This window comes from Trachurus japonicus, chromosome 4 (genome assembly GCF_045865225.1).
Source record: "Trachurus japonicus isolate A0001 chromosome 4, Traja_1.0".
In the NCBI taxonomy this organism is placed as follows: Eukaryota; Metazoa; Chordata; class Actinopteri; order Carangiformes; family Carangidae; genus Trachurus; species Trachurus japonicus.
The window spans coordinates 24,783,575-25,016,558 of NC_140910.1; the positions used below are offsets into that span (position 1 = coordinate 24,783,575).

At 41.9% G+C, this 232,984-nt stretch overlaps 5 protein-coding genes and 1 long non-coding RNA gene across 44 annotated transcripts; 3 read left to right on the forward strand and 3 right to left on the reverse strand.

Annotated features, from left to right (window-relative positions):
• Positions 1-14,372: 14,372 nt before the first annotated feature.
• On the forward strand, positions 14,373-49,530 carry LOC146989027 (uncharacterized). Its single transcript, XR_015035772.1, has 3 exons — positions 14,373-14,447; positions 26,657-26,770; positions 49,232-49,530. It is a non-coding gene; the product is annotated as an uncharacterized LOC146989027 (long non-coding RNA).
• A 41,231-nt stretch (positions 49,531-90,761) lies between these two features.
• atg4c (autophagy related 4C, cysteine peptidase) lies at positions 90,762-100,562 on the reverse strand. The gene is made up of 11 exons (XM_085774890.1): positions 100,350-100,562; positions 100,144-100,264; positions 99,554-99,637; positions 98,720-98,950; positions 97,119-97,458; positions 95,682-95,752; positions 94,306-94,508; positions 93,947-94,025; positions 93,095-93,171; positions 92,495-92,614; positions 90,762-92,060 (listed from the first exon to the last, which is right to left on the reverse strand). Exons 2-11 carry the CDS (start codon positions 100,256-100,258, stop codon positions 91,893-91,895), a joined length of 1,488 nt encoding a protein of 495 aa, XP_085631016.1. The 5' UTR covers positions 100,259-100,264; positions 100,350-100,562; the 3' UTR covers positions 90,762-91,892.
• Positions 100,563-102,204: 1,642 nt separating this feature from the next.
• Positions 102,205-148,083, forward strand: dock7 (dedicator of cytokinesis 7). Of its 35 annotated transcripts, XM_085774902.1 has the most exons (53): positions 102,205-102,331; positions 105,790-105,889; positions 107,181-107,356; positions 108,227-108,295; positions 108,418-108,547; positions 108,659-108,871; positions 109,071-109,156; positions 109,259-109,325; positions 109,818-109,967; positions 110,266-110,346; positions 110,585-110,747; positions 111,324-111,466; positions 111,624-111,717; positions 111,847-112,009; positions 121,403-121,520; positions 121,799-121,869; positions 123,496-123,634; positions 123,759-123,860; positions 124,597-124,683; positions 125,455-125,686; positions 126,465-126,629; positions 126,854-126,874; positions 127,225-127,394; positions 128,514-128,606; positions 130,311-130,400; positions 131,827-131,922; positions 132,036-132,176; positions 132,663-132,776; positions 133,042-133,209; positions 133,336-133,475; positions 133,877-134,046; positions 134,627-134,805; positions 134,930-135,112; positions 136,096-136,255; positions 136,423-136,519; positions 137,070-137,087; positions 138,204-138,300; positions 138,468-138,602; positions 138,692-138,844; positions 139,361-139,519; positions 139,667-139,767; positions 139,888-140,080; positions 140,222-140,365; positions 140,727-140,858; positions 141,912-141,926; positions 144,300-144,425; positions 144,631-144,720; positions 145,190-145,426; positions 145,517-145,660; positions 145,754-145,860; positions 146,529-146,696; positions 146,815-146,834; positions 147,387-147,565. In XM_085774902.1, exons 1-52 carry the CDS (start codon positions 102,294-102,296, stop codon positions 146,828-146,830), a joined length of 6,444 nt encoding a protein of 2,147 aa, XP_085631028.1. In that variant the 5' UTR covers positions 102,205-102,293; the 3' UTR covers positions 146,831-146,834; positions 147,387-147,565. The 35 variants fall into 35 exon arrangements, with proteins under 35 accessions (XP_085631028.1, XP_085631021.1, XP_085631027.1 ...); XM_085774895.1 differs by lacking the exon at positions 146,815-146,834 and having other exon boundaries at positions 147,387-148,083; XM_085774901.1 differs by lacking the exon at positions 146,815-146,834 and having other exon boundaries at positions 136,120-136,255; positions 147,387-148,083.
• angptl3 (angiopoietin-like 3) lies at positions 112,771-117,057 on the reverse strand. Its single transcript, XM_085774944.1, has 7 exons — positions 116,421-117,057; positions 115,960-116,070; positions 115,727-115,838; positions 115,503-115,616; positions 115,097-115,192; positions 114,205-114,477; positions 112,771-114,025 (listed from the first exon to the last, which is right to left on the reverse strand). The coding sequence occupies exons 1-7, from the start codon at positions 116,937-116,939 to the stop codon at positions 113,841-113,843; spliced, it is 1,410 nt and encodes a 469-aa protein (XP_085631070.1). The 5' UTR covers positions 116,940-117,057; the 3' UTR covers positions 112,771-113,840.
• Positions 148,084-148,416: 333 nt separating the features above from the next.
• usp1 (ubiquitin specific peptidase 1) lies at positions 148,417-157,367 on the reverse strand. 3 transcript variants are annotated; one of them, XM_085774941.1, is made up of 9 exons: positions 157,081-157,367; positions 156,311-156,562; positions 155,198-155,342; positions 154,366-154,467; positions 153,967-154,136; positions 152,802-153,532; positions 152,143-152,301; positions 151,715-151,916; positions 148,417-151,280 (listed from the first exon to the last, which is right to left on the reverse strand). In XM_085774941.1, exons 2-9 carry the CDS (start codon positions 156,481-156,483, stop codon positions 150,476-150,478), a joined length of 2,487 nt encoding a protein of 828 aa, XP_085631067.1. In that variant the 5' UTR covers positions 156,484-156,562; positions 157,081-157,367; the 3' UTR covers positions 148,417-150,475. The 3 variants fall into 3 exon arrangements, with proteins under 3 accessions (XP_085631067.1, XP_085631069.1, XP_085631068.1); XM_085774943.1 differs by having other exon boundaries at positions 155,198-155,339; positions 157,081-157,223; XM_085774942.1 differs by lacking the exon at positions 157,081-157,367 and adding an exon at positions 156,733-156,750.
• kank4 (KN motif and ankyrin repeat domains 4) lies at positions 157,206-230,759 on the forward strand. Of its 3 annotated transcripts, XM_085774935.1 has the most exons (11): positions 157,206-157,334; positions 158,683-158,799; positions 211,754-211,827; positions 212,355-215,861; positions 219,244-219,337; positions 222,348-222,632; positions 224,517-224,601; positions 225,008-225,227; positions 225,354-225,496; positions 226,041-226,241; positions 230,519-230,759. In XM_085774935.1, exons 3-11 carry the CDS (start codon positions 211,809-211,811, stop codon positions 230,633-230,635), a joined length of 4,671 nt encoding a protein of 1,556 aa, XP_085631061.1. In that variant the 5' UTR covers positions 157,206-157,334; positions 158,683-158,799; positions 211,754-211,808; the 3' UTR covers positions 230,636-230,759. The 3 variants fall into 3 exon arrangements, with proteins under 3 accessions (XP_085631061.1, XP_085631059.1, XP_085631060.1); XM_085774933.1 differs by lacking the exons at positions 157,206-157,334; positions 158,683-158,799 and adding an exon at positions 160,979-161,285; XM_085774934.1 differs by lacking the exons at positions 157,206-157,334; positions 158,683-158,799 and adding an exon at positions 203,075-203,315.
• Positions 230,760-232,984: the final 2,225 nt, after the last annotated feature.

Genomic DNA, 232,984 nt, shown 5'->3' on the forward strand with positions numbered 1-232,984 from the left:
GATCTACACAGTGGGAGGCGGTGAGTAAATTGTTGGACTAAAACACGACAAATACCAGTCTCCCTTTAAATTGTGTGAATCAACATTAATCGTGCAGCGCAGATTGATTTCGTACGAGCGTAATTCCGAGGGACTCTGCCGGGCTATGTTGGACAAAAGAACAGATCATTAGGTTCTGCTGTTCTGGCGGTTCTGAACGAATTAATTGTGTTTAGTACTCAATGGACCTTCATGAGAACTCACATTTGCACAGATGCTGCGTGTGCGTGATAATGACCAGTGTTCATGCTTGCTGCTGGAAACGATGACTTCAGAGAGGGACTGCCACTGTGTGAGTCTTCGTCTGCTGCTGCTGCTGTGGTCCGTTCCTTTCCTCAGGCTGCGGTGACACACTCACACACACACATAGATACACGCATGCACACACAGACGGACTCTATACTACCACACATGAGCGTAGCTATGCATGCCAGTATTAATATCGCCGCCATACGTACACACAGCACGCACACATAAAACCATTAGTCAGACAGTGAAAAGCAAAGTGCCGAGATGGACAAACAGAGTGAGTGAAGGCCCACGCACCACAGTGATAACCCTGTGCCGCATGACTCAATTCAGGGAATATGCCCAGTCACATCAAAACATGCTCTTTGTCACCAGGCCGCGAAAAACATGTTTGTCATGTTGCCCTCTGAGGGTTATGTGTTCCCCAACTCGCAGGTCCAAGTATAATTATTCAGCAACTCAAAGGCCACCATTCATCTTCCTCGATGGTAAATCATCGCCCGGAAGTGATCTAAACATGACCGCGAAAACCTATCACAGAATATTTGAAAGCAAGGCGGGGGAGTTCAGGGGCATAATTCTGTTGTGAAGGGCTAATGCATTCACACCCACACAGATTGACTCACCCTGACAAAAGAGGCTCTTGTTGTCTATTCTAGGCAGCTGGGCAGGATGGCGAAACTTGGAATCCTTTGTAGGCCGGAAGAGAAGTCCGTCTTTGTCAGATTTTTACAGAGTATATTTTACCATACGCCTTTGCACGGCCGGTCAGGCATTCAACGTTGCAACAAGGCTAAAGAAAGTTTGCATAGATTAGCAGTGTTATTGCAAATGTTGAGCCCACTTATGTGTTAATCAAGCCTTTTTGAAATGCAGGCCTTGTCTGTGTGAGAATTCTTTTTTTTTTTGGAAACTGTCTTCTGACACCGAGGCTGTTTATCTTTGTAAACTGCACACAGGCACAAACTGTGAATGAATGAGGCCTGTTAGCAATAGAGTGGAGATAAATCAAAGAAAAAGACCAGTTTGCCTTAAAGGTAGTTAAAAGAACATTGCAGTTTTGTTTCTCTTAGTCATGTGTTCAGAGCGGGACCCAGAGTCAAATGTGAATATAAATTGTTCAGTGCAAGTTGAAATGAGCAGAAAACAAAGTGACAGCAAAAACAAGAATATAATTTATTAGTAGTTATTTATTAGTTTATCTTGAATGAGACAAGATAATGTTTTGCAGGGAGATAAAAGCAACATCATTCCATTGCCGCATGAGTTAAATTCAACCCTGAACATCACATTCATTCATCTCCTTGTTTCAGGCTTTCCACAGACTTTTAGAGCCTGAGTTGGAGGTCGAACATGACAAGTTTTTCTGCACCAAACTGGGGAAACGATTTTTTATGGACCTGGATTTGTAGATATTCTTACATTAACTCAGAGAAAGGCCTTCACCGGACAGTTGGTGTGTGAAAAGTGTTTCCACGTAATTCTGGCTTTATATATTGTACCATAACAGGCAGCCGATTTGCGTTTACATATTATAAGGTCTGCAGCGTATGAAACGAGATATGTGCTCCTATCTCAAAGATTTTTTTTAGATCCACTCACTGAAGCTGGGACGTGAGAAGTTTCTGACCTGTAAGGAGGTCAAGGTCATCTGAGCCAGAAGCGCAGCTCAGTGCAAATTTCCAGCTTCCTGTACAGCGGCTCTTTACAACACTGTCCCCTCTGTGTTGATACTTATTGCTTGTAGGTCAGAAACTTTTCATTTCCTGGTTGTCTTGAATGCACTAATAGATAGGGAGTATCCTGGCTGCCAATCAAAATGAGCCTTTTGCCCTCGGCTGGGTGGAGATTGTTGCAGTAGCACTGAAGCATTCTGTTTAGTTATTCAATTACCATAAAGGCCTGTTACCTCAAAACAAGTTTATTGAGTTATAAAAAATCTATTTTGCACAAAGAATGCACAGATATGTAAAAACCTGAAACGCTGCCAAGTCTGTGACCTTTGGAATATTTTGACCATCAGGTTTTGGATTTTAAATGTGCAGTGATTTGACTTATTCTGGCACAGAGCTTTTTAAGTTGGGTTGAAAGAAGATAAGAGAAAGAAAGAAAGAAAGAAAGAAAGAAAGAAAGAAAGAAAGAAAGAAAGAAAGAAAGAAAGAAAGAAAGAAAGAAAGAAAGAAAAGCTAACGACTAAAACCTCAGACACATGGAACCGCTAATATGTCTCCATAATAGATATGTTTTCCCATGATGTTCTGCAACAATTTTTCCTCAAATTCGATTAGCTTAATCTAATATTAGTCTGAACACCTAACATTTTTCATTGTCTTCTCTGTAATTTCTCCGCAGACAAAGAGGAGTGTGGAAATGGAGACAATCTGCACAGGTGTGTGTGTGTGTGTGTGTGTGGTGTCTCTGTGGATCACAGGTGTCTATGCATGTGTCACTGTATACATTATGTGCTGTGAGTGTGTGTTTCTCAGTTTTCCTCTGTGTACACCGTGTTCTGTAAGAAACAAAACACACTACTGGCTGTCACAATGCATTTAGCAGCTCTCATCCATGGTGAAATGTTTAGTTACTCTGTCAAACCTCTCTGGCACAGGCCCAGGTTTGCAAATGAATGTATAGCTCTCCTATGCACCTTGGTGATTTGTAATCCAGAGGACTGTTTAAATAAGGCATTTAGGCAGTGGTGTTAATCTACCAACAAAGGCTCAGCTGTTTTTAGCAGATGCAATGGCTGTCAAGAGTCTCGGCTGGAAGTGCATCCATTCATGCACAGCTGAGTCGCATCAGTCCCACATACACACACACACACACACACACACACACACACACACACACACACACACTTGGCCACAGATTTTGGCTGTGATAATGCCTTGGCACTCGAACTGTGATCAGTCTGAAGACATGAGACTTAATGTGAGTTTGTGTCTGAACTAAGACACTTTGAATTCCGCCTTAAGTGTGAAATAAGACTGTGTGTGGTCTGGTGACATGTCTCTGCAGAAGAGGATGAGTTTACACCAGCAGCTATTTCTTTTTCTGGGTGATAACAAACCGTAGCAGCGTGTGTGTATCTGAATAACCCACAGAATATATACACTGACTTCATTTTGTAATTATTGCCATAGAGTCAGAATACTTACAGATGAGCAGCACATGACTTTTATCAGATGTACTCAAGATATTTCCTCCTCCATTTCAGCTGACTTATTATTACGTTAGGCTATATGATTTACTGTTGTTTGCCAGAGTTTTGAATAGAGTGCAATATATTGCTGTTCTTGTGACTTATATTTATGTTGACATAAGTACGCTGCTGTTCTTACTGCTTTTTTTTGTGGTATTTTTATGAATGGATGCAGTAATGTGATAACGGAATGAAGAAAGCATGAAAACAATTCAATCTTCAAAGTGTTGCATAAGAAGGCCCATGACTTTGTTGACTTTAAAGCAGAAGTAAGCGGAATATTTGTGTTAATATAAGTCTTAAATAGTTATATATTCCGACAGCAATCACTTATATAGAGTGTTTGGTCTGAAACACGGGTCTGTCAGTCACTCTGCTCTGCTGTAAGCTGAGGAGAAAACTTTCCTTGTATCCTACAACCTTTATCCAATGAGGAGAGAGAACGGCATAAAGGGGCGGTCCTCTCTGCGGGTGCAGCCAAGGGATGCGCGTGAATGTGGTGACGTAGGGACGAGGGCGGGGACTGCTAACTCCATCTGCTGACAAGAAGTTAGTCAAAATGACCGGGTCGCTGACTTCTGCTTTAAGTACAGCTCTACTTGCATTTGCTGTCAAAGAGAGAAAAAGAAAAACAGTTTGCAGCAGTTTATGCCGTTTAGTTTATTTTGATTACATGGATGGTTTGAGGGTGTTCAGTCAGATGAGTCCAGCATTCATCCAGAACTCATTTGAATCACGGTGTGCATATGAAGATTAATAAAACTATACGCCCATGGCATTAAAATCAGATCATCTGAAACTACACAATATATATCCTGTTTGCTGCACTAAAATCATAATATTCCCTGGACTGACTTGGTTGCATAATGTCATAACACCCCAACAGCAATGTTTGTTCACTCCTCTGGTGCTTCAGTAAATATAAATCCTGCTTTGCTGTGTTTGTGCATCCAAACCTTCGCTGAAAGGATGTTACAGATTGTGTTATAGCAACAGTTGCTTTTGATGTGATCATCATGAATGCAACCTTTTTCGTGTTTCTGCGCCTCTAGCAAATTAGCTTATTTTGAAATCAGCATGTTTCATATTAAAACCACCGGTGGCAGGAATTCCCGCATTTTTCATTCTTTTAGTGACTGGCAACAGATAACAGATAACAGAAACAGAAACAGCCTATAAGAAGCACAATGGCTCCTCTTCAGCCAGACTTGGCCTACATAGAGCTGCATGGGCCGCTCGCTGAAGTGATAGCACTTACAGATGTAATTCCACTTTGAACAGACTTATTTCTTGAGAAAATACCACATATATTGAATTTGAACTTGTGTTAAATTCAACCACATGGGCTGCACAGTTTCATAATGATAATCAATTGGATTAGTGTTGCGCTTTGTCCATGGTGCTGACAGAAACATAGGGCTGATTTAAGGCGAGGCTGCGAGGCCTTGTGGGCTTGTCACATGTTCCACAAAGTATATGAATCAACTTAAATAATCTAATAAGTGCAAGATTAGATTAGTGCTTAGAAATCAGAGCGAGATAAGCCTCAATTGTGACACTAAATTTCAGAGCTGATGTGCTCCGAGGCACAACGATGCAGTTGAGCACTTAGAGCCTTTCAGGTTTGTATATCTATAAGAGTTTAAAGCTTTTGACAGAGCATACACAGTGTCACTCACTGTTGCTGGTGTGCAGCAAAACTGTCACTGACCAATCAGGTAACTTGATCTTTAATGTAATGTAATATTTCCTCAAAGTGATAAAGCGAAGCAGCACTATAGGAAGATATGCAACTTTTTTTTTTAAATCTCCCCTTTGACTCTATGTATAAAACATGCTTTTAGTTTTTCCCATTACATTTTATTGATAGATACCAAAAATCAAGAACCAGTCAAACTGACTGTGTTGCCCTGCATTGGTGAGATTGTCCAGATGATTTCTTTGGTAATGAGATGGAAAAATGTTATCTTCCTCTGTTTGGGTCACAGTAAATGTTTGGTCAAAGAGGAACAGTGAATGGAAATCCTTTTTTTTTTAACCCTCTGAGATGATGAAGATGAAAGTTTTTTTTATTATGATAATTGCTTCTTTGTTTTTTCTATCATAACATATCAAATAAAAATTCTGCCGGGATAAAAAAAAAAGAGTGGCAAACTTTTTTAGAGCTCTGAATCAATTTCTTCCACTGACATGCTAAAGGCAATTTGGCATCTCAGCAACACAGCATGTGGGCCAATGTGTGCCATATCAAGTCAGAGGATATATGTGATAGTGAATGAGCAGAAAAAAATAATACAAACACAGAGAGAGTGAGATTTAAACAAAAAGTGCTTCATTTGTTCACTTGGTTCTCCTCTTTCTTGGCCCTCTGTGGCAGACCTTACGCGTCCAGCTGTGTGGCCAAAGTTCAGAAAAAGACCCTAAGGTGTTTTTCCTGATTGATCCAGCCAACAAACAATGAGGACTGTGTGTCTTGTGCGCCTTTGCCAACACAGTGTGGGTCAGAGAGCTCGCCATCTTTGCTCCCTCTCCTGCAAACAGTTGACACATCATGATGAGTGAAAGGTGTGCAGCGAGTGAGGCAGCAGGAGCAGCATGGTGGGACTGATGGTACGTGACAGAGAGGTGAAGAGAGAGAGCTTTGTTTGGGTCTGAGCGTGTTGCAGCGCTGCCTAATTGAAGGATGTTTTAATGCTGTCGGAGGATGGCAGGTTGGAATAATCATAGCTATTTGTTTGCGCAGCAGACACCCCGATTGACTTTTAATGGCTACAGCCTGTGTAGCGTTTCCAAGAGCCGTGGTGAATGTGACTTTCATTACTGTGTGGAAAACATTCGCTCATCTCCTCTGCTTTCCTCTCTTGGTTTACATGAAGATGCTGGACTGTGCATAATTGATGAGGCAGGGGGATGGCTTGTTGGTTCGACAAGTTCCCTCTGACTGCAGAGTTTTCAGGACTGATCACAGGGTCTGGTTTCTAAATCTGACCATTCAGTAAATTGGGCAAACACAAATATCGTATGAGTCAGAGTCAAAACTCTGTAGGAATTTGCGTGACTGTCTTAAGTTTTTCTCTGAAATCAAATATATTTTGGCAAAACAAACTCAACTCAAAGGTCATCTTGTTATTCTTTTTAAAGAAGTTAACTGCCATAGTGTATGGGGAATGGGGCTACTATGTAAAAAAAAGCTTTTATATTTCGTTGCTTTAGATGTTGACTTCATGGTTAATTTGCACTGATTAAAATACGAGCATTGTTATTCTCAGTGTTTGGAAATTAAATAAATAACAATAATGTTATTTCCTCTTCCCCTTTCAGACTTGTATTCGCTGAGTGGATGCTGCCATGTTCTCACATCACACATACTTTAGGGTGTAATGTCAGCATAAGAGCATCAAACCGTAATATGCACACGTTATGATATTTCTCACTTTTAAAACTCCCATTGCTGCTTCCTTTTAATTGAAACTCGACACATGCACCACTTTGTTTGAGAACAGAAGAAGTCAGGTCAGGTCTCTAGGCAATTATTAACGTGCTGTCTTTAAAAGGGGCACCAGTTTATTCATTGAGAGATAAGTTTTGCCTGACCTTCTCTGAGGCTGGGTCAGAGGTCACACCACTAAAGGGGATATAAAGATGGCTGCTGCTACTGCTGCTGTCGCTTCTGCCCCGTCTTCACTTCAGCCTCCAGGGCAGAAACTTCCTGTTTGCTAAATTAACAACAAAAGCAGCCTTGTTATCATGCATTATTACTACCTAGCACATCTTAGGGAGTCATGAAGTCGGGGTGACTGGGTGGGGGATGGGAGGGATTGGGGGGGGGCAGATCCTGTAATCCGCAGCTGCAGTGGGGGGTCAATTTAGCTAGAATGGAGCCCTTTTTTATACTCCCCATTCCCCCCTTAGACCCTAATGGGGCATTGATCTGTTGGTGGTGGGAGGAGGGTGGGGGAGAGAGGTGCTGCTATCTCCTTAAAGATGTAATACACAGGTTATATCACTCTGAGGCTCTGAATGTGGAAAATATGGCCTGGTGTGTTCATGGGAATTGGGAAATGACTAAATCAATGTGCATAACGCTGCAGTTAACACTGTCCTGCAAAAAAAATAAAAATACTTTTACTTTATAGGTTCAAAAAAAATGAAACTTTTTGAACCTATGAGGTAAACTACATCTTGGGCTTTGCTTTGAAAATAAAAATAATCATTTCTATTGTTTAAATTAAATTCTAACATTACAGCACAATTGTACCAGGAAGCTTGGGGACACTCACACATACACACACACGCACGCAGACACTGTACTGGTGTTTAATTACATTAATATGCAATATCAGTCGTTAGTAGCTCTTTAATTATGAATGAAGATGTAATGACACGACCATTAATATTTAATTAAAGGGCAATAAAGTGTTATTTGGCAGCATTACAAAACTAGACACTAATAAAGGAATGTCTTTAGCCAGTAATTATCGGAGACAGAAGAGCCCTGTGTCTCTTAAAATTTCACTGTGTAAAAAAGGTAAATCCAGAGGACGCACAGAGGTCAAAAGTGTGTATAAATTTGTGTGTCGACGCTGACTTCACACTTGTCAGGTTGTGTGAGATTAAAACCCACAGAACGGCACTAAAGTGGAACAGCCTGATCGAGCTGCAGCAGGATGTGTTATCTGTGTTAACCTCCTATACCTGCTCAATGCAAAACACAACATGACAGCAACCTAACAGATACAAATAACAGGAAAAAGGGAAATGAATGAGGCACTATAGAGATGGTAAAATCCCACTGGAACAATGAATATCCTTTCATGGTAGCCTCCAGCCAGGTAAACAACGCTCTGGTTCAACACAGTCAGCTTCTCTGGGCACCAAGAGTTCAATACACTATATGCTGCGGTTCACTTCTGTTCAGTTTCCTTAATGAATAACATTTGAGGACGTTTTCTGTGACATTATTCTCACTCTCAGTTTCTTATTTGCCTCTTTTAATATAAATTGGCATCGCAATGTATTTGTCAATTCTCAGAAGCAGTCAAGAGGCCAAGTAGGCAGCAGGACTGAGTCCAAAGTTTGCCCAGGCAGGAATGCATGATGCCAGCAGGCACAACACATTTCTCAGCAGCAGACACCCATGCGGTGACATTGAGATGCTAAAGCTGTAGCTTGTTTACACAAGTTTCCCCCTTTTCTCCTCTCTGTAGCCACCATTTAGTCAGACAATGGGCACAATGTGGCCCTCATCTGTGAGTGGGCCGGGCTGACAAGGCCAGCAGTCAGCTGGGGCACTCTGGTTTGCTCTGGAGTGGATGTTTACGTCAGTGGGAGGAAGCATTGTTTTAACCTACAAGCCCATGATACACACACAAGTTTTTGAGCAAATGAAAATGTTTATGGTTATAACAAACTATTATTTTCACCACAGCATTTGATTATTTTGTTTGTTGCCATAGAATACTCCCATCACATTGTGGTATTTCACTTTCTGCTTTTCTTATTTCTAGCTTGGCAATATATAACTGTAAATTTAAACATAACCCTATTGATTTTTACATTTACTAGGAATATTTTCAATGAAAATATTTAAAGCATTTTTTTTAAAACCATGGCCAATATTTGTTTAAAAAATCTACATTACCTGTGCAAATGTTAGTGACAGTGAATGTTTGGTTTTGCTTTCACTACATGGTTTACTTCCCAGTCTAGAAGAAATTTGGTATCAAACTTATTCCTTTTACTAAACAATAGCTCTAATGGTGGAATGCAACACTAACTAAACTCTTGTCTCTGTATCATTTAACTGAAGTTAGCACGCTAACAAGCTAGCCCTCACTGTAGCTTCAAATCTGCCCTGAAGATGTATGATGATTACTTTCAGGGACACACACTTCTATAGGACTCTATACACTTATGCATGGAAGTCAGGTGTGCTATACAGCCATCTACCACTTTCTACTTGCCACATGAGAAGATCACTGCTTTCTGAATGCTGGAACTGCATATAAATCAGAAGAGGCTGTGCAAAATTAATTTCTAAGCAGATTGTGCAGGAAAATTTGAATGATGAATACTTTTTTTTTTATTTACCAGCATGGCAGGATATGCTTTTCTTGCACTTGATTAAAGAGCAAAGATTGAATGATAAAAGATGAACACACAGAGAGACAGAAAACATTCAACACAAATGCTTTTGTTTTTTAACTGCCTGCTCTTTTTTGCACCTGTATGAGTTGTGTATCCTAGACGTGTAGCTACAGGCTACGTCTCCAGGCCAACCGCCTACAGATTGCAGGGCTGACATGCAGCCCCACAGCTCCCTCGGCGTATATTAAGTCCAGCTAATGAGCTGGTCAATGTGACGAGAGGCGGCCGTGATCGATGTCCCCTCTGAATTGATGTGCTCTGCCAACGAAGGACACTGACCCACCGAGAAATGTTGATGAAGTAGCCGCCTGGAAGCTCTCACTTCCTCGCGGGCTGCGAGGAGCCTGTGAACACAACTGTGAGTACGGGGTCATATAAGTGGACATTTGCAAGTTATCACCATCATTTCACATTTAAGATGTATATCATGACTTTCTATAAGATAATAAAACTGGTGTGACTGTGTATCACTGCCTTCATGACAAGTATCTATAAAGCTTAAAATAGAAACTCTATTTGTTTAAAAATGGAAACAAAATTCAGAATGTTAGTCTGAATAGCCAAAGTTAAATTAAGTATAATTTTGTTATATGTACTTTTATACCAAAACTCTATTAAAAAGGTTCAAATTATATGCAGCCATGTTTGACAGTTGTATAAATTGCATAATCTTTTTGACTGTGATAATAATAAATATAATTTTAGAGTATTGCACACCTGTGTAGTGTTAATATCTTAATCAATATGTTGAGCAACAATGGGATCTGCACATTTCAAATTGACTGTATACAAAGTTTGCACTTGAAATGTACAATAAGTTGGCCTTTAAAGGAAATTATGGGCAGAAGTATAAGTGAAATTGTGTTTTCTTAATCATGTAAAACTTGATATGCAGCTCAGCTTCCTTCGTCTTGGTCTAATCACAAACAATGTATGAATAACTCTGCTTTTGCTCGCTTCAGGCCCAGTAGAAGAGACCGGGCCGAATCTGCATATAGTAATCATCAAAAAATTCCCCAGCAGAATATATTTGCATAAGATTATTACTCATTGGCAGTGACCCCGAATAAGGATGAGCCACATTACTAATAGGCTTCTCTTAATGCTAATATATAAATCCTGGGATATATATCTGCTTTGACATTAATGACTAAATGTTACTTCTCAGCCTTGTCGCAACGATGATCAAAAGTACTTCACTTCTCTTTTTTCCCTCTTCTCTTTAAAATTTCAGTTCTGTCTTCCTTTTCCAACTAATATTGTGGATAAAAGATTTCTGTATGTCAGGCTTAAAGAGGGGAAATCATTCAGTGACTGTGGCAAAGAAACTTTCCAGGGCACTGCGAGAGGGACGGCTCCGAAGTTGTGGGTGGACTTTGAACTTGGTGTAATTGTAATGTATCAAATAGTTTTGGGGTGGGAAAGTACAAAGGTTTCGCCTCGTTGAGTTTGAAATATGTGATTTTAAAATAATGTTGTTTGCTATGTGTCGTGATTGATACGTGGGACTGATAAGTAGCATGCTGGGTAAGTCTGTATCTGCTGTGCTCTCTGTCTCCTTCTCTTCCATCTTCCATCTGGCCTCAGCTGCACATTAACCAATAAAGATGAAATGCTTAAAAAAAAAAAGAAAAAAGAAAAAAAAAAGAAGACAGTGTCCCACCCGACTCGTCTGCCATCCTCAGGTCCTATTCAGTATGCAGCACGGGCAACAACTCAATTAACCAGAAGCCCCTAGCCATCACACCAGCAGGCTGCCTCATAATATTTCCCATAATGTTTCATCCAATTTGGAGAGTTTGACGTTTACCCCCTGCAGGACTGCAGCGAGAGACAATGACTGAAGGCAAGGGGGGCACTGAGGTGGTGATGGTGTGTGTGATTATGTGTGTGTGTGTGTGTATATGGTGATGAGGTCTGGAAATCATTGCCCAGGCCTGTAGGTGAGCATGTATCATAACCATAGCACCTTTTTTTCCCTTCTTCCTCTTCTTCAATAACTCTTCCCAAACTTTGCGAGTGCAGGTACACACAGTTTTTTCTTCAAATTCTTGTACATAAACTTAACAGTCCACAAAAAAAAAGTAGAAAGGGTATGTATATATGTGTGTGTGCGCGCTTGAGAGAGAGAGTGTGTAAAAATTATTTTGTGAAATATTGCACACTCTGCAGAGGTAATAGACTGCTGAGGTAGAGGGTGTTTATAGCACAGTACCATTGGATAAAGATAATGTTTTAGCAGAGTTTCACAGGGCTAGCAGCCATAACATCCTCCACTCCGGAGCAAGACTTTTCAGAAGACAATTTTAAGGCCTCCCGTCATTAGCATGACCCTCCTTTTACCTCTCTCCCACCCCCCTCGCCACCAACGCTCTCTGTCTCCCCCCTCCAGCTCTCTCGGACAGAACAGGACTCTGCAGCTCCTAAGTGACAGCGGAGGAGTCACCCCGGTGGAACTGATGCCCCCGATCAGCGATGGGCTGGAAAAGCATAAAGACAGAACAGGAAGAGATAGGGGGGTGGGGGGGAAACGCTGAGACAGCACTTTCCTCAACCCACAGAGGGAGAGAGAGAGGGCAGTGGGGTAGAGCGAGGGAGGTATATAGAGAGAAAGGTAAAGAAGGGGCAGGAAGAAGAGGGAGGGGTCTCATTTATGATTAAAAGATAGTCCAGATAATCCTGTGAGCCTGGCCCATCACTCTCCTTTAAAATGAGGCTCTAATGGCACCCGGGGAGGAAGGGGAGGCTTGGGTGTCATTAACCAGAATCTCTGAATCCTTAACCCGGGGTATAGGGTGGCCTGTACCTCTCTCGGCTGTGGAAAAGAGAGACCACCTATAGGCTCGCTGCCTCAGAGCTGTGGAAGATGGTGAGGAGTGTGCAGTCTGTGGTCGGTGCATGTCTGAGTGTTGAAGCAAGTTGCCTCTCAGCTACTACACAGAGATGAGAGGATGCTGCGTGTTAACATACGTCACTGCATAATTGTGTGTATGTGTGCGTCCGCCATCATCGCTGCGTCTCTCTCTTCAACATGTCGCTCCTAATGAGTAGGTGATTAACGATAATGTATCTCATTAGTTAAAACAGGTTTCATAATGACACAGTGCTACTAGAACCACCGCTCTGCAGCCCGGTTCTCACAGCTGGCTTCACCCGAGATGAAGCTTCCTCTGCAGCTTTCATCCTCTTTACAGGAAAAGTGGAAAAGTTGGATTTGACGGCATGCTTATCATCTTGATAATGATCTCTTTTTTGTTCATTTTTTTTCTTTTTCAACCCAAAATTGGGAGAGAAATTGTTGTAAAATTATATGTCAAAATGCTTTTGGCTACCATATGATTAAAAAAAAGAAAAAAAAAGATTGGTTTAAGGACTAATTTCACATACGAAAGATGTTTCCTGTGACCTGAACATATTGACACTGGAAAATGATAAATATGTTTTCCTTCATCCATCCAGAATCGTCTCCGTCAGTGTCTTTGCACATCTCGATGGTTCTTCTCCACTCACATTGATCCCTCTCCTGTTCTGTAAAGGCAAAGTGCTGAAGTCCTTTGCCAGCCTGTCTTACAGTCTGGATCCTGAGGAATGCTAATAGTTTGCAACCTGACCCGTTGTCTCTCCAGTGCTACCCAAACAGGGCAGCCCAACCATCCTGAAACCAACACCATGAATGTTTCCATCACTCATATTGAGATATCAGTATCTTTATAGTTAGAAATCATCCATATTTTACCAGCTCTTCTCCAGCTGCCCCCATAACTCTTGAGCAACATATCCGTCTTATTTTGGGGCCCGTATCTACACAGTGTTTCAGCCTGAAAGAGGATACACAGAGGCGGCTGACATGATGCCACTGCAGGAGACACACTGGGCGGATCATCAATCTTGATGTACAGCACTTTCCATTTTTGACAACATTTCAACAGCTTCGGCGACTTACTGCTATGGTGCAGATCACTTCTGATCTGATTTTCTCCATCAGCAAAGTGGAATATATCAACATACCTGTAAAGCTGATCTTGGAATCGTTTGCCTTTGAATGAATATAGCCTATTGCTTATTTTAATCTAATGTGTGGTTAAATCGTGTAGGCCTATATTAGCCTATTCTTTTTCATTTATATGACTAAACATTGTAATTTCACCTATTCAATGTTGATGCTCTCATTTTAAATTGTGTCTCATTTTCAGCCACACATCTTCACTCAGACTATGAACACGCAAAAAACCCCAACTAATAATAGGCTATTTGATCATGCCCAATATCAATAACCTCTTACCATTTAGCTACTGGTGATGTAGGCTATTAAAAAGGGGAAGGGGGGACACTACTACTACTTTTGTATCAGAGTTTAATGTAAAGTTAAATGCTTTAAAAGAGGATATTACCTTCTCTGTTGATAGTTCCTCTCTGGAGCTATTTTTCACCAAAATCCCATTGAAAATAGTTAACAAAGTGTTGTTTATGAAATGAAATAAAATAAAAGAAGAATAAAAAAACAAACAAAGAAAAATTTCAGAAATCTCAACACATCTCCAACTACAACCACCACAAACGGGACAAAAAACCACCAGATGTAGGCAGATTTTGAATGAACTGCCCCTTTGTTACAGCGCAGCCCACTGCAGCTGGGACACCTGATTAACCTGACACTACACCTGTGCGTTTAGGGCTGCGTGACAGGTCAGAACGAAAACACCATTTAAAACGTACAGTAGGCTAGTTAGTGATTAAATTGTTTCTCGAAGAAGTTTGGATTTATCCCTTATATTTCACCATGCAGGAAGATTTTACAGCATGAACAATGGTGAGTAGCTAATGGCTAATGTCACATGCTATGAATACACCTGTAGCTAACTAGCGTGCTAGCTAACTGGGTAACATTGTTTTTTGCTAACGTTTTTGTTTTTGTTTTTTTGCTAATGTTACCATACTTTGGTGCACTAACATTTTTATTTTGACAACTAAGAAATGCTGTCCGCTGAACTGTCTTGTGTTAATTTCATACGCACATTTGACTGCAACTACTTTTGGCAAGCAAAATTCATTTTGTTATGATAATATTGATGAATATGAATATGATAGCCTAGCCTACTAAGTTACTAGCTACCTTAATGTATTACTCACTGTTTTTCTCCTTCTGTGTATCCATGTGCTCTGGTTTGTTTATGAACATTGCTTGGACACTGAGTTTTTAACATTAAGTTGCTGTTACTGCATGCAACAAAAAGCCCATCTACTGTGCCTTATGTTGAATGAAGATTTGGCTAAGTGCTGTGATTATGCCTGAACTTCAGCACCTAATGTACTGGTTTTAATCAGACTTAGGCTAATACTGTAGTTTGTAGTAGTAGTATTGCCTATTATGAGTGATTTTTGTGCCTCTTCAGACAGTAAGATACAGTACAAACATTAAGCCACAGTATGTTCATGACAGCATATGTGTAGTATCGGATTTATACAAATTGGATAATTAGGAAATAAAAAAAAAAACATTGAGGGTCCCCCTAACTTGTAATTATATGAGATATTCTTGTTTAGTGTCTGCAGCATCAGTGGTGACTTTGAGGAAACGGTCACATACATGATTGCTGAGGACTGCTGGTGTGTGTGTGTCCACGAGGCCACGCTGGACGGGCTGTTTGTGTGTGTGTGTGTGTGTGTGGGGAGGGAGGGAGGGTTGTTGACAGTGGTGGGGGGAAACGCTTTTAGCACGTTCATAAAAGCAGCATTTAGCATTGTCACAACAACTGCTTAGGAAAAGCCAAGCCTCCATTAAACAAGGGCAATGATGCACTACAAAGCTACAACCCCTCACCTCAGCCTGCTGCGTAACTTACTGCCTGTGTTGTGTGCCGTTGCAGGTACACAGCAGCATGAGAGAGTTTTTCTGAGTGATTTCCAGTGTGAAGTTATGGTGTTGATTAGCGCAGTGACAGGTGCCATGATTAAAATGGCCGATAGTAATAGTGCAGCATTCATGCATTGACAACTTTGCTCTGCATGGCTTTGTGAGTGGTGATGTATGACACCATTAGGGTAACCTCAGGGCCCTGGAGGACACTTATCTCCCTCGTCACGTCCTTCACACTTCCCATTCTCCCTCCAACAAAAGGACGCCTGCTCCCCAGTCTGCATGCTTATGAATTGTGTGCGTGTGTGCTTATGTGTGTGCAATATGTCTGTCTCTTCACTGTCCGTATCTGATAGTGAACATGAATACTGGATTATGTGGAGTCTCTCTTTATTGCATTCAAGTTTGATTTGTAAACTGGTGTCAGGTTTAGACCCTTTTGAATACTGTAGAAGTGATTATAGGTAATCAGTCTGCCTCTTCCTTCTAGCTTTATTTTTTCCTGATGAAAAGCGTTTTCAAAAAATGGATAATTAATTCATAACGCTGTTGAATCTTTATCCTTGTCATGAAAAATTTTACATTTAAAAAAATATATATTTTCTGACCCAACAGTTTTGTAGTAATTCATAGCTAGTCACTGAAAAATCTGCACCCTGGAGGTGTCATAGCTTGTATCGGGAACGTCAAGGGACTTATGGGAGGCTCATACCAATTGGTGGTGGTGTGGGTGGGTTAAGGGGTCGGGGGTTTTTTGACTGACCTTTTTATTTTAGGAGCAGGTAGCCCACATATCTTTTGTGCTTTTGGTTGTTGCACCAAATGGGTCTCTTATGTGCAGACAGAAATATCGATATCCTACGCTTAAAGACAAAATGTAAGCAAGTCTTTGTGAAATATCACAGCCCCCCTCATTTGTTTCAGTATTGGCACGTTGCTGGTGCCATCACAAGAAGGGGGGGCGTCTGTCAGAAAGTTAAATCTGGCTCAACTTTTGTGCAATGCAAGTGCAGCATCATCTGGCAAGCCACTGCATTGGCTGGTTTAATATGTGCAAGGAGATATTCCTGGTGGATTAGTCTGTAATGTGAATGCTGTATTTCTCACTTTACCTTGTGTTTGTTGCAGCAGAGGATACTTGATAACTCTAACTAGCCTTTTGGGATTTGGGTTCAGTTACCTGAAACATATCTTTGTGTAGTTTGGGCCAAAACTGCTATTAAGGGACAACAAACAGGTTTCCTATGATGTATCAAGATTACATTTAATACAATACTCACTTTAATGGCGACTTGTGCTCATGGTAATGTCCGAAATTCAAGATAATTGTTAACATTTCTTTGTGCCCATGGGGCCAGTCCGTCGTGCTGCGCTGGGCAAATGTTTGTGAGAACACCTCTGTAAACATGCACATCCTTGGGTGGGTGGGGGGGGTCAGCCAAGGGGTGGCTGACACCTAACGCACACCCCTCCACCACTGATACTGCAGTCATGTCAACGGAAGTGTAAAGCAATACCCAGTTTTCCTAACAAGTTGAACCCAGCCAGAGGCACCCTGGCATCCCGAGACTCCAAACACGTCCCCTCCCCACTTCAAAAATACACACGCCCTTATTTCTGGCGGCATGCAATCCCTTAATTATTTCAGTGGGCTGAATTTGAGACGATACGGTTCTTAAGGTTTTGCGGAGGGCATGGAGTCAAGATACTGAAGAACAGCAAGAAAGAAACACCGAAGGCGACAGGGTATTTAAGGGAGGGCGTGGGGTCGGGTTTTAGAGGATAGACACGTACACTCACACTCACACAGGCGCACACATATGTACAAACTGCTGTCCCTGTCTCTCTCTCTCGAGCCCCTCTCCTCTGTCCTCTAGCTGCTGCACCTCCACCGCTGATGAGAAAAACAGACACAAGTGCTAAGCTCTCTCTTTCCCTGGGACTGATAACATTTGTAATTGAGGTGCTTACTATGGAGTGCCAGCTTCCTCAGACTTGCACGGTGGTTTCCAGGTTGTCTCAGCGCAGAGATGTGAGGCGAGGGGGTGAAGGGGGGGAATTTGAATGTGTTAAGAGTATGAGGTGTCCACACAGCCGTTAGCAAACAAACTTGGGTGGGGAAAGCTGAGATCAAATTCAGTGCCCTCTAAAGGCCAGTGTAGTGATTTATGCCAGCACTTTTTATTTGTGAAAATGAAAACATAGAAGGAAGAGGAAAAACAGATGAAGGCTGGTAACAACAATGACTTGAAGAAATATAAATCTATTATGTCCATTTTTATTGAAATATTATGTTTGTCAACACATAAACAGTGATATTTTGACATTAGTGTGAACATTATGTTATGATGCAGTACACCACATGCCTGCAGACATAATGTATGAATCAAGGCAGATTATACATATTCAAATGTTGTCGTTTAGAGAAAACCTCCTAATGAAAAAAAGACATGATTTATCAATCCTGATGGTGATTGTATGATACCGAGAAATATTGTGAGATCAAAAATGAACAAAATAAACGGATCTAACGCAGAACATACCGCAACCATTAAGATTTTTATTATATGTATAATTCTAATCAAATGTTGGACTAAGAAGATCAGCATTTTATTTGTTGTTGATACCCTACTTGTTATTCAATTACAAACACCTGTTGTTTGCCTATAAAGATGGTTGTGTGGTGAGTGATGTAATGGAACAGCACGAATATAATTAGAGTAATGATGCATTGACATGTAGATCGGTGCCAAAATGTGTGCAACGAAGGCAAACCATGTTCAGGGTGTCGGGTATTATTATGAAAGTGTGTCCAAACTTAGCCACTCTTTTTTCTAAGTCATCTTAATGCTGTCAAAGCTTTTTCTCTTCAGGAAGTTCTTAAATCATTGTTTTTTATGCCGACGTCTGCTGACATGACATAGACCAACCCCAGTAATGTGCCAGAATAAAATCCACCCTACATCAGCTTAGAATACATAATAATACTCTCAACTGTCAAGACACCGTGTAGGTTTTTCATTTTATTAAATGTTTGTCAAACAATATAGGCATAATGTCTCAACATGTCCCTCTCTATCTAATAAACGTGTTGCAGAACTCATGAGTGCTAGAACTGCAGATCAATAGGGACTGAATGAGAGTAATTGCTTGCACCTTAAAGCACACATTTTCCAATTAAGCCTGGTTTTCAAACAGACACTTGACATTTTGAGAGCAACCGTTGGGTGCAACAGTGGTTAAATATAAACATCCAAGCTGAATCATTGATTATTTGAGACAATTTTTTAGAGAATAGAGACTAAAATATAACAGTGATATCCAGCTCGTCTCATCCATGGAAAGGCCAGGCTTCCTTCTCCCTACATTTGGGCTTCACGTAGTGTTAAAGTTTAAAAGTAAGTTGTACAAATGACCTACAGAGATCGTGGCTCCCAAATGGCAAGTCTAAAAGGAACAACTCCGATAAATCATGGAGCGAAACTTGAGTCCGGGGCTGTTGTCGGAGATTTATCGGCAGCTGTATTTTTCTAGTGTCAACTGATGTTCCATGAGACTTAGCCAGCGTCTTACATTGCTTTCACCCATGCTCACTCCCCACCAACACATATCCACACTCACACTCACACACACTCGCACAGCTCTGCACCGATCTTGCTCACAGGAAGAATACACACACTGCCACTCCATCAGCAGCCGTCCAGCATTTAAATTTGAGAGCTATTCCTGTGAGACTGTTAAACACGACAGATTGAGATGAGTGGCAAACCTCTTGTGCTAGCATTAACCCACTTATCTTATTAGTGGGGCAGCTCTAACACATTTGATACCCCCCTGGCTACTGCTGCTGTTGGCCTCAGGGAACCCGCGATGGCTTCAAAGACCAGATCTGGCGTCCTGGTGGCTCAGCATGCTGAGACGCATACCACAACGATGTCGGTTTGAATTCAGTCCAGGCAGTTGCTGCACGTCTTTCTTTCACGTCACTCTGACTCTCCAACAAGTAGTCAATGCAAACTATTTGATGAGAATGAAAACTAGAAGTACTTTAAATACTAGATATGACTCCCATCATCGTAGTTATTTCTCATGAAATTTGATTTGATGAGACCTCATTTGGCTGGCAGTGGGAGCTTGGTTCATTTAAAATATACCCTGAAAATAGAAGCTAACAGGTTATGTTGCCAATGTAAATCTCAGTCATGCTTGAAATGCTAACAGTGATAAGAATGCAATTTTCAGTTTTCATGTAACAGAAATAGCAGAACAGAAGTCGAGCCATCTCTTAGGATTGTGATTATTTAGATCCTTATTTATATACACAGCTTTGAAAATAGAAATTACAAGTTGAAACATTAATTTGTTAACACTTTTACAATTGCTTTGTTCCATTACACTAGCTTGTGCAATGCCCAAATAAATACTGTAGTGGGGTTTAATCAATACAAAGCTAATTCAAGTCATTACACTACAAAAAAAGAAAAGAAGAAAAAAGAAATTGATCGAATGGAGGAGTTCCACTGTATACATGCCACTTTAATTTAATAAATAACCAAGAAGTGCAATCCTATAATAATATGACATGATGTCATGTCACTGATGGTCAGGGACTGCAGAGGCACCTTCAACCTTTCACTTGTATCTTTATAACAGTGACGCCTTCTGCTTCATGAATGGGAGCTAAAAAGGTCTTAAACTCACTGACAGTCAGCGTTTCCTAAACTATGGCTGGTGACCCCAGGATGGGTCACAGGCCTATTTCTGGTTGTAACACACAACACTTAAAGTTGTTTTTCATGAGCAAGGGGTTGCTGTTGGGTGGTAAAATATTTACAACTTTGTTAAACCAAGAAAAGGTCTCACTGAGATTACATTTACAAAGCATAATACAAGAATGTATAGCTGCAGCACAGGTATAGCATAGATATTAAAACATGACCAAAACCTAAAAGTAATTGGTTGACTGAAAAACAAATCCTCACAGTTGAGAAGCTGTAGCGAGCTGTAGCGAGCATTTTGAAAATCATTTTCAAAATAGTTGCAGATGAATTGCTGCAGTTTATTACAATAAATGAAACAATTTAGTTTAATTTATGTAGAGGAGAGAAATTGACCATAATGATGATGAGAAATTGATATAATAACAGCAGTTAAAAACAAATAAACAAAAAAGAAAAAGAAAAGAAAGACAACCTTATTTTAGATGTGTTGCATACACCGGAATAAGGTTGGGATAGATAGTCTTTATTCTTTACAAATACTAGAATAAATGTATTGAATTACAATGCAGGGGACTATAAGCCATCTTCTTTTCAAATAGTGTTTGTGTCTTTTTGAAATGACCCACTTCACTCGTTTGGTGTGAGTGACAAGTGAGTTCTGTAGTGGTAATGATACGGTGTGAAGGAGTCTCGCTGTGTTACTGTAAGTAGCAACACATAAGTCTAACCTTTAGCTGCTTACTGAAAACTGAGCTGAGGCGAGCTGCTTTGATGATTTGAACCCGTGCTTATGCATCAAGAACACACACACAAACACGCAGCTGCAACACCCGGGTCCAGCGCCACACACAAAGCCACGTAAATACTTATTTTGCAACCCGGTGTAAAGTAGCTATACGGCACCTTGACTGCTGCCGTCCCCGCTAAGCCTCATGGGTAAGAGGAAAACAGCCAGTGATCTTTCTCAGATCCCTTCCTGTTGGTACTTTAGGTGACAGGTGAAGGATAGTCAACTGTCTTCTTTGCCTTTCTTCTGTTCACTTTCTCTAACACACACGCAATTCGCGCACACACACATGCAGTCGCACAATCCTCCCCATCAGCACCCCTGCTGTAGAAATCGCTTACCAAGACTCTTTGCTATTCTTAAAGGAGGCGTGTGAACATGTTGGGTGGGCAGACAGGCACTTCACTGATCACCTGCCTTTCTTTAGCACACTCTTCACTCTTTCTTTCTCACACTTTCTTTCCCCCCGTCACTCTCTCAAACACACACACACACACACACACTCACAGTCTTGACACTTGTCACCATAAAACAGGTTGTGTTGTCAAGTTGCCTGTCACCATGCTTGTTCCTCTGTGCCGTATATGAGCTCTCTCAGCTGTTCCTCACAGTTGAACCGCAATTAACCCCGCACACACACACACTCACTCACACTCGTGCACAGAAACACACACACATGCGCAGACATCTACACATAGTTTGCACTCTCTGTCTCGCTCTTTCTCACTGCTGTTGCCCTTTCACTATCAGCTCACACACTGCAACCCAATCCATGCAGCAGGAGGGTCATTCACTCTGTCTGTCAGTGTGCGAGTGTCACTAAGTGAATATACAGCATTTTTCTTCTGTGTCGTGATCTAATACAACTGCATAGTCTCTTACAATGTTTAAACTTTTTACTCTCATAGTGAACAAGAATCGACAATATAAATATATTATTATTAGTGTCTGTATCAGATCAGCACAATTCGCAGTTTAAATGCCAAACCCATAAACCAAGAATAAACTAAAGGAGAGATCTGCCACCATAAACCAGAAGATGGGCCATGATACTGGTGCGGGTGGTGTCCAAGTAATGTGACAGCTGAACGAGGAATAAAAGATGGATTTATGAAGGCAAAACCATATTAAAATATCTTTTTGATTCTTGAAGCCAAATGTAATATGGATAAAACACTGTAATATTTGTTTAAAATTATGAAGTAAGATAAGATAAATAAGATCTTAGAGGGTCCTACTCAGCCAAATTCCCCATAAAAATGCTTGGAATTTGGCTGTAGACTCAGTGACGGCATATTGCATCCTGAAATTTTCAGGTTATGGACAAAAACAAAACAAAACAGAATTAAACAAAAAATGAAAATGGAGAAAATAGATAAAAGTATGAGATGTATTAAGTAGTTTTTTTTTTGTGTGGCAATAGTTTCTGATCTCTCTTAAGAGTTAAGTCTCTCCACACCCCCCTGAGGAATAAGTGATGACTTGAATATATGTTTTTTGGTCTGTTGATGTTTCTACAACATTTGGAATATGATTTTGTCATAAATCTGAGATGTCAAATACCAGTAATCATCTCACTGTAGGCTTTGATTAGTTGATGGAAGACCTCCGTTGGTGGTTGAATTTCATGTCTCATCAGGGTGCAGCAGCTGACTGATGCAGTTTCAGAGCTATCACGTCATTAGAGAACGTGTTGGTGTTTTTAAATGGCATTCAATTTGATAATAAATCATATCGGCATTAGAAGAAAGCTTGTTATCATCACATAACATCTAGCATAAATCATTCTTACAGAGTTTTGTCACTGTGCTAGTATTCTGCAAGTACAGTTTGCATATTTTCTTTGTAATGGTCAGTATATTCCTCAGGCCAAATTGTTAATAGGACTATAATGGACTCTGTGTTAAAATACATGTATTTTAAATCAACATTTCACCAGGATTGGCAGTTTTGTGTAACCACTTGAAGTAAATGACGATGGTATGCAAGTTGCTGGTGCCAGTGGAAGCGTTGTGAAGTTAAATAGGCAGTGATGAGCGTATTTGTCAACACATGCAGTCTCCTACCGCTGCGAACGGCAACACTTCATGGCACAGCCAGAGTTCCCTCTAACTAAGCACAATACAGTCGTGGAAAGCATTAAAAATCCCCTCCAACTCACTCCATCACCATTTCCAAAGTGATCTGATGGAGATATTACCTAAATGGCTGGCAAGCTGTGGGCTGCTAACTAAATGCTAATATGTGTCAGAGCCTGGGTGAGGATTTATGGCTCACCATCTGCTCACCAGCATACAGTACAATGTTAGCTTACAATGTTAGCTTTGATCAAGACCTCCCTGTTCATTCCTCCCAATCACTCATCGGAGTAGGAATTAGCACCAAGTTCTGTCTCCTTCAACCTAATCATCTTCTCTGCTGCATGGTACTCATTTGAATAGTAATTAATTTATATTGTGTGGGCTGCATATTTGTTTTGTAAAGCATACATGATGGCACAGTTGAAACAATGTTGTTTTCAGATTCATAACATGGTTAGAGTGCTTGCAAATGAATAGTCACGCTTCTTTCTTTTTTTTTTTTCCCTCCCCCCCGCCATAAACTCAGCTATCACATGAACACTGAGATAAACTTATTCAGAATGTACTGTATCTGACAGCACACTTTGTCTTTGAAAACATTGTTGAAAATGTCTTTTAGGGTGAGCGTGTCTCTGTACTTATTGCTCAAACACTGTGTGACATTTAATAGAAGCCACAAATGAACCAACCGTTTGCTAGTGATCTATATGGATCTGTGAGGGAAAATAGTGAACTTTGTGAAGAATTCCATCCAATCCATCTGTCCAAACAAGTTTATTCTAGCATTTGTCTTCACACAGAAACCTCCAGGCCCGGAGCGTGCCTAATGCCATTTGATGAAACAGTAAAGATTCTCCATATCTTTTCCACAGTAAAAGGCTAATTGCTGTGCTGTAGTCAGATTTACGTCCTCCCCATTCTCCTTTATGCGCCAGGCATCTGTAAGCCCTCACACTGCCAGTCTCCAAAGAGGTGTATGTTATGATCCCGTGTCAGCGAAATCAATCCTTATCAATTTTAAAGTTCAGATTTTTATTTCATGGCTTTCAAGGGAGCGCCTCTCAAGCGAAAATGACTATTCCAGCTCTTCTCTTTTTTTTCTGCCCCCACCGCTTTTCCCATCTGCGTCCATATTGATTGTCTGTGTGTGCGGCTCCCCTGCGGTTTTCCGCCCCATGGCAGCCCCTGGACTGTTGTCAGCAAGTTGCCTGAAGACATAGCTGAGTTAAATAATGCTAACTAGAGCCAGTGATCTGTCTCCGTGCAGCTTCCCAGCATTAACAAGCTCTGGCAATTGTCATGTCTCCACAGTGTCTAGAAGGAGACCAACAAAGGTCAAATATGCAACTACAGACAATCGCCTCTTGTTCGTAAACTGTAAATAATTTTTTTTAATTCCTTTGTTCATGTGTGAATGTGTTTATGTATGTATATAAATATTTTTTTGTGCAATTATTACTTTCAATGTGAAACTGCATGAAATCTATTGTCAAGCAATGTACATTAACTTTAGATGAACTGCAGATCTATGTTGTCACATGTTGAATCCATGTGTGTAAAAAAAAAAAGCAATAACTCAAATTTGAATCGCACTGTGTGTCCCAGCACATTATGCTCATTCTCACTTGGACTTAAAGGGATAGTTCAACATTTTGCAAATTGGCCCATTACCAAGAAACCAAGAAATCCCATTAGCCTCCGTAGCGTGAGCGCGCAGCTCTGCTCCGCCGTTCTACAAATAGCTTGCACCGACAAATAAAGGTAACGAACCTACTCCTAAAATGATAGGGATTATGGAAATGGCCAATTTGCTAAAATGTTGAACTATCCCTTTAACACAAAATCTTTAAGGGAAAATGTAAAATAGAGCTACATTTACTTTGCCCATATTGTCTTGACCTGCTTTCAGTACAACAACAGAGAAATAGTTCCTGATAGTGCCAAGTCTAAGCATTTACTGGCAGCCAACAAAGTTTACCCCCTCGGTTTCTTTGACTCTTTTCCTTTTACAACTTGTGTCAGGTAAACATTGAAGTGCTGAAGATTGGGCGGAGGGGCTGTTGTCCACATTGTGTGTGAGTCCAAGTGTGTACGTGCGTATGTGTGTGTGTGTATACAGTGCAGGGGATAGCTGTGAGGCCTCCAAACAGTAAACTAATGGTTCAGCGCTAACTGCCCACTAAGTGGGTGGGACAAGGATGGCCTGACCCTGCTGGCCTTCCCACCAGTCCCCTCTAACAGCTTTGGCCTCGGGGTCAGCTCAATTTCCCCACTGCTGAGTGGTCATTACGGAGCACGGCTTTGATAAATGCTCACGGCTGCTGCTGCTCCTGCTGGCTAGAGGCACTGCACATCTTCTAGGTGCAGAAATCTCCACGGTGCAGTCATACAGACAGAAGAGAGGGAAACAAATGGAGTAAAATAAAAGAAAAAGATAATAAAATGCACAGGATCAGAAAGATAAAAGGATGAATGACAACCAACAGGAAGGCAACACAGAGAAGAAGAGTAAAACCCAACAAAAACAGGACCCGGATCCCAATGTTACGTGCCTCCACATCACATCCCCAGCGTTGCCTAGCAACCTGATGATCTGAGTCTGCTCACATTTTCACTCAGACAGAAAAGGTGCAATGAGAAAGATAAAAGAGGCAGTGAGGGTAGAGGAGGAAAAACAAATCAGATGAAGATTGTTACAGACCCCAGCGACTGCTCCAATCTCTACCTCTGTGTCTCTCGCTGTCTCACTTCCACTGAGACAGTGTTGATAAAAACCAAGTGTGATCATCGCACATTCTCCAAACACACCAAATGCTCCAAGGTCCTAGTCTGACAGCGCAGGGCGCTCAGGCAGATTTGCTCTGCTGATCTTCATAGTTTCTGTCCCATGTTCTAAGTATGGCTTCATCTCAAATCTTTTGGTGTCAAGCTAACAATTCAAAACGAAATACAATGCCATGTTTGATGTGCTCAAAATGAGGTATCCGCTCAAAAGTCTGCAGAATCATTATCTCTGAAGCTTATAGGGTGAACACACATCAAAACAACTCAAAACACAGTGCTTTCTTTGGAACCGAAGCCAGCTTTACCAAGAACCAGCGGTTGTTCCCAATTTGTAAGCAGAAAAGCCATTTATTCGGTTTTAAAGCAGAAGTTCAGAGGCAGAGGAAGGCACTGTGGTCACTGTGTTTAAAGTAGAAGGGGCCTTGCTCAGTCACCCAACCTTAACTTGCACTACAGGCTCTTAACAGTCTAATTAGACGTCAGGACGGGCCAAAAAGCTGCCTAGTGACAGTATCGACTCTTCCACTGCTGTGCCAGCAGAAAAATACTCTTCTCATTCCTGTGTTATCAATATTCTGACCTTGTAATAGAAGTTTGCCTCAAGTATGCTTCTGGAAACGTGACTGACAAAAATAAATAATTAAATAAAATGAGATCAAAGCAAAATCAGAACAATTTCAGAGCAAACCCAAATGTTTGACAATAGTATTTAGTCAAAATAAGTAATTTTTAAACACAACCCATGTTTCTTTCTCCCTCTCTTTCCTTTTTATTTTTATCTTTCCCCAGGAACCACACCTTTGGGGACCCCAAGTTCCAGGCTGACTCACACTGTACAATAATTGGTGCCACCCAGCAGTGCCATGCCCACGGGAAACATAAACCATGGTGACACAAGGGAGGGTGAGTGTTTATGGTATTCTCTCTGTGTTTGCTAACCACACAATAAGGTAGAGTTGATTATACACTCATACAGAGGCACACACACACATCACACACCATCACACACCAGCACAATCAAGAAAATCCCTGGAAGGCCCCATACATGAAAGTATATGTGAAAGCGACCTAAAAGTAGAAATTGAAGACTACTCGAAAGCAAATGATGGGAGGCAAGAAAGTATAAAAAGACCCATCTATATTCCTCTTTTTTGTCCGAAGCAATCAGTCCCACATCACCAAACTCAACTTTCATCGCTTGTTCCCTCTTTTTTTGTCTTGCCAATTTCTTATAACAGTGTGTTGTGTCCTGACTTTTTTCCTCTCAGGACAATTGTTTCACTTCCTGCAAATATTCATGATTTTAATGAATGATCTTTAAATCTTCAATCAAAAAACATGCATGGAGTGCTGCATGGGTATCAGTGGATCTATCTTGCAGCTTAAAACACAGAACCACAATACTTGTAAATAAAGCATTATGGAACTCCGCTGCATATAAAATATCATTGACTTTGACATGCATGCTTTACCCATTGTAATTCCACCAAGTCCCTATCTATAGATACATAACACTATGGCCACAGCTCCTTTAATGTTTTAGTTCAGTTTGCTATTATTAGTATCACATTTTGGTTTGTTATTTATATCATTATGTCCTATTTATACCATGGCCATTGTGAACTTAAACTATTAACGATTACATTATTATAGCATGAGACTTTTATAGAACATGGCAGGTGTATGAATTAGTGCAAGTGTGATATGTGCATGTGTGGGTGTACAAGTGTGTGGATGTCTTAGAGCTTGTAAGAGATTGATGTGGTGCGGCGAGCTAAAGTAGTCTCACACCTCCCCAGCTGCTCTGTCTGAGACAGAGGCCTGCTGGTTCACTTGCCGTCTGAAACTGAGCATAGATAAGATTTAACTGTTACCATATTAAAGCACTAAGCTTCCCTACTCTGCACTTGGTACATGAAAGTATTGGTTCCATAATAAAATTTCTGTCAATCATTCAACATAGAAGGTAAATGCTGCCATTTTTCAGATACTGTAATATAACTAATCGCTTGATGACTCTGGAGCAGTGCCACTGCTACACTGCACTCTCTTTTTTGGCATTTGAATGTCTTATTTAGCCCAACTGCTGTTAAAAATGGTAGCAGCAGATTTACAATAGAAAAACAAACCAAATATGCCTTTACATATCTCAATTTGATTCTCATGCTTCCAAGATCAATACATTTAATCAGTTGTCAGTGATAGATGAGGTGAACAATCAATGCTACTATTTTTAATTGCAAACATTAAAGTGATCACAGAGAAAACATGGCACACCATATGAACCCCCTCCTGATACTGCAATAATGACTTTGTATAAATCTAATACTGTAAAAATAAATCTGACAGTTTTCATACACACTTGAAATCATGGATCTGGCATTATAATCTATTGTCCTTCACCGAGATAGTTTTGTTTGATTGAAGAATTGTTCCGTCAAGCATCTTGAATATAAACTGTTTCTAAATCTCTGGTCCTGTTTCCCAAATCCATGGCATACATGTAAATACAAGCCAGATGTTGGATGCTGTTAACACACTTTTTTTTTGTACAGTATTTGCTATTGTGTGTAAATTTACAGCCTCACTCAAACACAAATTAACAACTACACAGACTCTGAAAACAAACACCCTCAGACATGAAAACCAAACCAAACGTACCTAGACACTAGATCATCATCTTTGAACTCAGAAAGTTAAAAGACTTTGTGGCCAAGGAGTGGTATGTTTAGTACACATGTGACATCTGTTTGTTTAGTCAGAAATGAAAGTGATGCCTTGGAGCATGCAGCTGTTATTTTGACACCTTTTCTGCGTGTTAACCAGGACTTCAAATGTGGTTTTTCCCTCCTTCTCCTCTGTCTTTATTTGCCCATCACACTGTCTTTATAAATCCTAGTGGCACCAACGCCTTGTAGAAGCTAATTTAGCTACAGAGCTAATGCATTACATTGTACGGAGTCACTACATTACATGTATGAAATGTAGTTCAGTTCATTTGCGTCTCTAAAGTAATACATAAATAAATTAAATACATTCTATGAATCTTTTTATCCAGAAAAAAAGGCTGAATTTAAGTAGCTAAAACACATGTAATAGTATGAGATCAGGTTGGCATGCTAGTACATTGTTAGGAATGTAAACTATGACAGCTGAACTAGCACAAAAGACATTCATTTTACCGTTAACATTAAAACTGTCCATATTAGCCTGCATGTTTGGCTGTTTGTCAGCAGGGATACGTGTGTTTGCATGTGTAGTTACTGTGTCTGAAATGAGAGAATCAAGAGGGAGCGGGAGGGAGGCGGGGCAGCAGCGGTAACAGATTGGCTGTGAAATATTGTGGAGTCTGCCAGTTGCACCATGATGTATTGGGAATCACTCGCTTGCTAATTACCTTAAATTAACAGTAGAGTTGGGTGTGACAGTTCACGTAACTGTTTTTTCTGCTGCTACAGATGAATGGGCTGGGGGAGTTGATGCCAGGACGCTGTTGACAATCGAATTCTCCTTCAAACTCCTTCTAATCAATTTCTCTCTCTCTCTCTCTCGCTCTACATGTGAGCAGGGAAAAGATGTAAGACGGGCCAGTGAACATGTGACGAGGTTCAGAGATTTCTCTGCCGCTGATTCAGCTGTGAGATTAGTAGTTTGATGATGTCTTTGTTTATGGATCACCACCGTCTTTGTTTTCATAAATGGCTCTGTAATCGTGTGTGATCAGGAAACAAAACACTTTGTTCTCACAAATATGTTGTGTCGTACACAAATCACAAATGTACATGCATGTTGCTGTGTGGATGTCCATTTAATTTAGTCTGTTCTGTATAAGGCAGGAGTTGTTTTCCTCCTGTAGCTCAGACGTACACATGCACACATAACACACACACAGAGTGCATTAGCTCTGGCCCCAGCTAGAGAGAGCTCAGGGAGGATTTGTGAGTCTGTGGAAAGGACCAAGAAAAATGTTTTCTGATAAATTATTCACAATCCCACAATCCCTTTTGGGCAGAGTGTTGCATCGCGCTGCGTGACGCATTACACCTTCACTGTCTCCGTCTCTCTTTCCTCCAGTCTCACACTCCTTTTTCCTATCCTCCATCACTCACTCACTCTTTCAATGTGCCCTTTCCCTCTCTGTGTCTCTTTCTTTCCCTCTCTCTCTGTCTCTCTTACTTTTTTGTATTCTGCGACGCTGGGCCTCACGCCCCCAGAGAAGGGCCCAGTTCTCGGGCAAGCTGTCGCTGATAATGGCAGCAATTAATAACATGTCATAATCCTGCAGAGAGAGAGAAAGAGAGTGTGTGTATGTCTGTCTGTGTGTGTGTGTGTGAGTAGCCAACACAATCAACTGTGTGTCAAGATGTGAAAATACACTAATGTTTTGTGATTTGATGTGTAAGAAGTACAGCAATTGTGTGTATGCTTAGGTGTGTTTATATTTATGTATGGGATAAGCAATGTGAAAGTGTGTGTTTGTCTTTGTGAAAACATGTGTGACCCACTAAACGGAAGAGAGTGAGAGACAAAGACAGTTAGAGCAGCTGCAGGTCTTTAATACATCTAATGCCTAGTGGACACAGGTGTTGTACACACCTAAGGTCACAGCTTCGAACACTCACATACACCCACAAATATACACATACACACACAGGTCTTCAGTGTGTCGATCCACTGCCAAGCCACAGGCCAAGTCACACTATACTGGTACATAGCTGAAGATAGAGTTGGAGTGAAAAGAGTGAGTACTTCCTGCTTTACTCTTAGTCTGCTGTGGCTGCAGAATCTACACATCAGATGAAACCATGCAGGTTTGTGCACGTCACATATATAGAGAGTAGTGTAGATGATAGACCTGAAAACACCGGTTGCATGTTTTGTGGCGCACTCACTTTGTGAATGGCTTTTTATTCAGTAAGTCTTATTGTAAAGGCAGCACCTTCAATCGACTAATCAAGAATAATTGATCTCCATAAATTGATATAAAGATATAGTAAAGTTCAATACTATTTTATATTTTTACTTTTCAAAAGGGTCAAACGTCTGTTTTAGCTGGCTCTAATTGACAAGGAAATTATACTTACGTTACATGCAGGCATACAATCGTAACAATGTGATCAGGCAGCTACATTTACATTTTCCTTTCTATGTGCTGCCGCTCTATGTACATTCAGCCATCAAGTCCCTCTCTCCAGGTGCACAGGCCTGTATAGACACTGCATGCCTGTTGTGCCTCCCTTCGCCTCAGTGCAAACTGCAGCAGACAGGTGTGACTGAATACCCCTGTTAGACCTTACACACTGAATTATACATATATAGACAAATCTATAGGCCTTTATAGACACCTACTGTATTTTAGGAGTTGGACACAGACTTTGTTTCTCTTAAGATATACAAATAAAGAAATAATGCATTGAAACACACATGCTATACAGTTATTACCTCGTTCTCTCTGATATCATACAATGACTATTGGTTTGCACATCAATTTTTTTTGCATGGTGTTTATATTTCATACTTGTGATTTCTTTTGATATCACACAGGCAGCATCACATTCTGACTCGTATACTGTATATTTACAAACATGTAAAACGTCTGTGTGTGTCGGTGACGCTCTGTTCCCGAGGTGTCTTTGCAAGCAGAGCATGTCTTGTGTCCTCTGGTGTTGTAGTGTGATAAAACAACAACAGGTCCGAGCGAGGACAAACTGAGTGGTGTGGCAGCATCAGAGAGCAGGGTGTAACATTCCTTCCTCAGCCTCCACTTGTTTGTCCAACAGCTCTGCTGCCACGGATGTGTACATTAATTTCTCAATGATAGGATTGTTGAAACTGATCATAGAGTGTGAAAACTGAAATATCATTTTCTCTTCAGAGGACTTGTTTTTTTTGCAACAGATTTAATAGAATATTTGTAAATCTGATCGTTGAAAATTAACTTCTTCCATGCTCATAATTTACTGACATTTCACAAACCAACACAAAACAATGGGTTGTTGTATTTCCTACAGGCAAGAAGACCAAGAAGTAAACATGTTAATGTGTATTGATTTAAATATTGATGTTCTAGGGGTTTCATTAATGTATATGGCAGAAATGACTTTATTAGCTCTTTATTGACACATACTAATATTTACAAAAAACTTGCAATAGGCGTGGGGATGGATAAGATTTTATTGATGCCAATGCCATTACTACCTTCCTGCATTTTTGTATTTTGAGTTTTGCAATGTTTGCACATGAAGAGCCATGGTATGGTTAAATCGTTTTTCGACTACAGGCAGTGTAGGTTTGAGAAATATCATGCCACTGAAATATGGTTAATGTTGGGGAAAATGGGGGAAGTGTAATGACATTGAGATTATTGACCTATTGCAAATCATTAGGAACATGTATTACAAGTCTGGCTGCTCTTGATGATGAAGTCCATTTCAGGTAAAGTCTTCTCTACCTTTTTAGACCTCACTCACGTCTCATCCTCTTTATCCTGTCTCAGTCCATCTAAACTGTCCTGTGGGCGAGACAGATGCTTATGGAAGGAACTCCCCTCCTCTTTGTTTGAATAGAGTCCAACCCTTTCATCACTGCGCACTGCTGAAGTGTTGATTTAGTTACCTACCTGTATCGCTGCTGCAAAGCTTCCTGCAAACCGCACCTGCCCCAAACAGGCAAAGTTTACAAACCTCTGGCAATTTGTACACCCCTATTAGTGGCCATGGGAGGTGCATTAGTAACTGTCAATGTGCCCTGCCCGATGCACTGCTCTCATTTGACCCAATTCATTCCAGTGGGTGTGTCCCAGTGGCAGTGATATATACCCCCTGTGATTTTACTGATGTATAATCACTCAGTGCTCTCACAACCCACAGTTATCTTTTCCTCAATAGGCTGAGGAAACAATGAGAGCGCCATACATAAGCTTTCAAAGAGGTTGGGGCAAGAGGGGGGTTGTTGGGGTGTGTAGGCGTGTACGATAGGGGATACTGTACAGCGCGTTAGGGACAACAGGACTTCCTGTTTGTAGCGGTCCAGCCAGTCGAGATCGAAAATGATGGAGCCACTGTTGGGGAGTGTGGAATCAGCTGAACTGTGGCTATTGCTCCTGACGAGGCGCCACTGTTGACGACCATGAAGTTTGATTTTTATATCTCGGTAGATTGAAGTTACTGTATGACGCCTTGATCCAAATGGGCTTAAATGATATTGGTGCAACAGGGTGCTGGTCACTGCTCCTGGTTGATGGAGAGGAATCCCTTTGTGTCAGTGACATGTTCCTTTAATGGTCTGTGGTCTGAATAAAGCATCTTTTAAATAATTTAAAACATAGACACACACATATCCCATAGTCCTCCTCTTGGACTCATGCTATGCACAGAAGATACGCTCAAGGACTTTACACAATCTGTGCTTAAAACAAACTTTGCTACTTAAAGACGAACTAAGCAAGATTTTTCCCGTGGCTATGCCACATTTTTACCTTAATTAAAAGCTCCGGAGTAATTGTGATGGATAACTACATGACTTGTGACTTGTTACTAGTGAGAATGGAGGCTCTCTGCCTTCCACCTGGCGTCTCTCGGCTGAAAACCAACCTTGCAACATCAGTGTAGTTACTCGGTCGCCGCCCCCCAGTGTCCCAGCTCTCGTCTCTGCTGCACCGCGACACAAACACACTCCTTAACCCGTAATCTTTTGTTTATGACGGTTAAGACTACACAAACACACACGTAGTAACATCGTATATGTTATGTAATGTTATCCACCGCTTCATTTATTGATTTTTCGCCGGCTTCGTTGTCAACAAATGCACATACGAGAGGAGCGTAACCAAAACAGTGGAAAAGCGACCAGACTTGCATAGTTCCCCTTTAAGATAAAAACTGAAGCGGAGTAAAGTTCAGGTCACAAGAATAATGTGAAGCTGAACATGATAAAGGGATTTACTAACGTTAAACCGCAGCTTTGGACACAGTTTTACCATTTTTACAAGTTGTAATGTAGGTTGATGAACATGCTGTAAACCTCTGCTCATGTTTGATGACTGCACAGGATATTTTAACCTTGTGTCTATAATTGTCCTGTTCAAAATGACCTTTACCCATGCATCTATCCAATCATCATGGGTCATCATGGGTCATGGTGGCAGCAGGTTATGTAGCCTTGAAATTATATTCCCTAGCAAGAGGGGCCACAGTAGTGTGACCTTGCGTAACCACTTCACAGTGAAAAGAAATGTTGTGTGCATGTTTCAAACTGTAAATACATAATACATCATTGGGACTCGAGAGCAATTCTGTTGTAGTTTCACTCTTGACAGCTGAATTTGTTTTGCCACATTTTGTGAATCGATATGTTATTATGCTTCATCAGGTATTTTCCATTTTTAGGATCTCAGTGGTGATTTCATCATTGCTGTTAGTTCAAAGACTTGGACAGACAAAGCTCCACTCCTTGTCTAGTTTAACTCTGTTGAACTTGACACATTTTTATCATAGCTGTAATCTAAGGTTTTCTTTACAAGGCTGTGGAGCTAAGCCGGTTTAGGTTGGCTGGGTGGGAATGAGATGGAAGAGGCTGTCTGAACCAAAGCTGTCCCAGTGATTGTACCTAGCTGGAATTACTCTTCACCATAGATGTGGGAGCGCTGGGATAAATGTTCACCGTTGTGCATCTCCGATTGGCTTCCCATCGTTGTTGCGAAAGTACATTCTGTTTCCCCCCCGTGTGCCTGAGATGTTCCCTCCATTCCCTTTTGCTGAGTGTTTGTTATTCTTATGGCAAGGTGGACAGCCCCCACCGAGAGAAATGCATGAGAGTCATCCCAGCGCCCTCCCGACCCCAATGCAAAACCACAACCTCCGCCTCGCCGAGCTGTTTCATCCCAGACCTTTCATCTGTGCTGCCTCTCTATTGCTCTGCATAGCATAGCATAAATCAAGCCATGCAGGACTCGCTCTCCTCTCTTACTCAGCCTCCTGAGTCGTACCCCTTCTGCCCATGTTACATTGTATTCACAGATTTAGTAGCATTGTAAATAGATAAACACAAGCAACATCTATCAATGCAACTCGAGGAGAGGGTCTGTAATCAGAGTGCCGGGCCTGCGGCCGGCGAGGGCTATCTCCATTTACCTTGGGATAAATCCATCGGTGTGACCACCACAGGCACGCCGGAGGGGCCTGACAAATCACCCCAGTCAGGCCAGGGGGCTGCTGGGCATTATTGGCCTGGCCTCTAAGAGGTCTTTCCCTTCAGCGGAAAGGATGGGCCCTGTCAAGCATGGCCAGATTAAAAAGCATACTCCGAAAGAAATGATTTGTTATTAGAGAATGCCCCATTGTGAATCTTTAAGAGCTGGAAAAAGTATGTATGACAGTGGTGGAGGGTGGGCTGTGGGTGTGCTGCAGGCGTTTGCATCCACCTGCTTGCTTTTGTCCGTCGCTCTTCCTTCCTTCCTTCCTTCCTTCCTTCCACAGTATGGGTTTGCGGGAATGCATTTATGATATAGGGATTTTAAGTGAAATGGGGCAGGCAGTTTGGGCTATGGTGATGATGGGAAGTGAGGGGGTCGAATGGGTTGAGAAATTCTATTAAAGTGGTGAATAGGGTTGGGGGGTTAAGCACAAGCAGACATAATCATTTAGAGAGCAGAGAATAGTTTGGTGTGTGTGCGTTTGTGTGTGTGTCAAAGACATAAATACAAACCTTAACACAGGCCCGTATGCATGCTTACACGGACTGCATGCCCACACAAACAGACACTGGGCTGCATGTGTAGTAATCCAATAAAGTGTTGCTTGGTACTTTTATTTTATAGAGCGTTGACAGGAAATGAGGAAAAAAGAAAGATGGGGAACCACATTGAACAGAAATCCCTGGCTGGAATTTATTGAATGTTGTGGTTCATGGTCGGCCACCAGGGTGCCTGATATTAACTAACAAAAACAGAGTAGAGAATACAGTGATACAAGTGTAAGAACCGGATTTAAGCTCAACTAGTAACGACTGTAAATGATAACAATCTCTGTTGTGTATATTGTCTGCCATATTACACAAAAAACAAACAAATTAGGTAATTGTCTGTTAAATGTTTGCCTTATGGTCCAATAGATAGAGGGCGCTCTTTAAAGCTGGACTTATTGCATATGGGCCTATCGACCTACAAACAAAGATAGTAAATAAAAACATGCTTTTTTCCCCCAGACTTATCACTCTTTTCTGTTTCTGTGTCCTGGGGGCACTTGAAGGTGAGTCTTGTTGTAGATGTCAAGATGAGGCTAGCAGTGAACAAAGGGAAGTTACAACAGTGATAAATAAAAATAAAAAAGCAGCTTGTAAGTGGGGGAGATAAAAGATCCTTGAAGGGACAGATAGATATTTTGTACATGACAAGAGGAAGGGAGGTGAATGTTAACATTAAACAGGTGTTGGTGCAATAATTATTTCAATTAATCAGACATCTTATCAAAGTCAGTGATAGCTAATATGTTACAATAGCTCAATGGTATAGGAAGGAAAAAAAGTTGTGTGTCATTGTTTCAGGACTCGCTAGTAATAAAGAATCAGCTGTGGTGTGTTTTTTTCCAGTCACTTTTCAAAGGCTACTTGTACAGATCATGGGGGAATTTGTGAGATATACGAGCTCGTGGTGCACTGACAGCATGGTTAAGAACAGGGCCAGGGCTGAGAGAAAATAAACATTATTTCTCTGTGGTTTACCTGACGTTTGACTTTGAGGGCTGAGATTTAGTGACACTTTTGCGCCAAACACTCTATAGACACACAGCAGTAAATTATTTGAAGGTTGGGGGTATGCACAATCTTGCTGACAGAAAATATTAGGTGCTTTTTTTCTCTCTCTCTCTCCTTGTGTATGTGCATGTATGAGAGTGTGTGAGCGGGAGACAAAAAGACACAGAGAGCGAGAGAGAAACCATGTGAGTGTTATATTGCCTTGTTGTGGCCATTTCACACCTCAACGGTGCCCTATTGAAACTCCTCCAATGGACAGGATGCCCATTAAATACATTTCATTTGTGTTTGCATCGTTTCATTGAGTTAATCCTAAATATTTATTAGATGTGAGCAGTAAAAAATCTGTTCATTGGAAAGCTAGCCAGTTAGTTTGACACTGGGAACGGAGAAGGAGCAAGCCTGTTTTTCCACAGAGAGTTGCACCATCTGTGCTCTGTACTTGTGTAAGAATCAACACAGAGAAGAGACTGACTCCCCTGCAAAGACTAAACTCTTAAAACAAACCAAACTGCTCCATTTTCATTATGACAATAAAGCACCCTGAGAGGAAGTAGTTTTCAATGAGTTTTTCTCCTTTTACCCAGAGGAAAGAGAACAAGACCAAAAATGGAGAGATCAACACAGAGGGAAATAAAACGAAGAAAGCAGAAACAACTGTGCAAACATTTACTTAAAAAATATTCAGCCTGAACACCCTCACGAAGTTGGACAAACATTTGCCCATCGAATCGAGCTGTTTGCAGATGAAATTCGCAGTTAGGGTCGAGGGCAGTGATGAGAGGAAGGGAGAGGGAAACTATTTGTCATTGCTGGGTTACTCTGAGGTCTAGAGAGCAAGGCCTTTTATCACTGTCTGAGACGCACACATAGACACACACACACAGCGAACGCACACACACGCACAAACCTGTACTGTCTCTGCTCATTCCTGACGCTCATCCTGTCACATACCTTCACATACCTACACACACTGAGACAACACAGCTGGAGGAAAGAGTAAAGGTTACAGATTTCTGCAGAAATAAGAAACAAGTAAACTGAAAGTGTCTGCAACAGCAGCTGCTCAGTACAACATGTGGTGCCCTTTTGGCAAATGCATATTAAATAAAATATGTATCGAAAAGGGCTGGGTCCCGGAGTCATGGATGGACGAATCAACATCCACTCAATGAAATCATGAAAAGATTGGAGAATTTTATACAAAGATCATGAAGTCAGAGATTGATTACTCGACCTTTAACATCTATAAAGTAGGACCTATGATTTCAGACTGGTACAAAAACACAGAGTAACTTTCAGTCAATGAATGTTGGGATCATAAACTATCAGAGAAACAAGCTGAGCAAACATTTGTGGCAGCTGCAGCCCTCAAACATGTCTACAGAACTGTGCTGGAGAAACACTAATGTTTACATGAAACTGCTTTGTTCAGTGTTTTTTCTTTTTTGGCATTTTTAAGTGCCTGAATCATTTGTTTTTAAGAGGATGAGACCTCTTTGGAGAATTTGGCTCCAACTAAAAACAAAACTGAGGGAACCCATTAGAAGCTGACTACGAAGATGGTTGTTGTGGACAACAAGGCTCATAATCTCTTCCTACAGCATCACATATTTGTTTAAATTTGTGATTTCATATACATTAATCATCTTGTGTGAATACACCAAAAAATTAAGACAGTCAAATGTATTATGGGAATGTTTCTGAGTCAAAATCCCACTTACTGACCCAAGAGTCTCTTCATAAACTTTGAGCAAACCCTCAGGCTGAGCCCCTCTCACTCTGTTTCACTGACCTCGGGATGGACAAGTGTACTTACCCTCTGTTGCAATGTAAAAAGGAGCAATAGAGCGTGATTGAAATGTGCTTTATTGCCTTATATGCAATTCCCATTTTCTGGCCAATCCGGTTTATTTATTGTTTGGCTGAGCTGAGGTATGCCCGTGTCAAGCTGTGGCGGAGATTACCTCTGCAAAAGTAGAGGAAAGAGACAGAAATGGTAGGAGACGAAGGATGAGAGTGGCAGACAATCTTCAGGGACTATTACCCTAATACTCTCCTTCTCCCTCTCTCTTTCACACTGTTTTTGTTCTTTTACTTTCTTTTTCCCTCTTCACTCAACATTCATGCTTTAGTCCAGCTCCACTCAACAACCTAACAGAGTATGTAGCCTTGAGTTTATCTCCTGTGTCAGTGTCAGTCTTTTCCTTATCTTTGAATTGCCCTTGTAGATGCCTATGTGTTAATTAATTGACATTTGACTTTGAAATCCTGTTTAAAATCCACACTGATATGAAAACACACCTTTTGACATGCCTTTTGCTTGTATGCATATTTATTTTTTCCTCTATCCCATCAGGTTTTATGTGACCAGTTTTACATTTCTTGACCAACATTGTGAATTTGATTGGGAATCCATGAGTATTTGTCATATCATATATTCCTCAATGATACATTTCCAAAGGGATTGATTTGACTTTAGATGGATGGTTCCCATAGAGACCTGCCATCCACAGATGCTTGTAGGCTCTTGAGTCTAAACTATATAAACTGTACTACAAACAGTGTTTCATTCAGAATGGCATAATGTATTAAGAAATATTTTAAGTTGAAAGATCCAATGGTATAAAGTCTATATAAACAAGAATAAACAGAGGCATTGAAGCCCTTAGCACATTACCAAACCCCACAGGGAAACAAGAGAGAGCGACTTTGACATTCCCACTCGTCCTGCCACACTTACCTTGAGCTTATTAGCCTATAAAATCATCATATTTGGTCCCTCTGTATTTGTTTGATTACATTTTCCTCCATGCCACTGAGAATATGTGAGATGTTATGTTACACCCTATTGATTACCGGTGTTAATTAAAATTTTAATTAAAGTTTTTTATGGTCTGCGTTTCACTTGTGATAATAGTACAGGGAGAGGAGACCCCTGCCTTCATAAATCTTATCTTTATTTGCGGCGGCTCCCCATCAACAAATACAACTGTGTACATAAAATTTTACTAACATTGATTTTGAAAATATTAATATTACTTTAAACATTGGAGATGTATTATTCAATTTAGAACCGCAAAGCATAAAATCCTGGAGCTATAACTCAGTTAATGAACAGGAAAAGTCCATTACAAACCTATCAGTAGACGCATCATCTGATCTACATAAGCGCCTGTGATAGAAGCAGAATCATTTACTTTAAGCTGCAAAGAAGGCTCCTTTAATAACGGCAGACAATGTGAAAGCTGTGCCAGCTCAGATGAATGGCTGGTTTTTCCTGTGTCTTTTGAATATGGAGAGCGTTATAAAAATCTAAATTTCATTTGTGCCTCATGTATCTATCATGTAAATCACCGTGTATCATATCGTTCCACGGGTATCATTTAACATGAAAAACACCCAGAGTCAGTTAATGTAAGCTCATGTGAAGGTTTAAGTGCAGCAGAGAAATCGATGTGTCTTTCTTTCTTTAAATACTCGCCTTTTGTACTCTAATGGAGCTAATTCTGTCGCAGTGTAATTGGTTGATATGATAAATGAATAAACATTTACCACATCCAATTTGTTGGACAAACTGTTTCTTCAGATTCTGATATAGCCATGTTTCCTTCTACTCTTATTAGCCATCACAAGACCAAAAAAAAAAAAAGTGTGTCTGGAGTCTAATTATGTTTAGTGAATATACTTAGAAAAATAGAATTGAATTATGTTTACTTTATATTGTTAATAATAGTTTTTCCATTTTTGCTCCAAGGGGTCCTCTTGAAAAGGAAATTGCCACAAAGCAGGAAATTAAATGACAAGCGGGAAGAAAAGAATCAAGAGCAAAAGAAATGTGATGACAGAGACACATAATTGAATGAGCAGTAAAAGCAAGGGACAGACAGACAAGGCTCTGTACTGGCTCATCTGTACCCAGCAGTGTGTGTTAATTAGAGGAATGTGAGTTTTAAATGAAGTGCTGAGTAGCGTGGAGTGGTAATGAACAGAGATTGGCTTGGCACTGGGTAATATGCTGGAGGCCTTATGGTATTTATGACCCAGGGGGCCTGTGCTTTATCCCAGACCTCCTCAGTTCTAAAATACAGTTTCCTTACATCTTTTTTTTTTCAGTCTCTCAGGCTAACACTTTTCATTATCCTTCACAGAACAGTGCATAAAGGTAGTTTCATGGTTTAATTTGACCAAGACGCTTAGATGTGACTGATCTACTTTCAGGTGTCATCCGTGTCTAACTAGTAACCAATAAACCTTGAAAAGCATGCATTTAAAATATCTTCTCCATAAATTGTGCAAACGTCCTTGTTTGCTTATCCTTTTCTTCTTCTGTTGTCACCAATTAGAGAACATTAAGCTTCATAACTGTTGGACTTTGCTGCTCGAGGACCTCGGGGTCATTTTGGTGTTTATTGTTTATTCGTTCGGCTGAATTAAAATAGCTGGCTTATTGAGTTGTGTTATTTTTAAGGAGGCTGAGATGGAGTGGTGCAGCTTGACTATCTTACTGATGATGTCATGCAAACAAGAGGAAACTTAAAATCTGCTGGTTTATAGTTCCTTAATTCTTCTCCGTACCCATAATTATAAACTACCAAATTACTGTCAGATGGAGCCATTATGTTTTGAGTAAAGAAGGCCGTCAGTACAGGTTTTAAAGAAGTTATTATGATGGATGATGGTTTTTGCTGGGTACCCCCCCTCCCTCTCTGTTTTACCACCCCCTAATCTCCATGCTGCGCTCTTCCAGGTCAGGCTGTGAAAAGAGCCGTCCTGTTGGGAACGTCTTCCCAACGGGACAGCACCATGGGGGCATCATTGTCCCCCTTGCCAAAGTCCCTCCCACACAGGCTTGACTGATGTGTCCCGCCATTGTTTTTCAGGAGGATCACTGGGATCATTGAGTGGCATGTTGTTTTAAGGGCTAAGCTCTAACCGAATGATCCCATTGTGTGAGCAATTCTGCCCCTGGGCTGCTAACAGCCAAGGGCCAAACAATATGGACTCATTTACAGGCTCTATGATGAGCTCAGTGGTGGCGGTGTCCTGAAATGATGCCTCGAGTTACTCAGTTACAGAAAAACCTCAGTTTGAGATTCTGCCCTCAAGTCTTGAGAGAGCCTAAGGCCTGTTTGCAGAGTGAGAGTTATTCAATTCTAATGATAATACTCTTAATACTTAATGATTTGACTGCTTGTTTACTGTAGTGAAAGCTGCTGGTAATACACAAAATTCTCCAGTAATCACATCCCAGCAGTGTTGTCATGATTTCCCCTCCAAACAGACAGGGAAACACTGTTGAGTTTAGTGAATTTAGCCCATATGGTTGCCGACAACACACTCCAGCACACTTACAGATGAACATCATTGCTCTAAACTCATATATTTAGACACTTGTGTAATGCTTATACTTAAATTAATGAAACAGAAAACATTATCAGACTGTAATGTCACAGAAGTCTTATAGCTAATCCCAGCAGATGTGAATTCAGATAGACAATTTGCTCCATTCATGGCACAAATTCAACAGACTCACTCAAAAAACACTGGGATTCATCACTTTTTTTCACTCAGGAATAAAATACACACCCATTCTCGCATATAGGGGCCACATATCGTAAATTCTCGCTCACACACGTACACTTTACATGAACTGTGTCTGATCAGCAATTCTTCTAGAGGTGAGTATTGACAGGTTTTGTTATTCATAGCATATTCAAGCTATTATATTTTCTCCTCTGCTGCCATAATGTTGCCAGTGTTGCGGAACACATTGGTAGCTATCATTCGCCAGCTCTTTTTAAAAAACGTCTTGAGGCGTGACATTATTACCCATGAGCCATAAGGAGCCTATTCAATGACCAAACAGGGCTGGTTGCTCCTTTTATGGCTGCCATGCTCTCCGTGTGCGCCAGGGTTCAAAAGGGCATGGCCTCTCTGCCCTCGCGACACACAGACACCATCTTTTTATACCTCCTTTAATCGAAACACCGTGTACTACATCACAGTTATGCTTTGGGCAAATTAAGGTCACTATATTGATTTCATATTTGTCATTACACGCCAGGCACTCGTATGCTCACAAATCGTCCTTTTTGCCCCGTCCCCGTAGACGTGTATCCCCCATCCTGCAGTATATCACCCCTCATAGAGCCATATTTGTGCAGGAAGTGCAGTGTATCTTCCTTTGTTTTGGTGTAGTAGAGCTTTCTTGGCTTGGGCTGGAGTCACTTTTCAAGGCTTTGTCCTTCCCAGGAGTCACTTAGCGCTATAAAGGAATCCAGTCGGGCAAGTGCTTTAAACATAGATTTGTTGTCTAGCATTTGTCAAAGGTCAACAGCAAACAAGCCCTTCGGCGGCCATTTAACTCTGCCACTGAACTTGTTCTTTTTGCAGCGATTTGTGATTAGGAAGTATCTCTAACCGCCGTTAGCTGCTCAGCTCAGCTCCGCTCAAAAACAGGTGATTCATAACGGGGCTAAAAGGTCACGTCAAGTGGCATGTTAGTATTTCACTTAAACTTTGATTAAAGATTTTTGGAAAAGATGGGAAAACGACTTAATATCAGTGTGGTCCTCCCTCTTCTACCTCCGCGCCCAGGGTTCTATATTTCCTGCAGAAATCAATAAGGTGGGAACTGAAGAAACTATTGCTGCGCTCTCTCTGGGTGCAGCGCTCATTCATTCATCCTCAGCCCCTCTAATGTATCATGGGAGCTTGCAGGAGCATACAAAAACAGACAGAGCTCTCTTTACCCCCCCCTGCCTCTCCTCCACAGGCAACAACACCTATAATAGGAGTCAGTTTCACATAAAGCAATGATATTAATGGCATTTCTTTGATGCACCTGACTACTTTGAGATTTCAGATTTGGCCTATGGAAACTTGGTTAACAAAGTGTAGAGCTGAAATTGAATTGATAAAAGCAACAAGTTTGTTTCATGGTTCTGAGATCCCCCGTTTCGTGTGGTGGCTGGCCGAGAATCCAACACAAAGATGGAAGGCCGTGTATTGTGGAAATTATCATTTAATTGTGTCTAGACATTTTATTTCACAGGATTTACAACTGAGTCGCTAAAATCCCCTTTATTCTGACCCTCTCCCTTTAGAAATTTTAAGCAATAATTTGTGCGACCGTATAGGTAAAATACAGTAGACTATCAGCGTACCATTAAGACCATGCTTAGGCCTCACCTTCAGACCACTGACTCCCACAGTGGAGCCTGCCATGTTTGAAAGTGTGATATATTTCATCGTTTAGAGGACTCGTATAATAGCAGCAATAAGGAGGCACTTAAAGGTCCTTAAGAGCAGCTGCCTGTCAGCACAGACGGAAAAAAAAACACGCAGTCACATTTACACTTGCTCTCATTTTGTAGCACACGGTCTCACACGTACAGTATTGCGAGGGCAACACGTACACACATGCACACAAACGCTTCGATACATGCATCAAAATAATTGCAGTACTGTAAGCCTCGTATGAAACGCTCTGCATGTTCATATTGCACACGTGCAAGTTCTCGCATTTATCATGTCACATTCAACACACATAGGTCCACCGCCTCAGGCCTGGGTAGGCTAAGTAGACCCTGTGGCCCCTCGCAGGAGTAATAGAGCGATAGAAAGAGAAGAAATGAGGGTATTACCCAGATAGTCTCTCTTTCTTTCTCTCTTGCCTTCCCCGTCGTTGCAGCGACTGTAGCTGCCCGCTGAGAATGAATGTCCACCCCTATCATGGGTTGGAAGGGGGAGGGGGGGTTACAGGACAATTTGTTAGCCCCTTGTTGATTAACTGTAATATGAATGTAACTGTACGCACACTCAGGGGAGTTGTGCGCCATCCACAATTACAGCTGACCCCAGCGTAATGGGAAACAAATTTGCGGGAATATCGCCGGCCATCCGTCTTTATTTACACGCGGTAATGAGGTAGTGTGTTAAAGTACTGTGTGTGAGCCTATTCAGGAGGGAGGCTTGGACGGGCCTTCAGGCAGGCAGATATAGACAGGATAAAGACCAGGAAGACAGGCAGTCAGACAACAAGGCAGATAGACAGACAGGGCAGAACAGTAATTGGCCCAGCAGTCAGACAAGACAAGACAGTGGAGGAAAAACATAGATAGTAGGCCCAGCTGCAGGTATGAAAGTAAACAAATGAGATAATCTGTAAACTGGTGGAAAACAATGCCAAACTGGCATATAGGAACCCAGTAAAGCAGGAACAGAGGCAAGTGCAAGTTAAGAGAGACAAAACTCAAAGCTAATGATGCACTTGCAACAATAAAGTAAAATCTGACTAAATTTTTAACAGTAGAAGCAGAATATTCTTTATATTTTAAAGCAAAAACCATTTATTTGAATAAAAACATTTGCAATCATATTAAATTATACATGCCCACTGAATTATATTGAATTGTACATTGGACTAATAGCATAGTCTAAAATGGATCAATGGTTCGGCAGCCCCACTACCTACTATTGATCTCGCACCATGAGATGGATGTGTTCTCCAAACCTGCTGCAAGCTTCCCCTGTCATGGAGCACTCTATTTTCAAGCCACATGTACTTTTCCCTGCAGTATCACACAGCCATTTTACCGATCCTTGAAAACTCCTCTGTGCACCAACCAAGATTCATGATCTTAAAACTTTGAATATGGTCAAAGGGCATTCCAGCACAAATCAAACACTAAGCAATCTACATTTCTCATATAAAATGTATGCATGTATTTTCACAGAGCTAAAATGTGTCAAATACATAAAAATCCAGATGCAAAAACTACACATTTAACAAATTAGCATTTTAATATTTATCTCCTTTAAAACAATCTCAGCGCTAACTTGTTTTATTGAAAAACCCACAAACCACTAAGGAATAAAATCCTCCTTACAAACATAAAGGCCTTTGTGAGCACGTCCCTGTAAATATATATCCTTCTCTCTCTGCACGCCCCACTGCTTTCTGAATAAGCGTCACTAAAGCAGCATTCAGGAGGACATGTTCCTGTCAAAGATGCTAAACCATGCAAGTCGGAGCTCGGGTTCCCTGCATGAGTCCCTCTAAATGAGATGTCCGTGGGGATAATAGGACGGGCTGCTTGCAAGCTAGCGCTCTGTGTGGCTCTTTTCATGCCAATTAGACTCTATGATATAGTCACAGCAGATGCACCGGCAGCTCGGGGGGGTATACCCATCTGATCATCGGCCTGGTCACACAACATGGGGAGGAGACGGAGACGGGGAAAGAAGAAGAAGGCATTCTTTCCACAATACACCAATATCTTTTAGTTGTGCAGCTTTTGTGAAGAGGCTTAAGAACTTCTGGGTAAAATTTAAAAGATATGTAGAGTATATAAAGAAGCAAAATCATTGTTGTGATCTACACGACATGGAATTACATGCAATAATCAGATGATATCTTGATGAATGGCGAACTCAGAGATCAACAATCATTACCTATAGTACACTACTATAACTGACAGCTAGTGAACATAAAACCAGTCTAAAAAGACAAAAAGTTGACTTCTTTTTGTTATGCTTGGTTTTCCTTCCTGCCCTTACATCTCTCTAGCTCCCTCTACTGTTTTCCTATACCTGCCCTCTAGGTGTTCAATGTGTCACTGAGAACAGTAACCCGCAGAAAATAGCCTGTAATGGCCCTAATGAAGTGTGACAAGAGCACAGAGCCTACCCTGCTGGCACACAGGGGCCCCAAAATTGGATTAGTGATTAACCATGTTGTCCCGCATTGAGTCAAATAGCTGTGGCGACACAAAGGTGCTCGGTGCCTAGTCTGCTGGCCCGCCATGCCGGGAGAGGGAGAGCGAGAGGGAGGGGGGCTGAGGAGGGGTTCGATAGAGACAGAGGAGCTCTTAGGCACACAGGGAAAAGGATTGAACGACAGCAGGGTGAGCAGCGAGGTAGGGGGCGTCCCCGGGGCTCATTGCAGTGCCATGTCTGGAGGCCCCACTGTGCAGTGAAATGAGAAAGGCTCTGTGCACCTGAGCAAGCCCAGGAGGGCCCGAGGCGGTGGGAGAGCCTGAGCAGGATCCTCCCCTCCCCTGGTCCCCTCCTCCATCCTCCTCCAAGCCGCTGCTGACATATATCTTGCCGTGAGACAAGAGCGCCAGTGCAAATCAAACCCACCACCTATAAATTACCTCTTTCATTCTCCCTTTAGCTCTCTCTCTCTTTCTCCGTCTCTCCACCCCCTTCTGCCTGCCCCCCAATCCTCCTTTATGCCTGTTACCCCTGCATCTCCCTCCCTCCCCTCCCTCCTTCCCCAACTCTCCCCCTCAACATGCGGCTTCCCATTGCAATATAAACTTGGCTGTCAGAGGGGCAGTTGCGATGTGGCAAACTTGCCATTGTAACGGACAGCTTGACAAATGCAGAGGGGTGGCAGAGCGTTGTGGTCCACATACTATACCTCCTCCCTGCTACCCTCGGTGCACTGAGCAGAGGAGAGAGCAGGTGATGCAAGGAGAGGAAAAGGAAAGGAGGAATGAGAGGAGGCAGAGGAGGCAGAGGGGAATAGAGGAGTGGGGGTATGTGTGTGTGTGTGTGTGGGGTGGGGTGGGGGGGGGTAGAGATAGAGAGAGTGACTTTCAGAGGGATAATGAGCCTTTGAACGATGGCTGAAATGTTGCCGTCAACCTGCCCTTCTGCTGCTGGGTAATTAGGTAATCAGTAAAGGCCTAATTATGGGATCAAGGTGCAGGGAAACAATTAGCAGAAAGTATTGCCACATAAAACGGAAATTTACGTTCTGCCAAAGCATGTTTAATTCCTGGATGTGTGTGTGTGTGTCGTCCTTCCCTAAATAACCACATAAAAAGGACATTTCCCTTGCCTCCTACCTGCCAAGTGAAAAGGTTAATTTTAATGACCCAGTCAGCATTTGTGAATAAATATAGGGATTATGTGGGTACATGATCAGATTGAATTTTGAAAATCATTGTGGAATTTTCCGATCTTCTATAATTATTGTGTTGAATATCTTTTAGAAAGTCTTGCCTTTTTTTTTTTTCTCTGTATGTGTGAGTCTGAGTGTGAGTGCGGGACACGTGTGGGTTCGTACTGTGCAAATAGATGTATTGTTAAGTAGCCTCATTGGTTTGGTAAGTGATTGCAATTAAATTGTGTTGCTGGGCCCCCCCTCCGACACAGCAGCCCTGTGTGTGGCAGAATTTGGTTAAAGAATGGAGGGCTTTGCAAAGACAGGGAGAGAGGCAGGGAGAGAAAATGTGGGGAAAAAATGGATCACTCAATGCACTCAACAATGCACTGGCAGCCCATACAAACATAAAAAGGGAGAGGAAGAAAGAGAGAGCGCGAGAGAGAAAATTGAGCTTAACAGCCTGATTCTTAACTATTATTTATCCATTATAGGGGGAATGGAGCTGGAGCGCTGTGCGGGAGAGGATTAGAGAAGATTTGTGGGCTTTACAAGGCCCTGTCCTCCCATCCGCATCGCTCCAGCTCCCAGGGGCTCCGCAGCCAGCGCCGGCTCAGCTTGTCTGATCATTTATCCATAATTAGAAAATTAATATTTTAGATGGCGCTATGATGAACCCATTATGGTGATGGGCCCCGATATCAATTATAACTTCAATTTCAATTTCACTTACAGCCACGGCAGCAAAATGGCTCCGGGTGGCGGAGTCGAGTGATGGGCTCAGTGCCACGGAGCATGACGAATACAGATCACTGCACATTAGGATGAGCAATTATTTGAACATGTATAAAAACTATTTACAAGCAATGTAATTGACCAGGGTCAGGGGGAGATGCGGGAAAAATGGACAGGTTGACAAATTTTTGTTCCAACCAACAGAAAAAAAAAGGATTTATTAATTTCTTTGAGGCTGTAATTGAATTTTTGAGAGGGGTTTCTTGTTAAGTCTCTCCTGTGGTCCAGGGCTCATCTCCCACTATGACCTTACATACATCTAACACCAAAGACTGTCTGCCACCCCCATCTACACACACACACACACACGGATAGCCTTCACATGGGGGTAGGGGGGTCTGAAACACCAAAAGAAATAGCAAGGTGAAAGGGAATTGTTGTACAGAGAGGAGGAAGGGGAAAGAGAATAGAAGAGAAAGATGTGTAATCTTCCATGCTGTCTTTCCATGTAATGTGAATCCTGCGTCCTGTTTAAGTGAATGTGCTGTGGCTGACATTTCTATGTCTAAATGGAAAATTAACATGAAATAAATCTAAATTATACAAGTAAATAAATAAAAAATGATAACAACAACAGAATAAAAACACTTTTTAAAAAAAATTTTTTACCTCATGCCTCCAAATAAAAGACAAATGAAATGGCAGCACATCCAATAATTGTGTTGTATTTACAGTCTTTGGCATATTAGTAAACATGCTATTGATTGTCTTTGATTACCTATTTGTTTAAAACACATAATTACATTTTTTTATGAATTATTGATTATCTTGTCAACAAATATTTTTCTGCATGCTTTTATCCATTGCTGCTTCACAATATTTTTCCTTTACTACCACATGTTTGCAATGCCGTCCTTTAAATTTTTATGTATTTAACATATAAAAATATTTGTGTGTTTTTTTTTTTTTTCTTCCAGGCAGGGCTTCTTCTAATGTTACAGCACGAAGCAAGATTATAATCCATCATTCAGCCCCATCCGACCATAGCAGAGAAGGGATATTACTATCTCACCACTGCTCCAACAAGGTTAGATGAATCCCTGTAACAGCCCTAATCATACACACACTTTATCACCGAGGCTAAACCACTGCACGTTAATTATGTAGACATCACTCAAAATACACTGCTACACTGGGCTCTGCGCCTCGGAGAGCTCATTTGTCAGCTGTGTGTGTCTCTGGCACGGAAAACAAAAGGTCAACCGGGTGGACGTGATTCCAGATAGCCTGCTTGTTCTCTTAGTGGTTCTTTTAGGCAATTTGTTTTGCCTCATGCCACTGAAGAACACACTGTTTTACATCGGTAGCAAACTAATTTAGCCTTGTTGGCGTTCTATATTTACAACGATTTCTTCATTTTGATGATTTTATATTTTTCCATTTAAATAAATTCCTTAAAATCATCACCTGCTTGGCACACTGATACCAAAACTCTTATTAATAGCACCATACCTTGTAACTGACATCCTATAAACCACTTAATTTTTAGTTTTTAATTTCAATTTTCTATTTCACACACAATCTGTAGAGCAACCAACTGTTACCCTCATCTACTAATCCAACCACCATCCGTACAGCTATACAGGAATCGTATTATTCCCACGTCCTGCCTTTAGGTCTCGACCCTCACTTTGAACCCCTCCCCTTTGCCCTATAGGCTTGGCCCATGTATGCCTACTCAACGCCTTGTTTTCCTCATGTCAGTTTAATTGTTCACTGTCAGGGGCAGAGCAGCGGATAACAAGCTTAGCAAATGATGTCTGCTGTTGCTACACATTGATTAATATTTTACATGTTATTATCCTCTGTCCATTACCACAGCAAATTAAACTATAAATCACCCCCTCTGCCGGTGTCACCAGATCATAAATTGTCTCTCTCCCCTAGCCGCACGCTGTGCCGTGCCATGCCGTGCAAGGTCTTCTCTTTGGTGAGACAACAAAAGTGGGGAAAGTGCCTGTGTTCTTTAGCCTGAGTTATGGACTAGTCACGGTCACCATATACATCAGAGCCATGAAAAATGAGGAGTTTGTTCTGCTATAAAACAAAAAGAAAAGCAAGCACCGTAGTGTTAAGTTTGTACCTGTGAGAGTTGTAAGAAAAGTAGAAAACGTGCGTTAGATGGCGATCTAATGATTATCAAAGCCTTCATATTTTGTGCACCATATTCCCATATTCTCAAAGTAGTATAGGTTCTTGTTGGATATCTATTAGAAAAACATATTAAAGGAATTGAGTTTCGCAATTTAATGCAGTAATTTGAATGCCAATGCATACAAAAATCCACAGTGAAATATTATTCAAATTTATTCCCAAAATGTTACATGTTTATTTGCATTGGTTTGTAGTAACAGTCTGCTAAAGCCGCTACAGATAAACACCATTTTCTTCAGACGGAGGTGCTGCTGCTGCTGTTAAATGGAAATTCAGATGGAGCTGTAGATAAATATTTTTTCCCTGACTGTTTAGACCCATTTTTCCTTGGATATCATCTAAGATATCAGATGACCTTTCCTGCCTTGTCATTTTTTTTCTCATTTTCCCCACGTCGGTGGAAGAGATGCAAAGGTGCTTCACCAGCAGCTAGAAATCAATTTATACAGTCTCCGCATTGCATGTAGGGAGAGATGGGACAGAGCCGGCCTGATATAATGACACGGCCAATTGCATTGTGTAGGGCTGCGGGGGTCAAGTGGGGTCTGAGTGTGCCACGGATGCAGGCTTTGTTCGTACGAGGGGCATTAGGCAGGAATTACACAGCGGGGTCAAATGACCCACACCCGAGGAGGGAGCCGGCACCTTGGGCCCCCCTCAGCCTCCTCATCATCAGCCTTGGGAGATGAGAGTGACACGGGATGACACTCCAAGAGGAGGGGGGTGGAGAAACACTCCCACTAAACACTTCACCTACTGATAGGTGCCGTTGACCCTTCCTAAATCTCATCATCGTCATCCCAACGCAGGGGGGAGAGATGGCGTGGGATTTTCTCTGACATCCCCTTCTATACCTATTTTACACCTTCCCATCCGACTCCCAGCTGCCCGCTCGGTCTCTCTTTTACAGGCTCACTCATTTGTATACAGACGCATACACCTTGATTTATTTATCTATCTATCTGTCTGGCGGATGTAGCGGATGTCCCCCTGCTGAAGATGGCAATACTCACAGACTGATCCCCCCTAAGCCTGCTTAGCATCTCCCTGCAGATACAGTCCCTCTGCGTCTTTCAATGATTTATCAATTTACAATGTTTGTTAAGGTAGCTTTGCTGTGGCATCCCAGTGGCTCAACAGTTGCACATGTTCCTGACGTGTCTCGGATTCAAACGCCAGTGGCCTCATTGTACTCTTGTTCTCTCAGGTGTGTTATCAGCCCGCCATCTCATATTTGTCTAAAAACCATTCAATGTCATATATGTATTATTAAAATAACAAGTCACAGTCTAAAATACAGTATCCTGTTGGCGTGTTGTGGCTCTAGGCTGCGGATGTGAGAGGTGCCGAAGGGCCCTGACCCGCCGAAAGTCCAATGGAGTACATGGATCTGAGGTTAAGTCATCTGACCTGGCTCACTGGTCAGTTGCCTGCTTTTCCCCATAATTACTGCTCAGACAGCCCAACTTTTTTGGGGCGTTTCTGCTCTTAAATCAACACCAATCCATCCCCCAGGCCCACTGTAACCTCTCTGCCACCAGGCTCCTGTATGTATTTTTTGTAATACAATGCACTTTAAACGTCTATATTCCCATCGCAGTAACAGCAACCACCTCTTTATGTTTAAAACATCAAATACTCAATAGTGTAGCAGTAAATATTTAAACAACACAGAAAACATCTGAGAGTAGCTGTCTGTGCCCTGTCACGGTCTTCAAAATGGATGCTCCACACAGATTTATTTTATTTTTGTCAATTCGGTTGCGTTCAGGGGAAGACGACAACATCAACAACAGCAACAAAAAAGAAAACAGGGAAAATGAAAAAGGGAGGAAAGGGAGTCCAATCTTAGCTTGTTTTGATATAATGAATGTGTTTAAACAGGCGCGCACTGTCAGCTGTCAGTGTATTGACCTTATTCATTCAAGCCAGAGCAATCCAAATCCAAACAGCTTGTTCTCTCCCAGTGGTTTATTCCGACATCAGACATGCATATGTAACTACTGCTGCCCGCCCGGTCTGGTCTGGTCTGGTCTGGTCTTAAGTGGATGCAAAGCAACCTGGGAGGAGACTGATGATGAATAACTGCGGGCTAAAAGAGCAAGAAGGATATAACAGGACATGAGCGGACCAAAACCAAATAAGAGCACACGGCAGAAGAAGAGAAAGAGATAAATATGAATAGAGAGAAAAGGAGTAAAGGAGGGAGAGATGGAGTCAAAGAGAGAGAGCAGAATGGCTCCTGTCAGCCGAGGCCCACCACAGTGAAACACTAACTGTAGCGACAGGCTGATGAGTCAGTGTCTGTTTAAATGGCAGCTTGTCAGGCCTCCAGCTCCGAGGTGGGCTGCCGACCTGTCAGGGCCCTTGCCACATTAACCAGCTGACCCTATCATCCTTAACATTGCTCCGCCACCGAGCTGCCTGTCACTAACTCTGCCATTTGGCTTTCCAGAGACCTGCCAGAGAGGGCAGGCACAGCCACCTCTTAGTGTTGTTTATTGATTTCTGACCCGCCGCTTAATAGTTTTCCCAGTCCCCCTGAATGGCTTTTGTAAGCAATAGGGTTTGTACATCTCGCAGATCAATACCTTTTATATTTACAATAAAATTGAAACGGCTTCTTGGTGGGGCTCGCAGCACCTCGGCATTTGTCATCCTTCTGCAAGGGAAAACTATGTCATTATCTGAATTAAAACATTTATTTCTGATTAAGAGAGTGTCCTATCTCATTAATTTCCCCCTTTCCAATACGAGGGGAATGGAATCCTATTGATTTTTGTACTTTTTACACGTCTCCACTACTGGGAAGATAATTGAGAAGTTAGCCAGAATAAATGAAGTTTCTAGTCTTGCAGGGCAGCCAATACCTTGGAAATGTGAGGTGTTTTTGTGGGAGCAGGCCTTTAATTTTGTGCCAGCAGAAGACAGGGGGACTGAACAAATTGGATTAAGGCTGGGGATTGGGGGGCCTGGGGGTCTGAGGGGGTGGCGGGTGGGATGGTGGAGGTGTACCAACATTGTGTGTGTGTATGTGTGGAGGGGGTAAACTCGGTATTTTAGCCATAATAAGTCTGCACCCTCCTCCAATTTTTCTTTTTTTTTTTCTTCACCACGGGAAACGCAGATTAAAGCATCTTAAGGCCAATAATGATAAGTTGCCTCCTCCCCCAGCTTATTGTTGAGGAAGAATTGAAAGACAGTAATCAATGTTTGAACTAGACCTTTTAACACAGCCTGGCTCATTGATTAAGCATTATCAAATTAATGAGATTGAATTAAGTTGTGGCTGTTTTTCGTCTCATGCAGCAGCAGGAAACCCTGTAGTGGGATAACATCTCATATTTACTAACATAAAGTTGTCTGATTTTATTAAAACATTGACCATATTGATGATCTGGAAATAATTAAATTAACAATTAATTTTGCAGTTGTTTGTAAGTTAAGGATTCAACCTAATTAAATAATTTATATTCACGGTGATCTATAAATTAACATATTTTTAACAGGAGAATATAGAAAACACAAGCATGTAATATTAATAATGATATTAAGAAAGAATGATTGTGAATGAGGACATCTTATTTTCTGGGTGCCCTTTTGCTTATATAAGTTTTGCTTCTGTTCACAATCTAGTTTTTCTCTTTTGCTCCTTGTGACAAAGAGAAAGAGAGAAGAATGTTGAAGTGTGGTTAAATGTTGTCCGCTCGCCGTGGCATGGCCGGTGTGCAGATTTTGAGAAGGCAGGGCCGTGTGGTCAGCTCCAGTTTGCACAAGCCCGGCGCAGCTGATATGGGGGTCGTGAGAGGGGTGACTGAACACAGCAATTGGACCTCACAAACACTGAAAGAGGCCAGCGCTGGCCTACCTCTGATGCTGCCCGATCTTGCTTCGGGGACTGAGAGAAAATGTTGTCGGACTCGGAGAGGGCATCGTCCATCATGGCCCCAGTCTGCCTGTCAGCTGGCTGATTGTGGGAGAAAAGAGAGAGTGAAAAGAGAGGGAAGAAAGAGAGAGAGAAGCCCAGGAGGAGTCCACCAAGAAGGCAATTGTAAGAGAAAGAGGAGGAGAGAAAGAAACAAGGAAAGAGAAAGAGAGGAAGACAAGGAGAGTATAGCCTCTGCGCCCATCCACTGACTCACCGCTTGGCTTTCGGCCACATCGGGGCCCCTGAGCGGAGGCACTCTTCTATTCCATCCATCCATTCTTCAGCCATACCTCTCTACTCCCTCTTCCCATCAAGAACCCATCCCTCTTTCTTCTCTATCACTACATCCCTCCATCCTTTGGCCCTCTGAAGCCTGATCTCTCTGTCTCTCCATCTCTCTCTCTCTCTCTTTGTCCAATGATCCCTCCGTCCTTCCATCCCTCCTTCATGGACAGCTGAGTGTGAGGCTGATAGGCTGTGGAGTGAGTGGGGCAGCTGCCAGCGCCCTGCAGCAGAACCATCTCTGACAGGCCACTAATTCAACCGACAGAAAAGAAACCTCAACCAAACACTTGGATTATAGGTCCAAAGAGGGGAAGAAAAGTTTAGAAAATGGGAAAATTAACTAAGGGAGATGGAGGTGGTGGGTTAAGGTCTGGGCCATAATATTCCCAGACTTTGAAGGGCAAACAAGAAAGATGTGAGGATCCAAAGAGGGAGTTGTTAATCAGAGCCTGAAAAGAAAGGAAGGAGTAGTGAAGGCTTTTTAGGAGACAACAGAATCCCTGAAAATTCAATTAAATCCCAAATCCAATTAAATTCATGTCAAATAGCTGTAATTATCTTTGAGCGAGACTTGAGGTGAAAAATTGATGGATATCATCTCATAATATACAAAACATTTATACTAAGTGAACTACATGCAATTTGATCACCACATTGTGAATTTGAATCATTGCTTCTTGTACATGGCAGCAGAAATACTACAGCTACAATTAATTAATTTTATCTGTAAACTTCTCCAACTTTATGAGATAATACAAACACGAAAACACATTTTAAACTTTAGCCTGCAGTCTTGTAATGCATGTAAAATGTCAAGTACTGTATGTTCAAGGGAAGCTGTAAAAAAAAAAAAAAATACAGAAAGAAAGTGAGACAAAAATACGATATACTTCCTCCGCAGTAGGCCAGGCATTAAAAACCACCGCACCTCCTCTTTCCATTTGTTTATCTGTATAAACGTACTCATGGCCAGCCAGAAGCAGTGTTCAATGAACAGCTTAATTTGTGGATGCATTTCTATGCCTAGAGTAATCTAAGGAGGGATGCAGAAAGGTTGGGTACATTCATCACAAACACAAGCTTAACATAAGTGAAAAATTACAGGATTCCCAATGACCTTCCAACCAATCAGGCCCGGTAATTACACTCATTCATTACGAAGGAAGGGAGAGATGGAAGAATACAGAGATGACCCTTCAGGACAACAAAAATGTTTATAGATGGGAACAAAGAGGAAAATGCTAATGGCGTAGCTATCTGGCTGGATGGCCCTGAGACAATGCAGAATAATAATTTCCATCATGAGCCAACTACAACCCCTGCAGAATTTTACAGAGAATTTCTGTTCATATTTCTTCGGTGCATGGTAGTCTTTTCCTTTGACTTTAGGACAGAACAATGTTATAATATAACAAATATGTTATATACCACATTGCTATTACGGTATTAACCACAGTTCACAGGTCAGGTCACACAGATATTATTCACTCTTCTTTTTGCGTTTGGATTTGTTCTGTCAAATTATCTGAGATTTGTCTCAGAGCTTGGACTCTATAGTTTTTTTTCAGGTGTTATGGCTAGCATGCTCCAAACACCTGGAAATATAGGACCATAGAAATCTTTTTAATAGATTTTATGTACTGATATTTTACAGATTTGTGTTTTTGGATTGGTTGGATGAGATATTGTTGACGTGCAGAAGCAGAATCTTCTGAATATTTTCATTTTTCAGATATCAAAAGATAGCAAACATCATCTTCTAGATACTGTATGTTGATTTAGAACAATTATATAACTTCTATATTCTACGTAGAGTCTTATTTCATTATACAGTTATATTAAAGTATTCTAATCACTTATTAATCAGATGTTTATGAGTAGGTAAAGGTGAGGTTAAGGTGTTGATGTAGGTGGAGATTAAAGTTGATTGACAGTCATGTTGAGGATTTTACATGACGCTGCAAAAAGTGTCATCAGAGCATCCACTCCATGGACAGCTGAGTGTCAACACTTGGCTGTATCAATAAAGTATAAAATAATAGCGCAATAATTGCATTAATGCTTTATTGGGTTGTGATTATATGTCAGTTCCAGTGCTTCGACTCTTACATGATTTCACGTGAACTCTATTTGTATAGCACTGGATAATTTTTTTTCGTGGCTAACAACTAAAGTGCCCATAACAACAGAGAAAATCCTCACCGACTTTATATCGAATCACCATCACACATAAATAGCACAATGCTCCGGCGCTGAACTTTTCGATTCATTCATTCCCTCTCCCAGACGATGGTGTCTGACTGCTTCTCTCTGATTATGCAGATGATATTACTTTTTTTTTTCTTTGTCGATATGTGTTTAGATGTCATTTGCAGTGGATGATGTTCTCATTGCTCAGTTTACCGCGCCCATAATAAGATCACCTGTGGTATGAATACATTTTCCCACTCTGCTCGTGTATTTGGATTTGCAGGGTAAATGAGTTTCTCTCAGCCTCGGAGAGAGCGAGAGAGACAGAAAGAGAGAGAACACATCAAGCACGTTCTTAGATTCACTTTAGAGCTTGACACCTTGGCGGTCGGTCAGTAAATGGCTTTTCTACAGGAGGAGGTGGGATAGGCTTTTGTGTGTGTGCGGCGCGCTTGCATCAACATCTGTGGATATCTCTTCAGTGCGAGTGTCTGTGTGCTGCTGCAGTACTGTACATGTTTTCACGTGTTTGTGTGTGTCTGTTGTAAGTGTTTTTGCGTCAATAGGTGTGTGTGTGTGGTAGAGAGAGGCCGAATTTTACAGCCACATCTACATCCACTCACCCTCTTTGTATTCCAGTCTGCTACCCAGGCTCAGGCCTCAGCTGTCATTATTCCCTGTCCATCCACAGAGAAGTTATAGTTGGCAAAAAACCCATCAGGTGGGCAGGACAACGGATAATTGAGGTGATGATCGGAGCTGTTCAAAGACAATTGATAGTGATGGAGACAGGGGGAGCGGGGGAGCTCAGCCCGACTGACCGAGCTCTCCCGGGGGCTCGGAGAGCACCAGATCAGAATGTGGAATAACACATAACATAGATGCTGCTACTCTTAAAGTCCAGTTTTTTTTCTTCAATTTTTTAACTCAAAAATCTTCTGCTTCAAATTAAATGATATTTTTTTGCTGTCTTGAAAAGGAAAAAAAGAAAAAAGGGAAGAGGTTTTTTTTCTCTGACAACAGCAGTGCAATATGTACTGGCCCCGGGACCACCTCTGTGTTTTATTAATAGCTCAAATCCCCTTCGCCAACCCAGCCTCAATCACACAGCAACATATTGAACTAGCAGAGAAAAGCCATGACCTGAACATCATACTTCCACTAGCTCCAATCCGAGTGACAAGTTGCCAAACTTCAAAATCCCCCAGAAAACCCAGTTAAGGCAAAGCAAGTTGTAAAGGCGTTTTTCATAAGCCGAGGGACAAGGGGGAACAAATGGAGGTTATTACTTTCCTCCATTCCAAATAGCCCCCTACTGTCTGGCTGAAATAGGCCTGGTAAAAAAAATGTCTTTATATCTCACATCCATACCTGACATCATACCTCTGGATTTTTCTATTACCCACCGGCAACTTTTTTTTTTCTTCTTTTCTTCTTCTTCTTTTCCTCCATTTTTCTTTGCCCACACGCAAATGTTATCACCTAAATGTCATCAATTGTGTACATATAAAAGCAGCCCCATAACGTTATAACACATGAGCTGATGGAGTACTTTCAGGAACATGCATCTTCAAAGTCCTTGGATGTCTTTGCTGAAAACTTTGGATTCTGCCAGCAAACCTATCCGTTGTTTCTGAAGCGTGCCGGTTTTACCTGACTTGCATGCAGGTGTCATCATGTTGTATGTGGTAATCAATGGATGGTTTGAGTCCAAGTGCGCCGTATCAATAACTCCATCACACATACACTGACAGCTCGTGCACAGAAAAAAAAAAGAAAAAAGAAAAGTCATAGACACACATAAACACTCGCAGAGCGCTCTTACATTACACAGGCGTCGTATCAATAACTCCCTCATTCGTGTGATGACGCATACACTCTGTCACACACGTGGTGTCACACAGAGACACTGTATCGATAACTCAATATTTCAGGTGTCAGTCTTGTGTGGTGTGCCATGCCCTCTGAGTGGTGGAGGGTGGGAGGGGTTGGGGGGGGGGGGGGCAGGTTGGCAGCAGAGGACAGGAAGGGACACTCCCTGACAAGGCCGTCACACCTTTCAATACCTACACTCCGCCTCTCATTAGCTTGTATGTGTGTATGTGTGTGTGTGTGTGTGTGTGTGTTTGTGAGCTCCTGGCTTGAGTTGGCACCGTCAGCAATTATCACTCATACCCCCCCCCCTATACTTTTCTCTTTCTACCTTTCTAGACACACACACAACTTGTCTCCCTCGACATTCTGCAGACTTCAAGTTAAAGCTGGCTTATGTAGGAGAGCGACCTGCTCCACCTCCTCTCTGCGACACCCACCCCACCCACCCACTACCCCCACCCCACCCCCCACCCCTCCTTTCCCCACAGCGCCATCCTCCACCGGCTCCTGAGTATTGACCCAAGCTGTCACCCTGACCGGCACCCCTGACCCCCCTCAGCGGCAGGGGATCCATGGCGGGGGCCGAAGGTTCAAATGATTTTCCTCTACCTCTCGCGCTCCTGTTTTCCCAGTGAGCTGATTGCTAATGACAACATTAGAAAAGGGCATAATGGAGATTCCACAAACAATTTGCCCCTTGGATTTGCAAAACCTAAATGTCTGTACAACTTACAAAAGGGTGATGGATGATTATTTGTGTTTGCACATGTTGTAAAGATAAAACTGGGTAGTAGAAAATACAAAACTGTGGCTCTCTGTGGGCTTGAGGCTTGAGGAGCAGTTTAAGGTGAATAACTGTAATAATTTGTTCATTCATAACAAACAATTGCACAGATAGGTTAAAGGAACGGACCATGTACAGCAATCCCAACATGGCCGTTTTGAGTCCAGGCATGGATGTGTTTTTATTTTAAAAGAAAAAAGAAAAGCCCAGAAAATGCATGAGAATAAATCTGTACAGATGTCAAATTGCTTCGCCATGAAACTAGCACTGAAAGGGTAAAAAAAAATAATACTCAAAACATAAAAATGTGCTTTGAAACTTCATTTTGACTCGAGGAACATGCACAGAGGCTAAAACGAAAGCCTGTCTGATGATAGTAAAACAGTCCCCGCAGTCTTTTATCTTGCACCTTGAGGATTAATGCTAATGTAAGTTTTTCTCTCAGCGCAACCAATAACATCCTGCCAAATATCCTAAAAGGATCCCCAGAGCAGCCCTGATGCTCCTCCATTACGGGCCTTATAATACCTGCCTGAGATATATGTATTTATGTGGCAGGAAATAACATTAGAGTGAATTGCCATAACAACTTTATAAATCAGGCAGGCACAGGGATGGCAGGTAGAGGGGGAGAGTGAGAGGGAGAGGGAGAGGGAGAGAGAGGCAGTGCCAAGGTGGCGTTAATGCTGATGAGCGGTATCTGACATGGCATCCATCACCTCTGTGCCATCCAGCCATCCATTGTCAAGAACATGGCCCTAAAACCTTTTTTTTTTTTTTTTGCCAAAATTTGGTGCAACATTCGACCCATAAAACACATCTAAGCAGCAGAGGTTCGGGGCAGTGGACTGGACACCATCATCCTTGTACGTTGATCCTGGCAGCCCTGCAGGTCGTCCCGCTCCCACATCCACCCAGAAAAACAGGGCGAGATCTCCCCATTAATCAAAAGTTGCAAACAGACTTTGCCGTGTCATAACTCTTGCGATGGGCTTTTCCGTTGATTGATTCCTATACACACATACTGTCTGATTACCATAATGTGTTCTTGTGGCAAAAATTCTGGCGGCAGGGGCGAGTGGGGGGTGGTAGTGTTGGTAAGGGGTTTAGGGAGAGGTTGGGGGTGTAGGGTGGGGGGGTTGCCGCCGTCGCCGCCGTGAAGCGAGCTGGAAGTAAATAACAAATGGCCCAGACCCCACCTCATCCGGAGTGATTTCAATCCAATGTTCCATCATAGCTAGTGGAGAGAGGCGAGTGTTTGGGGGTTTGGGCTATCAATTACAGATATGTGTAGGCAGGCAGACACTATCATTTCGCTGATTGTCACCAGTCCACCGCAGTGACATCAGGAAGTGATTCATCAGTCTATTTCCTGTGACACCCGGAGAAAGATGACATGCTGGGGCCTGTGAAATTATGAGGGATCCTGAAAGAAGGGCTCTTTAACATGCTTGGGGGGCAAACACATTCTAATGCAGACATTTAACCTCTCGGTGCTCAGCGATTGCTCTTGACTGACTCAGACCATTCATTCATTTTCAAGCCGGAGAGTCTGGCTGTTGATTAAACTATCCGCACTATTTGTTCAGCAGTGTGTCAAAAAATGTACAATAGAGTGAATCTGTGGTGGTGGAAACCCTGAAAAGTGACAAAACACCAGGCATCAAAAGAAATGTTTGAGATATTAGAAAATAATGAAAAAGTTATAACGATTTATTCTTAAAGTTAATCGCAATGGCAGACAAATGATATGATGGTAACTTTTGTAGAGTTAAATTAAAATAACATTGTAATCGCACAAACAATGCAGGACAAACACAAGTAAACACGAAAACATTTTATTTTTTAGTACTTATACTATTAACACTGCACAGTGCTGTGTAATTAATGATGGAAATTTAAGGCAATACATCAGGGACTTTAATTTCTATTTTACCCATAGATATATTCTAACCTACAGTATGTATGATTTAACTGTAGTACACTGTTTTCATTGCTTGTTTCTTTGGGGATGCCTCATATGAAATAAGAGAATACAAGAGGGAAAATAATATTTTCATTAATTAATCTGGCAGATCTAAGAAATGTTAGAAAAGGCCAATCACAATTTTCCAAAGCCAAGTTTGTCCAACCAACAATCAGAAACTCAAAGATAATCACTACATTTTACTATTTATACAGCAAAGACTGGACAAAAAGTACTCACAATGAAGAAGCTTGACTTTTTAAGAATTTTTGCACATGTTGTTACCAATATATTTTCTGTCAACTGAGTCATGCAGCTCTAAACCAATAAATAGATATATTATCATTCTTCTGGGAGACATGACAGTCTTCTGTATAGGGATGCACTGATCCGGCTTTTTCAATCCCAATGCTGATACCTGGGCTTATAGCGTATTAGCCGATACCTGATACCGATCTACTCTCTTGAATTAATAAACTGCCATGTGGAAGACAGTGAAGGCATCAGGCTTTACTAAAACATTACTTTCCTAACTTTGTAAAACATTGCTGCTCTGTGTTTACTGTCTAAACGTGAACATAGAATTTAAATGAACAGATCGGCGTCATGCAACAGCCCCATTATTCGATACTCGATCTCGCCATTTAGTCAATATAGGCTACTGGCTGATATCCGATCATAACATTAGATCGGTGCATCTCTTCGTTCTGTGTGGTGGTGGCCCATCACTGCTGCACAGATACTATACAAAGGAAACAATGGTAAATGTCCTGCGCCTGGTCTCTCTCTCTCTCTCAGGTCATCCTTCCTCAGAGATTCACACCGAGCTGGCAGTAAGCACAGATGATACCAGCAGGCCAAACTTTATTCCTCCCGTTACAATTGCGTCTGTGAAGAGTGACTCTATCAATCTGCTGCCGGTTGGGAAGATTGCCTAATCCGGTAGCCAAGGGACTCTTATCATCAGTCTGCCTCTTCATTGTGTGTGTGTGTCTGTTTGTGTGTGTGTGTGTGTGTGTGTGACCAGCCTGAGCCTCATTGGTGGTAAATGTATGTACTGCTCCTCTGCTTAACATTATCACCCTCATTTGTAAACACAGTCATCCATCAGGCGCCGGCCCCCCACTTATCCAAACAGATGAAGAAGGTGTATGTTCTTATAATTTGCTCTCATCTCAGAGAGAGAGACGGAATAATAATAATCTCTCCCTGATGTACAGTTGCCCCCTCCTCCCACCCTTGCTCTCTTTTTTTTCCCCTCCATTTTCATTCTCTCTATCTCGCTTGTGGTATAGTGTATTAATGAAGCGGCCTAATTTGACACCCCGCCGCAGAGTAATGGATTAAAACGCCACGCTGCCATCCGTCTGTCAGACACAAATAAAGCGTGCAGTATAAATATTGTAATTTATACCTGTGATAAGAATCATGGTGCCACCTCTTGCATGTGCGATAACAATCTGTATCTCTGTTAAATCTGTATGTCTGCGGTGTTTGAATTCATGCTTATGCTGCACATAATGTATGTGAGAGGAGAGGATGGACTTCTGCTATTTAATTAAAACTCTGCACTTCTTTTCCCTGTAGTTTACTTCTCGCCTGAAACCGTCACATATGCAGAATTGCAACTTAAATTTTCCCAAGGTGTTTTTTTTAAACACAGTTGTTCACACTGATGCTTCAACCGGGAGGCTTTCCTGTCCATACGAGCCGTGGAAGTGCTCCAGCTGTCAGTCACGTAACATTGACTTTTACTTCTCGAGGCAAAGGTGCCCAAAATAACTCCTCCCACTTCACAACTCTCTCCTCCAAAACGATCATCGCCCCCCTCTCACCCCCCCCCCCCCACCTCTCTGCACTTTCATTGCATCCACACCTCATCATTTTCCTCCTCTCGCTCTCTTTTTTTTAATCATCATCATCATCATGTTCATCATCATCATCATCATCATCATCTCTCGGCCTTCCTCTGCAGCAGCAGGTGTCTTGACTTTAACAACTCTTCTTTCTAAGCCGCTCAGACTGTCAGCACTTTAGTCACGCTCTCGCAAGGAGCTTTAGTGCTCTCCTCCGATAAGAGCCGGGGCCATTGTGCTCTCGGCTTTGTCCGTCGGCCCAACACGGTTCACATGCTGAGATAGTCATCTGTAACAACTTTATGAATGGACACATGACACGTGGCAAGCTGCATGGGAAAAGATCAACAAGGCAGTTATGAGGGGAGATGTTATTGCCATCTGTTCAGGCTTCAACAGACCCATGACCCTCTAAAGAGATTTACACTCTCTGATTGTTACGGAAAATAATTTCTGCATGACAAATGTGTGCAGCAGCTTGTGAACAAAATGTGTAACACCAACATATTTGTTTTAACTTTGATTTGAAGTGAATGATATGATTCACTGATGGTTGTGTAGTTTTCTTTTGTCTGCTGAAGACGATATCATCACATCTTGTGGGACGGGATAAATTACTGCTCTATTTCTGTCCTTGCGATGGAGTTTACATATTTAAAAACCTGATTATATATTCAATATCTCATGAAGCAGATTTTCTCATTAGTAAATGAATTACTGTTTATCATATTTGTTAAAATGAGTTCTTCATTGAATCTGTCGAGCTGAAGTAATCTTCCAGTGTAATGCAGTACAGTCACAGAATCAACATCCCTCCTCTTATCAACAGCATCATGGTAGACTATAGTATTCAGAAGTGGACCTCTTGTGTAAGTGCTCCTATAAAGACGGCCTCTCCCAACTGATGCTGTCTGAATAGCAAACATCCCACTGCCGGCATTTGCAATGTAGATGTGCGTGTGTTCTCGCTCTCTATTGAATTGTTTTCTTAATCGTTTCCTTTGTGCCAAGAAGTAAAGAAAACAGATTGTGTCTGAAGAGCATTGGAAGTGCCAATGACCCCTGGTCACGACAACAGCGTTAGGACTGCCAGGACAGCAGATAAAGAGCCAGACGGGTCAACTGCTCTGTCCTGCCATGATTGCTAGCACCAACATTTTCTTAAAGGGAGACAAGTTTGCAATTCAGCTCAGCCTCTTGCATTTTAAATCTTAACAACTTTCAGCATTTTAAGCTGCATTTGAATTCATCCAAACACCACTGCTCCATCCATGTCTGCCATATTTCCTGTGTTTCTCCCCTGAATACTCTTTAATAGGCATTAATAAGTCTTTTCTTCAGTTGTATTTCACTCTCTAATGCTTTTATTAAACTTCCCATCCTGTAAACACGAAACATTACTTAAACAGGAGCCAGTATTACACTTAGTGCTTTTCTCACATCAGGAAACAGAAGGCAAGCTCTCAACTCTGAAATGCACTCAGCAGCACTGCAGCAATAATCAAAAAGCCCAAACATTGTATGATTAGAAAGAAACCTAGTTGCCTTTCAAACCTCCGTGGCATATTCTATTTATTAATCCGAGAGTGGTTCCAAATCTTGTGGATAATGAAAATCTCTTTTATAAATATGTATGCAGTGAAGTCACAACATAATAGGGGCCTGGTGAAAAACAGGAGGCAGCAAGGCGGCTGAAGGATGAGGCGCAGGCCCTGCAGAAAAGAATGTTCCCCTAGCAGAAATTGGTTTAATTAATAGGACATTTTACATAATGATTACAGTGTAATTGCACCGACTAGCAGAGTGTCATTAAATATATCCTTGCTCCTTTACAACACCCTCCAGCTAAAAATAATGAGTTACATTGGAAATCACTATGCAACAGGTTCATAAATAACATTTAAGCCCATACAAGGCAAGTACTTATAAATAATAAATATTTGCCTTTTGTAATTGAAGAAAAAAATGACTGCCTCTTTTTTCCCGTCACTACACACTGCTTTGTCCTGTCGTAAGCTGTGGAAAGGAGATTTTTCCCATTTTTCCCCCCTCTTGTAAGTGCTGAATAATTTATTTGCCGGCTAATAGTCAACACTGTCAACACCCGGTGGTTAAAATATACCTGTGTCCAGATAAATGCAGCAGCAGGCTACAAAGCGATTATTCCCTGCTCCCAGATATTTTGTTGGATGCAGTCCCTGTATACACTGCAGTAAATCACCGACTTCCAATTACCTTCTTCCATAAAACAAGGCTCGTATTCAAATCAGGCCGCAAAAGAGAGACAGAGACGGGGACAACTGAAGCCATGCCTGGGGGCGCTGACTGAATGTGTGTGTGTGTGTGTGTGTGTGTAGGGGTGGGTGTGTGAAATTTGTTTCTTTGTATAATGCTTATTCCATTTTACTGCAAAGTGGCACTGTTCCACTGTCCCTGCAATAGCGCTTTCATGCTGGCTGGGTTTTCATTGGCTTAAAAAGTTGGCTACTGAAATATTTTCATTAGTCTTTCTTCAACAAAAGAGCCAAAAGTTTCTCTTGAATATCATCCAGAACAGGATGGAGGAGTTAGATATGCCATGATCAAGTGCCATGATTGCAGAATTACCAAAGCGGTGGTAATTGTTCTCGGGGGATTGTTGTGCTGTAAGTGGATCTATCAATCATTTTTATGTATTGGAGCTTGGAGGCGGATATTGGAGGCCCTGTTTAAGTCCTTGCTACTGTTAGATGATTATCTTTCATCTTCAAAAAGTCAACCTTTCAGGAATGGAGAAAAATGAAAAATTGCTGTGAAATATTTTTGGAACTACTCTTTATGTTTATAACAGACCTAGTACCACATTTTGAAAGTTTATTAAAAAAAGAAGAAGAAGAAGTGTGTTTTAGCATTCACACGGTGTCATCCAAGATCATTATTATTGTTATATTAGAGCTCACACTAATCCTGGGGGGTCATGGTCATATGTCTGCATCAGCCATTAGTGAAGCTGCAAAACTAGTTACAGTATCTGGTTTCAACTTGTGGAGTGAGTGCGCACATGTGTGTGTAATCTGTATTTATTCATGGTACGCTACGCTCACTATTTCGTTTTGGTAGACTGATGATTATCTGGTCAAGTATACAGCGCGCAGGTGTGGAGAATCCTTTTCTCCATTAGAGGCAATATTAACATAGACTACCTATCTAAAAGTAAAAGTTCAGCAAATTCCTCCCATCACCACACAGGATCTTTGGAGCTCGGCCAGAGTGACCATCAGTTTCTTGGACAGCTCTCCTACCAAGGTCCCTCTCCTCTGATTGTTTAGTTTGGCCAGAGCTTTAGGTAGACTTGTGCTCGTTCCACACTTCTTTGATTTAACAACTATGAAGGGTGCTGTGCTCTTATGATTGTTCTTAGCAGCAGACATTTTTTGCAACCTGAGCTATGCATATAGTCCCTTCAACCTCATGGCTTGGTTTTTGTTTTTAGACTTAGACATGGACTACTTCATTGTCCATTAAACTTACATAAAATGGAAATTTGTCGTCAGCAGTGGTGTGAAACATACACACACATACAACACAGATGACATTATACATAATACATAATAAATAAATGAAAATAGACTATAAAATCAGCCTAGTTGCTTCTAAAAAGGAATTCTGATATGTACAATTTTCATTATCTCATCTCATGAGCAAGAGGAACGGGGGAACCCTAAGCCAAATTTCAAGCATCAAAGCAAAAGGTCTGAATACTTTCGTCAATGTGTTTTTTTCTTTTTGGATAAAAATGCAAGAATTTATTTTTCATATAAACATAAGACTGCAGCATAACAAAATGTGCAAAAACTGAAGGGGTCTGAACACTTTGAATCCACTGTATGTGTGAATAATGGACCTCCTCCCTTCACCAATCCCTCTGGTCGTTTTGGCTCTTCTCCTCCACATCCTACTATCCTTTTTGTCCCCATTGAACGCGAGGTCTGATAAATGTCTGCCCAGATATCATCATCACACATGCAGATTCCCCCCCAACACGACTCACTTTTTATCAGCGCTCCTGTACAGCGGCGGATAGAAAACATTCAGGATGCTCTCCTCGCTGCTCGCCTCCCTGCCTCGGAGTGTATTAAAAAGCCTGTTTCCACACACACACACACACACACACACACACACACACACACACACACACACACACACACACACACACACACACTCACAACCTCCCGTTTCCCCTTCATACCTATATTCCAGCAGCAGACACCATCAATGGATTGCATTTATGCAGAATGCATCAATAACCAGAAAAACTAAGAGGCCTTGTCAGGGATGGGGAGTTGTCACAGGCGCGGGCAAACGATTCTACACGGTGCTCATCTGAGCTGCAATCAGCCCATAATCTGAGTATACATCAGGTCTCTGTGACATGGAAATTTCCTGCTCCTCCGCTCTCATTTTCAGAGGCAGTAATCACAGGGAGAGGCGCTCAACCTCACAGAAATGTATAAATAATTTTCATTCAAACATATTAACAGTCAAAATACCAGAATCCATCATGGCGGTGCGGGGAGCTTCTTAAGAAGCAATCAGGGCCTCTGCATGTGTTCTTTGTCTTTGGCAGCTGAGAGACAGGGCGCAGATTACTTGTGCGAGTCCTGTTTTGCATAATGGCCTACCCCCTTGGTGCTTTTAAACTTTCCTGCCGATCCATTACGTTTACCAAGCCCAGCTCCCTCCCTGTCTTTAATATCATGCTTCCTTGGGAAGAAGATCTGGACGAGGGATTAAAGACCTTTTTATTAAGGCAGGCATGTGGGCCTCCATCCATCTTGCCCAACTGGCAGACACGTTTATGTTCCGTGGACGGGTTATGTACCACCATCTTAAAGAGCGAAAACTTGCCCTTTTTACCTCATTGGGAAAAGGGGAATTTTGGAGACGAGTTGGTAGTTTTCAAGGTTGCCCGGCCAGAAGTATCCTGAGCAAGACATGTACAATATTGTTTGCTGCCAAGCTGTATCAGATCATTTCTAAGTATCAATGTGGACCTGAATAGAGACCCTTTGCGCAGCCATAGATAATGTCGTATGTTCAACACATTTATGCACGAAGATGTAAAATGGCATAAACCAGGCATAACACCATCTCATTAAGGCACAGCAAAAATATCCCTTTTTTCATGCCAGAGGAGAAAGAGGATGTTAGTGCTATTCACAGGAGGTGAAAATTAAGGCAGTTTGAGCTTGGAAGCCATCCGAGCTTGACAGGACATGGGCTGCAGTTTTATGTCACGTCGTTTATCTGCAGTTTATATTTTCTATGACCGCATTGTCTCTTTCAAGAACCTTTGGAAAATACACAGGCTGTAAAAACAGCCACCTTTTGTCTGCAGTGTACCTCACAAATGCTAATGTTTTTGAAACAGTTGCAGCCTCTTAATGATCCACAAACACTTTTGGCAAGATATTTCTTTCTAATATTGGTTTAAATACTCTTTCCTGAGCAGATGTGGGGTCAGTGAAGGTGGAAACCTTAGGAAAAATAGGAGTGTAATGAAACATTCTGAAAACGGCATAAAGCTAGTGAGGGATGCCCTCATCGTTGACAATAAAGCACACTGAGGCAAGGCAAACACCCATGGATCACAACCCTTTTCATTACAACAGTAAGAGGATCCATGCTTTCCATTTCTCACCATCAGCTTTAAACGTTAAAACCAAAACTTTGATATAAAGTTCCATAATAAAAAGAATAATAATGGCTCTCTGTGTGCTTACTGATTAATGGGTTGGATCCTAGCTGTGTGCAGACAGAGAGGAGGAGATATTTTCAAATTCTTTTTACCGGCTCGAATCAAACTGAAAAACAGACATGATGTTCATCGACTGAACCTGTTGTTTTTGATTGTAGTGACCTCTAACAGATTAGCCCTTTAAAAATTGGTAAGCCGCCCGGTGCCCGGTCTATTTGTCATTATTATATTACGTGGCCGGTGACCTTGTGTGCTTCACTCATGCCATTGAAATCTCTTCAGGAGAGGCCTGGTCAAAGCGTAAGTATGTTGATCCAGAAATGAATACACTGCAGCCAACGGCACAACTGTCCATGTCACATGAAAGTGTAAGTGATATCTAGTTTAGATCCATAAATGGATTAGAAGCAGGATATTATTTATATACGGTAGCAAGGTATTTTTAAAATTGACCTGAATTACTAAACGTTTTCTCAGAGTTTACGCCTGTAAACAGTCTCATTTTAATCTCTGTACTGCCCAATCTCTTGATATATCATCATTAGTGTTGTCCAATCTTTGTTTTTAGTTGTTCTTTTTACAAAACACAGATGCTCAGCAGCCCTTTTTCATGTGAAAATGTCTAGTTGTGTTGATATCGTGGTTATCATGCTTGCAAATCAGCATGGCAAATTGAAGTATGCCTCCTCTTGTCATATCCATTTTTTGCTCCTCTCTCTCACCCTCGTTCTCCTCTTCCTCTCCTCTCTCTGGCCCTGTAGACTGTAAGGGCAACAAGGAATTATAGCTCAGTGAAGTGTAGTGGCAAAGCCCCAGAGATTCATAGACAGTCTCAATGATAAAGTCCAGTCCGGGAGAATCGCTACTAGTGCAATAACAGCGAGAGAGGGTCACAATAAAGTTTAGTTTAATGACAAGAACAAATAACTTTAACATTTGGCTGGGGCACTGAACCCCTTCCTGGGGATCGCATCTGATATATCAGCGGGCAACTGGCCGTGACTGCTGGGCGATTGTGCTCGCCACTCTGGCACTAGTGATGCATGCGGGGTCCCGTGGCAGGTGTCCATTTTATAGAGTTATTCAGTTGGAAATGCTGGACACTGGCTGAGGCTCAGGATGGGGCGGAGAGGCCTGGCTAGATTACTGTTACTGCACAGCTGACATCTCCCAGGCTCCTCTCTGTGCTGCTATCTGGCCCTGTGAGTCTACATAACGGTTAGCCTCTGAATAGCTAGCAGCCCAGTGTCTGAGGTGATATCAAGGCTATACTGCTGCAGAGCTTGGACACAGTCCTGAGGAACGTAGCCTCTCAGCCACTAATCGCCACACAAATGACACAGAACAGAAGAGGAATTATAGGTGACCAGCTGTTGGTCAGGTTGTTCTTCTCTGTTTGCCCACACAGCCGTATTAACAACAGGGACTTTTTGTTTTTTCGCCTGAAATTCATAACACAATTCCCCAAAATAATCGCTGGTCAATTTTATGTCAACCATCCAATCAGTAGCGTGATTAACTGATAATAAATAAGATTGACAGTGATTAACAGTAAACTTTAAAGGGGAACTATGCAAGTCTGGTTGCTTTTCCTCTGTGTTGCTAACCCTCCTCCTGGCCATGTGCATTTAGCGAGAAAGCAATCCATGGAGTGGTGGATAACGTTATTTATCATAAACGCGTTACGATGTGTATATTTGTGTCGTCTTATCCATTATAAACAAGAGATTACAGGTGTGCGTTTATGTTGTGGTGCCGCCGAGATGAGAGCTGGGACACTGGGTCGGAGGCACTGATCTGAAGGCTGGTTTCAGCCAAGAGCGATATGAGGAAGGTAGATGGTCTCCATTCTCCCTGTAAGAAGTTACGAGTCATTTATTTAACCATCACAATTTCTCTGAAGCTGTTTAATTAAGGTAAAAATGTATAGCTAAGGTAAATATCCTGCATAGTTCCTCTTTAAGCAGATGGCCATGACAGAAAAGGACCAAAGACAGAAAACACCCACTGACATATGATTGAAAAGTTTGTCATACAAGCTGTTCTGTCCTACGTCAACATGTTAACAACATGAGCGTGCACAATGCATGGGTGAGAAAAACCTATCGGTCCTAACAATATTCAATTTGCAGCCACAGCACCCAGTGACAGGCTACTTAGCCCCAGTGAGTGATGAGCGCCGATGGCCCTGAGGTGTCGCCGGTGGCTGCACAGGTCTGCTGGGCAGCTGCTGGTCTGTGGCTGGATCAGGGGGTTCAGGCTGGCAGCCATATTGTCAAAACCAGCAGGAGAGGGGGCCAGAGGGAGACGGATAATGGAAGACGGATATCGCGCATGGGGACATTTTCTCACATCTATCACATAGATCACATGTTTAATTAATTTGGTTTGAAAAATAAAAAATAAAAGAAGAAATAAAGAATTCAAACATATAAAATGGACAAGCGGCAGTGAGAGGGAGTCAAACCTCGTACCTCACTCGCCCCTCTCTGAAACATTACTGTTGGTTATTTGTAGCCACATTTTTAGTTTACACGGCCTGAAAAGACCCATTCAGAACGGCCATTGTTGAATGCAGTGCCTCATATGCAGATCCATTTGAAGGGCCATTATCCAAAAAGAATGTGTTAGACAAAGTGAAGACAGGCTAGTGACAAATGATCAAGCCGATAATAGGCTGGAAGACACACTTACCATGCTAACAACATGGCGCGCAGAACGGACGCACCCCCTGTCGAAAACAAACAATGTGCTTCCAATCTATCATCGTTGATCCGTGTCATCATTACCCCTCGATGGCCATGCGGACATCAACATGACAATGCAACATGCAGGGGCCACATTAGTGCGATAGATTATTATCATAGAGAATGTGGCACAAATCTCTTATGGAGCATTATAGCCGATGTGGAGGGTAACAAACAAACAGATTTATGTCGTGTTCTCTCCGTGGAGGCAACTTGGCTGAGCATGGTGCGTGTGTGTGTGTTTGTGTGTGCATGTGTGAGTGCATTTGTATGTGTGTGTATTGGAAAGCTTTTGCAGGTGAAATGTTGTGCTAATTCTGTACAGGTTGGGCTAATGTCGAGCCCCCGGGTCCTGTTCTGTTGGCAAGCTGATTGGTGATTAGAGATATAATTAAGAGCAGCTTTGACACAGACACTGTCCTCCACCTCTTCAAGCTCCTTTGTCAACCCCCCCCAACCTCCCCCGTACACACATACACACACACACTCCAACTGCCCCAGCCACCCAACCCAATACGTCCCCCCAGGCCACTTCCCATCGCTGTTTATGGTGCTTCCTCCATTATCCGACAACAAAAGGAGTCCTCAACACACAGAAGCCCGGCCAGCTGTGTGCCTGGCATGGCGGGGAATACACAGCCTCTCTCCAGCGACAATAAAAAGAAACTTGAGTTTAAACAAAAAAAGTTACACCATATTTGCTCAGACTAACTATGATGAAAGGCAATGAAGACAAGGGCTCCTCATGTAGGTATCAATATAAATATTACTGGAAGGTCAATTAATATGTAAATTAACTCCTCCATTTAATTAGCTATTTAACTATTTTCCAAGGCATGGACATATTAAATCATGCTTAAAGACCCCTCTAACTAGCCTCCTGACAATAGTGCCAGGGAGCCGTGGGCTCATAAACTACCGGCTTGACCTATAAAGAGCCCCGAGTCTGCTAATTCCATCTCAGCCTAATTTTATGACTTGCATAAAATAACCATAGTGCAGCTTTGTAGTTGTAAAGAGGATATGGGTAATAAAATGGAGCCGGGGAAAGCATCAGAAATCTCCTCTTCACTAGTGTCCTCATTTATTATTCTATTATTCTTTGCAGGGTACCGGGCTCATGTGAAAGACAAATGACCTTATTATATTAAATAATTTGTGAGGATATTAACCGTTAATCACACATAAACAGCATTTAAAAGGTATTGATTTTCCAGCACTCTCAACAGCTTGTTAAATTTATGTCCAATAACATGATAATAGATAATCAGGTGAATGATACTCATCTGTAGGGGACAAAGGAAAGGTAATGGGCATCAGTGACCCGCTCTCCCCCACATCCCTCTATTTCACTCCTTCATGACCTCGTAACAGGTATTTGACCTTGAACACTTCTCAGCACAGGTCTGCAGTGACTGACAGACACATGTCATATACCAATATATACAGGTAAAAGCCAGTGAATTAGAATATTTTGAAAAACTTGATTTATTTCAGTAATTGCATTCAAAAGGTGTAACTTGTACATTATATGTATTCATTGCACACAGACTGATGCATTCAAATGTTTATTTCATTTAATTTTGATGATTTGAAGTGGCAACAAATGAAAATCCAAAATTCCGTGTGTCACAAAATTAGAATATTACTTAAGGCCAATACAAAAAAGGGATTTTTAGAAATGTTGGCCAACTGAAAAGTATGAAAATGAAAAATATGAGCATGTACAATACTCAATACTTGGTTGGAGCTCCTTTTGCCTCAATTACTGCGTTAATGCGGCGTGGCATGGAGTCGATGAGTTTCTGGCACTGCTCAGGTGTTATGAGAGCCCAGGTTGCTCTGATAGTGGCCTTCAACTCTTCTGCGTTTTTGGGTCTGGCATTCTGCATCTTCCTTTTCACAATACCCCACAGATTTTCTATGGGGCTAAGGTCAGGGGAGTTGGCTGGCCAATTTAGAACAGAAATACCATGGTCCGTAAACCTGGCACGGGTAGATTTTGCGCTGTGTGCAGGCGCCAAGTCCTGTTGGAACTTGAAATCTCCATCTCCATAGAGCAGGTCAGCAGCAGGAAGCATGAAGTGCTCTAAAACTTGCTGGTATACGGCTGCGTTGACCCTGGATCTCAGGAAACAGAGTGGACCGACACCAGCAGATGACATGGCACCCCAAACCATCACTGATGGTGGAAACTTTACACTTTACTTTACACTTTACACTTTCCTGAGATCCAGGGTCAACGCAGCCGTATACCAGCAAGTTTTAGAGCACTTCATGCTTCCTGCTGCTGACCTGCTCTATGGAGATGGAGATTTCAAGTTCCAACAGGACTTGGCGCCTGCACACAGCGCAAAATCTACCCGTGCCTGGTTTACGGACCATGGTATTTCTGTTCTAAATTGGCCAGCCAACTCCCCTGACCTTAGCCCCATAGAAAATCTGTGGGGTATTGTGAAAAGGAAGATGCAGAATGCCAGACCCAAAAACGCAGAAGAGTTGAAGGCCACTATCAGAGCAACCTGGGCTCTCATAACACCTGAGCAGTGCCAGAAACTCATCGACTCCATGCCACGCCGCATTAACGCAGTAATTGAGGCAAAAGGAGCTCCAACCAAGTATTGAGTATTGTACATGCTCATATTTTTCATTTTCATACTTTTCAGTTGGCCAACATTTCTAAAAATCCCTTTTTTGTATTGGCCTTAAGTAATATTCTAATTTTGTGACACACGGAATTTTGGATTTTCATTTGTTGCCACTTCAAATCATCAAAATTAAATGAAATAAACATTTGAATGCATCAGTCTGTGTGCAATGAATAAATATAATGTACAAGTTACACCTTTTGAATGCAATTACTGAAATAAATCAAGTTTTTCAAAATATTCTAATTCACTGGCTTTTACCTGTATATTATGTCCACCCAGGGACTTTTGTTTCAGGTCATAGCTTTAACAAAGGCTCGTATCAAACTTGAACTAGCCAAAGTCCTACTGAGAGTTAACTGTGAAACCATTTCTATTCTGTGAAATATTGTTATTATTTTAATATTGGTGTTTAGGGCTTTATGCACAGCTCCACTACTTCCTGAAATAAGCCAGCTCGTTTATTTCCTGTCTTACATTATTGGACCAATTGATTCATCCAGGTGTGCCTGGCCATTGTTGTGAGGTCAGACACACCTGGATTAATCAATTGGTCCAATAATGTAAGACAGGAAATAAACGAGCTGGTTTATTTCAGGAAGTAGTGGAGCTGTGCATAAAGCCCATTGACTGATGAAAAGTTTAGTACTAGTAGTTTATTCGTTCTTTAACACAAAATTATTTACAGTTGAGCATCACAGTCAGTCAACCTTCCATACTGTAATACCATCATTCGTTCAACTAGTTCATAAATAGATCGAAAAGGTGTAGACTGAAGCTATCTAGCTTATAGATACCCTTTTAATTCATTTTTCCATTATATCCATTAGAGCTCTTCATGATTTCAGAGTCATAGAAAGAAACAAGTATCCAATAATTAACAAATGTAGCCAAAAATAAAATAAATAGATAATTAAACAGTATGTTGCAATCAGAGTCATAGAAAGAAATAATTATCCAATAATTAACAAGTGTAGCCAAAAATAAATAAATAAATAAATAATTTAACAGCATTACAGTTGCAATCAACACCCAATTATTCAATCCTGTTTATAGCTTTCTATCATACTATGTTTAACCACTGATTTTGATGTGTGATCAATTGTTGAATCAGTTTTGAGGCAAAACTCTAAAATACATAAACTGCTACAGGATTTGCTCCTTATGGAACAGCAAACTAAAAACTAACTTGAAATTTTTTTGACAGAATGTCAATTTTAAAGAAATAATGGGATTTTTTGGGATTATTTATTCTGAAGAATGATTAATTGATGATGTATCCTAAATAACTGTTATAGCCATAAATTACATAGGCCTGACCCAACGGTAGCCAGCAACAGTACATTTTCTACATATTAATTGATTTCACGGGCTGTTTTTAAACAGTGTGCAGGGACAGGAAAAAAGTGGTCGACGGGGGAGGATGAGGTATGACATAGTTTGAGTTGAGGCACAACTTTAGAAATACTGTATGTAACATGTCTCAGCCCACTGAGCCACAATGATGACCCATACAGCGCAGCTTTTTCAGAGGCGGCAAACTTTGGGTGAAAAGTTGATAACTGTTTCATTGTCTCTGAAATCGTCAAACACTTCATCAGAGGCATCACTTGGTGTTTGGCACAGTTGACAGCTGCACTCTGATCTCCATGATTACTTTTTGATGCAGCTTTTACCCTCCTCAATATGTGTGTGTGAGAGATATATAGAGAGAGACGGAAGCAGAGAGTGTGTGAGTGTGTATGTATATATGTGTGAGTGTGTGTGTGATTTCTATGTGTCTCCTGACCGCCCGCAGATACCATTTAGGTTTGAAAAGTCCTCCAAGTTGCTGTTGGGGGAGCTGACTTGCCACAATAATAAATTTGAGGCAGGTAGCAGAGAATAGCGAGTGGCATGCAAATCTGTCTCGGTGTCCCTCTGGGGCTCCGATGCTCACTGCGGGAGAAAATGAAGCCATGCTGCTCCAAACACTGTCTCTCTTTCTCTCCTGGGCCTAAAGTTAATTTCAGTGGAGAGAGCCAAATAGGGTGTCGACCGGTCTCTTTTCTCCAGCCATGTAGACACACCGGGGCCTGTTCCAGAGATGGATATGTGAGAGGATAGACTCACACTACCTACCTGACACTGGCCCTCTTGATTCATTATGACAGGCCAATCTTTTATTAGCCTGGGCTTCGTATTCAAACCCTATCACGAAAAAAAAAGTGAAGAAGCTGAATTTTCTCTGGATGAATACAGCAGATTTATTATGCAGCGCCTCCTCCCGACCCCCCATACAGAGGCAGGTAATTATTAGCCTCATGTTTTTGACAGATCTGGTTAGCACGCTGTTATTTGATATCCATGTTAACCGAGGCACCTAGACTGACAGATGTAACCACACACAGCCATACGGCTTTGCAAACGATTATTTTAAAAGGCATATTCTCTGTGGGGCCTTTCTTCACCGTACTCGCTCCCTCCTGACCGAAAGGACGGGATCAAAAACATCCCGTTTCCCTATTACCAGCAGATTTCAGAACAGTAAATGAATACAAGGGTGGATGGTAGAGTAATTCAATTACTGTGTGGAAGTGCAGGCCCAGTTTTATAGCCTGCTCTCTGCTCCGTGAGCACATCCACAGCTAAATGAACATGACAGGCGATGGTCATCTCCCCCTGTTGTTACAAGATAGCTGTTAGGCTGCCTCGGTAATGATATGAACCAGGCCCGAGGTTCCTACAGTATTTATGAGGCATAAAACAATATTTTAATTTGGTCAAAGGATTTAATTTTTTTATTATGTATGAGCACATATCACCTCGTGAAAACTCTGGCACCAGTAGTGGCTGTTTCATTATCCTCGGATTTGCTAGACACCTCTTAAAATTTGGAGCTATTGTCCACATTTTTTATTATTTTTTCCCCCCCACAAGTCCAAGTCAGGAAGAAATTCAATGTTGAACTTTCAACAAGCTATAAAAATGTAATTATCCAAAGTTTTCTCAATCATACAGTACTACATATATTTAAATTTATACCATACAACAGCTGCAATGATTTTTCAGCATTAATCAGAATCATTTAATTAAATATTCAATACAAAAACAAAACATTTTTAAATTCCAACTCCAGCTCAAATCAAGCTACTTATTAACACCACCTTAGACTTTATTATTTTACTTTTCAGTATTTTAAAGATCAGTGGATTGATTTAATAATCAGGAGGGAAAAAATTGATTTATTAATAATGATATGATCATAATAACTATAATAATGATATAATATGTCAGAGCTCTAATAACAACATATAGCAGTCTGTGGGAATATTTAAATTTGTCCCACTGCGCCTGTTGTTTCATGTTACTCAACACCTGCCTATGAAAAAACATAATTTTCTTACCAGATTAATTACCATAATCAAATCAATCAGTACTATAATCCCATAATGCATCACTGTAAATGCACCTGCACTGTATAGAAACAGTTGTGACCACCACTCTCTATGGCTAAAGGCTGTCTGAATTTCTTAGTCAAAGCTGTCTGTCCACAGAAACCAGCCCTGTCTACAATCAAACACAGGCACAAGAATAAATCTGTGGATCAGCTTTTGAGTCCGATCCCAGTCTTTCAAAAGCAATGCTTCTGTAAAATAAATGCAGGTTCTGTATATGACAACAAGCTGGCTAGCCCTAGAACCGGGGGGCTTGCAGTGCAGCTGATTCTGAGGCTCGGCTGCAGCGGCGGCGGTGGCGGCGTTGCTGCTGGATGGATGTGCTCTGGTGTTGGGCAAGAGGGGTAAACTGTATTGATCCTGATCTAGTCTCATTTTTGTAAGCAGACGGCATTTCACGCTGTGTTTGGGTACCTTTTTGATGGCCCCTGACAGCATCTGCTGAATGCTGTCGGAGACTATTTGACAGGCTGGGCAAGGAGGGGGGAGGAGGAGGAGGAGGAGGAGGAGGAGGAGGGTATCTGTACAGCTCAGTGCTGGCTGGTGACAATCGCCTCAGCCTTGGAATCAATTCCCTCTGTTTACAGACCATTTCACAGCCCTTTACCTGTAACATCACTTGTGTCAGTCCCATTAATACCCCCAGATATATAATGGTTGAATTAGCATAATGGCTAAAGCAAGGCCCTGGACTGTGAACACATAGCAAATGTCAACATGTTCTCTTCACTATAAGCCAATTAGAGGCCATTAACAAGGCTGCTTGGCTGCAAACATCATCAAAGTTAAAGACAATTGCAAACAGTATCCCTCCAACCCCCTTTTTCACCGCTGTAATAGACGGCCCATACAAACTGAAATGTTGGTAAACAGTCGCCTCCAGCTGGTTCATCTTCAGTCCTCCAGTGTATTCAGCATTAAAGGTGCATTACTGTGGCTGTCCTTACTCTACCTCAGCCTATGTGGATGCTATTGTCCTGTGGTGATGGAATATCCAGCTTACTAATTGATATTTATTCATTAATTTAAATCTATTGACAAGAAGTAAAAACATCACTCTACAGATTATAGATTGAAACATATTTTTTGCCTATTAAACTCGTGATACGCGTTGTGTAAAAGACAAAAAAAGGTAGGCAGGCATTTGCGGATCATTGGTTCCGTCACATGCTTAGCATACGTAACAAAATTTAATGAATTTAAATGAAAATTTTGTGGTGGCCTATTAACTTTTTTTAATTAACTGGTTCACATGATTTCCTTGAGTGAGTCATTAAGATAGCTGGTAATCCTGCATATGCCAGCAAATTAGCAGTGAGATAATAAGACCTGTTTTAAGATAAACACAGTTTATACAAATAATTTTCATCCAATTAAAAAACCTCCCAAAATAGTGCAGACAAATGCCAAAAGTCTTTCTGAAAATGATTCATGAAATATTTCAGAGAGAAATTAGATGATTTGCGACTTCAAAACACACAGCAGAGTCTGGATTTGTACATTTGAACACTGTGCTTTTGCTTTCATTGTGTTTCCAGCATTTAGTCCATGGCCGCCGTGTAAAAACTGAGAGACAATAGTGCGAGTGTTAAGTAAAGGCCTTGAAAGTATTGTCTCAAAACTGCAGAGGCAAGCAAGGCCAAGAGACAACTCTTCAACACCACACATCATCCTGCATGGCCTTCAAGAACAGTTGGGTTAGCTGTGCACTGTCCACATTAAAGTTCCTCTGTGTGTGAAAAGCTCTCGAGATGTGAGTTCATCAACATTATGTCTAATAAGCTGCACTTGTAGTTACGCTATGACTCATAGGTGTTCATTGGTCAAAGAGTATCTCATAGAAGCAACTAAAAACAAACTGTAATCCTCCCAGATCCACTGTAGGTTTGTTATTGAACACATTTTGTTTGTTTGCAGCTACAGGAGTTTGTCAGACCCTGTTTATATTATCTGTCTTTGTTGAGCTCTTCATTTGGAGTCTCGCTGCCACAGATGAAACAACTTCAGACTCTTAAAATGAAGAAATGAGCAAGTCAATAGACAGGCGTGATTCTGTACAGGGTAATGTGCAAAATGTCAGCAAACAGTTGTTTGGATGAAACAAAAGTGCTTCTATCTGTAACTCAGTGTCTACAGCTGAGCTGGTCTTCTAGTGTTAGCTCTGTGTACTTTATGTGTACTATGGACCTACTGTATATACAGAGATAAATGCAATGTTAAGTGTTTATGTTAACAAATTACTTTGGATTAGATTGAACACTATCACCAAGGTGGAGAAATATATATATTTGTTAATAGTATAATTTACAGTAGGCCTACTGTTTAATTATTTCATACAATAAATGTAAAACATCTACCAATTTAGATGTCCCTTTTAAATAGCTATATAAATACAATTACACTGTAATTTTTGGACTGTATAATATTTTTCATACTCTTTGCTATAATATAATTATTACACAACCTTAATAGAATCCAATGAAATTGCCAAATGAATTTTGCACAATTGCTTTAAACTATTTGCAGCAATATCATCCTGTAAAAACTTCTGGAGGAGAAGGTTTTTTTGTGTTATGATTCATAAAGAAAATACATTTTTAGTTGAACACGGCATCGGACTGACTGTTTTCACATTCTCTTGGAGGTAAAATTGTGTAAAGTATGTGTTTTGTCTCTAGAGACGCCCTCCCCATCCTTACCCCTGTTGGCTCATAACAAATTGGTCAGTGGCTGGCAGGTGAGTCACCAACAGGCCTCACCTCACGTCTGCATCAGGATGCAGCCCACTGTCCCCTGCCCCACTCGGCTCAGCTCAGCTCTGCGGCCAGCCGGCGATGATAAGTCACCCAGCCAGCCAGTATTGATTGGGGGTCCTCGAGGCTTATACAAAGGCAAGGAGGGAGGTGACTGATTGTGTTTTACAGAGAACATTATCACTCCACTCGACGCAGGAGGGTCGACAGAATTTCCTCGCCCAAGAAATGGAGACGACCACCCGGGCTGGGAGTATATGACTTGACTCACTGAAGCGCTAAGTCCAATTTGAAAGCCAAATTGTGAGGCTTAGAACAAAGGGGAAAAAAGAGAAATGGTTACAGTTTGTCTGGTGATTTTTCTCCCTTTAGCGTTGACCAGTCCATATAATACTACCCTTTCTATTTGCTGCATTTTCTATAAATTCATAAACGCACTGAAACAAATTGCCTTCTTGTGTGCGTGCTCTGCATGCTCTCGCACACCAAGGGAAAGTCCGTCACTATAACATGAGGTTTTGTCTTATTTTTCCACCTTGTATTTGATTCTTTTATTGCATCAAGTGGATATTACAGGATGCTGTAGCTCTGGGTGACTCTGTCAAAGGTAGGGCCTCATAGGCTACACTTTTAACAGTCAATAGATAAATCTATTCCTTATGGAAATTGAAACAACTTTTTATTTTAGTCAATTTTTTATAAAGCGAATTTCTGTCAGAGGACAGGCCTTGGCATTGGTTTTTATCTGTTCTGCTTGCAGATTAAATGTGGATCAGGATGAGAGCAGGTCCCACTGAATGCCATAATCCACAACAGCAGATGATCATGACTGATAAAAAACTGCTTCAAAATGATAGTGCTGTTGAGTTTCCTCTCCTCTCCTCTCCTCTCCTCTCCTCTCCTCTCCTCTCCTCTCCTCTCCTCTCCTCTCGACTATCTTTCTTGATCATTTTCTGCCTAAATAAAGCTTGCATTCTCTCCAAGTAATCAGGCAGGAGTATCAGGATCTAATAGACTCACACAAGCTCCCTTATCAGCCAGGTGCAATCTGAAGCTGCTGCTGCTTAACAAGGAATTAAACATTTTTCCATGCTGCTGCCAGCACTTTAATTGATTGATGCTAAAAGTTTGGAAAATAAAAGCCTGGTGCGTCGAGCGCGGACGTTGCTTTCCAGGCCCTGCCGGACTCTGTGGAGAGAGAGAAGCCTTGGATTAGAAGTGGCAGCTCGCATTTTCAGCATCAGCCGGTCCTGTCATCTCTGCCCAGCCTGGATGTGTGTAGGTGTAAGCGTGTGTGATTGTATGTGTACGTGTGTGTGTGTGTGTGTGTGTGTGGCATGTGTGTCTGCCACTTCACATGGAGAGCAGCGGCTGAAAGACACATGTACTCGAAATAAGAGAATCAATAGAACACTTAATGAACAATTAGGAGAACAGCTGTAGGCCTGTCAGGCACCCATCTGTACACAGATCTGCTCCGAGAGGCAGAGTGAGAGTGAGGCTCCGAGGCTATCGCTTCAGGACATGTGCAACCCCCCCTTTAGCCTATCTACATCCATTTACACCCCGCTCCCTCCCTCCACTCCAAGCTCCAAGCTGTGAGAGCCAGGCCCAATTTAACCAAGCAGACCTCCATCTCCTTCCATCCCTCACCTCGCATTAGCAGGAGAGCCCGCTAAAGATATGGAAATGGCACAGGACATCCTTCAGGCTGGTGTCAGGGGAGGGGGGGATCGATAAATTTGACAATCCATGGCATTTAATTAAAATGGCTGCCGGAAGCTAGGCAGTTTGTTTTTCTGTGTGGGACCCAGCCCGGCGTTTATTGCTCAAATGAATACATAAGTGTATTCATAAGCACCCTGTACATTAAATCCACCTCACTCTTTGAGATGGGTCGGGGGGGCCTTTCAACTTACAACGCTGAGCGAGCACCTGGACAGATGAAATTAATATCTCCACCGCTCCCCCCAGTGACTTTTAACGTATTCTTGATGCATAAAGAGATATCCTCCTCAACGAGGGCACTGACAAATGAACGTCAACCCCCAGTCAGCTCTCCTGATTTGCCTGTCTGTGACAGTGGCGACCTTATGTGCCAGTCAGGACGAAAAATAGTCAACAGTAAACGTACACTGACAGAGGTGTTGGATAGATAGGTTCAGCCTTCGTCTGGGCGTCTGACGTTTTTACGTGTAGATCAGCGGGCTATGACTGACAGCTATTATGGTTAACTAAGCACAGGGATCGGAGAGCAGTATCAGAGGATGGGCAAAGTCTGATAATTGACCTTGTACAGCCTTTCCGTCGTTCTTTATTAAAACTTCATTTAAAGAAGAACAACCCCGGGTGGCTGCTGCTGAAGACTCTTTATCTCTCGCTCCCCCAGCAGCCATAATGGATTACATAGGAATCCATTATGCATTCCACACAAGGAAAAAGTAGGGACCAAGACCTGCTTAAAAATATATTTTTAGTACTGAAAATTAATGTGTTCACAGAAGCCACTGAATCATTTTAAATGTTCTTTTTTAGTATATTAGGTATATGTGTTGAGAAGACCTATATTTCAATGAGGCTGTGGGCCCAGCAGTGCGAGAGTAATGGGCGTGCTAATTTATTCATGATTTTAGCTGTGTCGTTATCTCTGTTTTTTCTTGTGGTTGTTATTGTATTGTTTAATAGTGTATACTATGTGCTGTGAAATCTGCTTTGTCGTTAAGCACACTCTCATACACTTCTCTGTCCGAGTTTGAATACAGGGAGAAATATTCTGCATGCATGCTCCTCTAAACTACAGTACTGGCACTTGCAGACTACACACACATATGCACACACCTAACCTACTTTGCAGTCCATCGCCATCCCCATCCCCTACAGACTATATTTAGGTCAAGATCTTTATAAGTTGGGCCACAGACTGTAAGTCCATAGACATATTTTAACCCGATACCTGCAGAGTCCAAAGTTTGAACTTTTAAGGACTTTTATGGAAATAATCTGCTAAGCTACCTCGCTGTGGCTGGTGTAAATGCAGTCTCACAATTTATTACAATCAGCAACTTCAGAAAGTCGTCTGTTTTCATAGCAGATATTTTACCCTGAAATTGCTGACAAAAGCACAGGTGTACCGGTAATTAATAACATTATTTGTGGCTGCATTACAGTTATTGTAGCTGTTCCACTTCCTTAGCCTTGCAATTATGCATGCTAGGAGTTGTCATGGTTTACTAATGCACTTAAATGGAAAAGCAGCTATGATCAATGTTATCAGCCCCACCTGTGCTTTCTTATGCGATAAGAAACGTCAAATCCTCTCCTGTGAGAAAGTTGCTTGTTTGATGAAAAGACAAGACGGTGATTTAAAATGGGATGTTGTGAGTGATACAGCTGTTCTCATACTGTAGTTTCCTCCAGCTTTTTCCAAGGTTTGCAATTGGTCAATAGTGCAAATTTGTGTATGGATGTTCACATACAGTCAATCAATGCGCAGCGCAGATTTATTCTTGCAATCATGAAGACACATTGTTGGCAAGTAGTTCTGTTTAAATGGATTCATATCTTTTTGACATTTTGCTGTTATTGATCTGCTTGACACAATCCTAAGTAGCTAAACTAATATACAAAGTGTTTACAAAACCTTCCACATCTACTTCTTATAATAATCCTTTCTGCATCAACTCTCAGCATGTAAATGCTTAGTTGTGGCATGTTTCCTGCCTGTCTCTCCCTCCCTCTCTCCCTCTCTCTCTCTCTCTCTCTGTTTAATTCTCACTCAACCTTTCTCATATGCACACTCAGCAGACTACAGCTTTAATATTTGCCTTGGACAATGGTCCACTCATTGTCCACTCAAGAGTTTCAAAATACAGAATGATTATCAGGTGTATAATTTTTTACAATTCTAATTTCTGGGGTATTAAAAGGTTAGATTGCACCATTAGGTTGACTGTGAGCACAGGTGCTGATTAAGTTGATTCACTGAGGCAATTACAGCCAGATCCCCTTTAATTACTGTGGGTTTTATTGCAACTGCGTGATAATGGCGCACAGGGCCTGCAGGAGTTTTAGATGGAGATGAGATTGCAAAGTATCACACACAGACACAAATCTGCAGGATGGAGGAGATCTTTCACACACGCGCGCGCACACACACGGGCACACAAACACACACACAGACATACACACTGAAATATGCACACAGTAGAAGAGGAAAGCTACAAAAGAAAAATTCTAGCTTTCCGTCACTTTTTCTCTCAATTTATCTCACTATGTCACACACACACACACACACACACACACACACACACACACACACACACACACACACACACACATACTCAATGTCATTAAGCAGAAATGTTGGGGAATACTAACTTGACAAAAACTTACAGGCCACAGCATGGCAGAGACTGATGTTAGTTACAACCCAAGAGTCAAGGAAAAGCTAAGACCGACGGAGTTTGTATGTGGTGGTGGTGGATGATACACACTCCTAAATTCATAGCATGTCTTCTTGCCACACACATTTGCACACATAGACAGGCTGACACTCTGCTAACCTCCACCTCCCACACACACACACGCAACACTCTTGCCACCCTGCTCAACACAGGCATGCAATAAGAAACAAGTCGACAGCTACACAGCAGGCAATATCCCCTGCCTTCAGCCTCGGTGCCTGTTTCGGATGCATCTGGTTAGTAAAAGCTGACAGAGGGCTGGCCATGCCTCAGAGGACAGCAGAATGAGGAATTTCGGCGTTCCTCCACATCACCCCTGAGATGCAGGAAACACACACAGGAGTGCCCCTACCCCCCCCAACACACACACACACACACACACACACACCCACACACACATATACACAAACACAAGCCGTGATGTGCTCCCAAGATTCCCTGTCACCAGGAATGGAAATCGAAAGCGGCACACACATCCGTTATCTAAATGTTAACTCCAGTGCCCTTCTTGTTGTCACAGCCGGGCGAGGTTAGCCAACACTAGGTGAGGCGCTTTGCTTTGGGCCTCTGCCACGGTTACACGCCTCTCAGGAGGGCGAGAGGAGGAGAACAATGCAAACCAATCGCATCAGAATAGGAGGTGACCATCTTTTCTTTTTTTTAGATGACATTGCGAAAGCAAAATAAAGCGAGTGAACCGTCTGATTTATCGTGCCACAAAGTCAAGGCCCATTTAAATGTTTTTGTTTATGACTATTTGATTTGTTAATAGTTTGATGCAAACAGTCCATAAATCTAAATATCTGGATTCAAATGAGATGAATAAGATTTTATGGAAGGTAGTAAAACATCTCCACTGACCTTGTCCTAAAGAAAAGTCATGTCAGTACCAGTAGTGGTACTTGACACTAACGTTCAGTCACTTCAAGGAATTATGTCAAAATAAATGATGATAGATCGGGTCGAGTCAGGAGATGCTCTAAAACAGCTCTAAACCCTCCTGCTTACTTATACAGCAAGCTGGGAAGTTGCTCTTTGACTAGAGCTGCTCATCTTTTAATAGATCAGCTGCTTTTAAGACCAAGATCATCTCACGTTCAAACATTTGTTTTGTTATTATCCTGCTTTTTGCTATTGGTGCCTGACAATCTTGTCACATTTGGGCAATATGGTTGAAATCCATATTACAATGCAATAACAATATTTTTCCAACGTTCTGGCTGCATGCAAATTCAAATTAATCATTAGCTTAAAGTTCATTACCATGACTTGTTTTCATTGATTTGCATCACAGTAGTCAAAACTGTGATGCCATGTGATTCAAGCCAAAATAAATACTTTGGTAGTTTTTGTTAGTTTTAAATCATTATCAGGTTATAAAGTGTGAAACAACAAAACATCATGACCACATTACTTTCAGTATGAATCAAGAAGTTATTAAAGAGACCCCGAGGAGTTTGCTTTTGGTTATAAAAGAGTCTCATATTAATGTGGATGAATCTACGTTACCCACACTTGTTAATGGGTCCATTTTCGATAAACATATTGTTTTGTCTTTATAGTTATTTTGATATTATTATTATTTAGTGGTCGGCTCGCCCAGCATTTCCTACTTTCGGTTTCCTGGACGCTGCCCGGCGGGTTATGGGAATAACGCTGGCGAATCGCCGTTTATGGTCGGAACTACGACGGTATCTGATCGCCTTCAAACCTCCGACTTTCATTCTTAATTAATGAAAACATTCTTGGCTTTCTTTTCGCTTTCGTCCATCTTGCACCGGTCCAAGTATTTCACCGTGCGCACAGAGGCTCATGGGAAAAACTCCTCGTAGTCCCTTTAAATATCATCGCCCTATGGATCACAGCTTACTCATTATGTATTTGTAAACATGTGGCCATCATCAGCATTCCTGCACTGGTGGCTCCTGAAACATCCAGTGCAAGTTACATTATGGCAAAAAATATGTCTGCAGTTAGTCCCCAGGAGAAAAAAGTTGAAGAACCTTTGACCCAGAATGCACTGTAGGTCATGTTCACATGGTAGAGCACCCTTAAAGCTCCTGTCCCGTGTGGTGCTGATTAATCACAGCATTATGACATCTGTCTGGCTTCCGCCCAGAAGAGATGTGTGAGGCATGCAGTGTCTCAGCACTTCTCCAGGAGCTCCAGTGAGGAGGAGGAGGGGGGCGATGGTGGTGGTGGGGTTAGAAGGAGATGGGTGGAGACAAGTGGACAGTTGCATGGACAGACTTGAGACTCTGAATGCAGTCTGATGCAGCGCAGGCGCTATTTACGCTCCGACGGCTGCGGGATCCGGGAGCCGGATATATTTAGCCGCCTAGAGATATCACGGCGAGATGAGATTTCAAAGTGAAGTACCTGTTTGAAGATGCATGGCATTCCACAAGGGTGGGCAAGGGCTACTCGGTATAAATCTAGCACCCCTGCACCTGGTGTGAAGACAGGGAGGCAGAGTGACACCTAAGATTTAGAATGACTTACACACCAGTCGTACATGTGTAAACCACACACTCATCCATATAAATTTACACACTACTTATGAATGGAGAAGGCCAGACACATCACTTTTTAACTGTTTAAGATCCTCACACACAAACACACATTTACACTTGCACACACACACACACAGACTCTGCATATTGCATTTTCCCCTGCGTCTTTTCCTTTTTGTTAAATCTAATTCCCTTGGATGTTCTCAGTGTCATCCATCATGGTCTGATAATGGCTGGAGGAGATCCTGAGAACCACGGGGTGAGAGGGAATAGAAACGACACTTTGTGGTGCATCACAGTCATCTTCTTCAGCACGGCTAAAATGACACAAATTTGATAATATTGTCACGGAAAAGAGAATTGTTTTGTGTGTTGACATTGTGCGCATGAGACTCAGAAAGCTTATGACACTTCACTCAGTACCGAGAGTTAAGTGTAAGCTCCCACAGACCTGGAAGGAGGCTAATGCACAACAAAGCCCTGTCTTTCTTTGTATATGTCATTTCTGTTAATGTCATAGTAAAACTAAATGATTATATGGATTAATCTGAGATTACTGTATTGCTATGAATTGTTTTCCATCTATATTCAACATTTTGTTTTGAACTAGTTTGTGTTTTTACAGTTTCTGTGTGGATGAAATAACTGAAAATATCGGATTACATATAGATGTGAAGATTTCACTTTGAGAAACAACTCAACGTAAATTACACACAGATCACAACTTTGGCTTGTAAATAACATCCCAAAGATCTTGTTGCCATAGTAGAGGGGGGAGTCCGACTTAGACCTCGGGCTTTATTCCAAACACAGGTATGAAAAGAAGGCCTTTTACTGTTGGTCCTTCTGAAGACTGCATCCCACAGGCCATTTCCTCCTTAGGATGACACCAAAATAAAATCTTTATTGGGCGTCTTGGTGTCTTCATGTCAACCCCCCCCACACACTCTCACCCTCCCATCCATCCATCTGTGCAGCAGAGGAATGACTCTCATGGACTCCGTCTTTGTGAGGAATTTGCTCGGGTGCAGATTAGATTTTCAGGAATCTGCAATGTCAATGAAGCTTTAGGCATTTGTGTTAAACGGCAGGGCACGGTTTATGTGTCTGTGTCTATGTGTGTGTGTGTGATCGGCTTGCTTTGTAAAGCCGCCACTCGCTTATTACATTTCCCCTGAGCCTGTGACTCATTAATCAAATATTCATACATGCCCTGTAAATACATGGAGAACACAGTCGACCCTCAGAGCACTCTGTGCCCCCCAGCACAAATGCTCTTTCATGTTTCTGACAAAAATCCCCAAATGTCCCATCCCCTCCCTCTCTCCCTCCCTACACCTCCCTCCCTCCCGTCCATTCAACCCCTTCTCTTCCTTTCCATCTTCCAAAGCCGAAGAATGTCACTGGTCCTTTGCTCCTGCATACTTGATGTTCCCACTTTGTCCACACAGCCGGTCGGCCGTCCACTAAAAAAAAAAACACGGACGAGCACACAGATCAGACGGGGGATCTAAATGATGCCTTTATGCGCTTTGCCATTGCTTTTCCATGGTAGAGAAGAGAACAGATGAGGGATTCTTCTTCCTCTCTATCCATCCATCCTCACCTTTGCCCCAGCTCCCCACAGAAGGGACAGTTCCCTCCTTTAAAAAGCATGGCTCATCATAATACAAGAATTTGTATTGTACAGGAAAACAGTCCAGCATAGCTCAAACTAAGGGGGCAACAGACAGATTATCCATGGTAACAGATCTTTGCACACAAGGATATTTTCTTTTCCTCACAGAGCAACACAATTGCTGCCAGTGTCACTGGGTCACATTTTTTCCGGTCCCTGGTTAATGGGCTGTAGAGATGGTTAGCACGTACGATTAGTTTTAATCTACTACATTTGACTGGGAGAGAAAGGAACTGAATACATTTCAGCACGCCACCGAGGGTTGTATCCAGCACAGAAAATGAAGCAAACTATTTTTTTTTTATTATTCCACTAGAGTCAGTCCAGATTCTCCAAGTGGGACCCAAAAGAAGAATGCCAACTCAGAAAGTCAAACATTTGAACTTTATTCATTGTTTCCTTCCCAGCAGTGTACAAAAACAGGAGATTAATTAACTTAAAAACAGACATGCAGATATTTGGATGCAGGAAAGTGAAAAAATAATATTCAACAGTACTTGGAATACTTCAGTGGTTTTGAAGTGTTAAGTCAAAGTGCTTGAGGTTTGTAGCCCAAGTTGTATTATTATACTTCTTAACTTCTAGTTTAGTAATGTATAGTTATCTAAAAGGTTTATGAACAGCATCAGATCATTAAGTCACTGCTAACAGAATGTGGAAAAATTAATGTTATGAAAAAACACACAATGAAATGAAATGTTAGAAAATCTCTATGAAAAGCCACCCTTTGAAATTATTGGCCAAAATAGTTATTTGTACACAACATACAAATAATAATAATTAGACAGTAGATGTAGTTTTTCTATATTGCAATTCAATATCAGTTCCCTGAAGCGGAGTGTTTTTTTAAAATATAGTTTCACCTTTGGTGCTGTTTAAAGTGTGTGTGTGTGTGTGTGTGTGTGTGTGTGTGTGTGTTAGATAAACACCACTTTTCAAATGTTTAAGAACACCTCCATTTTACAAGCTGTTTCCATTTCCAAATTTCCATAATTCAGTGACAGAGAAATTAAAGCATTGAACAAATTGTCAATTGTGATTTTTACAGATTTTTAGAAATCATTGAATTTTCAACTAAATGTAATCAAAATTTCTGGTGGCTGAAGACACTTTGTTCTTTTTTACAATGGAAATCAAAATCTATCTAGAAACTTTGCCTATGCTGCTAATGTGTTGCACCTGCAGGTTGCCTTGGTTTCACTGTTCATCTGGGTTCATCCAAAACCAGCTTCATGGTTTGGGTTGAACTCAATCTGTTTGGCACAATTATCTGGCTACAGGATGAACCCCTGACCGACCTGTCCTCCTTTGTTACCTGCCTCTTTCTGAACATCATGATGGACGTACACAATCCTACTTCCTGCAGTGCAGCATTGCTCTAACACATACTTCAGCAAGTGTTGTAACAGTTTGTTCCAACACTGCCTTTGTACAGATAGATGATTTTCTTTTTTTTCCTTTTTTTAAAGAAACCAGCAAAAGGAGAGACATGTTTAGGAATTGTTTGCATCAACTTTTGAGGCTTCATTTACTTCCACCTACTGGATTTGACTACAGTACAAAAATGAGGTGTTCTAAAATTTCTGACCAGTGGTGTTTGTACAGTACATGGTATTACATCCAAAGCATCCTATTGTAAGGGTAATTAATAATAGATGATCTTTAGTGAGGCGTGTGACAAAACACCATAATGTCTCTGACAAACTCCTGATACAGCTGGTCACTCTGGTCCAACTGAATACCACGAAGCAAACAATCATATCGTCACACAACACCATCATATATTATTATTACTAACAGAAAGAAATGAGCTCTATGTGTGAATGAAAAAAGAAATGATGGGGGAAATTTCCCTCAGAATTTGTGCTTTCGTTGAGGTGTTTCAGAGAAGGATTCATCTTGTTTGTTGTATTAATTAAGGCGTTTACCACATTTCTGTTTGGCCACTGCTAACCACACAGAAACCCTGTTTAAATACTGAAGGTAGTCCTTTAAAACGTGTTAAGGTCAGTTAGTCGTAGTTAACTTCTGCTCTATGACACTGTTAGCCTTGAATGCACAAAGCACAGTGTGTAGGTGCTGAACTGGACCTAGTTATCAAATCCCTTTGAGACTTCAACATGATGTGTGATGTGCAAAGTAATCCTTCACTAACGCACAAAATCCGGCGTGTTGTTAAAGTTGCTATAGACATCTAAAGTCCATAGAAATAGAAAATAATCCTGGAGATGAGCAGTGATGTTGTAGATGTGTGTATAAAAATGCTGTTATTCTGTTATTAAATTCAGCAGAGCACCAAAATCTGTCCCAAGGCTTCCTGACAAATTATTCAGTACGCTAACATTGCTGGGCAACAAATACAAAGTCCAACCAGTTAACAGCAGTTTTGTTCTGAAAATTGCTCAGCAACAAAGTTCCCAAGACGTACAGACTGAATTAATGTAGTTTTAAAAGAGTTGAACAACCTTCAGTGTCAGACACGAGGCTCCGGACACTGAGCAGTTTGAGTCTTTAAAAAAAAAAAGGAAGGAAGTTCCCTGTCAGTAGTCTTTTAAACAGTGCTGTCAAAGCAGCACAAAGTCCCCAGCGGTGGTCACCGTCCTCCTCGGGTCACGGATGAAAGGCCATTCTCTCTTCTCCGGGGTCAGGTCTCCCGACAGGTCATAATCTCTGCCGTGACCTTGCACAAAAGTGAACGCTGGGTATTTCTCCTTCGCTGATGGCTGCAGCACCTGGAACGACAACAGAACTGTGTTTCAGAGAAGTGCTGCGGTTACATCATGCTCTACATTTTTACTGTGGTTTACCGTATGTTGTTTATGTTTAAACACTTAACACAACAAGATGCAAAATCTCTCAGGCAGCTGCTGTAGAAATAGAGTCCTCTGAATAGAAGCATGATAAGTTAAGGAAGGCAGTGCTGGTTTATAACATCTAACCAATCTGCTGACTGGGACGTAAGCAAGTGAGTCAGATTCATGGCTAAATGGTGCCATCTACTGGTGAACGTGTATTATACTGACACAGGCATTTTCCACTACACTAACCGAATTAATATACATGAGTATTAAAATGATGATAATACTATTTTTTTTAAATGTTTAATAAAATAATGGTGTATTGGAATGATATTAAAGGCATCCTCTCATTGGACAGCATTCCTCACCTTGGTCAGCTCTTGGCTGATTCTCTCATAGTCTTGGATGCTTCTGGAGTAGAAACCTATGGTGCAGCTTGGGTCCATCTTGCTGAAAGGCATCTTCTTTGGTGAGGGGCAATGATATGACTAGACAAAAAGAGACAAGATACATCTGAAAGTATTCATCAAGCTGAAGGGGCGGGTAACTGCCGGGCATACATACACTCCATGGCAGCGTCAACACAAAATAAGCTGTATTCTGCATCATTTGATGAATGAAATCTTATTTATCTGCTGTCACGGCATCCATAAATTTACAGCTCTGGTGTGTGTCACATTGTATACCACGGCATGCAAAAGCATAAAACAAAGTTGCCATACGGTGCTGTGTGCTGATTTTTATGTATGGGTCCTGAAATATTCAGGCTCGCAGTACCTGATCATGTATTTGCCGTATTTCTCTTAAGTGGCAGCTTCACACATCTGAGCAGCAAATAAATCAGCAGATAGAGACTCTGTAATTGGGCCGAGGGCTGCTTTAAGATTCAGACCCTTAAGTACTAACAGAAACTATTAAATTCACATTACTGGGACTCCAGTCAGCTCGTCTGTGTAATTTCACATTACCTGGAGAGGGAAATCGCTGGTGCTGACATCCACAAAAGACTGACAGTAATGAGGGTCCATGTAAATCAAGCTGTCATCTGCAAGGACAAAACAAAAGACAAGTTATTCAAAAACATCGGATTATTACAAAAACGCGCTTCTCTCCAATTTCTATGCAGAGTAGCTCAAAGTCACCCGCTCGGTCTACTGTTAGGCTTGTGTGCGTCAAATATGCCTCCCAGAAGGTTGTTGCTTTTTAATATCCACCAGGGTGGATTAAATTCTGCATAATCAAATGCGTTTGTACAAGCACATTCTTTACACCCGCAAAAAAGAGGTTGTCATTTAATTTTTGTGTGGGGGAATTACTTTTACAAACACGCAATTATATTCGAACATTTGCATATGATAAATGCAGCGCTGAGCTGAGCCTTGGCAGGGAGAATGTATTGCTTGTCATTTAGACATCATCCACCACTGTATTTCAAATTGGTAAAATGTAAATGCGTAAATATTGACTGCCAAGATGTACAACTGAAGGTTCCTCCTGGCTCCTGAAGGTGATGAAGAGTGGCTCACTTTGGAACCAGATGAAATTTAATGCATGCCTCCTATGGAAATCAATTACAGCTTACAACTTGGGAGGTTTACTTGTGATAAATGGGTGAGGCTTTGATGGGTCAGAGAGAATAAAGTAAGCCCTGCTTCACTCGCTTCCATCTCCACTCCTCTCCGTTTTCCTCATGCAAACAGGAATACATTAACTTACTTTGTCTCTTCAGATAAGAAGGGTATATTATGCAAAATAATCTGTTATTCACACCAACCCCTCTCTGTGTGTCTTTCTCTTTTTTCCATTAAGCTAACACTAACCTTGAAATCCTACAAAGTAGCAGGCCTGTTTGGACCTCCCTCCGATGATGCCTATGCAGTACTCCAGACTCAGTACACTCTAAAATGAACAGGGAAGGACAGAGACACAGAAATGCTGACTGAAAGTTTTATTCTGTATGTCAGTAACTGTAAAACATTAAATTTAAATTCAACAGTAACAACAAAAAACATTTACTATTTAAGAATATATTAACTCTTTATTCCTGTGATGCCACGAACAAGCTTTGTTCTTAATTATTACAGTATGCGTGTAGAACTTTGTCAGCAAAAATGATATTTTAACCTATTTTACTAAAGCAGTTCAAAAAATTACCCATTAACCAATATGTATGTCTCACCTTTGCAAAGTCAAAATAGTCAGGGTTGGTCTTCTCCTTCCCCAGCCTCACGGGGATGAGGATGATGACGGCTCGGCTGTCTGGCGGGGTGGAGGACGACGCTGGTTGGTTGTTCTGCGGCGAGGGAGGAGCGTCTGATGTCTCAGCAGAGGTCTGCCCTGCTGTCGGTGCCCTGTGGCTTTCAATGACATCGGCACTGTACACTATGGAGGATCAATAACACATAAGGTCAGATGGAGGTCATTTTGTCTGCATCTGTGTCTGCCCTGCCAACCTATCATCCGCTCTGTCTGCTCATCAGTCAGTCCATCAGTACAGATTTTTTGCAGCATTCCCAATTAACTTTTTTTATATGAGAGCCATGATGTCGCAAGTAGGTTTTTATCTATAAAATACAGAGTTCTTCTTCCTCATAATTGTCTGCAAATCATTTATATATGCAAATGATGTCCATTTTATTTCATATTTTAAAATTAACACCAAACATCTTATTTCTTCCTTTACATAACATAATATGCATCTGTCGTATATTTGGCATGTGTGTCTTTATGTATATTCCTTTTCCATAACCAGGGTATGTACTGTACAAGGTCTAATTGGGTAGAGGTCAAAGAAATATTTTGGTAACACTTTATAATAAGTACACACACTATTAAGCATTAATAAATACTGAATTCTTCATTTATACACATGAATACACATGAATACTCAATAATATGTAGTTTATAAATACAGTTAGTGCTTATCAATGATGAGTAGGCTAAAAAATGTTTAACTGTGTTTATAAACTACATACTAATGAGTATTCATGTGTTATAAATGATGAATTCAGTATTCAAAGCTTAACTAATGCTTAATAGTGTGTACTTACTATAAAGTGTTACCAATATTTCTATGCTTGCTGCTTGTTTCAAAAAAGATTCAATTCACATTCATATAAAATGGGAGAAAACACGAAAATAAATGACTAATAATTCACAGATTCAATGATTCATAATTGAGTGTCAACATTCGTGACGATTTATTTTATTTAATTAATCAGGTAATCATTTTATTTTACTACTAAATGCCATGATGTATATTATATATATATTGTGCACAAGTTATAGTGAAATAGCAAACTGATAATAATACACCAAGACTACGTAGCTACACAATCCAGCCCCCCTCTGCTCCTGCTGTTGAGAAGACGAACATGAATCAAAACACAGGTCACTGAGGTCTGAGCGGGTGGTCATAGATTTGGAGCAGACACAGTTAAACTCATGCCACTACTCTTAGCAGCTCTACAGTCAGAGAGAGTGAGTGGGAAAAGACGGGTCAGTTGTGTTGTGGCCAGCATCCTGTTTTATCATCAACAGGCTCATCTTTCATACCTGTGCAGTCCTGGGAGACATAGGCAGTTATACCCGCCAAGCCAGGGTCCATCGACTCCTCGACAGCTTTCCTAAGAGAGAGGAGAGGGAGAGGGAAGCGAGGAGGACAGAGTAAAGAGAGAGAAAATGGGTGAGGGAAGGAAGTTTATAGTACGTGGAGCTGAAGCTACTTAAAGATCAGGGCTTCATATGTCATCGTGAACTTATAAACACTGATATTACTGATGTCAAAATGAGTTAACTGCTGTCAGATTAGTGCATCTATTTAAAGCTATTTTTACCACCAATACCTGAATATGTGAGAGGCTTGAAATTTATGAGCATCTTTGCAAATAATCACCAAGTCACAGATGCACATGTGACTGAGCGGCAGCTGTTGTGGTCACTCACTCAACTGCATTGCATTCATTCATCTACATGCTGTTATTGTATATTGTTTATATATACTATATACTATACTTTTTATTATTGCCGTTGTACATTTATTATCCTGCAAAAACTGTATGGTGTAATATGTGTGAATTAACACAAATGACTTGTGTCAGCTGGAAAGTGGTGGACTGCTTCCTGCAGGTAGTTGCCCCAAGTGGAAGACTTCAAGCATCTAAAAGGGTCTTGTTCCTGACTGAGGTGAAATGGAGCGGGAGATCAACAGATGGATCAAGGCGGCATCAGCACTAGTGTAAATGTTCTACAGGACTGTTGTGGTGAAGAGGGAGCTGAGCCTGGACATCTGGAGGGAGCTCAGAGTTGAGCTTCTGCTCCTTCATGTTCAAACAAGTGAACTGAGGTGGTTCAGGCATCTGATAAGGACGCCTCTTAAGTGCCTCCCTCTGGAGGTCTTCCAGGCCTGTCCTACAGGGATGTGGCCCTGGAGGACTCACTGGAGAGATTACATATCCCTTCTAGCCTGGGAATGTTTCTGGATCCCCTAGGAGGAGGTAGAAAGCGTTATAGGAGAGAGGGATGTCTGGAATTCTGCTTAACCCTGCTGCCTCTGCGACCCAACCCCAGATAAGTAGAAGATGATGGATGGATGGAGAAGCCGTCCAGGCTTTTTAGAGGCTGTAATAATTCCACAACGGCTACATCACATAGGCACAGTTCAACAAGGAATCATAAAAACCTTGTAGTCCTGCAGCAATATATCTCTAGTATATTTTAATCCAATGTTTGCCACAGTCTCTTCATGGCCCAGACTTTCAGATTAAATATTGGAACTGATTGATAATTTAAGTAACTTTTATGTAAAGACACTACATTTTACATTTTGTTCTTTACATACAAAAGAACAGATTGGTTGAATGAGTGAACAAAGCCTGATCTGTATACTAATCAATAACCAAACTGAATGTTGTCCTTTTAGCAACATATGAATGGGGATCACATGCTAGATTAAAACAAGTGAAGTTATCAGGTCAAACTTTTTAGACCTACTTGAGGATGTGTGCCACCACAGCAGGTCCATACCAGTCCCCTGCCTGCCTCCCCATCGTTAGGCCTAAGCGGACCAGCCTGTGGAGACCCAACTGAGCAGAGGGACTGTCCCCAAACCAGGACACCAGTGTGCGGTGGTACATCTCTTTCAAATGTGCATCTGCCTCCTCTGCAGATCCTTGGGCCTGGGCCTGAGGCGTGGGTGGTAATTCAGGATCAGAAGGTCTGTGGGAGCCTTGAAGAGAAGACTCCAGGGACGCAACCAGACGTTTGGCTGCAGTGGCCGTCCACGTCTCCGTGTCTAAAGGCTGGAGTGTCAGTGCTTCCGACCAGGTCCAGTCTGTAAAGGAGATAAAATAATTTATGAAACATCATTTGCAAGCAACATTGGAGACCAAAAATAGTCGTTAAAAAATGCCTTTGGATAACAGTGCTATTATTTCTACTGTAACATGACAACATCGAAGCTTGATAAACAAATTAAACATTGAATCAAAGTGTTGTTGTACAAGAACAGCCTATAGTTATCCAAAACCCGACAGCAAAGGGCATGACATGAGACACTAACTCTCCTGCTGTATACGAGTAGCTGATCATTCAACACAATAAAGTTCCATTAAGACCATATCCACTAAGAACAAAAGGTCATTCACAACTTTGGAAATCGAATGGTTTTTGCCTTAAACAGACAGAAGCTTGTGTGCTTCTATGACAGGATATGTGTTTCTGTCCAATTACTGGTTTGAGTATCCCAGTATTTCACTTTAACGGTGCCTTAGCCTTACAAACAGGGTGGGAGCCAAAGGCGGGGAGAATGGGAGTGGCCCAGACTATAAAATGGGCCAGAGTAGAGTCTAAGTCATTAACAAAATGACCTTGATCCAAAGTGAATCAAAGTGAAATTGATCAATAAATATCCTTAAGTGGCAATTAGTCACTTTATAGAGAAATATTTCATCAGTGACATATTTTAGATTTGACAGAAGAACAAGTTTTAAATATTGTTTTCTAAATGACTGCATTAAACCGGCACTGTCATCTCATTACGAGGAACCATAAAGTCTAGGACACTTCAGAGACAAAAGATCTCACAGAGATGTGAGGAATTTAACTCATCTTGAATGGCTCGCATCTACTAAATTAAACTTTCTGTTTGAGGTTGAGAATGAGGAAACTCTCAAACTGCCTGTAAGTCTTTCCTCCTTCTCTGAAAAAAAGAAACTGAACTGAATTGTAATGAAAAGGAGACTTATTATAAGATCCATTCGTGGTGGATTTCATAATGACTTATAGTATTTGACTTAATTAACTTTATCCATTTAGTCCTCCAAAACAGAATGAAGCCCTTTTGCTGATGATTATCATCGTCTGTCTCCACATTCATATGCGCTGCTTCTAAAGATGACCACCTGAAAGCCACAAGGTACAGGAAGTGTCCAAATAGCTTTTGCTCTTAGTCAAAGGCACGTCAACAGTCAAAATCAAACCTTAACTGTGTTGTTTTTTTTTGCACACTTTACTTTCATTATCTCAAGATATTGACAGAAAAACTGTGACAAGTTTCAGTGTAACTCAAGTTGTAGTACCATCATTTCACTCACCTCTGCCCAGGAAGTGCAGAGTAAGTGCCTGAGCCAGCATCATCTGTCCAGCCCGCAGCATGCATCCCCAGCCACAGTCCGAGGTCAGAGTGGAGCCGGGTAGGGGAGGGAACTCCTCCCTGTAGGTCATCCACACCCGAGATGCAAAATCCTTCCGGAAAGCCTCCACGTTCCCCATGACGAAGTCCTCATCCGAGGCTTCGTAGCAGTCTTCTGTAATACTGTCGTCATCTGATGCCAAACAAATGACCACAGGGTCAACTCAGTGATTATAAATGTATTGGCTCAAGTTAAATATACATTATGAGTTTTAAGATTCATGTATCCCTCTGTTTAACCTTAAATACTTGTGAAAGATTCTCCAAACAGTGTGCAAAGTGTCAGACAAAACCCCTCCCATTCAACGGTACGAAGTGCTGGTAAATGTTTCACTTTATCTATGTACTTCCTTAATCAGATGGCTGTTATTATTACATGATTAAGAGAAGGATACATGTAGAGAAGTATGTTAAACCAGACTAATAAAGAACAAAAACCAAATGGTAGAGGTTCGTCAACTAAACAGGTATTATACTTTGTTCCTATGAAGCTTGAAACAGCTTCTTTGTGACAACTTGCAGGGTAAAACTGTTACATATTTAAGCAAGTGAAGATCATTACAGGGTAGTACACTCTATAATTAGGCTATAAGTGTGTTTAACCACAGTTGCCAGCAGTTATTGTGTGTGTGTGTGTGTGTGTGTGTGTGTGTGTGTGTGTGTGTGTGTGTGTGTGTGTGTGTGTGTGTGTGTGTGTGTGTGTGTGTGTGTGTGTGTGTGTGTGTGTGTACTGTACCTTCAGCCTTGAAATGGTAACATTTTCCCAGAAGAAGCACTGGGGAATTTCTACTGAAAGAAGTCTTTGATTTCAGAGCCCAACCTAAGACACACAATATTGGATAACACAAGACAATCAGTACTCTGTTACATAAAGTGTAGTCCTAATGTTGATTAAGTAAACAGACAGAGACAACAGAAACTTTTAGTGAACTGAAACACGTCACACACACACACACACACAAACTAGTGTGAACAACATGACAAGGAACTATTTTAAGGTCTGACTCAGCAGCAGTAGGTTCTTGTCTCACTAAATTGTGATGCATGTTTTTATATTTGTGTTGTCTACTGCATCCACAGTAGCTATGTGTTATTATTGATACAACTACACTTCAGATGTACAAACTCCAATCTGAACAAACCACAAATTATAATCTTGTAATAGCCTATATATAATATAAGATGGTGGATTGTATTGACAGACACTGCAGTGACAGATATAAACATTAGAAACAAAGTGTTCATAGAGGACTATGCATGGATGGGAGTGTTGTGTGTATGCGTGTAAGTAAGTGTGTATGTACTTGCCTCCAGCAAATTACTTACTGTACTTCACATTGTGCCACGCTGACAAGAACTTTGTCCTCAATTTTTCCACCTCGTCGCTCCCTTTATTCTCCATTTCACCCGGCGAAAGATGAAACCCATGCCCACTCAGCATACAAACCTTAGACACACACATACACACGCATTAACAGAGTGTAGCGGTACATGAAGTCCCATAACACCTCGCAGTGTGGACTCGTCGTTACCTCGGAGCTCCTCCGACCCAAAAAAAAACTGTCCTCCGCTCACAGCCGGGACTTCGTAGCTCCGTGTGAAACTCCCGACATCACACTGTGTTTTAAACGCAACCTAACAACAACAACACACCGTCTACCGCCCATGAGCCGCTCTCCACCGCTGGCCTGCCCTGCGTTTGCCTAATGTTTACACTTTGAGGAAGTGGAAGAGGCAAGTCAGCTGATCTCGCGGTGTTTCCGCCGAGAGGAGGAGGAGGAAGGGTGGAGGCAGGTCATGGATGACGGTGGCTCGATTTGTTCATCAAACTAGCCCGAGCGGGCGGTGTTTACACAGTCCATGTATCAACACTGTCTGAGATGAATGTTCCCCTTTACCTGGGGTATGTCTTATATTAAAACAAGCGCTCTTTGTTGTACAATGGCAGGGCCACAACAAAATACACAGCTCCGCCCCCCCCGCCTTCCCTCCCCGTTACATCCATGGATGTATTATATTGGTTACATCTCCTTTAATTATTTATCCCAAATGCATTGCTATTACAGATATATATTAATAGTCTATTAAAAATAACTTACTCTGCTTTTTAATGTGATGAACCTACCATGGTTACAGCAAAGATCATAAACTGTATTTACCAGTGCAGGAATTTTACTAATTATATAATAGGCCTATGTGTTTTTTATATGTTACTGCAAGCTACCAGTTTTATTAACAAGATAAAGCTTTGTTTGTTTGAGAAAAACAGTATAAAGTTCACAGATACATACAGTCTATATTACAAAATACAAAAGACTGGGCATATGGGTTAGTCACACGTGAGAAAAAAAAAGATAAAATAAACCTTAACCCTAACTGCAACAAATAAAACTGCTATTTCGACAGTAGTTGATTAACACAAAAGTATTTGGAAATTATGCAGAAAACTAAACTGTTTAGACATTTTAGAAATGTTCTATTATTGTTGTTTGAGAATTGGGAAAAAATTATAGAATCGTATAAACATATTTAAACTTGTACATTTATTTTGCATTGTGCAAAAATGATTTAATGTTGTATTCTCAACGAGCACAAAGAAAAAACTGAAATAAAATTGGCATCAAACTATTGAAATGCTGTTTCAGAATGAATTTGCATGTACCTAGAAAGTGGATGTTAATTACATTGTTGTTGAATCTTGTGTAAAATCTTCACAAGAAGTTGCCCAGCTGTTGGGGTGTAGCTGAAGTGCGCAGCATTTCTTCACTGGGTGTGTTCCGTTGTTGCGCATTAACACGGTCATTACGGTACTGAATGATGCCATTAATTCTCCCGTTTGCCAGTTTTCCCTGTGGCCGGTGTGAGTGGTCTGCCTGCCTTCCTGAGAATTTCGTTAAAGTATATACAGTCTATATTACAGAACACAAAAGATTTAGCATAAGGATGAGTTACACCTGAGAAAAAAACATTGAAAAGTAAAACAATCAAACAAACAAAAACTACTTTCTTGTAGGCCTACTTGTAACAAATAAAAATGCTATTTAGACGATTAATTGATTAGTAGAGTAACACAAAATCAATTGGAAATGTTATGTAAAATGATGTAACACAGACAAAATTTAATTGAATTCCTCTTTTAGGATGAATTTTCATTTACCTAGAAAGTGAATGTAAATTACATTATTGTTGAGTCTTGTGTAAAAATCTTCACATGAAGTTGTCCAGCTGTTGGGGTGTAGCCTTTTTTTGTATTACGGTCTATGGATGTAGCTTTTATTCTTCACAGTGCAGTGCGCAGCAGCTTTTCACTGGGTGTGTTCCGTTGTTGCGCACCACTACCGTCATTACGGTACTGGTTCCATTCTCCCGTTTGCCCGTTTTCCCTGTGGCCGTAGTGAGTGAGTGGAAACCGGAGCCTGCCTGCTTCCTGCCTGCCTGCCTGGGAATTTCGTTAAAGCACATCAGCGGCCAGTGCCATGGCTGAACGCCGCGCCTTCGCCCAAAAAATCAGCAGGTAAAGACTCGAAACGAGCTTATTAAAGACACACCGAGCACTCCGCCGCTGTATATATATATATATATAGGTCGCCCTCAGACCACCGACCGACCGCTGAGGGAGCCCTGTGAAGGAGCAAGGCCCAGCCGCCAGCACAGCACAGCGCAGCTCAGTACAGCAAAGAACAGCCTGGCTGCTCCGAGCTAGCCGCTCGTTAGCCATAACGGCGAAGATGCTCAGACCCACCCAGACAGACAGACAGACAGAGAGAGAGAGAGAGACAGACAGACAGGCAAGCGACTGTGTGAATGCCCAACAAAGGGGCGAGGTGTAAATCCGTCGTAATGAATTTGTAACGCTCAGAACGGAGTTAGGTTTCAAATAACCACCAGAACACAAAGCCGTTACCTCCGAACTGAAAACCGTTACGTTAATTTAGAACAGCTAGTTAGTTAGCTCTCTAGTCTACAGAGGCTAACGATGGGGCAGCTACGTTACGTCCTACTGCTGCTGCTGCTGGTGGTGTTGGAGATGTGACTGAACTTTGTTGAGGTATATAGCCTATATTTTTTAAGAAAGGGAATACAGATCTGCAGGAGTGAGCAGACATCTGCAAGACAACAGACCTGGAAACAAAAGCCTCCCACAGCAGCTATCAAACAGCGATATAATAATCTTCCCCGCCCCTTTAGACAGATTAAAGTAATCTCTTTAACAAAGGGCTTTGTGCTAGCTGTCAAATGCCATCATCCAAGTTAGTGGATAGATAGATAGATAGATAGATAGATAGATAGATAGATAGATGGATAGATGGATAGATGGATAGCTGAGGTAGAGATGAACTGCTGTCTCTCACAGCTCAGCAGAAACATGTTTTGGTTATTGTCCCTGTTGATGTCTTCATTAACTTAACTGTCAGCTCAGTCTTTCTTGTAGGCTACTACTTAAAACAATTAGGCTGTATTTGTTATATCATGTAGTTTTTTTTTGGCCCTGAAAGTCATCATTATTGTGACTATCTGAGGTTTTTAGTTAAAGAAAGTGTCTGCTGTCATCTATTTCCATTTTCCATTATCGAAAAAGCAGATTATCACATCTAATTCATTGATTTCCCTCTCCTATTGCAAGATATTTTTATCTAGTTGAGTCCAGTTTCTTTGAATATAGATATAAAAAATTCAACCTGGTGATGTGGAGTTACAGATTGGATTTTGATGGTGTTGCTGCTGTTCTGCACACTTTGATTTCTTTGTTGACCTTAAGACTGGAGGAACATGCATTAGCCTACTATCACGCTCTGAACCCAGCTCCCATTAATCACAACCACGTGCAATTATTGGGAATTTCATATTGATTTATGCACATCACTTTCAGAACGGATGATTTCTCAAATGCTTAATTGAAGCTGTCTAACAAACCTGCAGATGACACAGTGATACACACAGACTTTATGACATAATGCCACCTTTTTATTACAATTTTACAAACTATGGCCTCAGACGTTAACATAGAGATAAGGCAGTAACTTTTACAACACAGGCTCAATAAATAAATAACCCATTTTAACCTTCTTGTAGGACGCACAGATTGCATTGTTTCTCACACACTATTATTAGGTCATGGGAACAGTTTACTTTGCAGATGTTATTCATTGAGTGGTTAAAAAACATCTCAATTCTACCTGTTTTGACATGCCCCTTATAATGGAAGAGGTTAATGTCACATGATCTGGCTAATTTAGTGACAATAATTACAAACGGCTTCATCCCGAGGTTTAAATCACATGTTTTCAGTTGAATGGTTTGTTTATGATATGATCTTCAGTTGCCAGTTGCCACCACGCTGTTCCTCGGAGGACTCGGAGGTCTCGCCATCTTGAAATGCTGAGCCACAAGAGCTGTTTATTTAATCAAGTTATTCCTCTGTGTAGTCAGTGACCAGTGCTAAGTAAAGGTCTGGTTAGAGGCATTGGGGAGGACTGAGGAATGTGTTTGTCAGTTCGGCGCCTCTGCCTTTCTCCAGTGGTGACAGCACCGCACTGCAGAGGCCACCGGATCTTCAGTGTATTTACGATTGAGCAGAGAGATGAACTCAGCACAGCACTGTGGTGGCGGCGGCATTGGAGAAACCAGACCCCAGGTTGGTTTGACGGCTTGGAAATGATCTCACTGCCTCGATCACACCTAATCCTTGCTGTAATCATGGCCAGCAGATTAAAGTAACCCTCAAAGTAGTTAATGTGATGTTGCGTCGAGGATAGAGCCCCGAGAGAAGCAGGAAGTTCAGACACCTTGATGGTTATGAAGAAAAGTGTAACAAAAAAAACAACAAAAAACGGAGATACCCATCGATCCTCAGAGACTCTGTGTTACTTGTGCAACGTAACCTTGAGTCTTTAGTGTCTAGCCTTTTTCCTTGGCTCTAATTTGTTATTTGTTGTGACTCTTTGGGCTACTTGCTGCGTTGTTGTTTTGTTCAAGGCGAAAGTCTCTGAGTGGTTTTTGGTGGTTGCTGTGATTTAGAGGACCCGTGTATGTGTGTGGCTACAGCAGAGGCTGAACACCGGGAGCTTTGTGCTGACCACTCGGGTACAGAGCTTTTTATTTGTTTCCCTCCTCTCTGTCTGGGTGTTATATACGATCTTGTGCGAGGCAACTTGAAGATTATGACCAGAAACACAAAGAGAGAAGCAGAAAAGGACAGAAAGATAACTCTCAATGTTAAACAGGCTTGTCTGTTTTTATAGCCTTAGGTATTTGAGTGGAAATGTGCAAAATCCACTGGCATAAAGGAGTCTTTGTAGCCTAATTTCTTTTAATTCAGCAGCACTTGTGTAACTTTGGATTTGAATCCTAAAATATTACTGCAATAACAGATTCATACTGACATTGATTTTGCATTATGTTGCTCTTTTTCTTTCATTCTTGCTGCTAAATGCAGAAATCAAACCTGGGCTCCAGGGTTAAAGGCTTTAATAAAAATATTAGGTGAAATTAGTTTAGAGCCTTTTCATTTAGTTTTGATTCCTGTCTGTACCCTGCCAGATTACAATAAGGGGTCAGATAAATAATACATAATGGAATGTAGTCTGTATAAACTTGCACCCATATCTCAAATATTTCTTTTTAAAAATATTTATATGGATGCTTTCTCCAACTTTTACCGTTAACATTCGGGAAGTGAACCGATCTGCACTCTGGTTGTGTCATACATGTCTGCCTTGCACTGTTACTCATGGTCCTAAACAGATGTCTTTCAGTATTTCATTGCACAATCACCAGTAGTCTGATCCTGTTACTACGTGGGTGAAATATTGTGTCATTGTTGTGTTGCTCATTCTCCTCTGAGATCCCCACTCTTAATAACAAATAAGCCAGTGTGTATCTCCTCGGTGGATTGCTCATGCAGACTTCTGATATTGCCTGTATTAACCCCTCTCTTCCTCTCTCTACCCTTTTTATTTCTGCTGTTTACAGGACTGTGGCAGCAGAGGTCAGGAAGCAGATAGCTGGCCAGTATGGAGGCTCCCCACAACTCTTCAAAAACCTCAACGTGGGCACCACAACAAGCAACACAGTGAGTAGCCGGTCACAGGTGAAACAGCATAAAAAAATAAGACATCTTTGGCTTCTCTGCTCTTAACAGTTGTGATATTGTTAATTGTTGCCCACTCACTGCAATAACAAGTTGGTGTCTGCTATGTTTGAAAAACAAACAGAAGCACATGAGCTGCTTAAAATTGTCTTCTCACATGCTGTTGTGTCTTTGGGGACGGAGAAACTACAAGCTATTTGGAAAACAAGATTGTGCTGTGCTGAGTTCAGAGATAAGATTTGGGGGTTTTATCAGTCATTCACCTCTGATTGTTTTAGCTGAATGTGGAATTTAGTTTTATAACATCAGTATTTTCCTTCAAGGTTTGACATGATACATTTTAGACGAGTAACATCAATATAAATTCATGATTTACTTGGTTCTTTGTCACCTGTAGCTGTAACAGCTCAGTCAGGTCATGTGTATTAACTGTAGTCATGCCTGATATCAGTGTGTTGTTAAATACCACAGGGTGTAACCGTTGATTGGTCCACAACATCCAGTCTCTGCTGCAGTGTTTCTAGGATTCCCAGTGTTTGAGCTCAGGCAGTGTGTGTTTATTAAAGGGGTAGTGCCAATTGACCCTCAGTAGCCCTGAGCCTAAACACCAGCAAATACCCCCACTCTGATCCTTAATTAGGCTACAGTAGGCTTTTAATTAAATTGTGAAAGGTATTTGTGTTCAAATTCCTCAAGAGGGGGAGGGAGAGAGGCAGAGGGAGGCAAACACACACTCACAGACACACATACTCACACAGACTGAACCTGCTGAACCAAAGATTCCCGCTGGGTTCATCATTTCAGACGCACACTAAGACCCATGAAACCATTAGTCTGTGCTTGAAGTAGCACACTAGCTAATCTGGTTACTTGTATCAGCATGAGGGCATTTAAAAGCATTAGCCCCAAATCGCAGATGTGTCTTACTAAGAATTGATTTTCCTATTCAGAATTAAAGATTATCCAGAAGCTAGAACTGCTCTCTCAACAGAAATAACTGAAATGACCTCATATTTTGGACCTGTTGGTGCTGCCCTTGGTATAGATTCATAGAATGACGAATAACTCACAACTGCACTACTTTCTCCCGAGGTTGTATTGGAGAATCAATCCCTTAGACTTTAATACCTTATCAAGACATTTATGTACAGTAAAAAAAAGTAGAAGAGGCGCAGATGGGAGAAGTGAACACTTGACCACATCTTCACAGCTAATTAACTTTCCCCATTCCTCTGAATTCCTCCTCCTCTCTCTCTCTGTCTCTCTCTGTCAGGTTCCCCTCACAGAGGCCGTGGAGCCAGTGGATTTTGAGGAGTACCTCATCACTCACCCTCCTATCGTTGAGTCAGGTCCCCTGAGGGATCTGATTGAGTTTCCCCCAGATGACATTGAGGTCATCTACACACCCAGAGAATGTCGCACAGTGGTACAAGCTGTCCCTGAGGAAGGGTAAGAGTTACTGAATGGTTGAGGGAAGTTGTAGTAGCAAGTGTGGTGTTGTTGAGGTATGGACTTACACACCATACATACTGTGTCATGCAGGAGACAACCTATCAAGTATTTCTAAATTAAAAGATTGATATTTACTGGGCAATTAATAGATATTAGACTAATGTATTCAATCTGCAAATAGTTTTTTGACACCTTCTAATGTGAACTTCAACACCATGAAATACAGCCCTATACAGTCAACATGACTCAGGATTAGGGGTATGAAATTGCTGCATTGACACAAAACCAACAGGAAAGTTGGTTTTGTTTTTAAACACATAGTAATCAGGAAAATGTAGCTTTTAGAGGAAATGTAGAAATAATAATAATTTCAATATACTTGGACTTTAATACCGGCCTCTCTTCACCCTTTTTTGGGTCCTGACTGTGTTTTAGTACTCTGTTATTCTTTGTAGATTTTTTGCAGTCAGTTTTAGGAATGATGGACATTTTTGCACTTTGCATAGTGGTGCTGATACTGTTTTAGGAGAGAAAAGCAGAGACACATTTAGTTCCGTTTGAAGTAATATTTGGCTTTGGCTGCTATGTGTAAATCTGTCATTCTGTGTGTTCTGTGAGCCTTTATTATTGTTACTTTTAATTATTGTAAAAGCTGCACCAAATGCGTGGAGATGAAAAACCTGGCGGCTGGTTGGCGGCGTTTCAAAAGAGATGGCAAAACCACTGAATGTGAACTTGACTGTGTGACGCTCCAGAAAGATGTTATGACATCAGCCTGTTTCTGTATTCTCTTAGACCCAAGCCTTTGAAGTCGGTCTCTTTGCCTTTTAAGTAACACTTTGATTGATTGAGTCTGTTTGGCTGCAGGGACACTGATCATCACGTCAGAGACTGTGTCAGATCCTACACAGAAGACTGGGCCATCGTCAACAGAAAGTAAGGCTTCACTATGTCATCATATACATGTCTACTCTTTTCACTTTAGAATTGGATTTTATGTGTGAAATAAGACCATGTAGATCAGTGATAACAACTAATCCCCATGTTTGCTCTCTCAGATATCACAAGCTTGGTACAGGCTTCAACCCCAACACCCTAGACAAGCAGAAGGAGCGTCAGAGAGGCCTGCCCAAACAAGTGTTTGAGGCTGATGAGATGCCAGACAGCAGCAGCTACCAGGACGATCAGGTCATCAATTATTCAGTGTTGGAAATTATTTCAATAAAAGACCTCCCATAATCATTGTTTGAATGAACCAGTGTGCCTGACACACATATTTATGTGTTTGTTGTTGTGTAGGATGACCTGAAGCGGCGGTCGATGTCTATAGACGACACCCCACGGGGCAGCTGGGCCTGCAGCATCTTTGACTTGAAGAACTCCCTCCCCGACGCCCTCCTCCCACACCTGCTCGATCGCGCTCCCAATGAGGAGATTGACAGACACAATGAAGACCAGCGCAAGGCCAATCGCCACCGCGAACTCTTTGCTCTGCACCCTGCCCTCGATGAGGTGATGTACCATCCTTTACTCATGCAGGAGCCTTTTTCTGATGGTCAATTTTAAATTTACAATGTAAATTGCGCAATCTTTAATATCATTCTAAGGATGCCAATATGTTTCTTTGTACTGAATGGATTTGTATGAATTATGTTTTTATATTTTATATTATAATGTTTTTTTGTGTGTGACCTTCTATGTGAATGTGTAGGAGGAGCCAATTGAGCGCCACTGTGTGCCTGAAGTACCTAAAGAACACTTTGGCCAGAGGCTACTCGTCAAGTGCTTGTCCTTGAAGTAAGTGGTGGACGGCCTTTTTCAAGAAAAAAAAAAGCCTTTTAGCTCTTTTATTTAACTGCCGCTTTCTGCTGACCCACCCCTTTTTCTCTCCCCTTGAAGGTTCGAGATCGAAATTGAACCCATATTTGCTAGTTTGGCCTTATACGATGTCAAGGAAAAGAAAAAGGTAAGCTGTTATGCTTTCCTCAGTGCCTCCCCAGCCCTGAGTTGTTGGGTCACTTCTGCAAACCATTAAAATTGTTGGGAGGCCAAAACGAATTTGATGAGTGGACTATAAAATTTTATGTTGTAGCCCTGTTATGCTTGTGGGGATGCAGTTAAATCATACACTGGAACTATGTATCTATCTGAAGAAGTTCATCTTCCTCCTTCTGCTCCCGTTTAGCTGACAGACACTAGAGGGTAGTAGTTGCCTTGATAAGTGGATCTCTCATATATTTTGCTCTGCACAGGGGCTCCATTATTTCACAAGTGGGTCATTTGTCACTGAAATGTTATCATGTTTGTCAGCCACTATGAGCAAGAAATCAGGCTGCAGTAATACAGCCATTCATTCAAAAAAATGCTATTGGATACTAATGGCTGTCATGTTGTGTTTACAGTATTACATTAATGTCATGAACATGTCATGCTCACCTGGCTGTGTGTTGTCCCTCAGATATCCGAGAACTTTTTCTTTGACCTGAACTCCGAGCAGACGAAGGGCATGCTGCGTCCACACATTCAGACGGCAGCCATCTCTACACTGGCACGATCTGCTATATTTTCCATTACATACCCCTCCCAGGACGTCTTCCTGGTCATCAAGGTGAGGCAGATATAGTATGATTTTCCCTATCCTGTCAAATCTTCTTTTACAAACAAATAAAATACATTTGCTTTTGACAGTAAAAGGAAAAAGAGTCCTCATGTTTGATTCATTTTCTCTCATAAAAATTTAATAGTGAATTGTGCACAAATACAACACCACCATGGTTCCACCTTTACTATCTTATATGTGGGCTAACAGTAGGGAAAAACCATTTGACACCCACTCTCTGTCCTATATCATCACTGCATAGCTGTGTGTGAGTGTGGTCACTATGAACTGTGTGCTCTGTCCTCAGCTGGAGAAAGTACTGCAGCAGGGTGATATTGGAGAGTGTGCTGAGCCCTACATGGTCTTCAAGGAGTCAGATGCTGCCAAGGTATAGTCATAGTGATTTACATGTTGAATTGCTGATAATAAAAAAAGTTTTGAGGCTTGTCTCAAGTGCATTTCACAAATTGTATCATTTCATTATTCAATATTCATGCATCAGCCACATGTTTAGTTATCTGATAATCCTATATTAAAATATTACCCCTTGATATAATATTGTTGTATGGATTGAATGAATAAGTACAGTTTAATTTGTAAGTTGTGTTTCTTTTTTTCTTCTATAGAATAAAGAGAAGCTGGAGAAGCTTCGCGGCCAGTCGGAGCAGTTCTGCCAGCGTCTTGGCCGCTACCGAATGCCCTTCGCTTGGACCGCTATCCATCTAATGAACATTGTCAACAGTGCCGGCAGTCTGGAGAGGGACACAGAGCTGGAGATGAGCCTCTCAGGTCTGACGTTCCCTTTCAGCCCAAGTCTTTTGATTGTAACTATAAACATTTGCATCTCGGTATCAGGCCTTTAACAGTCGCAGTGTAGAGGCACTAAGAAGTTTAATCAGTATTATTTATGCTTTGACCCGCTCACAGTCCGAATGTCACATAGTTATCAGGAGGTAGAGACAGCGACAGAGGGCTGGCTGTCACGCATGTGGCTCATGGACATGTCAATACATGACCACACTTTAAAACCTTTATCTAAAGACAACTTCCAACTTCAAATAGTACATACGGCAAATTCAAACAGAGAGCAAAACATCCAAACAAAGTATGTAGCCATATTGATCCTTGATGTTATTTTGGGTTTGACCTCTCGGTGTTTGTCTAACCTTTGGCTTCCCAAGGTCTCTCCGATGCTGACTGTGATGACCTCTGTGTTGCTAGGCAGCTCACAAAAATGTACATGTACACTGATCAGACACAGCATTGAAAATAATGTTGTTTCATGGTGTGACTGATCTGCCCAGTGTGTATTCTGTCAGAGAACAGAATTGATTTTTTAACAGCTTTTTTTTGGTCTGTCTGCAGAGAGAAAAGGCTCCTGGTCAGAACGGAGGAACTCGAGCATCATGGGAAGGCGTTCACTGGAGAGGACCACCAGTGGAGACGAAGCATGTAGTCTGACAGGCTTTAGACCTGCAACACTTACCATCACCAACTTCTTCAAACAGGTCTCCACAACCACTTATAGCACACAAAAGCTTAAACAAGTCTGAATGATATGTCTTGTATGTCCTTGTTGTGATGCATGCACACTGACAAAAGGAGATGTCCTCTACCTCACTGTAAGGTCTCACTCTTTTTTTATACTCTGCTTGTTTGTTTTAGGAGGGGGACAGGTTGAGTGATGAGGACTTGTACAAGTTCTTAGCTGATATGAGAAGACCTTCTTCAGTTCTGAGGAGACTCAGGCCCATCACAGGTATAACAACACACAACTGAGTATCCTATAATTTTTGAAATCCCATTCATCCTTTTAAGTTTTAAGTGTTTAACATGGATGATTTCCCTCTCTCTTTCTCCCCTCTCTCTGCCATGGCTGTCACAACAGCCCAGTTGAAGTTGGACATCTCCCCAGCTCCAGAGAACCCCCACTATTGCTTGACTCCTGACCTCCTGCAGGTTAAACCATACCCAGACAGCAGGGTCCGTCCCACCAGGGACATCCTGGAGTTCCCTGCCAGGGATGTCTATGTGCCAAACACCACATACAGGTATGCAAAATCATTATCTGTCTCCACTGAAAAGCATTCCTCTTAGCTTTCAGGTTGCTCAATTTAGTCTAGACAGTGACTGTATTTATTTATTTATCAAACTTTTCCTTTGATGCTTCCTTTCACTGATGTAAAGCTGCATTGGGAAATTTACATCTGTACAAATATTACATTTCATTTCAATCATAATTTTCGTAACTGCTTTTTTAAAGTAGGCTATATCGTTATCTGTGGACTGCAGGTGGACATTGCCACACATTTGTGATCCGTTAGTCGGTGAAGGACAGCAACCTCAAAGTCAGGGTGCCGACTGACACTGTGGGTCACTTCAGTGCTATTTTTGTCAAGGTCACTGGTAGAGAAGTACATATTACTGCTGCTGACACGGCTTTGCAGTTGCAGGTTTTGTTTGTCTGGAGATAACAGGTGCCTTTCTATTGTAGATTATATCTGACCTACCTGATCCACTGTAGAGAGCACGAGGGGCTGGGTGAAAGGAAATCAGTGCTGCCTTTTTATTCTGAGCATTACAAGTTTTCTATTTTCTTCTATTATCCATTACTTCTTTTTCTATAATGTCATTGTCAATGAATACCTTTAACAACCTGTTTTATAGGCTGTAAGTAATCAGCTATAGGCCCTGAGATTATGAATTACAATATTCACAATAAGATTTTTTTTTCCCCGCTCAGTTTGAAGTCATAAAATTTACCCCAGGTCAGATCAACACAATATAAAGAAATGCAGTCATTAGATTGTCATCATCTATCATGTTGATTTTTATTTTTTTCGTTATAAATATGATCTATTAGAGCACATAGCTACTTGTCAGGGTGATGTGTTAGTATGAGGTGCATTTACAGTACGGTTAGTTGTGGTGAAAGAATTGACAAGAGTCAATATGACTCAATAACATAGGAAATACATGGAAATGATGTTTTCTGACAATACCAGCATAAATCATATAATAGCATGAATGTGGTTTAAATACTTTACAGAGTAAAAAAAGACATAGAACAAACAAAGGGAAGAGCTCCTCTGCGGGCTGGCAAAGCTTTGTATCTCTGACTTTGACTGTGGAAATAGCTCTATATATTCTCTTTATGATGAATTTCATGAGACTGGGGGCAAAGCAGTGTAAAAGAAAAAAAAGCCCCCCAAAAATGATCTATATGAACACATTTTGAAATGTAGGAGACACATTGTTCTGCTCTGACTTGAATCATTTACATGCTTTATGTAACAACTGTTTTACATGTGTGTGTGTGTGTAGCTGCTGGGAACATGCAAGACAGTTTCTCTTTACAGATAAAATGCACTTTTAAATAGTTTAGAAGCCGTCATGTACGTTCTTCATATATTTTCACTGAAAAGATAACCCAAGCAATCTCAGTTTTAGAATTGAGCCATAATGTCCCTTCATAGATCTCTCTGCTTCTGCAGCTCTGTGACGTTTTGCAACCAGCACTGAATCAGGCTGCTGGTTATGGATCAATATGTCCATTTTGCAAGTGATGGCAGACGTTGCATAACGACAGTTCTACTGTCCCTGCTGGATCGGACCCAATGGGTTAACGACCTGCGTGGCATTTGTTGCATCACTGTGACAGTTCAGCATTTTCTGACCTCAGATGGTCATGTCCGTCAAAACTGTGTTAGGAAGCAGTCGGCTTAATGTTGCAGACAAACTAAGAATGGTTGTGTCATAGACATATATAATGCTTTTACTTCACTATCCCCATCTGTGAAATGTTTTCGTCGAGCATTAGATATTTGCAATGTTCGTGAAAGATGCCAGTAGTGATGTATGAGAAAGTTTGAGTTGTGGGGTTCAGTTGAAGCTTTCTGCAGTCGAGGCTGGCCGCATGGTGATCTTGGTCGTCTTGAGGGAATATGAGGGACCTGTGCCAGGCCTCAAGTAAATGCCCTTCCTCCTTACTGAGCGCCCCTTTGCCCTCAGCCACAAATACCTTCCGTTAAGGTTGATGTCCCCACAGCCATTGAACCACCAACCACCTGCCAAAGGGTCAGGACAAGAGATATAAGTTACACATCACCTGATCCTAACAAAATCATCTTGCAAATCCTTCAAACCATTGCTTGAGGGAATAAAAATGGCAGTGATATCTATGGTGCATCTCATGGTTTATACGGTTACTCTGGTGTCTGCTCAATCAGATTGTAAAAGTCTTTACCTGAATATGTGCGAGCACAGTTAGTGTTTCGGTGGTTATCATTATTTCTGTCTTTTGTTGAGAATCTCATGCCGGTGTTGTTGGCCATCATGTCGGGCAGGTCACCAGAGAAATGGCTGACGTGAAGAGTGTAATCTTTGGAAGGACCTTCCACTGAGAAACGGTACTCGGCCCAGTGCTTCTCCTCCTTCCAGTCCTCCAAGTCAACACGTAGGATGTAAGCTCGCTGCTGTGCAAGGCTGTGGATCTTCTTTAAGCCCAGCCAGAAGTCCTCTGCATTACAGATAAATACGATATGAATGAGATGAAAATAGACATTGTGTTTTTGTGCACTTGTTTTCCTTTGCCTTATAGAAGCATGCTGTAGTGGTAAGGTCTCATTATTGGGCCGGAAGTTGTGAAAGAGCAGAAAAACTAAAAGTCATTGCTTCAGGAGTCATTCCTTTGGATTGCAGCAGGACTGCACCTACGAGCTGTTAGAGTCAGGGAAAGCTGCCAAGTCTGCTGTGTGCTCGGACAATAAAGGAAGTCGCTTAGTCAGTCCAGCGTTGATATGAAACAATCACTGTTTCCTATGAGCAGGCCGACAGGAAGTACTTGCAAATGTCCTCACCCACTGGAGAAAGTCTACTGGTTCAGGGAGCATTCACTGTAAACGGTCCGTGTACCAGTGCCACTTTTAAATTATTTTATTGTACTTAGTTACCGTGGTTACATGACAAAGTGGACTCAGATTTGTTAGGTACACTTTGATCATGTTTTTAATACTTAAATCTAAAGTTATTATCAGATTTGTAACTATTGCAAATAAGAAAATAATATAAATGGAGTTGTATATTATTCAGCAATTGGTAAAACTGGTTTAAAAAAGTTTTTTTTAAAAAGTACTCACTTTCCAGATCTCCAAAACCTTTTTCATATTTCTCCCATGTCAGGTCAAAATCCACTGACCCATCGATCCTGTGTTGGATGACAGTTGAACCCCCATCTACAGAGTGGATAAGAGATATATTTCAAGTCAAGTTACTTATGTACAAGTTACACACAAGTCTGCACAAGGATCAGGAATCATGCTTATCATATAACGTAAAAGTGATATTTTCTCTGGCCTTTCAGAAAACCTATTTCTATGGCTATCTAGCTTGATAACCTTTTGTTTTTTTGTTCTTTACCCGTGGATTGGAGACTTGCATAAATGTCAGTGCCTCCCTCATTTTATAAATGTCAACGCATTTAACCACAAAAACAGTATTTTGATGTGCTCACTCAGAACTTAGATTGGCTGTGCTCTCACCCACCTGAACCCATTTCGCAGTAAACGTTGAATGGCTCCGATCGGTTTGGCTTGATAACATAGACTCCACTGTTTGCCTCTCCTTTGTCAAACACCTCGCTGCAGTCCGTCGGGAGGTCTGCAACACAAAACCAAAATATATGCAGCCAACTTTTTTTTATTTTAATTCATTTTTTATGCCAACATTTTTGAGCATTGGATAATGCACAAATAATGAGGTTGTTTTACCATTTGTGTCCAGGCCAGTTGAGTTTCCTGTCAGATATTCAAACGTATTGGAAGCTGCTGAGTCTGACTCCACTGGCTTATCGATTGTATCTTGGAAATTGTCATAGCTGAACTGCAATGGAAAGCAAATTAATCCAGTTTCAAGTTATGTTGCCAGCCCTAAAAAATGCAGAGTTTATCTAGTCTGAGTCAGAGTTTACTTTCCATTGCAACAGATGTTGTTTTGTTTTTACCTTCTCCTCCAGGTTTTTAATCTTGTTTTTCTGGTTGTCAAGTTGATCATGCTGCTCTTTTACAGCTTTCAGCAGATTGGTGATTGTTCTCTCTTGAGCTTCAATCACTTCCTGAAAATGTCAAAGTGGAAACATTTATCCATTCTACCTATACACATTGGTATTTTAAATTGTTTGAATCAGCTCCGCTTAACAAAGTGCAGGTGGAAACAATAACACAACAGATAGTTGACGATACAGGATCAGTAATCATCACTATAATTCAAGAATAGATGGACATATGAAGACAGATGTGGCTTCTTATCCAAGTTAGCAGAGTTCATTCAACACATTTCCAATGTTAACTCTGAGGGAAACTGTTGATGACTTGTTTTCTATTTGTGCACAACAATTACTAACTGATACAAACTTGAATAAGGAACTTGAAGGGATTGCCTTTGCAGTTAGTGGGTGCTGCTTACCTTGAGTGCTGTGATTTCACTAAGCTGCTCAGCAGGGAGCATGCTCTGTGACAGTCCCTTCAGCCTTTCCTCCAGGCTTCCCACCTTGCTCTGAAGCTGCGTCCGCTCCTGCAGGATGTTATTGATCTTTGAGTTGATTTCCAGCGACAAGTTCCTGATCTCTTCATTGTTGACCTTCAAGAAGCTGGTGGTCTTCTTCAGTTCCTCCTCTTCCTCCTTGATCTCGGACGTGACCACCGAGAGCTGGTAGAAAGAGCGGTCAAAAATGTTCAGCTTTTGAAAGATGTCGTTGATCTGGGACTTGGTCTTGTGGACGAACTCCCGTAAACTCTGGCCCAGCTGCAGGAGGCCGTTTGCAAGTAGGCGAACATCATCCAGCATGGCGAAGCGAGACTTCGCCTCAGTAGGGTGTGGTGCTGTGGTCAAGGCCAGGGAAGGCAGGGTGGGTGGCACATCTTCCAAAGGGACAGCAGCAGTGGAGTAAGCAAGCAGCAGCAACAGACAAAACAGCTTCATCATGATTTCCTCCTCCAGTCCTGGATTGTGGAGTAGCAGTTTTCTTCTAATGCACTGTTCCACTGAGTTCCTCCACCTTCTGCTGCTCTGCCTCCAACCTGGACTTTCTTGCTGTTAAAATGATTTGAGAGCAGCAGACTGCTCTGTGTTATATACTGCACTCTCAGTAGAGGAAGGGGGGGTTAGTTGATCATTAAACCCTACTATGTTTTAGCTCTTTACCCCACCTCCTCCCAAATCCCCCTCGAGCCCTCCCTCTCCTGAACAAACAAATCACAGCAGCAAGCTAATGACATATACATCCCCCCCTCCTCTACCACCCGTTTAAGCCCAATCCCCTCTCCATACCACACCCTACTCTATGTTGTTCTCCATCTGTGGTGCAGAGCTTTAGCAGATCAGCAGAAACCCAACAATGGCCATCGCAGGTTTTTTTGATGGATCGTCAGCCTGATCAATCTCAAACCTTATAACCCTGCGCACACTTTGCTCTGATTGATAATGCTGTGTGTAATTAATGCTCTTGGGTTTGATTTAGCATCCTGCTGAATCAGCCTAGCACCGAGCTCTCTTTCTCTCGCCCCTTCTTCTCTCTTTGTGTGTGTGTGTGTGGGGGGGGGAGTGGGCCTGTCATCGCTGCCAGGGTTGAGCTTCTGGGCATGAATGATGTTAGAGAGGTTGTACAGTGTGTACTCATCATCTTGGTTTTATTGCTCAGCCTCATCGCTTTTTTTTTTTTTTCCAGGGATGTCAGGCCCACGTGTTATATTTTTAATGCCACTACACATAAAATAGTGAATCTACACTCACCAACCTCTGTATTTTGGGACTCTGTCTGCACTAACAGCCTCAGTTCTTTGTGACACAAGATGTTAGAAACATTTCTTTAAGATTCAGGTCCATTTTGACACCGATAGATAATTTCTACAGATTTACCACATGCACACGTCACACCAAGTCTCTCCTGCTCTACCACAGTTTTAGAAACATTCAAACCAGCCCATCTGGCACCATCTAAACTCATTCCTTGGTCAAACTCACCGAGATCACATTTTCCCCCATTATTATGTTTGATGTGAACATTAACTGAAGCTCCTGACCTGTAATCTGCAGAATTTTATGGATTGTGCTGCTGCTACATGATTGGCTGATTGGATAACTACGTACATGAATAAGTGTGTGTGCTGGTGTTCTTGATGAAGTGTTCAGTGATTAGCTTGCAGCTTTTAATGGTTCAGTCCTGTGTACGTCCTGTCGTAAAACAACAACAAAAAAACTGTCTTTATGGGAAATTCTTAGTAAGTTGTTTGAAGCAGACTTGCAGTGTTGGTGAAATCTTCCCACCTTCACCCTTCGAGGGGGAGGAACCAATCAGTGAAATGAGTTGGTGACGGTGTAATGTTTAATTGGAATATAAATATTTATTCCTTTGGCAGTATCTGTGCTGTATGGTTCCCAACCACGAAAAATAAGACCGAGCTGAAACACGTCCTGTTCTATAAAATTGAATTGCTGTGATATGGAATCTTGCTCATACAAGCATGTGCACATTGAAAATGCCCCATTTGTTTTATTGCTAAGCTGATCAGTCACTTTGCATTGCAAAGGAAAAGACTATAATATTATCACATTTACTTTGAGTAGAAGAAAGTAGTAGAAAACTCTAGAGTATTTGCCCCATTGCATCCAGCTGGTGTTGGTTTCAAACTGAATCGTTTTTGCACTCTGGCTGTTACCATGCACCTTGAAATACCACACAGTCATCTTAATGAGCTCTTTCTAGTCATTTGTGGTTGTAGGGAAAGATTACATCAGTTCTCAGTAATGAACGACCGCTATGCTTTTTTTTTCATTTGAACAGAGCAGAAAGAAAAGGCCCTGTGGAAAAGAAATATTTGGCCATGGACCGAGTGAATGTGTCAGGAATGCTTGATCAGCATAAAGCTGGTAATGTTATTCAGTGTCTTTCGTTCCAGAACAGTGGTTAACGCTGTGGCTTAACAGTCACAGAGGGTTGAGGGTTTGAGTCTAACCTGGCCCTGCTGGGGCCCGCTCTCTGTGCAACCGGCCCCCTGTTTGAAGTTCAAATTTGCAGTTTTACAAATTGCAAACATTTTATTGAATGAACTCAGCAGTCTTTAATTAACGGGATGTCCACTGTGCACAGCAGTGTTCGTAGGAGTGTATGATATATGACAGAAATACTTGATGTTATCTGACTTGTTCTCCATGGGTTGTAGTAAATGACTATGTGTTTAAAGTGCCTAAAGTGGTTATACCTAGATTTTGTTGTCCAATTAACAAGGCAGATTCTGTTTTTATAAATGGTTTCTTCTCTCCATGTTTTAATTTACGACTTTGTCATTAGGTAAAACACTTTCTCAGATCTGTGCAGAGAGTCACTGAACAGTGTCTTTGTTCCATTACGCAGCCTCTTCCCAGCCCAAATTGGGAAGAGAGGGTAGCTGCCATCTGGGAGTGTATTGGCAGAGCTGCAGAGTTGTAATGCAGTGTTTGCACTGATCAAGTTAAGTCTAACGAGATAAACTGCCCAATCAATCAATACTTCCATTTAGGGTTGTTCGGTATACCGGTACTAGAGTGGTACCGGGGTACTGACGCATTTAAAACGGTACCATACTGCGCTTAGATGGGACCGGTACTTTCATTTTGCGCCGCCGGCAGCGGTGACGTCGCCGCGTGAAGTCGCCGCATTGTAATTTGAGCCGCGGCGAGCGAGTGAGCGAGTCACAAACGAAGCAAGGTGCTGTTTTTAAATTACCGTTACAGCGCCACCTGTCCATGTGCCTGTGTTTATGTGTGTGTGCGCCGCGCGGGAGAGAGAGACGGGCCGCTACAGACTCGTTAATTAATGCAAACACTGTTTCGTTTCTACCGCGCACCACCACTGGCTGCATGCTCTCTCTCTCTCTCTCTCTCTCTCTCTCTCTCTCTCTCTCTCTCTGTGAGTGAGTGAACACAGCGAAGGAGCGCTACGCGGAGGAGGAGGGAGGGGCGGGGGGGTTTGGGGGGGGGGGGTCAGAATCAATTTGGTCTACGTGAGGGAAACAATAGGTGTGTGTTTGAGTAAAAACGTTTGTGTTTCATTCTATAAACTACTGAGAACAATTGCTCCCAAAAATTACAACTGGTCAAAATAACAAAAAAAAGATGCAGTGTTTTGAGACCTCAAATAGTAATGCAAAGAAAACAAGTTGATATTCATTTTTAAACAGACCACTAATGTTTTAATTTAGGAAGAGTTCAGATTAATATAGATGGAAATTTAATCCTGCAGCAGCAGTAACTGTTTACTGATTTACTGATTATTTACTGATGCTTATGTTATAGTTCTAAGATTTTCTATTAAAATAAGGCCAATAATGACATTTCTCTTTTTATTTGGAAAAGTACCGAAAGTATCGAAAAGTATCGAAAAACATGTTTGTACCGATACCGGTACCAAAATGTTGGTATCGTGACAACACTACTTCCATTTGTACTTCTATGTGGTATTCCAGCGTTGCCACAGTAAAGTCAGATCAGGATCTTTTTCAGTTCAAGTTCAACAGCCCACTTTGAAGCTGCAATAAAAGTTGTTAGGACAGGCTTGGCCAAGTGTAACAGAACAAGAAATTCTAATCATCAGACGAGAGCGATTCCCACGCTTCCTTGTCAGTTGTGGTTCCAGCTGTGGTCTCTCTGGGGCCATCCCCCACAGGCTCCACTACGTCATTGTGGTTTTGTCAGCTGATCCCAGGTTACTTTGCACTTCCTATTCTGGGGCCGCCTCCTCCTTCCCAACAGTGTAGTAACAGTGAGTTTTAGATGGTAGTGTACCATCCGTACATCTGTCGGCAACAACAACAATAATGACCACCAGGATTGTAAAATACAACAAATTCATATATTTTTAATGCTCCAGTTTGGTGACAGAATTTGTTCATCATGTAATTAGTACAGGAGACGGTCTAATGATATGCATTTATTTATATTTTTATGTTATTTATTTTTATGTGATTGCATATTATATTACTGGCATTTTACTTTGTGATTTAAGAGGGAACAACTTAAAATCTTTATAGGCATCCAACCCCTGTCCTCCCACGCATGAAAGGTTGCGCCTTCCATGGTTATTGACGGGCCAAGCCCCCTGTATATCCAATCAGAGCACGGTTTACCTACCATCGTGGCATTGCCCTTCAGAAATATCAGCTCATGGAATCTGATGTAACTGCGAAAGGTATCTAGGTCAGTCACTTTAGTTTAGTTGTTGGAGTAAAAGGTCAAGGTTTAAGTTACAGACAGTGAAAGTAAAATGGCCAGTGTTATTAAGGTGTAATTTGAGAATATAGTACATACAAGAGTTTTATAAATTGTTTTGTTCCTTTGCGCTGTTACTGATCTAACATCATTTCTAATGCACCATGTTTTCTTTGTGTTTGTGCACGTATGTATTTTTTCAGGAACCTGCTGTATGTGAACCCTCAGAGTCTTAACTTCGCCAACCGCCAAGGCTCAGCTCGCAACATCACCGTGAAAGTGCAATTCATGAACGGAGAAGATCCAAACAACGCAATGCCGGTACGCCATGATGAGATGGCATGAAACAAAATCACTCTCACTTGAATTGGTCTCAGTGTTGTTAGCCATACCCCTAGGGCTCTGTCTGTACTATGTATGCAACTATGGATTTCTACCACTTGATTTATGTAGTGACAAAAGCTGTGCAATGAAACTGCACCACATTATTCGGCAGCTGTGTGCACGCAAGCCAATATGCATGTGAAGAGAGAGTCGTAATGTAACATGCAGTGGATTCAATGTCACTGAATGTCAATGCTGTTGTTATTATTCCCCAGGTGATATTTGGGAAGTCCAGCTGTGCAGATTTCGCTAAAGAGGCCTATACCGCTGTGGTGTACCATAACAGGTAGGTGACTTGTCTCGTAGCATCTTTGATTTTAATAGTCTCTACGGTGTGCTGTAGGGAGCCCAAATTGGATTAAAAAAATGGAATATTCAAGAAGTTGGTTAACTAAAACTTAATCCAATTCAAAAATGATCCATATCATCCAAAACCTATTAGCTTTTCTGACTCTTATTAATATGTATCATTATGTAGTTATCACAAAATGATTTATTTAACAACCTATCTTGGCAGTGCTGTGTTAACTCACAGTCATGAGAATCTAAAATGCTCAGCCTTGAACTCGTATGGTGATGTTCAAATTAATAATTAAACTCACAGATGTTCCCCTATAATGTGTTCTTACACCCTCACTATCCTACCTTTGATGGCATTCATTAAAAGAAAGAATTTCGTCAACCTCCTGGATATTGTCATGTGGTGTCCTTGGCAAGTTTCTTTCATCTGTATATAAGAGTTGAGGGGTCTCTAATATTTTATCACCACTATTAGGTGTTTTTTACGACACCCAGTGGTTTGTCATTTGTCACCAAGGGGTCAAACATTCAAGGCCAAAATTAATCAACCTGTGAATAATGTACCATGGTGACAAGGGCAATCATGCATCAGGACCTTATACCTAGCCTGTGTAAGTGCTTGTAGTTAATTGTCAATTACAGTCTACGTTTCACTCAGAAATGGCACAATATTGCTCTTCTCAGACCATTAAAGGCAGAGATAAATGAAGGACAGTCCTTTCTTTTATGAAATGTGTTTTTAAAGCTTCCACCTTTGTGCTTGTATCTGCTCTTGGCTTTGTTGCCAATAACCCATCATCTTTCTTCAGTCATTAAGTTGCTCCTAACGCTGTTCATTCTTGAGAATGACTGCTGGTCGAGAACCAAAACCCATGTTCCCATGAGAAATTAGAGTTTTTCTCTGACCCCTTTTTAAACAGTTATGGTTATTTCCACTCTCCAGGCAATCTTAGTGGGTTTGTTGACGGATTTGCTGTAGGTTGTTTGTTTCGGGGCACTGGCTTTCAGACAAAGTTTCCTCCTGTGGGAATATAAAGCATTCAGCTGAAGTGAATTATGAAGTGTTATATAATTTATTTCTTTTTAGATCACTTGACGTCCACTGTGAACCCCTGTTCTGCCTTGTGAGACAAAGTTTCCCAAATAATGAATGGACCCAGCTGGAAATAGAAAATCTTTCCAGCTGGGTCCATTTTTAGTCTTTTCCAGCATGAGTTGTATGAATGTTTTCTCTGAAAGCACTGGGAGGACCCTATACATATTCATGACCAACTTCTTCTCCAACACATACTGTGTTATAGACTCCAGTATTGAGAAGGTGTTGACCAGAGGAAAATAATGTTGCCCCCTTTGCAGCCTTCGTGAAAAATTGACTTAACTGAATTACTAATATTCTTGCTTATGTAATGTTTTCAGATCCACAGTGAAGGTGGATGTAATTAGAGCCGCCTCGCTTTAGTGGAATGACATTGATATGGCAGCCTGATGAATATAACCTGTCTTGTCTATGTAGTTTGTTGAATAATCTATTTAGGGGTCTTTCCTCATCTATCAATGTATTGAATATAACACTGTACAATCTTGCATTATTGCTACCAATTGTTTTCATCAGATCACCTGACTTTCATGATGAGATCAAGATCAAGTTGCCTGCCTCCCTGTCGGACCACCACCACATCCTCTTCACCTTCTATCACGTCAGCTGCCAGCAGAAGCAGAACACGCCTCTGGAGACCCCTGTGGGATATACGGTAGGTAGCAGTCACCAGCGCAGCTACTGCAACCATGTAAGCTCTTAATAGGGTTGTAGCCAGCAGCAGCTGTTGAATAAAGAAAAAAATAACTCCTCGGTCTCTGTATTTTCTCTCTCTTTAGTGGATCCCCATGTTGCAGAATGGGCGTCTACGGACGGGACACTTCTGTCTTCCCGTGTCACTGGAGAAACCACCACAGTCCTACTCTGTTCTCTCCCCAGATGTAAGACACAGTTTAATAAGAATGGAAGTGTTTTTAATTTATTATTTATAAATAGTGATTTTTCATTCTAAATAATGAGATTTTAGCATAAAATGATATGTCTGCAAGTTCCTGGTGTGGCACAGATGACCCCATGTTAAGAGAGTGAGCATGAAGAATATATTATGGTGAAGCATGATATCAGGCATTCCTTAAAGGGACAACGAGGAGTTTTGGAAAAGCGAAGCGTTTTCACACTACATTTATGAGCCTCCGCGCGCACCGTACATTTCTTTGACTGGGCGCAAGACAGACTCGTGTTTTCATTCATCAATAATTAAAGTCAGAGGTTCACATACCACCGTAGTTCCGACCATAAACTGCGATTCGGCTGCGTTATTCTCATGACTCGCCACGAAGGAAACGCTGTTTGGCTTGACCAGCATTTCCGCCACCACTAATAATAACAAAATAACGATAGAGACAGAACGATATATTTATCGAAAATGGGCCCATTAACAAGTGTGGGTAGCGTAGATTCATCCACATTAACGTGAGACTTTTTTTATAACCGAATAGAAACTCCTCGCTGTCCCTTTAAGTGCTTTCTGTAATATTTCAGGTGAAAAGCAACATAATCAATACTCATTATAATCTCAATCCTTAAATTAACACAGAATCAATGGACATTGAAAACTATTGCATCATATAAGATCAAGTTTTTCCACAGATATAAATAGGTGTTATTGTTCCTCAGGTTCCTCTCCCTGGGATGAAGTGGGTGGATAACCATCGAGGTGTATTCAACGTGGAAGTGGTGACTGTTTCAACCATCCACACACAGGTAACAGTGTTGTGTTCAGTAGTTTTACTTACTTTCTGAATACTGTTTTGGTGAGTGGTAGGGAGCAGTAAACTTTATGTGAACTGGGGGGAAATTCAAATCTAAGATTTCCAAAACAACCTGCTTTTCAAGAATAATGTAGAACAGTTTCATTGTAGCAAAAGCTGCCAAAAAATCCATTTCACAAGCATCACACACACATAGCCGTTTTAAATCCCAATTAAAGTTAAGAGAAATAACCACACAGAGTTTTCACACTTTGACAGAAATTCCTTCCCAACACCAGTTCATTAGTGGGTGAGGCTCACCTCACCAGTTATTTACTGGGGTCTACTCCATCTCTGTGTCAGCTATGGTGCAGAGAGCCTGACTGTGGTCCCCAGGAGCCTAACTGGAGCTAATGTGCTCATAAATCACAGCTCCTGGCGCAGATTAGACTCGCTGGACTCCACTGTGTTCTTGTAGTAATGTTCGTTTTGCGGTTTCTTTGCGGCGAGCCAACGTGCCTCAGAGTTACAGACGAGTGGATCCAAGCTTACTTTTGTTTTGTCGGCTCCTTTCCCCCTTTTTTCCTCACCTTTCTTTAAGTTGAACATTGGTATGTTTTTTTTTTCACTTCTCTTTGTGTTGTCTTTTCTTGCTATCTGTCTTTGTCATCACACTTCGTCTTTTACCATTCCTCTCTTTCTATGTCCTATTTCCTGCATTGCATTTGTTTTGTAAACAAATTCTGACTTTTTTGTCCCCATTCCTCTCTTTCTCCCCTCCTAGGACCAGTACCTGGATAAGTTCTTTGCCTTGGTACATGCCCTGGATGAGCACATGTTCCCAGTCAGGATAGGAGACATGCGAATCATGGAGAACAACCTAGAGGCCGAGCTCAAGTCCAGCATTGCAGCTCTCAACTCTTCCCAACTGGAGCCAGTGGTTCGATTCCTTCACCTTCTGCTTGACAAGTTGGTGTTGCTTGTTGTGCGGCCGCCGGTCATTGCCGGGCAGATAGGTACGTCACTGTGTTATATTTCAGTAAAAAGCAATGAGCTCAGAGGAGATTTTAAACATGGGAAATACAGTGAGGTATCACATGTGTTACTTAAAGCTTAAGATTTTATTTTGTCTTTTACTTGTCCCTTGACCTATAAAAGTTTCCTTGGAGTAGGCCATGCTACCATGTCTGCTACCTGCACCTTAGTCACACCTGCACTATTTTACACTAAAGCCAAAAATGTTAAAATATCTTACAATATATTAGCAAAAATGAAATGGAAAGAATGCATTTTCCTCATTATTGTTTATGCAGTGTATTGCACATGACACTTAGGACATATGAAATACTAAGTATATGTATAAAATGTGAAGAAGAAAAAACTAAAATGTAATAACCATACCTAAAATTCAGTTTGACAAATGTAGGCCTGAGACAAGTGACCTACTGCAAAGTCCTAAATTCACTGCATGATTTTTTAAATTTTTTTTTATTTTTTACTTTATCTACTGGCACAGATGGCTTATGATAAACTTTTAAGTTTTAAAACAATAATATTTTGCATACAGACGATGAAAACATACCTTTACTGATGTAACTTAACTTTAAAAAAACAAACAAAGTCGTTACCACTCACAGTCAACCTGAGTCATTACCATTCCAAAATATTTATGAAAGCACTATTTGGGAGAAATTGAGACTTGATGTGTATCTGCAGTGCTATTTATCATGTTTGCATTGTTGCACGTGTCAATTTGCTTCTATCTGCACATTTGTGTGTCTGTGTGTGCTTTAGTGAATCTGGGCCAGGCATCCTTTGAAGTCATGGCGTCTATAGTGAACCGGCTTCACAAGTACCTGGACACCAGCCAAGATATGCACGGTCGCAACAGCCTGCTGTCCTCCTACATCCACTACGTCTTCCGTCTGCCCAGCACCGACCCCAACTCACCATCGCCAGGTAAGCTATACGGATAACCTCCTCACATTTTTCTTTTTTTTTTTGTTCTACATCTATACTTCTGTTTTCTCCTTTTAAGTTAATCTCATCAAACCCTCAACTCACCTCACTGGGTGCCTGTGATCAAACCTACTTGCCATAATTTTTCTTTTTCCATTTCTTTTTTTTCTTTTGCTTGTTTTTTTCCACCCACATCCATTTTGTCTTCTGCCTGCCCAACACAGATACCAACTCATCCTTAACAGGTAGATATTGTCCACTGCTGTACATCCTAATGTGCAAGTGTTTTTCCTTTTTCCGGTTTTTGATGTGTGTGGTAGAGGAAACAGTTTCCTGCAGACCCTTTGTATTAACTAATAAACCATCTACTCCCAAGACATCTGTTCCTCCGTGTAACTGTCGACTTTCATTATGAATAATTCTATGATTGAAAAACGTAACTCTACATGTGGAGCTGTGGGGTTGTAATAGTTTGAGTACAGGCGTTGGCAGCAGTGTTGAAATGCAACCATCATGTGAGTGGACTAACAATCGCTTGTCAGTGGTAGTAATTTCCATCTCATCCCATTTTTCCTTCCGCTATGTGTCGCCCCAGGCCCGGGGGGTTTGGGAGGTTCGGTTCACTATGCCACCATGGCTCGCTCAGCCGTTCGACCCGCCAGCCTCAACCTCAACCGCTCCCGTAGCCTTAGCAACAGTAACCCTGACATTTCTGGTACGCCCACCTCTCCTGATGATGAGGTCCGCTCCATCATCGGCAGCAAGGTAAGGTCATCACACAGTGTCTTTTTTTATCTCAATACTTTTAGGGCTCAGTAGATTTTCTGTTAAAGCATAAAAGAGACACTCGAACTCAACACGTCACATGTGGACAGAGACAACACTGATAGCTTTTAGTATTTTGGGAACTTGTCCCAGTTGCCCTCGTTGACTCGTCCACACTGCACGTGGATGTTAAATACTGCAACATTGTTCCTGCCGCTCTTATTGATTTGTGATGTATTGTAGTCGTGTTCCTGTTGGGTGACTGTACCAAATCTATACTGTAGCTCTTACCCCACATCAAGGTGGAGGCCTTCCATGTGCACAGTGGCCCAGGGGACTATTTTATGTGTAAACATAAGACTGAACATCTTATCTGTCTAACCGCTGTAACAGCAACCTGACACACAAGCTTGCACACACACACACACACACACATGCATGCATACACGATGGTCAGTCTGTGCAGGTTGATAAAGGCACAGGAGACATTTAGTTTATGGGCTCATCAGTGAAGCAGATGCTGTAAGAAGATACAACAACACGTTGTTACACTGGTCATAAATCGTTTTTAAAGACATTAACAGCAGCGAAGTCTTCTCAGTTTCAACCGGATTTCTTTGTTCTGTTGTTATTTATCTGTTGTCATGCATTTCGTCTGGTTTGATTTGTAATTTGCCACTTCAAACGTTTTGTTTTAATTGAACCCGAAATGTAACTTAGCAATGAGTGAACCATGTAATGTGTCTTTCTAATGGCCTTGCTGTACTGTTAACAATGATATGATGGATGCAGCCCCCCTGTTTGATGAATGTTCCCTCTGCTGCTAATACTTGACTAAACCTCTCTTCTCTTGCCTTTTGAGGGAGGGGAAGTTATTTCTGACACAGAGAGAGAAAGGGACAGAGAGAACCTATGTGCTTTGCTCCTCTGTGGTGATGATTTGGACGTTTAACTTACTGACAGCTAACCTTTTTTGGCCCTTGGCATCTTCCAGCAGTCCTGACCTCTGAAACCTCTGTAACCTGTCATTATTCCTTCCCTCCTCCTCCTTCCCCCGTGCTGCTCGCTTATTCCCTTGCCTCCTGCCTGCCTTGTGTCCTTTGACCTCGGCACACCTAGGGCTTAGACCGCTCCAACTCGTGGGTGCACACCATGGGCTGTAAGAGTGCCCCCTGGGGATCCAGCCCCGGGTCCGCTCCAGAAACCATGCAGGTGGTTTTATGAATGCCCCGTCCTCCACATTGCCTCACTACAAAAAGAACTCACCCTATTCACCTTGAAGGGATACTGGGATATTTGGAGTTTTGGTTTACTTGTGTATTTCCTCAGAGTTATTATTGACTGGGAGGAGATTGTTGGTGCACGGATGCAATTCAGATTTTTACTTTTTGTTGTCTTGTTGTTTCTTTTTTATCTGTTACTCAGCCATCAACCGATTGTGTAGAGGCTTCCAGTGCTTTTTCAGTCACAAGACTGTGATTACCATCACTTTAACTACAACACCATTTACAAAACAAATAGTGTAGCTCAGGGACAACAAAGACCAAAACTTCAGAATATTGCAGTATTCTGGTAAACTTACAATCACAAACCTCCCATGATCCCACACATGGGAGTCACAGCCGCCTCCATGACCCTCTATCCGTCACGCTAGAGTCTCAGGTGTCATCCCTCTTTACCACTTAGACCTAACACCTCTCTTTTTCTCAGTACTTATCGGAAAAGATGCATATTCCTACTCCAGATATTACAATGTCAGATTTGAATTAATACCACTTATTCTTGGTTGCAATTTCTTGGACATTGTTGGCCTCCTTTTCTTTTCACGTCAAGTTTACCTGCTGTTTTGGGTTTACACCGGGCAGTTATTGCTAAAACCTAAAACTACACACATCCGTCCGTGAGAACGACACAGAGGATGTTGGAGAGGTAGAGAAAAAGGGTAGTGTTAGAAATCATCCTCATCAACAGAGTAACTTTTTTCTCACATTCATTTTTTATTTCATTTTCTTTTCCCATTTCTGCTTTTAAGATTGAATCACTTCCACTGCCTTCATCCCATAGTCCTCACTCTCAGCTAGTATCCCTGCATGACTCTCTACTAACCATACATAGCATTCACTTTGTCACTGGAGCATGGTGTATCTGTGAGCGTGAATGTGTGTCTGTCTACATGTGTGAGGCCTGTGTCAGCTTCACACTCTCCACCTCCATGTGACGTCATGTCCTCTGTCACTTTAAGTTGTCATGAGTTACTCATAAGCTTTTGTTACTTATTAATTTACACATATTATTACGTATCAGGAAACCAAGATCCAATTAGTCCAGCATATTGCAATCATAAACCCACAGCTAGACTACCACATTAAAGTAAATGTGCTTACATTGACAGAGCACATACATTTGCATTTAACCTGCAATGGGACATTATGTTAGTTTACCAACCAATAACAATTCCTGTGATACTGTAGGATGTTTTTTTTTTTTTCTTATGCCATTTTTTGTTCCTGAAGTAATGTGTTCACCTAGAGGGATGCAGAATGGTACACCATTAAGCACTGGCTGTAACATCAAGGAAAACAAATAAGTTTTGTGTCATCACTTGATCTCAAGCCATTTTGCATCCCTCTTCAAGGAACCCAAACTCTTCTGATGTTATCTGACTGTTCTAGATTATGGGTACAACGCTTTTCAAGTGTTGTGGCCCTGTCCTGTGTCTAATTGTTTTGTGTCTTCATGTGTGACAAGTATATGTGCTAGCAATCACAGTAGATTGTAGTGTGCTTGTGTGTGACCCAGCAGACACATTACTCTGTGTGCTGAGTAAAAAAAAAAAAAAAAAAAAAGGTGCAACCCCATGCTCTCGTTGCACCTCCACTAACCTTGTTGTCACCGTTCCATTCATCCCACCCATAGGCCATGGAGCGCTGTGGCAATCGCATGTCTTCGCACACTGAGAGCGCCAGTTTCTTGCAAACTTTAACAGGACGGTTGCCCACTAAAAAGGTAGAGCCACTTGCACTGGGGGAGGAGCCAACCCCGCCCACCTCTTTACTCGCCTCCTCACCTGTCTTGTCTGTGGATGTGTGCCTCTGGATTCATTGATGTCGTATTTGGTGGTTGTGGAGTCTTGTTGTCGAATGCTGAATGTCACTGATCTGCCTCTTGTTCTGAATGTGTCGAGGAGTTTTTGATGTGAATGTTACTTGTAGTCTGGCTAACACTGACTGTGTGTTACAGAAAGTTGTATTCACAAAGTCTGGGAAGTCTTCGTTCAATGTGCGTCCTTCACTCAGTCACAGAGGGTTGGGGTTTTCATCTGGTAAAGCTAGTATTCATTGAATTCTGACCGGGTCCACTTAAAGAAGGTATTGTACTAGCAGTTCAAACAGGTGGCTAATGTTAGATTGTTAGATACCAAGATGCAATTTGCTAGGGAGTTTCCCTAATATCAAATTATTAATTGAACTTTTAACCCCACAGCTTTCAAATGCTTCTCACGATCTTCCTTAATGGATGCTGTTTGCTCAGTTGTTTGTACTGCGCAAAACTCAGCTCTTAATGTTGCCTACTTTATCTGTAAATACCCACAAATATGCAAAAGATTAACAATTGTGAGGAGGCAGCACAAACAGGCAGATTTAAAATTTAGATCCTGTCCTTTTCCTTCTTTATTATTTAGATGGGATTAAAGGAAGACTTGCCAGACTGGAATATAGTCAGTGTGTTGGCCAGACTGTGTTTTGCATTAAAAATGCACACCAAAATAAATGCAAGTTACTGATGCACAATAATCTGAAGAAATGAAGAAGAAGAAATTCTTCTCTCCATGCAATAAAAATAATTTCTTATCTCCTTGTAAAATACAGACAAAAATATTCACAGTAATGTTTGCATGGTAGTAGGAGTGCATTTGTTTTCTTCATTTCTGAAAAGTAAAAATTATCACACAAAAATTGAGAATTACATACATATTTTTAAGTGTTTTTATTTATATATTTATAACATGAATTGTAACACCTAACCAAACCTTTTTTGTCTTTAATTATTAATTTTCAGTGTTGGGGGTGCAGGAGCTTTACTGGACTGTATTGTTAGTCTTGCTAATCATTGTTACAGTTTTGGTTTCAAAACGGATACACTCCATCAGGTTAACTTGAGTTGGGGACACAAGAGCTCTTTATATGTCACTTATCAGTATACATAGTGGTGAGGTTTTATTTTGTGCCTTATCCCCCATTAGTAAATACATATTTGAACCCCGCTTTAGTTTGTACAACATATATACACAGCTGTAAGTAAGTTAGACAGTGGTCATTTTTCTGGTCCCTCACATTCTTTCTTTCTGGCTCTTTTGCTTTCTGTTTCCCTCTCCCTCTCTGCCCCCCTTCCTCTACCTCTCTGTCTCTATGTTTTAAACTTTCCTACTCAGCTTTTCCACGAGGAGCTGGCCCTCCAGTGGGTGGTGAGCAGTGGGAGCGTGAGGGAAGGCGCCTTACAGCAGGCCTGGTTCTTCTTTGAACTCATGGTAGGGAACGATCTTGACACAGAAAAAATAGCTTTGTCCATCATCATTTATCATAGGATGGCCTGTTTTCTGTTAAATACAATATTTTGTCTTGTTTCCCACCTTGACTACAGGTGAAGAGCATCATCCACCACCTGTACTTTGCTGAACGCTTGGAGTCGCCCAGAAAGAACAGATTCCCAGAACGCTTCATGGATGACATCACAGCCCTGGTCAGCACCATCGCTGGTGACATTGTCTCTCGCTTCCAGAAGGTAAGAGATGGTCTAATCAAATATCCCAGGTATCAGAGGGTTCCTAATGGGCCTACGCTTTGTTTAATATCATTACATTTTAGACACTAAGTGAAAACATAGGAAATTCTGGGAATCTGGGAAATTCTTTTCTTTTTTTAAAGTATATTTTGGGCTTTTTGCCTTTAATTGATAGTGTAGTCAAAAGAGACAGGAAATGGGGAGGCAGAGAGAGCGGGGAAATGACAAGCAGCAAAGGGCCGCCTGAGTTGGGATTTGATACAGGGCTGGCGGCAGCGAGGACTATAGCCTCAACCTCTACCAACTGAGCTAAATGATGCCCCGGAAGTCTTTTCTACAATGAAATAAATCTGATTGCACTTGCCTGACTTTTATAACACCACGGGGGATCATTCGTCAATTTTGTTTCTTTGAATTTCTTTAACGTAAAAAATGTTCACCAACTGCAGAAGTTTTTTTTTAAACACACTCTTCTCATCAAATCAGGACCTGGAGCTTGTGGAGAGACTGAACACAAGTCTGGCCTTCTTTCTCAATGACTTGCTGTCAGTCATGGACCGAGGCTTTGTCTTTACCCTAATCAGGGCTTACTGGAAACAGGTACAATATGAAACATTGTTTTTAATGATACGCTGAAGAGAAAGTAGATAGTTGCCTAAGTTTAGTTTATTTAAAGCAGCTGCCTGTTTGTCTTTCTTCTGGTGCTGTGTGAACATAGCTTTTTAATTTAAGGTTTCCTTCCAAAAATAAATGAAGGACTAATTGTATCATTTCAAAATTTTTGGTTATTTTGACAGCATGTACTCATTTTTTACTCATTATGATGCATTCTCTGTTTCTGCTGTCACTGTTTCTCTCTCTCCAGGTGTCCACAAAACTTTACGCTCTGCAGAACTCAACCCTGGAGTCTTTGAGGCTTGATTTCTTGAGAATCGTTTGTAGCCATGAACACTACGTCACCCTCAACCTGCCCTGCAGTCTGCTCACACCGCCCGCCTCGCCCTCCCCGTCTGTGTCTTCAGCGACTTCACAGGTTAGACGAAAAGAAATGGAGGGAGATTGTTCATTGTCTTGTCATAAGGTCTTTAACATGAGATGTAAATTGATTTTAAAATATTAATGGTGTCTTGTCTGGATGTTTCTCTCTTCCTCACCACAGAGCTCTGGGTTCTCCACACATGTCCAGGATCAAAAGATAGCCAACATGTTTGAGCTGTCTGTGCCCTTCAGAGAGCAGCACTATCTGGCTGGACTGGTACTGTCTGAACTGTCTGTAATACTGGACCCAGACAATGAGGGGTGAGTAGCTGTGGATGCACACTATACAAACATCTGAGGAGGAGAAGTTGAAGTTGAGTTATATGTTCAGAGTTATGGCTTTCCTGACTATCAGTGATAAAGGAACAGTAATGGAACACATGGTAATAAATGGGTTTAATTGTTTCTGTATAAACTGTCTGTAGAGAAAGGAAAGTGATATTTTCACTTTAGAGCCCCTTCATCTGTTGGTGAGAGATAAGCCTGTATGCATAGTTACTTGTTAACAAGTGCATACATGCAGAACAAGCAAGGGAGTGAATTATGGTCTCTTTCACCTTTCTTCTACGCTTTTCTTTTCATACTTGTAATTAAACACCCCGATCTATTTTGACCTTTATTTTTCTTTCTTACATTATTTATTTTTCTATTTTTCACCACAGGATGTTCGGCCTCCATAAGAAGGTGGTGAGTGTTGTTCATAACCTCTTGTCCAGCCACGACTCTGACCCGCGCTACGCAGATCCTGAAGTCAAGGCCCGGGTCGCCATGCTCTACCTGCCTCTAATTGGTATCGTCATGGAAACGCTACCACAGCTCCATGACTTCACAGGTAAAAGATTAGCAGCAATAATTTGAACATTACAGTGAAAAATAGTCATGACATTGAACTATTTTCTTCCTACTATCCATTCATTGAGAGTGAGGCATGTAGCATTGTGAACCGTTTAGCAGCTTGACTGAGGTTTCTCTTCTGTGGTGAGATGTGGCCTGATGCCGATGCGTAAAGCTCTGAGCTATTCAAACAACTGCTGCCGTGAAGGAACATTGTGTCCTTGAATATTATATCATTTTTCAACTGAAAGGTTATCATTTGACCTGCAAAGGATGTTGCACCCTACCACAATGTACAAGCTGATCAGTAACCTAAGTTCATCCTTGTCTTTTTCTCTCCTAACCTTGATTTGAATCCAATTGATATTAGCAGTTAGATCCAGTTAGTCAATGCCATTTTATCAAGCATGCTCTCAATAAAATCAGCGTTTTAAGGAAAGTTCCTGCTTAACTTGCTTGAATATAGTACCCTCTCATTCTCCATGGGGTAGGGAGAGGGCATGTGGAGAACATATGTGAATATGTTGCATCGATTTAGGAAGATTCATTTTCTTTTTCGCTCCTTTATGTCACTGTAGAGTCGCATAACCAGTGGGGTCGGCCTGGCGGTCCACAGGGGGCAGCGGTGGGCAACAGTGGAGAAGAGGCAGAGGGAGAGGGCAATAGCTTGATCAGTCAGACTGTTGCCATGGCAATAGCAGGCACCTCCACTGCCTCCCCAATGTCCCGACCAAGCAGCTTCTTGCTCAACTCGCAGGTGAAATCCCCGTCCATCACAACATTCCTCATATCACCTATTTTTTTTAATCCAAGTCAGGTGTTGTTTATCAAATCTAAACTCCATCTCCTCCCTCCTGACTCCTCCCGGTCCATCTGTTCAGGCGAGTCGTCAGCACGGAAGCTTCTCAGCGGAGTCGAGTCGTAGTCTGCTCATCTGTCTTCTGTGGGTGCTGAAAAACGCAGACGAGCTGGTGCTACAGAAGTGGTTCACAGACCTGTCGGTGTCCCAGCTGAACCGCCTGCTGGATCTTCTCTACCTCTGTGTCTCCTGCTTTGAGTACAAGGTAATATCAATAGTGAATACATTCAGTAACTAACAACATGGGATCTCCAGTGCAGAGTATGCCCACTTCTTGAATGTACTTCATTGTTTAGTATTCTAAGGAATAGGGCAGTGTTTTTCAACCTTTGGGTCGCCAGGAATTCAAATGGGGTTGCCTGAAATGTCTAGCATTTGACAAAAAAAATTACACCACACACAATCTTAAACAACTGTATTCTCTACTTTCACTTTCTCGAATATAAATCGAGTTCAAATAAAATGCAGCATATAAAAATATCTGAGCTGGCGCATCTTGATTGATGGCATCCCAAATTCCTAGCGACCCCGTGATCACGTGACTGCACATGATCACGGGGTCGATAGAAATTTGTGATGTCAAAATGAGGTCACGAGCCAAAAAAGGTTGAGAACCACTGGAATAGGGGATCCCTCGGGCTGATAAAATAACATATGAAAGAAACATGTTGGATTTCTACACACTGACACATTCATCTTCAATACATGGGGGAAGCAAAAGTTAATATGTAATGAACCAAAAGGTGGCTTATTTCAGACATAACCAAATGATTTGCAGTGGACTTTCATATGTTTATATCAGCTCCACTACTTATCAACCAAAATCTATACAACACATTTTGTGATGTTGTTTTGGTTTGTTGTGCACTGTCCTCCTGCATATAGGACTTAACCTTTTCTGAGCTTAATGTGCTTTGGCTACTGAGTGTGTGATAAAATAATATAGTAAGCACACTGCTCTCTCTGCTATAATCATTGTTAATCCATTACGTAATTGGTATTCTTAGCTCTTTCTGCTATGCTGTGTGTTTTTGCTCTTGGCTTTCTCATGCTTGCACATTTGCTCTTATGCTACTAACTTGCTTTTGCTTGCTGGTGCTGTGCTGCAAATAACTTCCCTGCTGTGTTTGTGTGTGTGTGTGTGTCTTCTCTGTTTGTCCACTCATCCTCTGCCTCATTGCATACAAGGCCCATGTTGTCTTCACCATGCAGGGGAAGAAGGCGTTTGAACGCATGAACAGCCTGACCTTTAAGAAGTCCAAAGACATGAAGGCCAAGCTGGAGGAGGCCATACTGGGCAGCATCGGCGCCAGGCAGGAGATGGTGCGACGCAGCCGCGGACAGCTAGGTGAGGACACACACTCAGACACGCGCAGAAGTAGACACAATGATTCACTTTATCCTGCGTTTCACTCTCCACACACACAACTCACGTGCATAAAGTCTGTCACATGTGTACGTGTAACCTCTTTCACCACCATTAAAAAAGTAAATAATTGTTCCTCCAACATTCAGAGCGGAGTCCATCTGGCAGCGCTTTCGGCAGTCAGGAGAACCTTCGGTGGAGGAAGGACATGACCCACTGGAGACAAAACAGTGAAAAGATGGACAAGTACGCTCTTTTTACACAGACATTCACTTTCCTAATTCTTATTTTATGTAACTGAGAAAGATTCTCAATGAGGCCTGAGCTGATTATTCACCTGATGGTGTTTTCTGGGTTTTTGTTCAAAACACAGATGTTTTTGAGTGTGCATGTAATAGGTGGTGTAGTCCACTATTCATCAGTTCATAAATGGACTCTCCAGATTCACATGTCACATCATTTTCTATTCTTTACCTGGAAAAAGTCGCTTCGAAGATACAGAAACACATTATGTTTTATGTTCATGTGTGAAAAATAACCCTCCTTTAAGTCCCTGAATGTATCTCCATGTAAGTCCATCATTTAACACATAGCATGCCATCACAAACTGTGATAAACCCCATTCGTTGACCATTATTACGGTATTCTTTATGTTTTGCTGGATTTACATAGGGACAGAATCAAACCTGTTACTAGTGTGTTTTCTTTTCTTTTCTTTTCTTTTGTAAATTCAGCTCCAGCCTTTGTTTTCTGTTAACTTCCATTTGTTCTCTCGTGTTGCTGTGTGTTTATGTAGGAGTCACAGATCTGTCAGGTATTGTATGGTCCACATTTGCTGTGTGCTCCTTCCAACCCCTCCCCTGCTGTAGTTCCTCATCTATGGAGTATTCTTATTCATGCAGGAAATTAGACAGTTGAAGTGGAAAAAAAACAAAAAACATTTATAAGTGTATTAAATTTTCTTCTGATGATTTCAGCTTTGAAAATGATACTTAATTTTGTATTTGGATGAGCCGCATTAATGCTCTCTTGCCACTGATGCAGCCATATTATAAATACATTTTTCTCCATTTTAACTGTCTAAGTTCATACATGCATATAAATGCTCCAACAGAGAGCCCCTGACCCCGGTTCTGACCCTTAAACCCCCCCCTCCCCACCCAGTCAGTTCCTCTGTCCTGGTAACAATGTCTGTCTCAGGGTTGGTAGTGGTTGCAGTGGGTCTGTTTTGGCTTTTTAACCAGTGTGCTTCTTGTTTTGGGTTCTTGACGCGTGTGTCCCTCTGGGTTTTCTGCTGAGCAAAGAAGTGTTTTTAGCCATAGTTGTTGTTTGTCATAAAGTTTGTTTGTCATTTTGAATAATATCAAATGAGAAACATTACAACTAAAACCCAGTCCTGGCATAGTTTCATATGTCAAACATGGATATTTCATAACATGTACACTTGTTGTCAGACTTTCGAACCCCTGAACAGATAAACAGCACCTAACCCTTTCTTTCTATTTATAGACCTTAATTCAGCTATTTGACCTCAACCTGCTGGTCAGAGAAGTTAGTTATATTAGGCCGACTTTGTCCATCTGGATCAGCATGATTTTTTGCTGTGGATCATTTTAAAACATTGTGGTCAGTGCCATACAGTAAAGGTTGCAGGATAACAGTGGATTTTTGCATTGCCAAACATCTGGAATAATTGTGTGCTGTTGTGTAATATCATTCATTAACCTGTAAGGAAATTAGAGGACTGGCTGAGGTTCTCCTCAGGTTCTCACCAAACACAAAAACTATTGCATTGTTGGTGATTTGGAGCAATGGCTTGAATTTGGTGACTGTCTTGGAGCTCATCCATCATTCAAGGATAAATCATCGACATCGCAATTTGGGAAGTGTTAATCAATTTGTGACGGTGTCTTCTGCTTTTTTATTGTAGGACCAGAGCGGAGTTGGAGCATGAAGCACTTATTGATGGTAACCTTGCCACAGAGGCCAACTTAATTATTCTTGATACTCTGGAGATCATTGTACAGGTACATAAGCCAACAATACTTTCTACATTTCACCCATACAAATACAATCAAGCATGAACAGAGTCATAAATATTGATATCTTTGTTGTAGTTGTGTAATCTCACACTTCAGCATACATAAACCAAGACATATGCTTGTAACATCTGTTTGTGTCCCTCCTCCTCCAGACTGTATCAGTGACAGAATCCAAGGAGAGTATCTTGGGTGGTGTGCTGAAGGTGCTGCTCCACAGCATGGCCTGCAACCAGAGCGCCCTCTACCTCCAGCACTGTTTTGCCACACAGAGGGCACTGGTGTCTAAGGTCAGACCACTGGGCTTCATTTCACAGTTTTCACAGTTTTTATTTTTGAATTTACAGGACTTCATAATAACTTCTCTGTGCTTGTCTAGTTTCCCGAGCTGCTGTTCGAGGAAGAGACGGAGCAGTGTGCCGACCTGTGTTTGCGGCTACTGAGGAGTTGCAGCAGCAGCATAAGTACCATCAGGGCTCACGCCAGCGCTTCCCTCTACCTCCTCATGAGGCAAAACTTTGAGATTGGCAACGTGAGTACTGCAAAACTGAATGTTTGCCATCTAAAATATGGAGTAGCTTTGAAAGTGCTGTTACGGTGCATCATTGGTGAGGATTAAAAGTCTAGAGCTCTAATTCAATGGCACATATTAAGAAGCCTTGTTGAGCCATGTGCTTTGCAGCCACTTCTTATTCAGAGAACAGATTGTTCAAAAACACCTACTGTTGGTCGGCCTGTTCCCAGCTATTGTCTTGTATTGGTTTATTACTATTTTTCTTTCACTTTACTCCATCCAGTTTAGCGCAAAACCAAACACTGTAATCAGCCATCCAATTTAGACACAATTACTTGCGCATGCATCATTTCCTTTGTTCCATTACCGTCAGATTTTTCACACACAGACCTTTTGAAAATAGGTTATAAGAGAGAAGGAATATGGGCTGCCGTGCACAGTGCTTCGTTAGCTGGCTACAGGGAAGACACGTCAGCAGCCCTGACAGAATATACTTTACTCAGCCTCCTCTTCTCTTTCTGGTCACTCTTTCAGAACTTTGCAAGAGTGAAGATGCAGGTGACCATGTCTCTGTCCTCGCTGGTGGGAACGTCTCAGAATTTCAACGAGGAGTTCCTGCGTCGCTCCCTGAAGACCATCCTGACGTATGCAGAGGAGGACTTAGAGCTGAGGGAGACCACATTCCCAGACCAGGTACGGCTTTATCCATTGAGTTTGATGAGCATCCACACACTGTTAGAAGACATTGGACTCGCTTATCTCTGAATAAGTCATTTTTATTTCTGTAATATTGGGGGAACAGCCATGTAACACAAGGTTTCTGATCTTTTTTTCTTCCAGGTCCAGGATCTTGTGTTCAACCTGCACATGATTCTTTCCGACACAGTGAAGATGAAAGAGCACCAGGAAGATCCTGAGATGTTGATAGATCTCATGTACAGGTACAGAATTCATTTGAACTTAAATAAACCGCTTTGATTGCTGACATGTTCCTGCAGTCATCTGTATCTTGTTATATATATTCTCTAACCTGTGTGCTCTGTCTGTGTCTCTGCATCCAGGATTGCAAAAGGTTACCAGACGTCTCCAGACCTGCGACTGACGTGGCTTCAGAACATGGCCGGAAAACACTCGGAGAGGAATAACCACGCTGAGGCTGCTCAGTGTCTGGTGCACAGCGCCGCTCTGGTTGCAGAATACTTGAGCATGTTGGAGGATCGCAAGTATCTTCCTGTGGGCTGTGTCACGTTCCAGGTAAGAACAGTGCCAGTGTCAGTGTTTGTATCTACAGTGTGCCTGTCCTCTGAAGTAATCTACATCTTGGTCAAAGATATCCCGTCTGCTAAGGTCTGTGCTTATAGATTTTTATACTTGTGCGTGTTTGTTTGCACACAGAACATTTCCTCCAATGTTCTGGAGGAATCTGCAGTCTCTGATGACGTGGTGTCACCAGATGAAGAGGGCATTTGCTCCGGCAAATACTTTACAGAGATTGGTCTCGTGGGACTCCTGGAGCAGGCTGCTGCCTCTTTCTCTATGGTAAGAAGTAGAGAAGGAGTAGAATGATTCATTAGATGGAAGGTGATTGGATGTCTTAAACAAAGTCAGGGATTTTGGAGCTAGTAGAACCATTTTTGTTTTATAAAATGAGATAAATTCATGATTTATAAAATGGGAATAAGCATTCAGATAGGTACTATAATTTCACAAATATTTATTCATCCCAAATCCTCTTATCCAGAGTTTAGTACAGAAATGAGAACAAACAATACAAAAACTGAAGTAAGATTTCAATTTAACATATTCAGCTGTTCAAATGTATTTATGTAGGTCAAAATAATTGGCAGGTATTTCAGCTCACTTACTGCACTGTACCGACATGTCTCCTCCTCTCCTCCAGGCCGGCATGTATGAGGCAGTAAATGAAGTATACAAGGTACTGATCCCCATCCATGAAGCCAACAGGGATGCAAAGAAGCTGGCCACCATTCATGGTAAACTACAGGAAGCCTTTGGGAAAATAGTTCACCAGGTAAAAACACACACACAAACACATAGTAGGTTGAGATGCAAAGTTGCTACTGGATGTTAAATAAGAAGCAAAGGAGAGAAGTATTTTTATCTCAGTGTGACCCAAATTGGATGTTTTATTTCCACTCCCAGTCTCCTGCTATAAAAAGATCACACTCGGTTACATAAGGTCACAAATTATTATTTCCCCTTTGTTCTTGTGTAAATCCAGTTAGAGCAGTGTAGTGAAAAAGACACAAGGATAACTGAATTTCACTCAGTATCAAAACCCCACTCACACAATACTCTGCACAGCTTCACTTTTATCAGGGACATCACTCCTTCCACTTCACATTTATGACGCAGTGTGTTAAATTCCTTCCAGTAGGGATTTACATGAGTCAAATGAGACCAGAGCAAGGTCAAGTTACACAAAGGAGTTCAAGAAGAAAAGCTGCACATCTGCAGAGCCTCACAATACTTGACAGAAGTAACATTGTGACATCACCACACAGGAAATATCCTGGATATCTATTGATGTCCCGTTCACATCAGTGTTTACACAGACACAGCTTTGCATGGTTTTATTATTTGTCAATTTAACTCCTGTGTATTTATATATTGATTTATATTTTTGATACCTTGCATGCTTTACTATAGTTTTGAAGTACGTAACTAAGGATGCATGAGACGTGGGAAGAGACTCCAGTTGGATTTATTTTATCTTAAAGGCCAGTTGTGTGATTAAATAAAGAATAAAGTCAAGTCACAGCGTGGGCAAGGTTACAGTCGTCTGGTGTGCAGACCAACAGCTGTCAACAACAAACAAACAAACAAACAGATGTTATTGATTCATCCAGTGAAAATGACATCCATCAGAATTAGTTTTGACGTCAGTTGCTCTGTTCTCCAGCTCGACACACAGTAACCTGGATGTATTTCATTAAACAGTCCACTCTCCTTGCTGTACAGTAACATCGTGTGTGCGTGTGTAGTGCCACATTGTGTGTGTGTGTGTGAGTGAGGGAGAGTGTGTGTTGTCGTTCACATGTCCTGTATTCTCTTTGTCACACAGAGTACTGGCTGGGAGGTAGGTGGCTTAACGGTTCCTGCTTGGCCCTGCTCACGTTGTTTTATCTTTTTTTTTTTTTGTATTTTTACTTTTATTTACTCTCATCTTTTTATTTGCTAGCCGTGGGCATCCTCTCTTTGCTTTGTTACATACATTCAATCCATTAACACCTGCAGACAATGTCAACTGTCTGCCCCTCCCCCCCCTGCTGGGGACACTTGCTGTTTGTACAGCAACACCCTCACTGTTTTCCTCTGTCCTTCCTCTTCCTGAGCAAGAGGAGCTTGTGTTTTTTTAATGCGACAGTTGTTGGCAGGCTGTGCATGGGAGCCACAGTGTGTGACACTAATGACAACAGTCTCAGTGAATGCATCACCTGCACAATCCGCAACTTTTTCGCCATCCTCATCTTCTGTCTGTCCGCTGGTGTGTCAGTCAGGACACACACCGGCACCGCCTGCTGTCACACCTCCATCTCATCTCATCCTCCACCACAGGGCTCGATTTCAGTGCACTGTTGCTACGTGAAGGGTATCTGTTAGCCTCCCTGCTCTAGCCATGGGTCATTCTTTCCACACACAATTAAAACAAGCCTTTGAAAACACAAGGTGCTGTAAACTTTCATTGGGTCGAAAGCTAGAACCAAATTCCCGAAGGCAGTCGTGTTTTTTTTCCAAGAGGGTTGATCTCACAGTAATCGCAGGATTACTTGATTTATCCCTTTTGATTTTGATTAGTTCGTACTCTTGCCCTTTCTTTTAATGGTTCAAACTAAATCGACCCCTGATTTTTTTTTTTTTTTCATCCATTCTGTTCTTTATTAACCCCTTAGTTTCATGTTTTGTTGCATGAGTCGGACAGAGCACTCTGTTGTTCCTCTTGGAAATGCATTGAGTGCATGGTGTGTTTCTGAAGGTTGTGGGTCTTTACTTTCTCACTTTGTCTTTGTGTTTCTTGGTAACTGTCTGCCTTTGCATGGTCCGGATCCTCCACAATGAGTTTATGTTCTTTCTCAAAATCAATGGAGATATTTTTGCTGTTGTGTGTTAGTGTTGTGTTTGAGATTCTCTGGAGGAACCCAATCCTGATTAAAATTTGTTCTGTTTTCTCCTTTTTGATTTCCCTGGTTGCCGACCCTTCCTTCCCACTTTACTTAATTGTGTCTTGTGGTAAGTTCCTTAGTTTTCAGGGCTTCTTAATTTACTATTTAATTTTCATTTTAATCAGCACTATGAGTGATTTTCTTTTTTTAATATATTTTCCTGAACAATGAAGGTTTATCGAATTATTTTTTATAAGTCAGATGCCAGTCACTTAAAATGTCCACAGCTTCCCAATTTCTCATGCCATACACACACACCTACAGACTTGATTACACACACATACACACCTGTGTCATACCTGCTGTACCTCATGACTCTCTGGATTTTCTCTCTAAACCGATGTCTGTGCAGAACAAAACTCAAAGGATGGTTGAAAGGCATCAGTTTGAAGTTATGGACATTTTTGTTCTGCAAAGACTCTTCTCTCAGTGTTTTCTTTTTCATCTTTCTTTGGCTTTTGGATGCCATTTTACAGCCTTTAGAAACCTTCTCTCTGACATTCAACTGTGCTCTTGGCCATGTTTTTGCAAATATATGTTAACACCAGCTGGACAAAACCATGATGTCAGAGTTCAGGTTATTGAAAAATACGCCCGTTCAGGTGTATTTATAATTTTTTATCTGTGTCATGCAAATATGCTGCAGGCTGGTGAAAGTGATTTTAATCAGGCTGTTGTTCTGTGTCGTTCGTTGCTGGTTGTCTTTGATGATCTGAGGTGAAACCCTGCACCTGCCTCTGTTCTCCACGGGTGAACAGGTGGAACAGCTGTAGAACAAGCTTGTGAAAAAAAAATGGAGCTTTTACAGTTGGTGCAAATTGTGTCATGTCTGGTTCTTGCTGTGAGACTATTGACTGCAGTCTGGATGAGCTCCTCTTGGCTGCTCTCCATCTCATACTGGCTTCCATAGATAGGCTGCTACACGCTAGTATCAAATGAAAGTGCTATTACGAAGGTCTTATCTGGTAGCTATGTTAACAGTTTGTTTTGCAATTCTGAAACTGATGCTCCTTTAGCTCTCAGTCTCTTCTGTCACAGCCTTCTCTCTCTTTCTTCACCCCCGTGTGCTTTACAGTGAGCTGAAGGGTTATTTTTGGATGGATATTATAAAACAAATAACACCATCATTTAGTTGCAAAGTGGTTTTCACTGGCAGGAATCTAATTTGGAGGATGTCTCTTGGTACTTCCTTGAAGTAGTTTTGCTCAAAGTAAACCTGTGTTTATATTGATGTAATCCCTTTAATTCCAGCACTAACATTTGTTTTTCTCTGTATGCAGGATGGGAAGAGGATGTTTGGTACGTACTTCAGAGTCGGATTTTATGGTTCAAAGTTTGGCGACTTAGACGAGCAAGAGTTTGTGTACAAAGAGCCGGCCATCACCAAGCTGGCAGAAATCTCTCACAGGCTTGAGGTAAATAGCGCAAATTGATATTATAATTCATGTATTATGTGGTTAACAGTTGTGAGTTATGTATAATTTTTCCCAAGACCCAAGTAAATGTTTTAATATTTTTGTAACTCAAATAATAGTAACATATAAAACCCACTGGCGTTCAAAGGAACTATCTTGACTCAGTCACACCACTTAATGAGGCTCGGTGCTGCATTCTTCTCAGGGTTTCTATGGGGAACGATTTGGAGAGGACCAGGTGGAAGTCATCAAAGACTCCAACCCAGTGGACAAGTGCAAGTTGGACCCAAATAAGGTCGGTGTGAGGCATCGTTTCATATCGTTAGATAAACAACTGCTGATGGTGATTTTAGTGGAGCTGTGGGTCTGAATATCCAGCAGAGCAGGAGAAACGAAAGCACATCTCTTTTGCGAGTGTGGAAACCTGACTCACCACCTAAGTTCAAAGCCTGGCTGAGGGAGCTGGTAGGAATCCTCCACATTGGAAAACTGAGATACGAGATATCTGGTAACTTCCAGAAATGTGGGGGTGTATGGAGACCTATCCTGGAGTACTTGAAACTGTAGTTAACCCCCCTAAAGAGTTTCTATTTTTACACAATTGGTGCTCTCTTATATTCTGTTAAGCCTCTTTGTGTGTACTTTGTTTTTACACGTTATGGTTATGTGTGTATATATTGTCTGTAACTTCAATTGTTAAGAAATTTGAAAATAAAAATATTTGGGAAAAAAAAAACCAAACTAAAGCACATCTCTTCCTCCAGGCTTTCATCCAGATCACGTACGTGGAGCCGTACTTTGACACGTACGAGATGAAGGACCGCATCACCTACTTTGACAAGAACTACAACTTGCGACGTTTCGTGTACTGCACCCCTTTCACCCTGGACGGGCGGGCGCACGGGGACCTGCACGAACAGTTCAAACGCAAGACCATCCTCACCACGTCCCACGCTTTCCCTTACATCAAGACACGGATCAACATCATCCACAAAGAGGAGGTGAATGAATGTTTCTGTAAGCGAGGCTGGAGCTCGACGTATCCCTCGTCTCTTATCACTAACGCCACCTGTGTCTGTGTCTCTTTGCAGATCATTTCCACGCCCATCGAAGTGGCAATAGAGGACATGCAAAAGAAGACTCAGGAGCTGGCCTTCGCCACCCACCAGGACCCTGCCGATGCCAAGATGCTGCAGATGGTCCTCCAGGGATCGGTTGGTACAACAGTCAACCAGGTAAAGCTTCGAGACACCAGTTGTGTTTGTAGTTGGGTAGTCGGTGTCAGAAGCTGTAGATGGATCATGAACTTCTGTGTTTTTTTTCCTCAGGGTCCTTTGGAGGTGGCTCAGGTGTTTCTCTCAGAAATCCCCAGTGACCCAAAACTGTACAGACACCACAATAAGCTACGGCTCTGCTTCAAAGACTTCACCAAGAGGTATTGGTTACATACCTGTCAACAGCACCTTGGACGTTTGTCTCAGGGAAGCAACATTTAAAGGAGCAGTGAGTTGGATTCAGGGGGATCAGTCGACAGAAATCAAAAACAATATGATATTATGATCAGTTTATAATCAATTGAAACTAAGAAACAATGTATTTCTTTTACGTCTACTGAGGGACCATGTTTCCACAATCGTCCAGACACTCAGTCGGTTGTAATCTGCAAGCTCACCACTAGATGCCACTAAAACCAACACACTGCTCATTTATCTAAAATACATTTTAAGAGTAAGAGATGTGATGGAAATATTGCAAAACAATGAGAAAATTACCCTGCAATAAATAGAAAAGGATATTTTAGATTTTCACTCTTATGTTGAGTTGAAAATCTGCTGTTGATATTGGGATGTTCTTTAGGTTTATGTTGACTTGTTGGTTTCCTGTTCTCACAGTTATCCAACAGCTGGCTGAAAAAATGAACTTTGAACTTTGTGTCTTGCTGACACACTTAACATGAGTTAACCCAGTAAACTTTGCCACAAAACTATGAGATTTTAGCATTTAGTAGCAAGTGTTTTTGGCAATTAAATTAAATTGCTGCTGCCTCGATAAAGTGTCGCACACACTCTGCGTTGCAATATTTGATGGATTTCTCTGCCAAAGGTGTGAAGACGCCCTGCGTAAGAACAAGAGCCTGATTGGTCCGGACCAGAAAGAGTACCAGAGAGAGCTGGAGAGGAACTACCACCGACTGAAGGAGGCGCTGCAGCCGCTCATCAACAGAAAGATCCCTCAGCTTTACAAACCTGTGCTGCAGGTCAACTCTCACAGGTAGGACTGAACAGGGTGTGTGTGAGAGAAAAGAGAGAGACAGTGTGTATGAATATGAAGAATGTTTTGGATGTTAAATTAAACCGGCCTCTTTTTTTGCTCCTGGAAAATCATGCAGCAAACGGACAGCTTGACAAGGTAGTTTGGGTCTCTGAGGCTACGTGTTTTCAGTCTGTCCTGTGTTGTGTGTTTGTTTTGTTTGTGCAGTTTCCACATTTTGTTGAATTTCTCAAACATCGGGCCTTTGTTCCCGGAAAGAAAAACTCAATCAGTGAATGTTTACTCTACAGAAATACAGTCCATTTAATCCATTAATAACTTCAAGCCCCACGGTACAAGAGAGAAAGCCACGTACCCAAACAAATCAAGAAGGAAAAAAAAGCATTGTAAATCCCATTAATGTTATTACACACAAAATGATACAGATACTCATGTCTGATTTTCCTTCTTGACATTTCAGTTGGAGATGTCCAAAGTCTCCAAACCGTATCATCCTTCCGAGTTAGATTTTGTGTAAATAACAGTAGATAAACCGGCCTTAAAAATGCTGAATCATAAAGATGCGGGTCCAGTCAATGCTCCAGATTTCTTTCAGTTTTCAGAAGATCACATTTTGCTGCAGAGTCAATAATCAGATCTTTTTGCCTGTGTAAATAAAACGCCTGTCATGTCTTATTTTTCTATCTTCAGAGATTCCTTCAGCAGAATGAGTCTTCGCAAGCTTGACATTTGAAGATGAAGAGAATACACACACACACACACACAATGCATTTACTCTCACACACGAACAACAGAAATTGCAATATTAATTTATTCTCAAGTGTAAATAGGAGTGTCTCTTCGAAGTTGGTCAGTGTTTGAAGGACTGAGCTAAAAGAAAGGCTAAAAGTGTTGCAGCTTGGTACGTCATTCCAGTGTCTTAATTTGTTTACAGACAAACTGTTACACAATCAGAGAGACGAACAAGTGGATCTTAAAGATTGAAGGGATACCTTGGCATTTAGAATTTTCTCTGCCAGCCGTTTGTCATAGTAAGGGAACAAGTGTGTATATTTGTCCCTATGCTACCTTATAGAAAAAAAATAAACCTAATAATGTGAGCCTTCACTCTTAAAACTAAGACTCTACACTAACGTACCACAGAATATGAAGAATGCTCTGAGATCCCTTTATTGGTAAACAAGTGCCAAAAAAACCCCTTTTTTCCGCCAAAAGTTGACCAGTGACTGCAGAAGAGGTACGATTTTAAAAGTCAAGGTGTCTCTTTAATTATGTACGATGTGTCAAAAAAAATCTGTATTCAATTTCATGTGTGCACTTTTTTTATTACGGTGTAGCAATGCATTTTACAACTTGAAAGTTTATGTAATTCAAACCAGGGGGTGGGGAGGGAGGGACGGGGTAAAAAAAATGAAAACATGCAAAAAATTGTACCATTATTTATCATGATGCTTTATCATTTTTAGTTGAAGCGACAATGTTTTAAAGTTAGGTACTTTAAACATCCTTGTATAATTTTATGTAGTTTTGTTTTGTTTATTTTAAATATTTTACTAAATAAATATTTTAATGTTCATTTTGTATGTGGATCGTTTTTTCTACCGTTTTAATATGACACTTTTTTTTGTCTATGTAGGAATTAAGTTATGTTGCGACAACAGAAAGTAGGTGAATAAGAGAGAGCAGTGGTTGGCAGGAATGAGACGATCTCCAGAGAGGATGTTTGAAGGTAAAAACTTTATTGCTTACAGTACCAACCTGCTAACATGAACAGAATTACAGCTGGAATGAGGTACAGTTTGAAGGACACACTTATCAGGGCTGGCTTCATGTAATATTAAACCACGTCTGCAAGCATTCAGTTAAATACCCACACTGGCCTCAGAAACCTCTCCCCTACTTCTAAAGGATGAATAGTGATAAAAGTGAATATGGCTTAAACTGATGAGCAATGAGAACCTCGTCAATCCCTGAAACAGGCTGGACACTTTGCTGAACCTGAGATCAACAACGTCACCTTTACTGAATATTTCAAACTATATAGACAGGACACTATAAGACCATAACATTCTCCCACAGGCAAACCTATACATATACACTATTAACAACAAACCATTGCATTGTGATCATGGGGACAGAGTCTGAAGCACAAGGAGCTCTGAGAGCAAAACCATGGATTTTGTATTTATTTCATTTTCAGAGTTATCTCCTGCTGATTTCATTGTGTGAGAGCCTCATGTTTTTGGCTGTCATGTGTAAAAAAGGAGACATTTTTTATGATATAAATTCTGTCAACACTGCACGTATGCAGATTAGAAACAATACTGATCAGCTGGGTTTTATAGATTTTGTGTGAAATGCACAGTGATTTGTGCTCCCGTTTGATTACCGCTCAGCTGTTTTGAACTTGTTTTGCAAACAGATGCTTCTCTTGGAAATAGTAAAAAAAAAACTAAGTGTCACTGAGCAGATTTAATCTGGGTACAAATGAGAGGTATAGCGTTAAGCTGATAAACAGATCAAATATTCTTCCAAGTCATTTAAAAGAAACTTTTGTTATAGCTTTACTTGTACACCCCCCTCTCTCTGACCCTTCCCACCTCACAGCATTAAATTTGAAGGAACTGACCCTTTAGATGACATCCAGATTTCACACCTGATTTCCATGTTAAAATATGTGGATTATTAGTTGAACACTAAATTAGACACGAAAGAGGAACAAGTATTTCATAACCTCACTAAATGGATCTTATATAAACCTGATAGCTTACTGAAGAAATGGCAATTTTCTAAGGTTTATTCACACTGAACTGGCACCTTGAAAAAGCTCAGTAAAACTTCACCCTGCACAAACTACTTAAATAGTAGCAGTACTACTAAAATATATAAAAGATTTGTATATATATATATATTGTGTACTTAACAATCTAGTGTTTTGTGTAAATATCTGCTGTTATAGTCACTTGTAAAAGGCAAACGCTGTGGGTCTCACCCGCATAGACTAAAATGTATTTGTATTCTTAACAATAGATCAGTGCAGAGAAACAGTTTAAAATAAGTTGATGTAAGAAGGGGTTAAAGGCTTCTGAGAAAATATTGAGAGGAATAATTCTGCAGCATGTTCTGCGATGCCTCAATGTGTCAACTGAGAGGATTTCTGTGTTTTATTTGGCTTGGAGTCTACAGTCCAAATACACAGCACTGACACAATCTTCTATGAATCCAATTGAATAGAAAATAGAAAAAACTTTCAGCTAGAAATAGACATTTTTCCAGCGTTTTATATTTGGAAATGTTTGCTTAAAAGTGCTTTTCAATTTTTGTAAAAAGAAACCATAAAAAACTCATTGATTGAGACAACAAACAAAAAAAAAAAAAGAGGACATGGTACAGAGACAATGACAGTATCAAAGCCAGTGTCAAGAAACTCATAGTAGACAGCAAAAAGACCTGTACAAAAAAAAAAGAGTCTAAAAAAAGCTTAGTCATCCCTGGCACGTAGAAAATTTCATCCCCATTTGTCTAGGTGTTTCCAAAATATGACTCTGAACCCAAACATGAGGAAACAGTCTCCGCCCCAGATGCTTTCTGGGCTGAAAAGTAACTTCAGTTCATGTTCTAAATATGGCAGCCACAGTATTTTTGGCACAGTTTGTAGTATTGCAAAGTACGTCTGGGTTTTTTTTCTTTTTTTTCTTTTTCTGAACGCTCACTTGCCAAAAAAAAGCCTTTTTGAACTGGCACAACCCCCCCACCCCGAGTCCTCGTGGCTCGTCGTGTTAGCACCCAGGGCCGGGCATCCTTCTGTAGAAGAGCAGGTACGGTGTGGAGGAGGAGCACGTGTCAGGGGAGCAGGCTCGCAGGAAGTCCTCCTCCTCAAACAGACGCACCTCAGAGTCATCAAACAGCATCCACTTTCCTTCATACTCCTGGAGGTTGCTCAGGGCCTGCTGCTGCTCCGTGGCCCCCACCCCGCCGCAGGGAGTCGCCGATTCCTCCTCTCCTCCTGCCTCGGGCTCCTTTTTAAGTCTGGCCTCGGTGCTTTGGCTCAGAGTGTTGATATTTTTTCTCCGTTTAGATCCCTCTGTTGCTCCTTTATCTGTGTGTTTGCTGCTGCCGTTCCCCAGCTCGTAACTCGACAGACTCCTCTGGCCCCCCAGGAGTCCCACCCCGCCCTCGGACAGCTTCTTCTTGCCTCCCGTTTTGCCGGCGGCCAAACCCGCTCCTCTCTGTCCTCTCGGGTTCAGGCTGAAAGACACTTCTCCGTCATCGTAGTCCAGCACTTCGTCTTTCACCTGCGCTCCCTCTTTGCCTTCCTTCTGCTCCTCCGCCTCCTCCTCTTCCTCCTTTTCTGTTTCCTTAGTGTCCTGCAGCCACAGCTTCACGTCTTTCAGATCAGACATGCGGACGTAGGCGGTATAGTGGCCGCTGCTGATGGTGACCCCGCTGTGCATGACCACAGCAAACAGCTGATAGTGTTGGCCTTTAGCGGACGAGGGACGGGTGCACCACTCCTCCAGAGACAAGGTCAGAGGAGTCTGCAGAGGAGTGTTCACTTTGGAGAGGCCTGCGTAGGGGTCCAGTCTGCAAGGAAAACAAACAGAGAGATGAGTTAATAACATTATAAAACTATATGCACAGCTGCATCTCAATAAATTAATACTTGGTTATGGCTATTTGGCTTAAACTAATGGAAATCGACTTTTCCATCATATTGAGTGCATAACATGAACATACTTTCCAGAAGGCCAACATATCCATATCAAAAATGCTTTAAAATAAAATATGAAATATAATATAATATAAATGAACTTTTCCATGATACTCTAATTTATTGAAATGCACCTGTATATCAATTTAAGAGAACAACTGGGCACTTGAATCTACAGTATTACTGTGCGATACCAAGCTTGATTATTACCTTTTTTTTTACCTTCAACTTCAATAACTTTGCAATATTTTGGAGGAAAATAATACTGAGAAACAGAAATGAACGTGTTGAAAGTTAATCAACTCACTCCAAACTGTTGGCGGAGAAGCGCTTCAGATGAATGGTGATCACTTCAGGAGTTTTGTCAAACAGCAGACTTCTCTCGGCCTCTGTGTAATGATGACAGGTCTCACAGAAGTACTTGTCCTCTCCAACGATGCGCTCCACTGAAGCAAACTGGCCGATGGCCCATTTCAGAGTCTTCAGCTCTGGTTTGGGGTCTGGTGACACTGGACAGAGAGAAAAACCAGCAATCAAGACAAAGTGTGAACATTTTTGTTTGACTTTTTTTTTTTTGGCAAGCCCATTTCCCCCCTGGATGTTCTGGACAAGATCACCGAGCTGGCTTTGTAAGTTTATCTGTCTTTTATGATCATCTTCCCAACCCAAAGCATGTGCTGCTGCAATGTCTGCTTTAATGTAAAATCAACTGTATGGTGGCGGTGGACTCCTCACCCTCTGAGAGATCGTCAGGACTGCTGGGTTGGTCGTCGAGCACGGGGACGCTGATGTCCTGGAAGTCCTCCCTCCTCTCTGTGAAGCTCTCACACTCCAGACAACGAGTCCTGAGAACCAGCCGACCCTGGAACATGCGCTCCATCAGGTCCAGGCCGTCTGAGTGCAGCAGAAACATGGAGATGTGGCTTAGTGATGTGTCATATTATGGCTGCAGTCATGAGGTTAAATCTCTTCCATTTCAGTTGAAAGTAATGTTTTAAAGCTGAATAAGCTACTAAAAAAAAAAGAGACTCACCAAAATAATTTAAAAGATCAATGTGCAAGCTAAGAGATAATCATCTCAGAGCAGCTTTATTTTGCTACTGACCTTTACACACTGTGCTCTTTAAGGCTTCATTTACAGACTATGAAAAGAAATGTATTCATGGGTGAAAATGAGATGGCAAAGCTCTAAAATGATCAAGTACAACCTAATTTTTAAATCAATTATTAACTTGTCACTTTACGATCCTGAGTTTTATCGGTTTAACTATGAAACCTCAATTTCCTGCAGCTGAAAAAACAGATCATTTGTATTCATTTATATTAAAAAGGAGGTAATTTCATCCTGTGCTAAAAGAAGAACTGTTCCTGTAATAACAGATATAATCTCATACCTTCGTGTTTAATTTCTTTCTTGTCTTCAGCCGGGTTCTGCTGCGATCTCTCGTCACTGCTCTTCTCGGTCTGAGCTGGTTCGTCGCTCTGTCCGTTCTCCTGCTCCGGTTTGTTCTGGTTCTTCCCGGTGATGGAGCTCAGCTTCCCCACGCTGCGGAACTTGGAGAAAATGCTCGGCTGTTTCCCGGACGGCCTCAACCAGCTCAGCCTGGCTCTTTTCTTCTTTTTCCCGTCCGCCTCTTTAGACGTCTTCTCACCTTTCCCCTCGCCATCGCTCCCTCCCTCCTCTTCCCCGTTCACCCTCTTCTTCTCCTCTTCCTCCTCCTGTTTACCCTGGGTGCTGTCCACCGTGATGTCACTGGAGGACTTCCTTTTGGAACGGGTGAGGGGTTTGTTTCTGCTGGCGTCGTCTTCCTCCACATCAGATTTCTTCGCCTTGACGGACTTGGGCTTCTTCTTGGCGTTTCCCACCTCGGTGTCGCTCTTCCTCTTGCCGGTGACTTGTCCGTCTTCTTCTTCTTCTGCGGGAGCTTTGGATTCTGTTTCAGAGTTACTGGATCGTGAACGGACGCCATTCTCCACCTTGACCTCTGGCACATCATCCTTCTTCTCCTCCGGCTCCTGCTCCTTTCTGATGGTGTCACAGGCCTCCTGGATATATCCCAGGATGCACTGCAGCACCTCCTGGGCATCATGCTGAAGATAGCCTTCATACATGGGGTTCAGCTGCCTGTAACACACATGGTGTATAACAATTAGTTGATCTTTTTATTTTATGACAAATAATAATCACAACAATAAAAATAACAGTGAAAACATTAAGATAACTAGTCAAATAATGAAATATGAAGTGTCTCTTTTGTATCAGTATAAATTTAACAATTTATTAAATTATTTTTTTAAATTATCTTAATCATCATAACCGTTGTATATTTAATAATCTACTGTATAAAAGTACATCTCTAGTTGCTCCTTCAAAAGCTATTTTTGATAATAAACATTTACACATGTGGGATAATATTTAGGGTTGCAAAATCATCTTTATAAATATTTCTTCTTTTAAAGTTGAAAGTTCAGTCCTAAATCACTAAATCCAGGTAGAAATAAACTCCCTACTTGAATGTATGATTCAGTTCATTAGACAAAAACTGATTGTACTGTTACCTGAGCGTGTGAAGTATTTTACGGGGCGGTGTGGCGAGCTCTCCTTCGCTGAAGCTGTCAGGGCTGAGCAGGAAGCTGGACTGCAGCTGCTCCACTGATGCTATCAGACTGTTGAAGCTTCCAAGGAGCTCGAGGTGAGCGGGCACCAACTCTGCTACGGCCTCTGACGGCTGAGGAAGTGGTTACAGAGACACAAACTATTCAATAAAATGGCTTTTTATCTGTTACATTAAAATCACCTTTAAATATCTGGACACAGTGGCAGTGAGATTTTGATTGCACTACTTTGTAGAACAGCTCTAGAGTTACATGTGCAAAGCTGTGTTCAATGTTTGTGGTCCTTCCTGAAGACACAGTGTAGTTTTTGAAAAAAAAAAAGTACTTGTTTAGCACACCAACCTCTTCACTCTTATCAGTTTCCTCCTTTGGTTTGTCTTTTCTTTTAGACAGGTTGTACAGTTTCTTGATCCCTCCTCTGAGTCCTGGACAGTAGTATAAAACCTGCAGGACAAACCACATTCAAACAGAGTTAGTCATCACATTCTTACACTTGACAACTCAAAAGACTTTCTAAATCAAACCCTCTGGTCAGGTGTCACCGCTTCTGTCATACAAGATGCAATCGATGCGGTTTTGAACACGAGTGCTGGGGATTTCCCCAAAGCTATTTTTGGCTCAAATCACAAAAACATGTTACAATAACATTGCTGCCTACAATAGTTCAGTGCTGTTTGTGTAATCCAACAAACACACAGGTGAGAACACATCATCCTTGCGAGCTCTAACTACTCTCCTGCTTTTACACTGCACATTGTCTCATCAGTGGCCTCAAGGAAGAGTTGTTCTTATGCATATTGTATGTTCCCGCCTCTACACAGGAAACATCTTTCTTGTTGCAAACAACAGAGGAAATATGACCCTATGGCTACAGAGACCTCATTTAAACAGGAGCAGCAGTTCTTGAAAGCGTGATTTAAAAACCGGCTGTGTCTGTCTCATATTCGTCTTCACATTCAAACGCTGCTACAACAGATAAGGTACGGCGGGACAAATGTGAACACAGTGTCACAGTCGTGAGTACAGCGAGTGCTGTGGAGCTGCCACTTATCTCCAGGTTCTGGCTGTTCTTCATCAAACATGCAAAACACTGAGCTGTCCACTCAGCAAAACACTTCAGTGTATGTAAATAAACGGCTATTAAATATCTTGTCTCTGGTAGTGCGTGACCCACCTGCAGGATACTGTTCAGATAGCAGGTGTTACCCAGGTTGTTGAGCCCCACAAAAGGCACCAGGTTCTCCCTCCTCTCGCATGACAGGAGAAGACCAGGTGAGGCTGGACATGGAGAAGGACCAGGGACCACCTGATCGCAGCTGCTGCACGGTGGAGAAGAAAACACAGTTTGAGTCACACATCATCTGCTAATGGCCACTTGTTTGATTCTTGTAATTTCATTAATAGTGACTGTGCAGTACAGTTGTGATTATTGGCCTGGAGCAAATCAAGTATCACTTTATCTTGTTTTTGATCATTAAAAATCTGCGTTGGTACAACAACAACAATGTATCTCAAACTTGAAGCGATAAGACATTTGATCTCAGTAGGCCTATTTGGTCAAAAACAGGGTTGTAGAAATTCCAGGGATCCCTGAAGGGGTTTCAGACATTCCTGGCATACTGTTGAAGGGTTAGTCTGGGTGGGTTTCTCAACCTCGTCTGGCTTATGACCCCATTTTCAGTTCCCCAGTTAAGTTAAATTGTGAACTTCTCACATAAATCATAAGGACATTTGTTTTCAAGTGCTTGGGGATAAAAGTGTAGTAAGAATAAATGTCACAGATGCACCTAACAATTGTTTAATCTGGCATTTATTTTTGTTGATTTGATTTCTCACTCCGATATTTGGTAAGTCCCTTAGGAGTGGGAATAGTAGGACGCTAACCTTACAAATTCCCTCATGATGAAACCCAAACATACATGACCCGACTGAAATGTGTGATATTCTTTGGAAATTACTCAAAAACAATGAATAAAGTCCTCTGATCAACTCATCATTTCAGCTCCAATACATTTCAAAACAAATATATGTGTATTAAAAAAATGAAAGGCATCCGTGTGTCTACACATCCATTGTGCAACTCACAAAAGGCAGTGAAGTTAACACAACAATATGACTGGGTGGGTGAGAATGATTGTGTTGTGTTGTCAGTTACTCTGTTGCACAAACATGCCAACCAGGCACATGTTTCTTCCATAAGGTAGGGGGGTAATAAAGCAGTGTTATGAACTCTGTGTGACCCCCCCCCACAAATGCATCACACACTGACAGCGACTCACTGACCCACCTTGCCTCAGGCTCCACTGGTTCAGCCGCTTTGGCTTCATCTGCCTGGGGTTCAGAGAAATCCAGAGCCCGCTTCGTGTCTTTCTTCTGGAAGAACTTCAGAGACAGTTTGCTTTTGCTCTTGATGGGGCTCCCCAGCGCCGCCACGACGCTTTCACCCTGCAGCCCTGGCATCTTTTTCTTTTTTTATTCCGGTAGCTTGAGGGCGGGTTTTTTTCTTTTTCTTCCTACAGAGATGCAACAGCGCCCCTCACTGGCAAGAAAAGGAAACAGCTTTATTTCAGAGGGCGCCATCAGAGTTAAACGAGAACGAAAGTTAACTGCGCAGTTAAGTGAACAGTACCCTGTAATGTCACAACAACCAAAACAAGCTGCATTTACTTAACACACACACTTCCGATAAACAAAGTCTGACCCAGTAGCCGACTGAACGACGCATTACATAACATGTTAGCTCCACCGGCTAGCGCTAACTTATAGGAGCCTCGTTTGTTTTCATTGTCCCCGCTTTTAACACTTACAACCAGAATCGCTTTTACCCTGGCAACCGTTGCCATATTACCGGCAGCAAGCGGTTACCAGGCGACAAATGCACCGTTCTAAACGAATGTCGTAGAGCGCCTTGAACGCAACACAGCGACATTAAAAAAAACTGGGTCAAAACGGTGCGGTGAGGAGAAAACAGGCACCACGCCGTTTCTAACAGTTCACTTCGAGAGAAAAAAATCATTTCAAAACGCCCACAGCGTCCACACCGTCTCTTAATCTTACCTGAATGAGTCATCCCAGATTGAAGTTTAGTATATATCACGGGATTTATCCAGTTTTTTTGAACCACTTGGAGACTATTTGACAATTAGGACGGTGCAGCAGAAGTTGGCGCTTTTTCCTGCTGGAAGACCCACTGGCTGCTCATCCGCCGGTCAGACACCGGGCACGACGTCAAAACATCCGGTAAAAGCGGCCGATTAACGGCCACCGGCGACACCAAACGTTTTTCAAGCGCAATCGTAAAAGTTGTAAAGGTAAGTAGACTCGTGTAAAAAATGATAAACCCCAGAAATACTCACATATCACGATTCCAGGCGAAGTTTAAGACGCCTATTTAATTTAGGGCCCCTCTGCCTACCTTCCGATGCCATGTTTGTAGTCCCTTCGTCAAGTTAGCCTCGATACATTGATAAATTCTTTCAAATTAAAAGTGGACTTGTAGTTTGAAAGTGATAACTGGAAAAAGAAATTAGATACATATCTCCCTTGATTGATATTCCCTGAATCGTAATGCTCCATTGATTTAATGGCCTGGCTCATGATACAGTACTGAATTCTGTAGTTTCATGTTTATTTTGTTCTTTTCCCATGTAAACATGCAACAAAGTAGGAGTAGATGAACTCAGCTAGTACTGTACATAAATCCCTTTCTTTTAAACAAATAATTTCATGTTTCTCCACTTGAAGCCTACTCCACCACATTTCAGGGGAAATGTTGTAGCTTACAAACGTAATCAATATTTCCTTGTTACTTTCCATCATTGCCAGAAGTATGACATAATATTATGCAAAGATTTTACTTATGGAAACATTTACAAGCTATCTAGCTTTACTTTAATTTAAACCCTCCGTGCATTTACCAGATGTAGACAATGCAATAACATATTCATATTTCAGTAATATAATATTCTATGGGCCATTTAGTACCCACATTTTGCATCTAATGGTCTTGCTAATGGGCATTTAAAATTCTGACGTAGTATTATTTGTTACTTAAGTGATAGATCTGAATGTTCATTGTTTAGTCTATAAGCACTTTGATGATTGTAAGCACTTTACCTCATGACACGGTTGCACTTTTGTACTACTGTCGTACTACGGCACCGAACCTGTATTATTATCTATTGTAGCCTACTGTAAACTGAATGCTGCTATTTTATAACATGTTTTTGTTTTTATTTATTGTATTTTTGTACCAGGGAACATCTATGTATGGGACAACGGATGGAAATTAGCCTGTGGCTACAATCCGGCTTGTTTACGATTTTATGTTTCGTTCATGAACTTGCACTGTCCCACTTCAAATAAATTGAATTGAATTGAATTGAATTGAATTGAGTGAATTCTTCGTTCTTGACAGGGCTTTTACTTTTCTAAACGGAAGTATCGCGATATTACGTCTAACCTGACCATTTTCATTTTCCGACCACCAACAAAATCTATATTTTTTACGATATTTTACAGTAACGAGAGCCGTTTTGCGCCATTTAATCATCAATATTTACACGAAAAACATTCCCAATATACGAATACTTTAAAAACAAAACATTTCGTCATCATTTAAAACGGTTGTAAGAGGCATTGTCCATATTTAACCGACAGGGGGCGACATTACCCATTGAAATGGAGGTTGGACTGTCCGGCAGCAGCATCATTCCTACCTTCACCGGAGCATCCCTTCATCTGACAGTCAGCAGAGGTTCCTTCCAGGGTTTAACGGTAAGATACTATTCACAATTTCCCGGCTTTCTACCTAAGTAGATAAACCCAAATCTGTTTTGATGGCTCGCGGCGATAGGAGCCTATTTAATCTGTTTTTTCGGCTTAAGTGTATCAGTTGCACTGTGTGGGTTTTTAATGAGGCTACAGAGTGTTGATGCTGGCTGGCGTGCGTTTTTTATTTTACGATACGTTGAGGATTTGCTGCACCTGAATGCAGTAGCTACACAGAGAAGAAATGTCAGGTGTGTCGTTTCCTCCTTGTATATAGGGCCAGTAGTGGAAGCATTTGTCAATACGATGGTATGCAGGACGGTCCGCTGCTGCTGTTGGGGCTGCTGCTGCTGCTGCTGCTGCTGCTGCTGCGGAGCGCCTGCTTGGTCAGCAGCAAAGATGTAGCCCACTATCGATGGGCATGAGCTCCAGAGGTTCAGCCTCCACAATCCACTCAGGCTGTGTCTGGTTTGGTGATGGAGTGATGTTGCAGTGAGAAGGATGCTGATGATACAGTTAGTCGATGGTAGTAGTTTGGATGTGCAGGACCTGCAACTGCCAGGCACCATTACAGTCTTCAGTGTAAAGCCTCTGGATATGTTATCTCTTCTATCTCCTGCACTGTGGAGGCTCCAGCTGTACATTTCTTCACTAAATGAGTGTACCAGAACATCATGACCCTTTCCACTGCATGTAGGATTAATTTTGAATCATTTGTTAATGAGGAAGATTTCATTACAGATGTCATACTAGCACCAGCAGGTGATTTATCCAGATTTTATGAAGGGGAGGGGGGGCTGTTATGCATCTCTCTCTCTCTCTCTCTCACACATCCCGTTTCAAATCAAACCGGGAGATGCAATATACAGGGGGGGATTACTTCCCTCATCACCTCCTGATAACATCATTTTCTCAAGGGAAGTCAAGCAATCTGAACGTGGCAGAGCCGGCCACCGATGTCTGAGGATACAGTACACCACCGAAATCAAAACACGGCCTTGTTTTTGATTGGCTATTACATTACTCACTGGATGCTCCAGGGGTTGTCAGACACTGAACAAGGTCACATCTGAGCAATGAAACTATACTTTCCCTGGAAATGTATTGCTACACCTGCAGGAGAGTGTGTCCATCGTTTAGAAGAAACAAACGTGCCACTAAAAAGGAAGAAAACAAAACAAAACATCCAAATTGTTGGAACAGGACAAACTGCCCCGACTGTGAATGCAAACATGTTTGAGATGTTGCCACCTACTGGCACGTCCTGCAGGAATTTAACCCCCCTAACCTAAAGTAGTAATGAGGATCATTCTCCATGCACTGAGCGCTGGAATTGGCCTGTATCAAGGCAGGCTTTGTCCCAGGAGGCACGAAGCTCTCACGGCCCGGAGCAGCAGAGGTGGGTGGTGTGGCGGCTCAAAGTCCTGGCCCATGACATGAAAACAGCCCCCCCCCCCTCTCTCTCTCTCTCACACACACACACACACACAACTGCTCAACCAGGAGTGGAAAATGAAAGCATGTTGAGCGACAGGCAATGATGCACTCCAAGAATGAGAAGCATGTCCTGAAGTCTACTACAGTTTACCTCTCAACAACAAACCTCCTCATGTGTGCAGTGTTTTTTTCCGTCCTACTCCTCCCAGAGTGAAGCTGTGATGGATATTTAAAGGCCTGAAAAGATGAAATATTTCACAGTTGTGCTTTAATCATTTGATGCGATCCCCAGATTTTTCTCGGCACCTGTTGGGAGCACTGGCTCTCCAGCTCTACAACTCCACAATAAATCGGGTGCTATAGCACTAAATTCAACTCATTAGAGGCTGTTTTTATGCCACAAAGACCGTCTTTGCTTTGCTCTGCTCTCCTATCAGCTGGTTTATTTATTTTCACTAAAACCTTGGCGGCCTTTTCTCACAGGCACTGTTCAGTGGAGGGTAGTTGTATGTGTGAGTTAATGAGATCCTTTATTAGTGTATGCATGTGAGCATAACCCCCGCATGCATATGTGCATATATCAGATCAGATCATATCTCAGGAAGCACACATGATCTCCCTCTCTCTCTCTCTCCCTCTGCATACTTTAAAGCATCAGAGCGACTTCCATTTGATGCATGCTGAGGAGGTGGGTGTATCCAGCCCGGCCGCTCTGATGTTAGGAAACAGTAACTCTTCCATCCTACTCAGTCTGCTCTGTGCTCTCCCCGCTCTCCTGTTTCAGCCGGTCTGTCTGCCCTCTAGCGTAGTACTCTCCTTTCACTCACCACTATTCATCACCATCTAGGATACATTTACGCAAACCCACGCAGGTAGACAGAGCACCGTCCTAGTGGCCTGTGAAGAGTTTGGCAGATAGGTAGGAGGAGGAGGAGATGTATGTGTGATACGTTGCAGAGAAATAGAAAGTGGGGATCTATAGCAGTGCTGTTGAGGCTGAAGTTGCTTCCACTCTACGTTTTTTGTCCCAAAGGATACCACACACAGCTGCAGAGGTAAGAGAAGGATCGATATGGTCTGCACTTTTTCACTTTAGTCTAAGCTTTCTCAGCTGTTTATTTAGTTCTTTCTTGTCTACCTCCTTTGCAACACTCTCTCTCTTTTCTGTAGCTAGATTGAACATATTATTTCATCCTATTTTCTTTCTCTTTTTTAATTCTTTCACAACCTCCTTCCAGCTATATGCTGCCTTTCTGTTATTGCCATCCCTCTTATCTTGCTACATTCCATTTTAATTGCATTTTCTTGGCATTTTCTACCAGTAAAATACTGAAACTACTTTTTCAAATCAACACAGATGAGTTTATATACATTCCAGCCATACTGTGAAGACTCTGGCTTTTATCATCTTTCTCACTGTGTGCTGATGTTTATTTTTTTTGCACTGAGCTTCAGGATCTTCAGCATCTGTGTGTTGATCATGCAGCAGTCAGACATGCATGTACATATTTGTGCATGTGTGTACAGACAATCTCTATCTTTATCTTTATTCCCCTCGCTCTATTTGTCTTTTAAGTCTCTCTACACCGGCTGATCCCTTCTCGAAAGCATTTCATTAGCCAGACCAGGTTTCAGTAAAATTCCCTGCTGGGCTGACTAATGTTTTTCAGCTGGAGCCTGACATGCACATATGCATATGGTTACAATTCGCAAATACTGTAGAAAGTGCTGCGCTAACCAGGCAAGGGGATGGAGTGGAGAGGAAGGAGAAGCGAGGGATATTTGTTGTTTTGAGTGATGATCAGATATGCAACTTTGGCAACGATGGCTTCTCAGCGATATGGATGCACTCACCGCGCATCTCTATGTTTCTCTCTCTCTTTTCTCAGATGCAAAAGCTCCCCGTCTCTCTCTGTCTCTGCTCTCTTATGCTCTGCGTGTTTTCTCAGTTAGTGTTGGTCACTGCTCTGCCTGCCACAGAGCATCGGCCATGGTTGGCTGGCTAACCGCACCTACACAACATTAAAAAGGCAAAGCGTTCCTGTTACATGGAGCATGTTTACAGGGTGCCACATTGTTTTTGTGTGTGTGTGTTTGTGCATGTGCATGAGTGTGTGTGTGTTGTAGGATGCATTCACTGACATTAAGAAACTCTCCATCCATGCTCAGGTTAAAGGGCACATTGTTATTCAGGCAAACACACACACACTGTCCTCGCAGATATGGCTGACCTGCATTAGCGTACCGTCCTGTTGTGTTTGTGTTTGTGTGCGTATGTGTGTGCGTGTCAGTGTAATTTCCTCTGAGGTGCAGAGAGGTGAGTCACACCAGCTCACATGCTGGTGGCTGTTGGAGCCATTCACTGTAACAATGTCACGATGTGTGATTTGCAAATTGACACTGTCTGATGAAATCATCTGCCTGTGAAATGACAAGTTTTCAGGGAATGTAAACAAGCAAATCTCTGCCTTTTCTTTTTTTTTATCCCTGATACACATGAATTTTTAACTTTATCCAGTATGATTTCAGAACGTTTTGTAATCCCAAATCTCACCGAGATTGCTCGACACTCAGAGGAGCTTGTAATTCTTTAAAAGTCAAGTTGAAATATTAATACAGGGGGAAAAACGAGTTACACAGAATGCATTGCATCTGCAGCAATAAAATGATTAATTCTCGTCACCAAAAGACCACTTCAAATGAGGAAACAAAGAAATCTGTGATGAAGAGACAGTTGTGTTTATGTGCCTGTGGTCTGCAGCTGTGATCTTGCTAAATCAAAGCAGCAAACACAACAAAACACTCAAAGGACAAATAGTTAAGAGGAGCAAAGACGATGAAATTGCACAAAACACATTTGTATTTGTTTAAATGTACTTTGGACTTTTATCTCTGGATGATACATTTGTTTATAGCAAGACAGTTGACAGTTTAGTGAGTTGGTCCAACACTTCAATTTGTAATTTGTGTTCAGTGCTAATTAGCAAATATTAGCATGATAACTCTAAAACTAAATACTGTACATACATAGCACAGAGAAAGAGGAGAAACGGACAACAAACATTTTTTCTGGGCTAAACTAAGTGGCATGAATAGTAAAGTAGTCCAGTTTGGTCCTGCAGTGGAGACGAGACCATTAGGGACGCAGCCTTAGGTAAGAACTGTATAGGAAAGGTTTAGCAGCTTAATCTGATGGAAAGTGTATTCAAGCACAGAAACACACACACACACGCACACACACACACACACACACACACACACACACACACACACACACAAAGGGCCCACCCAGAATATGTACCCACTCTTGGGTTGGTTGATCTTATACACAGAAAATAACACGGAACACTTTCTTCGCACTGAACGACTTAACATGCTTTTTCTTCCATCATCACCACATAGACACACACACATACACACATGCATATAGTGAACAAACACACACTGCTCTGGTCACATCACATCTTGAGTGTGGGTGATGGTCATGATGATAATTATCCAAATGTATTATTATAGCTGTCAGCAAAGAAACAACTCAGCACAAACCATATGGTGCATGACACAATTATTTCACGCAAACATGGCAGTGATGTGTGCGAGTGTGTTTTGTTCTGTTTGGACGATGTGCTGCAGGTTGTTTTCTCACTCAGTGAAAGTTGAGATGTGTGTGTGTGTGTGTGTGTGTGTGTGTGTGTGTGTGTGTGTGTGTGTGTGTGTGTGTGTGTGTGTGTGTGTGTGTGTGTGTGTGTGTGTGTGTGAAGTTGACTGGTGCCAGTCGATGCCAGTCTGCGCTCCGTCTGGACTGGCCGAGCGCCCAGTGCTCCCATGTGGTTCATATTCTCCAGACTTTCACGTCCACTGACTCCTCTTAAGGCTTTTCTGAACCTGTAAATACCTTGGTGAGCCCACACAATGTGAGTGTGTTGTGGACTAATGTGTGTAGTTGCTTCCTTAAAAGCATATAAGGTGTTCCAATCAAATAATCCGTCACAGAGACAAAACAAAGATAAGCGGAAAGACACCAACGTGAGGTGTGTGTGTATGTGCTTGAAATATAAGCCGAGCCGGGTGGTGCTAGGGTGGATTTTTTTTTATTGTTATCTCCAGCGTATTACTGGTTAAAAAAAAAAGAAAAAGAGAGATGTTCTTTCATCGAACAAGTGGCAGATTCTGGGTTAAGGAGCTTTAGGGCTTCTTAGCTGTTCTGTGGGAGGAAGAGGGACTCCCTAAACTCTCTGTCTGTGTCAGTCAAAGACGCCAAAAACCCCTCGCTGAGAACACACACAGATACATGAGAGCCAGGAGTCGGCACACACACTCACTGTCTCTCTCACACACACACACACACGCACACACCAGCTGAGCGAACGCCTAGGGATAGCACTACTAATCTCATTCTCTGTTGACACACTATTCCTCAGCTGTGCCATGCTTTCACAGCTCTCTCTCTCACCATGTTGGTATCCGAAGGCTGGAGGTGTATTCCTTCATATCAGTGTCAGCAGAAGGGCGAGTTCACACCAGGCCAAAGGTGTGTGGATAAGTTGTCCAGGAGCACATCTGCTCTGCAAACCACAGCTTCTCACACACCTCAGGACTGTAAAAAAAAAAAAAAAAAACAGTGAGGCAGAAGTTCAGATGAAGTTGAGATATGAGAGGAGAGAAATTATCTGAATAACCTAATTCATGGGACAGTACATTTGTTACAACGTTTCCTTATTTCACGTGAGTGGACAGACCTGAAAAGACAAATTAAAGACACAGAGAACAATCCAGTGAGTTGAAATATAACACACACACACAACACACACAAATGTTTGCAGCCTGAGGAAAAAAAACATGAATCGTTATTTACTTTCCGATGAAATGAGAATTTTATGATATCAGCACTTGTTGTGGCCGTTTGTGTGGAGAGGAGCCAGCCAGCACTGAAGTCATTGCCAAGGTAGGCAGATTTCTTCCTTTGCCCTGAAAGCACATTTTGTGTTTAAAGGAATGTCAGCTGGCTTAGATCTGCACGCTGCACAGTCTGACTACAGACCGTGAACCCATTTAACCTATCAGTTTGGTTCCGTTGGCAGGTCAGCGTTGTTCAAATGACACGACACTTCAAGACTCCACCTTTATCTGTCCCAGTGTTTGTTTACTTCTGTCCAGGTTGAGGTTGAGTCTTTGCTAAGTCTAGACTGGTTAACAGTTAGAAAAGAGTTTCCTCTTCTTAATCAGAATAGGCTGCACTTGTTCATATTTCTTAAAAAACCAAAGTGAAGCAGTATAGGTGATAATGTGTTCACCTATTTTTCAGTTTAATTGCACATAATGTCATGTTTGATGGGCTGACATTAATGAGGAGGAAAAACAAAGGCCCACTACTGAAGGAGGTTTCACTCTATCAGCCAACCTCATTAATTTTCTTTCTATGTGCTGCCAATCATATCAAACATTGGGCGTCAAAAGAAACTATGGGATGACATCGGCCTTTTTAGAAGTCCCTGCTTTTAGTTTTTCAGTTGCCAGGTCTGGGTCACAACAACAATGTCCAGGTGCCACTCAGCACTACTGACGGCATTAGGTATCTTTCTGTGACGTGCAGCTATGGAAATGAGTCTATTCTTTGAAAACCGGTGGGTTTTTGCTGTGCATAGATTAGCATTGTTAGCATTGTTACTGAGCTCAATAACAGTGTGTGTGTGTGTGTTTCCATGGCTGCGTGAGTGGGTGAGTTTGGCTGGAAAAGGGTCACTGAGGTGGGCTGCAGTTCATCACTGAGGGAAGCTATGGAGATCAGAGGAACAATACAGGCTGTGAGGCTTTCCCTTGTTCTTTGGCCTCTGGATGGGTGGGGGCCGCTGGTGCTCGCATTTCAAAACACAACCAGCAGGTTTGTTTATTTTATTATTGCATTATTATGTATTCTCTACTAAGATAATTTAATGATATATATTCTTTCACTTCTATTCATTCTGCACCAGCTGGCACCTAGGAGAAGAGACACTTGCTGTGCACGGGACTTACAAACTTTTTTATAATTTAATGTTCATTAGGATTACAGGGTAAGAAAGTTTGCAGTTTCAAATCTTAAAGAAAGTCAGATTTTACTTATATGCACCGTAGGTTTGAGGCAAGGATGTAGTTTCCAGTAAGAAGCAGCAATCACTCATCCAGCCAGGTTTCCAGGTAAAATTTAAAGCAAGTCGCCGCGCTGCAGCTCAGCCAGAAATAAAGCAACACGACCGGACATTTGTCAAGCAGCAACACTCAGGAACAATGGCTGGGTCCATCCTTACATTGTTTCCTTGCTCTGTATCCCCACCACTGCTCCTTAATGGGTTCCTGGCATTGACAGGCAGGAAAAAACAGAGTCTGTGAGAGGAGTCGAGAGTGCCGAGGGTAACGTGGGACTTCCTTAATGGAACCTTCCTCGTTAAATACTGCGTTGTAATTGGATGGCTACGGGAGGCAGGAACTTCCTGTTGGAGTGTTGTTGAGAGTGACCACTCCCTGCGAGAAGTCAAAGGCTTACATGCACGTGTCTTTGTGCGTGTGTTTGTTGGTGGGTGTGTGTATGTGTACATTTTTGAATATTTAAGTTGCTTGTATGGAAAGGGAGCGATGGACACGATCTGTTTCCACTCAGACACAACACACTTTACTCACTGACGCATACTCAGATTCGCTCTTATTGCATTGCACAGTTTGCAATACTAAGCTGTGCTCTGCTTCAGTGCTCCATCATTGATGCTTCTGCTTCTTTTTTTTTATTCAGACCACTTTACACAGTCAAGTGTGCAAAGGGTGAGTGTGTGCCATTATCCTTGATACAATTATTCATACAGTATCACCCCCGACCCTATAACTGCAGACTTTTGACAGTATCTCCAAGTGTTTCGGAGCAAGTAGCGCTTTGCTTTGCTTTTATATGTAACTTGGCAACACGTCTCACAAACTACTTAATATCAACATACGCTGGACTTCACAGCATTTCATCAGCCCCACTTCCAGCCCATCATCCTCCTCCTGCTAGCTCTGATTATATATCTCCCTGTGTGGAAGTTTACTACTGTCACTCTCCTGTCTCCACTCTACTGCACTTAATATGTGGTTTTCTACCTTTTATGCACATTTATAGATGCAGTTCTGCTCTCTTTGTGATGGGTCCTTTTCACTCTGAAGTTATCAGTTTGTGATAACAAAGATTATGAAGGTGGTAGGCACCTGTGTGACCCATTTCTGTATTCTGCATCTTAAATGTTGCATGCAAACCGCAAAGGATGGTTGAAAGGAGGCAGTGACATCCTTTAGGAGGTTGTTAGAGCAAATCAAACATGTCTAAAGAAATACTTCTCATGTGTATCTAAAAAAAAGTGGGCAAAAATCTTAAAAAAATATATACTCACACACACACTGAACCCAGACACACTGATTCATCTGTGCAAGTGCCCCAAACCAGGCAGAGCCAATATCACCCAGCTGCAGAGCCACAGTGCCAGCAGAGCTGTGAGGCCTATTGGCAAGAGGAAAAAAAAAAAAAAGCAGCGGCGGCGGATGTGGACATGTCGATGTGTGTGTCGATTTGTTATTGTGTGTGTCTGAAATTTCATATTTTGCTTTTTACCCTGTGAACTTGTGAGTCAGGCAGGAAGTTCACAGATATAATTCCTTATTCATCCTGAAAGAATATATATCGAGGCGCTGCTGACGCCATTCATGTAAAGGTCATCTGCGACTGTGTGAGCTGCTGGTGCCGTTTCTTTTGCTGCATTTACTCCTCTTGTGTGTTGTTTTCACTGCAGGAGAAGGCGACAGTAACGAATGGCAGAAGTCAATATGTATTGAAATTGTATTTGAGTATTGTTTTGCCCTGGTTCTGTTCTTGTGTGTGCGTGTGTTGGTGTGTGACTCTGTGCACCTGTGAGGACTGAGTGATGATTTGTGTGTCTGTCTTCTACTCAGAAACCCCCCAACCTCATTCTCCTGACGACCTCAACACATGCTGCCGCTGTCTGACGACTCCTCTTTTCTAATAAAAGTTTCATGTCTACCATCTACAAGCCAAAGAGAAAATTGGCAAACTCTCTCTCCTTCTCTCTCCGTCTCTCCCTCTCTCTGTCTCTTTCATACATACACACACACGTATACGTTTTTTCAAAGGCAGTTAATGCTTTCCCAGAGGTTAAAGCACATATAGTACCACGTTTGAGTCAAGAGATGCAAAGAAAGGCAGAGCTAAAAACAAAGACGAAGAGCAGAAAAATAGGGAAGAGACTGAAAGTGAGTAGATGGTAGAGATTTTGTTTTTTCAGTGTGAGAGAGGGAATTTTTGTGTGTGTGTGTGTGTGTGTGTGTGTGGGCGTGTGCACGTGCATGCACAAAGGTTGTTTGATGTTCTTTCCCATCTTTCGAATGAACTGTGGTGAGATAGCTCGTGCTAATGGCTCGCGTGAAGCTCAGGAATGTAGATCAACAGATGAATGCTTCCCTGCTGCGTATAACTGTCTGTGTGTGAGAGTTTGAAATAACACTGCACATTTATGCAGCATTGACACACACACACACACACACACACACAGTTGTTTGTAAGTGACCAGGCTATGAGCTTTCAGAGTGTGTGTTTGTCTCCGTCAGAGCGGTTCTCGGGGGAGTTGCGGGGTGTTTGGCCTCTGAGGAGCTGCTGCCTGATGGGATTTAATGAGTCCTGAGCTCTGTCTGTTCCTCCACCTGCGAGTGTGCACATTTCAGTTTCTCACAACTTCTCACTGGAGCTGCTAAAACACTCACTTCACATCAGGGACCAACTGGACACTTCTTCTATTTCAGTCCTGCATCTTAAAAAAATGTAATCCTGCAACAAAAACAGGTAGGCTAGTGCCAAAATGTGCAAAATGTATTTCCATACAGCAGGTGCAGTGACGAAAAAGTGTGTTAAATCCATTTTGTAGCTGAAATGTCTCTCTGTGGATACCTCCAAAAAAATAATAATGAGGATGTTTGCTTTCATGTATAGAGGCTCAGTACATCACAGCAGGGTTTTTTTTTTCTGGCAACAGGTAACAGGATCTAAGTGTTAGTAAAAAGGCAGTCTGTGGAGGCTAACGCTTTATTCAGTGACAGGCAGGCACCATCAGCCAAACAAACAGCAGACTTGGCAGGCAAACCATACACAGCTGGCAGGCCACAGGTAAGAGGCAACACAAGTGTACTTGAAATCGACATAGACCTGCTGCTATAATTAAGAACATAGAGAATTAGACAATCTGGCAATAAAAACAAAAAAAAGAACTGTATCTAACGGCATCCTAATTCAAATTCTCCTCTGAAGTGCAGCACTTCAAGAAATAAACATTCAAAAGGGTTGCAAAGGTCTTCCCCGTCATTGCAAATGTGGCCCTCGATGCATCCTTTGAAGGCAAGGCGGACCCTGACTCAGGACTCTATTACAGAGACTCTGAAGAGAGAGTCGGAGGAGGAGGGAGAGAGAGAGAAGGCGCAGGTGTCACTGTGACACAATCAGACTAGATTGCAGCACTTGAACCGGCACACCCACCATGAATGACTCCAATCAGCAGGATTGTATCATCAGCGAGGCCTCTTCTGACTGCCAGTCAGGGCCAAGTGTTTGAAGTCATTCCCAATTTAAGAAGCAGTTATTTTATACGTAGAGTAAAAATACATTCAACGTTTTGTCAGCACAACAAGTTCATAGAAAGGAATGAATTAAAACATGGGAACTGTGGTGTGTTAAGGGCTGCCTATAAAACATGTGGTGGTTGATAGTTTTGCAGTTGTTTCTGAAATTTCCTAAATTATCCTCAAAGTATTATTTAAAAGAAAGTTTATGTATACAATTCTGTGTATGTGTGCAGTGCCTGGATATGCTAATCACACATTTGCTTGTGAGGGATAAAAAAAAAAAAGAATTTCATTTCATTTTCATTTTCATTTCTTTATTTATTGAATTGGGACAGTGCACATTCATCAACACTGACACATTAAGCATCAGTGTAAATGTGCCGGACTTAGCACAACTGCTAAATTTCAGCCGCAATTTCAAGACTCTCTTGACCAAAGATACAGAAACTGTGACAAAACCCTTTCATATACTTGCACCACTGGCCATCCTGTCTGCTATCGTCTTCAGGCCCCCGCAGCTCCAGAAGTTGCTGACACGGTGCCATTATCTCTCCGTTCTCCCTGGTAACTAAAATCCACAGACAGCTCTCCATGTCGGCCAATCAGATAACAGATAGCCCCTGATTTCGAGTCAGCGTAGCATGCCTTTCATCCTGCTGCTAGAAAGCATTTTGCTCGAGAGATAGGATCCTGCAGAGTGTTGACTTTATGCAGCGTCTGAGAAATGGACACAATGAGAAAGACGAAAAAGGGGGGAAAATGAGGCAAAGGGATGATCCTGTGCTTGGTCTTAAAGATGGAGAGATGAATGGATGAATGGAGGGAGTGAGGAAAGGAGTAGGGTATAGGGAATGGGTTATATGAAGGCAGGGAGGCTGGACACAAATAGAAAGCAAGGGTTGAATCGGACTGAAGGAGGGAGGGATGATTGGAAGAGGGAGACAGAAACCCTCTTTCAGCTCACCTCTCCCATGTCAGCTATAAGGAGGCCTGGTAGAGAGACATTAAAGGACTGAACAAGTAAGAAAAAGAGAGAGGGGGGTCATTGGTGCAGCATTCCTGGGCCCATGTTTTCCCTGCTATCTGTCTTTCAGCCTGCATGTCTCTCAGATATTTCATCAGTCATCACTGGGTCCATGAAACACTGAAGCATCTCTTTTTGCATCCAGCAAATCAAGATGCAGGGAGACAGAGGAAGAGAAGGAGGGAAAGACTGAGAAGGGGAAAAGGAGGGGAGGAAAAAAAAAACAAGAGGGGAAGGAGATGTGAGAAGGCAGCAGTGACGGTTGAGAGGGGGAACGAGCAGAATTTGCATGTGATATATTTGGCATCTTAAATGAGGGTTTCGGCTGCACCAGAACACAGACTGTGGAATATATTTCACTGCACCAGTCATATTTCTTCAGCAACATTAGTGTCCTAATGAAAGTCTCGTCTGAGCCCAGACCAAGCCTCAGAGTAAATTACTTTCCTCTCCACTGCAATCTCTGGTTGGACCGCAGATTCGCCGTGGACAGAGAGGGGTTTCCTGCTCAAATTAGCCTGCTTGGTCAGCTGTCACTGCGAATTATTTCATCCATCAAGTGCAATAAATGCTTCAGACTTCGGTGACGAAGATGCCGACACGCTGACAACTTGCAGTTTCATGACACAAACAGGTGCATACAGCTCAACGGAGAGGAACAGTCATAGTAGGCTACCACAGGCACACATAAATAATCAATATACAGCTCTGAATACAGCATCAGAGGACTGTGAAATAAGTTATGCATATTTCAAAACATGTAATTGTATTGAATCTCATTTCCTTATTATAGTCAGCATTTCAGGATAATGTCATTTCAGAGTTATTACTCATAAGCTTTGCAACTTGGGGCTGGATTTAGATGCGTGTTTATGTATGTGCACCTTTACATTTGTTTTTGTTTTGTTGTATCCCTTTCTATTCCTTTTTATTTCCTGCATCGACGTTTTAATTTACCAAGGGAATGGCAAAGGCTGTTGGTTCACTGTGGTCCAGCCTGAAATATCTCAGCATTGGCTGAATAGACTGCAGTATCGACTTCTTATCCAGTGCTACCATCAGGTTGAAATTCTTTTTTTTTTCCCAAAAAAGTTTGACTAAATACTTGCTAGACTAATAACTTCCCCATGTACTTCACACGCCACCACCACCACCTTTAGCAGATAGTGGCACTATCTGCAAAGCGGCACTATCTGCCCAGGGGAAATTAGCAGGTGGTTTATCAAGTTACTTGTTCATAAATGTGAGGAAAAATTAACATTGTTGTCATTAGCAGAGGCACTGATATTGTGCAGCCTGTAAATATTTGGACAGAGATATATTCTTAGTGTGTTTACGCTGCATTCTGCACATTTGGATTAAAGGAGACATATTATGCCCCCATTCCACAAATTAAAATAGTTCCCAGGTGTCTTGAAGACATGTCTGTGACATGCTTCGGTCAAAATACCCCAAGGATCAAACATCACAGCTCTTTTCATCCTCTCTAAACAGCCCTGTTCAGAACGGCTGGTTTCAGTGCCTGTCCCTTTAAATGCTAACGAACCACTGCTTGCCCCGCCCCACCCCTTCTACTGGTCCCAGGTAGGGGTGGTATTATGCAAATTCGAATCCTATAGTTACATCAATGGAAGACAACTGAGGGAACAGCTTGTAAAACCATGTGGATTTCAACCTAGGGAGCCTGCACATTACAGTTTTTTTGGTAAATTCTCACATTTTGGGGGCCGGAAGGCAAGACAAACACCCAAATATATGTTAAAGAGCCTTCAAAAACGGATATTTCCATAATATGTCCCCTTTAAAATAATAAATCTGAGCCAGTTTTCATTTTAATTTGAGTGTGTTTACATTTGTCAAGTTAGACTATCCAAAAACTGGATGGGACTATATGAATAATCTGACAAAGCTGAAATACTGTATATTAAGACACTACAGACTGCATTGTATTTATGCACCTGTCAACAGGAAACCAAGAAAAAAAATCATTAATAAAACGGCTGCTTGTACCATCAGGCCTCAGTACACCACAGTGTGTTCCTGCTGTGTGGTCATGGCATCTCCCAGTAGGTAGCAAAAGCCAGCACATGGCCTGCCAGCCTGCATCGTCGCACAAACACAAACCAATAGTGACCCACTGACGTTTTGTTTTTCTGTGTCATGATGCCACTGCTGTGCATTGTCTGCAGTTGACTAAGCCGCTTCAAATCTCTCTATGCAATGCGGCAATTTGGCCACAACCCAGAACCCCAGATTTGTCCTAAGCCATTTCAGTTAGGGCAGTTATGCCAACTGTGGTTTAATGTGGTGAGAAATAACTAGCCTGAGTAACAAAACCCAATTTGTCACCGGAAATCAAGCAGATGGGTTGTGTTTAGTGTGTCTGTTCGGTCCGGTGCTGTCACGTCTTTATCTGAGCTTCTTGTTGTATCCCTCTCCTTATCTGGCTTGTCATCGTACGAGGCCATCTGTTTGTGCACTGCGAAAATATGCAGACTGACAACCCGTGTGTATGTGTCTTTTATCCTCCAGTAGATTTATGGTTAGTTTGTGTCCTCTGAATAAGGGAGTCAGTGTATGTACAGTGGGTGTGTGTTTGTGCTCAGCCATCATCCTCCCATCAAGCTTCAACACACACACACACACACACACACACACACACACACACACACACAGACACACATACATACGTAAAGACAGAAACCAGCCTGCATGGATAGATGGAGAAAGGTCTGCAGAGAAAAACAAGATTCGCCATCTCTTCCTGGCTCTCAGGTTATTTTTATCCTGAATGCTTGTAAGCTGTGTGTCTTCCTTTTTACGCACCTCTGTCCCTCAGTGACTTCTCTCTTCCTTTCACATCTCTCTCTTTTTTTTTCTCTCCCTTATCCACCCCCTCCCTCTTTCCAACCATCCATTCATCAGAGCTGTGTGAGAGCGAAGCTGGGAGAGAGGAGATGAAAGATGTCAGAGTGGGGCTTTCATCATAGACACACATGTGCACACTGTTCTCCTAATGTAGTTTCCGTGTGTACCGAACTGAATATATGCGTTTCTGTTTGTTTTTCTCCTTTCAGGGAGGGATTGAGGCTTTTTTTTTTCTCTAAAGCAAGACTTTGTAACTTCTGCTGCACAGTGGCAACGGAGGTGCTGAGTCTAAATAGTTAAGAGTAGTGGTAAGTAGTGTACCTAACGGCTCAAGCACAGAAAACAAAGCCTATTAATGGCTCTGGCAACAAACACGCAATCATCATCATCATCTCAGTACAAACCAGCAATCACACTGTCCACCCCTGAACCCACAGCTGTGTGTGCAGAATTGTAGATGCTATAGGAGCTAGTCACTGCGTCTGCTACAACGTCTGCACTGAGAAAGAATACACAGCTATAGCTTCTCGTTATAGCGAACATAATAAGACCCTATAGTTGATCGTGTGCCGTAAAAGTGTTACGCAATCCCCCGTGCTGATTGTACCTGCTCCAGGCAAGAGCAGGTGTTTGGGGAACAGACTGCAAGTGAAAGCAAGAGGCACTATTCTCCCTATTTCAAGTCAGTGTGCAGTTGAAGCCGTTTTATTTCAGAGGTGAAACTGTTGCATAATGTTGCTTTAAGGAATTGACACGTTCCACTTACTAATTCAGAAAATTAGGATTAATGTACTTTGGAGCTGCTCGAATTAGAAGAATTTATTAACGGAACAGATCTGTCATTATGTGTTATGTGTGTGTCTATATGCAGTTTACAGTTTAAGTGCACATCTGTGTAATTTGAATGATTAGTTGCTTAGTTTCATCATTTGCCGTATCTAACCACCTGTCAGAAAATTGTGGAAAATGTCTCATCACATCTTCCCATAGCCCCAAAACTTCATAGACGCTCAAAATGAAAAGCTATTCGGTCTATAACCACATGATGATATGTTTGCATGTTGAGTGATTTAAATAATCAATTGATTAGTAGTTGTAAATTAATGTTAATCAACTAATTGATCAGTCATCTGCTGGTTTGAGGAATGAACACATTTTAGTGAAATGCCATGACATATCAAATTAAAGTACTGTACATGGCTAATCGCTACAACAGCCACTGCTAATGATGGTAAATAGTGAATCATAAATGCTATTTTCTCCTGTGTTTGCAACAGTTTCCATTACAATGCATTTCCACAATCGATTTGCCTCATCAATGGAAAAAAAAGCATCTTGAAACTGAATGAGTCGTGGTGATTGGGACGCAGCGGCGCTCAGGAGGGGAACCGACGTCTCCACACCGAAGCCCGGTTGACTCCTGACATACAGCTTTGTGAGGTGTTTAACATGGTGGTGAATGGGGAGAGGATAAGCTGACAGGCAGAAAGAGCCCTCCTTTGATGGGATTAGCACAGTGGCAGACAGGGACTAGTGGTTTAGATTGATTAAAGTGTAATCCTTGTGGATAATCATGCCTCCTGATGTGACATGTGTGGCCAGCACTCTTATGCAGCGACCCCCCCTCACTATTCTCGGTCCTTCTACATGTAAACACAAACAAACACCGCCTCCATTCACATTCATGCTCTCTGTCTTAGTTTTTCTTACGATGCCTTGTTTTTTTCAACTCCGGTTCTTAGAAAAGGTCAAGAGAGATGGACGAGACGGCAGGGAAGGGAAGAGGGAAAATGAGCGCGAGCTGTCATGTCATCTGTCACTCATCTAAGATGTATTAGGAGGGGATGTGTTGAGCTTACACATCATGTAATGGAAAAATATCCCTCAGTCCATTTTAGTGTTGTGGTGCTGCATGTAAAGCTTCGTCTGAGTCTGACTGACAGAACAACACTGTCTGAAATCTTCGCTTTGGTCAATTATTTATTACTCAGCAAGAACTGAACAGTATACTGTAAGAGATGTATTTAAATTATGGACACATGTTTTATTCCACACCATCACTGACAGACACCGCACCGCATCACTGAAAGTTACATATTTATCAAATGGAATATTGTATTTGTACATTGAGAGATTGTTCGTGAAGGTCGGAGTACATACTGTGAATGTTTGAGGGCACAGTGAAGTAAATACACAACAGTGCACTTAGTAGCAAAGAGTCTTTTAATGTTTACAGCCTCATCTTACTGTGAACTCTGACTCTGACCATGTGCAACAGGTTCAAGTCTGAGTTCATCACCACTGTTGCTTTTTTTTTCCCATCTGTGGTTGATTTTACACAGCTGGTCCTAATGGAAAGGATGGAAAAATGTCATTTGTTTCCATGTTTTTGGTTATTTGGCTCAAACTGGATATTTATAGAAGATGTCCCTGAGTGTTGTCTCTATGGTGCCAACATGGAGTTTCTCAAATGTGAGAATTTGCTGCTTTTCTCTTTTTATATGATTGTAAAGTGATTATATTGGGGTAGCGTTGGACTGATGGTCACATAAAACAAGCCCCTTGAAATATATCGTTTTAGTCTCTTGGAAATGTTTTATTCTTTCTTGACAGGTGGACTAAAAAATTAATTTTAAAAACATGAATCATCATGATAAAGAAAAAAAAGTCACCACCCTTTATAAATATATACAATGTCATCATCTGGTGAACAGTCTTATCGTATAGTTTGCCTCAAATCAGCAGTACCATCGTGCTAATATGGTCAGATATATACAGTATATATATATATATATATATATAGCATCCACATGCACAGTGTCCAGGTTTTTTCCGAGCTTCATTCCCAGATGTGTGATTCATGGGAACGTTGTGCACGAGGGGCACCGACTGTGTGGAATTGAAGGCAACTATCAGTACTTACAGGGGCATTATCATGATGGGGAAAAAAAACAGTCTGAGCTCTGCAGAGTCTCCGTGCGATAGCCTGGAGTATGGGAACTCGCCCGCAGCTCAACAGAGGAAGAGGGCTATTTATTTTAGGTTTGTACAACACATCCACGGCCCCGGATAAATCCAGCTGTAATGTATTTGTCATGTTCTGAGGGAGTTTAAAAATGTCATTACGGTGGGGTTTTGTGGTGACTTTGTGGTTTAGCTTTGGGTATGGGAACACAGTTAGCAGTCTATAACAAAAAAATGGAGCCTTTTATTCTCTGCGCTGTTCATTCTGGGATATTATTCTGTGGGTTGTGTGAGGAAACGGCAAACAGAAGAAACTCCAACAAAGTGGATAGTGAGAGAACAACAAAGAACAAAGAGTGGTAACACACACTGGCAATTAGGAGAGGAAACTAATGGCGGCTCGCAGGCAGCCGTAATACAACACACAGTCTATTTACTCCAGCTCCTCGCACAACAATCACACAAACACACTGGGCAATTATGTTATGTATACTACGAGTTCTTCCTCTAAATATCTCTGCTGCGTCTCCATCTTTTTATCCCACCTGCACCGGCTTTTTCTGCTCAAGGATTTCATGATATTGTAGCAGCGACTCAAGTGACAGCATCTCCTCCTGGTAGACAAAGCAGGCGACGGGAGAGGAAATCAATTTTGTGACAATAATACTAAGAGAGGCAATGCAGACCGTGCTCTGGTTTGTGTGTGGTGAGAGGAATCGGCAAGAGATGCGATTGACCTCGATTCTACAGCATTTCTCTGGTCATCAAAGAGGGAGAAAAAACCCTCTTACATGCCATATTCTGCATGTTAACATATGGGGCTCGCCTCGCTGCGCTCCCCTGAGTTGCGCCACGAAAATAGGGCCCATGGAGGCATGTCTGCATGTGGCATTCTGAACCCACATGATAATCTAGATGATTACAGGAAAATTAAATCGGCTGGTGAGGCATTGTATAGCTTTCTTTGGACTGTTCTTCCCTTCTGGACAATTTGACACTTTCTTCATCATTTGCTTTTTAGGTTTTCCATCTTCTCTTCGCCTCTTTCATGTTTGTTGAATCCCTGTCCCTCTCTCCGACACTCTGGCCTCACACACATCGGCAGACAGTTGATCTGAAGCCATCTGTACTGTACGTCTCTGGCCATCTGCTCCCTCCAACCTCATGACAGTGGTCTAAATGTCACTCACTGCTTTAGATGGAGCAGCCAGCAGATTAAACTTTTTGACTTTGTTTTTTTTCCCCTCAACATCACTCACAGTGTGTGTGTAGTAACAGGCTGTAAAGTAACAGATGGTTTCCTCATATCAACATTGTGAAGAGAATAGACAGGGGGGTGGTGGTTGGATTTGAAGGGCACTTTCCCCAAGGTGATTCTCAAATAAACATACAGTGCAGGTTTTTTTTTAATGGTATGCTAATCCGTTACATCCTGTGCTACATCCAGCATGCTGGAAACTGCTGACGTGATTTTGATTAGGAAACCTTGTCAGGGCTGTGATGGACGGACGACTCGTCCATGTCGCCCGTCTCCCCCGCCTCTCTCGCACACTGTGAGCTGGGGGAGGTTTTAGCACCCGTGACCTTAAACATCATGAGGGATAAATGATGGATGTATGTGTCACATCTCTGTGCCATGATACTATCAATGTGACACCAGTTTTTTTCACATCATCATGAGTCACAGATGGACATTAATAGCTTTATCTTATCAATCATCTGTTACCTCGTCACGATTCAGCATGTCGTGGTCAGTGCCACTTGGATACATGTGAAATAAGCATATTTGGTCTGTGACTTCTTAGTGAAGTTGCCAGATTTGGCACAATAACACATCTACAGAGCACTTAAAGCAGAAGTAAGCGATCCGGTCGTTTTAGCTAACGCTGCGTTCCAGGCAGGCTTTTGAAATCGTAAATTACAGCTTCAAGTCACAACTTACGACTTTGTAGCGTTCCAGGCAACCCACTCGTGTTTTTCCGACCTGTTTTACCTGTGAAAGTCACTATAACGGCCACTCGTAACTTCCGACCCGTGAACTCGTACCAGATCAAACTGATACAACTTCACAGGACGGAAAAACACGAGTCTACGAGTTTCCTTGAACGCACCATAACAGTCCTCGTCCCTACGTCGCCACATTCACGGCGTCCCTTGGCTGCACACACAGCCCTGCATGCCGTTCTCTCTCCTCATTGGATAAAAACTGTAGGATACGATAAATGTTTTCTCCTCGGCTCAGAGCAGTGACTGACAGACCCGTGTTTCGGTCCAAACACTCTATGTAAGTGATTGCTGTCGGAAGATATAACTATTTAAGACTTATATTAACACAAATATATAACTTACTTCTGCTTTAAAGGACAATTCCAGGCAAATTCAACCTGGGGCTATAGTTCCCTAATATTTTAGGTCTAAAAGAAAGATTCTGAAGATTTTCGTTTTAATCACTCCGGGTACTATGCAGTAGTTTTGTCTGTCACCGGGGGGTTTGTTTACTTCAAGCAATATCCAGACTTACTCTTATTGCTACAAAGACATTGTGGCTCTGAGTTGATATTCCTTTGTTGATAAAACAAACGGGAGAGCTTCAGACGACCTGTAAACATAGTTAGCCGTCAACTTGACTCTCACACAAGACTTTGTTAGTTCATGCGGGACTTTGCGAGTGTATTAAGCTCTGTTTACAAACATGTCCACTTGCTTGAAGTAAACAAGCCCCTCAGAACTACTGCAAAACAGGAGCAATAAAAATGAAAATCTTACTAAAATCTTTCTTTTAGACCTAAAATATTAGAATACTATAGCCCCATTTCCCCCGGAATTGTCCTTTAAACTCATACTCCAAGAGCACTGAAGCTGGAGATGCTGTGCAAGAGCTCATGGATGCATAAATGGTTTAACTCCCTCTAAACCCTCAGACTTAACTTTTTACACGTTCTCTTTATCTGCAAATTAAAGCAACAAGACACAGAGGTAATTAGTAAGTTTTGTCTTATTTTTGAACCTCGTACACGGAGCCAGGTTCGCTGTTCTCCTCTACTTTCAGTCTTTCTCTGCTAAGATGAGCTAATCACCTACTGGCTCTAGTCCATGAGTGTCATAAGTCTTCTCATCCCTCCCAAAAGTTGAACTGTTTCTTTCACCTTGTTTAAAGTTCAACATTTGCTCTCAAACTTTTAAAGACTTGATTGTCTTTGTGTCATTTTATTGTGAATTAAATACCTAGGTTTTTTAATAGACATTACCCTGAGCTATGAGATGTGATGGGCACTTATCATTGACAGTTTATAAGCTAAATGATTAATCAATTAATTTCTTGCTGCGCAGCTTGATTAAAATTCGGTTGATGTAGTCTCACGTTGAGCTGGTATGTTATTTTTAGCTTTAATTGAAAAGGAGTTATTTAAAGTGTCATCTTTTTTCCCCCTTTCATCTTTACCCTTGTTTATTGCTGTCTACATTGTTTTAACATCAAACCTTCTCTGTCCTCTTCACTGCATCTCTTCATCATTACAAGTACGAAGGTCCAGAATAAAGCGGTCCGTGCTGTGTCCAGCCCTCTCAGCTGGAGCAAGTGCTGTCAATTTTACTAGGTTGCACTGCTGTAATTTCAAGGTTGTCAAGGGGTTGTGGCCACAGCGATGTGTGTGTGTGTCTGTGTGTGTGTGAGTGTGAGTGTGTGAGAGAGAGGAGCAGGAGGAGAGAGAGAAAGAGGCTGAGGCAGAGAGCAGAGACAGGTTAGAGAAATCAAGGCCAAGTGTGCACTCAGCTCAGGAGCTAAAATAAGAGGCAGGAAACAAACATGGCTTTATTCCATCGACTGAAGACAGAGATAAAGAAGGGGTATGTGTGTGTGTGTAAGTGTGTAAGCTTGTGCATGCAGTTCTGGTCCTTTTAAAAGCATGGGAATCCCACTGAGCTGACCAGCTCCCAGAATCCCTTGTTCTCCCTCTGTCCTGTTTGTGGATTTTCCTGCTTATCAATCAGTGTGCTTCAACAGAAAACCACCCAGAATGCACTTCTGTGGTTGTACGTCAGCAGGAAATAAGTAGAAATCTGTCGTCCTTCAGTGAAGCGCTTCAATCCTAACAAGCACCAGTAGAGCTGTGTCTCCTGTAAACAGTAAAATGTTGTGGTTGTAACTGGGCAGAAACAGTGAAAATGACACTTTCCAGAGAAGAAAACAAAACACATGTTCAAGAAACCTCGACTTTCTGTATGATTTGCTCATTTTTCACCTGCTCTTATTGATAACCCAAATCACATTAAACCTGTGCCAGGATGAGTGGATCCATCTCAGAAGATTAAAAGTATTTTTGGTGGTGTAAAAAAAAAAAAATAGTAGAACAAATGTCATTCAAAGCAGGAAGCACATGCATGAGCAAAACTGTGCTCCAAGCCAGCACAGAGGGTTGCCTGAACACAGCCAAGTTTTCACAGACCATGGCCTATTCTTTTCCCATTTCAGCGCCTTCTGCTGCTGCCTGCTTTTGGAAAGCAATACCACTTCTTCAGTTTTCTCCTTGGCTGCCAGGACTCTATAATTTAAATTGTAAAAAAAAAAAACCAAGAAAAAAAAGCCCTTTCCTTTACAAATTTTAAAAAGTATATTTCAGTTTGGATTATCATAGTCGAAGCAGGTACAATGTGTCCCTGTCTGCTTCCCTCTCCATGTTGGCATTGGCAAGTACATCAGGGATCAGTGAAATGTGTTATGCACCAAAACGCAACCTTAATTTGAAACATATTTTTATTAGCTCTATATTTACTTCAGTGCAATTCAGTATTAAATTTTGACGTGTCTCACACCCCATTTCTTCCATGTACATGTTTTATCGGCATCTGAGCTGCCTCCAAGCTCTCTCTGTGCCTGGAGTCGACCATCCAGCTGTTTGTTTCAGGCTCCTCTCTGCTGCCTGAACAAAGTGCGTTTTTTTAGATTGGCACCCTTCAGGCCGGTCCATATTGTGCTTCCTCCATTTGGACTGTCCTGCTGTCATTATTATGTGGATGTGCAGTTCAGTGACCTGGCGTCCATGCCCATGTCCTTGTCTGACTGTCTTAAAAAAACAAAACAAAAAAAAAAACACTATTTAAGTGAGGTATTAAACAGAAGTGCCTCAAGCTGTAGTTCCCCTAATAGGCACTATATGCTGACGTGAAGGGGAAACTTTCATCTCCACTCTTGAAATACCAAGTCACCAAATGTTTTCTTTGAGAAGTGGAGCTTATTTGCTGAAGTCACAGATGTCTCAGTCTATTACACTCCAGCCCATTTGCTCAGGTTGATTTTTTTTCTTTTTTTTGGGCTGTGGACAGTCGACAAGATGACAGTTGGTGACAAATCCAACCCCGGGCTTCAAAACATCACTTCAAAAGACATCAAAGAGGCTACCTCAATGTTTTATATAGTAATTTTTTTTTTGCAGGATTCCTTCTTGGGATTCACCATCTGTGGCCACAAGCGCTGTGGCAACCATGTGTAAAGTGGGTGAATCCTAAAGCATTTTTCAAACCTGCCACGTTTAATCTGGTTGAATCAGGCTCTGGTTTCTCACTCCCCATCACTACGATAACTGTGGACACTGGACAGATATGTGCGCAGCTATTTTTTCCTGATCAAAATCGAGACGCTGAAGAGGAAGTGGCCTTGGTCCAGTCCCAAACATTGTGATGCGACCTCGATCTGACCCAGCAGATCAAAGGCACATAGACACTGCAAAAGCTTGAGCTAAATGGCCACCATAGCTACGTAGGTGCTCTTTGCACACTGGGGTGCAAATAAGTGAAGCCAACAGTTGTTTCTCAGTCACATTAAAGGGATAGTTCAACATGTTGGCAAATTGGCCCATTGCCATAATCCCTATAGTTTTAGCAGTAGGTTCATTACCTTTAATTGTCGGTTCAAGCTATTTTTAGAACGGTGGAGCAGAGCCGCGAGCTGCTCAGAGCTACGCTATAGAGGCTCATGGAATTTCTTGGTTTCCTTCATCAAACTCATCAAATACACAATCCAACAACTCCAAAACGCCCACGTGGACAAGTTGTGACCTGCACATTCACCACGCTATGATATAATAACAGAACGTTACAAGACTGAGTTGTTTTAGAGGCAAATTCATGCAAAACAGCTGATGCACGTTCTCTTCAGGGGCAGTTTTTACATTTGCCTCGAAAACAACTCTGTCTTGTAATGTTCCATTATTATCTCATAGCGTGGTGAATGTGCAGGTCACAACTTGTCCACCAGAGCGTTTTGGAGTTGTTGAACTGTGTATTTGATGAGCTTGATGAAGGAAACCAAGAAACTCTGCTCTGCCGTTCTAAAAATAGCTTGAACCGACAATTAAAGGTAACAAACCTACTCCTAAAACTATAGGGATTATGGCAATGGGCCAATTTGCCAAAATGTTGAACTATACCTTTAAAGTCTGATCAAGACTAGCAACAAAGTAGGGTGCCTTCATGATAACGCGTGGGCAGATAGGACATTTTGTTTCACTTGAATGAAAAGAAAACGAACCAACATTGTGCACTAATTTGGACCAGAGTAAATTAACTTTGGGTTTGAAGACGCCCCTGCATGCTCTCGATTGAGTTATATGAGTCCAACTGAGAGTCTCAAGTCGGTTGTGCTTCCTCCGCAGTTAAATTTACTGAGAAAGAAAAAGAAATCTCTCATTTACAATCTCTTGTTTATTGTTTTTTTTATAATTTTTAGCTGCAATTAAAAGCTAAACCAGTGATTTTGTTTGCAATATCTCACAAAACACAGAGGGACAATGCAGTAGCTTGTAGCCTGAGTGTCCATGTACGTACATGGGCGCCTTTGTCTTGCCAAGTAAAACAATGTGTGTAAGAGTGAGTCTGTGTCGCTGCATCTTCCCCCTTTGTCCCGTGGTGAACCTAAATACACCCATTTCATCTCACCAGAGAGCAGTTGAAACCTATTTCAAGAAGCCAGTAATTTAGGCAGCTTTGTAAACAAAATGATGCTGGAGAAGCAGGAGTGTGTTCGCTCTTGTCTGTCTGCTCTCGATACGGCTCAGACTGGCTGATATGGATATCTGAGTGACTGAGGTGAAGGAGGAGGGACTGGAGGCTGTCGTTTTTCCTCAGAAAGAGAAGGAATTAGGCTACAAGGAGCTCTCAGAGATTTATTATATACTTGCTAAGCTCCACAGGAATAGTGGAAAGCGCCATTTACTTTTCAACATTTAATATGTTCCCAAAAAAAGGACACGACAAAAAATGCAACATAAAAATGTTACCCTGACCTTCAAAATATGTGCATGAGTCGAGATTGCGTGCAGTCATAAATTCTGCGTCCGTCACCTGCAATAATCTCTGCTTCGACCTTTAACCTCTGTCCTCGTGCTTTGTACTTGAACTTCCTGTGCACTGTGATTGTACTGTCTGCTGTGTGTGTTGTGCAGGTGATTAATGTCCGTGGTTTGTGCATATGTTCTCATGTGTTTATATTCCAACAGTATTGAGCTATATTTATCTTGACAGTAAGATAGATAATGAGACACTGCGGACCTTTCTACCCCTCCCTTTCAACTTTTGTTGCTCTTTCTATCCTTTTTAGGTCTTTATCTTATCTCTATCTGTCCATGTGGGCTTAATTCTTCTGTTTCCTCCCTTACTATTACTAGATATTTGGTTGGAAATCAGAGTATTGCTTAAAAAAACGACAACCCCCATCTACACATTAGCCATCAGGATAAAAATGTCAGTAATGAGCAGTCAGTGGATTCACACTATTTATTACTATTTTAGATAAGATATCATTTTTTAAAGCGTGACCATCTGTTAGAAAGTCAGGGCATCAACAAAAATCAAATTCTATGGCAACATATAATTTCTCTTAACACAAAATGTAAAATTCATGGTGGTGCAAAAAGGGTTCGTCCTCTGGGGAAACATGAATGTCTGTAGAAAAAAAAACAGCCTACATCCAGCTGCTTTGTGAAGCTCTAAGAGCGAGTGTAAACTGGATGGCTGAGAATCTCCCAGTATAAATCCTGATGATGTTTTATTACTCTATTAATTTAAGAGATATGGCCGATGTTTGAAATGCTTCATGTTGCTGTGCATGAAGCAACAGTATCCTCATGGGTATCTTTAGAGTCCTTGTATATATGTGCATGTATATGGCGCGAGTCACATGGTCCACTGCAGTGAATAATTGAGCAGGGCTCCCATCATCAGCGGAAATTATGTCTATTCTCTGACCCCTGAGAATATACATTTATGGCTGTGTGTACTTGATTGTGTGTGTGTGTGAGACAGAGCACGAAGGAAAGAGAGAACGAAAGTGACCTTGGCAACCCTTTCTTTCCCTGTGTCTTCTTTCTCCTTGAAGGAGAGAGGAGTAGGAGGTGGTAAGGAAAGGAGTGGGAGACGGATTTTCATTTGATATCTCTCCCCTGCTCAGGGAATACTCCCTCCTTCCTCTCTCAGTCTGGCTATCTGTGCGTCTCTCTCTCTCTCTGGTTTACAGAAGAATAAAAGCTGCCCTTGGAATTAATGGCTTGGAGCTTTGTCTCCATTTACATGGAATTCACCCATGATCTGTGCAGGGATCATGGATGGATTTAATGGGCCTGACTCCTACGCCGTCTTTGACCTCTATAAAATCTTAAATAAGACGCTGAGATTAGTGCGCCAAATTATGATATAATAGCATACAAACCCTAATGACTGGTCCAGCCTGTTAATCACTTCCTCTCCACTTGTGAAGTCTTCTTGTTAAACACAAAATAAACAGAAAGAAAAAAAAGGTTTCAAGGAGACTTTGAGCATCCTCCAAACTTCTTGATGCTACTACTGTCGACCAAACCTCCACCAGCTGTCTCACATGCTGGCTGCGTGAAGAAGGCACTGATCAATATTTTCCCTTCTCTTGTTGCTGTGACCAGGAGATAAATTGGCTCGAAGCTAAGCCAACCTGAACACAATTAAATTGGGCCTCTCTGTGGTCTATCAGCACTGTGTACTTGTAACACTGTGCGCCCCTATATACTATCCAACGAGTCAGAAATACCGAAACAATAATTATAAGATTAAGTGAGTGGTTTGACTGTTTGAAAGGGGATGAAGAGTCTTGATAAAAATAAAAATATATAGTAAAAACTGAGAGAGGAGAGAGCCTGTCAGGCACAGAGAAAACAATAGTATTGTAAATGAGTTGACAGGGTCTGTAAGCTGTGGGTCAGATGAAACATTTCTGGTTTTGTATTTTAAGTTTCTGTTGACAGAATAGCAGAGTAAAAAAAAAACAGTAGAAAACAAACAGTATCTTGCTGTTGTTTCCTTCTCTTCACTCATGCATTTTTCGTCTGAAACAGCAATTAGCTGAACGAGCAGCACCTGTGCACGGCAGCGTGTGACCCATTTAAAGGCCCTGCAGACCTACACAGGTGTTTTCATTTATTCTGGCTGATTAGACCTCTGCTCAGGCTGCGATTAATGCTGCGTTCAAGACAACTCGGAAGTAACAGAGAAGTCGGAACTCCAACTTAGAAATTTCTGACTTTCGACAACATCATCTGATGCTGTTCAATTCGTTTTTCACAACTCGGAGCTTCAGAGTAGGGAGTGGTTTTGAAAACAGCATAAGAGGAGCAAGGCTGGTAATGTGGCTCTATACCAAACTCCAGCGCTTAATGAAACGAACATGAAGTGAAATAACGGGATCATCAAACAGTAAAGGGAAAATGAAACAGAGAACAAAGAAGTCTGTCAGGTGACCTTCGTAGGGCTAAAGTTTACAGGTTTTATTTCAGTTCTATATTTAATGAGGAAAAAGTCCTGCAAGTCTTTGTCAGTGGTGTAACGCTTTGGAAAAAGTTGAACTCATTATGCAGTAGTTTTAAATCATTATTGAGTTAAGATTGAGAATCCAGGGAACTCAAAAGCCAGTTGATAGTTTTTTATATTAATAACCTCAAATAACTCATCTGCCAATTATCACAAACGGATGGTGCAGTCCAGATTTCGATCCTTATTCATGTCTGTGAAGACTGAGGCGAGATTGCTTCCAGGTGTGAATTGACCCCAGGAGACTCCTCACTCCCCAGCCATTTTGACAAACATTGTTTATTGTATCTTCTTATTTCTACAAGACAGTAGCTGCTGTATATCACCCCAATCATTGTAATGCCCCAGAGAAGGATCACAATATTCCCTATGTTACCAGCAGTAGTTACTAGTCTTGATAAAAAATGTTACAGATTCAGCAACAATCTTCGTTCCTTTACACACCAAGTTGTCTCCATGTGGTGGAGAGCAAGGCCAATGTTTACTCTCATCTGTATCACATCTTTTCTCCTACTGAGGGTTGGCATGATAACCAGATAGTCCTGACTCTTGAAATGTCTCATCATGTTTCCATAACAACTCCTCTCCAATCTGCCCTGAAACCACTGCTTATAGAGCCCCTATTATAACCTGTTTTCTTGTAAACACAACGAAGGCCAAAGCTTTTATCACCAGGTGACAATCACATCCATCTGCTCCCACAGAAAACTCTCAAGTAGTCACCTTTTAATACAGATGTAGAACGCCTGGTTGTTTGGACTTTTTATTTTTGTGAAGCACTTGAATGAGTGACAAGCAGCAGGATTGTGTATAAGATACATTGTGCATTGTGGGGTAATTGATGTTGGACCTCAACATAACTGTGTTTCAAATTAGATTCCATTAGAAAGTCAGACGTAACATCTGCAGCTGAGGAAAGGCAGTAAATTGAAATGACTTCAATTCAGGTTACAGTTGTCAGAGTTTACATATTCCTCATTAAAAGTGAGTATTATACAGTTTGCTATCTTGATGAGGCAGATGAAAAATGAGTGCAGCATCACTGCACGGCTCCTGGTGACAGTGATTAAACTGTTAACAACCCAGTTAATGCCAAGTAAAGCTTTAAAAAAAAGTTTCACCCACATCCTGAGTTTTTATTGAAGTGAAAGTGGCGGCGCCTTCGTATTAAATGGGTCACAAATAAACCTACACACACTCAGACACACACTCAACTACCAGAGTCACATTTTTTAAATCCTTGTTTGATGGTTTCAATCTCGCTGCCTCTTGATAACCTCATCAATCATCCGCAGTCTAATCCCGTTTCCGTTCCTGTGATATGTAAATCTGTCTGGCCCTGACCCAATGTTTAATAGTTGTTTTTCCAGTCTCTAACTAACACCTGCCCCGCCTCTGCATAGAGGAGTTTAGTTACATCTGCCATCCATCCATCATCGCCTTTTGTCTGAAACCCACGTACAACGGTTTTACAACAAATGACTGAATGCCCCTCCCTTGTTTTTTTTTTGTTTTTTTATAAAGTACAGGATAAATAAGTGTCTTTAGTTCCCCTGATTAAAAAGAAATAAACCACATGATAAAATACAGCATGTAGCTACAACCATCTGACCACTTTCTTCATCTCAGTTCACCCGAGATGCAAAAAGTGATGGATTATGCCACAGCCGCAACCGAGTGGAAAATCAATTTTCCCCAGAGAAAACGTTTCTCTTACATACATTATCATATTTCACGCTACATGGCACAGACTGAGATGTTTTATTTTCAGTTTTTCGATTCCGCTCGTGGCAAAAGCAGAAGCGGACTGGTGATTAAAAACAGGGGAGTTGGTTAACGAGGTGAGGAAAATTTAGAACTTCAAAGCTGGAGCTGGGGTGGCACCGAGTTGGGAAAGAGTTTGTACCCAAACAGTCTTTTCTGCTCATTAGGGGAGGATGAGGAGGGGGGAGAGGGGTATAACTTCACACATGGAGTCTAGCTCCTACCTGGATGTTCAATCACAAATGGATGTAGGTGTAAAATGATCGTCTCTCAGTGGACACACAGCAGTCTCCTAAATTAATTGAACCAATAGAACGTCTCTGATTGAACTCAGTAAAAAAATAATCTGTTCCTTGTCAAGTACTGTATATGAAGATTCTGAAATCAAGCAATTAGCAAACAACACAATGTTAGATGAGCACCGCTTACAAACAAAACATTAGAGACAAATTTAGAAAAAAAAAAAAAAAATAAAATTGCTTCAAAACTGAGAACTCAGGCATGTATCCACTTGGAGACACTCTGCTGATCTGAGTCCTGCAGCTGTAGAAAAACAAGCTTATCAGATGATATGAATGTAGACTTTGTGTTACAGGTGGCGATAAGAATATGTTTACTTCTGTTTTGTTTTTTTTAAACGATACAAACTGCATGTGTAATGTTTTAAGATTAAATTAAGACAATAAATCGTCCCTTGGGAGGGACTATAACTGTCATGATGATCCATTGCTGTGAATAATAATGATTATAATTTTTTTCCAGCACCAACAATGTTTGTGATTAAATGTCAATGCAGTGTTGTTGGATTGGAAACACTTGTTATTAATGATTTTCTGTGTCGTTTTAATGAAAAACAACTCAGAGTGTGAAATATGTGACAATGGGACCTGTTGCTGATTGTAACATTTCCATGAACACAGAGGCCTTTTAACTGTACTGTAAATCTGGTAACAAAGATGTTCTTAATTATAGCAACATAATGTCTGAATTAAAATGTGGCCAATAGAGCAGTGAAAACAAGTGTTGGGCAACTCTCAGCGTCTGAGCACGTCCTTGACTTGAATGGGAATTGAATTAGAGCGAAATCTGAGCTACGACACAACATATCAAAAACATTTTAGGTCAGTGTAAACACTTCAAGGAGAGAAGTCTGCATCATTTCAGTAAGAAACTCACAATAACAAAGCATAAAATTCTGTTTCATGTGCGCTGCTAACGTCAAGCTAAAGACTCTGCTCTGTTGAATACAGATAAAAGATTTGGCAGTTCAGTTCAGTTCACTTTGAGACTTGTGATCAGTTTCACATAAATTCTGTTTTGCTATTTCCATCTGGCTTCATCTCAGAAGCAAGGCAGAAATAATTAAAGTGATACAACATAAACCTACATATTTTTTTTGATTACCAGCTCCTTTCTCTGCAAAAAAAACCTTCCAAATTAAAAGTCACGGACTCCTGATGAGTGTCATCACATCATATCACATGATAAGAGTTCAACAAGATGGCAGATGAGCAGTATTACACTTCCTTGGACACGTTTGGTCAGTAAAACTTCAAACCCTCAACCTTTATCTCACAGGATATTCATGCATATCCAACATGGTTGTCAGAGATAATCTACTGTGTTCAAGCACACAGAAATAGAAAGCCATTGTCTCAGGCCCTTGTCTCCGCTGTGAAATGTTTGCTTTGGCATCAGAGGCCTGGGAGTGCTGGGAGGTTTCCACATAAACATGCTGAGGTCTTCGCTTTAACGCCGTCTCTCTCTCTCTCTCTCTCCCTCTCCCTCCTTCCCTCCCTCTCGACCTCCTTCTCTCGCTCTCTGGGTCTTTAAGAAAAGATAAAGCCCTTTGGTCTTTTTTTCTCGAGCAGGAATTTTAAGTTACTTTATTATTCTCAGTCAGCTCAGCCCACACTGGTTATTGCAGAGATGGATGACTTCTATTAGACAGTGAGAGACAGAATGAGGTGAGTTGAGTGGGGGTTTAGTTCCACAGAAGCAGGTAGCCCCCATAGGATGTAGTGTTTTGATAGATCTGGGGGTTGATGAGATTTTAAGGATTCGGCTGCTATGCGGAGGGGGTGGGGAGGTTGAAACGATGTCCCTGTTCAACTTAACATGTCCCAGATCTTCGACATCTGTGTGTGTGCACGACTCGAGTGTGTGTGTATTGCTCTAATGTGTGCACATACTGAAAGCTCTCAGGCTGCTGTGAATGCAGTGCAATGCTGTGTGTGTGAATGTGTTGTATGCTGATGCTGCAGCAGTCGCAGCAGTCGCAGCATCTCCCCTCCCCGGTGCCTTGGGGCAAACAAACTACACTGTTGTCAATATGAAAATCAAGTGGCTACGTTTTGCAGCAGAGGGTGAGCGAGTGTTTGTCAGTGGAGTCGCCCGAAAATGCTTACAGCACGAGATCAAAAGCACTTAAGGAAAACTTCGGTTAATTAAAACGATTGCACGGAAGTGCTCGGAAAGACGAGTGCAGGGAAGCAGCATCATTTTCCATGGAAATTAATGCGAGTCTCGTGGTGAAAAGCTCCCATGAAATCCTCCAGAAAATACACCACACTGACACCCTGGCTGAGGATATCGTGGCTGGCAGCGAGAGAGAGGAGGAAAATTAAAAGTGCTGTTGTCAAAATGAGTCCAATCTGTGCACTACGGGCATGTCCAATAATGAACACCCCCCTCATCTCCATCTTGTCTGCCTGTCATATCTCCTTCCTGTCCCTCTTTAGTATTTGATTGCATCGCCTCTCGTCACTCTAATTCATTCTGTCCCCGAGCTCTTTGTGTTCCCCCTGTCTCTCTGCATTCTGCGTCTCTGATATCCCTTAAATTCCCTCTTTTCTCAACTGCTGCTAACTACTTATTTCCCATCGAAACCCCTGATTTAAAAAGTCACGACTGCCAAGTCACCACTGATGATCTTAAATTCATGTGTGCATCCATCCAGGGGCTTAGAAGCTTATAGTGATGTATTTGAGTCACTGAGCTCATTAGTGTGGCTGCAGATGCACTGTGACTAGAAGATTTACTAGTACTGAATAACTGACCCCTCATTACTGTCTTAAAACCACTTGTTTTGTGCTTTGAGAAGTTGAAAGTTAAGTTAATTCATTTATTTTTCATTAACATTCCCAACCAATGTAGATATCTATAGAGCAGATTGTAATTTATAGATACAGTGTAGTCATGGAGTCATGTCTTGCATAGTAACTGTCTGACATTGACATGACAACCCTGTCGCCTAGAGATGACATGCAACTGATTTGCAAAAGGGGAATAGTCCGGAAAGGAAATGTAATTGTGGCCTCATTATGTTTTTCTGTTAGGTTAATGAGGATGTAACTATTAATTTGATACGTATAGTGTCATATTTATGTAGTGAATGAGGTTTCCAGAGGGAGACGTCTTTGTTAGATGTGTGTTAATGAAGAGAAGAAGAATACCGAGTCATGCTGTCTCGCCTCTTGTCTCTGAGACCTGTAAGAGTATAAACACAAGCAACCAATCACAGTTGTTTTGATCCTCATGTGGCGTATCCATCCCTGTAGATTTACTGGCCCCCGACACACACACACACACACACCCACTTTTTGATTTGGCACTCGTCAGCCATGGGAGCTGTATGCGCAGGCTCCGTAGCTACAGAGAGACCCCGTAATGTAAAACTATAAATCAAGCTTTATACTGAGACAGAGAAGGATTAAAGCTCCTTCTATTTTAGGATTTGTGGCTCTCTGGTCTCTCAAAGGTCAGCCCCATGTGTTTAAGCTCTTTGACTATTCTGAATTGCTCTTATTCCCCCATAATCACTCTGAGACTTTCTTTATCTGTCACTCTCTTCCCTCTCTATCTCATTCGGCCTCAGCCACTCTTTTGTTTGCCATTGCACCATTACAATAACCCCGTATGTACAGAATGGCATGTCAACATCTCACACCTGTCGTGATGCCCAATATCTCTGTCTGTTAGTCTTTCTGCCTGCGGCGCTCTGCTGTTTTTATTGTGCTTTCCAACGCTAATGAAGGAAGAAGAATGAGAAAAGCAGACAGATAAATACAGGTGGCGAGGGAAAGGGGGGTTGGAGAAATGAAAGGCTTCGGTGCTTCGGTCTTGACTCTTCTCTTCATAGCCGCAGGCAGCTGTTGCTCTACAATGCCAATAAACAAACCTTTTCCCTTTGGTTGTTCTTCATCTTCCAGATTGGTTTGACATTCTGGCTTTTTAAAAGATATGGAGCCATGGAGAGTGTCAAGAAAGATAAGAGAGTGAGCGTGACACGCGAAAATGGCCGTGAGCCAAACTTGAACCCTTGATTTCACCTAATGGTAGGAGGCTCAGCCGGCTGAGTCACCAGCGATGCCTCCTTCTACATCTCCTTCTTCTTCTGTCTAGCTTCTCCCCGTCATGTTTTGAAGTTCCCTCAGCTCATCTCCTCAAACCGATCAAAAAACATTGAGTGGGAGTAAAAAAAGCCTGAGTCCATATTCTGTTTGTTTGCAACGTTGCTGGAACGAGACCAGGAACAAATTCCTGCAAAAAGACAGTTTATTTACTCAAAAGAAATTATTTCCATTGTTATCAGCTATTATGCAAATCCCAAAGCCATCATGTGGCCCCACTTTTTAAAAATTCAAAGCATTTTGTTTGAATTATAAAGATTTATGTACATGCTATCGTGCAGTTTTCCCTATTAACTCAAAGGAAAATATTACATTCACACAAAAGGACTCCCTTAGGGCAGATAAGGATGGGGCTGCTTTGTGTGTGAGCAATACTCAGCGGTCTAGAATAGGAGTATTTTGGGCTGCGAGACGTGTATATGTTGTATGAAATCATGTTTGTCTTTATAACGTTTAAACGTCTCTACAGCGCGATTAAGGCTCGTAGGATTCCTGTGAGGCCTTTTCTCGCTCATCCTAACGTTTTGTTGTCAAAGCTGTCAAATCTTGTCACATGTGACACATTACTCCTACAGCAGCAACACCAAACAGAATAGATTTAACCCCTTTGGCATCAACACACCTCCGACCCACAACGCATCAACCGCCCACCCCCCTTCCTCCTCTTATTTTCACTTATGTAAGGAGAGATTCCTGGGAATTGTTGAGACAAGGTCGCGACCCCATGTAGCTTCCTTTCAGACTCAACAAATTGCCTGTGCTGAGAGAGCCGAGGCAGCCTCCTGGCCAACGCTGCTGTTTTCCACTTGTATAGTGTGGTACACAGTATGCTCGGATGTGCCTGGAGGTGGGAGAACAAATGGCAAACACTAGTATTACTGGGTGTAATTTAATTTGTTAAAGTTCCTTACCCCTCCATTTAGGCTCAATTCAGCAGCTTTTATTTTCTTTTTCATGATTCCTTAGGGGATTTATTGAGTGTTATTCTTATAATTTTGCCCAGGACTTTTTTCATCATTTCTACAACTATTTCAAGTTAAAACAACACAATAACTTCCCTTCCCACAAGGCTAAGGCAAGCTGATATATGGTATATGTGTTCAGTTTTATATAGGAATAATGCTCTGGTTAAAGGGATAGTTCAACATTTTGGCAAATTGGCCCATTGCCATAATCACTATAGAGGGATTATCTGTTTACCAACAAATCAGGATGCGTGCGCAACCTGACTGCAGAAAGAACCGGTTGTCATGGTTACCTCCATGGATCTAGTGTAGTCAAAGCGGTGTTTGCTAGCGATGTTGTCAGCCTACTACAACAGTTTATCACCTACTGATGTAGTGTGTGTTTTATACATAGACGGTTTTATAGTTTTATAACGGCAGGAAAAAAAAAAAAGTCAGGACGGAGGATCGAGTTTGTACCGCGGCAAGAGCAACTCAGCCACGGGACAAGCCACGGACTCTCACAGCACGGCGTCGGTCATCGGTAAAGACAACACTGTCACTGTGCATCCCTAACGTTACCTACAGCTATTTAACAGACAATCATGTTCAGGAAAACACTCACGATTACAAAACTCAGTGGCTGTGAGGACTGATGCTGCCTGGTCAGAGACGAGGGAAGAGGACGGACCTGTCTAAAGTCTGGAACAACAGCATAACGTAACTGTAACGTTACGTGCACCACTGAGTATGTACCGGTAATCTAAAACAATATAGCTTAACGTTAATTAATCTCAGCTTGCTTTCCATTAGTATGTGACCTCGTCTTCAGTCACTGTCGTAGTAAACATTTCACAACTCATTCGCTGCAGTTCTCCAGCTGTGCCTGTGGGCATATCCAGCTTCATCACCATTCAAACCAACGTATCTAACACGTTATATTGCTCGAAATTAATCGCCAATGTACTATTTTCTCTCTCGTTTGCCTTGAAAGGGGTGTGAGTTGACGCTATACTGTAAATTTTGCGCGTTTTGTTATTTTTATCAAAACAATTTGTGCAACTAACAGCACAAAAAGACATGATCACGGCTCTTGCTGCTCTCTTTCTGCAGGCGACATGCGCAGTAGAACGTCAGTGACGTAGGCTGGTAATCCCTCTATAGTCACAGCAGTAGGTTCGTTACCTTTAATTGTCAGTGCAAGCTATTTTTAGAATTACGGAGCAGAGCCACAAGCTGCTCAGAGCTACGCTACAGATGGAATTTCTTGGTTTCCCTCATGAAACTCATCAAATACACAATCCAACAACTCAAACGCTCTGGTGGACAAGTTGTGACCTGCACATTCACCACTTTATGAGATAATAACAGAACGTTGCGAGACGGAGTCGTTTTACAGGTAAATTCATGTAAAACAACTTGTCCACGAGAGCGTTTTGGAGTTGTTGGATTGTGTGTTTGATGAGGGAAACCAAGAAATCCCATTAGCCTCCGTTGTGTAGCTCTGAGCAGCTCGCGGCTCTGCTCCGACGTTCTAAAAATAGCTTGCACCGACAAATAAAGATAACACACCTACTGCTATGACTATAGGGATTATGGCAATGGGCCAATTTGCTAAAATGTTGAACAATCCCTTTAAGGTTTGATCTTGTGAGGTTTGTGAAAGGATGCAGGTTTCAGTCATCTGTAATTTCTTTCTGTAAATGGTGCGTATGTGTGAACTGAATATATCACTAAGCGGATTAGTTTCCCACCAAAATATCTGATCTTGCAGCACAATATCCACTTATGACTACAGCATTGTTCAACTTTTTATGTGCTTTTTCAGTGCTTCAAATACCACATCAGACTCTGTGTGCAGGACTCCAGTCTCTGGTTTGACAGCCGAATGCTTTGTAAGACCACCATTCAACCCTATACCGCTGTGATCCCTCTGAATGCGATCCAGATTATGTTTCCTGCAAAACATATTTGCTGTTTGCAGTTTAAACTTCCAGGAGACTGGGTTGTCCTGCGGCCGTTGGTCCCTGTCCATCTCATAACATGATGAAAATAAAATTGCAAAGAGCTGAAATCCTCTTCCGTTAGTTAATCAATCACAGTCAGCTTTGGGGTTTGTTTTGGGAATGATACCATCATCATGTGGTCATGTAGCCGACTACAACAGGAACTGTTTTGATCTCCACTGCAAGGCCACTGCCTGCCTCCCATTGCTGCATGTATATCATTGCATTTGTTTACACGGGCAACTTACAACTCTGTCCCCGTGCACATTGAAGCAGGGGAGACACATTAGCTGTCAGTTCTGGTCATTGTTTAGGCTTCAGTCGCTGCAGGGCTGATTCATGGTCAGGAATAAACACCGTAAAGTACACCAACACAGACAGAGATGCAAAAAAGATGCACAGGAGGAACGCACTCTCTCTACCTCGCTCCCTCTGTGTTTTCTGACTGTGGTTTTCTTGGCTGTAGTGATTATTAGTGATATTAGAGTCCAGCCTGTTGTCTGTGTAGTCCCTCGCCCCCACAGGTCAGCAGAGTTCAGCCCTGCAGGAAGAGGCTGTCTGTGGGAGAGAGCAGCCCGAAGCCACAGTCAGGTTATTGCTCAGCCATGCTTCACCCACACTTCATGATAAAACCCTCTTGTTTTATTTCTTCTATCTCTGTCTTTCCTTCAGTTTTTCTTTATTTATTTTGATTTAGGAATTTGGGTTTCCTGTTTTCTAAACTTTGTTTATTTCTTTAGTGGTAATCTGGTTTGGAAAAACAAGAGACATGGACAAAGAAAGGCAGTAAGATTGAGCGACAATGGGTGGGAAATAAAAACAGATCTCATTTAGGGTTAGAGAGAGAGAGATACAGTGAGAAACTAATGCCCAAGTTCCAGCTCTGTCATCAGCCCACTGGAAAGTGCTTCTCCTCAAAAAAATCAATAAAAGCTGATCACATTGCGATCGAGCTTCGGATGCATTGTTTCACACCTGATGGAAATGTGCAAGCTCAGAAATTGCCTGGATTAAATCCATGATAGCTGGTAGTGCACATCTTCATCTCCATTTGGTGTATTGAACCGACAAGGAATATCATTGATTTTGTTGTTTTTTTTTTACCGTTTATTGACTCAGATAAAAATAGTCGTAAGATCCACATAAGTTATCATGCTCACTTAAAGACGGGCCGCAAACACTACGTATAGAAAAGAATGTAGAAGTGCTGCAGCCTGTCACTGTGTCACAGTATTTCTAGCTGCTAGCTTTTGTTTACATTTTGAGGGCACCAGAGCTGTTGTTATGCACACGGTTGACTATGGTATAGCTGCTTCCTCTCTCTACTTCCCTTCCAAAACAAGGCCGCCTGTGGCAGTTAGAATGACACAGTGTTAGCTTCAGTAGTATTTGTGGGTTATGGCGACTATACTCCATGTCTCTGATGAGAGTCTGAAATGACAGGACGCACCAGGGAAATAGCGCTTCACCGAAACACAAACCAAAGCATCTGGGCTCGTCAGACTGTATAAGCAGTAAGATGAACATGCAGAGGAAGAATGGAGCTGAGACCAGAATTGTGTCTCTGTGTGTCTTTTCTGTGTCCACTCCTTCTGTTTTCCTTTTGTGTCTCCTCCGAGCCTCTTTTCTCGCACATCGTCAGGGAGGCCTTTTCTCTCTGCATTAGTTTCACCTCCTTGTCAGCCTGCACACTTTTTACACAGTGATTACACCTACATGCATATAGAGCAGAGAGGAGGACGAAGAATGAGCAGTGACTGAAGCAAGGTGCACAGTGTTCCTATGATATCACGGGGGGAAAAGTAGAGGACAGAGCACATTGGCTTTTGCACAGTCTTAGAATGCATTTCAATTTTCAGGCAGCTGTATAAGAAAGGCCTTTTTTCTTGTATAGTTATGGATTTCAGTCAGTAGTTTCCTATCTGTAACACTACTTTGTTTTATTTTGTTTGTCTTGTCCTAGTTTTTTCCCACATGAACGCACACACACACACACACACACACACACACACACACCGTGCTCACCACAGTTCAGGTCATTTCCACTTGAGCGGTGAGGTGTGTCCTGTGGTCAGTTCAGTGGACGTCTGTTTCAGTGTATAAACAGTCCTTTCCCTGCCTGAAGGCCTTATCAGCAACTGGCCTTCCTCAGGATGTCTGCCAGCCCTGGCATACACACACACACACACACACACACACACACACACATACACACACACACACAGTGGAAAGTCACGCTCATAACTTGATCCATCTTAAAACCATCTTAATGGCGATAATGTAATCGTAACTGCGTCATTTGCCATGACTCATTTTGCACCCCCAGCTTGTAGAAATAAAAAAAAACTCAAGAATCCTCTGTGAATAGTTTGTAATTTTCTTCGTGCGGTCTCTTGGTGGCTGCGTAAACTTTTCTTACGCTGCTCATCAGCAACAACCCACAAAATAACAAGAGCTGTGCTTCTTTCATGCTTGACTTGATTTTTTAAGATGATTTTAACATTCGAAAAGTCTGCAGAGTGAATGCCATGTGTTATAGCTGCCTCTCCCGCCCCCATGTTGTGATACACAAAGCAATACACTCACCTACACAGTACACACAGTCGCACACATACACACAAAAAGAACAGAAAAATATTTCGCCCGAGAAGAAGAAGTTTTGTAGAACTTATGCAGGCTTAAAAAAAACAGCATCTGCCTCCTGCAACACTCAGTCAAAGAGTGCATGTTGTGTGTTATTCTTAGCTCTGTGCCTGTGCATGTGATATTACTTGAAGGAATGAGAAAACAGAACAATTGGAAAAAAAAAGAGAAAAAAAAGGATTCAGGAGGTGATAGCCAATGACATCATCAGTGGGTGATGCACGGTTAGTCTAAACTATATATGGTCTGGGACTGCAATATCTCTACTAGGAACAGACACTTGACACTGCGTGTGTGTGTGTGTGTGCGTGCGTGTGTGTGTGTGTTCGATAATATATGCACACAGCATATGTTTAAAACAGTGAGTCAGAATCATGATGCATTTGCTAAGTATAAAACATATACAGTATATTACTGATGTACAGATGTTGTGCCAAATAGGATTTAAATGAATGTATTTATCCCCCAAGCAAAACATGTTCTCCATTGTGAATGATCACATATTACTGTTACTGGATGGAGACGACTCCCAAGAGAAAAATCTCAGAATCTGACAAATTCTAGATGTTTTTATTCCTGTTTATCATACTGTATGTTTTTCTTCATCATCCTGAATGTCCTACTCACGCCTCTTTCGTATTCTAAAGCTCAGTCAAATCACAACTACACATATACATCTTCACCTTCAACGTCTGAAACTGAAGCAAATTTCTTGGCCCTAGTATCATTACACAGACAAAACAAAACAGTATACATCCTAAAACATAATAATGTGTGCGTTAATTACATTTTCCGCCATGTTTTGTGCTTGTTTAGTTCATTGTAAGAGGAAAACTTTTATTTCCAGAAGCCTTCAAGCTGTTGGATGTAATGCAGTTTCAGAGCTGTGAGCTTTGCCAGTAAAAACAGTTTGGCTTTTCGCACTTCCACCCACTCAGACGTGCACAAGCACACATAGAGACGTACACACACATACATGCTGCAGACTACACTCTCACTGGTAATTATTTGCTACCAAACTTGGCATAAATCTAAAAAGGAGAGGAGTCCTTAAATCTGCAACAACAGCACACAAAATGATGCTGCGAGACACAGCAGGCATTTTAAAAATGATTAGCAGGAGTAAATGAAATATTTGGGTTAATTGCTTTTCCCAGAACATTTAAAATCATGCATGCAAAGTCAACATATTTGAGAGCGTAATCTGATTTGAGGTTAGTTGAAAATTAGCAGGAGAAAAACTAAGTTATGCTGCATGATGGTGAGTGATGACCGCCGAGCCTGGCAGTGGCCCCTAACCATTAGTTATAATTAAATCCTACATATCACAAATTCTTTCTTATGCTGAGTGTTTCTTTGTAACTCCCACAGTTGTGAAAACACTCTGCATATGACTCCAAGCTGTTACACTGAAGTATCTGTTTATGAGCTGTGGAGCGCAAAACAGTTAAAACATTTTTTTTTTTTTTTAGGTTTTTCTCACTTGCACACATGCAAACACACACTTCTGCAGAATCCTGAGGTGCCAGACTTTGCATAATGCTGCCTGTTGTTATTTTAACATTTTCACTGTGTGTTTTTGCCCACGCTGGGGCAGGGAGACGACTGATAAACAACAATACACTGTGTCACTACGACCCACGCAGGAATGCTGGATGGCTAAATTAAAGCTCTGTTTCGGAGTGAAAGTTTCTGACGGGAGGGGAGATTTCCCCAACCCAACCCCGACCACTACACCTACTCCTACCTGATTAGAGCCCACAAGGTGGTGGTGGTATCATGTGGTTTCTTCCAGATGAGTTGACAGGTACAACATCATTACCAACAACATGGATACCGGGCACTTTTTCCCAGGAGTCTTCGACCACTCTGAAACAGCTTATGTTTCATTTCTGCCACATCTACAAAAAAAGTACAACAGTGTGAATGCTTTGAAAGATTTTTAGTGAGTGGCGAATGAAGTCAACAAACTGCAGTTCCTTGAATGTCCACCTGAGACCACCTACTAAAGTTAAAAGGATACTTCACCCAAAATGGATAATTCACCAATTTTCACCAATTTGTATGATGTAAACACGGAAGAACATCTCGCAGCAATCTCGCGCATGTGCATCAACAGAGCCACTGGGAGCTACTACTACAACAACAAGGCTAAAAACAGAGATCAAATTCATTTTTTCCGAACAACTTTTTCATGTGGCGGCTTCAGGACACTTTGGTCAGTACAGACGAGCAGTATGGAGATATTTGGATGTTTCATACTGTGTGTTTTGGACGATTCAAAAGTGAACTCTATCCGCCGCCATTATATGAAAATCCATTGCCAGCCGGACTCCCCCTGGAACTCCAAAAGCGTTTTGATGACTCCGAAAGTTCTCCAAACCCTTCCTTGGTATGACGGTGAGTAGAAAATTGGTGAATTATCCATTTTGGGTGACGTATCCCTTTAATAAGTCCATGTGGTCCCTGATTAAAATGTTCAACTTTCTTGCCAATATAAACATGTTGACAGCCTGGTACTAAAAAAAACAGTTCTGGTCTCTACAGCTCATTTCCCTTCCATGGCAGCAGCACAGCAGATGAATTTTCATATTATTCATCCATGTAAGTTTTATCAAAGTTCTAGTCTCGGCTCCAGACATGCCTAAAATCTTTGCCCATTGGCCAGGGTTTCGGCAGAATTATTCACTGCCAAGATGGCAGCGGTGGAGCAGCCCGCTCTCAGCATCAGAACTGCTCTTCAGAGGCCCTGAGCTTCTCCCAACTCCAGGCTCTCAGGGCCTTTGGCTCACCTTCAAATCTGAAACACTAGGGTCAGGGTCAGCTGCACCGATCCACCTGTCCATTTCATACTTCATCTTACTCACTGCATGAACAAGATCCCACCACTCCCAACCATTGTTTGTCTCAGTGCACATCATGTTGACACTGCATCCTCAATCCATTGAGCATAAAGCAACAAGCAAGATGGGAAGACAATGTCTAACTTCAACAGAGAGAAATACAAGAGAGGAATGAGACTCCCAGAAGTCCTAGGGGTCTGAGGTAGGATCTGATCCCTCCTGACAGGAGATGGTTCATGTGATCAGCAAGAGGGAAGCTTAACCCTCTAGGCCGCATCACACCCTCTTTCAGTCTGTTGCTTTAGATGAAAGGATGTGAGCTGATTTTAAGCAGCGTGTAAGACATATAGAGAGAGAGGGGGGATTTAGCCACTGAAGCTGTGAACATTGTCTGAGTTTATGTCTGACAGAGGTTCGTTGTGCAACGCTCTCAAGAAAGGAAAATTCTCGTCTTTGTGAAATGTGAAAATACAGAAATGTAAATCTTGTGTAGGACCAAAACAAGGGTATTCAGTGTACTGGAAGCTTCTAAATATCCCCCAAAACAGTATTAAACTCCCTTTCATGCCTGGTAAATTATATTTATCATATTTAATAATGTGTAAAAAGAGACTTCATTCATCTGTTTGCTGTAGTGTGCCAAGTTGTCTGTATGTACGGCCCTTTACGTTCAGCTTCTAGTTCATAGCTCAGCATCACAACGTGACTCACATGTTGTGTTTCCCCTAAACTTACTTAGTCATTACAAACAGCATCATCTAAGTGAGCAAAATGATTTCTGACACAGTTTAAGTGCAAATTAGCAGTTAAACTATCAGCGGTGTGAGCATCAGTTGTTGTGGGTGTCATGAACCCAAAACCTTACCGTTCTCCCTCCAGTCTTAATTAAAACGGAGCCTTCGGCCTCAGAGAACATCCACACACACACACACACACACACTGGGTTGATTTAGAGGCTACAGCTACGCCATATATCTCTGTAAATATTTCATGTGCTCCGTACATCTCTGCACTTAGATGGCACGTCAAGCCAAAGTGTGCAGGCTATATTTTACACGTGCCACATCATGCTGTGCGGGGCCGAGCTGTTTTTTTAGGGTGGAAGTTTGCTTTTAAAATGTGTTCCACGCACAACATACACACCGGCTAAGAGGAAGAATTAGCACTGGTGGTCTGAGGGATTGGTGCAGGAGTGAGATAAGAGATAGGAACCATTAGAGTGGGCAGTTAGCCTATTTAAAAGCAGTTAATTATTTACCTCATTTACACTTCAGAGCCAGCCGGGGTATAGCTAGGGTTTACTCATTAGTCTGCTGTGTGATATTGAACTGGACGTGGCTATAACTTGGGTGTTTACTCTTTAAATTTCGCAGAGTCTGATGCCTGCGAAAGGTGCAGCTGATCCGGTTCTGATGCTGGACAGTCCAGGCCTCATGTGTCCCTGTGGCAGCACAGCAGGGGTTGACTTAAAAGTCCTCCAGTAATAATTAGAGTGGTGCATGGTGGGAGTTCACTGTAGGGCAAGGCAGCGTGTCCGCAGGCTGGACACACAGACATTAAACACATACACACACACCCTGGAAACACACATGGGTGCACACACCAGTGGATGCATGAACAAGCACAGACTCAGACACACAAGTACACAAAGCGCTACACTGCTGCATGTCTCCCTTGTGGTCATTTGCACTTTAGGAAATCCCAAACTTTACATGCACGCACGCACGCACAGACTATCTGCACACACTTGAATGTGCATTACAGAGAAGCAGTGGTGGTTGATTACCGTGTTAGTGTGTGTCTGGTTATGGATTTGTGTGTATATGTGTGTGTCTGCTGAGCCCATTTATCTTTTCGGGTGTTATATTTTTTCTGGGCCAGTTGGTTGCAGTGGGCCGGCTCCAAAATCTATCATACTAAAGGAGCAGATAGTCTGACCAGCTAGACACTCTCTTCTCCTCTCCTCTCTCCTCTTCTCTTCTCCACCCCTCCTCAGCAACACCGCCTGCCAACACCTCCACCCCTTCCCCACCCTTCCTCCCTCCTTTTTTCAGTTTTTTTTCTGTCTCTTTCTTTCTTTGCTGAGGTTAAAACAGAGACAGGGTCAGTTGCACTCGCAGAATCAGGAAGGACAGGAGGTGACTGGAGCTGCATGGCAGGTGAGAGACAAACCCCCCCATGAGGATTTATCCCCTTTTTTTTCCCTGACACTTCCTCCCATTTTTTTTTGTATTATTTCTTTCATTATTTCTTCTCAAACAATTTTCCTCTCTCAGGAGCAGTTTGATCTCTAGATTTCCCCCTTTTCATCTGCCATAATAATTCAATTTTGTTTACTTCACATTGCTCATCCTCTCTCCTTTTGATCTGCTATCCCTCAACCTCCATCGCTCTCTCTCTCTCTCTCTCTCTTTCCCTCTTTCCCTCTTTCCTCACTCCTTCTTTCCTGGTCTATTTTTGCCCGGTAGAACATAGGTCACATGTGTTTGCGTGGGATGTGTGAGAAGGAGTGTGAAAAAAAAGAGAGTGTGTGGACGTGTTTGTATCTGTGTTCGCAGAACGTTAGCACCGCTCACACCGCTTTGGCAGCTGACACGACGTGGAAGGACTAAGTGGGCAGGTCGACAATCAAGCACAAAACACGCATGCACGCACGCGCTCAGCTGCTCACACACACAAACAAACAAACGCACACACATGCAATACGGGGGAAATGAGCATTGAGCTTGTCAATGGGCAATCAGCGAACTCCTTTTTTTTCTTTGGCGGTATTTGAATTGTATGTACGGCATGTGCAGTGCGTGTTCTCCGAAGTGTGTGTGTTTTTCTGCCAAGCTGAGCTGGAAGGCTGTCATCATGCTAAGATCAATAGAGTGTGAATTTATAAGTGTTGATTCCTTCCCAGATCTGTCCTGCCTGCTCTGCAGCACCATCGGCTTTACGCTCACTTGGTGTCAGGCAGGAGGTGTGTGACTGTGTGGGCAAATAAATTGCGTACTTGCATCCATGTATGTCCTATTTCATCTTCACCCAACTGTGTTAGAATTTCCTCCTCATTGCATGTAAGTGTGTATGTGTGTGCATGTGTGTATCTTTCTCTCTGCTATTTTGGCTGTGTAAGTAGAAAGTGGTAATTAATGAGCAAGGGGACCCAGATTTATTTATAACCAATGTTTCTGTGAGAATGTGTTAACACATCATCTCAGTCTTGCTTACACTGTATATTTGAATATTTTATACATGTTTGGCGTTGTGCGCGTGTGAGCACGAGTTGTTTTTACCTGTCACAGCGAGTGAACGTGGATGTAATGTGACATGGCAGCACTGTAAGTGATCTAGTCTTCTATGGCAACGTACAGCACACCTTCTCCCTCCTCTGCCCTGCTCGTCTTTTTATCTTTTTACCAACCTTCCACTTATTAAACAGATTTATTCCCCCTTTTTTCCACTCTCTCTTTGCTTGCTTTCATCTCTTTTCAACCTCCTGTTGACAGGAATAGGCAGATATCCCACATGCTAATTAGCGGTAGCAGTTGCTTTACCATGCTCATTAACTTCCATGGGCGGAAGTAGCTGTAATGCTAGCGTAGCGTATAGCTGCAGCTAGAAGGGGTTGGCTGTGTGTGCCAATGAATAATAGATGGTGTGTCACTTCCTTTATCACTAGTGAAAGCAGGCAGCTGCTCCTCATGCTGAAATTCCACTATAGGGCATGAGGAGAGCCATCTTTTTAGGAAAGAATGAAAGAAAGATGCTGTTATTCTCTATGGAGGGTTAAAGAGATCGAGTGAGAGACTGATAAGAGGAACTGTTGCAGGCAGGGCATGGATGTAATGGTTATCTGTCCTTTGACAGAGCTGGTCGAAGCAGGACAAGGGTGGTAACGCTAAGGTCATGTCCACAACTTTGGCAGATAACACTGAGATACTCTCCACAATGACAGTTTGACAGAGATCACAATGTCGTCTATGGATTTTTTTTTTCCTTTGGGAAAACACCTTGTTGTGCAGTGTAGAATTGAAAGTGTCTCTATCAACCCATAGTCACGATCAATTTCTTCTCCAATGCAATGATGATGTTTCCTCCAGCTCATGTTTCACATTTCATTTTTGTATTTAAAAAATAGCCAGACACGACAGAGTATAAAATGCTGGTTTGATTGAGAGTCTTAATTACCACCTCAGATTGCAGGTACCATTTATAACCCATCCAGCATGAGAGCGATGGGGACACATGCAGCCTGTGTTCAACCACAGTGTGTTGAAATATCGAATTAATGATTACATGAAAGGCCGGCAGGAGGTGACAGAAAATAGCTGTAACCATGTAACAGTCTATTCACTCAGCCACAGCATATTCATTTAATCTAAAAGGAAAAAATGAAACCTACTGGCAGTCCAACCAACCAGCACAACACAACTCTAATATCTTGCAGCAGCATCTTTAGGTTTTTCCGTGTTGCTTAGAAAAATACGTGGGAGGTCAACCTCCATATGCATCCTGTACTTTCTCCATCGTCTTTCTGAGTGTAAGCTGAAACTTGGAGGAGCAAAGAAAACTGGCAACTGCAACTCAACAATAGAAAGACAGGCTCTAAAGCCACCAGTGTGTGACTATTTTCTTTTTCTTTTTTTCCTGTATAAGCATACAGGTCTCTATTGTCTCCCTGAGTGTACAAAAAAAACAATTTCCATTCAATGTGCAATGAAAAAAAAGAGGCATACAATTTAATGTGCACTAAAATCAAACAGTAATAACAAAAACTCATTTTTGTATCTTTTTGCTTCTGCAGATACCCAATAACCAGGTTTTTTGATTATTTTTCTCCACATCTTTTACTATTGTACTTGGAAAACAACAACTGCTCATTATAATTGCATTAGATTTTAAGTTGCAAGATGAGTTCTCTATCCAGCACAGCCCCATTACCTTACTTTACAGCTCCTCACTGAAAAAGCAGTCTGAACTGACCTGCAATGAAACAGTGGCCTGTACTCACTCTGCAGCCTCCATGGAATAATTGCACCACTGTATAATGAAGCCCCTAGACAGGAGGTCCCTCTTCCATTTTTCTCCCTGGGCTTGAGAGCCAGATGTTGTTTAGCACAAAGGGAACAATCTGGCCCCTGCTGAAAAGAGACACAGTGGCACTGGACTGGACTAGATAATAATGGATTAGGACTTAAAAGAAAAACAAGTCTGGGATGATGAACTGGAGTAGACTCGCCAAAACTGAAAGATAGATGATTAAGGCAAATTGGCCGAAAAGATCATTCTGATAGCACAGTGTTGCTGTAATGTACTATACATAGACACAGATAATCTAAGACTGGAGTGAGATGAACTAGACTGTGCTCAAATAGCTCTTATAGAGCAGAGGGATTGATCTGTTCCTGCAGAGCACACACAGACTATATAAGTGCCGAGATATCAGATAAACGTCTGCTAGTACTGGCTGCTTACAGCGTCCTTCATTTGATCTGGTTCAGCAATCACAAGCTTTTCCAGTTCCCAGTTGTCTTGTCAGTGAATTTTCTCAATTTTCTCAGTTCACTGCTCTAGAGCATCTCCATGTCGTCGGAAGTCATTATGCAAAATTGTCATCTACACCTGCAACTCCCCAGATAGAACTCTACAGTAGCAACATCAGCTGCGTTCCTCACTCACACTCTCAGTGAAAGGGACACAGATGTGTAGAAAATCCATAACAAACATCAGATTTTCAGTCAATGTTAACCCTGAACTATTGAACTTTGCTTACATTAGCCACCTTAAAATACCAAACCCCCAAATATATTGAGATGTGCACTGGTGGATCTTATTGTTGATGAATTCAACTTTTCATTTACATGAAGAGGAGAGGACTGATATCCTCCATCCACAGTAAGACAGTCTTAGCAAAATTTGTTTTCCTCCCATTTTCACGCAGTCTGATTCTCAAAATTAGACTGCTGATTCTCTCTGAGCATAAAAATAAATACCAAAATACTTCAGACTAAAAAAAAATAAATCCACATCACCAGAAGCTCAGCACTGTGAAGGCAGAAGTCCAACTTTTCACAGTCACAACAGTCACAGTTGTGGTCGTGATTGGCTGACAGCAATAATGAGTCAAAAGTGCTTATAGCTAAAGCTTTTTAAATTCTGCTAACTTCTCTGATTCAATATATTTTTGTGGTGAGGAAAGAAAAACAGAGCAGGAGTGGCTGTGGTTGGTGCAGTGGGTATAGTGTTCAGCCTCACATGTTAGAAAGAGGAACATTTAACACCCCAAATTAGGTTGCAAAAAAATAATCTGTGCTGAAATTGCACTCCTGCAAGATTGTGCTTCTGTAGGCACATAACCAAAGCGTCTGGTACTTTGCATATTTATCTGTATCCCTGCGTTGGTCTCGTCTGCACATGTGCTCTTTCTTGAATGTGTTTGTGTCTATCTCAGGCTTGGAGTTGACGCGTTAAGCTGGACAGTCCTGCTTATATTCTCAGGGTAGTACAAGAGTAAACAGAGATAGCTGGTCCCATGTCAGGCCTGTGATAAGGACCTGCCTTATTGTCGCTGCTCGGCCTTTTCCTCCCCCGACTCTGCTGCTTCTTGCAGTTCCTCACTGCCACTTTCACATCGCTGATGAACACTCGTATTTAGAGGCTGCAGCTGCAGCTGGTGCACAGTACTTCAGTGTTTGTGAGAGATCATTATGCATTCATGCACAATTTTTTTTCTTAATGAGATAGAGTCTGAGACAGAAGATTACAGGCTGAGAGCTGGAAGAGAGGGCAACATTGACTGTAAGCCCGCGCTCTGTGTGTAGCAGATATGAGGTTGTGCAGCTGCCACTCCCATCTCTGCCTCTTTTTCACTTTCTCACCCACTGTCTCGCTCCCATCCGCCCACCTCCTGTCCCCTGCTCGCACTCTCCAATCTTATTTCCTGTTGGCCTGTCTTCTATCTAAGCCTGCTCAGTGTCAGTGTATTAGACTAATTCAATCTGCAGTACACAGGCACTCCAATGTAATGACCCATGACATTCAATTAATGCTGTTCCCCTCTTCTCGATAGGTTGGGTCAGCAGTAATTTAATGTCTATGTGTGCATTTGTCTGGTGTCTGTGTGTGTGTGTGTGTGAGTGTGTGAGTGTGTGCGTGTCTAATTTGAAAAGGATGGCAGTCAGTATAACCTTGTTTGATATCATCAGATGCTGTATTTGTAAAATAATATATTTGGCTCTGGCGGTTAAGATCTGGGTTTTCCCTAACCAGCACAGTGTCTGTGCAACTAAGTTGATTCCTTTCTCTAAACAATATTAGTTGTGGTTGTGGTTTCCACACTGGTCACATATGGAAACACCTGGCTGTCAGTATGAGCTTATTTACTGTACTCTCTTTACCTAGGCTTCACATTACCTGTGTCGTTTCCTCTCAACCAGCTGTCACACTTATTGGATTGGTGTTGACAAATTGCTGCATGTCCTTCAGGGGTTATGAGTGTGTGTGTCTGTGCCTTTTGAACATATGTGACTCAACTAGACACGCGTATACATAAGCAATGGACATGCACATAAACAAACAGTGAGAAAAAGGGGATTAAATTGATGCTGCCGTGCTAACAAACAGGTCTGGACACACACATGCCCATGGCTTTGTTTGAGCCATGTATAGCCTGTAGCAAATACAATCAATTTGCATTAGCATAGCCTTCGTGAGCTTTTAACACGTTGTCTTTATGACTATAATCCAGTGTGGATCATGCATCATCTGTGGTACCAGGAGCTTCCAATAATTAATCACTAACCTGACCTGGGTAATCTATCAGTTATTATGCTGTCGTACTAACACCACATGGATATACAACCACACACCTTCTCAGTGGATGTTTATTATAGACCAATATTATGGCTCATCATCAGTTATGGTAATCATTCTTATTATACCCCACCAGAGCCCATGAAATACAATAGGATTCCTCTGTTGCTTCTGAAGCCGTCACTCACCACACAGGCATTAGGAGCGACTTTAATTAAAAGAGGAGACTCTAAAAAATCCTGCAAGTGCACTGCAGGGAAGGTCATGTAGACTCTCTCTCATTAAGCAAATCCCTTGTACTTCTGTCAAGTCACTGTTTGGTACTGTGGCATTTATTTATTTTTTATTGTCGTTTATTATCGTCTTTTCTGCAACCCATCCCTTTTTTCTGTCACATCCATCTGCCACATTTAAACTGTTATTCATTTATTCCTTCCGTCTCCTTCTTATATCCTCTCTCCCTTTATACCCCTTCCTTTTCTCCGTCCTTCTTCCGTTGTATACCTCTGTCTCTCCATTTGCGGTAATGATCTAATTAAGGAGGGTTTTGTTGCCTGCCCACTGTGTATAATTGCCAGCGGGGTCTGCCTGAACTTCACTCAGCAATTACGAGTGGCATTCTTTTGCTCCCAAATCAGCTAATTAAGCCTTAAGGACAACGAGCCCGAGTCGTAGTCGCATTAAGCATCAGGAGGAGTTAGGAATGCCTCTGCTGCTCGCTCCTCTCACTCGTCGTGGGACATGCAGCGGTGGAGGATTGAAGGATGGTTGCCATGGTAGCAATCACACAGTGTCAGATTCTTTGCAGCGGCTGTCAGTCTGTTGATCTGCATGTTTCTCCGAGCGTTGTGCACATTTGTGTGTGTGTGTGTGTGTGTGTATGTAACTGTTCATCTGTGACATAGACAACAATTCTGCTCCAGGTCGCCTATTCTTTTCATTATTAAGGCTCAATCTATGAAGACAGGACAGGAGCCAAATCGAGCTTGTCACAGTTCCTGTTTAGGTCCCTGGGTGGACTGGCTGTCATTTTGATTGATTACATCGCCAGCTCATGTACTGCTTGCCATGCAATATATCCCCACTCAGCACGCAGCCTAGCCAGGAGTGCTCCAAACAGCTCTACATCAGTCCGACTCCTGCACAGCACAAATAAACATATGTGAATATGCTTTCCTCGATGTCTTAATGCAATTTGACTATTACAATCTAGGAAAATGTCTGAATTGCTACAGAGAAAATGCCGACTGGTTTATGGATTACAGTGTTTTTGTTTTGCAGTATCACACTTATTGTAGATAAATGCAACATGGAGATGTTCCCATTCTTTCTCCAGATATCAAAGCAGCCATTTCAAACAGGAAAGTGACTCAGTGAGAGACAACGTTACTGTGTTCCTTCAAAGCCTTTATCTTCTTTCAGTGTAAAAACTTGTATGAAAACAGGAAATCAAATAGAGGAAACACCATTAAAGCACAGATGCTGTTGGTTTTTTTTTTTTTACTCTTTCCATTATAATATAGCATCAGATATATCTGCAGTCACTTGTGCCGGGGGCATAAATGCATGAAAGCTGTTGGGAAAAAAGCTGTGGTGGAAAACCTATTAAAAATAATGAAAATGCTAATTTACACCTTCTGCAACTGCCTCACATGTTGAAGTTTGAACTCTAGCACCTATTAAACCAGAGCTTCAGGCATTGTCACTTATGTAGAAGATTATTTTCTCCAGCGACACAAATTTGCATGAAAATTGCACAAATAATATGTGCCTATTTGTTAAATAGCCTTAGCTGCCATGTGGCTGTAAGAGCGTATGTGTTTATTTAGTATGGATTTGAACTGTGGAGCTCACTCAGAGCTCGGAGAATTGCCAGGATTTTATTATGAGTGTGGGATATTTTATTAGGAAGCTTTACATGGGCCCTTAAAAGTTTTGACTCCCATTGCTGAATTGTTTTCCATCTCACCTACCTCTACTCTGCACTTAAAAAAAAAAAAAAAGCAAGCAGCTCTGGTTTCTTGGCTTCTTCATCTGGAACAAATGATTCAAAGTGGCACCAAATTGAACGTGTTCCCTTCTGTGGCTTCGTCCAGAGTCGTGTTGGCTTCAAATGGCTTCTAAAGGTCTGGCTTCGCAAGGCAAATGAAATCAAGTTAATGGACAAACTGGCACTGCCCTTCCCCTCATTGTTCGAATAATATTTTTTGTTAGTGCTATAACTTCATGAAGCAATTTTATCTCCAGTAGAGTAGCTGACACTGCAAAATAATTAACTGTTTAATTACTGCAGTTATTACATTTCAGACTTGAGCCGAGCAATTCAAAAACTGCACCCACCTCATCATTGCTCCCGTGTTGTACACTGGACTGATACTAGAGCGACTGTTATGTGCTTTAAATGTGCTGTTCTCTGTCCCATTAACATTTACTGCATGCACATTACAGCTTTAACTCTAAACGACTGTCTAAACTGTTTACCCGAACACTGTTGTAAACGTCTGAGGTGAGATTTTCCTTCCTGACAGCCAAGCCGTGGCTAAGTTACAGGCCCGCACAAGTTGTCAAATATATATTGAATATCTTATCTCAGGGAGGTAAATATTTGTTCTGTTATATGGACTGGTGGTCCGTTTTCTCTTCTCTCAGTTGATGTTTTGAATCAATTCCTTCCTTCTTTTAAAGAAAGGTCTCTGTTATTCTCCTGTAAAAGATTATACGCACAGCAGAAGGTGGAATTCAGCTCTGTTCAGATGATGGACAACATTTCATTTTCTCACATTTCTGTTTTATCCAGGCTGCCAGCTCCAACTGTAGCAAACACAAGTCCATGACTGAGAACTCCGCCTCCCATGATGGACAAGAAAAGTGGTGAGTGTCATAAACAATTTCTCTACGGCAGAAACAAATCAAGTCGAATCTTTTTTTTTTTTCCATACTGCATCTGACGTGAAGGGTTACATATTTAACTTCCTGTTCCTGCGTGTAGCCAAAAACAGCTACAGGTTTATTTCCTTCAGGTGATAACTAACTGCCACCCTGTCTCATGCTGCATTCATAAGTTGACACAGCAGGAGCAAGCTTCTGCATGCTGATCAGTTTGTTTTGGCGCAATCACTGCATGATAATTACTTCCCAGTAAGTGATATAGTTTTACATAATGAAGCACCATGTGTGCAGCACAGTGCAGCCTGTCAGTACAAGTGGATAAAAAGGAATAATAATGCAGGGTGATAATGTGCAATGTGCTTCATGTTCATTTGTCAAGTAATTACAAATGTGAATCCATTTTATCTGTATAATTTCTGCTATTAATGTCATTGCTGTTGTTATTTAGTACTGTAGGAGAATGAGCATTGATTGATTGATTTAATGTTTTGTATGTTGATGCCTTGCAGCCAACGGCTTTCAGACCAAGGCCAGTGAGGGTGGTGTTCAGAGGAAGCAGCTGCCCTACTCGGTGGAGACTCCCTATGGCTTCCACTTGGACCTGGACTTCCTCAAGTATGTGGACGACATTGAAAAAGGCAACACCATCAAAAGGGTCCACATCCAGCGCAGGGTCAAGGGCCCTCCCAAGTTCAGCACACTACCCAGAAACTTCAGCCTCCCCGGGACTGGAGCCAGGCCGGCCTCTAGGGAACATGACAGCACATGGTCCGGGACTTCAACCTTGGGGCCCAAGCCTAAATCGCGGTTGACAGAGGTCCAGCAGATCTATGACTTCAGGGCAAATGAAGGGGGGACTTCCAGCCAGAGCAGCAGGGGGTCGACCAGTCAGGGGAGCGGTTATGTTTCAGCTAAACCCAGAGAAGACCTGAGCACGGTGGTGGGTCGAGGCGTTGAGGATAAAACCGTGGGGATTCAAAGCCGGCCCAACCTGCTGCGAGCGTCGAGCATGCCGATCACGCTCCAGCAACGCAAAGGCTCTGATTCCAGCAGTCCCGACCGTACCGTGGGAACGCCGGAAAACGGCTCGACGGAGAACATGTTCCGCGCTTCGCCGGACGTAACGGAGAGACGCTGCGTTCCCCAGGACCGAGGGGGGCTTCACCAGCAGATCACGGTGGCGTTGAAGCGGGTCAGAGAGCTGGAGGAGCAGGTCAAAACCATCCCCGAACTCAAAGCGCAGATTTCCTCGCTGAGGGAGGAGAGGGAGCGGTTGCTGCTGCAGCTCCAAGCCCAGGCCCAGAAACAGCTTTCCGCATCAGCCTCCGCAGCAGCAGCAGCAGCAGCAGCAGCCCCGAGCTCTGATGCTGCTACACATGCTCCGCCGCCAGGACACAGGCCCTCGGAGGGGCTCAACTTAGCTTTGACGACTCAGCACACTGCTGTGATAGAGAAAAGCCAAGTGTTACAAAAAGAAAGAGAGAGTTCCTCAGCACATGGGAAAATGGCTGAGCTGTCAGCACGAGAATCGGCGAAACAAACGCAGCCATCAGAAAAACCAGACAAACAAATAATCGAGGGTCCAGTGGAGCATGCTGCGCGAAAGCTATCCCAGGACATAGCGGGGCAAGATTTAACACCACTTAGGGCGGCCATAAAAAACGCTGAGAGTAGCAATATCCAAAATGGCAACGCAGAAAAGGCAAGAAAGGGTCTCGAGGAGCCGGAGAGTCTGCAGACGCTGCAGGAGAAGCTGATGGCACTGGAGGGTAAACTTACTCAGGCTAGCACAGAGCTGGACAGAACCAATAGTCTTTTGAAAGAGCAAATAGAGGAGAACAAAGTAAAAGAGGAGAGGATACTCCAGCTGAGCGAGGGAGTGAGAGTGGAGGTTTGTAGTCCAGAAGCACACAGCAGGCCACGAAGAGAGAGTATTGACGCAGGGACGGAGACAGAGAGAGTAAACTTCGCCAGCCGGGAGACGGCGACAGAATCACCGGGGACGGTAGATCAGGGTACAGATACCGATAGGATCTGTATTGAAGTTTGTGTACCCAAAGCAGCAGTAGCAAGCACAAGTGTAGATCAAGTAACAGAAACCAAAGTCGATACACAGAAGCAGGTGATGGAGGTGGAGGTGGAGGCGGAGGTAACCGCAGCGAGCCCACCAAGACGCAGAGCCAACAGCATGGAGCGGGGGACAGTCACCGAGAGGATTTCCACTCAGGATCAAATGACCGAGACGCCGGTGGCCGCCAGGGTGAACCAAGTCACGGAGACGGAGGGGGAGACGGTGACAGACCATCCGCAGAGACCCAGAGCCAGCAGCGTAGACAGAGGGACGGAGACAGACAGGGTGGACACCGTGGACAGGGTTACGGAGACGGAGGCGGCGCAGAGGACGGACCAGCAGACGGAGACGGAGACAGAGAGAGAGAGGCGGCAGAACAACAATCCAGCCAGAGACACCAGAGACGCAGAGGCGAGTGCGAGGAGCAGTGAAAGGGTGGAAGTGGTGGTCGTGGTCAGTGAAGCCGTGGACGGAGACGGAGACGGAGACAGAGACGAGGAAGCAGATGAAAGGATTCAGAGAGTTAGTGAAAGTGTGGTGATGAAAGTTGTCGCGGAGAGTTCAGCTGCAGTTCTGCAAAGTTTATCTGAACAAATAAAAATTGCTGACACAGTAAGTCAGAGTGAGGAGGCTCCACCGTCTGCAACAGGAGAAACAAAAGAATCTAAGATTGAAACAAGTCCTGCAGAGACTGACTCAGAGTTAAAAGAAGTGATACACTCGAAGACCGTAAAGACAGAAATTATCGAAACGACGCTGATCGTCCTGGAGGATGTAGAGACGAGACAAGTAGCAGAGGGCGAGATAGTGTGTGCAACAATCAAAGACACCGTGGTCACCGACAGGGTTGTAATCGCAGCAGAGGATGCAGCTGTGAAGACGATAGTTCCTGTGAGACCTCAGAGAGGCCGCAAGTCCTCAGCGGAGCAAGTACAGCCGCTGCTTCCTCAACTCCAGGCTGCACCCGAGCGTCCTCGGAGGGGATCCGGTGAAACTGAGGCCCAGCAGCCCCAGACGATGCCTCAGCCTCCTCAGCCTCCTCAGCCACAAGTGCAAGTAGTGCCGAGTGCGCCTCCGCTGGAAGCTCAGTCTTCAACACAACCCTCAGAACCGCAGGTTAAACATGAAGCCCCGTCTGTGTCTCAGGTGGAGGAGAAGAGCCAAGCGAAGAAGCCTTCTGTCGAGGCCGGGGAAGAAAAATCAAAAAAACCTCAGGCTGAGACCAAGGCCCAGTCCAGTGCAGTCCAAACTCGTCCCAAATCAATTCAATCTCAAACCTCGACGACTCGACGTAACTCAAAAGAGCTCAAAGCAGCACAGAGAGGATCCGCTGCATCGCAACCTGCCGGTCGCGGATCGGGAGAAGTCCAAACCCGCCCGGCTCGTCAGGGGTCGACCGATGTGCAACCTCAGTCTCAGTCTCAGGGCTCTCGCAGGAGCTCCAGTGAGACTCAACCTCCTCACAAAGACGCAGGCGAGACACCGTCCCTGCGCAGAGGCTCCGGCGGCGAAGCAGCCCAGCGTCGCGGTTCGAGAGAAGCCGCGGCCTCCGGTGAGGCCCAGGCTGCACGCAGGGGCTCCAGCGAGTCACCAACCTCGCCTGCAGCTTTGGGTCAAGTCGTAACCCGGTTAACAGGGCTTCTGGGGGAGCAGTGGGCGCAGCTGGGGAGCGGCTCTGGAGCTCAACAGATGGCCAGCCAGCAGGAGAGCCCCAGCACACAGAAACAGACAGCAGGGAAAAGAGCAGAGGCGGGAAAAGGAGCAGCAACAGCCAAGCCTGCGGGGAAAGCAGTCCCTGCAGCAACGACGGGGAAACCAGCAGGGAAACCCGGTCCTTCCAAAATGAGCTCCATTCAGAGTCAACTGGTCAGCTCGCTCAGCGTCCTCTCCGCCTTCTACTCACCGGCCCAGAAAGCTGCTGCTGCCAGCAAACAGCAAGAACAAGGTAGGCCTGTGGTTCGCTTAGGACCCCACGGTTTATTCTGCACACACAACCTTTCATCAGTCTGCCACATACCTGCTTACCTGCTTGTAATTCTCAATGAGATTAATCAATTCCACTCCATATTCACTGAAATTATCCTCATTATGCTCCTATTACCCACATCACCTCATTACAACATGTCCTTCCTTATGTTTCCTATGATTAATATGGACGTGTACAACTCTATAGCCTTTTAATTTAGTTCCCCTTCCCTCTCTCCTTTGAATAAGACGACTTACAGGAGCAGCCAAACATTTCCAGGACGGTTTGACAGATTTCTGTGTCTGCGTCTCCTGTACACAGCTTTGTAGTAGTTTTGGGCAGAGCACTCAGCTTTGCATATCAGCGCTGCTCTCAGCTGATGTAGGACAGAGTGTTACTATCAAACTGACAACAAGGTGTTGTATTTATAGCAAGCTGGTCTGCTTCAGAGTGACTGTGGTTTCTTTTTCACTGCAACCTGAAACCACACTGGTCATATTCTATTAGTCACAGATATTCTGTCAAATTAAACGTTCATGGTGCTTCTATCAATAGTAGGACAGGAACAGAACGACTACTGTATGCACGGTTCAGTAGATGTACAACCCTGGTGTTTGGGAGGGAATGAAAAGGTACTGCTTGACTTTTTTTAGGATGTTTATTTGGACATAATGTGTGTGTATTTCTGCACAGGCTCCAATGTTGAGTATATTCATTTGTATCCCAACTCACTGAAAAACACGCTGCATGCTGGCTGTGACTACATCAGTTTAAACAGCTTCAGTAAAAAGATTTTCTCCCTCCTGACTGAAATATAGCCCAATACCTTTTTACTCTTCTTAGATATCTAATTATCTGGTACTTTGCCAGTAGTTTAATGACTCAGAGTGACTGGGCCTTAGACTCACATCTGCAAGATAATAATCTAACCAATTATTTTCAGTGGTCCTCCTGAAGGGGGAATGTCTGTCTTGTCCTCTAGTTCACAGTGATGTTGTTATTCAGGATATCATCTTGGTCGGTTTCCATCAATGCAATACTCATTTCTAACATCGAGTTGTGTTGTTTATCACATACAGTATAAAATACTCTTTTATATTTATACCTACTTTGAATCACTCTGACATTAGTGTAACAGAGCTATGGTTAAGTGATAACATCAAATATGAGAAACGATTAGTCTGCAACATAATATTATACTTTTGCTCATCTATGGTGTCAATATAAAATAATATGTGCTGTTTCAAAGATACAGTAACTTCTGCCTGTGGAAAAACACATTAGCGAGCACTGTTGGTTTAATTACATGGTTTAATGACCTCCAAGAACATGTCAGACTTCACACTGTGTCGACAAACACACACTCATAGAGGGAAGAACGCATTTTTGCGCATACATACATACAAGCACTTACTTACAGTACATAGCTGAATGGAAAATTAAGCACAGACCCTCCCACACACACACACACACACACACACATGATGTCTCTTCTCCCTCGATGTTGCACTGCTCTGTTTCTGGTACAGGAGCTGGAGTACAGACTCATTCTGCTTTCACACACATATTTTATGTTCAGGGTTCATTTAAAGTTCAGCGTAGGGAGTATAGTATACATGAGTGTTTCTAAGTGCTCAGTGTGGGTCTGCCTATAAATAAAAAACAATAAAAAACCAGTCATATGTTTCCACATCATGGCTGATCAGTGTATAAAAGTAAATACATGAGTGTTCTCATAAGAGTTGCTGTCAACATCTTTGACATCTGAGATTCCCAGCTGACTCCTTTGACCTCACATTGCACTGTTCATCCTCTGCATATATTGGAAACAGAAGCCTCTGCTATCGCATTGAGAACTCTCATGCACCTGAGTCATCAGAGAGTGGAGTTAAGCTTTGGAGATTTGTACGGATGAGCAAAGTATCTCTGACAAAGTGAGGGAAGGTTAAATCCCACCATTGTTTTATTTATTAGAGGTTAGTCAGGAGGATGTATTCAAAATGCCAAATATATTCTAAACCTCCCCTCTCCCTGCGGCCCGCCGCTATCTCCTGAGAGATACTGGATCTAAAAGCATCATTCTTCTTAGATGGTGGTCGCTGGGATCTTTTTTCAGCTATTTTTCTGGCTCAAAGCCACATCCTTATGTCCTTGCATAAAACATTACAGAGCCTCTGCACCATGTCGGCTGTCAGGCACAACTAAGACAGCCGTACTGGGCTCAGAGCCAAGGGGGAGTCAGCAAAGGAGCCCATGCAGAATCAATTATTGGGTCGTTACGTACATAAGTAAGCCCGACAATGTCAAGGTTGTATGTTGTCAATAGGCCCTATAATCTTGACCTGCTTGTTTAGTATGAATTATGACCAAATCAAATGACAGTTTAAGTAATTTTGTCTCTACAGATGTTCTTCAGAACCGTATAGATTCTTCGTTTAATTGCCATCATATTATAAGTGCATATTCCCCAAATGCTCACTGTTAAAGAGCCGTGTTAACCATCTTTTAGCAGACACTCTTATTAAGAAAATGGATTTTTCTTGTCAGCGTGGTGGCTGTTCACGTTGGTTTTGTTGTATGCAGATGTGGCCCACGCTTCCCCTTTTCTCTGCCAACACAGGGATTCCACAGCATTTGATGAGCTATATACTCGCTTGTAATTGCAGCCAGAGGTTTCTTCAATATCATACAAGCTGAAAATGCTCAGACGTCAAGGACACAAGAAAGCAAACACATGAGCAAACAGGCTACAGTCAACATGTGCAAACTATTAACTACCACTGCCAGTGTGATGTACTGCTTTTATGCCTCTGTTGCCTGTAGACTTTTAACTTAACTGCACTGCAAACTAGTCAGAAAAATGCACTGCTGCTTTATGGGTGTTAGTGTTTAAAGTAGCAGCAGTGGGTGAATGCAGTACATGTGTAGGTGTCTGTATGTTCTGCATGTTGTCGTCTATAGAAGGTGCAAATGTGGAAGAAACTGCTGTCAAACTGCGTTAATCTAGTAATGGCCTGATGTCTCTATTATTCAGTAAAGGTTTTATTTTGTATATCAAAGTGATCTCATCTAAATCAAGCTGTTTCAGTTACCTAAACATAACCACACCTTAATCATAGAGGAGGCAGAGCTTAAAATGTGAGGCACTGACAAAATCATGATGTATTTTGTGTTTAGGTCTGAGTACTGTGAGTTTTCATATTAGCCGCACAGTGCACACACACACACACATAAAACACATACACACCCATCTTCCTCCAAAACATAATGAATTTTTCTTTTCCTCCCTTTTCTTTTTAATCTCCCACTCTCTTTACTTTCTCTCCCTCCCTCTTCTCTCTCTCTCTCTCTTTTCTTCCAGGTCTCAAATCTATTATGAAGAAAAATGGTGTTGCTGACAAGCAGGGGAATAAAGGAGCCAAGAAAAACCTGAAGTTTGTTGGGGTGAATGGAGGGTAAAATCTTCTTTTTTTAATCTCCAAGTGATTAATAGGTTTATTGTGGGCTAGAGTGTGTTTTTGTGCGTTTTTATTTGTTGCTGCGCATGTTTTATGACTCTTAATTTTCTGTAGGGGAATGTACTGTACCCTTTGACATCTTTTGTGGTCAAAATAGCAGAGCAGTAACTTGTAATATTTTATTTTCTTCAGATTTTTAGCCACAAAATTACAGGGATTACATATCTCCACTTTTCTGAGTTGTCAGATTTAATTGTGCGAAGTGGCTTCGCCGGTGGGATTATCCAGTGAGCCACATACTGTGACTCCAGGTAATCTGGAGAGGTGGAGTTTGTCACATAGTAATACCTGGATATTTGTTTTTTCTTGCGAAAAGAGCAACAGTACAAGCAATCACATTTATGGCTTCTTAAATCCAAATATTCACTAAAAGCACAGAACATTTTAGTGACACTCAGAAGTGCATACTGTATTTGCCTTATTGGATTTTCAAGCAGTAATATATCCCAGTTTTTTTTGTTTTGTTTTTTGTTAGTAACAGTTACTTGTTAGCAAAATGAAGGCTGATAGGCACAGATCCTCAGGCTATTCAGGAAAAAATATTAATGATGTACAGTAATTGGTAATGATGAATCACTTTTTAATTATCTCTCAGTTATTACAGTTTCTCATTGTTAATGAGTTCGCCCACAGCCAACAATGAACAAAGTCCAGCTGTGTCTCAACCATGTACTGTATGTTGTTAAGTGTGTCATTAAGGAACACCTGAAGTGAACACTACCCTGAATTTGACCTCACTTCTGCTACTGCAAGCGCAAATGTGTGTACGCGTGTGTGTGTGAAGATGTGTTGTACATTATGTGAGGTGTGCGCGCATATTTTTATCGATGTTCATGATTCCTTAGTGCTTTGTGCAAAGGTGCTTATGCCAGCAATTGGAGGTGCTGGATGCATCGCGGGTTTGTGTGTGTGTGTGTGTGTTTGCAACTGTTCTCATAAAAGCTGATGAGTTTTAAGAAAGCAGATGGTAGTGGTTGGAAGAACAAAGGTATGTATCTAGGCAGGGAGATTATTCTTTCTGGCTCGTCTGATATAGTTATGCGCCTGCCTGGTGCTACAGTTATAACATGAAGCACCTGTATCCACACGTGTGTTTTTGCAACTTGTGAGGACATTCATTGCACCGACTAAAATTCCCTGGATGCTTTCCTCCAACCTCACACCATAACTTTGGCTCACCCTAAAACCAATTGCCTAAACTAAGTGTGAAGCTAAAGTCAACCAGAAACCAACGTAGAACCAAAATTAAGATTGATTTTGTGGGGAAGACGATGGAAAGTGCTGTCCCCATAAAAATCACTGTGTGCAGAGACATATAACGTAACAAACACACATTTGAAGACGAATAGAAAGCACACACAACTACACACACACACACACACACACACTGCATATACAGTCATTTTCTCATTTTGTGCTCATGTGGCTTGACACTGATCTACATCTCTGTCAAAGCTATAGCAGTCAGGGGATTTTTCATCTTTTATATTTTTTTTGTATATCAGTCCTAATGGTAAGACTGCTGAATAGCTTAAGAGCTGTGGGTGTTACTGTAGGTGCAATGTAATATGAGTCGCCAATATAATGGATCATAAGAGTTAAAGCAAAAGAGTTACATCAATAGAGCAACTTTAATACTTCAATAGACTGTAAAAATGTTTTTATTCTATAGATAATGAAACAGAGCCATTCTCCTTTGTTTTCTCTACAACAACGTCATGTATTCCTCATCGCTTCTTCAGACAGTCGTGGCCGACATGCCTTGGTGGTATTAGCTTCTGTATTTCAAGGAAACAGCTGCCACCAGGAGATTTGTTTTATTCTCGCGTTTCTGTTCTTACATTCCTGAGCTTCACTGTTTTACGACCCGCTTCGCCTTTGCTTTGTTTTTTCAGAGCAAAGCGTTGTGATGAGGTCCGTTCCTCCCTCGCTGCTTCAGTAGGATCTGCAAACATATCCATTCCCCAGAACAAACAGCAAATTATCAGTGGTATTGCAAAAGAGCCGTCGACTGCCATCTCTTTTGCATTCTGAACATCTGTACCCAAGAAAATCTCCCCGTTGTCTGCGTCGCACCGCTCGATTCCAAACTAAATTGAACATGTGTTATTTATAATGAGACAAGTGTCAGAGAACAATATTTTCTCTGACTATCTTTAGGCTTCTGCCCGCACCAGGAAGTGGGCTGCTGTTTGTGTTTCTTCTCTGTGGATGTTCTACCCTATCTTTGTTCTCCCTTGAGCTCCTCTGGAATCCAGGGAATGTTGTGGCCCCTGAACGCCTCTTGTGGTGCGGTGTCTCCATGTGTGTGTGTGTGTGTGTGTGTGTGTGTGTGTGTGTGTGTGTGTGTGTGTCTACAAATAAGCATGAATCAGTGGCATTCAGTATACTTATCTGATCATTGGTCTCACAGACGTTCCTTCATGATACACCTCAATGATCATCCACCTTCTCACACACACACACCTGGTACGCTAAATATATCATCTGCCTTCCTCGCTGGACAAGGTTGCGTTATGTTTAAAGGTTCATATTCATGTGTTCAAACACACCTATGGACTTTTTTATGTATATGTTTAACTGTCTGAAGGATATTTTGGTTTTTTGAGGCCAAGGCTGCGTTAGACAAGCTTCCTCTTCATCTCACATCTGAGGTTTAGAGGGAAATGACCTGTTAGTATTTATCCAGCCTCAGCCAAAGTTTACTTGACTTGGCTTAGGTGTTTCATTGATGTGGCTGCTTATGTACATGCTCAATTTTATGTACATGCTTACTTTTAGTGAATAAACATAGGTCAACTCTTCCAAAGGCCAACTTCTAAAAATAAAAAATAACTTTTGATTGGTCTGTTGTGAAAAAGCTTCAGGAAGGAAGAAATATTTGGGCTTATGTTGGTATCTAGGCTTAAATTAGAGCATATCTGCACTTGTTTGTGTCCTCCTCCAGCTATGAGACGACATCCAGCGAAGAGTCCAGTGGTGATGAGAAGTCAAAGGTGGGGGCGGAGGAGGAGGACAGCTCAGAGCCAGAGGTGGTGGAGAAGGAGAAGGAAAAGGAGAAGGAGCCTGAGCCTGAGCCACCAGAGAAGCCTGAGGAGGCAGCAGAGATCCAGGGAAAGGATGCAGAGGTCTCGGCTGAGGGAGGAGGTGCTGTGGCTGAGGAGAAGGAGGGTGACAGAGGCCTGCTGGATCCAGAGGGCAGCCTGGAGCTGCAGGAGGAGCAGGCTGAAATGTGAGTCACACAGCTGAACTGGCAGTAAATGCACCACCATCATAGCTTATATGTGCCTCCTCAGAAATGTAACTAGCCATCTGTGATGCCCTTCAGATAACTCTGAGTGCTTGTTAAGGCTGCAAGCAGTTTAGTAGAGCACATTGGAGAACACTAATTGACAATATCCCATCACTCAGATGGAAATGCATCACTTGATTTGCACATAAACAAATACATAGGATCAAACAAACTGGACAATCAGATGAAAATTTCATTTTCAGAGTTTATTTCCCAAAAACTATTTATAAAAGAATATGATAGTTAATTATGTTGGTAGTGTCACATTTTTATCAGGCTCATTAAAAAGTGCAGATTGTTGATATTATATAATAACCATCTGTGGAGGTTCTGCCATAATTGTGTAGCGTGTGGACATGAATACTAATATTAGTGCTTCAACTAATTGACTGATTAACGTCGGCTCTAAAACTAGTCTTTCAGTTGCACAGAAGTGGACTTAAGTGTTGCATGTAGGCACATTTCAGCGCCTGAATGTGCACTTGTGGATACTTGGTCCCATCATCTCAACACATGTTACAGGATATAAAAAAAGCTAGAATCGCAGTAAATGAGGGGAGCGTAATCATGACGACTGCTCGTAACAGTCTCATATCCAGTAATGAAACGAGATGGAGCCTCCCACCGTCGTCGCATTATGAAGTAAACGACAGAATGAACTGTGTGTAGCTGTAATTAAAGCGTGATACAGTACGACCTCCTCCCGCTCCATGCAGGCGTAAAGACGACAGTGAGTGTCAGGAAGGCACAAGTGAGCGCTTTGTTTAGTGTTCAGCTGCAGCCCACATACTTTGTGTTGACCAGGTGCAGAATGACGCTGTATTATATATGGTGGGCCTCAAACACACACACAGAGAGAAAAAAATCCAATTAACACACACTCATACATCTCTACTTTCCTTTAATATCTTTCACAGACTCAGTGCCACACTTTACACACTTAAGCCTCAGTTTTATACACACTTTGATCCACATAGACATCAATCTAAAAGCTTCACACAACTTGCTCCTACACACTTAAGTATAAACTGCTCTCACTCTAATAGAGGTCTCAGACAGACACGCAGACACACATTCACACTTCATCCCCCCGAAGTGCCAGGGATGTGGGACAATAAGCAAATAGCCGGCAGCGTCGTCCTCCTTGTCAGTGAATGATCACTTATCTGTCTCAGATGTGTGGACAGGGCTGAGGGCCGCGGGGCCGGATAGTAGATGGGGCCTCTGGGAGAAAGGAGTTATATTAAGCCATCACTCAGCACTGGTCTGATCATTCTTGTGTGTGTGTGTGTGTGTGTGTGTGTGTCTGTGTGGTGCGCGTGCATGTATGAGTGTGTGTGTGTTGTAGCTGGAGGACTCACAGTAGTACAGTACACACTGTGACCTAGCCTGGCTTAGAGCGGCATGAGATGTACAGTATGACTGATTGTGATGGACGAGCAGTATGAGCTGGCCGGTGAATCAGTGTAAACTGTTACCACTGAGGTTTGCATGTGCTATCAATGTGTCAGACTGTTGACTGATGCGTGTGTGTGTGTGTGTGTGTGTGTGTGTGAGAGAGAGAGAGAGAGAGAGAGAAGCCCTGCAAAGGCGTCTTTTATCTTTTGTTTTCATCCTGGGTAGAATTTACACACGAACCAGTAGTAGCTGTCTCTCATGGCCATATGTTATCCAGACTTGATGGTATTTCCATATTAAACTGGAGAAAGCAGTAAAGAAAACAATGGAAAGAACAGATGTGGGGGAAAAAAAATATTTCAAAATTTGTCAAGGATCGGCCACAAACCAGTTCTCCTTACCGTGTCGTCTGGTCTTTCTTCTCAGGGAGAAAGTTGACAAAGGATTTATAGACGCTTGCCTCTATGTGAAGGACCGAATGGAGGAGGTTTCATCCCCCGACAAAGAAATGGTAAAGGTTTCCTTTTGATTCTGCAAAGTTGTGCGCAGTAAATCTGTGCTGATTTGTCTCCGAAAAGTGTTTATTGAAACGGTCCTCTAGGCTTTTCTAACTTGTCGTTTTTTTATTCTCTAAAAATTATTCTCTGTTCCTTTTCTAAATTTTTCCTCTGAAACAGAATTAAAAAACAATTTTTGTTTAGAGGAAAAAGCATTGAGTTCTCCTCTGTTGTTCTGATAGAGTTTTCTGACTTCAATGAATAGGATAATGTGGAGTAATGTGGTTTACAGCGCTTTCCCCCTGACTGAAAATGGAAACTACTCAACAACCCAATCAGAAAAACTGATGTTCTGGGAGCAATAAAACTGCAGCCACAGGCGGCTTTAATGTCTTTTATCTCCCTCCTCTCTCTCTGCAGCGTCAGGTTTTGGTGGTGCTCTACCAGGAGTGGTTCAAGGTTTCCAGTCAGAAAGACTCGCAGGCCGACACCGTCACATTGTACCTACGACAAGTGGGCTTGACCACGCCCACTCTCCTGCCGTATGTCGTCAACCTGACGGACGGTAACGGGAACATGGCCCTCCACTACAGCGTGTCGCACTCAAACTTCCCTGTGGTCAAACTGCTGCTGGATACCGGTGAGATGCAAATACACACACAGCTGGATTTACACACACGCAGACAAAAAAGGCGAGATATTGGCTTTGGATTAGCTGCTGTGACTCTGCGTGAAATGTCTCCTGTTGGACTGTGTGTTTGTTCAGGTCTATGCGAAACAGACAATGTGAACAAGGCCGGCTACACTCCGGTGATGCTCGCTGCTCTAACAGCTGCCGAGAGCCCCGACGACCTGGAGGTGGCACAACAACTACTGAGACTGGGGGACGTCGACGCTCGGTCCAGACAGGTATCACACCTAGAAATGGGCTCCTGCTGCTACGGTTGTGGGACTGACTAGACTAGAATATCAAGGGACTCGCTGTAATGTAATGTATGAGATGTTGTTGTTGCTGTTGTTGTCAAGGAAGCTGAATTGCAGGCACAGTAAGTATGGGAATGTATTAAATCCTCCGGGGAAATCAGGGGGATGCTGGGACATTTTCATAAAGTGGGTCACTTTACAGGAACACACACAACATCAGCTGTTTTCTCTCATCTAGCGGGAAGCAAACTGAACTGATAAGCAACAACGGATAACAGTTTTAGGCTACACAGGCGTGCTGAGGTCGCAGGAGCTCTCAAGTTTTGTCAGTATAGTTTTAAATAATCTGCATTCAGACGTCTCGTTATTAGTTGCTCCAGAAAAAAAAGGTTCTGATCTCCTGAAACTGTTTTATCTTCTTCCTCCCTTCACTTCATATCTCTCCTAATCTCCCCCCCGCCCCTTCACACATCCCCTCTCTCTCACTGTTTGCTTCTAATTCGCTGTGTTTCTCGCTCTCCTTCTCTAGGCAGGCCAGACGGCACTTATGCTTGCAGTGAGCCACGGCCGTGTTGCCATGGTGAAGCTGCTCCTGAGCTGCAACGCAGATGTAAATGCCCAGGACCGCGAGGGATCCACGGCCCTGATGTGCGCCTCCGAGCACGGACACACGCACCTCGTCCGTCTGCTGCTGGAGACAGGACGCTGTGACATCACCCTGAAGGACAAGGTAGAATACGACGTGGTGGCGTTGTACTGTAAAAGTTTAAATTACACCTTCAACTGGATTATTGTAGGATCAAAATGTTTCTGAGTGTGTTCCCTAAGTGACATATAATAAATCTGTCCTCAAAATAGTTTCTTATAATGTAACAGGACATAAAAAGAACATATTTATTGGCTTTCACCAATGCACATCTATATTTTGCTTGACTGCTCCACTGATGTTTGAGCATGCAGCCTCATGGGTGAACTGTCGCCTTAGTGTGTTGCCAAGCTTATAATAGTGTTGTATAAATAACAGAATATAGCTCAACCACATCAAGTATGCTCATGTGTTTAAACACCGTGTATAAAACAACAAAGTCAAATCAAGAGCGGCTCTCTGCAGATGAAAACATGGCTTCACCTCTAACCTCAACAGAAGTTAATTTAGCAAGTGGCGAGAAGGACTTTGGTTTAATTTTGAAAAGGTTAAGTCCTCCAGAGATATCAAGGATGGCTGCTTCATATCAACACCTACTTATTTTCTGCTTGTACCACAGGAGTGGTCACATGGCTCCTAGTGCCTGACTCACAGTGTGTAGAGCTTATGCTTCCCTTAAAGGAATAGTTCACCAAAAAAATAAAGTTCATTTCATTATTGACTCACACTCATGCTGATGAATACTCCGGAGTAGTAGTAGTCAAAGTTCATCTGGAGACCCGGGAGGGGGGTTTGTAGTTCAAAAAAATACTTATATGACACAAAAAGGTCCATAAAAACCTCGTAATATTCCTCCAGCCTAAACAGTCCTGCGTGAACATGAGATACATTCAATACAGGACTGTTTAGGCTGTAAAAATATCCTAAATGACGTTGTTTCGAGTAAACTCTGGACTATATCCCTTCAGGACACTTGGATTGCAGTGGACGAGCAGTGTGGAGGAATATTTCAAGGTTTTTGTGTAGTTTTATAGACCTTTTTGTGTCGGGCACTATTGACTCTCATATAAGGATTTCATTGGACTACGAACTCCCCTCCCGGGTCTCCAGATTTTTGAGGAATAAAAAACTACTCTAGAGTATTCATTAGCATAAAGGTGAGTCAATAATGACTGAATTTCATTTTTTGGTGAACTATTCCTTTAACGTTCAGTAATAGGTGTCCAGTAAAGGAAGGTGCAGCCATACAGTCAATTAATTGATTCCCCTATACTGTTGATTCCCCACTGCGGTCTACCAGTGGGCTTTTCCATCGCAAACAATCCTGTAAACACTGATGCAACACTGCTGGTGCTCATGTAACATCTGATAAGCCCCGCCCCCTCACCTGTATCCACCTGTGGGCACTGATTCTAGTTACCACAGGATATGACCAGATACAGTACCTCTGGTAGGTTATTTGCTGTGCGACAACACGATGACACATGAACACACTCTATATTTAGGGGCAGTGATGAGAAAACATCATTTAAAAACCGAAAAAAAAAAAATCAGCTTTGTTGAATTATGCCATGTTGAATTATATGCTGGTAAATCAAGCAGCTTCTTTAACAGGTTGATGCAATTAACACATAGTATAATGCAGAGCAGCCAGTCACACTGTTCTGAGACATCTGCGTCCCCATGAGACAAGATGTCTCGCTCAGTGTGCAGCCCCTGTCTGCTCTAGTTTGCTGTAATCTCTAATCTGTAGTCTTTAATGAAAAGAATAAATGGAAACCACAGAGACAACCAGTGAGAGTGATGCAGGAAGTTACAAACAGCGTTGTAGAACATTGCCAGTTTACTCAGCCATGAACATTTATAGCTGTGGCTCTTAACTGATGTCTCAGTGTCGAGCATGCAACCCATCTTAGGCTAGAAAGAGATCTTAGAGGGGTGTTGGCAGGAGGAATGTTATTCACAGTGACACAAATAAAGCTTTATCTCTCTCATTTTGACATTTACTGAGGTATCATTCCTCTAATTTTGGATTCAACCAGCTGGATGGTATCCTCTGACATTATGTACGACATGAAAAAATATCAGAATAAAACACCAGAGAAAATTATCTATTAGTGTTCCTGCTCTTAGAGTGACGAGCAGACAGATATTTTTCATGTTACAGCAAAATTTGAGACAAGAAATGCACTAGATGCATATTAGTGCAGGTACAACTAAATGCTGGGAACAATACAACACTATAGGGGCTTTATAACTGAGGATATTGGCTATGGATGCAACAAAAACCGGTCTTTGAACAATTACTTCATTTAATGTTGGGGCAGACATTAAAGCCACAGTCTCAATTTTGATTAGAGGTTTTAGTCAAACTTGAAATAACTGTGTGCCAAGATAAAGGCCTTTTAACACATAGTCCCCAAATTGCAGAGGTGCTGAATTAATTGGACACTTGGCTACTAAATGTTTCATGGTGCAACTGTGTGTTATGTCAAAAGTTGGTTCATGCAAAGGAGAGCTCACACTTTTGACTGAGGCTGAGAGTTTAGTTTAGTTTATAGTTTAATAAGTTTATTTGTATTAGGGGCAATGTACAAAATAACATTAGTCTCAAAATGAGAGAAGATGCTTTGTAACAGATTTAGCTCACTAGCTACTTTCCATCTGTATTCCCTTGGCAGGTGAGTAAGAACAATAAAAGATTTTTAAAAAATTGACAATTTACATAACAAAACAAACATCCATACACATGTGCATATATACACCCGCTCACACGTCACAACGTCAGGTACAAAACATATTTCATAACAGAAGGAAATTGGAACATACAGTTATTAAAATACTTAATACTTAGACAAAGTTAAAAAATAATTTAGGTTTAAGATTAATGATGACATGTCTGGTTTCTTAGGATCCATTAGGAGAGCTGTTGTTTAGATTCAGGTGGAGCTGTAGGAAGAGTAAAGAGGTGATCGAGCAAACGAAGAAGATAATAATGAGGATAAAAATCAATCAGAGAGATGCCAAATGTGGCTGGTTTGCCAAAATCAATAGTTGGGTAAGTTTTGAGAAAGGAAAAGTTCTGTGACTGACTGATGAAACCAGAATCAGCCTCAATCAGCAAGATGGAGTGGGGGGAAAGTGTCTCAAAAAAAAAGGAAAAGAGGAACAGCTCGTGACCTAAAACCACCACCTCATCTGTCAAACAAGGTGCTGGTTCTGTTATGACTTCCTCCTGTGCGGCTGCCAACCGAAGTGCCACACTTGCGTTTATTGATTATTTCACTTTCTGATGGAAGCAACAGGACGAATGCAGAGAGGTGCACAGGAGCACTCAGTGTGCTCAGGTTCAGCCAAATGGATCAAAACAACATTAGACAACATTTCATCGTTCAGCAGGACGACCGAATATGAGCAGCCAAAGAGCTTCTCGGGGTGAATATGTGGAATATACCCCGGACTGGCTCAGTCAATCAGCTGATCTTAATCTGATTTAAGGGCCCTACAACAAGCTGGAGCTCAGGGTGGGTGAGGAGGAGGCCTGGGAACGACTCACCAGGGAAAGATACAAAGCCACTGATGGGTCAAAGACTTTAACACTTTGATCATGTTTGAATTCATGTTCATCATATTACTTTTCAATCCCTCACCTTTGACCTCATCTGTGTTAAAGGCCCACATCTCCCTCACAGTTCTTTCTATATGAAAGTGAGTCTGCTTAAATTAAACCCCTAAGACTTGACACTTTAATGTAGTGTCTCTTATTTCAGTTTAAATTGAATGTGCTCAGGCACAGAGCCTGAACTAAGAAATATATATAACTGTCCAAATATTAAATAAAATTGCAGTATGCGTGAGATCATAAAGGAGTTAGAATATCCTTATATTAAATGACAAAATGTTATATTTTGTAAGCATTGGAGCATTTCCTCCATTTCCCTTTCATGACATCCTAAAAAAATCCTCTCCGGGCTTATGATTCAACTCTGGTTTATTATACGGGCAATTTCTGCATGATGCAAAAGGAGCTTACCAGGATACTATTACAGTCTTTGTGGCACGTTCTGATGTTTGATTTTGGAAGTGATTTTATTAGATCAGATTTACAGCAATGCAACAAATCTCAAGCTCCACCGTGTTTTGTGAGAGGCTGAATGCTGACACCTCTACTGTATCCAGTTGACTGAGCCCAGCTCTGGATCAGCATCAGGCTCGCTGCTGCACCATGTACCTGTGTAACCGTGATGGCCACTCGCCGCAGAAAGAGCAACGCAACACTGCCACTGTCAGGATAAGAACAGTCACTGCAATGTCTTTTTAATATAAAAACTTAACCCCTCTAACTCTCTGTTCTCCCTCAGAATAATCAGACCGCGCTGTCGGTGGCAGAAGGAGCCTCTCACCAAGACATAGTCGACCTTCTGACGGGCCACACTGAGGCCGCGGCCTCCGAGGCCACGTCTACAGACCTCGTCTGAGCCAGACCGACCACCTTCGCTCTTCCAAACCACACTCTCAGCCTCGACCCTCTGTGCACCGACACCGAGGGCTGGTGAAAAAGATAGAGACACACTAATACAGGACATAACATCTGTTTGACCAGTGCAAAAAGTGGATATACTCTGTTTACCAAGGAATTATGGGAGCTCACATACTTAAAAAAAAAAAAAAAAAAAAAAAACCTCTGTGACTGTGGAGCGTCCTGCAGTGAACGCCCACATTTTTCTTCCATGTCTCTGCCAACATGCCCTGTGGGTGTTTATGGATATGCTGCATCAACCACTCAGTGGACAGACATAACAAAAAAAAAGGGGGCTGGTCAGGTTGACGACAAAAACGTTGCCATAGTGACAAGTATGATCGACAGGAAGTAACACAGGGGACAGAGGGAGAATATACATGGAAGAAGAGATACTCTGACGAACTGCTGCTTCTTATCATCAAACTAGCTTGTCAAGCAAAATACTAAGCACATGATCTACCTTTCAATATATAAATATATATATAATATTAAATATGACATGATTTCTATTTTTTTTTTCCTTTTCTTTTATGTCATTGACATCGTCCTTTTCATATCTGGACATAAGCCATTATTGAGAACATAGTATATGTAGAATGTTATTCTAACAGATTATAATCATATACAAACACAGAAACTGTATTTTCTACTGCACTTTTTTATTGTTTGTGTACAGTAAAATCATCCTCTAATAATCGGTGTCCAGAATAAATGATATGTCCAAGAGTATAAATTACAACCTAACTTAATAGAGTAGAACTTCTGGTCTAATCTCCCATCGTTCAGTCAAGTGCATCTTTGGCATCATTCGGTGTATTGTTTTTGACGTAGTATATATTTTTCACATCTGACATGGGTGATGATCATCTGTGAAATATTGAAAAACAAATAGTTTGGTCGGAGATCAAATGTTTTCCGTTGGATAAAGAAGAAATTATGATTTTTTTTTTATAACCAGAATATAACCAGACAAAAAGACAAAAGAGAAAAGTCTTCTGATAAGGAGATGGTTCTGTCCTGAAGGTGCTGCATGCAATTACACAGTTACTCCCCCTGCTGGTTGTCTTGTAGTACTAAACAACAGTATGTTGTAATACTGTCTGTTCTCATGATTGACATCTCTCTCTCTCTCTCTTCCTCTCTTTCTCTCTCTCTTTCTGTCTCAGTCTCCGTCCCACAAGTTTGAATATAACGTATGTCTTGTTCATTTGCCTGTTTCAAATCAAATCATGTATGCAACTGCTACAAAATGCACAATGAATGTCAGGCTGGCTGTAACACATTCCAAGATGAGAAAAAAAAAATTAATATGTAGCAAGTCTTAACTGTACTGGCATGGATCATGGGACTAACAGAGACATATAGGCTGCCGGTGGCTGCAGCAGATAATAGCCACATGTTATGTGACACATGATAATTATCACTGAGAAAATCCTGAACACAAAAATCAGATTTGCCTGTTTTCAAATTACTTCCTCACTTTTCCATCCTCTTCCTGTCTCCAGGCATTCATATCACCCCAGAGCAAAGGATGTTATTTTTGTTATCAGTCTAAGATGAAGCAATATAAATGGGATATGATCCTTTCAGTCAAAAAAAAAAATACACGAGGGAGGGTGAGTGGCTTTGGTCTCGCCTTAATCAGATGACAGTCCTACATCAGAGGAGATGTTTTTCAGGGAGAGTGGCCTTTTTTTCTCCTGTTTACCGCAGAGCTACACCCATATTCCTAAAGTATCTTAAAAGCTGGAGTACTGCTCTGATGAAATGTTTACAACTCAGCATTTCCCCCCACCCACACACACACACACACCCGGTGACCACTGCAGGTGTCAAACACAGGTTAAAACGTTTACAAGACACCAAAAGGGATCAATACATTTGACCTGTAACTGATGGTGGTCTCTGGCTCGTCATCTTTGAGAAAACCACTGTTTATATGTGACCCTCAAACTCAGTAAAACTAGTTTTTTAGGGTCACTGACAGTGGAGTTTAAAGAAAAAAAAGGGGGAATACCACTCAATATAACAACTGCCATATGTGCGGTCTGTGACAGTCCAGTCTGCATGTCAGAAAATAAGTCACTTTCTACAGAGGCAGCACTCCGCTTTGATCACAATGAGCTCTTTTGGTTTATAATTACACAAACCTGACATCTAAGCTGTTGTTTTATTTAGCAAGAATCCATATTTATTGGTTTCCCCTGCCTCTGTAGCGCTGTCTTGTGAGCTATCTGTTATCTGCAGTGTGGCCTGACCACTGACCCTGCACCAGTACTCTCATTCCAGGACACTTTATAAATAT

Bases quoted from the DNA above. Each gene is read 5' to 3' on its own strand.
- angptl3 (XM_085774944.1), bottom strand. From the start codon at position 116,939: ATGATGAAGCTGTTTTGTCTGTTGCTGCTGCTTGCTTACTCCACTGCT. The intron at 115,193-115,502 runs GTGGGTGAGAGC...TCCACTCTGTAG, and splicing joins TTACTGCGAAATGGGTTCAG to ATGGGGGTTCAACTGTCATC. The intron at 114,026-114,204 runs GTAAAGACTTTT...ACCCTTTGGCAG, and splicing joins CTGTGCTCGCACATATTCAG to GTGGTTGGTGGTTCAATGGC.
- dock7 (XM_085774895.1), top strand. From the start codon at position 102,294: ATGGCTGAACGCCGCGCCTTCGCCCAAAAAATCAGCAG. The intron at 108,548-108,658 runs GTCATCAATTAT...GTTGTTGTGTAG, and splicing joins GCAGCTACCAGGACGATCAG to GATGACCTGAAGCGGCGGTC. The intron at 132,177-132,662 runs GTAAGAGATGGT...TCATCAAATCAG, and splicing joins TTGTCTCTCGCTTCCAGAAG to GACCTGGAGCTTGTGGAGAG.
- kank4 (XM_085774935.1), top strand. The intron at 215,862-219,243 runs GTAGGCCTGTGG...CTTTTCTTCCAG, and splicing joins CAGCAAACAGCAAGAACAAG to GTCTCAAATCTATTATGAAG. The intron at 225,497-226,040 runs GTATCACACCTA...CTCCTTCTCTAG, and splicing joins TCGACGCTCGGTCCAGACAG to GCAGGCCAGACGGCACTTAT.
- atg4c (XM_085774890.1), bottom strand. From the start codon at position 100,258: ATGCTGAGTGGGCATGGGTTTCATCTTTCGCCGGGTGAAATGGAGAAT. The intron at 97,459-98,719 runs GTGAGTGAAATG...TCTCCTTTACAG, and splicing joins TCTGCACTTCCTGGGCAGAG to ACTGGACCTGGTCGGAAGCA. The intron at 92,615-93,094 runs GTAATGTGAAAT...CTTTTTGTCTAG, and splicing joins CCAGCGATTTCCCTCTCCAG to TCATATCATTGCCCCTCACC.
- usp1 (XM_085774941.1), bottom strand. From the start codon at position 156,483: ATGCCAGGGCTGCAGGGTGAAAGCGTCGTGGCGGCGCTGGGGAGCCCC. The intron at 154,468-155,197 runs GTGGGTCACGCA...TTTGTCCTGCAG, and splicing joins ATCTGAACAGTATCCTGCAG to GTTTTATACTACTGTCCAGG. The intron at 151,917-152,142 runs GTGAGGAGTCCA...CTCTCTGTCCAG, and splicing joins TCCTGACGATCTCTCAGAGG to TGTCACCAGACCCCAAACCA.